At 40.0% G+C, this 202,500-nt stretch overlaps 11 protein-coding genes across 12 annotated transcripts in view; all 11 read left to right on the top strand.

Annotated features, from left to right (window-relative positions):
* The first annotated feature begins 10,821 nt into the window (after nt 1-10,821).
* LOC140953615 (uncharacterized) lies at nt 10,822-118,053 on the top strand. The gene is made up of 7 exons (XM_073403032.1): nt 10,822-14,526; nt 14,935-15,031; nt 16,567-16,725; nt 18,171-18,542; nt 18,706-18,864; nt 115,846-116,343; nt 116,875-118,053. The coding sequence occupies exons 1-7, from the start codon at nt 11,341-11,343 to the stop codon at nt 117,069-117,071; spliced, it is 4,668 nt and encodes a 1,555-aa protein (XP_073259133.1). The 5' UTR covers nt 10,822-11,340; the 3' UTR covers nt 117,072-118,053.
* Nucleotides 40,937-44,183, top strand: LOC140921740 (uncharacterized). The gene has a single exon (XM_073371748.1). It carries the CDS (start codon nt 40,947-40,949, stop codon nt 44,181-44,183), a length of 3,237 nt encoding a protein of 1,078 aa, XP_073227849.1. The 5' UTR covers nt 40,937-40,946.
* On the top strand, nt 62,420-71,061 carry LOC140953595 (uncharacterized). 2 transcript variants are annotated; one of them, XM_073403011.1, is made up of 5 exons: nt 62,420-66,391; nt 66,800-66,896; nt 68,440-68,598; nt 69,071-69,372; nt 69,888-70,023. In XM_073403011.1, the coding sequence occupies exons 1-4, from the start codon at nt 62,954-62,956 to the stop codon at nt 69,343-69,345; spliced, it is 3,969 nt and encodes a 1,322-aa protein (XP_073259112.1). In that variant the 5' UTR covers nt 62,420-62,953; the 3' UTR covers nt 69,346-69,372; nt 69,888-70,023. The 2 variants fall into 2 exon arrangements, with proteins under 2 accessions (XP_073259112.1, XP_073259113.1); XM_073403012.1 differs by lacking the exon at nt 69,071-69,372 and having other exon boundaries at nt 69,888-71,061.
* On the top strand, nt 77,409-158,233 carry LOC140953603 (uncharacterized). The gene is made up of 8 exons (XM_073403021.1): nt 77,409-77,450; nt 78,477-78,496; nt 153,828-153,872; nt 154,406-154,490; nt 155,574-155,732; nt 156,407-156,625; nt 157,305-157,453; nt 157,662-158,233. The coding sequence occupies exons 3-7, from the start codon at nt 153,870-153,872 to the stop codon at nt 157,427-157,429; spliced, it is 591 nt and encodes a 196-aa protein (XP_073259122.1). The 5' UTR covers nt 77,409-77,450; nt 78,477-78,496; nt 153,828-153,869; the 3' UTR covers nt 157,430-157,453; nt 157,662-158,233.
* LOC140921738 (uncharacterized) lies at nt 85,613-93,835 on the top strand. Its single transcript, XM_073371747.1, has 5 exons — nt 85,613-86,082; nt 88,424-90,665; nt 91,422-91,639; nt 92,063-92,147; nt 93,633-93,835. The coding sequence occupies exons 2-5, from the start codon at nt 88,469-88,471 to the stop codon at nt 93,833-93,835; spliced, it is 2,703 nt and encodes a 900-aa protein (XP_073227848.1). The 5' UTR covers nt 85,613-86,082; nt 88,424-88,468.
* LOC140953606 (epoxide hydrolase 4-like) lies at nt 121,358-153,816 on the top strand. The gene is made up of 5 exons (XM_073403024.1): nt 121,358-121,569; nt 123,841-123,974; nt 152,840-152,910; nt 153,240-153,318; nt 153,805-153,816. The coding sequence occupies exons 1-4, from the start codon at nt 121,431-121,433 to the stop codon at nt 153,280-153,282; spliced, it is 387 nt and encodes a 128-aa protein (XP_073259125.1). The 5' UTR covers nt 121,358-121,430; the 3' UTR covers nt 153,283-153,318; nt 153,805-153,816.
* LOC140921737 (uncharacterized) lies at nt 124,761-129,238 on the top strand. Its single transcript, XM_073371746.1, has 6 exons — nt 124,761-124,780; nt 125,104-125,182; nt 126,538-126,602; nt 127,142-127,207; nt 128,281-128,477; nt 128,692-129,238. The coding sequence occupies exons 1-6, from the start codon at nt 124,761-124,763 to the stop codon at nt 129,105-129,107; spliced, it is 843 nt and encodes a 280-aa protein (XP_073227847.1). The 3' UTR covers nt 129,108-129,238.
* Nucleotides 135,709-139,990, top strand: LOC140921736 (uncharacterized). Its single transcript, XM_073371745.1, has 4 exons — nt 135,709-137,804; nt 138,180-139,510; nt 139,730-139,815; nt 139,964-139,990. Exons 1-4 carry the CDS (start codon nt 135,748-135,750, stop codon nt 139,988-139,990), a joined length of 3,501 nt encoding a protein of 1,166 aa, XP_073227846.1. The 5' UTR covers nt 135,709-135,747.
* On the top strand, nt 140,180-144,716 carry LOC140953599 (uncharacterized). Its single transcript, XM_073403018.1, has 4 exons — nt 140,180-140,271; nt 141,776-141,934; nt 143,329-143,817; nt 144,350-144,716. The coding sequence occupies exons 1-4, from the start codon at nt 140,184-140,186 to the stop codon at nt 144,544-144,546; spliced, it is 933 nt and encodes a 310-aa protein (XP_073259119.1). The 5' UTR covers nt 140,180-140,183; the 3' UTR covers nt 144,547-144,716.
* Nucleotides 158,234-168,379: 10,146 nt separating the features above from the next.
* Nucleotides 168,380-202,500, top strand: part of LOC140953614 (uncharacterized) — a 46,819-nt gene continuing 12,698 nt past the window's right edge. Inside the window, exons 1-2 of the mRNA XM_073403031.1 lie at nt 168,380-171,645; nt 171,817-172,413. Of these exons, the coding sequence (XP_073259132.1) occupies nt 168,598-171,645; nt 171,817-172,413 (3,645 nt within the window). The 5' untranslated portion in view covers nt 168,380-168,597. The remainder of the gene's footprint in view (nt 171,646-171,816; nt 172,414-202,500) is intronic.
* Nucleotides 189,767-202,500, top strand: part of LOC140921734 (uncharacterized) — a 19,265-nt gene continuing 6,531 nt past the window's right edge. Inside the window, exon 1 of the mRNA XM_073371742.1 lies at nt 189,767-190,345. Coding sequence (XP_073227843.1) covers nt 189,767-190,345 — 579 coding nt within the window. The remainder of the gene's footprint in view (nt 190,346-202,500) is intronic.

The following is a 202,500-nucleotide window of genomic DNA, read 5'->3' as shown; positions in this document are numbered from 1 at the left end:
TGACCAAGCTTGTTCGGTGAAGATAGCTGGATTCGGCACTTGGACATCTCCCATAATGCACCTTATTTGCCCCCCCCCCCCTCCACCCCCCAAAATTTTGCATAACCTTAAGTTTCAGGTTATTTTTTATTTCTCCTGGATATTACAGCCGTCCCGAGAGAAATTGAAAATAATGCTTATGCAGAATTCTGGGGGGGCAAAGAAGGCGCATCATGGGAGATGTGCCAGTGGCGTATATTGGCGTCGTTTTTTTTTCATTGGCCCCGACTTTGTATCGGCAAACGCAATGCTAGAGTTGCTACAAGTCGACCTCTCATAAGTTCTTAAAAGTGAGCGATCGAAGCGAGCTTCAATGCGTGAGGTCGCGTAGCGACCGAGCAAACGAAGAACTCTCGTGGCATAACCAAGCAGGAAAAAAATAAAGGACTTTAAGAAAGTCTAACAATATGCGAAAAAAAAAAAAATTGGCCATATATCCAGTCATATTGACCACCTCACGCTTGGTCAGTAATACATATTTGAAAGGAATAATGATGAAAATAAAAATAGTCGTCGCGCCTTAAAACATTCCGCTTTCGTTTCGACAGCCTGCTTCCCTTCGTCATTCCAGCAGAAGCTCAATAATACCTTATAAAGACTTGGTATCTTCGAAATTATCTGCCTGAGTCAGGAGTTCCAAAAGGTAAGAAAATGCAATAAGCAGCCGTGTTTCTACACGCGGCCAAAACGCCTTTACTTTGTTTAGAAACGGCATGTTTAATTACATGGTGGGATTGAAAGATGCAGAAAGCTTCCTTTTCGCTTATTCAAACTACGAAACTGTTCAAAAGAACGTCGAACGGAGACTTTCACGGCAAATGCTAATGAATGATAGCCTTTTTTTGTGACCCTTTTTGACTGTTTTGGTCCATTATTCGAGCTGCCGAAGTAAGCTCTCGTTTTGGAACGTTCTGGAAGGAGAATGAAGTGAAAACAAGCTTCGACCTGCGGCAATAACGTAGAGCCAGTACGAATGAACTATTGCGCACTTAGAAGTAATTTTTTGAAGTTAACTCTCTTTAGATCTTTGTAACAGTTTTCAAAAAGAACTCAAAAGCCATAAGCTTTATGTTGTGATTGTTCGTTTACCATCGAAACTCTATAATCTTCATCGATAGTCTCTACAGATGAAGAATGACGGCCTGTTTTGCACAGTTATGTTCTACAACTATTCGGTCTTAGTTTAGTTTAAATACGTCTAGTGTAAAATAAATCCTATTGAATTGGAAAGGAAAACCGAATATAAAATAGGCTGCAGAACAGGCGTCAAAAGCCTGCAAAGCTGTTTTAAATAGCAAGACCGGTCTCGGAAATCTAAAATGGTTTCCTTCGTCAGTTACTTTAACAGTTAGTTGCTCGTGGGGTTGCGAGCAAAAGAAAGAAAGACCACGGGAACGTTTAGCGTTGACCGAAAGGACGCTGGGAAGGGTAGGCTAGAAAATGAGATAAATCAGTGTCTTGGTGGCCTGCCTACTCGTACAATACTAAGTAACAGCAAGACAAACCGTAGTGAATCAAAACCACGATTATTTGGCAATAAAATAAATACTTTATTGACCAACCTTGTTCGGTCAAGATAGCTGGATACGCCACTTGCACATCTCCATAATGCACCTTATTTGCTCCCCCAAATTTTGCATAACCTTTCAGGTTGTTTTTCATTTCTCCTGGATATTACAGCCGTCCCAAGACCAATTGAGAATAGTACTTACGGAAAGTTTTGGGGGGCAAAGAAGGCACATTATGGAAGATGTGCAAGTGGCGTATATTGGCGTCGTTCTTTTTTTCATCAGGCCTAACTTCGTATCGGTAAACACAATGCTTGACTTGCTACAAGTCGACCTCTCATAAAAGTACGCAGTCGAAGCGAGCTTCAATGAGTGAGGTCGCGCAGCGACCGAGCATACGAAGTAGTCTCGTGGCATAACCAGCCAGGAAAAAATAAAGGACTTTAAGTAAGTCTAAAAGAAAAAAAAAGAAATTTGGCCATATATCCAGTCATACTGACCACCTCACGCTTGGTCAGTGATGCATATTTGAAAAGAATACTGATGAAAATTAAAAAACAGTCCTCACGCCTTAAAACATTCCGCTTTCGTTTCGACGGCTTGCTTCTCTTCGTCATTCCCGCAGAAGCTCAATAATACCTTTTAAAGACTTGGTTTCTTCGAAATTTGCTGCTTGAGTTAGGAGATCCAAAAGGTAATAAAATGCAATTAGAGGGCCGTGTTTCTACACGCGGTCAAAACACCTTTACTTTGTTTAAAAACGGCATGTTTAATTACGTGGTGTGATTGAATGATGCGGAAAGCTTCCTTGTCGCTTATTCAAACTACGAAATTGTTCAAAAGAGCGTCGAAGGAAGACTTTCACAGCAAATGGTAAGGAATGGCAGCCTTTTAATGACCCTTTTTGACTGTTTTGGTCCATTATTAGAGCTGCCGACGTAAGCTAAGGTTTTGAAACGGTCTGGAAACAAAATAAAGTGAAAACACGCTTCGTCCTTCTTCAATAACGAAAAGCCAGTACAAAAGAACTATTGCGCATTTAGAAGTAACTTTTTGACGTTGACTCTCTATAAATCTTTGTAAAACTTTTCAAAAAGAAACCAACCATATATCCAGTCATATTGACCTCACGCTTGGTCAGTAATGCATAGTTGAAAGGTATAATGATGAAACTAAAAATAGTCGTCACGCCTTAAAACATTCCGCTTTCGTTTTCACAGCCTGTTTCCCTTCGTCATTCCAGCGGAAGCTCAATGATACCTCATAAAGACTTGGTATCTTCGAAATTTGCTACCTGAGTCGGGAGTTCCAAACGGTAAGAAAAATAATACAATAAGCAGCCGTGTTTCTACACGCGGTCAAAAAAACCTTTCATTTGTATAAGTTACATGGTAGGATTGAATTATGCGGAAAGCTTCCGTGTCGGTTATTCAAACTATGAGACTGTTTAAAAATTAAAGAACGTCGAACGGAGACTTTCGCAGCAGATGGTAAAGAATGATAGCCTTTTTGTGACCATTTTTGACTGTTTGGGTCCATTATTCAAGCTGCCGAAGTAAGCTCTGGCTTTGGAACGGCCTGGAAGCAAAATGAAGTGAAAACAAGCTTCAAACTACGGCAATAACGTAGAGCCAGTACAAAAGAACTATTGCGCACTTAGAAGTAACTTTTTGACGTTAACTCTCTTTTGATCTTTGTAAAACTTTTCAAAAAGAAACCAAAAGCCAAAAGCTTTATGTTCTGATTGTTCTTTTACCATCGAAACTCTATAACCTTCATCGAGAGTCTCTACAGATGAAGCATGACGGACTGTTTAGCATTTTTACGTCCTACAAGTATTCGGCCTTAGTTTAGCTAAAATATTTCTAGTGTAAAGTAAATCCTATTGAATTGGAGGGGGAAACTGAATATAAAGAAGCCTGCAGAACAGGCTTCATTTTTTCACGTTTTTAAGGCGAGTGAAGATATGCTTAGTAGTAGTATAGGAGGGATGAAATTAACCTCTTTTTTGGGGGGGAAATCTCATTAAGGTGGGGGGGAATAAATTAACGTCGCTGACGTCATAGGCTATTGTATCGATCTCATGAATAAAATGCGCAGGAATCTCATAAAGATAAGGTCATATGCTATTTTTAGATGGATGATGTCATAGTTGGTTTAACCATCGTTTGACGAAGCATTCTGGTTGGTTGCCGTACTTTTTTTTTTTATTGTTTGAACGACATAAAAGCCTGCTCACTGCCTTCCCGCATACTAATTTGGATTTCCTGCATACTAATTAAGTGTCTTCCTCCGTATATAATGAAGTGGATAGGTTTACTAATGAGCGTCACTCTACTACAATAGGAACAATAGACTTGCCTAGACTTGCCCGGGCCCTTTTAACCCTGATTGTAGAATCTATTCTATCTTCCAAATAAAAGCGCGCTCTCCGTTCAGCATGTTACTCTTGCAATCGCTTTGCTAAGGAAACAAGTTCGCTTGCCTAACAAAAAATCCGGTTATAAACAAAACTCAGACGCAAAAAAATGGAGCTCAAACTCTTTATTTCAATCTATTGCAAACAGTGCTCTCTCTATAAAATTACTTTATCTTGATGTCTTGTTACACGCTCTGTTAACCAGTAGTAATTTGCATCTGACTCATGCCTTTTTTGTGCTCTCGCAAATTAAACAATCATGCTTAAGTCCTCTAACAAAAAGATAAGGTACCGTTTCATACACAATTGTTAGGTCTATTGAAAAATAAAATATTCCACTGCACAGTGCATCGACAACCGTTTAATTAATTTGTTATTGGTCTATCGAGCATTCGTTTGGTTCTTTTCTAGGAAAGATCTTACGCTGGGATCGTCCTTGTGTAAATAAATCCATTTCGATTTTCCATTGCAATAGTGTCTTATTTTCACAGGCCAGTAATTTCCATACGAGTACGATGGAAGATACGGATCATAAAGATGTCTGGCAATGCGGTACATTTCCGTGATCCCAAAGTCTTTTGGTAGGGTTTGGCATCGTGGCGCTTCTTGCATATAATTTTGTACAACGGGATAGGCTGCTTCAGACCAGACTGCATCAAAAGGAAATGGCCGTGACCTTTTTACAATTGGCCAGGAAGATTTGACTACAGGAGGCGATTTTACTGCTGATCTAGCTTCGCAGGCAATGTTCTCCTTGTAACTGGTCGTTTCGACGGTTTCGACCGATTTTGCGGAGCTGTTAATTGTCGGATATCGACGACAAGAGCCAAAGATGTCGCTCAACACCTGCTTATTTGCCGCCGTGTCCGGTTTATTATCTACAAAGATGTAACCGTAAGGCCTCTCTGTTTCATGATAATAAGCTGTCATGAATCGTTGGCGATTCTTATCAAACATACGTTCAGCAACAATTCCGATTTGTTTCCGATCGCTAGGACTTCGGAAAAGAGCCATGTACTGTGCATTCCGACTGATATCGGTGTTAAATTTTCCCTTGGGGAACATATTCTGAAGGAGCAGTATGACGCTGGCATTTCTATGGCGACCTTGGGTAAACAACCGAGAAACGATGGGGCTTTCGATCGCTTCTGCCATTAGATCATCAAAGATGATAACGTTGTTGTATTTTGGGTCAATTTCTCGCAGATCTTCTTGAAATGAGGGAAGGCCACGAAAAGATTTAATGTCCTTTCCGATCGCTGATTTCAAAGCTTCGTATCTATCTTGCCACTGACTGTAATACCATAAAATGCGACGGGGCTTGTTGGTTTCGTAGACAATACGATCTCTCGTTAGAATCTGTTCTACGAAAACTGTTTTCCCTGATTGACTTGGTCCAACCACAAGGAGTGAGAACTTATGGCGAAACATAAAATCTGGATAAGGCTCGGTTGCTAAGGAAACATCATGGGAAAGCTTTACCTTCTTCGCAGTAGAAGAAGTTTTCGGCGTTTCGTTTACTGGTCTTCTTCTTTTTCTTGGTTCACATATTTTTCTCGTGGAACTAGATGAACAACGAGGTAAGTCGACGCTTGTAGAATTATATTCTCTTTTTGATTCCCAAGAAACCTTAGCCTCTTTTAAGAGTCGTGTTCGTCTTAGCCCGGTTAAGTCATGGACAATTTCAAGATGAGAACTCAAGTTGGACACACCAGGTTTGCCACATAGCGGACAAATTCGAGGAAACGTTCGAGGCATGACTGCTTGTGAAAAATGACTCACAGTTAACAGAATCATTTAATATATAGTTATTTTACAATGGTGGGGAGTACTTAAGAGAATTCAGGGGTACAGGAGGGGTACAGGAAGGGTACAGGAAGGGTACAGTAGGGGTACAGGAAGGGTACAGGAGGGGTACAGGAGGGGTACAGGAAGGGTACAGTAGGGGTACAGGAAGGGTACAGGAGGGGTACAGGAGGGGTACAGGAAGGGTACAGGAGGGGTACAGTAGGGGTACAGGAAGGGTACAGGAGGGGTACAGGAGGAGTATAGTAGGGGTACAGGAGGGGTACAGTAGGGGTACAGGAGGGGTACAATGAAAGTTCATAGAGTTCCGTTGTGCTTTGCAGCCGTGCCTCGAACGTTTCCTCGAATTTGTCCGCTATGTGGCAAACCTGGTGTGTCCAACTTGAGTTCTCATCTTGAAATTGTCCATGACTTAACCGGGCTAAGACGAACACGACTCTTAAAAGAGGCTAAGGTTTCTTGGGAATCAAAAAGAGAATATATTTCTACAAGCGTCGACTTACCTCGTTGTTCATCTAGTTCCACGAGAAAAATATGTGAACCAAGAAAAAGAAGAAGACCAGTAAACGAAACGCCGAAAACTTCTTCTACTGCGAAGAAGGTAAAGCTTTCCCATGATGTCTCCTTAGCAACCGAGCCTTATCCAGATTTTATGTTTCGCCATAAGTTCTCACTCCTTGTGGCTGGACCAAGTCAATCAGGGAAAATAGTTTTCGTAGAACATATTCTAACGAGAGATCGTATTGTCTACGAAACCAACAAGCCCCGTCGCATTTTATGGTATTACAGTCAGTGGCAAGATAGATACGAAGCTTTGAAATCAGCGATCGGAAAGGACATTAAATCTTTTCGTGGCCTTCCCTCATTTCAAGAAGATCTGCGAGAAATTGACCCAAAATACAACAACGTTATCATCTTTGATGATCTAATGGCAGAAGCGATCGAAAGCCCCATCGTTTCTCGGTTGTTTACCCAAGGTCGCCATAGAAATGCCAGCGTCATACTGCTCCTTCAGAATATGTTCCCCAAGGGAAAATTTAACACCGATATCAGTCGGAATGCACAGTACATGGCTCTTTTCCGAAGTCCTAGCGATCGGAAACAAATCGGAATTGTTGCTGAGCGTATGTTTGATAAGAATCGCCAACGATTCATGACAGCTTATTATCATGAAACAGAGAGGCCTTACGGTTACATCTTTGTAGATAATAAACCGGACACGGCGGCAAATAAGCAGGTGTTGAGCGACATCTTTGGCTCTTATCGTCGATATCCGACAATTAACAGCTCCGCAAAATCGGTCGAAACCGTCGAAACGACCAGTTACAAGGAGAACATTGCCTGCGAAGCTAGATCAGCAGTAAAATCGCCTCCTGTAGTCAAATCTTCCTGGCCAATTGTAAAAAGGTCACGGCCATTTCCTTTTGATGCAGTCTGGTCTGAAGCAGCCTATCCCGTTGTACAAAATTATATGCAAGGAGCGCCCCGATGCCAAACCCTACCAAAAGACTTTGGGATCACGGAAATGTACCGCATTGCCAGACATCTTTATGATCCGTATCTTCCATCGTACTCGTATGGAAATTACTGGCCTGTGAAAATAAGACACTATTGCAATGGAAAATCGAAATGGATTTATTTACACAAGGACGATCCCAGCGTAAGATCTTTCCTAGAAAAGAACCAAACGAATGCTCGATAGACCAATAACAAATTAATTAAACGGTTGTCGATGCACTGTGCAGTGGAATATTTTATTTTTCAATAGACCTAACAATTGTGTATGAAACGGTACCTTATCTTTTTGTTAGAGGACTTAAGTATGATTGTTAATTTGCGAGAACACAAAAGAGGCATGAGTCAGATGCAAATTACTACTGGTTAACAGAGCGTGTAACAAGACATCAAGATAAAGTAATTTTATAGAGAGAGCACTGTTTGCAATAGATTGAAATAAAGAGTTAAAGCTCCATTTTTTTTTTGCGTCTGAGTTTTGTTTATAACCGGATTTTTAGTTAGGCAAGCGAACTTGTTTCCTTAGCAAAGCGATTGCAAGAGTAACAGGCTGAACGGAGAGCGCGCTTTTATTTGGAAGATAGAATAGATTCTACAATCAGGGTTAAAAGAGCCCGGGCAAGTCTAGGCAAGCCTATTGTTCCTATTGAAGTATTCAAAACAACTATGACATCATAGTCCCCCCGAATACATATGACATCATCTTCCGAAAATAACTAAAACCTGTCAAACCGGTTATACCAACCATGACCGCCACAAAATAAAAATAGAACATGACATCATTGATAAACCCGTCAAACTGGATATACTTAATGAGATTCCTGCGTATTTTATTCATGAGATCAAGACAATAGCCTATGACGTCAGCGACGTTAATTTATTCCCCCCCACCTTTATGAGATTCCCCCCCGAAAAACCGGAGTAACCGGTGCGCCCTATACTACTCTTAGTAGATTTCTTTTAGTCTTAAAGCTCTCAGTACTCGATAAAATTAGATAAACTGCCTCGTTCCTAGGCGTCTCAAGTGTGTTTGGAGAACTGAAAACGCGACTGAGGGCAATAGTATCGCGGGAATGAATGAATGAGTGAAAGAATAAAGAGTCGTGCATGAGAGAACAACAGACGTGCCCTCTTACAATACATTTTAACATGTGAGTAATAAGTTCGGACGTCAGCATACAAAGGCGCCATTGGCAGTCGCTCTCGGTCCATTTATGAGCTTTCTTTATCCACCCAACCGATAATGTGATGTGTGTATGTTGACTACAACACCGGGGTCTACGTCCCCTACTCTTTTCGAACAGTGGTGTGGGTTCTTTTACGTCCCACAAGAACCGGATAAGTGTAACTGCTGTGAGACGGGACCTACGGATTTTCGTCCTTATCCGAGAAGTCTAGTAAGTCTAACCATTGGCAGATGTCATTACAAAGGCAGCACTTTCTTCTTAGTTAAAGACCCCGAGTGTTGGTCCGGCCGGGGTTCGAACCCGTGACTTCCCGCTCAGCAGACCGGCGCTCTCCCAACTGAGCCAACCAGGGGGCGGTTAATTTAATAACTGTTTTGAATAACAATACCGGTTTCGGAAATCTAAAATGATTTCCTTCGTCAGTTGCTTTAACAGTTAGTGGCTCGTGCGGGGTTGCGAGCAAAAGAAATTAGAAAGACCATGGGAACGTTTAGCGTTGACGCAAAGGACGCTGGGAAGGCTAAGCGAAAAAATGAACTAAATCAGTGTCTTGGTGGCTTTCCTACTCGTAAGTTACTAAATAACAGCAAGACAAACCGCTGTGAATCAAAACCACGGTAACTTGTCCATAAAATAAATAAACCCTTTTTTGACCAAGCTTGTTCGGTCAAGATAACTGGATATTGGTGTCGTTCTTTTTTCATTTGCCTGGACTTCGTCTCTGTAAACAAAATGCTAGACTTGCTACAAGTGGACCAATCATAAATTCTCAAAATTGAGCAAAGCGAGCTTCAATGCATGAGGTCGCGCAGCAAGCCACGAAGTCTCATTGCTTTGAAAGGAGCAATGATGAAAATCAAAATAGTCGTCACGCCTTAAAACATTCCGCTTTCGTTTTGACAGCCTGTTTCCCTTCGTCATTCCAGTGGAAGCTCAATGATACCTTATAAAGACTTGGTATCTTCGAAATTTGCTGCCTGAGTCAGGAGTTCCAAACGGTAAGAAAATGCAATAAGCAGCCGTGTTTCTACACGCTGTACACGCGGTCAAAAAACCTTTAATTTGTACAAAAATGGCATGTTCAGTTACATGGTAGGAATCGAATGATGCGGAAAGCTTCTTTGTCGGTTATTCAAATTATGAAACTGTTCAAAAGAACGTCGAAAGGAGACTTTTACAGCAAATAGTAAGGAATGATAGCATTTTTGTGACCATTTTTCACTTTTTCGGTCCATTATTCGAGCTGCCGAAGTAAGCTCTGGTTTTGGAACGTTCTGGAAGCAAAATGAAGTGAAACCAAGCTTCAACCTGCGGCAATAACGTAGAGCCAATCTAAAAGAATTATTGCGCACTTAGAAGAAACTTTTTGACGTTAATTGTCTTTAGAACTTTGTAAAACTTTTCAAAAAGAAACCAAAAGCCCTAAGCCTTATGTTCTGATCGTTCGTTTACCACCGAATCTTCTTAATCTTCATGGAGAGTCTCTACAGATGAAGCATGACAGACTGTTTTGCATGGTTATGTCCTACAAGTATTCGGCCTTAGTTTAGTTAAAATATTTCTAGTGTAAAGTAAATCCTAATGAATTAGAAATGGAAACTGAATATAAAGTAGCCTGCAGAACACGTTTTTTAGGCGAGTGAAGATATGCGAGAGGCGAGCGCGGATCGTGTGATTGCGCTTTCACAAGCCGCGCGTGTCTCGCTCTCCACCCACGCTTTTTGCCAAATAAAATAGCGGCTATTCTGCAGGCTGAAAATAAAGGAGTGGTGGTAAAATAGGGAGAAAAAATAAAATATGATGTAATGAAAAAGGGATAAAATTAGTCGTACTAGTTACCGAGACTTTAGAGAAAGGGGCCTCCCTCTAAAATGCCTGCCCATTGTCAGAGCTGGCTCTAAACGTTATACTCGGTTTGGGAACCCATTACCTCGTCCAAGTAAAGTCAAACTATTTTCGAGCCTTTTTTATTTAACAATTAATGAATGAGACTTAGTATCTTATGAAGAATTATGGAGATCGAGGAGGGTGTTATCCGTCGAGGCCGTAGGCCGAGGCGGATAACACCCTCCGAGAACGCTGCATTTTTGACGTCATTTCTTCGTTAAACACAAAATTCTTCCAAATTTGGTCATCAGATACTGGTTATGGTGAATTATGCGTGTGCTTTTAGCCAATCACAATCGGGGAAATATTTTGAATGAATAATAACATCATTTAGTAGTATCTGACTCTGAATAAGTTTGGATCAATTTAGGTTTCTGGGAAACTGCCAAACTACCCCTCCCCTAAGCTAACATTAACACTTACTTCTCACTTAGGGCAAAATGATGGCTTACGGGAGGGGTAGGTGGGCAGTTTCCCAGAAACCTAAATTGATCCATAAGTATTTCGGCAAAAATACGTTTATAAACTCTTGTTGTTCCATTGAAAACGGTCCCCGTTTTGAGACTCTAATGGACTGATCCGTTTTCATGAGACCAAAACGGCTAAAAAAGACCATACCGTTTGTAGTACACACCTATATAGCTTACAGAGGGTATTACCCCCTGGTATGTTGTCACTAATTGCAGAGAAAATCTTTCCCCAAAGATTGAAGCAGCAGACGTACATCAAGTAAGGCATCTTCAAAAGAATATACCGATGAACAGCTAAACTATTACAGAATTTGTTATCTAACTACTGATATATTAACAAAATTGGGTCTTGGTCATGCTTTAACATGCTTGTGTTGGGAAGTCAATGTTTTTACTTCATAGACCGTGTTATCTACACTATCACTGATAATTTTTCCCCCTCTGAACTAATTTGCTACTTGCAGGTTTGATTTTCCAAAAAGGTTCCAAGCATCACAGGTGCATCAAATATGGCCTCTTTAAACGAATATACCGATGAACAGCTAAACTATTACAGAATTTGTTGTGTAACTACTGATATACTAGCGGAGGGTCTGAGAGAAATATTTAAACAAGAATGGGACAAACTGTACAAAACAACAAAAGGAGAATGGAAAGACGAGCCTCGTAATGGAATGGACTTTTATAACGGAGAGTCCCCTCGAAATCAAAAAAGAAACGCTCGTCTTTTGGCCACTATGAAAAACGGAAACAGAGAGGAATGGGACTGCACAATGCTGTTTTACGCCATCCTTTTCTCTGATTGCGTCGGGCCACGTCTTAGCGCAATAGTCAAAAAAAATGTAGATGATCTAAGAAATTTCAGGAATGAAGAATTCGCTCACATGCCACAAGGTAGTCTCTCCGAGATCGTTTTTCAGAATGCTATTAACAAAGTTGACGTTGCGTTTCAAGCGCTTAGTCTTCCCACTGTAAAAATTCAAGACCTAAAATATCAGAAAACGTTTCCGACAAGACATTTAACAAAGGTCCTCAAAGAAGTTGATAAACTGAAACAAGATGTTCAAGAAAAAGAGAGTCAGCGCCAGGTCCTTGAAGATCAGCTCCAAAATGAAGCACCCTCATTTTGTGTTCTCCCTCCTAAACCTTCGCATGAAATCGGTGGTCGTGAAAGGGAAGTAGCAAAAATAGTCCAACAGCTGAGGAAACTTAATGAGTCCAGTGACAACAGGTTGAGTTATCTATACATCTCAGGGAATCCTGGAAGCGGCAAATCACAGCTAGCTGGCCTAGTAGCTGAGAGATTCTTTGACGACCTCATAGTAATGCCAGGCGGGTCTTCATTTGTAATGACCTTAAATGCTGCAAGTCCAGATTCACTTCTGGAGTCCTATGCCTCATTTGCTCGCCATTTAAAGTGCCCAGACTATTCAGTTATGGAAACCCTTAGCTCAAAGGATTCGACCGTGGACGAAAAGATCACTAGTCTTAAGATGCTTGTCGCTGTAAAAGTTAAGTGTTACACGTCGTGGCTACTGGTGGTTGACAATGTCACTACTCTGTCTTCAGTGCATGTCCATTTACCACAGTTTGAAAACGAGGCTTGGGCAAGGGGCCAGTTGCTGATTACGACCCAGGACACAACATCAATTCCCTCAAAAAGCTCTTTTGTTAATCACATCTCGGCAAGCAAAGGTATGGAGCCCAGTGACGCCCGTTCATTATTGTCCAAGCTTTCTGGTATCCCAGATAGCCACCTGCTGGGAACATTAGCACAAAGACTGGACTATCAACCTCTTGCTTTAGCAGGCGCTGCCGTCTTTGTTAAAGAGATTCGGCAGGACAAAGTATCTACGCATTTTGGGTGGGAGGAATACCTGAAGATCTTAGAAAAAGGCAAACGACAGAAAACGGAGAATACACTTGTTGACACCAATCCAATTTATCCAAATTCAATGACCAAAGCAATAACTTTAGCCGTGGAAACACTGATTGGATCCGACAAATTTCAAAAACACCTTTTCACTTTTCTTGCTTTCTGCGCTCCACGACCATTGAACGTCGACATAGCAGTTAGTTACATCATGAACGCACATGAAGAGTCTGATGAAGCGGACAAAGAATTCATTCGCATGAGATTAAAAAGAAGCTCACTTCTGCTGTTCCAAGATGAAGAGGGTTGCTGTTTTATTCGACTTCACCAGGTTGTGCATGATGCTATAAAAACTGTAACAAAAGAGTGTCCAGAAAGTCAAACCGATGAGGTCGTTAGTGGGGTCATTACATCATTTAACCAATTTATCGTCGCAATTCCACCAGAGAATATGAGACTGAACACCAGACACATAGCTCCACATTTGAAAGCTTTAACTATGGTAACTGACAAAGTGTTTTTGCGAGATAATTTCTTTCAAGTTCATGATAAGGACATTTCCAAAAAATGCAAAAACCTTGGAAATATTTGTCAAATGCATTGTGAATTCGAAGGAGCAAAAACATATTTTGAATATTCACTCACTTTTAAGCCTCAAGAGCTTGGTCCGGAACATGTTAATGTTGCAGGAAGCTATAGTAACTTAGCTTTAATTTACCAGAAATTAGGTGACTTCGAGCAAGCCAAGGAGTATCAGCAACGTGCTCTAGACATCAAACTGGACAAGCTCGGCCCGGAACATGTTAGTGTTGCAGGAAGCTATGGTAACTTAGCTTCAGTTTACAAGAAATTAGGTGACTTCGAGCAAGCCAGGGAGTATCAGCAACGTGCTCTAGACATGAAACTGGAGAAGCTCGGCCCGGAACATGTTAGTGTTGCAGGAAGCTACGGTAACTTAGCTTTAATTTACAAGAAATTAGGTGACTTTGAGCAAGCCAAGGAGTATCAGCAACGTTCTCTGGACATTTACCTGAACAAGCTCGGCCCGGAACATGTTGATGTTGCAAGAAGCTATAATAACGTAGCTTTAATTTACCAGAAATTAGGTAACTTCGAGCAAGCCAAGGAGTATCAGCAACGTGCTTTAGACATCAAACTGGACAAGCTCGGCCCGGAACATGTTAGTGTTGCAGGAAGCTATGGTAACTTAGCTTTAATTTACCAGGAATTAGGTGACTTCGAGCAAGCCAAGGAGTATCAGCAACGTGCTTTAGACATCCAACTGGATAAGCTCGGCCCGGAACATGTTGATGTTGCAAGAAGCTATAATAACTTAGCTTTAATTTACCAGAAATTAGGTGACTTCGAGCAAGCCAAGGAGTATCAGCAACGTGCTCTAGACATCCAACTGGACAAGCTCGGCCCGGAACATGTTAGTGTTGCAGGAAGCTATAATAACTTAGCTTCAATTTACCAGAAATTAAGTGACTTCGAGCAAGCCAAGGAGTATCAGCAACGTGCTTTAGACATCCAACTGGACAAGCTCGGCCCGGAACATGTTGATGTTGCAAGGAGCTATAATAACTTAGTTTTAATTTACCAGAAATTAGGTGACTTCGAGCAAGCAAAGGAGTATCAGCAACGTGCTTTAGACATCAAACTGGACAAGCTCGGCCCGGAACATGTTAGTGTTGCAGGAAGCTATGGTAACTTAGCTTCAGTTTACCAGAAATTAGGTGACTTCGAGCAAACCAAGGAGTATAAGCAACGTGCCCTGGCCATCATAGCAGACAAGCACGGCCTCAAAAAAACACCAAATAAGGTAAGGACTGCTAACAAACGCAAAACTATATTATGGAAATTATATTTCTTCTTGAAATATAATTCTTGAAGGGTTATCGCGTTGGCGCTGTGTCTTTGAAATTTGTTAAAATCTAAAGACTGAACTTTTTAGGCTTTTTTTTACAGCAGCATATGTTGTGTTTTAAACTGCAGGGATCTTCGATGTATTCTTTCTTCCGCAGTACCGGTCTATGAAATTCATATGTTCTTTATCAATAATTTTAATTTGATAAACTCAAAAACGTTTTTCATATGTTAATTATGGAATCGATATTTGGGACGTTGGTAAAACAACTCTTAATTCAGGTTTGACCATAACAGTTTCCTTAGCGCTCTGTTCCTGCCTTCCGTATCTTTAAGTTTCTTCTAATGAAAAAAAACCTGTTAGTCCTTGCAGATTACTCATGGAGCTGAAAGGCACTTATCGCAATCCAGGAAAGAAGATGATGACGATGAGGATGATGATAAAGGCAGTAGTAAGGAAGGTAAAGCAAAAATCATTGTTACGTTAAAAATGTCTCCTCCTGCTAACTTTTAACAATATTAATCAAGGGCACGTTCCTTTTAGAAACAATCCGATAAGGTTTAATCGTTGCACAATCTTACAGTCTTTGGACTTGACGCGACAAAGGGAACGTGAGTCAAAAACCCGGAGATGGATTCTTCAGCGTTCCAAAAGTATTTGTGTAAAACGCCTGCAATAACGTATAATGCTCGACAGGTGTAATTTTTTTGGACCCATGCCCAAACAAACTCATTAATTGTGAATCTATAAATGCGGATTTAGATATAATCTATCACCAAATCTATTGGGAGTGTGTTTTTAGTTGTAGCAAAGAAATTCAAAATCCACGTTTGGATGATTGTCTCAAAGAAAAGTGTCCTAGGTCAAAAGTCAGCTACATACAAATAGAAATTTTCAGGCAAACACAATTTCCGATTTGGGGCTGCTTATTCGGGCAAACTACAGATGGAGTTCAACAGCGCGATTTACTAAAGCCATTTTCAATTTTGCTAACCTCAAGATCCAAACATTGTTTGCCTTTTATGGTATCAAGGAGGCTTACAGCCCAGGCAAACGCAGTAGAAAACCATTTATCTTCTTTAAATAAACGAGTACGAAGCGAATTAGGGGTTCCACTGATCCCAGATACAATACATTAGGGGCGGTTACACCAGACGTGTCCCCCAAAGCTCCCATTGGGGAAATAGCCTGGGTTGGGTTCACACTGGGTAATTGATCACTGTCATGGTTGCGGTTACACAGTGATAAATAGCCCAATGGGAAGAAAAAACGTAAACCCAGTTTTGAGGTAAACGTTGTTGCAAACATTGAAGGCTTACATAATCTTATTAATAACACCCGCTCCACATTAATTAAGCTTAGAAAGAGAGATTCCGTGTTAAATTTTGAGACTAAAAAGGACGACGTTGACTTCATTTTTTTAAAGAAAGACAAATTCTCGCTCAGAAGTCAAAAGTACTGGTTTACAAAAGTGTTTGCAACGACTTTATAAGGAAATAATCCTTGAACACATGTAAAGAAAACTTACGAGTGTTTTGAGGAGCTTTTATATGCAAAAGTGTAAAATACAGAAAAACATTCACAGCAGCGCTCAAAATGCTGCTGAGGTTTCGCAGCCCAGTTTGGCGCTGGATTTGGCACCAAGACGGACTCAGCACGTTAACAAAACGTGATTTCAACTTTTTAGTACGTTTCGACCTCTCGTGATTGGTTGAGCCGCCTTAGATTGGTATTGTCCAACAGACCTTACTTCGGGAACTGTCATGGGTAATTCTTTTGTTCTGATTGATGTATCCATGGAAATTTCACCGAGGAACTGACTTTCACCTTGGGAAAATCGGTCACACAAAAAGCCGCTTTCCCGTGGGCAACAGCCATTTGCCGGTGGGGAAAATGGTTCCATTTTAGGTCGCATAAAAAGGATATGTTATGGTCAAAGTTTGACTTTTCTCGTATCTTGTGCATTGTAAGTTTAATTTCTCTTTTCTTTCACAGACAAAAGAGCTAACAGAGACAAACACAATGCTGGACAAACAAAACAGCAGATGGCTAAGAAAGGTTCAGATGCTGATAGTGATGTGTCATCTGAGGGAGATGGTTGCCTGGATTCACAGGAAGAGGATCACAGATCTGACAGCTTTGCATCTTTGGATGGTGAGATATTTTGAACCTTTGATCCCCAATATCTGTCTTTGTCCGCTGCTGTTACTGTGATCTAGCCTGTTTTTAGCAACCCCATCCTCTCAAACATGATGGAGCTTAAGCAAAGACATTTACGAGCAACGCATGTCAACCGGAAGTGAGGCCATTTTTCTTTTAATATGCCTTAATGCTTATAACAAATTTGTATCGCTAAATATCTTTACTCTTATAGAGACGATCTGCCCGAAAATTTGGGCGCAACCACTACCCATGAACGGCAAAAAGTTCACTTCCGGTTGATGTGCGTCGCTCAAAAACGCCTTTGCTTAAGCTCCCTAATTTGTTTAAAGGGAGTGGTTAGCTATACACAGGCTACTGTGCCCTAGTTGCATCACCTTGCCTGTCGTTTTTTTCTGCCTCTACTGTGCTTCTTCAGTTCTCTCTTTGCCTCTCCGCTACTTTCTTTCCGCTTGCTTTCGTCCCTGCATCACCATCATGTGTAACAGCTGTAGTTACATCAGCCGAACAAGAAGCGGGAAATGTTAAAGTCAAGTAACGTCTGTTATAAAGGGTACTACTGTATAATGGACTCCTAATCATCTGCTGCAACTGCTCCAAAGATATGAAACGTCTTACTGGACTATATTAGGAAAGGGAAGAATTTCGATAAGTTTAAGAAACTTCTTCGTACTACTATTTTCGAGAAGCGTACAGCGAGGTTCTTTTATTTTCTACTTTTATTTCCTTTTTTTTCCTTCTTGCTCGGTTTTGGGAATCCTAAATTATTGATGTAGCAATTGAAAGTGTAAATAATTTCAGTTAATACAATAGGTAGTACGACGTTTGTGCTATATAGGTTTATTTTTGTGTATGCGCATTTGATCATATACATATGTTGAAATGCGCTATAAAGGTATCAAATATTATTATAATTATAATAATAATAATAATAATTATTATTATTATTATCATTATTATTATTATTACACTTACTTGACTGCGTAATATGGTCTTGAATTGTTCACTTTTATGCTCTACATGGGAGTACGTCACTGCTTTCTTTGCAAGATTACAATTCACCACAGTACCTCTTTGATGCTCTTATCATTATCATCATCATCAACAACAACATCATCACTGTCATTATCTTTGTTTTTATTATCCTCATCATAACGACCTGTATTGCATCATCTGGCTCATTATTTCTTGTTCATAAAAGAATGTCCTTAAAGATATAATTCCATGTATGGAGAAAGTTCATTGCAGTTGACACTTCGTTCCTTGTTTTCATTTATCTTGTTGTCCTGTCGAGGACATAAGACAAATTCCTGGCCTTACTTTTTACGTAAAAGAAAAGAGGTGACATAAAGCATATATTTTCCATCTTAAATTATACGACAACAACAATAGCGCTATCGTATTACTGAAACGGTTTTCTCTATGTTTTCGCATAGCAGAAGATGCAACAACTTTGAAACTTGAAGATGCCCTTAATGCAGACGAAACATCAAGGGAAGATGAGGATAAATTACCACAAGAAGCACGTGGGCTAAAAGACTTGTGGGAAGGAGATGAAGGAAAGGAGTCCTGGGACGAGGACGAGGCCGAGAATGAGGACGAGCACGAGCAAGAGCAAGAGGGTGTTGACGACGACAACGACGACAACGAGAATGAGGACGAGGACTCGAACGAGGACGAGCACGAGCAAGAGGGCGACGACGAAGACGACGACGAGGATGAGGACGCGAACGAGGACGCGGGCGAGCACGCGCATGAGGGCGACGAGGACCGGGCTGAAATGAAGAGAACGTCAACATTGTTTTTACAAGGTTAGAAATCATGGCAGCTTCATAAAACTAATAAAATATGGAGTATCGTAGGTGAAATCCAAACACCTAGCACTGCTGTAGCAAATCATCATCATCTCGTGTCAACGTTTGACTTTTCTCGCATCTTGTTCATTATAAGCTTAATTACTCGTTCCTTTCACAGACAAAAGAGCTGAGAGAGACAAACACAATGCTGGACAAGCAAAACAGCGGATGGCTAAGAAAGGTTCAGATGCTGATAGTGATGTGTCATCTGAGGGAGATGGTTGCCTGGATTCACAGGAAGAGGATCACAGATCTGACAGCTCTGCATCTTTGGATGGTGAGATATTTTGATCCTCTGATCCCCAATATCTGTCTTTGGCTGCTGCTGTTACTGTGATCTAGCCTGTTTTTAGCAACCCCCTCCTCTTAAACATTATGGAGCTTAAGAAAAGACGTTTTTGAGCAACGCACGTCAACTGGAAGTGATGCCTTTAATATGCCTTGATGCTGATAACAAATTTGTATTGCTAAGTTTCTTTACTCCTCTTGAGATGATCTGCGCGAACATTTTGGCACAACCACTGCCCATGAACGGCAAAACGTTCACTTCCGGTTGATGTGCGTAGCTCAAAAAAGCCTTTGCTTACTACCTTAAATGATCGATTAAGCGCCGCTACTCGAATAAGCCCCGCACCTTTACCGAAAATAACTTATTAAACGCCGCTCTCGAATTCTCCGCCGCGGCGCTAATCTGGGTGTTAACAGATTAACGCCCCGCCTTGTTAGATATCAAAACCATATCATCAGAGAGATAAGACCTCGACCAACTCGTGAGTTCTAAAGTTTTAATGTAGGGAAACTCTTTAAACCGGATTCTTATAGCAGCTCTGAGTTCACACCTAGTACGCGCCTCACAAAAGTTTCTCTATATTCCCCTCAGTGATTTACCCGTAGCTGAAATAAGCGCCGCTCTCGAATAAGCACCGTTTTCGTATAAGCGCCGCACCTATAACTGGGAAAATGATCATTTGCGGTATGCTCCCTAATTTGTTTAAAGGGAGTGGTTAGCTATACACAGGCTACTGTGCTCCAGTTGCATCACCTTGCCTGTCGTTTTTTTCTGCCTCTACTACGCTTTTTCAGTTCTCTTTTTAAGTCTTTTCGCTACTTTCTTCTCGCCTGCTTTCATCTCTGCGTCACCATCATGTGTAACAGCTTTAGTCAAACGAGAAGCAGGAAATATTAAAGTTAATTATTATTCATTCAAAATTTTTCCCCGATTCTGATTGTCTTAAAGCACACGTTTAATTCACCATAACCAGTGATGACCAAATTTGGAAGAATTTTTAAATTTTTAGAAAAATTCTAAAAATTCTTAGAATTTTTAGCGAGGAAATGCAGCGTTCTTGCAGGTCAATGCACCGTTAACCGAGAAGACCTGGGGACGAGGTTGAGTTGTTTTGGTTGTGAACTTGAAAAATGGCGGACATTTCACTCGTTTCAAGAGTAAGAACTAGGCGAAAAAATAGCTAAAAACATGGCAAGAATAGCGAGAAGACAACTCGAAGGGCAACATCTGCTATTTGAAAAATATTTGCGGAGCTCAGCAACCTTAAACGTGCACTATCGAAGATGAACTTAACATCGATGGATCGATGGAGGCAAGCATGTTTTAGCCATGTTTTTAAACTAGGAATTATTTTGAATGAATAATAAAACAATTATTGAATTCGGCTTTCGTATCATATGAAGAATTATGGAGACCTCGAAGGGTGTTATCCGCCTTGGCCTACGGCCTCGACGGATAACACCCTCCTCGATCTTCATACTCAGCCTCATTCATTAATTGTTAATTATTATTGTTATTATTATCATCATCATCATTATCACTGCTTGTGTATTGTGGTCTTGAATTGTTCACGTGTATGCTCTATATGGGAGTATGTCACTGCTTTCTTCGCAAGGTTACAATTCACCACAGTACTTCTAAATTGGGTCACTTGACATTGAGCGTGCCCTGGTGACATCACAGCCAGACTTGGCATCAAACTATCCAAATTTTGTCACATATATTTAAGTAGGCGCATTTTTTTCAGTTACAGCTTGAAGACTTTTCCCTAGCAAATATAAACAAGGGGTACCTTCCGGCAAGTGCCAACGAGGCGAATTCGATTACCTTTTGTGGGCGTTTAAGGATTTTTTCTGCTAAAAGTTGTAAAAATAAATCACTTTACTTTTCCGCTCGCTATTATTTATCAATTAAGGGCGTGCCTTTTAGGAAGATTCCGATAAGGTTCGATGCTTAATCTTTGAGTCTTTGATTTTAGTAAAGAAACGCAAAATGTGCTTTTGGATGCTCTACAAGAAATGTACCTTAAGTCAGCTAAAACCAACAAGGAATATTTAGGGAAACACATTATGGTTTTGGGTCGCTTATAATTAGTGGTTCGTCTCATATTTTCCCGATCGTTCGAGAATGGGAACACCTGGAATAGGCTCAGTAGAAAACATGGAAAAGGCCGGGTTGCAGTCGGACGTTTGGCATAGAAAAGTCGGGATATGCGATTGGGGGTCTAAAGTATATGCACTCCACAGAAAATTTTCGTAAGCTATTTCTTCAGATAAATCAATCTTGTTCAACTCTCATTTATTTTATCCAATCAAAAGTTTCTTTAAAAAAAAAAAATTGGGGCAACATCTTGTTCCTCGTCTTGTCTCTGGCTAGTTACACCCAGTACACGGTGCTTGGTGCGGTTTAAGATGCCATAGTAACAATAATATTATTTATTATTTTGACTAGTATTAGCTTCTACATTATGTCAACCTTTTTTCGTTTTTAAAGGTGAGAAGAAGAGAAAGAAGAAGGCTGGAATTGGTTCCAATCGCTCTGGTGTTTGTACATGTCTGTAATATATGAAGTTCTCCGAATATGCCTTAGATCGAGATAATGCGGTTGCATTTATGGAAGAAGCTGTGTCAGTTTGGGACATCCCCCCCCGGGGGACATCCCCATAGGGCTTCGAATTTTGCCTTCGATCTGTTCTCTAGCTGAAATAATGTGACAAAAATATTAGACAGGAATATTGCCATGTATTTAGATCCTGAAGGGTTGACTACTACTCAGGGTAAATAGTTTCATGAGGTCCTTTTAAGGGGCTGTGTCACGGCAGTCCAGTTCATTTTGTTTAATTTTGCCAATTGCTCGCCCTCAATCGCCGTGGAACTTAAAGTAAACAAAGAAATTACATAGAAATGACAAAAATCAGAGATTGGAGACAAACAAATATGTCTCCTGAGCATTGTTTTTGAAGTTGCAAACGCCAGAGATCAACTTTGAAAAATTGTACATGTTAGGCTGAACAGTTTTCAAAAACCCTTATTTCAATCCGTTTCAATCTTGCCCATCCGTGGCATCTGTTGTATCTGTTGTGTTATTTTAACCTTCCTTTAATGTTTTAAGCGGTTATGTTTATGTTTCTCTTAATTTAACGGGCCAGGGGCGGATCCAGGATTTTTCTTAGGAGGGGGTGCACCACCAACTGACTGATGACGTAAAAAATTTTAAAAGCGAATACGAAGAAGAGGGCTTTTGACTAGGAAATAACATAATGTGAACTGCTGAGAGTACATATCAAACGATGGAGCAGATTTTGTATGTCTGTCAAGCGACTGCACAGTGTTAACTAGAAAGCGGCCGCAGGTCATCCCAGGGGGGGGGTGCGCACCCCCTGCACCCTCCCCCTGGATCCGCCCCTGCGGGCATTTTGTAATTACCTAATTTGGCCGAATTTCGTGACACAGCTCCTTTAAGTAATCAAATCAATGCTCATAGGAACTGATGCTATCGTTTAGTTTTTTTTTCTTTTTTGTAAAATTTAATGACCACGGCTTTGCTACCAGACATTCCTAAAACAAGATGATTACCAATCTATTGTGGTAAGAAGCTTTAAAATAAAAAACAGTGTTAGGAAGTATGTTAACTCTTCCTACTCTTACTCTATATGTTTTCCAAGACCCAAACTCTTCAAACGACTTTTCAAAATAGGGTAGAAATGTAATGTAAGCGGAGCTATGAAATTTGTGTCTTTTCGGTCGTTATATGGGGGAACTTGGGTCTTTTCGTAATTACAAGGGCTTCAGTATTACTTTCCCTAAAATTTTATATACAATTCAACTTAACTGAAAGTATTGTGAAAGTGAGGATTTTTCTGATTCCTCCCTCTATCACATTTTCGGATCCGAAAGTTTTAGGTTTCCTAAGAAACATAGCCTAACCTGGGCAGTGAAATGTGAAAATTAAACTTCAGCAAATCGTACGGAATTTATTATATAAGCGTCGAACAATGACTTCTACTGTACCGATCAATTCAGCAACACCCAAAGAAATGTTTTGCGTGTGTTATGGTGTGTGAATCAATTTATAGGCAATACAGTCAAAGCTCTCCTTGCGACCACTCTCGTAAGTGACCAGCTCTGGTTATGGCCACATTAATTTGTGAAACCCTGTTTGAACTGTGACTTAGACTTCAACGAAAACTTCTCGTAAGCGACCACTCAGTCTTATTTATATAAATCAAAGCTTTAATGAATAATGGTCCAAAAAATTGGCCTTAAAGTTTAGCCGAGTGTGCTGTAGGGATTCCGCCCAGAAGGCGAAATCCCGAGGAGGCATCCTAGTAGCTCGCGCGCATATATAGAAAAGTACTCAGTTGAAATATACAGTCAATATACGGAAAACAACAACAAAAATAACTTCCATTTACTTGAACAGGGGCCGCATGGAATCGTCGGGTATTGTTTACGCCCGCAAGTAAGAGATGGTTAAGATGACCGCTTACTTTATTATGAGTTGGTTGATTTTGTGACATTTATTGTACAGTCACACTTCGATACTCTCTTGTGTTATAAGTGGCATTCTGTGGAGCAGCTGTTTTGAACGTTTTGGACAAAAAGACACTCGTCAAGCGCAGATGAAGTTATAAGGTGCGTATAACTGTGTTTATTATTCATTCAAAATATTTCCCCAATTCTGATTGGCTAAAAGCACACGCATAATTCACCATAACCAGCTACTGATGACCAAATTTGGAAGAATTTTGCGATTAATCAACCGATGACGTCAAAAGTGCAGCTTCCTTGCAGGTTAATGCACCGTTAACCGAGAAGACCTGGGGACGAGGTTGAGTTGTTTTGGTTGCGAAAACAAAAATGGCGGACGTTTCACTCGCTCCAAGAGTAAGGACTAGGCGAATAATGGCTAAAAACATGGCAAGAACAGCAAGAAGACAACTGCCCTTTGGAGAATATTTGCGGAGCTGAACAGCCCTGAATGGCACTATCGAAGATGAACTTAACATCGATGGAGGTAAGCATGTTTTAGAACAAAACAATTATTGAATTCGGCTTTCGTATCATATGAAGAATTATGGAGATCTACTGCCTACGGCCTCGACGGATAACACCCTCCTCGATCTCCATAATTCTTCATAAGATACTCAGCCTCATTCATTAATTGTTAAATATATAAACATTTGGAGAGTTTGCCAGACACGGGTTTATCATTCACAAATCTTTGATTGGAAACAATTTGTCAGAAACTCCTTCTCCCTCAATGGGGAATAAGTCAACTCAGTCCACAAACAAGCAAAACGAGTCAATCAACGGCTAGTTCATCACTAGCAGAACGATGGATGATTACAGAAATTGGCCGACAATTAAATTCTGTGCTGGCGTATTCTATATAAAAAGTGAATGAGAAATAGCGAAAAATTCCAGCTTCTCATCAGATCTTTTCATATGGTTTAGAATGAAATATTCTCGAAACTTGGAATGTTTTGATCAAAGCTGTGTAAATCGAACTGACAGTTGTCTATATTCATTGTCAAGCTGACGATCGATCATTTTGGTATCGTAAGTAGTATTAAATTAAAGTGACTCGCTTCGAGTTTGAGTGTGACTCGAGGTTTCTTTATTTTACGTCATGCTGTTGAGTGGCATAGGATAGTATTAGTTAAGCAATCGCATTCTCGTGGTATACTGCGAACATCCCACTCGTGACTTGCTTTTCTAAGAAAATCGAGCCACTCGTGGGATATTTTACAAATAGTTAGTTATTTATTTATACATTTTGCCACAAAGAACAAATATTACACACAAATTTACAGGGCAGGAAAAGCTACAATAATAGCTCAACATTAAATGTAGTATTAAGTGACTTAACTTTAGTAACAGATAGAGTGGCAAGGAAGCCCAATGAAAGCTAAATAGCTTGTAGAAAATTGGGCTCCTCGCATTTAATTGTGATTTATTGTAAGGTAACATATCATGGTCAGGTGAGTTTAATTCACTCTCTCGCGATAAGGTATTTTTTTGAATGAAGTCTTGATACTGAAGAGTAACTTGTCAGTTGAGTAAGATTATGGGGAAGGGAGTTCCATAGTTTAGATCCAAGATGGAGGGTTTTGAACTGTTTGATGTTTGTTCTACAGTTATTAGCATTTCGAGTATTAAATGTGTGTACTTGGCGATTAGTAACAAAGATGGTATTGAACGTATTAGGAATATTGGTTATGCAGAATTTGCCGTGGGATTGGAACCAATCAGAAACGGCGAAGTATTTTGAAAGAATAATAATTCACATGCAAAATTGTTATGTACAGCATTTTCTGAAACAGTACCACAGGAACGTACTGCTTCCGGTCTAGTTTGAGGCTGTTTGGCCACGAGGGAAAAAGCCCTTATCCCTTCATATGGCGTACCACTCGCGAAACAAACAAACAAAAAAGGCATACAAGTGATCTTCTGGCTGCCGCTTGTTGAAAAACACTGAGTTAATACCTAAGATGTCAACCGCCAAACCCTCCATAATCTACAGTATGTAGCAGGCGGAAAATTCAAAAGGGAAATAGAATATCGGCTGATTAAATGAATGGGCATTTTTTGCCGTAAGGACTCTGAGTGGACAATAACGAAAATAAAAACGGACGTCATGTCACTGAGCCACAAAGACTTCCTGCTTTCGTGCCCACTTAGAAACTTCTTTCGCGGATAAAAAAGAACGCGCAGAACATCACCGCAGACAGTATCATCAGCATCGACAGGCTCAAAAGTTTCAAACATTTTAACCGAAAAGACAAGTAGAAAAGAAAAGAAAAGTAAAGTTCTGTAAAGCCTTCATTTTATTTCCAATTTGTATCATCACACATAAGGATTTCATCAACAGACTCAAAAGGTAGAACCACTAAATGAGCATTATAAACAGCACCACCGAAAAGTACTGCTCATAGTAGCTTTCATTTGAACAAATCATTTCATCTACAAACCCAGGGCCGCCTTGTACAGCATAGCGAACAGTACCACACTCAGGGAATTAAAGCACAGTAGCTTTCAGTTAAATGGTCACACTTTAGGACAACGAGAGACTCCAAAGTTAAGAAATATCTTGTTAGTACCCACCCATTGCTGTTACATTTCTAAGATTGATATGATCGTTTATGTTTAACTAAAGGACTGTCGAACTTGAAAATCACCAGCGCACGAGAAATTGCAAGTGAGAAAATTCAAGATTGTGGGTCTTATAATTCTTCTCTTCTTATCCTGTCCAGTTACAGGGCTTGCCCCCAAGGTCCACACATTCATCCTTTCTCAATTTTGAACTGCAAAGGTAATTTTTCTCACTACATAGATCCGGTCCAGTCATGCTTCCTTGCTTGGCTTTCAAAATAATATTATACATGTGTAAAATCACCCAACTTCATCTCCCCTCATCAGCCTTTTCTCTTGTGGGCTCCGTGAAACCCTCAAAGTATTCAAATTTTACAAGAGACCCACTCGCTCTCAATTGTTTAAAAACGACGAGTTAAAGTCACATGCGGACCGCAAAGCCATCCATAACCAACGGTATTCAGCAGGCGGCAAAGAGGGAAATTCAATATCTGCTGATTAAAGTGCATTCTTGATGTAAGGACTGAGTGAAAAGTGATGAAAATAAAAGCGTACGTCATGTCATACTGGGGCATAAAAACTTCCTGCTTTCGTTAAGAAAGTAATTCCCTTCGTTATTCAAGCCCAATTTGATTGAAATCGCAGACAGTGTGGACATTGAGTACATACAATCAGAAGTTGTGTAAACAAATTGTATTTTTTTTACAGTCGAGAGAAACGGTACTTTAAAGGTATGTTAGAGCTGACAGTTAAGGATCTTTGGTGTGTCCTAGAATAGAGTAGAAAGGTATTATGTGCATGGTGTTACAAACTCTGGAATTGATGAAAACGACATGCGGCTTTTCGTTGATTGTTTTTATTAAGAGTCTACATACAGACGTGTACAGAGATAACAATTAAGACTCCAGTACAGTATTATCTTATTTTCCGGCCGGGAGTCTGATCTATTTTACAAACTAAACTCGTGCGCCATTGGTTATCTTGCTTTGATACATGGATTTAGCGTGCTACTCAATCTTCTCATCGAAGTTATAAATTAGAAATGTGATTTGTAGCTTGAAGAGTTAAATCAAATCTAAGCATCCATACTGACCATTTATATCACTTTTTGTGCACGTCACCTCACTTCAAACGGGACGCTGTCAAAGCGTTCACTTGGGCGCATGGTAGCCAATTGTAATTGTTAATATAATTCCAAATCTAGTGGAATTGTGAAGGCAAACACTAGATTTGGGACCAAAAATGTACCAAGCAACCGTCGGCGACAAAATTAGTTGAGATACTTTGCCCTAAAGGGACTTTCTGACGTTTTACTGACTTCAAAAGGGGAAAATAAAGCTCTTTCTTCCCCCTCCCCTCCATACAATGTTGTGCCGCTGTTTGAGCTACCTTTAGAAAACAATAAACACCCCAACTTTGAATGGAGGGGAGGGGGAAGGGTGTGGATTGTTTTGTTTGTAAAGTTGACCTATTTGAGTACAATATCTCCACAATTTTGTCGCAGATTTGAGTTTTTACGCAGATCAAAAGGTGTTTTAACGTTAAAAAGAGAACCATTTTATTGAATATTATGTCATTATACTATAAGCAAAGTATTTTTATATTTTACTGCGTTCATTGCCTTTCACTTTCCACGTTTTATTTTTTACTTGTATACCATTTTTAAACGCCTTTTAACCTCGAAAATAGCACTTAAAAAGGTTATTCAGTACAATTGCTTGCTACGTATATACGTATAAAATGCTTCTTTCATTGACGGTTGTTACTTTAACAGCCAGATGTTATCACAATTTCCATTGCTTGCATTTTAATTGTTTAACACTTAGTTTAGATCCAAGATGGAGGATTGTGAACTGTTTAATGTTTGTTCTACAGAAATAAGGTCGGTGGTTATTAGCATTTCGAGTATTATATATAGGTGTGTGTGTGTGTGGTGATTGGTAACAAAAATGATATTTAAAGTATTAGGAATATGGTAAGCGCCAGTTGGTTATTAAGAATTTGCGGGGAATTGGAGCCAGCCAGAAATGGCGAAGTATTTTGAGAGAATAATAATTTACGTGATACCACTCGAAAGCGTGCAGAAATAGTATGTACAGCATCTTCTGAAACAATACCACAGGAATGTACTGCTCAGAGCTTTTCTTTGAATTTTTAAAAAAACTTGAAAACTTGAAAATGAACCGCCGGCGGGCCGTAGAAACTGTCGTCAGCTTTCTCGATAGCTTCTATTACTCGCGTGAAACTTGCATGACAAACTTTAAGATCATAAGTCATCCATTGTCTCATTGTTTAATCTTCTCGTCTAGTTCGAGGCTGTTTGTCCACGAGGGACAAATTCTTATCCCCTCATATGGCGCACCACTCGCGAAAGAACAACAACAAAAAATGACTTACAAGTGATCTACTCACTACCACTTGTTGAAAAACACTGGATTAATGCCTGACATGTAAACCACCAAACCCTCTATAATCTACGGTATGCGGCAGGCGGCAAATTGAAAAGAGAAATCGAATATCTGCTTATTAATGGGCACTTTTTGGTGTAAGGACTCTGAGTGGATAATAATATATAATGGCGAAAAAAAAAGGACGTCATGTCACTGAGCCACAAAGACTTCCTGCTTTTGAACCCACTTAAAAACTTTCACAAATAAATGACGTCGTAAGTGACACCTATTATTAGTATCAATATTAAAAATTTGAAAAGCAGGGTTCAAAACGTTACAGACATTTTTGCTACACAAAAAGAATATTTATGGTGAAAACCCCATCTCAATCGGATAAAATGGCGTGAAGTTACAGCTAATTAAGGGAAATCAAATTTACCGCCAAATGACCACATATGGTCAAAAGTAGGAGTATTTTAAACGCGAGAAAAATGAATGTATTGGCACAGGAGCAAGGACAAAGTTACATAAAATCAAAATTATAGTTTTTTCCACTTAGTGTTTGTGGTGTTGTGACGCGTTTTTCATCACGAAATAGGTCAATGTGACGTCACATCACATCATCATCACTAGCTTTCGTTTGGACAACTCATTTCATGTACAAACCCAAATTAAAAGCTAAGCTACCTTGTACAGCATAATGAACAGTACCAGCTTTCAGTTGAATGGTAATTCTTTAGGATAACGAGAGACTCCAAAGTTAAGAAATATCTTTTTAGTATCCACCCATTGCTGTTTCATTTCTAAGATTGATATGTTGATTTATGTTCTACTAAAGGACTGTCGAGCTTGAAAATCACCAATGGTCGAGAAATGTCAAATGAAAAAATTCAAGATTATTCCGGGGTCTTATAATTCTTCTCTTCTTTTCCTGTCCAGTTACTGAACTTGCCCCCAAGGTCCACACATCTACCCTTTCTTAATTTTGACCTGCAAAGGTAATTTTTCTCACTGCATACATCCGGTCCAGTCATGCTTCCTTGTTTGGCTTTCAAAATAATATTATACATGTGTGAAATCACGCAACTTCATCTCCCGTCATCAGCCTTTTCTCTTGTGGGCTCCGTGAAACCCTCAAAGTATGCAAATCATACAAGAGATCCATTGGCTCTCAACTGTTTAAAATCGACGAGTTAGTGTCACATGCGGACGGCAAAGCCCTCCATAACCAACGATATTTAGCAGGTGGCAAAGAGGGAAATCAAATATCTGCTGATTAATGCGCCTTCTTGATGGAAGGACTCTGAGTGAAAAGTGAGGAAAAAAAAAAAACCTTCGTATACCTCACGTCACTGGGGAATAAAAACTTCCAATTCCCATTCCCTTCGTCATTCAAGCCCAGTTTGACCGAAATCGGAGACAGTGAGTACTAGCCTGTGTACAGACGTCCCCCCTCCCTCAGAAAAAAATGGGGGATGTTCTCCCGATTTTTTTCCGGAGGGAGGGGAGGGGGGGTTTGGTGGGGAACATTTGATGTGTCCTAGAGTGTAGTACAGAAAGGTACTATGGGCAAGGTGTTACAAACCCTGGAATTGATGAAAAAGACGTTAACCAACGACTTCGAGCACTGAGTAGCTAAGATATACATTAATACCTAGTTTGTTTTGATTAAGAGTCTACATATAGGCATGTACAGGGATAGTAATTAGGCGTACTCATAACATAGACTCCAGTACAGTGCTATCTTATTTTCCTGCCAGTCTGATCTGTTTTACAAATTAAACTTGTGTGCCATTGTTTCTCTTTCTTTGATACATGGATTTAGCGTGCTACTCAATCATCTCATCACAGTTATAAGTAAGAAATGTGATTTGTAGCTTGAAGAGTTAAATCAAATCTCAGCATCTTTCTAAGTGACTTATATCACTTTTTGTGCACGTCACCTCACTTCAACCAGGACGCTATCAAAGCGTTCACTTGCGCGCACGGTAGTCAATTATAGCTAGTAGTATAATTCCAGGAACAAAAAGTATGTAATCCAGCTAGTGGGATTGTAAAGGCAAACACGAGATTTGGGACCAAGAATGTCCCAAGCAACAATCGGCGACAAAATTAGTTAAGACTGACTTCGCCCTAAAGGGGCTTTCTGACGTTTTACTGACTTCAAAAGGGGAAAATAACGCTTTTCTTCCCCCATCCCACCCTACAGAAAACAATAAACACCCCAACTTTGAATGGAGGGGAGGGGGAGGGGTGTGGATTCTTTTGTTCTGTGAAGTTACCCTATTTGAGTTTCTACGCAGATCAAAAGGTGTTTTAACGTTAAAGAGAGAAACATTTTCTTGAATATCGTGTCATTATACAAGCCAAGTATTTTTATATTTTACCGCGTTTATTGCCTTTCACCTGTCATATGATAAAATGTGGACTGGACTGGATTGGTAAAACATGGACTGGATTGATAAAACTTGGATTAATAAAACATGGACTGATAAAGCATGGATTAATAAATCATGTATTTATGACCAAATAAGAAGGGGTCTTTTTCCTAGGTTTTATAGGATATGAATATGACAAACATGACTTAGGTACGGATGTTCCAGTAGCTTCTGCTTTCCGTCACGCAACATTTCTGGTCGGAAATGAAATTAAATGAGGCGAGTTATATTTTATCTTACTTTTTATCAAAAGGGTCATTTCATTTTGTCAACAATAAAAGTGTTTCGTGTAAAATAGACAGTTCCATTATTCAAACTGTCAAAGACCATGGAAAAATGTTGTCTTTTAACCATTTTTTCGTCCATAATACCGGTGAAGTATCGAGGGCAGAAATAAGCGTTGACAGGCCAAATGAAACGTGAACTTAGAGTTTGCGAACAAACAGAGGTTTTTCTTCTTTTCTCTCCCGCGCGAAGGTTACTATCACTACACAGTGCATGAAGCATTCTAAACTTTGACTGAGTAAATCTTGTTTTTGCCGCAGTAAGTCTGACATTAGAGGTCATGAAGCAGGTTTGTTACACGCATACCAGGGGGGTACTCAACAAATGTTCATACCGGAGGAAGCTCCTCCAAGAGATCCAACCCTTTACCCTTTTTTAGTAAAGTCCAACTTGTGGTCTATCATCATTGCTGCGTTCTGATTGGTTGAGCTACTACTAAGCTATATGTTATAGCCCACTAGTAGCGAAAAGCGCGGGCTTTTTGGCGGCAAAAAAGGATTAAAGTTAGCTTTAAAGTTTTTTCATTCTCGATATTTTTGACCAACTAGTTGGATTTTACAAAAAAAATTATTCCTCTCGCCCTTAAATATACCGTTTTTCACGAAACAGGTATCCCTGTCGTATACCTTCTATTGACAATCGGTACCTTTTTCACATACCTTGTTTAGAACTTTGCATCCCTTTTAACTGCCGTAAATGCACTTCCCTTAAATAGAAATCAATCACAAAAATACAACGTTTTCTAGACTTTTTAAAGACATAAAATTCATCTGTTAGCCCTTTTACAGACCCAAATGACAGATTTCCTTACCCTTTTTATATACTTCAACTAGTGAAATCCCTTCACTTTCATATGTCTGAAGCCTGAAAAAGGTACCCCTTTCCAACGAAACCTTCCCGTATAGGCCATCATAGGGAGTACCTCCCTCCCCGGACATGCATACTGAGTAATAATTCCTGTGGTTTATGTTTCTGTAGGTGTTCCTGATAGGGTTTGATCTCAGTTGCAGTTGTTAAGTACTAATTTTCTTTGACCACTGTTAAAGCCTAAGGCTTTAATTTATTACGGCTAAATAAGGAGTTTAGTTTCTTGGTTTTCTCCGTAAGTGTCGCTTTTTCCGCGTTGTGATTTGTTTTCTTTAAGGTCAAAGACGCTTGTTTGCACTGAACGGGTATGATAGTATCTGACTCGGTTATAGTGGTGCGAGGTCACTGACATGTCCTAGTGTGTGAGAGAGTTTGAGAGTGTCTTTTAATATATAGATTTAGCCAGGGCTAAAAGCGAAGCTCCCGTTGATAAATTCATAATTCAAATCAAACAATAAACTTGTAATCCACAGATCAGGGCACATTCATTTGACGTTTGAGGCAAAGGCTAAGTGATTTTAGAGAAAAATAATTTGACAGTCCAAGAGTGAAACAGCTTTTACATCGAGTTATTAAATAGTCTTATTTGTACACCCAAAAAAAGCAATCATGTTTGATCACAGTAGATTAGGCCTGGAAAACAAATAGACCTACCTATTCGTGTATTGTATTTGCATTAGCTGTTGCATCATAATGTGGCATTCACCACTCTCTCCAACATTGCTCCGTTTGAGAGACTATGGATAATTGGACAACCCCGAAATATAATTTTAAGAAACACACGCACCACGATAGTCCTTGGTGGCAGCCAATTTACACGTTGCATTCCTCTGTCTAAAAGAGAGGCCAAAATAAAAAATCAGGCCGGATTTTTTGTGTTCGACAAGTTCAGTTTACTAGTAAATCTTGGCGACGAATCTGCTGGCGTGTAGACTAGCCTTTTAAGCATACTTTTTCTCATCACGTCTCAGGTAAACAGTACTATGAGGCCCTTGTTTTTATCATACAGACCTCGGACAGAATTTGTTCTTTTTTGCCCTATTTAAACCTAGAATTCTGCAGTTTTTCACAATTTTGCAAGAGAATTTGCACTCATTCAATACAGTCCGGTGGCTAAAGGCTCAGAGTATACAGAGCGGACAAAAGCACCAAACTTTGCATGGTTGTAGCTTAGGGCATGTTAGTCAATATTAGGATCGGTGCCCACAGCTACCTCTTCAGGATTTGCAGCAACTGCTCGCTGAAGTTCTTCAACAACCTTCCATGATGGGTGCCCCGTGCTGAAAATTGCAATCCCTTGTTTTTTGCCATTTTTTGATGAAAATCACATAAAAAGGCAAGTAAACCTGCTTATCTTGTCGATGAACCGTACTCGTCCACCCTTTAGCGACTTCATTATGGGTAATGCAAGGCTATAAGAACCACCGCCAGATTATCGTTGTACCAGCTCAGGAACTTATCAAAGATAAGAAAGGGTCTCACACAGGAGTTTAGCGAAATTGCTGTACATGCTTTTATTTCATCTAAAATAGACTATTAATTGCAGTTCACTGCCCCCAGGATCGTTACTCGGACTTGAAAACTTTGTGAACACATTATTCATTTTACCTTCACTGGCTTCCTGTTAGCTATCATGTTCTTTTTAAACTTCTTTTGTCAGTTTTCAAATCACCTAATAACCTTTCACCTAGCTATCTAGCGGACAGACTTAGTTATCAAAGGCACTCCAGGAACTTGTGGTCTCCATCTCAGCAGCTGTTAGAAAAACCTCGAAAACTCACGGGGCCAGGCTTTTTCAGAGTGCTCCCCTAAACTGTGGAACTCACTACCATTAGCTAGATTTGCTCAAGTCACCATCTTAAGCTAGTTTAAAGAAAGGATTGAGAACATATCTTTTTACGCAATTTTTAGAGAGTAAGTCAATATTTTTGTAAAACGTCTTTAATATCTGCAGATCATATACCTAAACTTATAGAATGTATATTCATTTTTTTGCATGACTTATTATCGTTATATACAAACTTTAATGGCAAAATAATTTTAAAACATATGAATTTTTGTTTCCTTCTCTTGTTCTTTGTGAATTGCAAATAGACTTTAATATATGTTATTGCGTGCCCGAGATATATATTTTTTCCTCTTTAACATTGTAAAGCACCATGGCCATGAGCTCAGGATATGAGCGCTATAGAAAGAAGCCATTTTTTACTATAATTATTAATTTTAACCAGACGAGTACAAAAGTAAACTCAGTATAGTCATTCATAATCGGCACAAAATGTGAAGAGAAAATGTGGCTTTCGATAACAAACTTATCACCGCGAAGAGCTTCAAACTTTACTTAAACCAGTAATGATTCAAATTGTACACAATTTCCCCTAAAAACGGCAATTTTTTCTAGTAGATACTTATAGTCCATGAAAAGACCCCTTCAAGCAGCCATCTTGAAATGCCATTTGGGACTGTATACGCGTCTGAAAACATCTTCCTTGGATTTTCCATTTAGTTGACTTGTTTTTGTCATCGGTTTTAATAATAATACAATTTCTTTTTTTTTCATTTTCATGTTTCATTAAAATAGTGGCAAAAAACAAGGAATTGATAGTCTTAGCACAGGGCACCCACCAGTGTGTATCATTATTGCTATATCATTAAGTTGACTTGTTTTAGTCATTGGTTTTTATAATAATAGTATCAATACAGTTTCCTTTTCCATCTACTTGCCTTTTTATGTGATTTTCATCAAAAAATGGCACAAAAACAAGGGATTGCAATTTTCAGCGCAGGGCACCCATCATGGAAGGTTGTTGAAGAACTTCAGCGAGCAGTTGCTGCAAATCCTGAAGTGGTAGCTGTGGGCACCGATCCTAAAATTGACTAACATGCCCTAAGCTACAACCATGTAAAGTTTGGTGCTTTTGTCCGCTCTGTATAGATCTTGCTAAAATTTTGCACTAAGCCACCGGACTAATATCCACGACGATCAAAGCACGCCCTTCCTTTTCACAACAAATTATAGCATTGAATTATAAAACGTTTCCATGAAGAGAATTCTATAATGCCAGGACTTTCAGTTAGAAAAATCTTGTCCTATGTGATATGCAGGGTAATATGGGCTTTTAATGAAAACGATAAAAAAATTCTCAAAATCACTTTTCGGCCAGCCGGACGGGGCTCACTTTTGACAGGCACCAAATTTGCAGGGACTGGTTCACGATAATGCGCATGTGTGAGTTCTGACATTAGCTGATTGTTTTTCAACCAATCGGAAGTGAGTTAGATGCACGCAAGTAAATTTACAAAATTCAAATTAATTGTTCGCGACGCGAGAGTATTTCCGGGCATTTGGTTTGATTTTATTTATCCCCATAATTCAAGTTTATTCTTTGCTACTCCCCAGATATATGTTGCAGCCGATAAGAATAAGATTTACAGCCTTGTCCCGCTTTGAAACAAACATTTACCAATGTGTATTTTTACGAGGTGGTACCCACGCTTACAAAACAGTCACCGATCGGCAAGCAAAATTTGTAAACAAACATCTTATTACTGTTCTCTCAGTTCGCCTTATATAAGCCCAGAATTCCTACAAATAGCGCCTGACCGTTGACAAAAACACACAACGTATGAGAATAAAGATTATCCTTAATTGAGCATAAATTATTGCTTATCAGCAAATGAACAAATTCATTCGCGTTGCATCGGGTCAGTGTTCCGCAAAACAAATGTTATCGAGTAACACACATAAAGAAACTAGATTATAAACAGAATATTCAGGCAATAATTTAGTTTAAAAACATCAACTCTTAAACATATACGATCGTAAAGCAAAGATACAAGGAACATTTCAAGTGTACCAGATCGGTGAAGATCGCGCGGCCTGTTGCGGTATAACTACAGGTCGGAGTCAAAAATCAAATCAAAGTTGAACGAACTCATGCCTTTAACCACTTTCCAAGTGTCGTGTATTCTTTTCGTATGCCACACACTACTCCTAGAACCATACTAGATCGATAGGCTAAGCTTCTCTATCTCCAGAGAATCTTGAGAACGTCCTGTTGCCGGACGGCCACGATGCTCTTCTGAACCTCCATGATCAAAACATTATTTTTTGCGTCTTCTTAAAACGTAACCAGTCAACCGACACAACCACACGTTAATCACCACTACCGAAGTATAACTAGACCAGCCAAAGCGACGGATGTCCGAATAAAAGGAAGGATTTTCAATGATTGTACCGGTAATGGCGATTTCGAATTTAGTGTTGACCCGACAAATTTATTCTGAAGAGACAAACGGCGCGCATGCGCATTATCGTGAACCAGTCCCTTTAATAGAGTTACCATTAACGCTTCAACATGATAGATAAATTGTTATGTTTAGGTTTTATTTCCCTTTATTTATTAAACTGCGTACGGTTTTGTTATGTGTAATCTTTAAAAGCGAGTGATATTTCCGCGCGGCGTTTTGAGTATTCCTGAATGAGATGTTTATGTTCGACTGGATACAACCGATGCAGCGATAAAAATTGCGAGAGGGACTACTAACAATCAATAAAATAAACATAATTCGGTGAAACATGTACAGAGACAATAATTTTCACTCACGAAGAGAAGTATTGAGAGTAAAGTGTCTTTGAAAATCATGAGTCAGGTAAGCATAAGCTTATTTATGTTTTAAGCCGGCTTCCCGGTGTTTGCTCTTTTTCAAGATGAACTCGAGGCAAGAAAATCGCTCAGAGCTTTCTGTTTACAGCCAAAATCATAAGTAAATAATTTTCGGAACATTTTCTTTGAATTTTCGGTCAAAAAATGTCTAAAGGCGTTTTAAACCTGATACTATTGTAGGTTAGATCATTGCTCGTGTATAAACTTAAGCCGCATAAACCATACGCTCGACTTCAGGAAACCGAAAAAAAAAAAAACACATCAAAGACAACAATTTCTCAGGCTTACCAGTCGAGATGCTGCTTCTGAAGGTCATCAAGTGTTCCAGAATTTTCAACCCTCTTACGCCTCAAGCAAGGGCAAGTGAGTAAGCTCATTTTTGAAAACGATGCCATCCGAAATCGGATTTCCAATGACTTTGACAAGCGGTGCATTTGTCAACAAAAAGCGCAATAAACAAACCAGCCATGAACTACAGAACAATCTTGATAGCAGCTGTATTTCATTTTGTACACCAAGTAGAAAAAGCCAGTTTAAAACATCACAAGATGACACAAAACTCTGTAAGCTCCAGCTATCAGTAAGCAAGTTTCCAGACGCTGCATAAATTTTCCGCATGAACTCACCTGTCAAATTTTGACCAATCAGAACATAAAAATTGGACGTAGAGCGTGATCAACGCGTGACAGTGAGAAAAGTCAAAAGTGATTGCCTTCCCCGCATGTAAACGTAAAAGCCGGTTGAATTTTCGCGTCCGAGGTCAGTTCGAAATCAACATTTTAAAAGTGCGGCTCATGAACTCGAGTTATTTCATACGCCGGGGCGGGGGGAAGAGACGAGGTCTGGGACCGAGAAACGATGTTCTCACAACTTGCAAAGCGGTCACCCAGCGTGGTGGTCAGCGGATAATTACAGTATTTTTCCCACAGTAAAATAATATTTTTAGACTTTTTAGAAGCAAGAAGCGAACCGACAGAGGAAATCAGAAATGCGTAAAAAATTGAAAAAAATCATATCATGCGTCTTTGTTTTCCTTGCATATCGTATTTGTCTTTCGGTACTGAAATGCGGGGGAAACTAAAACCCAACCGTACTAGATCTTAACCAACAACAACGCGCTCTATGGATTTATTTATAGGTTACATCGTTTTTGCAGGATAACTTGATACTGATAAAAATTACTGGAGCAAGTGCCAAATTTATCGGAAGCAAGTACATTCAAGAGAGCTTTATAACTTAGAGCTTACTGCTCTACATATCATAACTGAATAGAAATTAACACTTCATAACATTTCACTTCGTTTATTTCGATCAGTCAACACCTTGATTCCAAAGTTAAAATTCAAAACGATCCTAAAACAAATCACAACTACTACTGAAAGCTCTGTACCTTGAAGCGACTTTAACTTTCCTAAGGTTTTCAGCAAAACACTGCTCGATAGCTAGCTCTGACAACTCTTCGGCGGTTCTTAGCAGCTATACGGAGCTATATGTTGCATATTCCAAACTCTGCAAAGGGAAATTGTTTAACAGAAAAAGAAAACCACACACTATGTCTGAAAAACGACATAAAATCAATAAATTTGCGAATTACCAAAATATTATAGTGAGAAACAGTCCCGCCTTCGGCTGCCATGTTTTTGTTTTTTTCTCAAGACCGTTGATCTATGGTTTTTGGACGTAAAGCGCATGATCAGTACACAAATCCGCTGGCAAGACTGTTGCTGATCGCTTTGCAAGTTGTGAGAACATCGTTTGGATTTCATTTAAGAGAATGTATGGGAAGTAGCTTCCCCCCCTGTCATATCCTTTTTAAAAAAATTGAACTTGAGCCCGCGATAATTGAAAAGTAGCAACCTGTCAGCGGATACGTTAAAAAAACGCTCGAACTCAGTGGGTCGATACCTGAGCCCGCGATAGGATCAGGCGATACTGGTCAGCAGAAACACTATTTTGACAGCTGTCAATTAATCAAAACATGGATGTACAATATCAGGTCGCAGGCTACCAAACTAGCTAGAAAGTGTGAGATTAAACATTGGTATACCTGTGGTGCGGACGGACGGAAGGTCGGGTGGTCGGTGTACGGTCACGTGATTGCCGAATTTTCTAAGATGGATCGATTTTCTAAGCTATGGGACTTCGAATTGAGCCCGTGATCAAATAAAATATCAGCGCAAAACTTTAAACACTACGTGACCTCAATGGATAGACTAATGAGCCCGTGATACACTCAGGTGATGATGGTCAGCGTATACTCTAGTTTGACAGCTGTCAATTAGCCTTCATTAGAATGGCGAATATTCGAATTAACAGACTACGAGTGTGAGTAAAACATATCCGTCCGGCATGTAGTGGAAAATGCCAGATCGTGTACCTGAGCGAACCTGAGCCCACGTTATTAGTTTTCTAATAGTGGTCTGCACATGTCCCATTTTGACAGCTGTCAATTGACCTTAATTTGGCTTGCCAATATATCTTTAAACGACTGTCAGCCAACTGACAGCCTTGCCCGGCGTAATTTTGTTTTTATGTTGAATTGGTAAGTGAGTATGTACTCATACGGATGGCTTACATAACTAAAAGGCTAGTCAAGCTGTGCAAGATCCTTTGTGACATTTGATATCGGCTTACATGAGGCGTGTGTACGGGTGGGCGGGCGGGCGGGCTGGCTGGCGTACGCTACGTCATAACCAAATTTTCTCAGATGGATAGTTTACAAAATTTTCTTACCCATGGTGCTCCGCTCTGCGCGCGCTTCGCGCGCGCGAGGAGCTCCGCTATCAATCCATGTTTTATAAATCAGTGTTTTATCAATCCATTTTCTATTAATTCATGTTTTATCAATCCATGTTTTGTGAATCCATATTTTCTTAATCCATGTTTATTAATCCATGTTTCATCAATCCATGTTTTATTAATGCATGTTTTATCAATCCATTTTCTATCTGAGAATTCATGTTTTATCAATCCATGTTTTATGAATCTATATTTTCTTAATCCATGTTTTATTAATCCATGTTTTATCAATTCATGTTTTATCAATCCATGTTTTATCAATCCATTTTCTATCAATTCATGTTTTATCAATCCATGTTTTATGAATCCATATTTTCTCAATCCATGTTTTATCAGTCCATATTTATCAATCCATGTTTTCTTACTCCAAGTTTTATTAATCCATTTTCTATCAATTCATGTTTTATCAATCCATGTTTTATGAATCCATATTTTCATAATCCATGTTTTATCAATCCATGTTTTATGAATCCATATTTTCATAATCCATGTTTTATCAATCCATGTTTTATTAATCCATGTGTTATCAATCCAGTCCATGTTTTACCAATCCAGTCCAGTCCATGTTTTATCATATGCCCTTTCACCTTCCATTTTATTTTTTACCTGTATACCATTTTTAAACGCCTTTTAACCTCGGAAATATCACTTAAAAAGGTTTTATCGTCATTCCGTGGGGCAAGTGTATTACAATTGCTTGCTACGTATATATGTATAAAATGTATCTTTCAGAGACGGTTGTTACTTTAACACCCAGATTTTATAAACATATAACCAGATCATGTTTTAGGTGCAATGAAAATTTAAAGCTTTCCTTTAGTTTCTTCTTACAGTCATTAGGGTTTAAAGTTGCATACCCGCTATTAACGAAATTTCCTTGTTTAATGATTAAAAGTTGTGATTGTACTTTACAGTCCGCAATTGCACAGTAATTTTTAGTGAGTTATTGTAACTCCAAAAATGGAGTAAACATTTTAGGTACAGGATAACCTCTTTTTTAGGGTTACTTTAACTCCTAATTTAACTAAAAATTTGGGGTCATTTTTACTCCTGAAAAAGAGTTCTTTTACGCTCAGTCTGGAGTTAAAATAACTCCGAAATGGGTTTATTTTTACTCCTTACATAGGTTGTTATTACTCTTTTTGGAGTTACTTTAACTCTGAAAGTAGAGTAAAAATTTTAGGTACCGGATAACTCCTTTTATATCCGCGGTCATTTTTACTCCTGAAAAAGAGTTATTTAAATTCCTTTTTGGAGTTAAAATAACTCCCCAAAAAATAACTCCACGGTAAGGTGTTAAATTATCCCCACTAGAGGAGTTATTATAACCCTTTAAAAATTACTGTGTGGACTTTAATTTCAACCGTTCCTTAATCAACTCTTCTATACTACATTTTGTGCTACATAGACTGTTTTATGGAATCCCCTACGATATTGTTTTGATTAATTTTTTTCGTATTTTTAGCTATTTGCATGCTAATAGAAAGGATTTTTCCCCAAAAGGTTCCAAGCATCAAAAGTGCATCAACCATGGCTCATTCAAAAGAATATACCGATGAACAGCTTAACTATTACAGAATTTGTTGTCTAACTACTGATATACTGGCGGAGGGTCTGAGAGAAATATTTAAACAAGAATGGGACAAACTGTACAAAACAACAAAAGGAGAATGGAAAGACGAACGTCGTAATGGAATGGACTTTTACAACGGAGAGTTTCCTCGAAATCAAAAAAGAAACGCCCATCTTTTGGCCACTATCAAAAACGGAAACAGAGGGGAATGGGACTGTACAAAGCTGTTTTACGCTATCCTTTTCTCTGATTGCGTCGGGCCACGTCTTAGCGCAATAGTCAGTAAAAATGTGGATGATCTAAGAAATTTCAGGAATGAAGAATTCGCTCACATGTCACAAGGTAGTCTCTCTGAGATAGATTTTCAGAATGCTATTACCAAAGTTCATGTTGCATTTCAAGCGCTTGGTCTTCCCACTGAAAATATTCAAGACCTAAGGTGTCAGAAAACTTTTCCAACAAAAGATTTAACAAAGGTCCTCAAAGAAGTTGATAATCTGAAGCAAGAAGTTCAAGAAAAAGAGGGTCAGCGCCAGGTCCTTGAAGATCAGCTCCAAAATGAAGCACCTTTATTCTGTGTCCTCCCTCCCAAACCCTCGCATGAAATCGGTGGTCGTGAAAGTGAAGTAGCCAAAATAGTCCAACAGCTGAGGGAACTAAATGAATCCAGTGACAACAGGTTGAGTTATGTATACATCTCAGGGAATCCTGGAAGCGGAAAATCACAGCTAGCTGGCCTCGTAGCTAAGATATTCTTTGACGAAGCCAAAGAAATGCCATGCGGATCTACATTTGTGATGACCTTAAATGCTACAAGTCCAGATTCACTTCTGGATTCGTATGCCTCATTTGCTCGCCATTTGAAATGCCCAGATTATTCAGTTATGGAAACCCTTAGCTCGAAGGATTGGAACGTGGAGGAAAAGATCGCAAATCTTAAAATGCTTATTGCTGTAAAAGTTAGCTGCTACACGTCGTGGCTACTGGTGGTTGACAATGTCACTAATATGTCATCAGTGCATGTCCATTTACCTGAGCCAGGAAACGAGGCCTGGGCAAGGGGTCAGTTGCTGATTACGACCCAGGACACAACGTCTATTCCTGCAAAGACCTCTTTTGTTGGTCATATCTCAGTGAGCAAAGGAATGGAGCCCGATGATGCTCGTTCATTTTTATCAAGGCTTTCTGGGATCCCAGATGGAGATCATGAGCTAATGACAAAAGTGGCACAAAAACTGGACTATCAACCCCTGGCTTTAGCAGGCGCTGCCGTCTTCGTCAAAGAGATCCGTCAGGATGAGACATCGAGTCATTTCGGCTGGGATGAGTACCTAAAGATTCTGGAGAAAGGTAAACGGGAAGTTACAGAGGATACTCTTGCCAACACCAACCCAATATACCCAAAGACAATGACAAGTGTTACAAAGCTCGCCGTTGAAAAGCTAGCGAAATCCGACAAATTTGTAAAACACCTTTTCACTTTCATTGGCCTCTGCGCACCAGGACCAATCAGCGTGGAAATAGTAATTAGCTACATGATGAATGTAAACGAAAACTTCGATGAAGCAGACAAGGAACCAATTCGCCTTAAATTTAGAAAATGTTCACTTTTACTTTTCGAAGATAACCACAGTGGCCACTTCATTCGTGTGCACCAGGTTGTGCATGATGCTATGAAATTTATGACACAAAACTATCCAGAGCGTCAAGTCGCTCATGTCGTAAATAAGATTATTACATCGTTCAACGAATATATATGCACTGTTTTACCTGAGAATAGGAGACTGGACACCGTACATATCGCTCCACATTTGAAAGCCTTAACTATGGTAACTGACGAGGTGTTTTTCAAAGAATATCTTCATGATAAAGGCATTTCAGAAAAATTTGAAAACCTTGCAGAGATTTGTAAAATGCATTGTGAATTCAACGAAGCAAAAAAATATTTGGAACATTCACTCACCTTTAGGCTTAAAGAGTTTGGTCCTGAACATGTGTATGTTGCAAGAAGCTTTAATAACCTAGCTATGATTTGCAAGGACTTAGGTGGATTCCAGGAAGCCAAGGAATATCAGCACCGAGCTCTAGCTATCCAACTGGAGAAGCTCGGCCCGGAACATGTTGATGTTGCAAGAGGCTTTAATGACCTAGCTTTAATTTATAAGGATTTAGGTGTCTTCCAGCAAGCTAAGGAGTATCAGCACCGTGCTCTAGCTATCCAACTGGAGAAGCTCGGCCCGGAACATGTTGATGTTGCAAAAAGCTTAAATGACCTAGCTTTAACTTACAAGGACTTAGGTGACTTCCAGCAAGCCAAGGATTATCAGCACCGTGCTCTGGCTATCCAGCTCAAGAAAATCGGCCCAGGACATTTTCATGTTGCGAGGAGCTATAATAACTTAGCTTTAATCTACCAGGCCTTAGGTGACTTCAAGCAAGCCAAAGAGGATCAACAGCGTGCTCTAGACATTGACGTTGCGAGACTTGGCCCGGAACATGTTGATGTTGCAAGGGACTATAATAACTTAGGTTTAATCTACTATTGCTTAGGTGACCTCGAGACAACCAAAGATTATCAGCAACGCGCTCTGACAATCGATTTTGCGAAGCTCGGCCCGGAACATGTCGATGTTGCAAGGGACTATCACAACTTAGCTTCAACTTGCCTTTGCTTAGGCGAGCTCGAGCAAGCTATCGATTATCAAAAACGAGCTCTAGCTATCGATGTTGCAAAGGTTGGTCCTGAACATGTTGATGTTGCAAGGAGCTACAATAACTTAGCTTTGATAAATCGGGCCTTAGGAAACTTCGAACAAGCTAAGGAGTGTCAGCAACGTGCTTTAGTCATCCAGATCGACAAGATGGGCCCAGACCACGTTGAAGTTGCAACGAGCTACAACAACTTAGCTTCAATGTACCGTCAGCTAGGTGACCTCGATAAAGCAAAGGAGTTGCATCAAAGTGCTCTAGCTATCAGACTGGAGAAGCTGGGTGCAGAACATGTTTCTGTTGCAACGAGCTACACTAATTTAGCTACAATTTACCATGACTTTGGTGAACTTGAGCAAGCCAAGGAGTATCAGTCCCGCGCTCTAGCAATCCAGGTCGACAAGCTGGGTTTGAATCATGTTGACGTTGCTAGGAGTGTAAATAACTTAGGTATAATTTGCAGGGCTTTAGGTAATTTTAGGTGACTTCTAGCAAGCCACGGAGTATTATCACCCACGTGCTATTGGCCGAAACATAATTATTTCTTTTAACTTAACCAAAGCAAGCCAGGGAGCTCCAGCAACGTGCTAGAGCTGCCATACTATACTGGACAAGCTTGCCTCTTAAAGATAGTTCAGTAGTTAATCCCTCAGCCCACGTCGCGAAATAATTAATTTCATCTACCATCTTTTATTTAAGTCAGAAACATGGGGTTTGAATTTATTAACTGTTAATTTAACAATCAAAGTAACGAGCTTCAGGAAACAAATTGATTGCACCGACAGTAAGAAACTTTCTACTAAACTTTCAAAAAGTAAATGAACAGCGTGATGGTTATCAAAGTTTATAATACTCACTGAAAAGCATAGGGGAGAAAAGTTCAGGCGAAAACGTAAATTTTCCGGACAGCAAAGCGACAAGGAAAAGGAGTCCTCACTAACAGTGAGCCCTCTTGGGAAAAAAACGAGTCATATGGATACAGATGATGTTTGCTGCCAAGCGTCTCTTTGGGTGCTGTATTCCAAGAGTCGTTTTCGACAGCTGACACAAAATACTGATCTCCTTTGGCAAGTCGTTGCAGTGAAAGCAACACCACATGCAACTTAGCTTTGAATGTCCTTAGTAAGCCACAGAACTAGATTTTTACTTTATTTATACAGTACTGAATAAATCGAGAAGTGGATGACTTTAGTCATTGCGAATTAGTAACCCCAGTCATTTAGTCCACTTCAGTTTAGAATTTATATTGAGTTTCTTTCCCTAGTCATCTTAAAGAATATTTATAGAAATGCCACATAATAACGTAGTCCCACCGAAATAGTGGGAATCCAACCGTGCGTTATTACCTTGGAACGAAATCCCCGGCTCTTTATTTCAGATGATCAAATTAGCGAATTTTAAGTTTGCTTTCATACCTTTTTTTAAAATTTTAATTCATTTCTTTTTTGCATGACTTTAAAGAGCAGTGTTGTTTGATTCCGAATTCCAGATTCTGTTCCCATTTCCTCCATTTTTATTCCATATTTTAAAGCTCCCTAATTTCAGATTCTGCGTGACTGTGTTTTATATTTTGTTTATTGTTTATTGTTTTTGTTTGCCAAAAAATTGTACAAATCAAATAAAATCTAATTACTTAAACTCTCATGGCGAGGAAGCCCAAGAGAAGCCACCGGGCTTATAAGGAATGGGCTCCCTCAGTTAGATAATTAGAACAAAATATTATCATAATTACACATGGGAAAATCTATGGCCGAGCTACAGTTAATCTTAAAATAAGTATATTAGATAGTCGTACTAATCATAGTTCTAGGATAAAAAAAGCGAAATGACAAAAAGAAAACAAAAAAAACAACAACAAAAGAAAATAAAAGAGCAAAGGAAGAAAAAAACTACATATATATATATATATATATAAATTACTATTTATGATAAGAGGAATGCTTTCAGCTTACAGCAAAAGGAAGCGGTACTTGTTGCATTTCGAATTTCAAAACTAAGAGAGTTAAAAAATTTAGGACCTTGGAAACTGATGGAGAACTTTCTTATATTGGTCCTGCATTGTGGTAAATAAAAATGCTCCGAACTTCTAGTGCCATAAGAATGCACCTGGCGTGTCACCAAAAACATGTTATTGAAGCTATAAGGAAGTAAGCCAGATCTGTATTGATACATAAATTTTCCTATTTGAAGTTTGTAGATACTCTCAAGATTCAGAATTTTTAAATTTTTAAATAAGGGGTCAGTGTGAGCATCGAAAGCACTCCTCGACATTATTCTTACGACCCGTTTTTGAAGTGTGATTAATCTTCTGAGGTTTGATGGGTAGGTCGATGCCCAGACGCTCACGCAGTAGAATAAGTATGGGTAGATAAGGCTAAAATAAAGCATCCGTAAGGAGGAATTATTAAGGCAAAAACTTGATTTATAAATTATACCTATGGCTTTAGACACTTTCCGAGCAACATTATGTATATGTGATTTCCATGTTAAATGTTCATCCAAAATTACACCAAGAAAAGTAGCTTCCTTAGCACGATCAATCGAATAATTACTAATATTAAAAGCTAGATCAAGTGTTTGCCTGTTTTGTCTCGGTCTGAATATGATAAAATTAGATTTCTTAACATTAATAGATAGCTTATTTGTATAAAACCAACAAGTTATCTTTTTCAATTCTAAATTTACAACTTCCATAAGATAGGAAGCATCAGTATGCGAATAGAAGATATTAGTGTCATCAGAAAATAGTATCAGCTCTAAGACCTTTGACACATTACGTAGATCATTTATATATACTAAGAAAACAGGAGACCTAAGATAGATCCCTGAGGGACTCCGCAAGTGATATCTAATGATGAAGAGTTGTAACCATTATATTGCACAAATTGTTTTCGACAAGAAAGATAACTTTTAAACCATTGTAAAGCAATACCACGTACTCCATAATGTTCTAATTTGTCGAGCAAAATTTCATGATTTACTGTATCAAAGGCCTTAGATAAGTCAATGAATAGGCCTAAAGTTACCCTTTTATTATCAAGTGCATCTGAGATCTTGTCATTCAATTTGATTAAAGCATGTGCAGTAGAATAATTTTTCTGAATGCATACTGATTCCGGGAAAGAATATCATTTTGATTTAAAAAATTAATGAGGCGATTGTAGACGATTCTCTCTAGGAATTTAGAGAAAACTGGTAACACTGATACGGGTCTGTAATTTGTGAACAAAGATTTACCACCAGATTTAAACAATGGAATAACTCGTGCAATTTTCATCTCTTGGGGTACAACTCCAGAATTAAGAGACAAGTTAATCATATACGTCAATGGTGCGCAGATTAAGTTAAAAGACTCTTTAACAACATTCATTGAAATACTATCATATCCTGGAGCAGTACCGGATCGAAAGCTGCTACAAATCTCAGTGACTTCTTGTTCTGATGCCGATTGAAGAAAAAATGAGTTAATAAAGCCTCCATTCAAAAAAGAACGATGAGATTTGTCAGACGCCGGAATTGATTTAGCTAAGTTAGGTCCAATATTCGTAAAATACTCGCAAAAACGGTTTGCTATATGAGTAGGATTAAATATTTCTTCTTCATTAGATTTGTGCAAGTGTTTTGTAATTTGCGCGTGTGTTTTGTCCCTGCGAGTTACCGTGGTAGTGATTTCCAAAACACTGTTCAATTGACAAATCGACAACAATTTTCCATAATTGGCCATTTGCACGATGCCGTCTTTCTACTACTAAGACCAGAATCCATGTCGTTTATTCTTTCTTATTTACATTTGATAATTCTAGTAAGGTTTAAATAACAAAAGCCCTAATTTGCACAAAAAAGCAAAACCCTGAAGGATTCTAGTAGTAGTAGGAAAATGACTTCATCGTGCAAATGGCCTATTGTCTACAATCACTTAGATCATAGAAATAATTACAGAAGGTTCAAGCTTAAGAGCTTATGTATGTAAATATCTACCAGCAGTGGCAAATAGAAGCATTTTGAATTGCCCCCCCTCCCCCCCCCCCCACCAAAAAAAAGCTCCTGAATAACACTAATTAAGCTCACGCATGATGTCTATTTATACCATGCGGCTCAAAAGAAGTGAATGTGCTTGGCGACATAAACGACGTATTCGTTTTTCAGCACTTTTTTTGTGACCTCCGCTGTTCAAGCATAACGCCACCGAAGTTGGTTTGGATAGCAATATGTAAATAAATTTTGACTTGAAGTTCTATTAACTGTATACAGCCTTCCCAGTATAAAGACTATAAACAACATCCTGTTTGGACAAAACGGGGCATATCAACGGATGGTTGTAAAAAGAACGAGCTCATAGTAATGAGTGTCTATTTGGGGATTGTGTTTTTTCAACTATAATCTTACCACGTCATTTAGAACTAAGTCCTCACCAAGAAAATACTCCGATGTACCCGCTGGGCCACGGCCCATGGATGGCTTAAACATAATCGGGAACAAAAAGCTGATGACATGCCATGATGCCTAGATAAAGCGAATCCTGTGTTTTAGTTGGCTACCTGAGCGGGAAAGATATAATGGGCCCATTTTGCCCGCTCTGGATTTCCCGCTTCGGTCCCACAAGATAAAGTTCTCCATTTGGCGATGAAAGAAGTCCTTTATTGACCAAGCTTGTTCGGGCAAGATAGCTGGATATTGGCGTCGTTCTTTTTTTGTCATGACCTCGAATTCGTCTCGGTCTACAAAATGCAAAAGCATAATTTTACCATATATCCAGCCATATTGGAGGGTCTCTATGGGGAGGTGCCTTTTACGATTATCGGCTAAAGTTTTGGCCCTTTTACGGCTATCGGTTAATTTTTTTCAGTTATAGTTAACAAAAAAGTTAAAAATTAATTTCCTTTGTTTTAAAGAGTTTAAAATTAATAAGTGTGTATTTTTTTCAAATCTTTAAAGAAAAATAAAGGTCTTAGGATCATCTCGGAATGAAATAAATTATTCTAACTTTTGATAAATTTTAGTATTTGATAGATCATACTATAATCTTATCACGTCATTTAGATCGAAATCCTCACCAAGAAAATACTCCAATGTACCTGCTGTGCCACGGCCTATGGATGGCTTAAACATCAGGAATCGAACAAAGAGCTGATGACATGCCATGATGGTTAGATAAAGCGAATCTTGTGTTTTAATTAGCTACCTGAGCGGGAATCCTTTGAGGCAATTTTTTAAAAAGCTTTATAACTTTGACAATTTTACATGTAGAAGACTGTCAGACCACAACAAGAAAACATTTGCCATAAAATATGTTCACATGTCACACACATCTAAGGTAATGACGTGATCAGTCACGTGAATATTTCCGAATTAGTTTTTTTTGTTGCTGTGACAAAATTTCAATGACGCGTCAAACACAAATAGCATATTGTGTGGAGCATTTCAAAATAACCAGTTGACGTCCGGGAGACTAGGCCGAGGGCTGTAGAGAGTCAACTTTTTATCATAAGGCAGAGAAAATTTGCGGGAAAGTAATGTTCTACCTGATAATTTTTTTCATGACCAAAACAGGGACGTGACGTCATCAATCACGTGATCAAAGCCTTTTGAATGTTTTAGTTCGTTTTTAAAGTACCTTTTTTGTCATAAATTGTGGCGATCTTAAAGGATACATACAGTTATTTCGACAAAGGTTGTTGAATAAAGTGCACCCACAATCGCGAAAGGTATTGTGGGTGGTTTTGAGTTCACTGTTCTTCAAAGAAATTTGAGAGAATGGCACGAGAGGCCATGGACATATGTTTGCGAGTGCTAAAGGAAAGCAACAAAAGTAGGTTCGACAGGTTCAGTGTTAGCAAAGGTATGATTATTTAAAAGACCAAAATTCAGCAGGAAGTTTCTTCAAAGAGCTGATGTTTTGCACACCGTGTGCTTTCCTGCATGCCTTCTTGAGATTTGTGCAAAACGGTGTGGAAGGCCAATGCAGAAATTTTTTTCCTGGTCTACTCTGCATGCATAATTTTTTTTTTCACTTAATTTTCCCTTGCATCATTTTTTTTTGGTATTTCCCCCCCCCCACCCCCCATAACTTTTCTAATGGTCCGTCCCTTAGTCTCTCTCTCTCACAACGTTGCGTGACAAAGCGAGAGGGGCCAGAACTGGACTACATTTGATTCAAAATGTTGCATTGCACGAATATAATGCATTAATTATAGAAACCTTATCCATATTGGATAACAAATTTTTCTAGAGACTGGGAATATTTACAGCCAACGGAGTTAAATTCGGCACCATCATATCCGACGTCTGAATCAACTGCCGTATTTAATTTAGACTACGAGTAGTCCTCCCATTTTTCCTCAGGGATAGTAGAGCGTGCGAAACGCGAGCGCGCGTGAAAATCACCCCACGCGAGAAAAGGCGACACGCGGCGGGGAGAGAGAAAAATGAGGGACTACAGACAAAGCCTAAGCTTTTGAACTAATGCGTTGCTCTCACAACGCAAAACTCTGATTGGCTCTTCCATGGAAATCTGTCAACATCTGTCAAAAACGCGCTAGCCGCTATCAACACTTGACATAATCACAATTTGCGGAACAAACAACTAGAGCAGAACAAATAACAGCACAGAACAAATAACTAGAGTTGCTCTTGTAGCAGCAACTAAGAAGAAAGCCAACCCGGCAAACTGATGAGGTTCGCGTGGAGAACCGAAACCATGGTCTTGCCTAATCTCAAAGTAGGAATAACAGAACATTCGCAAGGCTGTTACAAATGTAAGCTTTTTCAAAAGTTATCCCCAAGGGAGGAACTACGCACTCTAGTCCAAAGACTCACATTATCTCCAGAAAAACAAGCGGTAGTTAAAATTCATGAGCCGTCATGACTGAGTCACATCGCAGTTCTCCATAGTTGATGTAGTTTTAGTTTAAGCTGCCATCCATTCTTCGAGATTAGGATATCACTATCCGTCGCGCTAAAAACGCTAACGAGCTGGGCCCAGCGTGACAAAACATTGCAGGAAACCGTCACACTCACGGCCAAAAAGAAAATCGCTTAAAATTATTGAGATCCAGGAGGCAATCGCCGGAGAAATTAAACAACCCAAAACCCTTATTTCAGTTATTTAGCCGCATTGAAGAGCCTTACTTTTCAAAAAAGGTCAACGAATATGCTCTTGCATCAGAGGGCAAATCATGCCGACCATAAACAATAACCTCAGAAAATTAATATGCGTGTCACGACCTTTCAGTATGAAATAAGCGGCAAAAATCACATTTGCTCAGTCAAAACGTTTTCCTCCAGAGCATATTAAATACGAACCTCACACTCCAAAATCAGTCGGCCGTGAAGGGTCAAAAGCTTGGGCTTTGTCTGTAGTCCCTCATTTTTCTCTCTCCCCGCCGCGTGTCGCCTTTTCTCGCGTGGGGTGATTTTCACGCCCGCTCGCGTTTCGCTCGCTCTACTATCCCTGAGGAAGGATGGGGGACTACTCGTAGTCTATATTTAATTACGTTCATCGACTAAAACAGGTGTTCTGCACTCATAAGAAATTCAACTTTTGAAATTAAAGGGGCCTAACATGACATAAGTTTCAGCTTAGTGATTTGCAAACTTTTATTAAGTTGTTGTTTTCTTTTCTGTAATTATAAGAGCAGTTCGTATCTCTCTTGGTAAATCCATTTTATTAATCGGTTTGTACCGCGACTTAACTGATCAGCTTTAATGGTTGATTTTACTTTCTCTTTGACATGATTTCTATGTTACTGGACATGATTTGTGTTTCAAAGAGAGCGATCAATTTTCATCCATTCATTTCAATAAAAGCAAGTGGAATCACTTCTCACTAAAGCGGACAACCTCGAACCGTGACTTCGTCGTATAAATATGCGGCACCGAAGAAAGACAAGAAAGCTAATCCTTTTTGATCAAATTATTTTAAGGTTTAAACCCGTAGCTTCATATAGTGTAAAATAATTATGATTCAGTTATACCGGTATCACTTATAATAATAATAATAATAATAATAATAATAATAATAATAATAATAATAAGATCTAAAGAAAGAAAAGATCTAAAGCCAAAAATTCAATATCCAAGAATGCTACTAAATTCAAAAGGGAAGTAACAATGCCAGAGATTGAGAACAGAGAAGATAAATCTGCCTCTGAAAATGCTAAAGCCCTGAAACACGTGTTCAAGTCCAGGATGAAGTCAATGAAAGAAGAAAAGTGGAAAAACAAAGCATTGCATGGCCAGTATCCAAAGATCCTAGAGAAGCCTCATGTAGACACAGTCACCACCAACAAATGGTTGTCAAGTAATTTGAAAGGAGAAACAGAGGGACTACTTGTTGCAGCTCAAGACCAGGCAATAAACACCAGAAACTACCAGAAAGTAATATGTGGCCAGCAAGTGGAGAGCAAATGCAGATTGTGTTCGCAACATGAAGAGACAGTGGACCATATTGTATCTGGATGTGAGGTATTAGCCAAAACAGAGTACATCTCCAGGCACAATAATGCTGCAGCATTTCCCCATTGGAGCATGTGTAAAGATCATGATATAGCGATTACAGACAAATGGTACGAACACGAACCAGAGACCGTGATACACAATAAAGATAACAACATCACCATCATGTGGGACATGCCAGTCAATACTGATAGAACTATAACAGCGAACAGACCAGATATCATCCTTAAAGATTCAGTGAATTCCACCTGCAAACTTATTGATATGACTGTCCCATCAGATAGAAACATCGCACTGAAGGAAACTGAAAAAAAAATGCAAGTACAAAGACCTAGAACTAGAAATACAGAGAATGTGGCATATGAAAACCGTAGTGATCCCTGTGGTTGTTGGTGCGCTTGGTACAGTGAAGAAGGGTATGGTAGAAAACATCAAGAAAGTATCAGAAAGAGCTAATATGACAGAGGTTCAAAAGATCTGCATGCTGGGATCTGCACGAATCCTCAGAAAGGTGCTCAGTGTATGAACAGAATGATTGACTTGAGTGACTGACGCTCTAGGTGCATGGTTTGCGCCCGGCTGATGTACAAAAAGAACACCAGCAAAGACTGTGATAATAGAGACAATAATAATAATAATAATAATAATAATAATAATAATAATAATAATAATAATAATAATAATAATAATAAATTTTTCTTAGTTAAATTAACTCTTTTTAAGCTAAATTAAGTGCTTTTTAAATCGGCAGGAATTGTAAATAGTGTTTTTGAATGAATAGTTTTTTCCTTTTTTTCAAGCGAATTAATTGTAAATAGGATTTTAATAGTTAGCATTGTTGTCAATAAAATTTTTTCATTATTATAATAACGATAATAATAATAATAATGATATAATAATAATAGGGGTTTTGGGTTTTTCGGATATATGATTCCTGACCCTCAACTCCCTTCCAATCTACTCAAGTGTACCCCCTAGCCATGACCTAAGGAAATGTGCTCCCTCGTGCCTAGCGTCTTCGTTCCTTTGACTAGCGGTCGTAAGTCAACCCAGCATGCGCAGTAAGGGACGAACAGCAGGAAGTTTTCTCTTTGATAGTTTTCCCTTCGTGATTCAAGCGAAACCTCTTTACTGTCGTGCTGCCTGCCTGGTGCCTGACTAAGGCTGCAATCGGTAAGTATATACAGTTGAAACAAGGCTTTTTGTAGTAATTTCAGTTTATATTACAGAGCTACAAGTAATTTAATGTAAAGAAGAATCCGAGACCAAGGCTCCTTGACTCAGTGACGCTATATGAATGTAGCACTGGATGTTTTACCTTGAAAGTGTTCGACTTCCCTTTTGTGACGGTGCTTAGTAGTGTGCAAACAATCAAGTAAATGTCCGGCCATCAGGCACGGTTAAAGATGTAGAGGGAAACTCTATAGATATTTTCACGGTTTATGACGCCATCAAACACGGCTAAAATTACAATGAATGTATGGGATTTTGGCCCACTTGGAACTGCTATAACGCCGTTACAAAGAGGCGGATTTCCAACATTTGCCACTACTTTAAGTAGTTTTATTGATATAATTCATTCAACAGAAAATAAGGCTATTAAAGAAGGAACGACGTCTGTAGATTCGAATTATAAATCTCCTCATGTGGCTTCTAATTTCATTGTAATTTGCATAATGTTGATTAGAAGGATTTGTATGAAATCTTAAAAATTCGTTTACGGTCGCTGTAACCTTAATCTCTTCTTTATACTTCATGAAAGTAATCTCAGTATGAATGTCTATTAAAATATATTTTCGTGGAGGCAGTGCCAACTTTTAAAAATGGTATTTTATGCTCAAGGTTTTGCTAGTGTTTGTGATCCTATAATCCAAATGAAACTAGCGCAAACACATTGCGGTTTATATGTTTGCCTTAAAGTTAAATGAAACATGTTTTAGAAAAGACTGAACTACATTGTACTCCAACATTCCTCAGAAAAAACACGATTTGACAAGTGTCAAAAGCAAAACAATCAAATTACTTACACTCTTCTGAACTCAGAACGCACTGGAAAATCTGTTGCTATAATAATATCATACACTCCATGCATGTCCAATTGTTTTGAATTATAATTGCAAATTTAAACGAGACTTACCTTAAGTTGAAGTTTGATGGAGATTCTACAAAGTCATCGTTCTGGAGCTAAGGAGTCAGGTGAGATGTGCGTGCATAACCAGAGTGTTCACACTTCGAGGGCAAATGATCAGGACTGTAGCAAAGCCACAGGGTGGGTAGTCCACACATGGGAGGGCACCTGACTCCTTAGCTCCAGACCAATGATTTCGTAGAATCTTAATCAAACTTCAACTTAAGGTAAGTCTCGTTTAATTTTACAATTCTACTTTGTCATTGGTCAATGTTGCTGAGGAGTCACGTGAGACTTTAAAGCGTCATGATCATGAGCATAAACATCAGCATACATGTAAGAGTAAACAATATTTTTAATAAAACCTGAAACAGTAGAGTACTGGCGGTAATTAAACCAAACAATATCAAATGCATAGACATCAGGGCCAAATTATCAGGCCGAACTAAGTTTTATTAACAGTCAAAAGTCATGCCCATCTTTTAGAAGTTCTTGTCCAAAATTTTTAATGATAGCTGTGGTCACACTATAGACTTTTACCTAGTTAAAACTGATTTACCTAGGGCAAATTCATTAAAAATCTCCCGAGGTAAATTCATCTCGGGTTTTGTTTTATCTGGGTAAAAATTCTGGGAAGGTCACACTTCTGATATCGGCTCCCAAAGTTTTCATGCCAGTTGAATTTTTTGGAGCGTAAATTCAAGAAGGCAAAATGTGCAGGGATCTAGCTGATCAAAGAGACATTTTTTCTTTTATCTCGCTGTTATTTCTTATGCTAATTCAACGTGCAAGGTGAAGAAAGGCAAAGATGTAGGGATCGAGACGTAGACAACTTGTGCCCCCAAAATTTCTTTCACAGTGTGATTTATGTGCGGTTCTGTCATCAAGACCTTCGCCGATGAGAGTCTATTGGCTAGCAACCTCGGTATTTCATTTTTCCATAGCTATTGCTTTGGGGTAGCTTTCAAGGGAAACTCTATTGTTCTTGAGACATATCCAAGACCCAGACGATAAAATTTCCCCAAGGTAAGTTACCTAGGGAAAAATCAGTCACACTTAAAAAATCAAGTTTCTGTAGGTAAACTGTCAACAAGTCGTGTTTACCTAGGTAAAAAGTCTGTAGTGTGACCACAGCTATTGTCTTGGATGGGCTTAGAATAAAATTGAGCAAATGTGTTCAGGTTGCTCCAGCCAGTGGCAGACAAGATAGTGTCAACAGGGACCTGTTTCTTGTTTGCAGCTGAAACGACAGCAGCTCTAGTACTGTGGGCTTTGTACACACCAGTGTCAATTCCTGCATTGGTTAGACCAGTTTTTATCCATCTGAAAATAGTGTTAGTCGACACCGGCTTGTGAGGTTTCTGGTAGTCAATAAGTAACTGGTCAGTGTCTCCTCTGAGTGAAGACGTTCTATCAATGTATGTCTGTGTGACAACACATAAATTCTGATCAGGCTGATGTGCTAAAAAATCAATGGGCTGAAGGTGGTGACCTGGTCTGTAGTTTTAAGTGGTGTGCCAATGGTAAATAAACATTTGGTTTCAGACAAGGTCATTGAAGACAAAGTTAGTGCATTGAGTATTTGGACCCTCTGACCTGATAAAAGGGCAAGTAACATGGTGAGTTTCCTTGACAAAGATTTGAGGCTTAAGCCCTCTCCAAGAGTCCAGGCTGCCAGAATCTTTAAGACTTTATTCACATTCCATATGTCTTTGTACCTTGGAAGGGCTGGCCAAACCTCAAACACGCCCTTCACAAATCTAGTTTCAAGCAGGTGACTACCAAATTGAATGCTTCCTGGGAGCACAATTAACGATGACAAGGCACTGTGGGCGGTGTTTAAACAACTATATCCTACCCCAGTAGCAAAAAGCTCTTCAAGAAAGTTTATACCATCTTGTAAAGTGGCTTGAAGTGGATTAATGTTCTGTTGACGGCAGAACAATCCCCACTTTTTGTAGTAATTTTGGTTTTGGCTTGCAGTATCAGACCTCCAGGACTGTATGATAAGCCTTGAAGCTTTGGCTGAAATTTCTTGGCTTTCAAGGGATCTCCGGACAAGTGGCACATCAACAATTCTAGTTTGGGATATAGGGGGGGGGGGGGGGGAATCTTTGCTGGGTTTCCAGGAAGAGTCAGCAGTGTTTTTTCTGTTTGGGAGGAGGATTGGGTTGTCGGTCAACATTTGCATCAGCATAGGCCACCATGTTTGAATTGGCCATTTTAGAACAACAATGACCCCCTCAACTTTTTCCTGCTGAATCTTCTGTAGCACTCTAGACATTAGAGAAAATGGAGGAAAAATATAAGAAACAAATTCTTTCCATGACAAATGAAATGCATCTATTGCAACAGCCCCTGGGTCAGGGCACCAGGATACATAGTTTGGAAGTTGATGACTTATCCTGGATGCAAATAGATCAATAGTAAGGAGAACACTAAGTTCACTGATGCAATCTTTAAAAACTGTGTTATCAAGAGTCCACTTAAGTGGGGAGTCAGGCAATCTAGACTGTCTATCAGCTTCCACATTCTCCACACCTGGAACGTGGACAGCTGTGAGCCAGACGTTTTGTTCGGAACACCATAGCTAAATTTCTTTTGAAAGGTCATTTCTTTTTTTCAGAACTGCTGGTACCCATATGGTTTGTATCAAACAGTGCAGTCATGTTATCTACCATGATCTTCACATGCTGTCACTTTATTGTCAATGAAAAAGATTGCAATTCAAGGAGTACATATGTATTGCAAGCAGTTCCAGGTAAGTAATGTGGTTGTTGGCCTGTTCGGCAGTCCAATTTCCACCTGTAAAAATATCATTTAATGAACAGCCCCACCTAGTGGATGAGGCATCAGTGAACAGGACAATGGTGGGCTCACCATGACTTATGACATTGTAGCTAGAATTAACATGCATAAACCACCATTCTAACTCTTGATGGGCCTTCTCTGATATTATCATAAAGGCATCAAAAACACCATTGTTGCATTTCAAGGCTTCTGTTTTGTCCCTTTCAAGTTGTCTGAAGTATGGTGGGCCAAACATGACCCCTGGAAAACTAGATACCATGTAGCCAAGGGCTTGTGCCACATCCCCCATTTTAACTTGGGATGCATCGAGAAGCTTTGTGCAAATTGACGTAACATTAGCCATTTTTTTCGCTTGTCAAATTAATTCTCGTCTGCTTTCTCAAGTAAGTTGGAAATCTCAGAGGTAATAATAACTTGTTCTTCCCCACTAAAACGTTTCCCTGTTGGAGGATGTGTCTGAGAAGGCCTGGGTACTGAATTCAATATATTGGCCTGATACCATTTGAAGAATTTCAGTATCTGAAGTCATTTGGTGCTAAGCGGGAATAAATTGTGCCAGCCTACTGCTTTTGAAGCAGCTTGTTTTTGCAACAAGGTATGCAATTAATGTAGGAACAAAGCCTACAAAATCAGTTACCCGCAACGAGTTTAGTTTCGAAGTAAAGTCTTCGTTTATTTTTTAATGGGCTCCTCCTTTTTGTCTCACGGTTTTTGCTTCCATTTGGGCTGGTACTGGCCTTTGCCTAAAAAAGGCTTGTCCTGTTCCTGACGCCAAGAAGGGTTAGAGGAAGAGCTGGAGCCGCTGTTGTGGCTAACAGCTGTGTGGCTAATTCGATTTGAGGCCCGAATTGCAGTGAGCTGGGCCTGAAGTTCGTCTCCAAACAACAAGGTTGTGACTGGTGTCTGAGAAGAACATAAAGAGCCGTACTCCTTATTTAAGTTGGGTTTGACGGCCTCTCGTGGACATAACGAGAGCTCATAATTTGTATGTCCCAACAGCGCGATAACATCAGTCTGACTTGTAAGCGCGACAGCAGTATCGAATTTGCCGCCGTTCGCGCCCTTAGTTCTGAAGTCCATTAAGTTCTGGGCTGATTGAGCAATTACCGTTCCTTCCTTGACCAGCTTATTCTGAATGGCAGACAACCTGAGGTCTTGCTTTTTCCCATAATGGGTCAATTTCCCCCATATCTCGGGGTTAACTTTAGGAACAGCGAGTTTCTGGTAATTTCGGGCCGTTCGTATTTCTCGCTCAGTTCCATGAGATTGTGGTCGCTCAGTTTCGAGGCCCATCTCTTATTTATAATCTCAGCTAGTTGTTTTGAGACTGGGCTGCTCATTTTATCATCTTTGGTGAAGTCAAGGGCTAATTTGTTCAAGAGTTCGTCTTCGCCCTCACTTTTGCAGGAGTCCTGCGTGTTGGCGGGCAGCGTTGTGTCACTTTCAATTTCCTGTATTTCGTTCTGATCAGCACCACTGTTTAGGAGAGTGGAAACGTCGTCCTCACTGTCACTGTCAGAACCATTAACACAAGTTCTCCGCTTTGTCGTTCTCCCAGCTAAGGGTTCTAAATTCTCAGCACGAGAGTTTCGTTTTGCTGGTCGTTGTTGCTGTGACAAAGCAGCGAATAAATCGCCCATGGCAGTCATCGAGCTTGCCACGCGGTTCCGGCATGTTTTCGTTCAAGGAATTGAGTACACTCAGCAGCGAGTCGCTGTTATCGAGTGTAGATTCAGCAAGTAAATCATGTTCCTCGATCTCCTCCGGGGAGGAATTCCTCGCGTCTTCGACGAAGGCTTTGGAAGAGGAATTATCACCCATAAGAAAATCTTCGTGCGATCGCTGCAAATGTCAGCTTGCAGGTGAACGCTCTGGTTACGCACGCACATCTCACGTGATTCCTTAGCGACATTGACCAATGACAAAGTAGAATAGACAGTCGTAATACCATCTGTGAGTTGAATACGTTTGCAACGTAACCGATCAGAAGCACGTACGTGAAGAGTGTTAAAACATCGATCCTGTCTGTATGGACTTTAGGCATGTTGAAATAACCTGCATTCGTTTCGGGAGTTTTTTTCTTCCTCGTGAAAACGAATTCGCCAGTTTTCATTTGATTTAGGAAAGGATAAGAATTTGTATGAAGCTTATTTGGAATACTATTTTTTCGAGGTAAGATTAAGCTATTTTTGATCACGTGACCTGTCTCCTTAGTAACCGCATGAATTCTTTTGCCCAAGTCGATAACGTTGCCCAAAAACACCGGCAAAGTGAAAATATGTTTTTAATAACTTTTTTGGTATTTTTTTAAAAGCCTTTTAGACTGACCCTGCCTGAGTAACCACCAGAATTTTCGACTAATTATGACTTCTAGGAAAGACGGACCTAACATACAATGTCCCAAGACTAGCGAGGATTTGTAACATGGTGTTCCCAAGGTAGTGAGGGCTGCCCGGGGAGACTGCCGCGCGCGACTGCCTTAAAGCAACCAATGCAGAATATTGTAATGACGACTGTTAATCTTGCCCTCAGTCGTTTCGTTTCGCACACAGAATTCAACATCTTTTAAACTACCATCATGCAATTAGATTTAAAAAGAGAGAGAAATTTGGTACCACAAATGTAGACCACTCATCGCCTTTTAGGGGCCTCCGGTCCAAAAAATCACCCTGTTAAGACGATAAATAGCAAATTTGTATACCCTGTCTCAGAATAAGAATTGCATACATAATAAGTGAATTTTTTAAACTACGCCAGATCATGGGATAAGATTTTTTGTGCGAAACCGCGGTTGGTACGACAAATGTAGAAAGCACATGGCAAACCTTTACACTCTCCTAAACTAAACGCTTCCGGTCCGAGAAGATTCAATACGCTATACAGTGAAACTGTATACCGTATAAAGGTGGCTGAACACAGTTTGATAGGTTGTGGATCGTTACCATTCATTGGGGGTGTTATATAAGTCTCGCGGAAGGTCAAACGCTCAAATTTGGCTCGGACAAAATATGTTAATAAGAGATTACATTTATTAGGTTAAAAGTAAGATTTCGATCGTTGCTATGTCAACAGGGATGATTAATAAAATTGTAACAAACAGTTTTTGAAATTTTGAAGGTAAAAGCTTGATTGTTTCGCAAAACTCCTTTGTCCAAAATCTATTTTGAGGCTATCATTGACTGAGTGCAGTATGAACGGGAATTGTGCCAAATTTCTTCAAATTTTAGTGAGTAGTTTTTAAGATATTCTCGTACGTTTACATTGCCTACGATAAAAACAAAAAAACAAAACAAAACAAGGCAACAAGGGCTCAAACATTTCTCCCTTAGTACGCAAGCTCAAGACTATGCGCGCAGTGAGTGATAGACTTGCCTATAAGTCGAGCTCAATTTTTTTCACGAGCGCGAAGCGCGAGCGGTAGATTTTTTATGTTTTCTGCTGTAAAAGCGAGCGAGAAAGGGAGAGCTCGACCTGTTTCCCCTGCAAAAAATCGCATCAAGTGACGTCATTTTGGCGCGAACTATTTGCGTCCCTGTCGCGTGTGTTGTCGCGTGTTTGTGTGGTCGCGAGCTGTCAAAGTATGTCAAAACAAACAAACAACGGAAAAACATTCCGAAAAGAGGAAGTAAATAAAGGAATGTTCAATACAAAAAACGGGTAATGAACAAAAGTGTCGTCTTGTGATATTTGTGAGCTTAGTCTCCAGACGTTTCGGGCTCGTTGCAAGGTTTGCATACGCCATGAAAGAAAACATAAAAAAATAAAAACTTTGTAGTGCGCGCGCTCAAAACAAAACAAGTCGGTAATGTTTTTTCGCTCCGTGGCTGCCAGGAAAATCCGACCTTGGTAAAGTACTCCAATGGAGGAACATAAAACGCCCACTACAGCTTTGTATCTGAATACTGGCGATAAAACGAAATCGAAATAAAGCCCGCAAAAAATACACAGTTCAAGTGATCAAGTCACGTTTTATGTGGCGTGATCGAGTTTGATTGACGGCGCATCATTGAAACCGTTGGTGATTGGATAAAACCAGAAACTCATAAGCGTGTAACTCGCGTTCAATGCTCGTGAATATTCATGTTTACCATATTTGGAAACCTTAGTGACAGATATCCATTTTCAACAAAATGGCTGCCGCGTGATTACCATGCAGGTGTTTTAAGACAAGAGTTCTGCATTTCAGGGTTAAAAATACACCGTTAAAAGACAAAAAATGGAAAGAGAAAGTTCAAAAGAATGCTCAGCTTTCTTTTTGTGGAGGAAGGGAAGCTTTTCATCAAGAAATCATCCTTCGAGGAATTCAACCTTGTTTTCTTCAACCAAGGCAGTGAAGTTTTTGCTGAATTTTGAGGTACATTTTGCACTCTGTGGCCGAGACAATTACGTTTTTGAAAGGGAATTTATGTATTTTTAAATGTTTCATAGACGTTTTATAAATTTTTCTTTTCGGCGCTAAAGAAAAATTACAAAATGTGCCCCGATTTGAGATGGATTTTGTGTTGAATTTTGCCAAGTGCTCTGCCGATTTCACTTGCGTGAACGGATCCACGATCCAGATAGTGTTTTCCGAATTGCTTTAAAGGATTAACTTTTTGGACTTTGAATAAAAAATTTTCAAGAAACGGCTTCTCTGTCTATTGTTTTGAGTTTGTTCATTCATAAACTTAGCTCAAAACACGATCGTGACTACAACATCCAAGCTGAATTTAAGTTTAAATGCTTCTCACATTCATTACACGCATCTCTTTTTGCGAAGATGTCAGGTTTAGGTTTTGGACACTCTTTCGATACGCAGCTAACGAATTTTATTCGAAAATATTGTTTACTGTTTATTCTAGACTTTTAATATAAGAATTTTAAAAACCTATTTGCAGTATAAGTTTACTGTGCAGAGGGTCAACGAGGTATCGCTTTTTGAAGTGACAACTTCAAGAAGTTGCGAGGACGTCAGTGGGTTTCATAACGTTACGTTTGGCCCGGGTGGTAAGGCAATAATACATTTCTGCTCAGTGTTTCGGTACGATTCCTGGTTTCAACCTTTGAAAGCTTTCTCGGCTTTTGGGAGTTTTTCCCCCATTTGTCGGCCATTTTTTTAAGCGGGCGCGGGAAAAATTACATCACGTTGTTTACGAAGTTTGATTGGTCAGTTATCTTTTCTTCTCGTTCCAAATATGGTACTTTCGAAAATGAATAATCACGAGCATCGCACAAAGCAAACATATGAGAGTTACACGTTTCAACCCCTTATGAGTTTCTGATAAAACCTACAGGAGAAAAAGTCCTCCTGTAAATTTGGCGCACTGCAGGGGATAAAAGTCCTTCGCGCCGGGACCAACTACCGGAACTGGAAATGAGAAGCGAAGGACTTTGAGAAAGTCTAAGTCCGTGAGTGAGATCACTCAATCGGTATGTCAAAGGTACGAAAACAGACAAACAGACAAACAGTGGATCTTCAAGGACCTGGATAACTTCCACTGACAAAATCTTGTCATTTTTCTGCGTACCTTTTCGTAATGAAGATGTTAATTAACACTCAAGGGATAGAGCATTTCTAAGGAGACTGTGTTCAGCTACCTTAAAACTCAAGACCCTTAAAAAAATATCTTGTTCAGCCGTTTAGGGATTGCAATATGTTTTCAAATTTGTGGATGCCTTAATTTTTTTTAAGATATGAAATCTTTACGGATTAGCAAATTTGGGTCTTGGCCATGCCTTAACATACTTGTGTTGGGAAGTCAATGTTTTTACTTCATAGACCGTGCTATCTACGTTACTGATAATTTTCCCCCCTCTGAACTAATTTGCCAATTGCAGGATTAATTTTCCCGAAAGGTTCCAAGCGTCCGCGGTGCATCAAATATGGCCTTTTTAAACGAGTATACCGATGAACAGCTGAACTATTACAGAATTTGTTGTGTAACTACTGATATACTAGCGGAGGGTCTGAGAGAAATATTTAAACAAGAATGGGACAAACTGTACAAATCAACAAAAGGAGAATGGAAAGACGAGCCTCGTAACGGAATGGACTTTTATCACGGAGAGTCTCCTCGAAATCAAAAAAGAAACGCTCGTCTTTTGGCCACTATGAAAAACGGAAACAGTGGGGAATGGGATTGTACAATGCTATTTTACGCCATCCTTTTCTCTGATTGCGTCGGGCCAAGTCTTAGCGCAATAGTCAGAAAAAATGTAGATGATCTACGAAATTTCAGGAATGAAGAATTCGCTCACATGCCACAAGGTAGTCTCCCTGAGATTGATTTTCAGAATGCTATTAGCAAAGTTGATGTTACGTTTCAAGCGCTTAGTCTTCCCACTGTAAAAATTCAAGACCTAAAATGTCAGAAAACATTTCCAACAAAAGACTTGACAAAGGTCCTGAAAGAAGTTGATAATCTGAAACAAGAAGTTAAAGAAAAAGAGAGTCAGCGCCAGGTCCTTGAAGATCAGCTGCAAAATGAAGCACCCTCATTCTGTGTTCTCCCTCCTAAACCTTCGCATGAAATCGGTGGTCGTGAAAGTGAAGTAGCCAAAATAGTCCAACAGCTGAGGGAACTAAATGAGTCCAGTGGCAACAGGTTGAGTTATCTATACATCTCAGGGAATCCTGGAAGCGGAAAATCACAGCTAGCTGGCCTTGTATCTGAGAGATTCTTTGACGACCTCAAAGAAATGCCAGGTGGGTCTTCATTTGTAATGACCTTAAATGCTGCAAGCCTAGATTCACTTCTGGAGTCGTATGCCTCATTTGCTCGCCATTTAAAGTGCCCAGACTATTCAATTGTGGAAACCCTCAGCTCAAAGGACTTGACCGTGGACGAAAAGATCACAAGTCTTAAGATGCTTGTCGCTGTAAAAATTACCTGTTACACGTCGTGGCTACTGGTGGTTGACAATGTCACTACCATGTCATCTGTACATGTCCATTTACCACAGTTTAATTCAAAGGCATGGGAACGAGGCCATTTGCTCATTACGACGCAGGACACAACGTCAATTCCCTCAAAAAGCTCTTTGGTTAATCACATTTCAGTAAGCCAAGGTATGGAGCCCGATGATGCCCGTTCATTATTGTCCAAGCTTTCTGGTATCCCTGTTAGCGAGCTAGTAGGAACAGTAGCACAAAGACTGGACTATCAACCTCTTGCTTTAGCAGGCGCTGCTGTCTTTGTTAAAGAGATGCGGCAGGACGGGGTATCGACGCATTTTGGGTGGAAGGAATACCTTAAGATCATAGAAAAAGGCAAAAGACAGAAAACGGAGGATGCACTTGTTGACACTAATCCAATTTATCCAAATTCAGTGACCAAAGCAATAACGTTAGCCGTCGAAACACTGATGAGATCCGACAAAGTTCAAGAACACCTTTTCACTTTTCTTGCCCTCTGCGCTCCACGGCCATTAAACATGGACATAGCAGTTAGTTACATCATGAACGCACATGAAGAGTTTGATGAAGCGGACAAAGAATTAATTCGCATGAGATTAAAAAGAAGCTCACTTCTGCTGCTCCAAGATGACGAGGCTGGCTGTTTTATTCGACTTCACCAGGTTGTGCATGATGCTATGAAAACTGTAGCAAAAGAGTACGCAGAAAGGCAAACCGATAAGGTCGTTTGTGGGGTCATTACAGCATTTAACGAATTTATCGTCGCAACTCCAACACAGAATGAGCGACTAAACACCAGGCACATCGCTCCACATTTGAAAGTGTTAACTACAGTAACTGACAAAGTGTTTTTGCGAAATAAGTTCTTGCAAGTTCATGATAAGGAGATTTCGGAAAAATGCGAAAACCTTGGAAATATCTGTCAAATTCACTGTGAATTCGAAGAAGCAAAAACATATTTTGAATATTCGCTCACTTTTACGCTTCAAGAGCTCGGCCCAGAGCATGTTGATGTTGCAACAAAGTACGATAACTTAGCCTTGATTTACCAGGATTTAGGTGACTTTGAGCAAGCCAAGGAGTATCAGCAACGTGCCCTAAACATCCAACTGGACAAGCTCGGCCCAGAACATGTTAATGTTGCAACAAGCTATAATAACTTAGCTTTGATTTACAATGGATTAGGTGACTTTGAGCAAGCCAAGGAGTATCAGCAACGTGCCCTAGACATCCAACTGGACAAGCTCGGCCCGGAACATGTTCATGTTGCAACAAGCTATAATAACTTAGCTTTGATTTACCAGGATTTAGGTGACTTTGGGCAAGCCAAGGAGTATCAGCTACGTGCTCTAGACATCCAATTGGAAAAACTGGGCCTGGAAGATGCTGATGTTGCAACAAGCTACCATAACTTAGCTTCGAGTTACAAGCTTTTAGGTGACTTTGAGCAAGCCAAGGAGTTTCAGCAACGTGCTCTGGACATCCAACTGGACAAGCTCGGCCCGGAACACGTTAATGTTGCAGAAAGCTACAATAACTTAGCTTCGATTTACAAGGATTTAGGTGACTTTGAGCAAGCCAAGGAGTATCAGCAACGTGCTCTGGACATCCAAGCGGACAAGCTCGGCCCGGAACATGTTAATGTTGCAAAAAGCTATAATAACTTAGCTATGATTTACCGGGATTTAGGTGACTTTGAGCAAGCCAAGGAGAATCAGCAACGTGCTCTGGACATCGAAGTAGACAAGCTCGGCCCGGAACATGCTGATGTTGCAACAAGCTACAGTAACTTAGCTTTGATTTACAAGGATTTAGGTGACTTTGAGCAAGCCAAGGAGTATCAGCAACGTGCTCTGGACATCGAAGTGGACAAGCTCGGCCCGGAACATGTTAATGTTGCAAGAAGCTACAGTAACTTAGCTTTGATTTACCAGGATTTAGGTGACTTTGAGCAAGCCAAGGAGTATCAGCAACGTGCTGTGGACATTGAACTGGACAAGCTCGGCCCCGAACATGTTAATGTTGCAACAATGTATAATAACTTAGCTTCGATTTACGAGGGTTTAGGTGACTTTGAGCAAGCCAAGGAGTATCAGCAACGTGCTCTGGACATCGAAGTGGACAAGCTCGGCCCGGAACATGTTAATGTTGCAACAAGCTATAATAACTTAGCTTTTATTTACAAGGATTTAGGTGACTTTGAGCAAGCCAAGGAGTATCAGGAACGTGCTCTGGCCATCGTAGTGGACAAGCTCGGCCCGGAACATGTTAATGTTGCAACAATGTATAATAACTTAGCGTCGATTTACCAGGGTTTAAGTGACCTCAAGCAAGCCAAGGAGTATCAGGAACGTGCTCTGGCCATGAAAGCAGACAAGCACCAGCTCGACAAAACACCAAATAAGGTACATGAAGGACAGCTAACAGACGCAATAAACTATATTATGGGAATTATATTTCTTCTGGATAGTTTTTACGCAGTCATAAAGGTTTATCGCGTTGGTGTTGTGTTAAAATTTAAAAGGCTGAATTTTGCAGGGTCTTTTTTCTCAGCAGCATAAGTTCCGTCTAAAACTGCGAAGATCGTCTTTGCATTTTTTCTTCCGCAGATCCAATATATGACATTCATATAATCTTTATAAATGATTTTAATTTGATAAACTTCATAACGTTTACATATATTAATTATGGAATCGATATTTGGGACGTTGGTAAGACATCTCTTAATTCAAGTTTAACTGTAACAGTTTCCGTTTACGCTCTATTCCTGCTTTCCGTATCTTCAAGTTTCTTCGAATGAAAAAACCTCTTAGTCCTTGCAGATTACTCAAGAAGCTGAAAGGCATTTATCACAATCCAGGAAAGAAGATAATGACGACGAGGATGATGATAAAGGCAGTAGTACGGACGGTAAAGCAGAAATCATTGTTAAGTTAAAAATGTCTCCTCCTGCTAACTTTTAACGATTTTAATCAAGGGCGCGTTTCTTTTAGAAAAAATCCGATAAGCTTTGATACAGTCTTTGGACTTGGCGCGACAAAGGGAACGTGAGTAACAACCCGGAGATGGATTCTTCAGCGTTCCAAAAATATTTGTGTGAAACGCCTGCAATAACGTAGAATACTCGACAGGTGTATTGTTTTTGAATCCATGCCCAAACAAACGCACTAATACTATAAATGCGGATTTAGATTTAACCTATCACGAAAACTATTTTGAGTGTGTTTTTAGTTTAAAGAAAGAAAGGCAAAATCCGCGTTTGGATGACTGTTTCAAAGAAAACTGCCCTAGATCAAAAGTCAGCTACGTCCAAAACGAAGTTTTCAGGCAAACACAATTTCCGATTTGGGGCTGCTTATTCAGACAAACTACAGATGGAGTTCAACACCGCGATTTACTAAAGCCATTTTCAATTTTGCTAACCTCATGATCCAAACATTGCTTGCCTCTTATGGTATCAAGGAAGCTTTCAGCCCTGGCAAACCTAGTAAAAAACAAATATCTACTTTAAATAAACGAGTTCAAAGCGAATTAGGAGTTGATCCGAGATACAAAACATTAGGTGCGGTTACACTAGACCTTTTCCCCAAAGCTCCCATTGGGAAAATAGCTTGGGTTGGGTCCACACTGGGTAATTGATCACTGCCTTGGTTGCAGTTATACAGTGATAAATTGCCCAAAGGGAAGAAAAAACGTGAACCCAGTTTTGAGGTAAATGTTGTTGTAAACATTGAAGCTCACATAATCGTATTAATAAAACCTGCTCGACATCAATTAAGCTTAGAAAGAGAGATTCAGTCTTAAATTTTGAGACTAAAAAGTAAGATGTTGACTTCATTTTTTTTTATAAAGAAAGACAAATTCTCGCTCAAAAGTCAAAAGTACGGGTTTACAAAAGTGTTTGCAACGACTTCATGAGGAAGTAATTCTTGAACACATGTAAAGAAAACTTACGAGTGTTTTGAGGAGCTTTTGAATTTATGTAAAAGTGTAAAATACAGAAAACATTCAGAGCAGCGCTCAAAACCCTGCTGAGGTTTCGAACATTGAGTCCAGTTTGGCGCTTGATTTGGCGCAAAGACGGTCTCAGCACCTAAACAACACGTGATTTCTACTTTTTGGTACGTTTCAATGTCTCTCCTGATTGGTTGAGCCGCTTTAGGTTCTTATTAACCGATAGAACTTACGTCAGCGCGGAACTGTCATGGGTTATTCTCTTGTTCGGAATTGATGTATCCATGGAAGTTTCCCAAGGCAACTTCATCTTGGGAAAATCGGTCACACACAAAAAGCTGCTTCCTCGTGGGCAACCGTCATTTGCCCGTTTGTAAAATGAGTAGTGTAGCCGCACCTAATCTAGGTCGCATAAAAAGGATATGTTGTGGTCAACGTTTGCCTTCCCTCGTATCTTGTGCATTAGAATTATAAGCTGAACTACTCGTTCCTTTCACAGACAAAAGAGCCAAGACAGACAAACACAATGTTGGACAAAAAAAGCAGCAGGAGGCTAAGAAAGGTGCAGATGCTGATTGTGATGTGTTATCTGAGGGAGATGGCTTCCTGGATTCACAGGGAGAGGATCTCATATCTGAAAGCTTTTCATCTTTATATGGTGAGATATTTTGACCCTTTAGTCCCCAATATCTGTCTCTGTTTGTATGTATGTCACTGCTTTCTTTGCAAGGTTACGGCTCACCACAGTACCTCTTTCATGCCCATATCATCATCATCATCATCACTATAATCACCATCATTGTTTTTGTTATTATCTTCATCACAAACACGTGTATCGCATTATCTGGCTCAGTTTTTCTTTCTCATGAAAGAATGTCCTTAAAGATATAATTCCGTACATGGAGAAAGATTTTCGATCAGACATTGTAGTTGACACTTCGTTCCTCCTTGTTTTTATTTATCTTGTCCTATCAAGAACGTAACATAAATTCCTGGCCTTACTATTTAAGTAAAAGAAAAATGGTAACATCAATCATTAAAAGAAGCATTTATTTTCTATCTAAAATTATACGGCAACAACAATAGCAATATTGTACAATTGAAACGGTTTTCACTATGTGTTCGCATAGTGGAAGATGCAACAACTTTGACACTTGAAGATGGCCTTCAGGCAGAACAGACATCAAGCGAAGATGAGGATGTATTAACACAAGAAGGACGCGGGCTAAAAGACTTGTGGGAAGGAGATGAAGGAAAGGAGTCCTGGGACGAGCACGAGGCCGCCGCCGCCGTCGACGACGAGGATGAGGACGAGGACACGGATCGTCCTCACCGTCGCACCCTCGTCCTCATCCTCGCCGTCGTCGTCGTTGCCCTCGTCCTCGTCCGGACCAGGATGAAATGAAGAGAACGTCTGCGTTGTTTTTACAAGGTTAGAAATAATGGCAGCTTGATAAGACTTAAAAGATATAGAGCATCGTAAGTGAAATCCATGCATAGAACACTGCTGTGGCAAATCATCATCATTGCTGTCAGCCGATGCTACTAAGACTGATGGACTTACGACTGTAGGGTTCATCATAGTTTGATCTGTCGTTAGCACTCACCTGAGAACGGTCGAGATTGATGTCTCTCCTTTTCACGTTTCTCTTAGCAACATCTTTGAACCTTTACCTAGGGGTCCCTTGATTACCCATTCTCAAACAGAGCTGAGTTGGATTATCCATCCTATGCAAGTGACCGGCCAGAGACTCCCTGTAAATATAGCCCCACCAACCGGGAGTGAAATATCTATTTTCCGCAGTCTCTGGATGAAATTTTATGGAGTAATCATTCATTTAATAAAGCGTATTCAGCCAAAACTTTTACTATTTCGGATTTTGTTGTATTTGGTCCTTATCAGGTGTGTAAGCAATTTTTGAATGAGCTGTTCCTTTTTTTTTTCAGCAAAAGCTGAGAAGCGTCCAGCAGAGCCGGTAACAGAGGAGTTTTCAGTGAAGAGGAAATTCCGGAAAGCAAAAGACCTCGTGTATCCCCGGTACCTTTCTCGGGTGGGTTGGGACAAGGCTCAGGAACAAGTACCCCAATTCCGGTAATGAAAAGAGCCCTCAGGGAAGTAAGAAAGTACCTCACAAGTAAGCCCATGACCTGTAAGGTCTTTTTTCAAAAACCTTCAAGAGCAAATGTACAGGACTGTCTACTAATGCGACCATGGAGAAGCTTGCTGCTATTTTGAGGAAGATATTATAAGAGCAGAAGGCCATGAAAGCGAATCTTTATCTGGCGCTGAGATAACAGAGCTTAGATCTGCATGCAGATCATTTCTGGATTCAAAGATAACCAACCAAAGACTTGATTGTTTTGCACCATTTAGTAAGAACTATATTTTTAAGGTAGCACATGTAAAATCCACTTTGTAGTAATTACCGGGATATGATTAACAAACAGAAAAAGGTTTCCGTTCCACGTTGACAATTGCTGGATACGTCAAATTGTGAAACCTTTCCTGTCAATTGCCAAACTGGATTTTTAACAGCACGTAAATGATGGAAAAGGATAATGTTTCAATGTAAATAATGCATGGTTTGATTTAGGGGTGGTCTGAGGAAATCGCGCCGTCCTTTTTTCTGTGAAATTTTGCAATTTTTTCTTGCAGAAATCTCAGTAATTTATAGCTTGCAAGTGTCCAGCAGATCATCCCCCCACCCCACTTTCTGAATTTTCTATACCCCCTTGTAATGTTCTTAAGCTTTTAGTTTTTTTTAGTATGTTGTTGAAGTTGTTCATTTAAAACTCCATTTGCTTAACAGATTTACTAATAATATTGTAAACGTAAGACCACACAATTTTCAACATGAGGTCTTATTGGTCCGCAAGGGACTGTCCACTGTAATGTTGTGAAGTATTTTTTAGGTTGTTATGAAGATTTTTGTCATGTGGTATTTACTTAGCTGATTTTATGTTTGCACTTGAAGATTCACTCGTGCCTTGCAAGAGTCTCGTTATAATTAGGTTTTTATATCAAGGTTAATCTGTAATTGTATAGACAGGTTTTGGAATTTTATTGTCTTATAAGGTAGGGTTTTTTCTAACATAATTTTATTAAATTTGAGTGTCAGTCCTTGAAGTGAGCACGTTTTTGGGTTATAGCTGACTATGTATATTACCTACATCAGAGTTCCTGTTTTGGTTTAAGTTGGAGCCTCGTGGGTTTAGTTTTTAGAAAGTGCGTTCATAACTTCCATGGTCAGCAAGAAAAAAAATGCACTTTATCTGAGCGTCAATGCATTTAGTGCGAAACTCCTAATTGGGGACACTATTTTGGCTCCAACTGGAGAGCATCCTCGGATACCCAGGGGCGGTCAGTTGAGTCGGAAAAAACGGCAGTGGCCAATAATAATGGTGGCCAATAATAGACCCCATCTTAGTCACGTTTGGGCAAATGTAATTTTCTCGATCCCACCATAGTTAAGGCGATGTTACACGGAACGATTCGCAAAGACGATTTTTAGCGCAACACAGCATTACAACATAGTTGCGACATTATTTTGAATGGTTGCAACATTGTTCCAACATTGCTACGCTGTGTTGCGCTAAAAATCATCGTTGCGAATCGTCCCGTGGAACATCACCTTTACTTTCTACTTATGTATCTACAGTGCTTTATAAAGAATGAAGAATACTTCACTTTTCACCTACAGTACAAACATTCTGGTACGTTTGCTAACCGTAAATGTGAAGAACTTTCTTTACTCCAAAAATCCGAAAATATGCGACCCCATTCTAGTGACTCCATTGAAAATGCGACCCTATTATTGTCAATCCAGAGGTGAAAATGCGACCCCATCCAGCGTCACATCCCCATTAGCCCCTTATAAGGAATTACCTCCCCCGGGAATGACTTATACCTGCGACTGACTGATAAGGACTGAGAAAGTACACTTCTATCATTAGATGCCCTGTGATAATAAATATACTTTTCTGTTCTGAAAATGGAACACTTGCCTCCTTTTCCACTCGAGCCCGGCCTTTCGGCTCCCGTTTTCTCGTCGCCATATTGGAAAACGAAAAAAAACCTGTCAGGGAACTGTCAGGGGACAAACCTAGAATCCGTGGAATCCCTAAATAACATCTACCTCAGGTCTTTGCACATTCTTGTTTGGAAAGAAAAAAAATTAACTCATAAGAAGTCTCCACTGTTAAAATTGGCTCACCCTTTATAATATTGAATTCAACAGGGTTTCCAAAACGCTGGCACAATCCCAGCGGGGGAGGGGGTGGTACTCAACAAGTTTTATACGGGGATCCCACCCTAGCCTGCGTAGCTGGCGGTATTGTGTGGGTGCGAGATTAAAGTTTTGGCGGCGGAGCCGTGTTCCAAAAAAAGGGAGCAGGGACGAGGCGGTTCTCGCGGCTTCGCCGCTCGTGACGGCTACGCCGTCAAATCTCACTCGACTATATTACAACGGCTCCGCCGCCAAATCTCACTCGACTATATTACAACGGCTCCGCCGCCAAATCTCACTCGACTACTACACAATACCGCCAGCTACGCAGGCTAGCCCTAGCTCTAACCCCTTGCTATTTAATAAACCATTTTTCACGAAAAAGGTTCCCTTTTCATTTACCTTGTATTGACAAATGGTATCCCTTTATTCTATCAAGTTTCTTAGAACTTTTCATCCCTTTTAACTGTTGTGACTGCAATGTCTTTTAAAATGAATCAGTCCCAAAATCAGAACTTTTTTGTACTCTTTAACTCCACAAAGTTACCTTTTAGCCCTTTTGGGCCTTTTTACAGATCAAAATGACAGATTTCTCTACCCCTTTATACACTTCAACCAGAAGTAATCGGCTCCTGTTTCAACTAGTGAAATCCCTGTACTTTTTCATATACCTGAAGGTAGCCCTTTAGCTGCCTTTAGGGACCCCGGCCCTGTATGGGGTCATTATATAGGGAGTCTCCCCATTCCCCGGGGTGACAATAGCTCTCTTCTTAAAACACAGTTTGAAGAATATTTCTTCCAGGCATTTTTGTTTGCTAGAATTGAATGGTCTTTGAGTGCAAGATAATTGGGGCAATCTTCTTGGTTCTTAAAGACCTCCATTGGGATAAAAACACAAAAGTGAAAAATTTTACGTACCTCCCTTTTTGTAGTCTGCTACAAAGCCGTTTTTAGGGTCGTCACGCAATGCTCCTCAGGTGCGTTGCGTGACGACACTAAAAACGGCTGTGTAGCAGACTACCCTTTTTGCCATCCGGGATAAATGTGCCCCATACACCAATACCCAAATGCTCTTGAACCCTCGCGCTTTAAAGATCAATTTATTAGGTGAACAAAAGTTGAAAGTTTTAAAACATATTAAACAAGAGATATTCGTCAGGGTATTCGGTCTTTTCGCTCCGTGTCCTTCCCCGCCCCTCCCTTGCTAACAAGCACCTGAAAATGAGTGACCTTGGGTGACCTAAGCCCTGATTTCGGCTCGGTGAACCTTGATCTGTCGCGGTCGATGATGGCGAACCAATTGATTAGGGCTCTGTTCGTATACAGTTTTGTTTTGTTTTATGGCTTTATGGTATGTTTTTTTCTGTTGTTGACTGCTATGAGGAACCTTGAAATACCGAGAAGAGGAAAGCGACGAGAAAAACGTAAGTAACGATCGGTAAATTTGCACCGGTGCAAACTCGGCCTGGTCGATTCATCTTGTCTGTTGTGTTTTGTATCTTAAGTTAATTCGGTCATCTTTTTGCGTTTTATAGTGCTCACTACAGCAGGGACTCTTCGAAACGTTAGCTTTACATCAATTAATGAGAAAGCTGGCAAAATTGCTTCCCCATCCAGAGCATACTATTTTTAAAGCGGCACGTAGAGAAGAAAGCGAACTGTTAGCTAAGCTTAAGCTTATGTATGTAAGCTCACTTTGGGCGGCTACAAACTGGTTTTCGTAATGACCATAAAAAACCCGGTCATTATTTTTTTCTGTGATGGGTAGTTAATGGTTGTTTTATATTTTTAACACTATTCTTTATTTTCGATTCATTGACTGCCCAAAGAACTGCTATGAAGGACGCCATGCAAATAAACAAAAGTAAACACAAGTGAAATACTTTTTTACTATGCGTAACCGTGAAATGTTATTCCCTGTAATTGTACAGTGACTTCTGCTATTGCAGGATAACGTGCCAATCAATTTGAAACTTCACCATCCAACACCCCCACACGGGCAACCTCTGGGGCATTTGAACTTTTTAAAGGGACAGGTTCACGGTATTGTGCATGTGTGAGTCTGACAGTACCTGATTGTTTTTAAACCAATCGGAAGCGAGTTGGATGCACGCAGGGAAATTTACGCAGGAGTATTTCTGGACATTTGGTTCGATTTTATATGTCCCCATAATTCATATTCTTTGCTATTCCTCAGATATGTGTTGCAGCCAGTAAGAATAAAATTTACAGCCCTGTCCTGCTCCGAAACAAACATTTACCTACGTGTATTTTTATGAGGTCTTTTACATACTCACGCTAACACAGCAGTCACCAATTGGCAAACAAAATTTGTAAACAAACCTAAATAATAATTAATTAAAAATTTTTAATGCGCCTTTTCCTTGCCTTTTTCCGCCTTTTCCAAAAAACCTTTTATTACTGATCTCTCTGTTTGCCTTATATAAACCTAGAAATACCTGCAAATAGCACCTGACCGATGACAAAAACACAGCGTATGAGTATAAAGATTATCCTAAATTGAGCTTAAATTTCAATTGCTTATCAGCAAATGAAAAGATAGATCAGCTAAGCTTCTCTATCTCCAAAGACTCTTGAGAACGTCCTGTTGGTGGATGCCTGTAACGTCGCTTCCGAGACTCCATTCACAAAATTGATTTTTCGTTCCTAAACACCATTCTCCGAAATAGCAGACTTCACTCGCTTACGTAGAGCTATGGATGAGCGAATTTAAAGACAGATTCCTGGATTCCTTGGATTCGCAGTTGATGTCTTCTTCGTATTTAGTGTTGGCCTGTATGTTTTATTCTGAAAGCTGTCACGACGCACACGCGCATTACCGTAAATTCTCCACTTTAATACAGGCCTGGTCAATGCAGTGTTCAAATACCACACTACTGTGTGACAGGCGTTTGAAGGGAAAAGGGATGCAAGGAGGCCATTATTTTCATGTTATAAACATACACCAGACGAATGTTAAAATCCGAATAGGTCAGTTTTCAAAACATGCCAATCACGGCCTTGATATTTAATCCAATTGGTTGAAATTAACATCACGGCCGATCTTTCAGTAACCATTTAAAAATATGTTGTTAGTGAAGTGTAATGAGATTTCTGTACAGAATTCATGGTTAGAATTAGAAACTGAAGGCATCAATTTCAGCTTGAAAGGAGAATAGAAGAACGTCTATTATTTAAAGAACCATATAAAGGAAAAGACCTGCCAGCTAGATGAGTTTTACTGACTGTTTTTGAGAAGTCTCCCAATGGCTTGTTTTACTCACTAGAAGAAAATTATGTATGTGTTGTAATTGGAAATATTTGATTTTATTGCTGTCCATATACCGGTATATCTTTTTATTTCATAGGTTCCCCAATTAGCTTCATAGCTAAAGTACCTGACACTTAAATAGAGTTTATTATTATCATTATTGTTATATTATTTTATAATTATTCATTAATGAAATCTTCATGGGGGTTATATGCTTGACCTGGTTTGACTCTTAAAGAGTTGATGTTTTCATTTCACTATAGCTCTTGCATGCCTTCTTGACCCTGAGCTTGGTGAACACCATTTCCTGAGAACAGCATCAAATATCAGGATCCATTATGTTGCTAAAGGAGACACAGGCAAACCACTTATGCTGTGTATACATGGGTTCCCTGAGGTAATGTACACATGTTGCTAAAGTTTTATTATTTTTATGGTCATTGCAGCAGATGTGTTTGTAAACCAAAGCAATTAAAAAGTTTAAATCATCCTGCCATCTGGATCTAGAAGTACAATGGTTTGTTATTTAAACATTAAATTTTATTGACGAAGTTAACCATACCCTAAGAGAATCAAAAAATTCATTGCGAGGACTCACTTTGACTTAATATCATTAAACAAAAAAAAAAAATAATTAGAAGAGAAATAGTAATTGGTCGAAAGCGGCAGCAAAACAAACTAAGAAGACATTTAAGGAATGCTAACAGGTGGAACGTACATATTTAGGTATTTTAAAATCTCTTCGATTCAGATATAAAAGACTGGACATGATGAAATAAATCATTATTTTGCTCTGGAGACAGTTATAATTTGTGCTTTAGACACAGAAGACCACCTGTTAACAAGCTAGGGTAAACATGCAAATAAAAGTTGCCTGATGATTGCTTTGCAAGAGACATGAAACTCTGAGTAGCAGTAAATGTTCAAGATTTAATTCAGTTCCATCAGTCTAGTTGTAAGTATATTTTATATTTTTATTAGCAGATGTAGAGCCATTTTTCATGGAAATACTGTTAATAAACTATTATTATTATTATTATTATTATTAATACGAAGAAGTACCGGGATAAATAAAGTGAAGTTTGAAATCAACAACAGCTAATGCGTATCGAGTCAAATTTATTTTTGACAACAATTTCTACATGAACGTGAAAATATTCAAACTATAAACTGAAACTTCTTTTCACTAACATTTTATATACAGAATACTTAACGACAAAATCAAGGTTCTTTGAAGATATGGACTTAGTGTTTAGTTGTATGTGTTGTAAGTTAGTAACAATTGAAAGCAAACATTAAAGCGCCAATTTAGTGTACGACCGTGAGATCTCTTGCATATTCATGAGGTGTCAAAACGCTTTTACCCGCGTATAGGCCGCAACCCTAATTTCGGTCCCATTTTTTCGGGAAAAAAGTGCGGCCTATCCGTGGGTAAATATGGTATTTAATAATGAGTAACTTAGAAAATATTATGCAGGCATTGAAAACCACTGACCCTGTTTTCTGTGTTAAATAAAATCACTTTGCAGTTTTGGTATTCCTGGCGATATCAGCTGAAAGCTTTTAGTGATAATTTCAGGATGGTTGCTGTGGATTTGAGGTACTGTAAAAAGTATATAATGATTTGTAAAATACAAATTGCAAGTAGCCAAACTGTATATAATGGGCGACTGCTAATACATACCTGAGTAATTAAGTTAAACAACAAAAATGAATTAGCAACAAAATGTGGAATTTTTGTCAAGTTAAATAACTTATTTTTGGCATCCTTGAGACTGACAGTAGTTATAGCTCAGTCACCTGATAATTTAATTCAAAACTGTTGAATATGCCCTTTCCCTATCCCATTGTTAGTAGTTTATTTTGATTTTGTGAAAAACAAAATTAAAGAATTTTTATAAAGCTAAATATTACAGCATTATTTTGTATTTAAGGGGCTACGGTGATAGTGACAGTCCCAAAGGGCGAGAACACTACAAGACGTCATTGTTGGTTAATGACATTAAAGAAATTGTAAGTGCACTTATTTATACAGCAGATTGAGTGAAGAAAATACAAAAATGGTTAATCCTGCATTAATGTACATCTTAAACTTTGTCATAAATTATTTTGTAGATTCAAAGGACACTTTTTAATTAAACATGGTAGTCAAGAGGATTTTGCAAAAAGATTACAAATCACAAAAAAACAACAACACAAGAAACAAAACAAATATTTAATATGTAAATATAAGAATAATAACAGTTTTTCTTGAATGTCTGTACAGGTTTGAGTACATTGTCCAATCCACAAATAATGGCTATATGTTTTTGATATTATGCTGTATTAAGGAACTGCAGTTATAAATTAAGTAGTTAAGGTGAAGGAAATCGTCACAGTTTTTTTGCAGATGGTAGGAGAAAATTTAGCCTGCTAATACAGCTGTTTTTCCTTGTTCCTTGCCACAAAGGATGTTTTGCTAGGAGGAACGTCTGCGACTCGGCAACAGAAATTCTATACTGATGATCAATGTACATTGTATAAAATCTGCCTGGTCAGGAGCTCTGATTGGTTGGCGTAGTAGTTATATTGTTTTACTTATTATTTTCAAATGAAAGAGACAAAAGTTACAAGGCCACAAAGGTCAAAATATTATGTAAACGTGATGAATTTATTACAAAACAGTAAATATTCCTAGAATACATTTTCCTTTAGAAAAAGCATCTGAATTTTGCTGTAGCTTGTTTGCAACTACCATAATCGAGCAGGAGAAACTACATAAATTTCAAACAAATTTACATTTGGAACCCCATGACTACTGATTATGCTATGTAAACATTGATTTATGTCATCAGTATGGAATTTCTGTTGCTGAGTTGCAGAGGTTCCTCCTTGTAAAACGTTCCTGGTGGCATGGGGAGAAACTAGGAGAAATGGCTGTATTCACAGGCTCGAGAAAATTTTTAAAGTGTCTTTTATAACAGTATCTTTCCTGTATATCAGGATCGATAATGTGAGCTCTGAAAAGATATTAATATAATTAAATTAATTTATTCACAGATTGAGGCACTTGGATACAAGTCTTGCTCTTTGCTGTGTCATGACTGGGGTGGAGTCTTGGCATGGTAAGGTGGCCATATATGGAATCCTTTCAGTCCTGAAAGTGATCAACTTCACTTTTCTCCTTACAAATACATACTCAAGAGAAAAAGTTATGCAAGCCCTAGGATTTCACAGTAACGATAGTTTCCGGCACCATGTTCTTATTGTGGTCTTAAAATGATGGAACCAAAAAATAGTTTCCCAGTGCCACTTTCAGCCTTATTGAGGGATCCATTTACAGAAATCTTTATTTTTCCACACAAGAATGAAGATATTTATTATAGTAGGGCAATTCTTTAGTTACAACTCATATACGAAACTGAAAATTATGTTTCGAATCTATCAGTTCCATCTTGAATAATTCCCAAAAAGCATTATACATTGGCATTTACTGGTTTATGGCTTCCAGTGCCAAGAAAAAAGTATATGACTTTAAAGAATTAAAAACATTTAGGAGATAGGTTTGCATGAATTTTCAAGGAACCAAAAAATTGTAACTGATGGTTTCCCATGATCTCTGGGCAGGGAACTGAAAAATTGCCCTCCATGGGAAATGACCACCTATGAGAAAATCTTGAAACAGCTCCTCTCATTTGATAACTAATTCTGCAAAGGATATGTATAGAGATCATCATTTTAGAGATATTGGGTAGCCTTGCAGAGATACATAATATCTCTTTGAGGTTGGAAAAATGTGTTTTTAAACACAAGAAGAGAATTTGTGTGCCTTCAAGAGGCCTTGTAGTGTTCCAAAATGAATTTAACCCTTTAAGCCCCAATATCCACATACAAATTCTCCAAACTGATCTCCATACATTTCCTTTAAGAATTAGTTAAGAGAATTTGATGGCAGATCAAAGCATTTTCTCTTTAGTGATCATTTCATAAATTCTCATAACCCTAGCTCTTGACAAGGTATGAATGTTGTTGGGAGAAAATTGATGTTGGTCACCATTGGGACTTAGAAGGTTAACCTAGCAGTAGCAAAAGGAATACATACATGTAAATGTCACACTAAACTGTCAAACTAGACTGTATCACAAGTGTGGGTATTCAGGCAAGCAAGGGCTTAGTATGTCCTGCAGTCATAATCCTTGACTTTGAAAGCAGAGGAGAGTTGGGGATGGTACAGAGTTCAATCAGTAGGGGAGTCATAAGGCAACAGATTGGACTGGGGGAGGGGAAGGGAAGATGTTTCCCTTGCAGCCTCAACCTTCCTTCCTATGGCTCATGCACTGCAAGTGAAGCAAACTAGCCCTGTCACTCTCCCCTACCCCCCCCGAAAAATGCGTGCAGTGCAAGTTGTTTTTTATAATAACAAAACGATAAGGCAATTCTCCCATTTAGGGCTAGCAAGGAATGCTTAGCTGGGTATCTGCAATTTGAGTTGGTGGGGAATATGATCCAATCACCTTTGGCTTCCTTTTGGTTTAACCTGTTCTCTGCAGTCCAGCAAAGCCCTAGTCTCTGTTGCTTATATCGCGCCGTAGTCATGCAATGCTCCCTACCCCCATGCATGGAGGTAGGGGGGGTAGGGAGCATTGCGTGAGTCCAGCCCGTGTGGCTGTGAAGGAGACTAACATAGCCTCAAAGCCATGTGAAAGACGCTTTTTCCTCTGATGAGAACCTGTGTCATTTTATAGAAGAAACCCTCATAACCCAGAATGTTGGGGACAGGGTTGTTTGTCCTCTTTTCTCTTGTGTTGACCAATTCAACTGACTGAAACCAGAGGGGTTTCTTATTTGATGAATCTGTCTGTAACTACTGACCGTCGTCAGTTTACTTTATTCTATTTGTTTTATTTTTCCTTTTTTTTGCATTTTATTTGCATGTCTGCGTTTTGGTTCGCACTTCCGGTCACATGATAGTCATGTGACCGGAGAGCACATGGTAGAGCTAGGCGGCCTTTTTTTTGTTGTTTTTCTGCAAGAGCAAACAGTTCTTCAACGTACACGTACACTGTATATTTAAAGTAACATCTTTGGTGCAAGTACAGAAAGCAGTATTCAGGGAATAAAATACTTTAATCAGGGTTCAGTTTGTGGAATTCACACTGTCTTTGTGTGTTTTAACCTCAGGTCTTTTGCCCACATGCATCCAGAGTTTGTAGACAAATTGATAGCTTGCAATATCCCACACCCGATTTTAGTTCCAGCACCCACCACCTCCCTTATTTGTTATTTACAGTCATTTTTACAGTCACCCACCTAATTTGGACACCTCAGCATTACAGACAGTTTGCTTTGTCCCTGGGGAAAGGAATCCCTAACATTTTCTTCAAATTCACTCCCATAAAATGGACAACCCGTTATTAAATACGGACACTTTCTGTGACCCCTCAGTGTCCATATTATCGGGATTTGAATGTATAGACAATATGAACTATACTACTATATACTGGGTCTCCTGTTTCACTAATTCTCAGAAAGTAAAAAAAATTATGCACTTAATTTCCACCAAGTGAAACTCTGCAACTGCACCTTAAACTCCATAAACACTGCTTCCGTCACACTTGACTATACAAGGTCAACGTTAAACTCTCTTTGCCTGTGAAAGCTAGTTAATACCTCGTCTGGACTCATCTACTTATAAACTTACACAATAAAATTCTAGAACCTTTTTCAAATAGTCTAATCATAAAATGATTACAAAATAATTATATGCTGTAGAAAGGCTTACACAAGATCCTAAAATAAAATAAAAAACTATGAACTCATGCAAAGCTTCTAGAATGTCCGCTGATCACCGAAAAAAATTTTTTGTAATACCCTTATGCCCTAACCAACACGGCTCACGCATGCTCCATTCTTGAAATGATTCTCTAAAACAGTTCAGTTTTCTTTTTTGTTAGTTCAATAACCACACAACAGTTCAATAACAACACCAGTAGTTCAATAACCACACAACAGTTCAATAACAATACCAGTAGTTCAATAACCACACAACAGTTCAATAACATCACCAGTAGTTCAATAACCACACAACAGTTCAATAACATCACCAGTAGTTCAATGACCACACAACAGTTCAATAACAACACCAGTAGTTCAATGACCACACATTAGTTCATTGAGCGTAAACTACATCTAGCTGCGGAAAAAATACCCACAAATACGTTAGATATTTTTTGTAATTAGAATGTGAAGCATTAAGTAAAAACAGAGAGGGATGTGGGTATCATGGTTGTAAAACCCCGTCATACTTCATTATAATCTTCATCACATTTATTTATTTATTATCTTCATCACATTCATTCATTCATTTATTTACTTATTTATTTATATTTATTTATTTTTTGGCTGCCTGGAATAACCATGGAGGTCTAGTGGAGCCAGGCAGCCAGTTGATAATGGTAATAAGACTGAGTGGAGTCCAATTCGGTCTGTAATCAAACGAGTGATAAACAAAATCAGACGACCGCGTCGCAGGAGTCCGATTTGCTTAATCACGAGTAGAGTAGCGCGGGAAAATGCCACGACGTGTTTCCCTGTGTGGCCAGTTACACAGCGAAGTGACGTAGAATTAACGAAACTGACCAATCGCCAAGCCACTTAACGAAGCAGTAATCGAGGTGATTACGATTATCCAAAGAGAGGCTATCGTAAGTAAAATGCAACAAAGGGGATTGCTCTGGCCAATCACAGGAGAGGCAATTAATTAAATGAACCAATCAAAATACAGAGTAAAGACTTGGAGGTGACAAGCGCGGGAAAATGCTACGACTTGTTTCGCTTTTAGTTGCTTGACATGTGGCCGGTCACAGCGTTGAGGCGGGAAATTTGCCGCAGGTGCGAAAAAACTTAATTACTAACTGGTGAACAAATTTTGATTATCTTGAGTGTGTTTTGCTCGTATTTGATCTCAACTTTATTTTGTGTTTGTAAAGGTGACAAAAAGAAAAGGAAGAAGTCTGGGAGTGACCCTAGTACCTCATCAAATAGCCGTTCATCGACCCCTACGATTGCTACAGAGGGCAGTGCTAATACCATTGCTGCCGCTGCTACAAAGCTGGGTCAGGACAGACCAGGTACTCCCTGTAAGTATATCCCAACTGTTTTCCGGGTACGTAGATGCAATTGTATGGACTGACCGTATAAATGAAACCTATTTAGCAAAACCTTCGTCAGGTACTAGTTCTTTCACAGTATTTTACAAACTAGCATTTTGGCTGTTATGCTAATTGCCGATCAGTTTCATGTTCCCCGTGTTGAAACAATTTTTTGAATTGCCTGGGTTTTTGTAGCAAAATCAAAGAAGCGCCCAGCAAGTGCAAGTGAAAAAGGTACCCCAGGCGAAGAAGGAAGTCCAGCAAGCAAAGAACCTCGTGTATCCCCGGCACCTTCCGCGGGAGGGGCAAGAGGAGGCTCAAGAACAAGCACCCCAACACCGACCGGTAGTGAGGAAGGCCCTCAGGGAATCACTGAAGAAGCCGTGAGAAGGTACCTCACAAGAAAGCCCATGACCAGCAAGGACCTTTTGCAAAAGTTCAAAAGTAAATGAACGGGCCTGTCAAATGATGAGACCGTGAAAAAGCTTGCTGCTATTGTTAGAAAGATACAACCCGAACAGAAGACCATCAAAGGGAAACTTTATCTGTCGCTTAAACCACAGAGCCGAGATGGTCTGAGAGGTCTCTTGTTTCGTCCCATCCTCGCTTAATCTTCACGTGCGCGCCTGATTAAGTCGCTTTAATAATAGATCTTTTTACCTTGGGTTGTGTGTTGACCCATTCTTAGTTAAGTAAAAAAAACATCAGCGTTAATTGCAAGTTATGGGTCATTACTACTAATAGAACGTTTTCACTCGCGTAGCCAGCATCTATGGAAAATTCATTGGAACAAAAGAAAGTGTTTACATAAGAAAAGAGCCGACTCGTACCCAGTCGCTATTTATGTGTTTTGGGGGTGAGAGAAGATTGGGGGTTAGGTTGAGGCGCGCGTGGGGTCTCATGGGAAGGGACGAAGGGAAAATAGACCTCGCGCGCGCCTTAACCTAATCCCCAATCTTCTCTCACCCCAAAAAACACTTAAATAGCGAGTGGATACGAGTCTGAGAAAAGAGCTCAACTCCCAGAAGAATTGCTCGGAACACCAACATAGCCGCCATTTTATTGTTTAGGAACACCAATATGGTTTCCGTGACGTCATTTGAAACGTTCTATAACGCATGCGATTTCAAGCATGAAATGCTCGTCGCATGCGCAGTGCGTATTGAGCCAGTACAGTCAAACCCCGTTAATACCGACACTGAGGAAGCCATATTAGGTGTCCGTATTAAGCGGGTTGAATTTAGAGAAAATGTAGGGGCTTTCTTTCCCCAGGGACAAAGCAAACTGTCCGTAATAACGAGGTGTCCGTATTAAGCGGGTGTCCGTAAAGCAGGATTTGACTGTACAAGTACCCGATCTTATCCCGGTACAGATCACCACTGAAGAGGATCTGCTACCAAAAGACCTTTTAGACTGTTCACAGTTCCCTATTCTCCCGTGGGGATTGTCGAGACCGAGCACCTACCGTTACGGGCGGCCATCTTGCTTTTAAAATGTTCCGAGGGGGTGGGCGTTGGGTTTAACCGTCCCCCACTCCCTAGGTGTATTGATACTCATCCCCAGGCTATACTCGGTAATAAAGGATTAAATTAACTGCAAAAACCGTGGACGGAGATCCTGCTAGTTGTAAACGTTGGATCTCTAGAAAAGAGATCAAATCAGCCAAAATATAAAGAACAAGAACGAGAAGTCCGAAGACTACAGCAAAGCTGATTTAAAACAACGAAATATTGTTATAAAAAAACAATACACGTTGTTTTAAATCAGCTTTGCTGTAGTCTTCGGACTTCTCGTTCTTATACTCGGTAAGAAGGCGACTGAGAACAGTTTATAAACCTTTTCGCATTCCATTGTTCCATTCCAGTGAAACGAGCTTAGGATAAAATTTCATTCAAATCACTGTATCTTGTCAATAGACCTCTTAGGCTGCAAAACAGTCATACTTTTCTCAAAATCGGTTTTGCAAGGTGCGAAGCGCTGGCATGATCGATATTTTCGTGCTTAGCACGTGGGCTTCACACGCCTATGGGGCGTGTGCCTCTCTCCAGTCTCACTCTCCGTTTGCACCCTCACTCCAGACCTTTCCTTTGACTGCTCGCGCGCGTTCGCGTGCATCCACGTGTATATGTGTGCATGATTTATGCGACACAAAAGGTAAATTCCGGGATTGCCTGATCTGAAAACAAACCATCCAAGCTAAAAAGGTCTATTCAAGGCACAAGTTGGTGACTTCCTTCACAGGAATGGGGAAGAGATCTATCTTTAAGTCGTGCCACAGGCCCACCATCCGAAATGTTCGAGGCATCGTGATGTGCGCGCGCTATTTGATCCCATACTGGTCATGCGGGTATCTTGTCTACACACCTCATGCTTAGTAGATTTCTGTTCGTCTTAAAGATGTCAGTACTCGATATAATTAGATAAACTGCCTCGCTCTTAAGTGTCTCATCTCAAGTGTGTTTGGAGAACAGAAAACGCGACCGCGAGCGATAGTATCGCGCAATGGACCATGGGAACGTTTAGTGTTGACGCAAAGGACGCTGGGAAGGGTAAGCGAGATAAATCAGTGTCTTGGTAGCCTGCCTACTCGTAAAATACTAAATACCGTATTTATTTGATTAACCGCCCTGGACGCTTATTAAATTTTTGGACCTTGAGAGTGGGCGCTTATTTGAGGTTGTCGCTTATTCCGGGCTGGGCGCTTATTAAATTTTCACCATTTTTAGCAAGTGAAGTATGTTTATTTTGCAACAAGACAATAAAAGCTAATAACAAAACGCGAAGAAGTAACAAAGCAAGGTTTCTGTAAAATACTCTGAAGAAAACTCCGTCCTCGGGAAAGTCTCTTATTAGAATTTATTCATTCGGGTGGGTGGGGTGGGGGTGAGGGCTTATTTGAGTTTGATTGGGAAGAGAAGGGGGTGGGCGCTTATTCGAGGTGGGGGCTAATTCGAGGTTTGGCGCTTATTCGAATAAATACGGTAACAGCAAGACGAACTGTTGTGAATCAAAACCACGGAAATATGGCCATAAAATAGATCCTTTATTGACCAAGCTTCTTCGGTCAAGATAGCTGGATATTGGCGTCGTTCTTTTTTTATTGGCCTCGACTCGTCTCGGTAAACAAAATGCTAGACTTGCTACAAGTCGACCTCTCATAAGTTCTGAAAAGTGAGCGAAGACGAGCTTCAATGCATGAGGTCCCGCAGCGACCGAAGGAGCGACGAAGTCTCTTGGCATAACCAACCAGGAAAAAATAAAGGACTTCTAGAAAGTCTAGCAAAATGCAAAAAACGGAATTTGGCCATATATCCAGTCATGCTGACCTCACGCTTGGTCAGTAATGCATATTTGAAAGGTATAATGATGAACATAAAAACAGTCGTCATGCCTTAAAACATTCCGCTTTCGTTTTGACAGCCTATTTCCCTTCGTCATTCCAGCGGAAGCTCAATGATAGCTCATAAAGACTTGGTATCTTCGAAATTTGCTGCCTGAGTCAGGAGTTCCAAACGGTAAGAAAAATAATGCAATAAGCAGCTGTGTTTCTACACGCGGTCAAAAAAACCTTTCATTTGTATAAGTTACATGGTGGGATTGAATGATGTGGGAAGCTTCCTTGTCGTTTATTCAAATTATGAAACTGACCAAAAGAATTAACGTCGAGCGGAGACTTTCGCAGCAAATGGTAAAGAATGACAGCATTTTTGTGACCATTTTTAACTGTGTCGGTAAACTATTCAAGCTGCCGAAGTAAGCTCTGGTTTTGGAACGGTCTGGAAGCAAAATGAAGTGAAAACATTTGCTTCGACCTGCGGCAAAAGTTACCAACGTAGAGCTAGTAAAAAAGAACTACTGCGCACTTAGATTAAGTGGGCTTGATGTAACTTATTGACGTCAACTCTCTTTAGATCTTTGTAAAACTTCTCAAAAAGAAACCAAAAGCCATAAGCTTTATGTTCTGATCGTTTGTTTACCACCGAAACTCTATAATATTCATAGAGAGTCTCTACAGGTGAAGCATGACGGACTGTTTTGCATCGTTATGTCCTACAAATATTCGGCCTTAGTTTAGTTAAAATATTTATTGTGTAAAGTAAATCCTATTGAATTGGAGAGGGAAACTGAATATAAAATAGCCTGTATAACAGGCGTCTCCCCCCCCCCCTTTTTAGGCGAGTGAGAATATGCGCGAGAAAGGGCTTTCACCCGTCGCACGTGTCTCGCGCTCCACGCACGTTTTGTGCCAAAAAGAATAGCTGCTATTCCGCAGGGTGCAAATATAGGAGTGGCGGTAAAATAGGGAGAAAAAATTAAAGGTTATCTAATGAAAAGGACATAAAATTTAGCCCTAAGACAGTCGAACCTCGCTAATACCGACACCGAACGGAAAGAGCGAAGTGTCCGTATTAGAAAGGTGTACGTTTAAAAGAGGTCACTACGATGACGTCACTTTTATTACTCCACTTACAGTTTTATAGTGTTCAGTAGCTAAAAGCAGCTTCACACTCGTCTTTAAACTGCATTTAAATTTATTAATTCACGGTACAAACAGTAGCATACAACATTGTACATCTCAGCTACAAAGTACAGTCGTAGACAAATCACTGTTTTAAAACGAGCTACAGCGCAATACTGAATGTAAAAAGTTGTAACGTAAAGCAGATTCTGAAAGCGTCGTTTGCTATTTTGCAAGTGCAGTAAACAGTAACTACAGTACAAAATGCAAAAGAAAAGATCTTTATGCTATCCCTATTTTTTCAAGACTTATCAAAGTTGGTTATGTTCCTCTGTGTATACCTTTCGCAAATCGTTGTTTGATATACAGCGACTGGGCTTTTGAAACCACCTGGCATAGCTCATCAGCCAGACGGGATTCACCCTATGCAGATTCACCTGATCGGGATTCGGGATTCGGGATTCGGGATTCACTTGATCACCGTAGTGTCCGTTGTAACGAGGTTAAGTTTATATGTCGAATTTACTCTCTAGAGCCGAGATTTAGTGTCCGTTGTCCGTATTAGAGAGAGTCCTTATTATAGAAAGAAAATATAGGAGAATTTTGTTGAGACATTGGAAACTGTCCGTAATAGAGAGGTGTCCGTATTGGAGAGGTGTCCGAGACTTTCGAGGAACGGGCTCCCCTCTAACTGCCTACCCATTGTCCGAGCTGGCTCTAAACGTTATACTCGGTTTGGGAACCCATTACCTCGTCCAAGTGAAGCCAAACTATTTTTGAGCCTTTTTTTATCTTCACTTTGCAGTTACTACTGACACTGAATAAGTTTGGATTAATTTACGTTTCTGGGAAACTGCCCACCCACCCCTCCCCTACGCCATCATTTGCGCCAAGTGAGAAGTAAGTGTTAATGTTAGCTTAGGGGAGGGGTAGTTGGGCAGTTTCCCAGAAACCTTAATTGATCCATAAGTTTCTAGGCAAAAATACGTTTATAAACTCTTGTGGTTCCCTTCAAAACGGTATCCGTTTTGAGACTCTACTGGACAAAATCCGTTTCTATGAGACCAAAACGGCTAAAAAACTATACCACTTGTGGTACACACCTATATAGCTCACAAAGGGTATTACCCCCGGGTATGTTGTCACTAATTGCAGAGAAAATCTTTCCCCAAAGATTGAAGCATCAGACGTACATCAAATATGGCATCTTCAAAAGAATATACCGATGAACAGCTAAACTATTACAAAATTTGTTATTTAACTACTGATATACTAGCAAATTTGGGTCTTGGTCATGCCCTGCTTATGTTGGGAAGTCAATGTTTTTACAGTTCATAGACCGTGTTATCTACGTCACTGATAATTTTTCCCCCTCCAGCCTAATTTGCTAATTGCAGGATCAATTTTCCTAAAAGGTTCCAAGCATCAGAGGTGCATCAAATATGGCCTCTTTAAACGAATATACCGATGAACAGCTGAACTATTACAGAATTTGTTGTGTAACTACTGATATACTAGCAGAGGGTTTGAGAGAAATATTTAAACAAGAATGGGACAAACTGTACAAAACAACAACAGGAGAATGGAAAGACGAGCCTCGTAATGGAATGGATCTTTATAACGGAGAGTCTCCTCGAAATCAAAAACGAAACGCTCATCTTTTGGCCACTATGAAAAACGGAAACAGAAGGGAATGGGATTGTACAATGCTTTTTTACGCCATCCTTTTCTCTGATTGCGTCGGATCAGGTCTTAGCGCACTGGTCAGAAAAAATGTAAATGATCTACGAAAGTTCAGGAATGAAGAATTCGCTCACATGCCACAAGGCAGTCTTCCTGAGATAGATTTTCAGAATGCTATTAGCAAAGTTGATGTTGCGTTTCAAGCGCTTAGTCTTCCCACTGTAAAAATTCAAGACCTAAAATGTCAAAAAACATTTCCAACAAAAGATTTAACAAAGGTCCTCAAAGAAGTTGATAATCTGAAACAAGAAGTTCAGGTCCTTGAAGATCAGCTCCAAAATGAAGCACCCTCATTCTGTGTTCTCCCTCCTAAACCTTCGCATGAAATCGGTGGTCGTGAAACTGAAGTAGCTAAAATAGTCCAACAGCTGAGGGAACTTAATGAGTCCAGTGACAACAGGTTGAGTTATCTATACATCTCAGGGAATCCTGGAAGCGGCAAATCACAGCTAGCTGGCCTTGTAGCTGAGAGATTCTTTGACGACCTCAAAGAAATGCCAGGTGGCTCCTCATTTATAATGACCTTAAATGCTGCAAGTCCAGCTTCACTTCTGGAGTCGTATGCCTCATTTGCTCGCCATTTAAAGTGCCCAGACTATTCAGTTATAGAAACCCTCAACTCCAAGGACTCGACCGTGGACGAAAAGATCACTAGTCTTAAGATGCTTGTCGCAGTAAAAATTAACTGTTACACGTCGTGGCTTCTGGTGGTTGACAATGTCACTACTCTGTCTTCAGTGCATGTCCATTTACCACGGTTTGAAAACGAGGCTTGGGCAAGGGGCCAGTTGGTGATTACGACCCAGGACACAACATCAATTCCCTCGGAAAGCGCTTTTGTTAATCACATCTCGGCAAGCAAAGGTATGGATTTCAATGACGCCCGTTCATTATTGTCCAAGCTTTCTGGTATCCCAGATAGCGAACTGGTGGGAACAGTAGCACAAAGACTGGACTATCAACCTCTTGCTTTAGCAGGCGCTGCCGTCTTTGTTAAAGAGATTCGGCAGGACAAAGTATCAACGCATTTTGGGTGGGAGGAATACCTAAAGATCTTGGAAAAAGGGAAAAGACACAAAACGGAGGATGCACTTGTCGACACCAATCCAATTTATCCAAATTCAATGACCAAAGCAATAACGTTAGCCGTTGAAACACTAATGAGATCCGACAAATTTCAAGAACATCTTTTCACTTTTCTTGCCCTCTGCGCTCCACGACCATTGAACGTCGACATAGTAGCTAGTTACATCATGAACACACATGAAGAGTTTGATGAAGCGGACAAGGAAATAATTCACATGAGATTAAAAAGAAGCTCACTTCTGCTGTTCCAAGATGAAGAGGGTGGCTGTTTTATTCGACTTCACCAGGTTGTGCATGATGCTATAAAAACTGTAACAGAAGAGTGTGCAGAAAGCCAAATCAATGAGGTCGTAAGTGGGGTCATAACATCATTTGACGAATTTATCGGGGCGACTCTACCAGAAAAGAAGAGAGTGGACACCAGACACATCGCTCCACATTTGAAAGCTTTAACTATGGTAGCTGACCAAGTCTTTCTGCGAGATAATTTCTTTCAAGATCTTGATAAGGACATTTCCAAAAAATGCAAAAACCTTGGAAATATTTGTAAGATGCATTGTGAATTCGAAGGAGCAAAAACATATTCTGAATATTCACTCACTATTAAGCTTAAAGAGCTCGGCCCGAAACATGTTGATGTTGCAACAAGCTATACGAATTTAGCTTCAATTTCCCAAAATTTAGGTGACTTCGAGCAAGCCAAGGAGTATCAGCAACATGCTCTAGACATCGAACTGGACAAGCTTGGCCCGGAAAATGTTAATGTTGCAACAAGTTACAATAACTTAGCTTTGATTTACCAGGGATTGGGTGACTTCCAGCAAGCCAAGGAGTATCAGCAACGTGCTCTAGACATCGAACTGGACAAGCTCGGCCCAGAACATGTTAATGTTGCAACAAGCTACACGAATTTAGCTTCAATTTACGAGGATTTAGGTGACTTTGAGCAAGCCAAGGAGTATCAGCATCGTGCTCTAGACATCCAGCTGGACAAGCTCGGTTCGGAACATGTTAATGTTAATGTGGCAACAAGCTACAATAACTTAGCTTTGATTTACAAGAAATTAGGTGACTTTGAGCAAGCCAAGAAGTATCAGCAACGTGCTTTAGACATTTGCCTAGACAAGCTCGGGCCGGAACATGTTGATGTTGCAACAAGCTACAGTAACTTAGCTTTGATTTACAAGAAATTAGGTGCCTTCAAGCAAGCTAAGGAGTATCAGCAATGTGCTCTAGACATCGAACTGGATAAGCTCGGGCCGGAACATGTTAATGTTGCAACAAGCTACAGTAACTTAGCTTTGATTTACAAGAAATCAGGTGACTTTGAGCAAGCCAAGAAGTATCAGCAACTTGCTCTAGAAATCTATCTGGACAAACTTGGTCCGGAGCATGTTAATGTTGCAAAAAGCTACAGTAACTTAGCTTTGATTTACCAGAGATTAGGTGACTTCGAGCCAGCCAAGGAGTATCAGCAACGCGCTGTAGACATTTGCCTAGACAAGCTCGGGCCGGAACATGTTGATGTTGCAACAAGCTACAGTAACTTAGCTTTGATTTACCAAGGATTAGGTGACTTCGAGCAAGCCAAGGACTATCAGCAACGTGCTCTAGACATTTATCTAGACAAGCTAAGCCCGGAACATGTTAATGTTGCAACAAGCTATTGTAACTTAGCTTCTATTTACCAGGATTTAGGTGACCTCGAGCAAGCCAAAGAGTATCAGCAACGTGCTTTAGCTATCAGAGCAGATAAGCACGGCCGCAACAGAACACCAAATAAGGTAAGAACTGCTAAGAGACGCAAAAAACTATATTATGGAAATTATGTTTCTTCTTGAAAGATTTTACGCAGTCTTTAACTGCTTTAAGTTTTATCGTGTTGGTACTGTGTCTTTGAAATTTGTTAAAATTTAAAAGAATGAATTTTTCAGATTTTTTTTCACAGCAGCATAAGTTGCATTTAAACTGCAAGGATCGTCATTGTATTCTTTCTTCCGCAGGTTCGAAGATATGAAATTGATATAACCTTTAATTTGATAAACGGTTTACATAATATTTATTATGGAATTGATTTTTGGGACGTTCGGGTAAGACACCTCTTAATTCAGGTTTGACTGTAACAGTACAGTTTCCGTTAGCGCTCTATTCTTGCTTTCCGCATATTCAAGTTTCTTCTAATGAAAAAAACCTGTTAGTCCTTGCAGATTACTCATGAAGCTGAAAGGCATTTATCACAACCCAAGAAAGACGATGATGATGATGATGATGATAAAGGCAGTAGTAAGGAAGGTAAAGCAGAAATCATTGTTAAGTTTAAAATGTCTCCTCGTGCTAACTTGTAATCAAGGGCGTGTTTCTTTAGAAAAAATCCGGCGAGGTTTAATCCTTGCATAAACTCACAGTACAGTCTTTGGACTTGACACGTCAAAGGAAACGTGAGCAAAAACAGGGAGAGGGATTGTTCAGCGTTCCAAAAATATTTGAGTGAATCGCCTGTAACTCCTGTAAGAACGTAGCAGGCCTTACTCTTTTAAAGTGTAAATATATGTGTATTTTTTTCAGACCCATGCCCAAAGAAACTCATTGATTGAGAATATATATGCGGCCGGATCAGATTTAATCTATCATGAAATCTTTTGAGAGTATTGTTTTCAGTGTTAGTAGAGAAAGGCAGAATCCGCGTTTGGATTGTCTCAGATAAAGACAATGTCGGATTTTGGGTTGCTTATTCAAACAATTTTCAGACGGAGTTCAACACCGCGATTTATTAAACGCTATTTTCAATTTCGCTAACCCCAAGGCCTAGTAAACAATGTTTTTCACTTATGGTATCAAGGAGTTCGAGGCTTACAGCCCAGGCCGTAGAAAACCATTTATCCACTCAAAGTAAACGAGTTCAAAGCGAATCAGGTATTCCACTGATCCGAGATACAAAACATTAGGAGCGGTTATACTAGACTATTTCCCCAAAGCTCCCCTTAGGGAAATAGCATGGGTTGGGTTCACACTGGGTAATTGATCACTGTCATGGTTGCGGTTACACAGTGATGAACTGCCCAAAGGAAAGAAAAAACTTGAACCCAGTTTTGAGGGAAACGTTGTCGTAAACATTGAAGGTTCACATAATCGTATTAATAAAACCCGCTCCACATCAATTAAGCTTAGCGAGAGCGATTAAGTCTTTAATTTTAAGACTAAAAAGGAAGACGTTGACTTTATTTTTCCCAAACAATGGCAAATTCTTGCTCAGAAGTCAAAAGTACGGGTTTACAAAAATGTTCGCAACGACTTCAAAAGGAAATAATTCTTGACCACATGTGAAGAAAACGTAGGAGTGTTTCAAGGTGCTTTTGAACCTATTAGGTGTAAAATACAGAAAAACATTCACAGAAGGGCTCCAAAATTGAGTCTAGTTTCGCGCTAGATTTGGCGCCAAGCGACGAAATCAGCACGTAAACAACACGTGATTTCTACTAATTTGGTACGTTTCAATCTCTCCTGATTGGTTGAGCCGCTTTAGGTTCTTATTAACCAATAGCACTTACTTCGGGAACAGTCATGGGTAATTCTTTTGTTCGGATTGATGTATCCATGGAAATTTCCTCGAGGCAATTTCACCCTGGGAAAATCGGTCAGACTCAAAAAGTTGCTTCCCCGTGGGTAAGAGACATTTGCCCTTGGGTAAAATGGGTAATGTAGCCGCACCTATTTTAGGTCGCATAAAAAGGATATGTAATGGTCAACTTTTGACTTGCCTTATATCTTGTGCATTAGAAGTTGAACTACTCGTTCCTTTCACAAACAAAAGAGCTCATTGGCATAGAGGCAAACACAATGTTGGACAAAAGCGGCAGAAGGCTAAGAAAGGTTCCGATGCAGATAGTGATGTGTCTTCTGAGGGAGATGGCAACCTGTATTCACGGGAAGAAGATCACATATTTGACAACTTTGCATCTTTGGATGGTGAGATAGTTTGATCTTTTAATCCCCAATATCTGTCTTTGCCTGCTGCTGTTACTGCGATCTAGCCTGTTTTTTTAGCCACCCCTCCCCTCAAGCATTATGGAGCTTAAGCAAAGACGTTTTTGAGCAACGCACGTCAACCGGAGGTAAAGTCTTTTCTCTTTTAATATGCCTTGATTCCTATAACAAATTTGTATCGCTAAGTTTCTTTAATCTTGTAGAGACGATCTGCCCGAAAATTTGGCCGCAACCACTGCCCGAGAACGGCAAAAAGTTCACTTCCGGTTGATGTGCGTCACTCAAAAACGCCTTTCCTTAAGCTCCCTAATTTGTTTAAAGGGAGTGGTTAGCTATACACAGGCTACTCTGCCCAAGTTGCATCACCTTGTCTGTCGTTTTTTTCTGCCTCTACTGTGCTTCTTCAGTTCTCTTTTTGCCCTCTCTTCTTTTCTGTCCGTTGGTTTCTTCTCTTCTCTTCTTCCCGTTGGGTAAGAGCTTAAGTTATACTAGCCAAACGAGAAGCGGGAAATATTAAAGTTAAGTAACATCTGCTATAAAGGATACTACCTCATAATGGGCCCTTAATCATTTACTGCAGCTGCTCCAAAGATATGGAACGTCTTACCGGACTACATTAGGAAAGGGAAGAATTTCGATTGGTTTTTTTGCTATTTTATTGAAGCGTACGGCGACTTGGTTGAGTTATCAGAGGTTCTTTCACTTTCAACTTTTATTTCCTTTTTTCTTTATGTTTTGCTCGTTTTTAGTAATGCTAAATTATTGATGTAGCAATTGAAAGTGTCAATAATTTCAGTCATTAGAGCGGGTAGTATAATATAGGCTATGTAAGTCTCATTTTTGTGTATGCACATTTCATCAGATCACTATGTTAAAATGTTCTGTAGAAGTATTAAATATTATTATTATTATTATTATAATTATTACTTGTGTAATGTAGTCTTGAATTGTTCACTTGTATGCTCTATATGGGAGTATGTCACTGCTTTCTTTGCAAGGTTACAATTCACCACATTACCTCTTTGATGCTCTGAGCATCATCATCATCATCATAATCATCATCTTCATCATCATCATCATCATCATCATCATCATCATCATCGCTATCCTGAGCATCATCATCATCATCATCATCATCATCATCATCAGTATTATCATAATCATTTCATAAGGATCACGGTAATACTAAATGTTATGAGCCAAAATGTACGTTTCTGAGTAAAACCTCAATTTTCTAAATTGGGTCACTTGACATTGAGCGTGCCCTGGTGACGTCACAGCCAGATTTGGCATCAAACTGTCCAAATTTTGTCAGATATAAGTACGCGCATTTTTTTAAGTTTCAGCTTAAAGACTTTTCCCTAGCACCTGTTTCAAAATTCAAGAGACAATACTGAACTCCCTTAAAACCAACATTATAAAGACAATTATGATCTCTTGCTTAAATCTAGTCTCTTTCTCTTCTTTCTTTAAATCCTCGGGGTTGAAAATATAGATAAGACAAGTGCTTCCCTTGCCCCTTAATAGATCATTACGCCCTCAAGCGGTGTTAAGCGCGTTATGAGATACAAGGGCAACAAATATTGGGTAGTTTTGGCTTCTATATGATGCCTTTTTTGTTGTTGTAAAGGTGCCAAGAAGAGAAAGAAAAAGTCTGAAAGTTGCTGTCCACTTTGTAGATGTCAATAACCAATATTCACGTTCATTTTTGTAATTAGGAAAATTAGTGTTATGGTAGCCTTTTACTGTACTATAATTTTTACTGTTTTAAGTAAAAAATTGGTCAGGTTAAGCGTGATATAGATTGCAGTTTGTAAAGTGCCCTTTTCAGGCTTTTGCTTGCCCTCTGAGAAAGGAAAATATGCGATCTAGCGAAAAAGAGAGGCCCAGGTTAAATTAAATCTAAATTAGACTCACACACTAAGGGTTTTTAAGTTTGTCGAAGAGTAAAACGTATCAATCAAGCAAATTATTTAAAAACAATGGAGAATTGTGCCTACATTTCGTGTACTGATAGAGCACTTTTATATCAACGAGCCGGCAAAAGGTAGCCTCAGTGAAACGTTCCTAGCGTCGAGGAGCGAAGCGAGACGGCTGTATTATATTTTTTCGTAGGCTAGCAAAATATTAAAGTATGAAATAACTGGATTATGGATTTTTGTTCTTGGGAACTTGATTTTTTACCACAGTTTAATTTGTGCTGTCTGCAAGAATATTTATAGAGATCTTTAGATTTTAAGACGGGAACGATTACGATGACGAAATTTGCTAAATACCAATTCAAGTAGTGCACGCGTAAACTAAGGTGGGTTTGGCGGAAAATGCGATAGCCGTCGTCATTTACGGGTTTCGTGGTGGCGGGAACTTGTAAGTTACCAAATGTTAGAAGTGATCAGGAGAGGGCTTAACTTGTTTTCTGTAAAAATAACCGTGCTCTCTTTTCTGGTAAAAACATGGAAATAGAAGCTTCTGCGTTGTCTAGTTTATGTTTTACAATGAGCGAAAAACAAAAAGACAAAAACAAAACAAACAAAAACAACAACAACAACAAAGAAAACTTTAGGTCGAATCTCGTCCTCGTAATTGTCCTGGAATCTAAAGGACTCTACTGTTGCATTTTGACGTCGTGGAGTACGATTGTGAGTCAACAATAAAGTGTTTTCAATTGACTTCATGGAGTCCATATTAATGTTCTAGGACAAAGAAACAACCGCCATATTGGCGTCCCTAACCAATCCTGTGTGAGTTGAACTCTTTTCTTATGTAAACGCTTTCTTTTGTTCCAATAAAGTTGCATAGATGCTGGCTACGTGAATGTGAACACTCTATACCAGCAGCCGATTACTAGAGAGACTTAGGCTATACGGATAGGCTCAAACCGCATTACTTAATATTTGCGCGTTTTCCATCCAGTCGTTACTTTGGGCACCAGAGCTTTTTTCTCGCAAGCGACGAGGAGATTCGTGGGGAGCAGAGTTGTAACCGGAAACTGCGCATGAAAAGCCTGTGGCACCCAGGGTGTATCAAGAGACTATAAAGGGGACAGAGAGGCCATCCCCCATATACACCCTGTTCCATAGGTAATTCGTCTCGAGTTATTTTTAACACCACAGATCTCAAGGGGGATTAGACAACAGCCAATCACATAGCGCGAATGTGTTCCGCGTGGATGACCCACGCTGAGAGCCACGCGTCCTTCACGAAATGACGCAGAACAAAATGGGGGAAGACGCGGGGAGCGATTTTGCTATTCCTTTTGTCGACGAAAACGACTACAGCGAGATTTCTGCGAAAGCTGTGTTAGCGAAACCGAAATTAAAAAAGAATCGCCCTTCCTCTTTTGTATAGAGCTAACAGTAGAGCAGGGAAATCCTTAACACACTGAATATTCTCTCAGGATCATTTATAATTCACAGTTTGAAGAGAGCAATTTCTGGTTTGATGTTTATTTTTTTCAGTCTTTATAGCGATTATTCCTACCCACTTACTTTGTCAATTGTAGGCGAACCCTCCTAAAGCTGAATTTCAAGGGACCATATTCAAGCTCAGAAAGAGAAATAAAATTTCGTCGTTGCTTATTTACGTCCTCCATAAAACGCGAAATTAGGCATTTTCACGTCGTAGTCGTGCAAAAACGGGAAAGAAATGAACAAAAAAAGTGTGTTGCACGTGCGAAGTTGTTGTTTTGCTAATTAAACCTATTGTTTTTTTGACGTTCTAGTTGTCCTCCGCGTCGTTGGATCTTAGGGCCTGTTTACATGGAGTGGGGGACCCCGGTCTAGTGGGGTTGGTTTCTTTTGTTTTCACGTTCTGAGGAACACAAAACAAAAGAAACCTACCCCACTAGACCGGGGTCCCCCCACTCCATGTAAACAGGCCCTTAAACTCCCTAAATTGTACAAACGACCAGTTTCAATAGACCGGCGAAATTTCTCATTTTATTAAAGCACTGAGGTTACGACAACTTCGAGTTAAACTGATTTCAAGGGTTGTCAAAGAGTCCAGCGATTCCTTTTTCCCAGGTGAGCGCCGACTCATTTCGCTTCAATATTCAGGAATGCTCTCGATCTTTTTACGCTTTCATTGCCTCTCGCCCGACATGTTTTGCACGGCGTTTGGTCATGCGAAACCTCCACGAAACATCCACGCCTCGCGCGAGGTAACTTTATCCCGATTCTAAAAATAACTCGAGACGAATTACCTATGGAATAGGGTGTATATGGGGGATGGCCTCTCTGTCCCCTTTATAGTCTCCTGGGTGTATCTAATCATTGGTTTTTCAACGAAATGGTCGCAAATGAAGAATTGTGTGGTAACGCTACAAGCGAGCTGAAGCAAACACGACAGTGATGAATTCGAAGAAAGCGAGAAAATAAAATAGCAACAAATCTAAGAAGCAAAGCAAAACCTCTGAAAGTGCAGCACACTTTTTGGCATTTTCCTTTGCCACTTTGTCAAGGGATGGCGCAGTGCTGAGAGCAATCGCCTCCCACCAATGTGGCCCGGGTTCAATTCCCGACGTCGACGCCATATATGGGTTGAGTTTGTTATTGGTTCTCTCCTTTGCTCCGAGAGGTTTTCTCCGGGTACTCCAGTTTTCCTCTCTTCTCAAAAACCAACTTCTCCAAATTCCAATTCGACCAGGAATCAGGTAGATGAAGAACCACTTTGTGGATGTGCTACCTCCAAATCATTATTTCTTGCTATTTATTCACTATCGCCGTCAAGCCAAACTTGACTAAGACAACACTGATTAGTGTGCTTTCTTGGGGGCTAATTATGCACCGGTAACGACAAAAAAGAGGTAGAAATCACCGATAAAATGAATCAGCATATCTGCTTAATGGATAAAAAATGGCCAAGAAAATTCCAGTTACAAGTACCCTTCAAGAATAATACATAGAAAAGACGGTATCTGCAAATTTCACGTTTTATTTCTGTGGCTGAAGAACACATATACCGTGTGGCTGTAAAATTTAATACCTCTAAAAGTTGTGGACTAGGAGAATGTCAAGTGTACTTCTTAAACCGACCAACCCATGCATTTTAGATGTGAAAAGTGATATCATTAACCAAAGGCTATATTTCCTGACGACTGGAAAAATGCCTATTTTTCTCGAAAGCGAATGCTGACAACTACAGACCGATATCCCTCGGCGAGAGAATGGCGCACACGTAAGAACTGGTCATTGCGTGGCAGGCACGTGGAATTAATAGAGATGGAAGTGCAATGGAGACACCCTCCTGGTGTCGGCTACAAATAATGAATAATAATGATGATAATGACAATGATAATAATAATGATAATGACAACGACAATGACAAGGATAATGATAATGATAATGATAATAATTTATAATAATGATAGAGGACTTTGGTTTTCCGGATATATGATTCCTGACCATCAACTCCTTTCGATTTTATTCGAGTGTACCCCCCTGGCCATGACCTATGCAATTGCGTGAACAAATATGTGCTTCTCCTTGCATAAACTGACGTAAGTAGTCCCTAATAAAAATAAAACCAGTCGCGACACCAAGGAATGTTCAAACATCCCGCTTTCGTTTTGATAGTTTTCGTGATTCAAGCGAAACCTCTTTACTGTCGTGCTACCTGCCTGGTACCTGACTAAGGCTGCAATCGGTAAGTATATACAATTGAAACAAGTCTTTTTTCAGTAATTTCAATTTATATTACGTTGCTACAAATCATTTAGTGCAACGGCTAGACTAAGGCTCCTTGACTTACGCTAGTAGCGTTGCTTAGTAGTGTGCAAACAATCAAGAAAATGTCTGGCCATCAGCCACGGTTAAAGATGTAAAGGGAAACTCTATTATGTTGAACGCAGGGATGTGGTGAACATGAAAGAACTGACTGTCGCATACACGTTACATAAAGGCTTTGAGTCTGAGCCATAAGCTCCGCAGCGCATTCGTGTTTTTCTGAAAGGGGGAATTGGAGGGAAGCGGTCGTCTAATATTGGGCATATTGAAAGACCTTGATGACGCATAGCGAAAGTTGTTGCATTAGAAATGTTAAAGTTGATTTTTCAAGCTGCAATAGCAATGATATGATAGGCTATCATATCCGGAAATTGGCGTATTAATTTCGGCAAGGTCACCACGGTCAAAGTTTTTATCTTGCCCCATCCAAAATCAATCAACAATGTAAGCAAACAAACACGTAACTAAGGGTATGATATGTTCAAGTTTCTGCTTAAGGTTCTCTCGGGTTTGATAATCCAAACGAAATAAGCACAAACGCTTTGCTGTTTATATGTTTACCTTGAAGTTAAATGAAACGTGTTTTGGCAGGGACTGAGCTACGTTGTACTGCAACAGTTCCCAGAAAAAAAAAAAAAAAAAACACGATTTGACAAGCGTCAAAAGCAAACCAAGGGAAGTCATTCCTAAAAAAATGATACGACATTAGCTGTGGTCACACTACAGACTTTTACCTAGGTAAAACCGATTTACCTAGGGCAAATTCATCAAAAATCCCGCGAGGTAAATTCATCTCGGGTTTGTTTTACCTAGGTAAAAATTCTGGGAAGGTCACACTACTGATATCGGCTTCCAGAGTTTTCACGCCATTTGAATTTTTTGGAGCGTAAATTCAAGAAGGCAAAATGCGCAGGGGTCTAGCTGATCAAAGAGACGTTTTTTTCCTCTATCTCGCTGTTATTTCTTACGCTTATTCAACGTGCAAGGTGAAGAAAGGCGAAGACGTAGACGACTCGTCCCCCCCAAATTTCTTTCACAGCGTGATCTATGTCCGGTTCTGTCATCAAAACCTTCGCCGATGAGCGTCTATTGGCTAGTGACCTCGGTATTTCATTTTTCCCTAGCTATTGCTTTGGGGTAGCTGTCAAGGTAAACTCTATTGTTTTCGAGACATATCCAAGACCCAGACGATAAAATTTCCCCGAGGTAAGTTACCTAGGGAAAAATCGGTCACACTTAAAAAATCAAGTTTCCCCTTAGGTAAACTGTCAACAAGTCGTGTTTACCTAGGTAAAAAGTCTGTTGTGTGACCACAGCTAATATGGGTTAAAGCTATAGGTCTGTTAATCTCTTTTAAATCAATGTATTCCAAACACTCTTCTGAACTCAGAACGCATTGGAATATCTGTCGCTATAATAATATCCCTGATCCATATAATCTAGGTCTTAGTTGCATGACAAGGGATGACGGGTGGGTTAAATTTCCACTCAATTCCTCTCCTGGTCAACTTCAACTGAATCTTCTCCTGATCCCACACTTTTAAAGCGTTGACGACGTCCAATTCAGCTCCTCTAAAATTGGTACCGTTGTCACTATAGATAATACCTGGGGAGCCTCTTCTACCAACGAAGCGCAGAACGGCATTGATAAAACTGTCAGTGGAGAGGTCGTTAACTAACTCTATGTGAACTGCTCGATATCTTAAGCAAGTGAAGATGCAGCCGTAACGTTTGTTCAGAGAAGGGTCTCTCCTTGATCTTGTGTTAGGTCCTATCTTCACGTAGAGGGGCCCGAAGTAATCCAACCCAACTGCAGCAAATGGATATACGAGCCTGTGACTGTCCGAAGACACTCTAACAACTGGAAGTGGTGCTGTCACTTGTTCTCCTAACTTGGCGTTCTGACGTTTGCACACATGGCACTTGCCAAGAACTTGCTTTATCGTGGAAACTGCATTCACGATCCAATAGCGCTGCCTAATTTCGGCCAGAACTTGATAGGTTCCTACGTGTCCATTCAAGTGATGATAGTGGCGAATTATCAACTCAGACACGGGGTGCTTTGCTGGCAGTATCATCGGGTGCTTGGCATCATATGGCAAACTCGAGTGATTCAATCTTCCGCCGACACGTATGATTCCTTCACCTTCGAATGGCTTAAGTCTGGCTAGTCTGCCTTTGATGACTGTTTCACTTTTCTCATCAGCAAATGACTGTTCCTGGACGAACTTCACAATTTTCTTCTCCGCTTTGTCCATATCATGGATCGATAAGGTTTTAGGACTATACTTCACACTTCTATCTTTGTCGTTCTGGCACTGGGACTGCATCGGTCTGTTGAAGGCTCTACATAACCACCCAACTATTCTTCTCAGTCGATCCCACGACGAATATCGTTGGAACAAAATGCTCCAGAAATCCACATGAACTGTGGATGCTCCAACAGTGACCTTCTCCTTTTTCACTCCTTCGTCTGTATCTAGGAGGTCTCCCAATTCCTCTGGAGGCTGCGGGGGCCAATCTTCAACTTCTCTCCACAAGAATTCTGGACCACGGCGCCACCTTTCCAGTTTTCCAGTCTCCGAGGCCTTGATCCCTCGGGAAGCATAATCCGCAGGATTGAGCTCTGATCGTACATACCGCCACTGCCCTGGATCTGATTCTTGACGTATGACAGCTACCCGGTTTGCGACGAAGGTTACAAATCTTCGTACTTCATTGGCAATGTACTTGAGAACTACCATAGAGTCAGTCCAGTAGGTCACACTGTTAATCTTCAGTCTTCCTTCTAACTCTCTCGTTATGACCTTGTTGACTTTCGTTGCTAGAGTAGCCGCTGTCAACTCCAGCTTTGGTACTGTTACAGCACTTTTCAAGGGTTTCACGCGAGACTTCCCCATTACGAAACAGCAATGAATTTGCCCTCGACTGTTAACAAGACGTAAATAAGAGGCTGTCCCATAACCATGCTCTTGGGATGCATCGGCGAAATGATGAAGCTCTACATGTTTCACTTCACCGAAGTCCTTTGGCTTAAAACATCGAGGAATACTGAATCCTTGCAAGCTCATAAGCCCTTCTCTCCAACTCTTGCAACGTTCACACAATTCTCTTGGGAGCTTCTCATTCCAATCCAACTTTAGTTTGCACAATTCCTGATTCATTTCTCTTCCAGGTAAGAGTAGGGGGCTGGCGAATCCGAGCGGGTCATACACCGTTGCAATAGATGATAAGACACCTTTCTGATTCTCTGGACGCTCCTTGTCATTCACAACAAAGTCAATGGTGTCATGTTCAACATTCCAGTGGATTCCTAGTGCTCTATGTATAGGCAAACTTTCTGATTTCAAATCTAAACTCTTAATGGTGGGTGCTCTTTCCTCCACCGGGAACGCTGACAACACGCTGCGAGAATTAGAAATCCATTTTGTCAATTCAAAGCCTCCTCTCGCAAGTAACTCCTGTAGCTGCTTACTGACTTGTACTGCGCGTTCTGAATCAGCAAAGGATTTAAGCAAGTCATCTACGTAGAAATCCTTAAGCACGGCATCAACTGCCTCTTGGGAGAAGTCTTTCTCATTATCCTTAGCCGTCTTTCTCAGGGCGTATCCTGCTAAGCTCGGCGAGGACTTTGCTCCAAAAATGTGCACGAGCATTTGGTAAGTCTTCGGTCCCTTTGACAGGTCACCATTCGGCCACCATAAATAACACAACGCTCCACGATCTTCTGGTGCTACGAAGACCTGGTGAAACATTCTCTTAATATCTGCCGTAACTGCAACGTCATCTACTCGGAATCTCAGGATCACTCCTATCAGGGCGCTGGTGTTTTCAGGGCCTCTCAAAAGTTGCTCATTTAAAGACGTTCCACCACTCCTTGAGGCACAATCAAACACTACCCGCGGTTCTTCGGGTTTTCTAGGATGCCACACCGCGTGATGAGGAAGGTACCATAGCGGCTTAAGCACTGGGACTTCGTCATCAGGTACCCGTCGTGATGCTCCTTCGGTCAGGTACTTGTCCATTACGCCACTGTACTTTCGGTGGAAAACTGGATCCTTCCGCATCTTTCTCTCTAGCCAACTTAACCTGCTTGTGGCCGTCGACAGACTCTCAGGAAGGTCAGGCTTCTCTTGGCGAAAGGGAAGCTTAAGCTGATAGTGTCCGTTCACTAAGGTCGCTGACTGATCATAAGTTCCTGTGCTTTACGGTCCTCAACAGACATGCCTTCCTCAGCATTGGCATCAGCTTCAACAAATTCCTCATCATACATGCGCTCTAGCTGAATGCTTAAGCTATCTTGGCTGGTGCGAGTAAAGTTAATGTGAACACGGTCCTTAACAGTTTCTCCAATCGGGCCGTGGACTGTCCACCCAAGGGGCGTCCTCACTGCAACAGGTTCGCCTCGGTCTCCTTCTTTCCGATCTAACTGCTTGTCAATCAGGTCTGGGCGATCGTTTCCTATCAAAATTGTCACTTTCTTATCTCCTGTTTCGGGTAAGCTAACGTCACAAAGATGAGGCCAACGCTTAATATCCTCGTTTGTGGCCATTTGTCGTTCTGAAACGAGAAGATTGCTTGTAGTCAAGACGTTTTCGAGTCGGAACTTTGCACCTCCTTCCAACGATTCAATTTCTAACTGGACTTCATGACCATGTCTTAGCTCTCCGTCCACACAGTTGGCAGTGGTCATAGTATAGCTGATTGGCTTCATATCCGTTACGCCTATGTCACGCGCCAAACTATCTAGACAGAGCGAGGCGTCTGAACCGCTGTCTAGGAAAGCGTGTGTTATGATCTCTCTGGTGCCTCCCGGACATCTAATCTTGACTGGAAATACCTTAAAGCATACTCTGGGTCTGCCCGCTTCGAGCGCAGCAACCGTGACCGGATCCGGTTCCCTTGCACTTGCCATCGAAGGGCTGCTATCCTTCGTGTTGGGCGCTTGCACATTGCTACTGTTCGCTGAACCTTCCACCGCATTACTGCTGGGATTTCTAGGGTTCTTTTCATCAGCACTCTCCGACGGGGAATGTAGCAGGTAGTGGTGATCCTTGCCGCAACCTGATATTCGGCAGGTGAACCCTTATCACATTGTTTCGCAGTATGTCCTTGGTCAAGACAGAGCCTAGAAAGTCCACGCTGACGAACAGTCTTTAGACGGTCATTCAATGAGGCACTTCTGAACTTTCGGCACCTCCAAACATTGTGAGGTTCGGAACACGGAGTACACTTCCAAGGGGGCCTTAGTGGTCCTTTCTGGCTTAGGCAATTCTGGTCAGTTTGAGTCGCAAGGGTAGTAAACTTGGGAGGCGGATCCTTTATCTTGTTTGGATCCTTTTTTTCTCGGTTACCAGGAGAAGAGGACCCTAATTCTTGCCCGTATCTATTGTTTATACGATCTGCAACTCTTCGAACAAATTCAACAAAGTCCGCAAAGTCCGCTCGACCTTTTCGCTTGATGAGATCTCCTGCTTTATCCACCCACTTCCTTTTCAGGCCCTCATCAGGGAGCTTTCGCATCAACGAGATTATGACATCTTCGTTGTCTAACCGACTCCCGTAGTTGTGACCCATGCTGGTCAGGACCCTCCTAGCATCTTCCAGTCGCCTTACAAACTCCATGAGAGTCGTCGCATCTGCTTTCCGCACTTGAATTTCTCTCAGTTTCTTCATGTGGGCTTCTACTATCATGTGAGGCTGGCCAAAGTTCTCGCTAAGAGTTCTCCAGGCTTCTGTGTACCTTTCACCCACTGTCAAATTAACACAACTCCTGATCGCTTCTTTAGCTTTGCTAGAGCACTGAGCTAAAAGGCGCGTCAGTCTTTGAGACTCATCAGACACCTGGTTCTCAATATTGTCTCTAAAGTTCGTAACGAACTCCACATACTCCAAAGGGTCTCCACTGAATTTCATCAACTCTACTTTCGGTAAGGATGGCCCTTGCTTGATTGCTTCGGCAACTGCTACCCAAGGATCGGGTTGCATGCGTGACTGCGGACTAGCTCGCTGCTCAAAAGGAGGGGTTGAATAAATGTACGTTGATGTGGATTGCTGAGGAGTGTTGGCAGGATAGAACTCGGTTGCCGATGCATCTAAACCTACAGTTCGTGGACTACAAGACCATGTAGACATTCCTTGTGATTGGTGCATCGACAGTGGTGATGCCGCAACAGCTGTGGATGTTGCCCTTGGCAAATTAAAGCGAGGTGCATAACTGATAGGCGTGCTGGACTTAGTACAGATGCTTGGAGCCAGGGTAGTTAAACTACTAGAACTCGTCTTGTGAATTGCTACTCTTCCTACATTTGGAGCAGAAGTCGTCACCGCTGACCCTGATGTTACGTAACTCGCAGTCACCAATGATGAAAGTGAAGTTTGGGCAATATCTTGTGCTGAAGATGTTTGCATTTTTCCATTGTCAACAACTGGCTGGGATTCTGAAGAGGGTGAGGCACCACCCGCAACAGGCTGTGACAAATGCCCCTTCGCAGGAGGATAATTGGCACCATGCTCCTTTAAGTAATCATTCATCCCATCCTTCGCTTCATTCTCTTCGCCACGCTCCAGCAATAAGTCAATTTCCGCCTGCTCCATCTTAGTTTTAGCACTCAACAGCTCTAATTTCCTGTTTAACTCTGCTTTACTTCTTTCTACTTCTTCTAATTTGCGTTCTAATTCCTGCTTTTCCTTTAGGGTCTGCACTTCCAATTTAGCTTCTACTGCCACCCTTCTCTTCTCTTAAACAGGGTTCTATTTGACACACAACTTCTCTCGCTCTTGTCAGACCCATGGCTCAATCCAGATTCAGAAGGAGGGGTACCTACTCCCTTTTTCCTCCACTGATTTATGAGGATTTCTAACTGTAATTTCATTTCTCGTTCATTCTGATAACTGTCAATAATAAATTGTTTTTTCTCTTCATCATCTTCAAAGCTGAAGTAATTATCATGACTGACAACAAAGATACGAAATGCTTCTTCATACCTACTCCACTTATCTGTGTGCTAGGGCTTAAAATCAATTCTTGTACACAATTTCGCCGTTTCCGCAGTTCTCCAAGATACCAGTTTCGCTGACGCTTCGCATGAACCGCTTTCTCGACTCGAACTTCCAATTCATCTATTCTTTTGTTCGGCTCCCTTAATCTAACAGGCCTGGAACTACTGCCTTGTTCTACCGGATCCTCGCCATAGAAACCAAATTCCACGTTTCCACTTGTTAATGATGGCCCTACTTGCTCTAATCCACCATTCTCATCACCTTGGAACGTGCGCTGAGGAGATTTCTCTGTTGACGCCGAATCGGGAACATTTTCCTTCTGTGGAGTCACGTGAGTCGCTGCTTGCTCGTGTCCACCTTTCTTAGCACTACTTTTTGATTTCTTTCTCTTCGAATTCTTGCTAGTCAGTCCGTTCCTTTAACCACAGTACTGCTTGAAATCAATAACTTCGAATGATGTAGCGTCCACTCATAGCTACTTGAAACTGTACTTTAATCAGTTGTTCACTTGCTTGTTCGTTTCTAATCTGCACATAACTTGTATTCATTCCATTCCATTCACAAATTGCACGTGAAAGAGAAAGATTCGCTGAAATAACAACAACGCGACTATTACAAAGATGATATTGACCGAATAACCGAAATACTGCATACTTACAAGTTATTGTGCCTTCTTAATGGAAAGGAAAACTAGTCCTAACGAAACGACAGTATAACTCCATAACAAAACATGTGCTTTCTCGTGGGAAAGAGCGCCCGCGATATTTTGTGTGCGGTTACCGAAGACCACACCATATAACGTTTATTTTCTGTCTCTTACAGTTTTGCATTGTGATGTCCTAAAAGTATTCAGCCTTAGTTTAGTTAAAATATTTCCAGCGTAAAGCAAATCCTATTGAATTGGAAAGGGAAGGTGAATATAAAGAAGCCTGCAGAACAGGAGTCATCTCTTCACGTTTTTTTATGCGAGTGAAGATATGCGCGTGCAAGCATTTTCACCCGTCGTGCGTGTCTCGCGCTCCACACACGCTTTGTGCCAAAAAATAGCTGCTATTCTGCAGGCTGCAAATAAAGGGGTGGCGGCAGAATAGGCAGAAAAAAAAATAAAAGGTGATGTTATGAAAATGGCATAAAATTAGCCCTAATACAGTTCAACCTCTCTAATACGAACACCGAAGGAACGGAGCGAAGTGTCCGTATTAGAGAGGTGTCCGTATAAAAGAAGTCACTACAATGACGTCACTTTTATGACTCCACTTTACTTCACTTACACAGTTTTAAATGTTCAGCAGCTAAAACCCGCTTCAAACTCGTCTTTAAACTGCATTTAATTTTATCAATTCACAATACAAATAGTAGCATACAACATTGTACATCTCAGCTACAAATTAATTACAGTCGTAGTCATATCACTGTTTTAAAACGAAACTAGCTACAGCCCAATACTGAATGTGAAAAGTTGTAACGTAAAGCAGATTGTGAAAGTGTCTTTTGCTATTTTCCAAGTGCAGTAAACAGTAACTACAGTGCAAAATGTAATAGAAAAGATCGTTATGCTATCTCTAGTTATTTGAGACTTAAAAAAGTTGGGTATGTTCCTCTGTGTACCTTTCGCAAATCGTTGTTTGATATACAGCGACTGGGCTTTTGAAATCACCTTGCATAACTCATCAGCCAGACTGGGTTCATCCTGTGCAGATTCACCTGATCGGGATTTGGGATTCACCTGATCAAAGCAATGTCCGTAATAAAGAGGTTAAGTTTGTATGAATTTACTTTCTGGGGCCGAGATGTAGTGTCCGTTGTCCGTATTAGAGAGAGTCATAGAAAGAAAAAATATGACAATTTTGTTGAGACATTGGAAACTGTCCGTAGAAGAGAGGTGTCCGTATTGGAGAGGTGTCCTTACCGAGAGGTTCGACTGTAGTTACCGAGACTTTCGAGAAACGGCCCCCCCTCTAAACAACCTACCCATTGTCAGAGCTGGCTCTAAACGATATACTCGGTTTGGGAACCCATTACTTCGTCCAAGTGAAGCCAAACTATTTTTAAGCGTTTTTTATCATCATTTAGTAGTATCTGACTCTGAATAAGTTTGAATTAGTTTAGATTTCTGGGAAACTGCCCACCCACCCTTCTCCTAAGCCATCATTTTCGACAAGTGAGAGGTAAGTGTTAATGTTAGCTTAGGGGAGGGGTAGGTGGGCAGTTTCCCGGAAACCTAAATTGATCCATAAGTTTTAAGGCAAAAAACGTTTACAACTCTTGTGGTTCCATTAAAAAAGGTGCCCGTTTTGAGACTCTAATGGACAAAATCCGTTTTCATGAGACCAAAATGGCTAACAAAACTATACCACTTGTGGTACACACCTACAAAGCTTACAAAGGGTATCACCCCCGGGTATCAGAAACACTTGTGAAGGCCGCAAAACCACAACAACACACTGGTGAAGGTCCGCCGGATCTTTAGTAGACCTGTATCAGTAAAATCTTGAGTACCAAATTTTAAACTTAAACCAGTAAACTGATCCTTACGGCAGGAAGAGTGATAGAAAAAATAAATAAAGAAAGCAAAAATAAAGCGGTGAATTATATTTGCACGATATTTCAGTTTACAACACAAACTTTCAAAGGGGGCTATAACAGAAAAATGAATACAGATAAAAGATGAACGGGTATGTTGACACTAATTGCAGAGAAAATTAACAGTAAAGGGATAGAGCATTTCTAAAGAAACTGTGTTCAGCCACCACTCAAGACCCTAAAAAACACCTTACCTTGTTCAGCCGTTTAGGTCAAATATGGGATTGCAATAGTTTCTTATAAGTATATCAAGATTTAAGAATTGTTTTCAAGTTTGGGGATACCTTAATTTTTTTAAGATATAGAATCTTTACGGATTAGCAAATTTGGATCTTGGTCATGCTCTAAACAAGCTTGTGTTGGGAAGTCAATGTTTTCGCTTCATACACCGTGTTATCTACGTTATTGATAATTTTTCTGAACTAATTTGTTTTTAGCAGGATTAATTTTCCCAAGCATCAGATGTACATCAAATATGGCCTCTTCAAACGAATATACGGATGAACAGCTGAACTATTACAGAATCTGTCATGTAACTACTGATATACTACCGGAGGGTCTGAGAGAAATATTTAAACAAGAATGGGACAAACTGTACAAAACAACAAAAGGAGAATGGAAAGACGAGCCTCGTAATGGAATGGACTTTTATAACGGAGAGTCTCCTCCAAATCAAAAAAGAAACGCTCATCTTTTGGACACTATGAAAAACGGAAGCAGTGGGGAATGGGATTGTACAAAGCTATTTTACGCTATCCTTTTCTCTGATTGCGTCGGGCCAAGTCTTAGCGCAATAGTCAGAAAAAATGTAGATGACCTACGAAATTTCAGGAATGAAGAATTCGCTCACATGCCACAAGGCAGTCTCTCTGAGATCGAATTTAAGAATGCTATTAGCAAAGTTGATGTTGCGTTTCAAGCCCTTAGTCTTCCCACTGTAAAAATTCAAGACCTAACACATCAGAAAACTTTTCCAACAAAAGAAGTTGATAATCTGAAACAAGAAGTTCAAGAAAAGGAGAGTCAGCGTCAGGTCCTTGAAGATCAACTCCAGAACGAAGCACCCTCATTTTGTTTTCTCCCTCCTAAACCTTCGCATGAAATCGGTGGTCGTGAAAGTGAAGTAGCTAAAATAGTCCAACAGCTGAGGGAACTTAATGAGTCCAGTGACAACAGGTTGAGTTATCTATACATCTCAGGGAATCCTGGAAGCGGCAAATCACAGCTAGCTGGCCTCGTAGCTGAGACATTTTTTAACAACCTCAAAGAAATACAAGGTGGGTCTTCATTTGTAATGACCTTAAATGCTGCAAGTCCAGCTTCACTTTTGGATTCCTATGCGTCATTTGCTCGCCATTTAAAGTGCCCAGACTATTCAGTTATGGAAACCCTCAGCTCAAAGGATTCGACCGTGGACGAAAAGATCACTAGTCTTAAGATGCTTGTCGCTGTAAAAATTAAGTGTTACACGTCGTGGCTACTGGTGGTTGACAATGTCACTACTCTGTCTTCAGTGCATGTCCATTTACCACAGTTTGAAAACGAGGCTTGGGCAAGGGGCCAGTTGGTGATTACGACCCAGGACACAACATCAATTCCCTCAGAAAGCTCTTTTGTTAATCACATCTCGGCAAGCAAAGGTATGGATTTCAATGACGCCCGTTCATTATTGTCCAAACTTTCTGGTATCCCAGATAGCGAACTGGTGGGAACAGTAGCACAAAGACTGGACTATCAACCTCTTGCTTTAGCAGGCGCTGCCGTCTTTGTTAAAGAGATTCGGCAGGACAAGGTATCGACGCATTTTGGGTGGGAGGAATACCTGAAGATCTTAGAAAAAGGCAAAAGAAAGAAAACGGAGTATTTTCTTGTCAACACCAATCCAGTTTATCCAAATTCAATGACCAAAGCAATAACGTTAGCCGTGGAAACACTGATGGGATCCGACAAATTTCAAAAACACCTTTTCACTTTTCTTGCCATCTGCGCTCCACGACCACTGAACGTCGACATAGCAGTTAGCTACATCATGAACGCACATGAAGAGTTTGATGAAGCGGACAAAGAATTAATTCGCATGCGATTAAAAAGAAGCTCACTTGTGCTTTTCCAAGATGACGAGGGTGGCTGTTTTATTCGTCTTCACCAGGTTGTGCATGATGCTATACAAACTGTAGCAAAAGAGTGTGCAGAAAGCCAAACCGATGAGGTCATTAGTAGGGTCATTACATCATTTAACGAATTTATCGTCGCAACTCCTCCAGAGAATGAGCGGCTAAACACCAGACACATCGCTCCACATTTGAAAGCTTTAACTACAGTAACTGACAAAGTGTTTTTGCGAGATAATTTCTTTCAAGTTCATGGTAAGGAGATATCCGAAAAATGCGAAAACCTTGGAAATATTTGTCAAATGCACTGTGAATTTAAAGGAGCCAAAACATATTTTGAATATTCACTCACTTTTACGCTCCAAGAGTTCGGCCCGAAACATGTTGATGTTGCAAGAAGCTACACGAATTTAGCTTCAATTTACATTGCTTTAGGTGACTTCGAGCAAGCCAAGGAGTATCAGCAACGTGCTCTGGACATCCAATTGGACAAGCTCGGCCCGGAACATGTTAATGTTGCAACAAGCTACACGAATTTAGCTTCAATTTACATTGCTTTAGGTGACTTTGAGCAAGCCAAGGAGTATCAGCAACGTGCTGTGGACATCCAACTGGACAAGCTCGGCCCGAAACATGTTGATGTTGCAACAAGCTACACGAATTTAGCTTCAATTTACGAGAAATTAGGTGACTTTAAACAAGCCAAGGAGTACCAGCAACGTGCTCTGGACATTGATCTGGACAAGCTCGGCCCGGAGCATGTTGATGTTGCAACAATCTACCATAACTTAGCTTCGATTTACAAGCATTTAGGTGACTTTGGACAAGCCAAGGAGTACCAGCAACGTGCTCTGGACATTGTCCTGGACAAGCTCGGCCCGGAACATGTTAGTGTGGCCACAAGCTACACGAATGTAGCTTCAATTTACACGAAATTAGGGGACTTTGAGCTAGCCAAGGAGTATCAGCAACGTGCTCTGGACATTGGCCTGGACAAGCTCGGCCCGAAACATGTCGATGTTGCAACAAGCTACAAGAATTTAGCTTCAATTTACAAGAAATTAGGTGACTTTGAGAAGGCCATGGAGTATCAACAACGTGCTCTTGACATCCAATTGGAAAAACTGGGCCCGGAACATGTTGATGTTGCAACAGGCTACCATAACTTAGCTTCGATTTACAGGCATTTAGGTGACTTTGAGCAAGCCAAGGAGTATCAGCAACGTGCTCTTGACATCCAACTGGAGAAGCTCGGCCCGCAACATGTTAACGTTGCAACAATCAACAATAACTTATCTTTAATTTACAAGCATTTAGGTGAATTTGAGCAAGCCAAAGAGTATCAGCTACGTGCTCTAGAAATCAAATTAGAAAAACTGGACCCGGAACATGTTGATGTTGCAACAAGCTACCATAACTTAGCTTTGATTTACAGGCATTTAGGTGACTTTGAGGAAGCCAAGGAGTATCAGCTACGTGCTCTAGACATCCAGTTGGGAAAACTGGGCCCGGAACATGTTGATGTTTCAACAAGCTACCGTAACTTAACTTTTATTTACAAGCATTTTGGTGAATTTGAGAAAGCCATGGAGTATCAGCAACGTGCTCTAGACATCGATCTGGACAAGCTCGGCTCGGAACATAATAAGGTTGCAACAGACTACCGTAACTTGGCTTTGATTTACCATGATTTAGGTGACTTGGAGAAAGCCAAAGAGTATCAGGAACGTGCTCTGGCCATTAGTGCGGACAAGCACCGGCTGAACAAAACACCAAATAAGGTACATGGAGGACTGCTAACAGACGCAAAAAACTATATTATGGAAATTATATTTCTTCTAGAAAGAATTTACGCAGTCTTTAAGGTTTATCGCGTTGGTGTTGTGTTAAAATTTAAGAGGCTGAATTTTTTAGGGTTTTTTTTTTTCACAGCAGCATAAGTTGCGTCTGAAACTGCGAGGATCTTCTTTGCATTTTTTCTTCCGCAGTTCCAGTATTTGAAATTCGTATAATCTTTATAAATGATTTTAATTTGATAAACTCAAAACGGTTTACATATAATAATCATGGAATCGATATTTGGGACGTTGGTAAGACATCTCTTAATTCAGGTTTAACTGTAACAGTTTCCGTTTACGCTCTATTCCTGCTTTCCGTATCTTCAAGTTTCTTCTAATGAAAAAACCTATTAGTCCTTGCAGATTACTCATGAAGCTAAAAGGCATTTTTCACAATCCAAGAAAGAAGATGATAACGATGAGGATGATGGTAAAGGCAGTAGTAAGGACTGTAAAGCAAAAAGCGTTCTTAAGTTAAAAATGTCTCCTCCTGCTAATTTTGAATGATTTTAATCAAGGGCGCGTTCCTTTAGAGAAAATTCGATAAGGTTTAATCGTTGCACAATCTTACAGTCTTTGGAGTTGACGCGACACGGGGAACGTGAGTAAAAACCCGGAGATGGGTTCTTCAGCGTTCCAAAAATATTTGTGTGAAACGCTTGCAATAACGTAGAATGCTTGACAGGTGTAATTTTTTTGGACCCATGCCCAAACAAACTCATTAATTGTGAATCTATAAATGCGGATTTAGATTTAATCTATCACCAAATCTATTGGGAGTGTGTTTTTAGTTTTAGTAAAGAAAGGCAAAATTCGCGTTTGGATGATTGTCTCAAAGAAAAGTGCCCTAAGTCAAAAGTCAGTTACATCCAAAAAGAAATTTGGAGGCAAACACAATTTCGGATTTTGGGTTGCTTATTCAAACAAATTACAGATTGAGTTCAACACCGCGATTTATTAAGTTATTTTCAATTTTTGAATTTATTAAGTGTAAAATACAGAAAAACATTCACAGCAGCGCTCAAAATCTTGCTTTATAAGGTTTCGAACATTGAGCCCAGTTGTTCGCGTTGGAGTTGGCGCCATGACGAACTCAGCACGTAAACAACACGTGATTTCTCCTTTTGGTACGTTTCAATCTAGCTCTTGTGATTGGTTAAGCCGTTTTAGGTACCTTGGGAACAGTCACCGGTAATTCTTTTGTTCAGATTGATGTATCCATGGAAATTTCCCCGAGGCAACTTCACCTTGGGAAAATCGGTCACACACAAGAAGTTGCTTCCCCCTGGGCAACAGCCATTTGCCCATGGAAAAAATGGGTAGTGTAGCCGCACATATTTTTAGGCCGCACTAAAAGGATATCTAATGGTCGACGTTTGACTTTCCTCGTATCTTGTGCATTAGAAGCTAAACTCAAACTTGTTCCTTTCACAGACAAAAGAGCTACGAGAGACAAACACAATGCTAGACAAAAAAAACAGCAGATGGCTAAGAAAGGTTCAGATGCTGATAGTGATGTGTCATCTGAGGGAGATGGTTACCTGGATTCACAGGAAGAGGATCTCAGATCTGACAGCTTTGTATCTTTCGATGGTGAGATACTTTGACCTTTTAATCCCCAATATCTGTCTTTGTCTGGTTATATATGCTGTTGCTGTGATCTAGCCTGTTTTTTTCAACCACCCCTCCCTAATTTGTTTAAAGGGAGTGGTTAGCTATATACAGGCTACTGTGTTCCAGTTGGATCACCTTGCCTGTCGTTTTTTCTTCCTCTACTGTGCTTCTTCAGTTCTCCCTTTGCCTCTCCGCTACTTTCTTTCTGCTTGCTTTCATCCCTGCATCATCATAATGTGTAACAGCTGTAGTTACATCGGCCAAACAAGAAGCGGGAAATATTAAAGTTAAGTAACGTCTTTTATAAAGGGTACTACTGTATAATGGGCTCCTAATCATCTGCTGCAACTGCTCCAAAGATATGGAACGTCTTACTGGACTATATTAGGAAAGGGAAGAATTTCGATAAGTTTAAGAAATTTCTTAGTAAAACCTACTATTTTAGGGAAGCGTACAGCGAGGTTCTTTTGTTTTCTACTCTTATATCCTTTTTTCTCTCTTGCTCGTTTTTAGTAATGCTAAATTATTGATGTAGCAATTGAAAGTGTAAATAATTTCAGTTCTATATAGGTTTCATTTTTGTGTATGCGCATTTGATCATATACCTATAGTTGTCGCTGTAGATGTATCAAATATTATTATTATTATTATTATTCTAGTACTTGTGTAATATGGTCTTGAATTGTTCACTTCCATGCTCTGTATCGGAGTATGTAACTGCTTTCTTTGCAAGGTTACAATTCACCACAGTACCTCTTTGATGCTCTTATCATTATCATCATCATCAACAACATCATCATCATCGTCATTATTTTTGTTATTATTATCTTCATCATAAAGACCTGTATTGCATTGTCTGGCTCATTAATTCTTGTTCATGAAAGAATGTCCTTAAAGATATAATTCCATGTATGGTGAAAATTTATTATAGTTGACACTTTGTTCCTTGTTTTTATTTATCTTGTTGTCCTGTCGAGGACATAAGACAAATTCCTGGCCTTACTCTTTAAGTAAAAGAAAAGATGTAACGTAAAGCATTTAAAACAAGCATTTAGTTTACATGTTAAATTATACGACAACAACAATAGCGCTATCGTACTACTGTAACGGTTTTCATTACGTTTTCGCATAGCAGAAGATGCAACAACTTTGAAACTTGAAGATGACCTTGATACAGAAGAGACATCAAGTGAAGATGAGGATAAATTACCAGAAGAAGCACGTGGGCTAAAAGACTTGTGGGAAGGAGATGAAGAAAAGGAGTCCTGGGACGAGGACGAGCACAAGCAAGAGGGCGACACCGATGAGGACGCGAACGATGATGAGCACGAGCTTGAGGGCGACGACGATAACGACGACGATGAGGACAAGGACTCGAACGAGGACGAGCACGAGCAAGAGGGCGACGACGATGACGAGGATGAGAACGGGAACCGGGACAAACACGAGCACGAGGGCGACGACGACGACCACGATGATGACAACGACGAGGATGAGAACGAGGACGAGGATGTGCACGAGCATGAAGGCGACGGCGACGACGACGATGAGGACGCGAACGAGGACGAGCACGAGCATGAGAGCGACGAGGACCAGGATGAAATGACGAGAACGGCTGCGTTGTTTTTACAAGGTTAGAAATAATGGGAGCTTGATAAGACTTATAAGATATAGAGCATCGTAAGTGAAATCCAAGCATAGAGCACTGCTGTGGCAAATCATCATCATTGCTGTCAGCCCGATGCTACTAAGAATGATGGACTGAAGACTATAGGGTTCATCAGAGTTTGATCGGTCGTTAGCACTCACCTGACAACGGTCGAGATCGATGTTTTTCCTTTTCATGTTTTTCTTAGCAACGTCTTTGAACCTTAACCTTGGGGTCCCTTGATTACGCATGCTCAAACAGAGCTGAGAGTATAATAGCTGCGTTGGATTATCCATCCTATGCAAGTGACCGGCCAGAGACTCCCTGTGAATGTAGCCCCACCAACCGGGGGTGAAATATCTATTTTCCGCAGTCTGTGCATGAAATTTTATGGAGTGATGATTTATTTAATAAAGCCTATTCAGCAAGAACTTTTACCATTTCGGATTTAGTTGTATTTGGTCCTTATCAGGTGTGTAAGCAATTTTTGAATGAACTGTTCCCTTTCTTTTTCAGCAAAAGCTAAGAAGCAACCATCAGGGGCCGGTAAAAGAGGACTTTTCAGCGCAGAGGAAATTGCGAAAAGCAAAAGACCTCGTGTATCCCCGGCACCTTTCTCGGGTGGGTTGGGAGAAGGATCAGGAACAAGTACCCCAGTTCTAACCGGTAATGAAAAGAGTCCTCATGGAAGTAAGAAAGTACCTCACAAGTAAGCCCATGACCACTGAGGTCCTTTTTCAAAAACCTTCAAGAGCAAACGAACCGGACTGTCTACTAATGCCACCATGGAAAAGCTTGTTGATATTTTGAGGAAGATATTATAAGAGCAGAAAGCCATCAAAGGGAATCTTTATCTTTTGCTGAGATAAAAGAGCTTAGATCTACATGCAGATCATTTCTGGATTCAAAGATTACCAACGAAAGACTTACTTTCTATCATTTAGTAAGAACTATATTTTTAAGGTAGCACATGCAAAATCCACTTTGTGGTAATTACCGGGAAATGATAAACAAACAGAAAAAGATTTTCCTTCCACATTGACAATTGCTGGATACGTCAAATTGTCAAACCTTTCTTGTGAATTGCCAAACTGGATTTTTAACAGCACGTAAATGATGGAAAAGGATAATGTTTCAATGTAAATAATGTATGGGTTGATTTAGGGGTGGTCTGAGGAGATCGCGCCTTCCCTTTTTCTGTGAAATTTTGCAATTTTTTTCTTGAAGAAATCTCAGTAATATATAGCTTACAAGTGTCCAGCAGATCCTCCCTCCCCCCTGACTTTCTAAATTTTCTAGACCCCCTTGTACATGTTCTTAACCTTTCAGTTTTCGTTAGTATGGTTGTTGAAGTTGTTCATGTAAAACTCCATTTGCTCAATAGATTTATCAATAATTTCTTATTGTAAACTCAAGACCACACCATTTTTCAACATGAGGTCTTATAGGTCCGCAAGGGACTGTCCACTATAATGTTGTGAAGAATTTTCTAGGTTGTTATGAAGATTTTTGTCATGTGGTAATTACTTAGCTGATTTATGTTTGCACTTGAAGATTTACTCGTGCTTAGCCAGAGACTCGTTATAATAAGTTTGTTTTCAAGGGTATTTCCGTAATGTTATAGACAGGTTTTGGAATTTTATTACCTTAAAAAGGGTTTTTTGTAACATAATAGTGTCATTTATTAAATTTGAGTGTCAGTCCTTGAAGTGAGCACGTTTTTGGGTTATAGCTGACTATGTTTGTTACCAACATCAGAGTTCCTGTTTTGGTTTAAGATAGAGCCTCGTGGGTTAAGTTTTTAGAAAGTGCGTTCATTACTCATGGTCAGCAAGAAAAAAAATGCACTAGTCTGAGTGTCAATGCATTTAGCACGAAAGTCAACTGGGGACTATTTTGGCTCCAACTGGAGACTATTCTCGGATACCCAGTGGCGGTCAGTTGAGTCGGAAAAAAAGGCCGTGGCCAATAACAGACCCTATCTTAGTCACATTTGGGCAAATGTAATTTTCTCGATCCCACCATAGTTAAGGCGATGTTACACGGAACGATTCGTAACGACGCTTTTTAGCGCAACACAGCATTACAACATTGTTGCAACATTATTTTGAATGGTTGCAACATTGTTCCAACATTGCTACGCTGTGTTGCGCTAAAAATCGTCGTTGCGAATCGTCCCGTGTAACATCACCTTTTCTTTCTATTTGTGTATCTACAGTACTTTATAATGAATGAAGAATACTTCACTTTTCACCTACAGTACAAACATTGTGGTACGTTTGCTAACTGTAAATGTGAAGAACTTTCTTTACCCCAAAAATCCGAAAATGTGCGACTCCATTTTAGTAAAACTCCAATGAAAATGCGACTCCATTATAGTCAATCCAGACGTGAAAATGCGACCCCATCTAGCGGCGCATCCCCAGCAGCCTCTTATAAGGAAGTACCTCCCCCGGGAATGACTTATACCCGCGACTGAACATAAGATAGTTAAGGACTGAGAAAGTACACTTCCGTCATTAGATGCCCTGTGATAATAAAAATACTCTTCTGTTCTGAAAATGGAACACCTGCCTCCTTTTCCACTGGAGCCCTGCCATTCGGCTCCGTTTTCTCGTCGCCATATTGAAAAACGAAAAAAACCTGTCAGGGACCTGTCAGGGGACAAACCTAGAATCACTGGAATCCGACTGTCCTGGAATCCCTAAATAACATCTACCCCAGGCCTTTCCACAGTGTTGTTTGGAAAGAAAAAAAAAATTAACTCATAAGAGTTCTCCACCGGTTAAAATTGGCTTTCCCTTTATAATAGTATATTTAACATGGTTTCCAAAAAAGGTGGCACAATCCCAGAGGGGGAGGGGGTGGTACTCAACAAGTTTTATACGGGGAGGCTCCCGCCCCTACCTTTAACCCCTTGCCCCTTTATAAACTATTTTTCACAAGAAAGGTTCCCTTTTCATTTACCTTGTTTTGACAAATGGTACCCCTTTCTTTTACCAAGTTTATTAGATATTTTCATCTCTTTTAACTGCTGTGAATGCAATGTCTTTTGAAATGAATCAACCACAAAATCAGAACTTTTTTGGACTTTTTAGCGCCATAAATTTATCTTTTAGCCCTTTTAGGCCTTTTTAGAGATCAAAATGACAGATTTCCCTACCCTTTCATTTACCTCAACTAGTGAAATCCCTGTACTTTTTCATATACTTGAAGCAGTAGCCCTTTAGGGCGGAGCCCCCGGCCCCGTATGGGCCATTATATAGGGAGTATCCCCCTCCCCGGGGTCACAATAGCTCTCTTCTTAAAAAAAAAAAAAAAAAAAATGAAGAATGTTTCTTCCCGGCATTTTTAGTTTGTTAGAATGGTCTTTGAGTGCAAGATAATTGGGGCAGTCTTCTTGATTCTTAAAGACCCCCATCAGGCTAAAAACACAAAAGTGAAAACTTTTACGTACCTCCAGACTTTTTGCCATCCGGGATAAATGTGCCCCCACTCACCAACGCCCAAATGCTCTTGTACGAGGGTCTCAATGGGGTTAACCGATAGGCGTAAAACGGTTAAAAATTTAGCCGATAGCCGTAAAAATTGAAAAATTTTAACCGTTAGCCGTAAATAGGGAAAAAAAGAGTCAACCGTAAAAGAAAGTGTTCCCTAGATTTGCTCCTTTTAAGGAAGGTACTAAACTCACTTATGATTGCGTTTTTTATTTCCCGGCTAGTGTGACTCCGTACGCACTTTAGGCGAAGCGCCTTTTATGTCCATTTCCAGCGCTCTCTCGGGGAACTAATTTTTTCCATAGCGAAAGTGTGGCTTCTTGCTGGGGATTAATATTTGCAATTTTCAGGAGGTCGTGCCCTCGAAACACTAGTGAAACAACACGCAGAGATGTCACTGTTTTTGTAAAACACGTTGCCGATAAACAACATTTCCCTGTTTTTCTCTGACGTTACGGTAGACATTGCCATGCCTAGTCCCTGTACGGCGTCTTCCTACGCAATCTCGGTCAACGCATTTCGGTGTCGAACTCGCTCGGACCACGTGACCCGAAACGCATTAGCCGCGCGGAATAATGCGGCTTACGGACAAGGCAACGGCAGACAGTCGTTCCGTACAGTCCTTCGCTATCATTAAAACCGGACACAGGAATTTTGTTATTGGCCATTTTCACACTAGAGCTCGAAATGGATTATCCGTCTGAGACTAGCCTGTGTACAGTCGCGTCCTCCCCACAGACACTCCTTCTCCGTTTTTTTCCGAGGGGAGGGGGCGGCTGAGTGACGGGCTATCTGGAACGGATAATCTTGTCTTCAAAAGTCAGGCGGATTGTTCATTCAAAATTAAAACTATTCCATTGTCAAATTAAGACGTATTACCTATCTGACGCGGCGAATAATCAAACGCATAACCAATCTCACACGAATAATCCTTCTCTAATGTGAAAACGGCTATTTCTGTTATAATGAGTGTCGTGCGTAGGCCTTGAGTTGGGCGTTCGCGTGTTTATTAGAAGTGGAATACTTTATAAAAAGTATGATCTATCAAATGTTAAAATTTTTCAAAAGAATAGCTTATTTCTTCCCGAGATGATCCGAAGACCTTCATTTTGATTTAAAGATACAAAAAAATACAAGTTAATTAATATTTAACTTTTTGAAACAAAAGAAGTTAATTTTTAACTTCTTCGTTAACCGTAACTGAAAAAAATTAACCGATAGCCGTAAAAAAGCCAAAATTTTAGCCGATAACCGTAAAAGCCACCACCCCATTGAGACCCTCTTGTACCCTCGCCGCTTTAAACATCAATTTATTAGCAGAACAAATGTTGAACGAAAGATATTCGGCAGGGTATCTAGCCTGCGTGGCCGGCGTTGAAAGGGGAAGGGGAAGGGGGAATTTGGGCGCGCGCGAGAGCGTGTGGGGCGCGGCTACAGGGTATCAGGCTCCAGTGTTCGGTCTTTTCGCTCCGCTTTCCCCGCCCCACCCCTGCTAACAAGCACCTGAAAAAACGAGTGACCTTGGGTGACCTAAGTCCTGATTTCGGCTCGGTGTACCTTGGTCGCTGTCGGTACATGATGGCGAATCAAGTGATTAGGGCTCTGTTCGTATACAGTTTGGCTTTGTTTTATGGCTTTGTGGTATGTTTTTTTTTGTTGTTGAGTGCTATTAGGAACCTTGAAATACCGAGAAGAGGGAAGCGACGAGAAAAACGTAAGTAACGATCGGTAAATTTGCACCGGTGCAAACTTGGCCTGATCGATTCATCTTGTCTGTTGTGTTTTGTATCTTAAGTTAATTCGGTCATCTTTTTGCGTTTAATAGTGCTCACTACAGCAGGGACTCTTCGAAACGTTAGCTTTAAATCAATTAATGAGAAAGCTGGCAAAATTGCTTCCCCATCCAGAGCATGTACTATTTTTAAAGCGGCACGTAGAGAAGAAAGCGAACTGTTAGCTAAGCTAAAGCTTATGTATGTAAGCTCACTTTGGGCGGCTACAAACTGGTTTTCGTAATGACCATAAAAAACCCGGTCATTATTTTTTTCTGTGATGGGTAGTTAATGGTTGTTTTATATTTTTAATACTATTCTTTATTTTCGATTCATTGACTGCCCAAAGAACTGCTATGAAGGACGCCATGCAAATAAACAAAAGTAAACACAAGTGAAATACTTTTTTACTATGCGTAACCGTGAAATGTTATTCCCTGTATTTGTACAGTGACTTCTGCTATTGCAGGATAACGTGCCAATCAATTTGAAACTTCACCATCCAACACCCCCACACGGGCAACCTCTGGGGCATTTGAACTTTTTAAAGGGACAGGTTCGTGTGAGTCTGACAGTACCTGATTGTTTTTAAACCAATCGGAAGCGAGTTGGATGCACGCAGGGAAATTTACACAGGAGTATTTCTGGACATTTGGTTCGATTTTATATGTCCCCATAATTCATATTCTTTGCTATTCCTCAGATATGTGTTGCAGCCAGTAAGAATAAAATTTATAGCCCTGTCCTGCTCTGATTGAAACAAACATTTACCTACGTGTATTTTTATGAGGTCTTTTACATACTCACGCTAACACAGCAGTCACCAATTGGCAAACAAAATTTGTAAACAAACCTAAATAATAATTAATTAAAAATTTTTAATGCGCCTTTTCCTTGCCTTTTTCCGCCTTTTCCAAAAAACCTTTTATTACTGATCTCTCTGTTTGCCTTATATAAACCTAGAAATACCTGCAAATAGCACCTGACCGATGACAAAAACACAGCGTATGAGTATAAAGATTATCCTAAATTGAGCTTAAATTTCAATTGCTTATCAGCAAATGAAAAGATAGATCAGCTAAGCTTCTCTATCTCCAAAGACTCTTGAGAACGTCCTGTTGGTGGATGCCTGTAACGTCGCTTCCGAGACTCCATTCACAAAATTGATTTTTCGTTCCTAAACACCATTCTCCAAAATAGCAGACTTCACTCGCTTACGTAGAGCTATGGATGAGCGAATTTAAAGACAGATTCCTGGATTCCTTGGATTCACAGTTGATGTCTTCTTCGTATTTAGTGTTGGCCCGTATGTTTTATTCTGAAAGCTGTCACGATGCACATGCGCATTACCGTAAATTCTCCACTTTAATACAGGCCTGGTCAATGCAGTGTTCAGATACCACACTACTGTGTGACAGGCATTTGAAGGGAAAAGGGATGCAATGAGGCAATTATTTTCATGTTATAAACATACACCAGACGAATGTTAAAATCCGAATAGGTCAGTTTTCAAAACATGCCAATCACGGCCTTGATATTTAATCCGATTGGTTGAAATTAACATCACGGCAGATCTTTCAGTAACCATTTAAAAATATGTTGTTAGTGAAGTGTAATGAGATTTCTGTACAGAATTCATGGTTAGAATTAGAAACTGAAGGCATCAATTTCAGCTTGAAAGGGGAATAGAAGAACGTCTATTATTTAAAGAACCATATAAAGGAAAAGACCTGTCAGCTAGATGAGTTTTACTGACTCTTTTTGAGAAGTCTCCCAATGGCTTGTTTTACTCACTAGAAGAAAGAAAGGAAAAATCGTGCTGCCTGTGTGATTGTTATATGCCATTTGACCACAAACGCCTGTCATATGGGCTATGCCTTATCTATGAATCTGAAGTTTAACAACAGCTAAAGGATTCTGCTTTGCATATTGTTGCTTTGTATATATGAATTATTTATGTCTTTATTTATTATTATTATTATTTTTTTAACTGGAAATATTTGATTTTATTGCTGTCCATATACCGGTATATCTTTTTATTTCATAGGTTCCCCAATTAGCTTCATAGCTAAAGTACCTGACACTTAAATAGAGTTTATTATTATCATTATTGTTATATTATTTTATAATTATTCATTAATGAAATCTTCATGGGAGTTATATGCTTGACCCGGCTTGACTGCTAAAGAGATGATGTTTTCATTTCTCTATAGCTCCTGCATGCCTTCTTGACCCTGAGCTTGGTGAACACGATTTCCTGAGAACAGCATCAAATATCAGGATCCATTATGTTGCTAAAGGAGACACAGGGAAACCACTTATGCTGTGTATACATGGGTTCCCTGAGGTAAAGTAGACATGTTGCTACTGTTTTATTATTTTTACTGTCATTGCAGCAGATGTGTTTGTAAAAGCCATTAAAAAGTTTAAATCATCCTGCTATCTGGATCTAGAAGTACAAGGGTTTGTTATTTGATCATTAAATTTTATTGATGAAGTTTACCATACCCTAAGAGAAACAAAAAACACATTGAGAGGACTCACTCCAATTTATCATTTAAAAAAATTAGAATAGAAAATAATAATAGTAATTAGTCAAAAGCAGCAGCAAAACAAAGAAGATATTCAAGGAATGCTAACAAGTGAACATACATATTTAGGTATTTTAAAATCTCTTCAATTCAGATATAAAAGACTGGACATGGCAAAATAAATCATTATTTTTCTCCAGAGATGGTAATTATAATTTGTACTGCTTTAGACACAGAAGACCATCTGTTAGTAAGGGCTAACAAGGGTAAACATGCAAATAAAAGTTGCCTGATGATTGCTTCGCAAGAGGCATGAAACTTTGAGTAGCGGGAAATGTTCCAGATTTAATCCAGTTCCATCAGTCTACTTGTACTCTATATTTTATATTTTACTACCAGCTGTAGAGCCATTTTTCATGGAAATACTGTTAAGAAACCATTATTATTATTATTATTATTAATACAAAGAAGTTAAATATATAATAATGAGTAACTTAGAAAATATTATATGCATTGAAAACCACTGGCCCTGTTTTAACATCACTTTGCAGTTTTGATATTCCTGGCAATATCAGCTGAAAGCTTTTAGTGAAAATTTCAGGATGGTTGCTATGGATTTGAGGTACTGTAAAAAGTATATAATGATTTGTAAAATACAAATTGCAAGTAGCCAAACTGTATTATGCACAGCTGCTACAACTGTAAAACATACCTGAGTAATTAAGTTACACAACAAAATGTGGGATTTTTGTCCAGTTAGCTGACTTATTTTTGACATTCTTGAGACTGACAGAAATTATAGCTCAGTCACATGGTAATTTAATTCAAAACTGTTGAATATGCCCATCCCCTATCCCATTCTCAGCAGTTTATTTTGATTTCATGAAAAACAAAATTAAAGAATTTTTAAAAAGCTAAATCTTACAGCAGTATTTTGTATTTAAGGGGCTATGGTGAACGTGACAGTCCTAAAGGGCGAGAACACTACAAGACGTCATTATTGGTTAACGACATTAAAGAAATTGTAAGTGCACTTACATGATTGTATTGCTGAAACAGCAGATTGAGTGAAGAAAATATAAAAATGTTTAATCTTCTGTATGCACCTCTTAAATTTCGTTATAAAATATTTTATAGATTCAAAGGACACTTTTAAATTAAACATCATAGTCTAGAAGATTTTGTAAAAAGATCACAAATGCAAAAAAACAAAAAAACAAAACAAAACAAAACAAAAATTAAATAAATAAAAATAATAAAATTTTTTTCTTCAATGTCTGTACAGCTTTGAGTACATGTTGTCCAATCCAGAAATAAGGGCTATGATATTTTATATTAGTATATACACACTCAGTGATCTTGGTGATTTCAGCAATCTGATTGGTTCGCTATCTTGGACTATTCAACAATATTCACCTCCTAGCAAGTGGATAATGTGTGAGCTCAGTTTTTTTCCCATTTTCTTGGAGAAAGATCTCTTAAAAGTCGTCAAAATCCTAGGGTTGACTCTTTTTCAGGTAAGAAAAGACTTCTAAGGATTCAAAATGGCGTTTTCCCATTTACTGCTGTTGAGTTTTGTGGTTGATGGATTGTTTACAACTCCCTTTTTCTGCCTAGAAGAGGCGGTTTCGTGAACTCAGCGTTTCCTAACAAGAAAAATTTGGCCCAAAAACGAAGTTTATTTGTGAAAACAAATTTGAAAGCAAATGTTTGCAGAAATTCTACGTTTCAAGTAAACACGAGAAAGAATGCTACATGAAGACGACGTCTTACCTCGAGGAACCGAATCGCCATTTTTGTCAGCACTTCATGAATGCAAAGAATGACGCAACAAACCTTTTCGGCTATAAACTTGGCGAGTCAACAGAAAACAACAAAGCTCTTCTTTTCTTCCCAGGTAAGGAAACAATTCAAACTTTTAGCGGTTCCATTTAAGTCATTACGCTGTTGTTTGTGAAGTGATAAGCTTGGGAATTGCCATGTTTAAAAATTTTACAAAGATCTATTTTTAAACTGTCACGTGTCTAGCTGACCTGATCTGTCAATCAAATCGTACTTTTTAATGGTTTCCTCTCTGATTTTGTTGAGATCACTTCGTGTGTATTTATACTAAAACAATTATTCTTTTCAATCTCGGTGAATAGTGGCTTTACGAATATTTACCTTGCCACTTCGTGGCTCGGTAAATATTTTGCCACTATTCACCCTGATTTCAAAGAATAATTGTTAATTATACTGTGTTGTGAAGGAGGTCATCAGAGTTTTCTTGCAGCTGGTAAAAGAAAATTTTTATTTTTTTTATATCAATACCCGTAATGTATAGGATTGATAATGTGAGCTCAGAAAACATATTAATACAATTTATTAATTTATTTACAGATTGAGGCACTTGATTACAAATCTTGGACTTTGCTGAGTCATGACAGGGGTGGAGCTTTGGCATGGTAAGGTGGCCACTGCACCATAATATAATCTCACGGACACTTGTCCATTAGACAGAAGTTATCAAGCCAATTCCTCTAACCCATGCTTGTGGATGTCATCTTTCTGAGTGACAGTAATTACCCTTCTTGAGAAGTGTTGATATAACCTGTCAATTCTGAACAAACAGAAGGTATACCAGGAGCTGGTATACCAGAACAAGTCTTGTAAACAAATGATTACAGGCTCTGCTGCCCTTCCCCACCCCAGTTTCCTTCTGTTTTATTTTTTCGGTTCCCGCTTTCTCAATTTTGGTGGGGAGCATTGTGTGATTTCCAGACAAAGCAGCTGTGAAGGAGACTAACATAGCCATGTGAAAGATGCTTTTTGCTCTGTTGAGAACCTGTGTCATTTTAAAGAAGAAACCCTCGTAACCCAGATTGTTGGGGTCAGGGTTGTTTAGTCAGTCCCCTCTTCTCTTGTGCTGTCCAATTCAACTGACTAAAACCAAAGGAGTGTCTTATTAATTTGATAAATCTGTCTGTGTGTGTTTTAACCTCAGGTCTTTTGCACACATGCATCCAGAGTTTGTAGACAAATTGATATTTTGCAACATCCCACAGCCAAGGTTAGTTCTAGCACCCACCAGCTCCCTTATTTGTTATGTACAGTCATTTTTACAGTCACCCACCTAATTTGGACACCTCAGCATTACAGACAGTTTGCTTTGTCCCTGGGGAAAGAAATCCCTAATATTTTCTTCAAATTCACTCCCATAAAATGGACACCCAGTTTTTAAATATGGACACTTTCTATGACCCCTCAGTGTCCATTATTGTCGGGATTTGAATGTATAGACAATATGAACTATACTGCTATATCAGGGGTTTCAATAACATTAGTTATAAGCGGCCACTGAAGGTTTAATAGGCGGTAGACCGCCGGTAACCGGCTTTTATTGAAACCCCTGGCTATATACTGGGTTTCCTGTTTCACTAATTCTCAGAAAGTAAAAAAAAAAATATGCACTTAGTTTCCACTAAGTAAAACTCTGCAACTGCACCTTAAACTCCATAAACACTGCTTCCGTCGCACTTGACTATACAAGACCAACGTTAAACTGTCTTCGCTTGTGAAAGCTAGTTAATACCTCGTCTGGACTCATCTACTTATAAACTTACACAATAAAATTCTAGAACCTTTTTCAAATAGTCTAATCATAAAATGATTACAAAATGTATGCTGTAGAAAGGCTTATACAAGATCCTAAAATTAAAAAAAACTATGAACTCATGCAAAGCGGCGGTCGCATAGCGCGGGAAAATTCCACGACTTGTTTTCCTATGTGGCCGGTTACACAGCCGGAAGTGACGTAGAATTAACGAAACTGACTCATCACCAAGCCACTTAACGAAGCAGTAATCGAGGTGATTACGATTATCCAAAGAGAGGCTATCGTAAGTAAAATGCAACAAAGGGGATTGCTCTGGCCAATCACATGAGAGGCAGTTAATTAAATGAACCAATCAAAATACGGAGTAAAGACTTGGAGGTGGCAAGCACGGGAAAATGCTACGACTTGTTTCACTTTTAGTTGCTTGACATGTGGCCGGTCACAGCGTCGAGGCGGGAAATTTAATATTGCTGTAGGTGCGAAAAAACTTAATTACTAACTGGTTAACAAATTTTGATTATCTTGAGTGTGTTTTGCTCGTATTTGATCTCAACTTTATCTTGTGTTTGTAAAGGTGACAAAAAGAAAAGGAAGAAGTCTGGGAGTGACTCCAGTACCTCATCAAATAGCCGTTCATCGACCCCTACGATTGCTACAGAGGGCGCTGCTAATACCATTGCTGCCGCTGCTACAAAGCCGGGTCAGGACAGACCAGGGACTCCCTGTAAGTATATCCCAACTATTTTCCGGGTACGTAGATGCAATTGTATGGACTGACCGTATAAATGAAACCTATTTAGCAAAACCTTCGTCAGGTACTAGTTCTTTAACAGTATTTTACAAACTAGCATTTTGAAAGGATGTTGTTCCATTTGTTCCCGATCAGTTTCATGTTCCCCGTGTTGAAACAATTTTTTAAATTGTCTGGGTTTTTGTAGCAAAATCAAAGAAGCGCCCGGCAGGTGCAAGTAAAAAAGGTGCCCCAGGCGAAGAGGGAAGTCCAGCAAGCAAAACACCTCGTGTATCTCCGGCACCTTCCGCTGGAGGGGCAGGAGGAGGCTCAAGAACAAGCACCCCAACACCAGCCGGTAGTGAGGAAGGCCCTCAGGGAATCACTGAAGAAGCCGTGAGAAGGTACCTCACAAGAAAGCCCATGACCAGCAAGGACCTTTCGCAAAAGTTCAAGAGCAAACGAACAGGCCTGTCAAATGATGAGACCGTGAAAAAGCTTGCTGCTATTGTTAGAAAGATACAACTCGAACAGAAGACAAAGGGAAACTTTATCTGTCGCTTAAACCACAGAGCTGAGATGTGCGCGCGAGAAGGTCTCTTGTTTCGTCCCATCCTCGCTTAATCTTCACGTGCGCGCTTGATTAAGTCGCTCTTATAATAGATATTTTTACCTTGGGTTGTGTGTTAACCCATTCTTAGTTTAGTCAAAAAACATCAGCGTTAATTACAAGTTATGCGTCATTACTACCAATAGAGCGTTTTCACTCACGTGAGGAAGGAAGCCATATCAGGTGTCCGTATTAAGCGGGTTGAATTGAGAGAAAAAGTAGGGGCTTTCTTTCCCCAGGGACAAAGCAAACTATCCGTAATAACGAGGCGTCCGTATTAAGCGGGTTTCAGTAAAGTGAGGTTTGACTGTACAAGTTCCAGATCTTATCCCGGTACAGATCACAACTGAAGAGGATCTGCTACCAAAAGACCTCTTAGACTGTTCACAGTTCCCTATTCTCCCGTAAGAGTGTCGAGACCGAGCACCTACCGTTACAGGCGGCCATCTTGGTTTTAAAATGCACCGAGGGGGTAGGCGTTAAGTTTAACCGTTCCCCACTCCCTAAGTGTATTTGATACTCATCCCCAGGCTAGTCTCGGTAAATAGGCGACTGTGAACAGTTCTTAAACCATTCCGCATTCCGTTGTTCCATTCCAATGAAACGAGCTTGGGATTAAATTTCATACTATCACTGTAGTTTGTCAATAGACCTCTTAGACTGCAAAACAGTCGTACTTTTCTCAAAATCGGTTTGCAAGGTGCGAAGCGCTGGCATGATCGATATTTTCGTGCTAAGCACGTGGTCTTCACACACCCATGGGGCGTGTGTCTCTCTCCAGTCTCACTCTCCGTTTGCACCCTCACTCCAGACCTTTCCTACTCGCGCGCGTTCGCGTGCATCTGCGTGTATATGTATGCATAATTTTTGGCGACACAAAAGGTAAATTCCGGGATTGCCTGATCTGAAAACAAAACATTCAAGCTAAAAAGGTCTATTCAAGGCACAAGTTGGTGACTTCCTTCACAGGAATGGGGGAGAGATCTATCTTTAAGTCGTGCCACAGGCCCACCATCCGAAATGTTCGAGGCATCGTGATGTGCGCGCTATTTGATCCCATACCGGTCATGCGAGTATCTTGTCTACACACCTCATGCTTAGTAGATTTCTGTTAGTCTTAAAGATGTCAGTACTCGATATAATTAGATAAACTGCCTCGCTCCTAATTGTCTCATCTCAAGTGTGTTTGGAGAGCAGAAAACGCGACCGCGAGCGATAGTATACCGCAATGGACCGTGGGAACGTTTAGTGTTGACGCAAAGGACGCTGGGAAGGGTAAGCGAGATAAATCAGTGTCTTGGTAACCTGCCTACTCGTAAAATACTAAATATCGTATTTATTCGATTAACCGCCCTAGGCGCTTATTAAATTTTTGGACCTTGAGAGTGGGCGCTTATTTGAGGCTGGGGGCTTATTAAATTTTCACCATTTTCAGCAAGTGAAGTATGTTTATTTTGCTACAATAAATGCTAATAACAAAAGGCGATGAAGTAACAAAGCAAGGTTTCTGTAAATACTCTGAAGAAAACTCAGTCCTCGGGAAAGTCTCTTATTAGAATTTATTCAGTCGAGTGGGTGAAGTGGGGATGAGCGCTTATTTGAGTTTGATTGGAAGGAGGAGGGGTGGGCGCTTATTCGAGGCTGGACGCTTATTAACTTTTTCTCCCTTTAGGATGGGCGCTTATTCGAGGTGGGTGCTAATTCGAGGTTGGGCGCTTATTCGAATAAATACAGTAACAGCAAGACCAACCGTTGTGAATCAAAACCACGGAAATATGGCCATAAAATAAATCCTATATTGATCAAGCTTCTTTGGTCAAGATAGCTGGATATTGGCGTCGTTCTTTTTTTATTGGCCTCGACTCGTCTCGGTAAACAAAATGCTTGACTTGCTACAAGTCAACCTCTAATAAGTTCTTAAAAGTGACCGAAGACGAGCTTTAATGCTTGAGGTCGCGCAGCGACTGAACGAGCGACGAAGTCTCGTGGCAGAACCAACCAGGAAAAAAGAAAGGACTGCTAGAAAGTATAGCAAAATGCAAAAAAAGGAATTTGGCCATATATCCAGTGATATTGACCTCACGCTTGATCAGTAATGCATATTTGAAAGGAATAATGATGACAATAAAAATAGTCGTCACGCCTTAAAACCTTCCGCTTTCGTTTTGACAGCCTGTTTCCCTTCGTCTTTCCAGCGGAAGCTCAATGATACCTTATAAAGGCTTGGTTTCTTCGAAATTTGCTGCCTGAGTCGGGAGTTCCAAACGGTAAGAAAAATAATACAATAAGCAGCAGTGTTTCTACACGCGGTCAAAAAAGGAATGTGTAAGGAATGGTAGCCTTTTTGTGACCATTTTTCACTGTTTCGGTCCATTATTCGAGCTGCCCAAGTAAGCTCTGGTTTTGGAACGGTCTGGAAGCAAAATGAAGTGAAAACAAGCTTCGACCTGCGGCAATAACGTAGAGCCAGTACAAAAGAACTATTGCGCACTTGGAAGTAAGTTGTTGACTTTTAGTCTCTTTAGATCTTTGTAAAACTTTTCAAAAACAAACCAAAAGCCATAAGCTTTATGTTTTGATTGTTCGTTTACCATCGAAACTATATAATCTTCATGAGGGGGGTGAATAAAGGTATGCAAATCCGCCGATCCGTGGTATTTTTAGGCCCGATCCGTCGATCCGACTTAATTTTTGTTCAAATCCGAATCCGTGTTACTTTAAAAATTTTTCGTGGTATATAGAAAGTCGCGTTGTAGCATGAAAAGATGAATTACTTAATATAGTTGTTCTGTACGTAATCGCAACAGATGCAGGACTTTATGTTTAAGAAGTTTTCGTTACAGCTTCAAAACATTAAGCATTAGGGACAGAGCTTATAATAGTTTCTTCCAACAATACAGATTTGACTAATCAAATAGTGCGTAAAAGATTTTTCAATAAATTTACTTACTGACATTACTTTGGACATGCTTCTAGTCGAGCCGCAAAGTTCGGAAGAGGCAGAACTCAACTCTATGGTAATTTGCTAACCACTAAGTATTTTCCATGGTTCATCTTGGAAGTCTTGAGACCATAATCTTTTTCACATAAACATGTTTCCACTTGGCGACAGACGGGTAAAAGGGTTAGCCACGGCAAACTGCATTTGTTTTCCGGTGCAGGTACAGACTTTCATTTACTCGTAGTTTGTTTTGTACTCAATGATCGTCAATCCTAGCATTAAATATCAGGAGCAAACTCCAGTTTATCATTTCACCGATCAATTTGTAAATTTGATTTTTTTTATAGTTCATGAGTCGCTGTCAATCCTAGCATTAAATGTGAAGGCCCAAAAATCCAGTATAACAGTCCAGCGGATGTGATTACGGAAAATAACTCTCATCTTACGAAATGAATGTGGGAGGCGCTGTGCAACTTTATCAGCGATGCTTTCTCCTAGCCCCAGCTCTTTTGCAGTTACGTGCAGCCCAGCAAACGTACTGCAACATTAAATTGGTAAAACAACTAATTTGACGATTTTCAAGAAGATATTTGTCTGTAAAATGGAGCCGCCGTTAGCGGGAAAACGTAGAAGCATTTGTATGAAAACTAAAAGTAAGACTTCTCGCTTCTCAGCGAGCCAATGCCCTTCAAACTTAATTGGTTAACTGTTTTTAGTTTGTAAATCATAGAAATTTCAGAATTTCAACTTTCCTCAAAACGCGACTGCGGGTGATAGTATCGTGCGGTGGACCATGAATGAATGAATGAATGAATGAATGCATGCATGCATGCATGCATGCATGCATGAATGAATGAATGAATGAATGAATGAACGAGTGAAAGAATGAAGAGTCGTGTATGAGAACAACAGACGTGCCCTCCTAAAATATATTTTAACATGTGATCATGAACAGTAAGTTCGGACGTAAGCATACAAAGGCGCCACTGGCAGCCGCTCGCTCTCAGTCCATTTATGATCTTACTGTACCCACCCAACCATTGATGTGAATGATGTGATGTGTGTAGGTTGACCACAACACCGGGGTCTACGTCCCTTACTCTTTTCGAACAGCGGTGTGGGTTCTTGTACGTCCCACAAGAACTAAATAAGTGTAATTGTTGTGAGACGGGACCTACGGTTTTTCGTCCTTATCCGAGAAGTCTAGAAAGTCTAACCGTTGGCAGATGTCATTACAAAGGCAGCACTTTCTTCTTAGTTAAAGACCCCGAGTGTTGGTCCGGCCGGGGTTCGAACCCGTGACCTCCCGCTCAACAGACCGGCGCTCTCCCAACTGAGCCAACCAGGTGGCGTTTATTTTAAGAACTGTTTTAAATAGCAAGACCGGTTTGGGAAATCTAAAATGGTTTCCCTCGTCAGTTGCTTTGACAGTTAGTTGCTCGTGGAGTTGCGCGCAAAAGAAATTAGGAAGGGCATGGGAACGTTAAGCGTTTACGCAAAGGACGCTGGGAAACGTAAGCGAGAAAATGAGATAAATCAGTGTCTTGGTGGCCTGCATACTCGTAAGTTACTAAATAACAGCGAGACAAACCGTTGTGAATCAAAACCACGGTAATTTGTCCATAAAATAAATAAACCCTTTTTTGACCAAGCTTGTTCGGTCAAGATAACTGGATATCGGCGTCGTTCTTTTTTCATTTGCCTGGACTTCGTCTCTGTAAACAAAATGCTAGACTTGCTACAAGTCGACCACTCATAAGTTCTTAAAAGTGAGCAAAGCGAGCTTCAATGCATGAGGACGCGCAGCAAGCGACGAAGTCTCATGGCATAACCAACCAGGAGAAAATAAAGGACTTCTAGAAAGTCTAGCAAAATGCAAAAAAAGGAATTTGGCCATATATCCAGTCGTATTGACTTCACGCTTGGTCAGTAATGCATATTTGAAAAATGTTGAAGATAAAAATAGTCGTCACGCCTAAAATTCCCTTCGTCATTCCAGCGGAAGCTCAATGATACCTTATAAAGACTTGGTATCTTCGAAGTTTGCTGCCTGAGTCAGGAGTTCCAAACGGTCAGAAAAATAATGCAATCAGCTGCCGTATCTCTACACGCGGTCAAAAAACCTTTACTTTGTATAAAAAATGGCATGTTCAGTTACGTGGTAGGATTGAATGATGCAGAAACTTCCATGTCGGTTATTCAAACCATGAGGCTGTTTAAAAATTAAAGAACGTCGAATGGAGACTTTCGCAGCAAATGGTAAGGAATGATAGTCTTTTTGTGATCATTTTTACTGTTTCGGTTCATCATTCGAGAAGCCGAAGTAATTAAACTATGGTTTTGGAACTTTCTGGAAGCAAAATGAAGTGAAAACAAACTTCGACCTGCAGCAATAACGTAGAGCCAATACAAAAGAACTATAGCGCAATTAGAAGCAACGTTTTGACGTTAACTCTCTTTAGATCTTGTAAAACTTTTCAAAAAGAAACCAAAAGCCGTAAGCTTTATGTTCTGATCGTTCGTTTACCACCTAATCTTTTTAATCTTCATCGAGAATCTCTACAGATGAAGCATGACGGACTGTTTTGCATAGTTATGTCCTACAAGTATTTGGCCTTAGTTTAGTTAAAATATTTCTAGTGTGAAGTAAATCCTACTCAACTGGAAATGGCAACTGAATATAAAGTAGCCTGCAGAACACGTTTTTTAGGCGAGTGAAAATATGCGCGAGGCGAGCGCGGAGCGCGAGAGAGCGCTTTCACCAGCCGCGCGTGTCTCGCTCTCCACCCACGCTTTGTGCCCCCCTAAAATAGCGGCTGTTCTGCAGGCTGCAAATAAAGGAGTGGTGGTAAAATAGGGAGAAAAAAAAAAAGATGATCTAATGGAAAGGGCATAAAATTAGTCCTTCTAGTTACTGAGACTTTCGAGAAAGCCCCCCCCCCCCCCGCCCCCCCCCTCTAAAATGCCTACTGATTGTCAGAGCGGCTCTAAACGTTATACTCGGTTTGGGAACCCATTACCTCGTCCAAGTGAAGTCAAACTATCTTTAGCCTTTTTTTATCATCATTTAGTATAGTATCTGACTGTGAAGAGTTTGGATTAATTTAGGTTGCTGGGAAACTGCCCAACTACCCCTCCCCTAAGCTAACATTAACACTTACTTCTCACTTAGGGCAAAATGATGGCTTAGGGAGGGGTAGGTGGGCAGTTTCCTAGGAACCTAAATCGTTCCATAACTTTTTCTGCAAAAATACGTTAATAAACCCTTGTGGTTTCATTGAAAACGGTACCCATTTTGCGACTCTAATGGGCTGATCCGTTTTCATGAGACCAAAACGGTTAAAAAAAACCGTACCGTTTGTAGCACACACCTACAAAGCTTACAAAGGGTATTACCCCCTGGTATGTTGTCACTAATTGCAGAGAAAATCTTTCCCCAAAGATTGAAGCATCAGACGTACATCAAGTATGGCATCTTCAAAAGAATATACCGAGGAACAGCTAAACTATTACAGAATTTGTTACCTAACTACTGATAGACTAGCAAATTTGGGTTTTGGTCATGCCCCGACATGCTTGTGTTAAAAAGTCAATGTTTTTACTTCATACACCGCGTTATCTACGTCACTGATAATTTTTCCCCCTCTGAACTAATTTGCTAACTGAAGGATTCATTTCCCTAAAAGGTTCCAAGCATCAGAGGTGCTTTAAATATGACCTCTTTAAACGAATATACCGATGAACAGCTGAACTATTACAGAATTTGTTGTGTAACTACTGATATACTAGCGGAGGGTCTGAGAGAAATATTTAAACAAGAATGGGACAAACTGTACAAATCAACAAAAGGAGAATGGAAAGACGAGCCTCGTAATGGAATGGACTTTTATCACGGAGAGTCTCCTCGAAATCAAAAAAGAAACGCTCGTCTTTTGGACACTATGAAAAATGGAAACAGAGGGGAATGGGATTGTACAATGCTGTTTTACGCTATCCTTTTCTCTGATTGCGTTGGGCCACGTCTTAGCGCAATAGTCAGTAAAAATGTGGATGATCTACGAAATTTCAGGAATGAAGAATTCGCTCACATGCCACAAGGTAGTCTCCCTGAGATAGATTTTCAGAATGCTATTAGCAAAGTTGATGTTGCGTTTCAAGCGCTTAGTCTTCCCACTGTAAAAATTCAAGACCTAAAATGTCAGAAAACATTTCCAACAAAAGATTTAACAAAGGTCTTGAAAGTAGTTGATAATCTGAAACAAGAAGTTCAAGAAAAAGAGAGTCAGCGCCAGGTCCTTGAAAATCAGCTCCAAAACGAAGCCCCCTTATTCTGTGTTCTCCCTCCTAAACCTTTGCATGAAATCGGTGGTCATGAAAGGGAAGTAGCAAAAGTAGTCCAACAGCTGAGGGAACTTAATGAGTCCAGTGACAACAGGTTGAGTTATCTATACATCTCAGGGAATCCTGGAAGCGGAAAGTCACAACTAGCTGGCCTTGTAGCTGAGAGATTCTTCGACGACCTCAAAGAAATGCCAGGTGGGTCATCATTTGTAATGACCTTAAATGCTGCAAGTCTAGATTCACTTCTGGAGTCGTATGCCTCATTTGCTCGCCATTTAAAGTGCCCAGACTATTCAATTGCGGAAACCCTCAGCTCAAAGGACTCGACCGTCGACGAAAAGATCACTCGTCTTAAGATGCTTGTCGCTGTAAAAATTACTTGTTACACGTCGTGGTTACTGGTGGTTGACAATGTCACTACCATGTCATCTGTGCACGTCCATTTACCACAGTTTAATTCAAAGGCTTGGGAAAGAGGCCATTTGCTGATTACAACGCAGGACACAACATCAATTCCCTCAAAAAGCTCTTTCGTTAATCACATCTCAGTAAGCCAAGGTATGGAGCCCGATGATGCCCTTTCATTATTGTCCAAACTTTCTGGTACCCCAGATAGCGAGCTGGTAGGAACAGTAGCACAAAGACTGGATTACCAGCCCCTTGCTTTGGCAGGCGCTGCCGTCTTTGTTAAAGAGATTCGGCAGGACAAAGCATCAACGCATTTTGGGTGGGAGGAATACCTAAAGATCTTAGAAAAGGGCAAAAGACAGAAAACGGAGGATGCATTTGTCGACACCAATCCAATTTACCCAAATTCAATGACCAAAGCAATAACGTTAGCCGTCGAAACACAGATGAGATCCGACAAAGTTCAAAAACACCTTTTCACTTTTCTTGCCCTCTGCGCTCCACGACCATTGAACGTCGACATAGCAGTTAGTTACATCATGAACGCACATGAAGAGTTTGATGAAGCGGACAAAGAATTAATTCGCATGAGATTAAAAAGAAGCTCACTTCTGCTCTTCCAAGATGACGAGGGTGGCTGTTTTCTTCGACTTCACCAGGTTGTGCATGATGCTATAAAAACTGTAGTAAAAGAGTATCCAGAAAGCCAAACCGATGAGGTCGTTAGTAGGGTCATTACATCATTTAACGAATTTATCGTCGCAACTCCACCAGAGAGTAAGCGACCAAACACCAGACACATCGCTCCACATTTGAAAGCTTTAACTACAGTAACTGACAAAGTGTTTTTGAGAGATAATTTCTCTCAAGTTCATGATAAGGAGATTTCCGAAAAATGCGAAAACCTTGGAAATATTTGTCAAATGCACTGTGAGTTCAAAGAAGCAAAAACATATTTTCAATATTCACTCACTTTTAAGCTTCAAGAGCTCGGCCAGGAGCATGTTGATGTTGCAACAAAGTACAATAACTTAGCTTCGATTTACCAGGATTTAGGTGACTTTGAGCAAGCCAAGGAATATCAGCAACGTGCTCTGGACATTGACCTGGACAAGCTCGGCCCGGAACATGTTCATGTTGCAAGAAGCTATAGTAACTTAGCTTCGATTTACAAGGATTTAGGTGAGTTTGAGCAAGCCAAGGAGTATCAGCAACGTGCTGTGGTCATTGACCTGGACAAGCTCGGCCCGGAACATGTTGATGTTGCAAGAAGCTATAATAACTTAGCTTTGATTTACACGGGTTTAGGTGACTTTGAGCAAGCCAAGGAGTATCAGCAACGTGCTCTGGACATCGAACTGGACAAGCTTGGCCCGGAACATGTTAATGTTGCAAGAAGCTATAGTAACTTAGCTACGATTTACCACCATTTAGGTGACTTTGAGCAAGCCAAGGAATATCAGCAACGTGCTCTGGACATCCAAGTGGACAAGCTCGGCCCGGAACATGTTAATGTTGCAACAATGTATAATAACTTAGCTTTGATTTACCAGGATTTAGGCGACTTTGAGCAATCCAAGGAGTATCAGCAACGTGCTCTGGACATTGACCTGGACAAGCTCGGCCCGGAACATGTTCATGTCGCAAGAAGCTATAATAACTTAGCTTTGATTTACACGGGTTTAGGTGACTTTGAGCAAGCCAAGGAGTATCAGCAACGTGCTCTGGACATCGAACTGGACAAGCTTGGCCCGGAACATGTTGATGTTGCAAGAAGCTATAATAACTTAGCTACGATTTACCAGCATTTAGGTGACTTTGAGCAAGCCAAGGAATATCAGCAACGTGCTCTATACATCCAAGTGGACAAGCTCGGCCCGGAACATGTTGATGTTGCAAGAAGCTATAATAACTTAGCTTCAATTTACCAGCATTTAGGTGACTTTGAGCAAGCCAAGGAGTATCAGCAACGTGCTCTAGACATCGAACTGGACAAGCTTGGCCCGGAACATGTTGATGTTGCAAGAAGCTATAATAACTTAGCTACGATTTACCAGCATTTAGGTGACTTTGAGCAAGCCAAAGAGTATCAGCAACGTGCTCCGGACATTGACCTGGACAAGCTCGGCCCGGAACATGTTAATGTTGCAAGAAGCTATAATAATTTAGCTTCAATTTACCAGGATTTAGGTGACCTCGAGCAAGCCAAGGAGTATCAGCAACGTGCTCTAGACATAAAACTGGACAAGCTTGGCCCGGAACATGTTAATTTTGCAACAAGCTATAGTAACTTAGCTACGATTTACTACCATTTAGGTGACTTTGAGCAAGCCAAGGAGTATCAGCAACGTGCTCTGGACATCCAAGTGGACAAGCTCGGCCAGGAACATATTAATGTTGCAACAATGAATAATAACTTAGCTTTGATTTACCAGGATTTAGGTGACTTTGAGCAATCCAAGGAGTATCAGCAACGTGCTCTGGACATTACCCTGGACAAGCTCGGTCCGGAACATGTTAATGTTGCAAGAAGTTATAATAACTTAGCTTCGATTTACCAGGATCTAGGTGACTTTGAGCAAGCCAAGGAGTATCAGCAACGTGCTCTGGACATTAAACTGGACAAGCTCGGCCCGGAACATGTTAATGTTGCAAGAAGTTATAATAACTTAGCTTCGATTTACCATGATTTAGGTGGCTTTGAGCAAGCCAAAGAGTACCAGCAACGTGCTCTGGACATTCAGCTGGACAAGCTCGGCCCGGAACATGTTAGTGTTGCAACAAGCTGCAGTAACTTAGCTTTGATTTACCATGATTTAGGTGACTTTGAGCGAGCCAAGGAGTACCAGCAACGTGCTCTGGACATTAAAGTGGACAAGCTCGGCCCGGAACATGTTAATGTTGCAACAAGCTACTGTAACTTAGCTTTGATTTACCATGATTTAGATGACTTTGAGCGAGCCAAGGACTACCAGCAACGTGCTCTGGACATTAGAGCCGACAAGCACTGGTTCAACAAAGCACCAAATAAGGTACATGAAGGACTGCTAACAGACGCAAAAAAATTTATTATGGAAATTATATTGCTTCTGGATAGATTTTACGCAGTCTTTAAGGTTTATCGCGTTGGTGTTCTTTAAAAATTTAAAAGGTTGAAGTTTTCAATTTTTTTTTTCACAGCAGTATAAGTTGCGTCTTAAACTGTGAAGATCGCCTTTGCATGTTTTCTTCCGCATGCAGTTCCAATATATAAAGTTCATATAATCTTTATAAATGATTTAATTTGATAAACTCCAAAACATTTTACATATATTAATCATGGAATCGATGTTTGGGACGTTGGTAAGACATCTCTTTATGCAGGTTTGACTCTAATAAAAAAACCTATTAGTCCTTGCAGATGATTCATGAAGCTGAAAGGCATTTATCACAAACCAAGAAAGAAGATGATGACGATGAGGATGATGATAAAGGCAGTAGTAAGGAAGGTAAAGCAAAAATCATTGTTAAGTTAAAAATGTCTCCTCCTGCTAACTTTTAATGATTTTCCTTTGGAAAAAATCCGATAAGGTTTAATCGTTGCACAATCTCACAGTCTTTGGACTTGGTGCGACAAAAGGAACGTGAGTAAAACCCGGAGGGGGATTCTTCAGCGTTCCAAAAATATTTGTTTGAAACGCCTGCAATAACGTAGAATGCTCGACAGGTGTAATTTTTTTGGACCCATACCCAAACAAACTCATTAATTGTGAATCCATAAATGCAGATTTAGATTTAATCTATCACGAAATCTATTGGGAGCGTGTTTTTAGTTTTAGTAAAGAAAGGCAAAATTCGCGTTTGGACGATTGTCTTAAAGAAAAGGGTTCTAAATCAAAAGTCAGCTACATCCAAAAAGAAATTTGAAGGAAAACACAATTTCGGATTTTGGGTTGCTTATTCAAACAAACTACAGTTTGAGTTCAACACCGCGATTTATTAAGCTATTTTCAGTTTTGTAAACCCTAGATCCAAACATGCCACTTATGGTATCAAGGAGGTTTACAGCCCAGGCCGTTGAAAACCATCTATCAACTTAAAATGAACGACTTCAAAACGTATTAGATGTTCCACTCGGATCCGAGATACAAAACATTAAGTGCAGTTACTCTAGACGTTTCCCCCAAAGCTCTTATTGCGGAAATAACTTGAGTTGGGTTCACACTGGGTAATTGATGACTTTCATGTTTGCGGTTACACAGTGATAAATTGCCTAAAGGGAAGAAAATTTTAGAACCAAGTTTTGAGGTAAAGGTTGTTGTAAACATTGAAGTCTCACATGAAACCCGACCCACATCAATGTAAGCGTAGCAAGAGCGATTCAGCCTTTAATTATGAGACTAAAAAGGAAGAGGTTGACTTTATTTTTCTTAAAGAAAAGCAAATTCTCGCTCAGAAGTCAAAAGTACAGGTTTACAAAAATATTGGAACGACCTCATAAGGAAATAATTCTTGAAAACATGTAAAGAAAACTTAGTAGTGTTTTAAGGTGCCTTTGAATTTATTAAGTGTAAAATATAGAAAAAACATTCACAGCAGCGCTCAAAATCCTGCTTTATAAGGTTTCGAACATTGAGCCCAGTAGTTCGCGTTGGATTTGGCGCCATGACGAACTCAGCACGTAAACAACACGTGATTTTTCTTGTTTGGTACGTTTCAATCTAGCTCTTGTGATTGGTTGAGCCGTTTTAGGTACCTCGGGAACAGTCATGGGTAATTCTTTTGTTCGGATTGATGTATCCATGGAAATTTCCCCGAGGTAACTTCACCCAGGGAAAATCGGTCGCACACAAGAAGTTGCTTCCCCGTGGGCAAGAGCCATTTGCCCATGGATAAAATGGGAAGTGTACCCGCACCTATTTTTAGGCCGCATGAAAAGGATATGTAATTGTCAACGTTTGACTTTCCTCGTATGTTGTGCATTAGAAGCTGAACTTCTTGTTCCTTTCACAGACAAAAGAGCTAAGAGAGACAAACACAATGTTGGACAAAACAAGCAGCAGATGGGCAAGAAAGGTTCAGATGCTGATAGTGATGTGTCTTCTGAGGGAGATGGTCACCTGGATTCACAGGAAGAGGATGACATATCTGACAGCTCTGCATGCTTGGATGGTGAGATATTTTGATCCTTTAACTCTCAATATCTGTCTTTGTCTGTTACTGTTGCTGTGACATTAGGGAGCTTAAGCAAAGACGTTTTTGAGCAACCCACGTAATCCGGAAGTAAGGCCTTTTCTCTTTTGATATGCCTTGATAGTTATAACAAATTTGTATTGTTAAGTTTCTTTACTCTGATAGAGACGATCTGCCCGAAAATGTGGGCACAACCACTGCCCATGAACGGCAAAAAGGTCACTTCCGGTTGATGTGCGTCGCTCAAAAACGCCTTTGCTTAAGCTCCCTTATTTGTTTAAAGGGAGTGGTTAGCTATACACAGGCTACTGTGCCCCAGTTGCATCACCTTGCCTGTCGTTTTTTCCGCCTCTACTGGGCTTCTTCAGTTCTCCCTTTGCTTCTCCGCTACTTTCTTTCCGCCTGATTTCACCCCTGCATCACCATCATGTGTAACAGCTGTAGTTACATCAGCCAGACAAAAAGCGGGATATATTAAAGTTAAGTGACGTCTGTTATAAAGGATACTACTGTATAATGGGCTCCTAATTATCTGCTGCAACTGCTCCAATGATGTGGAACGTCTTACTGGACTATATTAGGAAAGGGAAGAATTTCGATAAGTTTAAGAAACTTTTTAATAAGACCTACTATTTTAGAGAAGCGTACGGCGAGGTTCTTTTATTTTCTACTCTTATATCCTTTTTTTCTCTCTTGCTCGTTTTTGGTTATGCTAAATTATTGATGTAGCATTTGAAAGTGTAAATAATTTCAGTTAATAAAGTAGGTAGTATAACTTTTGTTCTATATAGGTTTCATTTTTGTGTATGCGTATTTGATCATATACCTATAGTTATCGCAATAGATGTATCAAATATTATTATTATTATTATTATTATTATTATTATTATTATTATTATTATTATCACTATTACTTGTGTAATATGGTCTTGAATTGTTCACTTCCGTGCTCTGTATGAGAGCAGGTCACTGCTTTCTTTGCAAGGTTGCAATTCACCACAGTACCTCTTTGATGCTCTTATCATTATCATCATCATCGTCATTATTTTTGTTATTATTATCTTCATCATAAAAACCTGTATTGCATTGTCTTGCTCATTATTTCTTTTTCATGAAACAATGTCCTTAGAGATATAATTCCATGTATGGTGAAAATTCATTGCAGTTGACACTTCGTTCCTTGTTTTTATTAATTTATCTTGTTGTCCTGTCGAGGACATAAGACAAATTCCTGGCCTTACTCTTTAAGTAAAAGAAAAGAGGTGACATAAAGCATTTAAAAGAAACATTTATTTTCCATCTTAAATTATACGACAACAACAATAGCGCTATCGTGCTACTGAAACGGTTTTCACTATGTTTTCGTGTAGCAGAAGATGCAACAACTTTGAAACTTGATGATGACCGTCATGCAGACGAGACATCAGGTGAAGATGAGGATGAATTACCAGAAGAAGGACGTGGGCTAAAAGACTTGTGGGAACGAGATGAAGGAAAGGAGTCCTGGGACGAGGACGAGAATGAGGACGAGGACGAGGACGAGTATGAGCAAGAGGGCGACACCGACGACGACGACAAAGATGAGGACGCGAACGATGATGAACACGAGCTTAAGGGCGACGATGACGACGATAAGGACGAGGACTCGAACGAGGACGAGCACGAGCAAGAGGGCGACGACGACGACGAGGACGACGACGAGGATGAGAACGCGAACCAGGACGAACACGAGCACGAGGGCGACGACGACGACCACGATGATGGCAACGAGGAGGATGAGAACGAGGACGAGGACGAGCACGAACATGAGGGCGACGAGGATCGGGATGAAATGAAGAGAACGTCTGCTTTGTTCTTACAAGGTTAGAAATAATGGCAGCTTGATAAGACTTATAAGATATAGAGTATCGTAAGTGAAATCCAAGCATAGAACACTGCTGTGGCAAATCATCATCATTGCTGTCAGCCGTTGCTACTAAGAATGATGGACTTAAGACTATAGGGTTCATCATAGTTTGATCTGTCGTTAGCACTCACCTGACAACGGTCGAGATTGACGTCTCTCCCTTTCACCGTTTTTTTCTTAGCAACATCTTTGAACCTTTACCTAGGGGTCCTTGATTACGCATTCTTCAACAGACCTGAGAGTATAATAGCTGCGTTGGATTATCCATTCTATGCAAGTGACCGGCCAGAGACTCGCTATGAATATAGCCCCACCAACAGGGGGTAAATTATCTATTTTCCGCAGTCTGTGGATGAAATTTTATGGAGTAATCATTTACTTAATAAAGCTAATTCAGCAAGAATTTTTACTATTTCGGATTTTGTTGTATTTGGTCCTTATCAGGCGTGTAAGCAATTTTTGAATGAACTGTTCCTTTTCTTTTTCAGCAAAAGCTAAGAAGCGTCCAGCGGGGGCCGGTAAAAGAGGACTTTTCAGCGAAGAGGAAATTCCTGATAGCAAAAGACCTTGTGTATCCCCGGCACCTTTCTCGGGTGGGTTGGAGGAAGGTTCAGGAACAAGTACCCCAGTTCTAACCGGTAATGAAAGGAGCCCTCAGGGAAGTGAGAAAGTACCTCACAAGTAAGCCCATGATCAGTAAGGTCCTTTTTCAAAAACCTTCAAGAGCAAACGAACAGGACTGTCTATTAATGCCACCATGGAAAAGCTTGCTGCTATTTTGAGGAAGATACTACAAGAGCAGAAGGCCATCAAAGGAAATCTTTATCTTTCGCTGAGATAACAGATCTTAGATCTACATGCTGATCATTTCTGGATAACCAACCAAAGACTTGCTTTCGATGATTTAGTAAGAATATTTTTATGGTAGCACTTGCAAAATCCACTTTGTAGTAATTACTGGGATATGATTAACAAAGAGAAAAAGATTTCCGTTCCACATTGACAATTGCTGGATACGTCAAATTGTCAAACCTTTCCTGTGAATTGCCAAACTGGATTTTAACAGCACGTGAATGATGGAAAAAGATAATGTTTCAATGTAAATAATGCATGGATTGGGTTTAGGGGTGGTCTGAGGAGATCGCGCCCTCCTTTTTTCTGTGAATTTTTGCAATTTTTTCTTGAAGAATCCCCCCCGCCCCCCAGTTTCTGAATTTTCTAGACCCCCCAAGCATGCGATGTTCTTAAGCTTTCATTTTTTTAGTATGTTGTTAAAGTAGTCGTTTAAAACTCCATTTGCTTAATAGGGTTACTAATAATTTCTTATTGTAAACTTAAGACCACACAATTTTCAACATGAGGTCTTATAGGTCCGCAAGGGACTGTCCACTATAATGTTGTGAAGAATTTTCTAGGTTGTCATGAAGATTTTTTGTCATGTGGTATTTACTTAGCTGATTTTATGTTTGCACTTGAAGATTCACTCGTGCTTAGCAAGAGTCTCGTTATAATTAGGTTTGTATATCAAGGGTAATTCCGTAATGGTATAGACAAGGTTTTTGACCTTTATTACCTTATACGGGTTTTTTGTAACATAATAGTGTCATTTATTAAATTTGAGTGTCAGTCCTTGAAGTGAGCATGTTTTTTTGGTTATAGCTGACTATGTTTGTTACCAACATCAGAGTTCCTGTTTTGTTTAAGTTAGAGCCTCGTGGGTTTAGTTTTTAGAAAGTGCGTTCATGACTCTCATTGTCAGCAAGAAAAAAAATGCACTTTATTTGATTGTCAATGCATTCTGCACGAAAGTACTAACTGGGGACACTATTTTGGCTCCAACTGGAGACTATCCTCGGATACCCAGGGGCGATCAGTTGAGTCGGAAAAAACGGTAGTGGCCAATAATAGACCCCATCTTAGTCACTTTTGGGCAAATGTAATTTTCACGATCCCACCATAGTTAAGGCGATGTTACACGGAACGATTCGCAACAACGATTTTTAGCGCAACACAGCATTACAACATTGTTGCGACATTATTTTGAATGGTTGCAACATTGTTCTAACATTGTTACGCTGTGTTGTGCTAAAAATCGTCGTTGCGAATCGTCTCGTGTAACATCACCTTTACTTTCTACTTATGTATCTACAGTACTTTATAATGAATGAAGAATACTTCACTTTTCACCTACAGTACAAACATTCTGGTACGTTTGCTAACCGTAAATGTGAAGAACTGTATTTACCCCAAAAATCCGAAAATGTGCGACTCCATTTTAGTAAAACTCCAATGAAAATGCGACTCCATTATAGTCAATCCAGACGTGAAAATGCGACCCCATCTTGCGGCGCATACCCATCAGCCTGTTATAAGGAAGCACCTCCCCCGGGAATGACTTATACCCGCGACTGAACATAAGATAGTTAAGGACTGAGAAAGTACACTTCTGTCATTAGATACCCTGTGATAATAAAAATACTCTTCTGTTCTGAAAATGGAACACCTGCCTCCTTTTCCAGTCGAGCCCTGCCATTCGGCTCCGTTTTCTCGTCGCCATATTGAAAAACGAAAAGAACCTGTCAGGGAACTGTCAGGGGAGAAACCTAGAATCCCTGGAATCCCTAAATGACATCTACCCCAGGTCTTTCCACAGTGTTGTTTGGAAAGAAAAAAAATTAACTCATAAGAATTCTCCACCGGTTAAAATTGGTTCTCCCTTTATAATAGTAAATTCAACATGGTTTCCAAAAAGCTGGCACAATCCCAGCGGGGGAGGGGGTGGTACTCAACAAGTTTTATACGGGGAGGCTTTGCCCCTAGCTCTAACCCCTTGCCCTTTAATAAACCATCTTTCACGAAAAAGGTTCCCTTTTCATTTACCTTGTATTGACAAATGGTATCCCTTTATTTTATCAACTTTCTTAGAACTTTTTATCCCTTTTAACTGTTGTGAATGCAATGTCATTTAAAATGAATCAGTCCCAAAATCAGAACTTTTTTGTACTCTTTAACTCCATAAAGTTACCTTTTAGCCCTTTTGGGCCTTTTTACAGATCAAAATGACAGATTTCTCTACCATTTTATACACTTCAACCAGAAGTAATCGGTTCCTGCTTCAACTAGTGAAATCCCTGTACTTTTTCATACACTTGAAGCAGTAGCCCTTTAGGGCTGAGCCCTCGGCCCTGGCCCCCGGCCCCGTACAAGGCCATTATATAGGGAGTATCCCCACTCCCCGGGGTCACAATAGCTCTCTTCTTAAAACACAGTTTGAAGAATATTTCTTCCAGGCATTTTTAGTTTGTTAGAATCGAATGGTCTTTGAGTGCAATATAATTGCGGCAATCTTCTTAGTCCTTAAAGACCTCTATTTTTGCCATCCGAGATAAATGTGCCCCACACACCAACGCCCAAATGCTCTTGTACCCCTCGCCACTTTAAACATCAATTTATTAGCTGAACAAAAGTTGAAAGTTTTAAAACATATTAAAAAAGAGATATTCGGCAGGGTATCAGGCTCCTGTATTCGGTCTTTTCACTCCGTGTCTTTCCCCGCCCCTCCTCTGCTAACAAGCACTTGAAAATGAGTGACCTTGGGTGACCTCAATCCAGATTTCGGCGCGGTGTACCTTGATCGGTCGCGGTCGGTACATGATGGCGAACCAAGTGATTAGGGCTCTGTTCGTATACAGTTTGGCTTTGTTTTATGGCTTTATGGTATGTTTTTTTTCTGTTGTTGACTGCTATTAGGAACCTTGAAATACCGAGAAGAGGGAAGCGACGAGAAAAACGTAAGTAACGATCGGTAAATTTGCACCGGTGCAAACTTGGCCTGGTCGATTCATCTTGTCTGTTGTGCTTTGTATCTTTAGTTAATTCGGTCATCTTTTTGCGTTTAATAGTGCTCACTACAGCAGGGACTCTTCGAAACGTTATTTTTTACATCAATTAATGAGAAAGCTGGCAAAATTGCTTCCCCATCCAGAGCATGTACTATTTTTAAAGCGGCACGTAGAGCAGAAAATGCGTAGAGAGGAAAGCGCACTGTTAGCTAAGCTAAAGCTTATGTATGTAAGCTCACTTTGGGCGACTACAAACTGGTTCTCGTAATGACCATAAAAAACCCATGTCATTATCTTTTTCTGTGATGATTAATTAATGGTTATTTTATATTTTTAATACCAATCTTTGTTTTCGATTCATTGACTGCCCAAAGAACTGCTATGAAGGACGCCATGTAAATAAACAAAAGTAAACACAAGTGAAATACTTTTTTACTTCGGCGGAGCGCGAAGTAAAGGATTCGCGACGCTCAAGAATGTATCAAAGTTGCAATTTTTTGACAAGATTGGGCAAGCAAAGTCTGTAGGTTTTCGGCTCTATTCGGCCATTTGACGAAGTGAGAGCCGAATTAGTTCGAGATATCTCGAGATCACTACGATTTTTTTTATTAATTCTTTAACTTTTTCGAGGAAGAAAGAATTACTATTTTGGCTTTCCCGGGGTTTGAACCGACTCACCTGTGTGACCCGTCAGATCAGAGGAGACTCTAAGTTGAGGGATTAGCCGATTGCGCTACTGCGACCCAAGGTAGTTTAGGATATGAAAAATAGTTATGAAATGATGCACTAGTTTCGGGACAAGATTGGGCGTGCAAGTTCGAGACTTTTCGGCTTGTTTCAACTATTTCACGAAATGAGATCGGACTACTTCGTGATATCTTGAGATCACTTCGAGTTTAGTTTTTAATTACTCGAGGAATAAATAGAGGATATTTCGTGGCCGCGTAGAGACACGAAATTTCTGTTCGAGTGTTGAAAAACATTTCACGAGCGAGCTCTCCTTTCGAACTGTTTTATGATGAATTTAAAGTTACAAATTGCTGCACAAAGACATTTTGTCTTTGTTGAGAGTTAGTAAAATTGCTTTCATGCGTTGCGTGACTTTCTCGAACGTTCTCTACGTTTTTGGATTTAGCTATGAATAATTAATTAGGGCATGTTTACATTTCAGCATGAGTCAGCAGATTTGCATCAGTTACTGAAATCATAAAATGTGTCGAAAAGCCACTACTATTCGCCTGTTTACTATTTTCTAGAACCTTATGTCAAACGGTATACAAGTTCCAAGCGAGTTCTTTTGACGAACGAAGTTTTTTCCCACGAGCTGGACTGCTGTGTTCAGTCAAGTGTGACAAAGGTCGATTTTCAGGTTCTGTGTTTACAAGTTCTCGGAAGCTGTAAGATATATGATATATGAAGTTCAAGTGAGAGTTTGTTATTATTGGTAGAGGCTGTTTAGTTTTAATCTAAGTTCAAGTCAAGTTTGTGTTGGCGGATGCTGTGTTTTCAAGCTCTGTAAAGGCTATGTTCCTTTGGTGTTAAACTTCCTTGTGTTAATCCGACATCCCTGCGTGCTGATAGTCAGTGAATAATTATCCTCAAAGCATTCGAACTCGTGATTTTGAGTTTTAGCCAATTCCATGCTCAACGTAATTGACTCCTTACCCATGCCTTACATATCTTTAATCAGTACATGAGACTGCTATGCTGTTTTTGAAGCCTGATGTGACTAAGAAAAATGGGGAATTGTTTTTAGAAGGATTTGTATGGAGTCATTAGAGCATAACTGGGCTAATATCGCGGAGACAATTTGTCCTGAAGTGCTAGTTTTTGGCAAGTAGGCCTCTTGGATGTTGCTCTTTTCAGGATATCCTGACAAATCCCATAATTTCACGCCTTACTCTTACCATATTTGATTTCTTACTATTCCTCCGCATTTACAATTAATTAGTTCCACAACCACGACGCCGAAGTGTACGCTAGCTCCGTAGCGTCTTGTTACTATGTGTAACCGTAAAATGTTATTCCCTGTATTTGTACAGTGACTTTTGCTATTGTAGGATAAGGCGCCAATCAATTTGAAACTTCACCATCCACCCCCTGACCCCCCCTTCTGGGGAACCTCTGGGGCATTTGAACTTTTTAAAGGGACAGGTTCACGATATTGTGCATGTGTGAGTTCTGACAGTAGCTCATTGTCTTAAAACCAAGGGGAAGCGAGTTGGATGCACGCAGGGAAATTTACGCAGGAGTATTTCTGGACATTTGGTTTGATTTTATATGTCCCCATAATTCATATTCTTTGCTATTTCTCAGATTTGTGTTGCAGCCAGTAAGAATAAGATTTACAGCCCTGTCCTGCTCTGAAACAAACATTTACCAGACGTGTATTTTTATCAGGTCTTTTACATACCCATGCCCGATTCAATGGCAAACAAAATTTGTAAACAAACCTAAATAATAATTAATTAAAAATTTTTAACGCTCCTTTTTCTTGCCTTTTTCCGCCTTTTCCAAAAAACCTTTTATTACTGATCTATCTGTTTGCCCTATATAAAACCTAGAAATACCTGCAAATAGCACCTGACCAATGACAAAAACACACAGCGTATGAGTATAAAGATTATTGTAAATTGAGCGTACATTTCAATTGCTTATCAGCAAATGAAGTGAAGAACAGATCGATCAGCTGAGCTTCTCTATCTCCAAAGACTCTTGAGAACATCCTGTTGCCGGGTTCACAGCGGTCAAATGAGTGAAATTTGCAAAAGTTAAGCGAAATACTTCAAAGTTAAGGTTGCTACTTTCACTATCGAAAGTTTAGGGTATTACCAACATCCTGTTAGTTTACTAAACTTTTTAAAAGTTTACTAAAAAAGTTCTAAGTGATTGAAAACCGATGCTGACGTTATTATCGGCGCCATTTTCAAACATGATTCTCTTTTAGCGCAAAGCGTTTTCAGCGAAAAAAGCTCAAAATTTTGAGAAAAATGGAAAGATAGTTATGTTGACTAACTGATTTATACATCTTTGCCCATTTCTCTCTAATTGGTAAATGACATCCCAGCAATAAAAAACAAAAAATAACGATTTAGACGTTTGATCGCGGTGGTGTTGCCGGGTGCCTGTGACGTGGCTTTCGAGACTCCATTTGCAAAATTGATTTTTCGTTCCTAAACACCATTCTCTGAAAAAAAAAACAGCACTCATAAGTACTTTAGAAATAGCAGACTTCACTTGCTTACGTAAAGCTATGGATGAGCAAATTTAAAGACAGATTCCTGGATTCCTTGGATTCACAGTTGGTCTGTACATTTTATTCTGGTAGCTGTCTTGGCACATGTGCATTACCTTAAACTCTCCACTTTAAGACAGGCCTTGTCAATGCAGTGTTCAATACCACACTTGGGCGGGAGAGAAATGCGAAGGGGGGGGGGGGGTGGGGGGGTGAGGAGGTTGGATGGGAAAGGCCTGCAAGGAAGCCATTATTTTCATGTTATAAACATCCACCAGACAAATGTTAAAATCCTAATAGGTCAGTTTTCAAAACATGTCAATCATGGCCTTGATACTTAATCTGATTGCTTGAAATTAACATCATGGCTGATCTTTCAGTAATCATTTAAAAATATGTTCTTAGTGAATTGTAATAAGATTTCTGTACGGAATTCATCATTAGAATTAGGAACTGAAGGCATCAATTTTAGCTTGAAAGGAGAATAGAAGAAAGCAGTTTATTTGCTTTCTTCTATTATTTAAAGAACCATATAAAGGAAAAGACCTGTCAGCTTGATGAGTTTTACTGACTGTTTTTGAGAAGTCTCCCAACGGCTTGTTTTACTCACTAGAAGAAAGAAAGGAAAAATCATGCTGCCTGTGTGATTGTTATCTGCTGTTTGCCCGCAAATGCCTGTCACTCAGGCTATGCCTTATCAATGAATCTGAAATTATCAACAACTGCTAAGGGATTCTGCTTTGCATATATAAATTATTTATTTATTATAATTTTTTTTTAAACTGTAAATACTTGATTTTATTGCTGTACATATTTATCTTTTTATTTCATAGGGTCCCCAATTAGCTTCATAGCTAAAGTACTTGACAGTTAAATAGAGTTTATTATTATTATTATTATTATTATTATTACTATTATTCATATAATATTCATTAATGAAATCTTCATGGTGGTTATATGCTTGACCTGGTTTGACTGTCAAAGAGTTGATGTTTTTCATTTCTCTATAGCTCCTGAATGCCTTCTTGACCCTGAGCTTGGTGAACACGATTTCCTGAGAACAGCATCAAATATCAGGATCCATTATGTTGCTAAAGGGGACACAGGGAAACCACTTATGCTGTGTATACATGGGTTCCCTGAGGTAATGTACACACACTGCTACTGTTTTATTATTTTTACTGTCATTCAAGCAGATATCTTTGTAAACCAAAGCCATTAAAAAGTTTAAATCATCCTACCATCTGGATCTAGAAGTACAAGGGTTTGTTATGTGATCATTAAATTTTATTGATGAAGTTTACCATACCCTAAGAGAAACAAAAAATGCCTTGAGAGGACTCACTCCAAAATATCATTAAAAAAAAAATTAGAATAGAAATAGTAATTAGTCAAAAGCAGCAGCAAAACAAAGAAGATATTTCAGGAATGTTAACAAATGGAACATACATATTTAGGTATTTTAAAATATCTTCAATTCAGATATAAAAGACTGGACATGACAAAAGAAATCATTATTTTGCTCTGGAGACGGTAATTATAATTTGTACTGCTTTAGACACAGAAGACCATCTGTTAGTAATGGCTAACAAGGGTAAACATGCAAATAAAAGTTGCCTGATGATTGCTTCACAAGAGGCATGAAACTTTGAGTAGCAATAAAATAATGTTCAAGATTTAATCCAGTTCCATCAGTCTACTTGTAAGTATACTTTGTAATTTATTAGCAGATGTAGTGCCATTTTTCATGGAAATACTGTTAATAAACCATTATTATTATTATTATTATTATTTTTATTATTATTATTATTAATACAAAGAAGTTAAATATATAATAATGAGTAACTTAGAAAATATTATGCATTGAAAACCACTGACCCTGTTTTAAAATCACTTTGCAGTTTTGGTATTCCTGGCAATATCAGCTGAAAGCTTTTAGTGATAATTTCAGGATGGTTGCTGTAGATTTGAGGTACCATAAAAAGCATATAATGATTTGTTAAATACAAATTGCAAGTAGCCAAACTGTATTATGCACGTACAGCTGCTACAACTGTAAAATATTCCTGAGTAATTAAGGTACACAACAAAATGTGGGATTTTTGTCCAGTTAGCTAACTGGCTAGTTGGCATCTTTGAGACTGACAGAAATTATAGCTCAGTCACATGGTAATTTAATTCAAAACTGTTGAATATGCCCATTCCCCATCCCATTCTCAGCAGTTTATTTTGATTTTCATGAAAAACAAAATGAAAGAATTTTTAAAAAGCTAAATATTACAGCAATATTTTGTATTTAAGGGGCTATGGTGAAAGTGACAGTCCTAAAGGGCGAGAACACTAAAAGACGTCATTATTGGTTAACGACATTAAAGAAATTGTAAGTGCACTTACATGTATTGCTGAAACAGCAGATTGAGTGAAGAAAATATAAAAATGTTTAATCCTCTGTGTGCACCTCGTAAACTTTGTTATAAAATATTTTGTAGATTCAAAGGACACTTTTAAATTAAACATCATAGTCTAGAAGATTTTGTAAAAAGATCACAAATACCAAAAAAAAAACAAACAAACAAAACAAAACAGAAACATGTTAATAACTAAGAATAAGAAAAGTTTTTCTTGAATATCTGTATAGCTTTGAGTACATTGTCCAATCCAGAAATAAGGGCTGTAATATTTTATATTATACTGTGCTGCAAAGGACGACATCACAGTGTTTTTGCAGATGGTAGAAGAAAAATTGTTTTTTATTTTTTATTTATAACAGTACCCAGTAACAGTATAGGATTGATAATGTGAGCTCCGAAAAGATATTATTATTAAAAATTTTTATTCATTGTTTTATTTATTGATATATTTACAGATTGAGGCACTTCAAGGATACAAATCTTGCACTTTGCTGAGTCATGACTGGGGTGGAGCTTTGGCATGGTAAGGTGGCCACTGCACCATAATATAATCTTGCAGACACTTGTCCATTAGACAGAAATTATCAACAGAAGGGTTGATATAAATTTGGAAGTATTTTGCGATATTGAACCAATGACGTCAAAAATGCAGGAACTGTCATTCAAAGACAGCAAAGAAAGAACGGCTGGTACGATACCAATTCTAGGTCTTTAAGGTCTGCCTTGAAAAGGTGTCTAGGATCTTTATACGTTGTGGGAAACTGCCCACCTACCCCTCCCCTAAAAGCCAACATTAACACTTACTTCTCACTTACGACAAAATGTTGCCTTAGGGGAGGGGTAGGTGGGCGGCGTCCTTGAAACGTATAATGATCCAGGCATGCCTTATAGAAAGGTGAAAGAAAAGAACTAAAGAAATGCTGGGATTATTATTTTGTTGGTGTCCATTTTAGAGAGCTGTCTGTCTTATAGAGGGGAGTTTGTCTGGAGTACGTTGAGTGTATATCAAGTTTATGTGAAAAAAACCTTGTTAAAGTTCTCGCTTTTTTGCTGCAGATTATTCATGATGACAAAAGGGATTTATCGTTGTCAGAGGAAGAAGATGATGATGAGGAGGAAAATCAAGGGAGCAGTAAAGAAGGTAAACTGTGATCTGCTTTGTGTACTTTTTTTTACCGTGAACTAACTTGTTTTCTGATATATCCAACAATAAATGTGTCTTCCCATTATTCACTTCATGTAAAGCAATAGTTTTTTTTAAATTCCATGAGGGGGTTAAACTTTCAAGTTGATTTGCTGTATGGCTATTAGCAGCCTTTGAACAAGATCGAGTCACGTACAACTAAACGTTGGCTATGGTACCATTAACGCTGGTTAATCAGAGTCTTTTGGTTTCCCCCTCCCCCTTCCCCCTTGCCCCCAACCATCAAACACGCACTTCTATTTCTTTGGCAAGTAGCACGTTCATCTTTATTTTTAGCCTGTGCACTGACGCCCCTGCTTCTATGTTTTATTTCATTTTATTATTAAAATTTTTTTAATTATTCCCCCCCTTTTTTTTTCTTCCTTTTTCCTCCTCCTCTCTCTTCTTTATTTTCAACTTTCCAAGAGGTTGACATGACTACTTTGCAGTTTGCCGGTCCCTCTCTTCCCCTTTCACCTTCCTATCATCCTTCTTATCATTTTACCTTCTAACCCCTCATCCTCTTATACTTATCCTAACTCTATTTTGAGGTTGACATAGCTGTTTGACAGTTTGCCAGTCCCTCAATACTTATTCTTTTTATTTTTCAACTAATATATTTTATTTAATCCTATCCTTATTAGACTTTCAGTAATTATTACTTTCTGCTAAATAAATTTTTGCACTTCTTTGAGGTAGACATAGCTGCTCTGCAGTTTGCCCGTCCCTCATTATCAGTGCTAATCTTAACATCTAACTTTTTTGTTCTGTTTTTATACACATAACACCCTTGTATACATGCATCCTCCCTCCCCACCTTACCCACTATTTTAGTGGAGACTTGGGAACCCTTTCATTAGGGATTCCATACCACACCTGTAATGCCACAAAGGTTGCTAGATATATCCACTGTCGCGTTTTTTTTTTTTTACAAAGCCTGTGTACTGTCGCCCCCTCCACTATACAAAAATCGTGAACACTATTAACGTCGTCTTTCTTGTGGGTTGAATGTTTAGCAGCTGATGTTGTTTCCTTCCGCAGATAAAAAGGCCAAGAAAGACAAGCACAAGGTCGGACAGAAAAAGCAGCAAACGGCTAAGAAAGGTTCAGATGCTGATAGCGATGTCTCATCTGGGGAAGATGGTTACCTGAATTCCAAGGAAATGGATTACTTATCTGATAGCTCGTCCTCGTCAGAGGGTGAGACTTCTTAAACCTTCAATCCCTAATATCATCATCATCGTCATCATCATCATCATCATCATCACCGCCCTCATTTTCTTTTTTTTTTCGTCATCGTCATAATCACATGCAAGAGAGAATGAGGTAGCTCATTCTCTCTTGTCATATGAACAGATAAAACAGTTTCACGTATAAAATTATTTTTGACGTATTCTGTTTGATTATAAATAGTACCACAAGAAACACACTTTCGGATTTCATTGACAGACTCAAAACTTAAGACTATCTGATACAGCATAATAAACAGTGCCACAACAAAGGACTGCTCAGTAACTTTCATTTGAATGGTCAGGTCACACTTAAGGATTTCAGCCACAGACTCAAAAGTTAGAACCACCTTGTACAACATAATAAACAGTACCACAGTAAAGAACTGCTCAGTGGCTTTCATTTGATTGGTGACACTTAAGGACTTCTTCTACAGACTCCAAAGGTAGAACCACCTTGTATAGTATAATAAACAGCACCGCAGGAAAGTACTCATCCGTTGCTTTCATTTGAATGGTCACACTTGAGGATTTCACCCAAGGACTCTAACCTCAGAATCTCCTGTGATGGTTTTTCAAATTCATGGCCATCCTAATCCTACGTTTTTATTGTATCTCTGTTGTTGTTTTTTTTTCGCTTTACAGAAGATGTCACGGCTTTAAAAGTGAACAAACCGAAAGCTGAAGATGACCTCAATGCAGAAGAGACATCAAGTGAAGATGAGGATGAACTAACACAAGAAGGACATGAACTGAAAGATATGTTGGAACGAGATGAAGGGAAAGAGTCCTGGGACGAGGATGAAGACGAAGAAGATCCGGACGGGGTTGAAATGAAGGGAACTTCTGCTTTGTTTTTACAAGGTTAGAAATCATGAGGCAACAACAATCTTTTTTTGTACTCACAAATTACAACAGTGAAACTATTGAAAATAAATTAGAGTACTGGCTGCCTGGAAAAACCATAGAGGCTAGTGGAGCCAGGCAGCCAGTTGATGATGGTAATAAGAGTGAGTGGAGTCCAATTCGGTCTGTAATCATACGAGTGATAAACAAAATCAGACGACCGCGTAGCAGGAATCCGATTTGCTTAATCACAAGTAGAGTAAAGACGCGGCGGTCGCATAGCGCGGGAAAATGCCACGACGTGTTTCCCTATGTGGCCAGTCACACAGTGAAGTGACGTAAAATTAACGAATCTGACCAATCACCGTTCGTGCAAGACACTTAACCAAGCAGAAATCGAGGCGGTTACGATTATCCAAAGAGAGGCTATCGCAAGTAAAATGCAACAAAGGGGATTGCTCTGGCCAATCACATGAGAGGCAATTTATTAAATGAACCAATCAAATTACAGAGTAAAGACTTGGAGATGGCAAGCGCGGGAAAATGCTACGACTTGTTTCACTTTTAGTTGCTTGGCATGTGGCCGTCTTCGCCATAGGTGCGAAAACACTTAATTACTAAACTGGTGAACAAATTTTGACTATCTTGGGTGCGTTTTGCTCGTATATGATCTCAAATTTATTTTGTGTTTGTAAAGGTGACAAAAAGAAAAAGAAGAAGTCTGGGAGTGGCTCCAGTACCTCTTCAAATAGCCGTTCATCGACCCCTACGATTGCTCAAACGGCGCTGCTAATACCATTGCTGCCGCTGCTACAAAGCTGAGTCAGGACAGACCAGGGACTCCTTGTAAGTATATTCCCACTTTTTTCCGGGCACGTAGATGAAATTGTATGGAGTGAGTATAAATGAAACCTATTTAGCAAAACCTTCGTCAGGTACTAGTTCTTTCACAGTATTTTACAAACTAGCATTTTGGATGTGGTTCCATTTGTTCCCGATCAGTTTCATGTTCCCCGTGCTAAAACGATTTTTTGAATTGTCTGGGTTTTTGCAGCAAAATCAAAGAAGCGCCCAGCAAGTGCAAGTAAAAAAGGTACCCCAGGTGAAGAGGGAAGTCCAGCAAGCAAAAAACCTCGTGTATCCCCGGCACCTTCCGCGGGAGGGGCAGGAGGAGGCTCAAGAACAAGCACCCCAACACCGATCGGTAGTGAGGAAGGCCCTCAGGGAATCACTGAAGAAGCTGTGAGAAGGTACCTCATAAGAAAGCCAATGACCAGCAAGGACCTTTTGCAAAAGTTCAAGAGCAAACGAACAGGCCTGTCAAATGATGAGACCGTGAAAAAGCTTGCTGATATTGTTAGAAAGATACAACCCGAACAGAAGACCATCAAAAAAAAACTGTATCTGTCGCTTAAACCACAGAGCTGAGATGTGCGCGCGAGAGGGTCTCTTGTTTCGTCCCATCCTCTCTTAATCTTCACGTGCGCGCCTGATTAAGTTGCTTTAATAATAGATCTTTTTACCTTGGGTTGTGTGTTAACCTATTCTTAGTTTAGTCATAAAACATCAGCGTTAATTGCAAGTTATGCGTCATTACTACCAATAGAACGTTTTCACTCACGTAGCCAGCATTGGAACAAAAGAAAGTGTTTACATAAGAAAATAGCTCAACTCCGACAAGAATTGCTTGGAACTCAACATGGCCTCCGTTTCATTGTTTAGGAACACCAATCTATGGCTTCCGTAACGTCGTGTAAACCGTTCTATTACGCATGCGCTTTCAAGCCAAAAATGCTCGTTGCATGCGCAGTGCGTTTATATTGAGCCAGTACTATCACACCCCGTCAATACGGACACTGAGGGTGTCATAGCGAGTGTCCCTTTTAACTGGTTGTTCGTATTAACGTGGTTGAACTTTTTCGAGAAAATGTAAGGGCTTTCTTTCCCCGGGGACAAAGCAAACTGTCCTTAATAACGAGGTGTCCGTAAAGTGGGACCATTATTTTCGCCAACGCCCTCCCCCCCCCCCCCCCCCCCCCAACCCTCCTCATCAAAAAAATAATGGTATGTCCCTTAGACTGTTCACAGTTCCCTTTTCTACCGTATAAAATGTACCGACGGGGTGGGAGCTAGGTTTAACCGTCCTTCACTTCCTAAGTGTATTTGATAATCATCCCCAGGCTAGTCTCGGTAAAGAGGCGACTGTGAACAGTTCTTAAACCATTCCGCATTCCATTGTTCCATTCCAATGAAACGAGCTAGGGATTAAATTTTATACAAATCACTGTATTTTGTCAATAGACCTCTTAGACTGCAAAACAGTCGTACTTTTCTTAAAATCGGTTTTGCAAGGTGCGAAGCGCTGGCATTATAGATATTTTCGTGCTAAGCACGTGGTCTTCACACACCCGTGGGGCGTGTCTCTCTCTCCAGTCTCACTCTCCGTTTGCACCCTCACTCCAGACCTTTCCTTTGACTGCACGCGCGCGCGTTCGCGTGTATCCACGTGTATATGTGTGCATGATTTATGCGACACAAAAGGTAAATTCCGGGATTGCCTGATCTGAAAACAAACTTTCAGCTAAAAAGGTCTATTCAAGGCACAAGTTGGTGACTTCCTTCACAGGAATGGGGGAGAGATCTCTCTTTGAGTCGTGCCACAGGCCCACCATCCGAAATGTTCGAGGCATCGTGATGTTACCCGCGCTATTTGATCCCATACCGGTCATGCGGGTATCTTGTCTACACACCTCATGCTTAGTAGATTTCTGTTAGTCTTAAAGATGTCAAAACTCGATATAATTAGATAAACTGCCTCGCTCTTAAGTGTCTCATCTCAAGTGTGTTTGGAGAACAGAAAACGCGACCGCGAGCGATAGTATCGCGCAATGGACCATGGGAACGTTTAGTGTTGACGCAAAGGACGCTGGGAAGGGTACGCGAGATAAATCAGTGTCTTGGTAACCTGCCTACTCGTAAAATACTAAATGCCCTGGACGCTTATTAAATTTTTGGACCTTGAGAGCGGGCGCTTATTTGAGGTTGTCGCTTATTCCGGGCTGGGCGCTTATTAAATTTTCACCATTTTTAGCAAGTGAAGTATGTTTATTTTGCAACAATAAATGCTAATAACAAAAGGCAAAGAAGTAACAAAGCAAGGTTTCTGTAAAATACTCTGAAGAAAACTCTTATTAGAATTTATTCACTCGGGTGGGTGGGGTGGAGGTGAGCACTTATTTGAGCTTGATTGGGAGGAGGAGGGGGTGGGCGCTTATTCGAGGCTGGACGTTTATTAACTTTTTCTGCCTTTAGGATCGGGGTGGGCGCTTTTTCGAATAAATACGGTAACAGCAAGACGAACCGTTGTGAATCAAAACCACGGAAATATGGCCATAAAATAAATCCTTTATTGACCAAGCTTCTTCGGTCAAGATAGCTGGATATTGGCGTCGTCCTTTTTTTATTGGCCTCGACTCGTCTCGGTAAACAAAATGCTAGACTTGCTACGAAGTCGACCCCTCATCAGTTCTTAAAAGTGAGCGAAGACGAGCTTCAATGCATGACGTCGCGCAGCGAGCGACAAAGTCTCGCGGCATAACCAACCAGGCAAAAATAAAGGACTTCTGGAAAGTTTAGCAAAATCAAAAAAACGGAATTTAGCCATATATCCAGTCGTATTGACTTCACGCATGGTCAGTAATGCATATTTGAAAGGAATAATGATGAAAATAAAAATAGTCGTCACGCCTTAAAACACTCCGCTTTCGTTTTGACAGCCTGTTTCCCTTCGTCATTCCAGCGGAAGCTCAATGATAAAGGCTTGGTTTCTTCGAAATTTTCTGCCTCAATCAGGGGTTCCAAACGGTAAGAAAAATAATGCAATGAGCAGCCGTGTTTCTACACACGGTCAAAAAAAGCCTTTCATTTGTATAAGTTACATGGTGGGATTGAATGATGCGGGAAGCTTCTTTGTCGCTTATTCAAACTACGAAACTGTTCAAAAGAACGTCGAACAGAGACTTTCACAGCAAATTGTTAGGAATGATAGCCTTTTTGTGACCCTTTTTGACTGTTTTGGTCCATTATTCAAGCTGCCGAAGTAAGCTCTGGTTTTGAAACGGTCTGGAAGCAACAGTGAAGTGAAAACAAACTTCGACCTGCGGCAATAACGTAGAGCCAGTACAAAAGAACTATTGCGCACTTAGAAGTAACTTTTTGACGTTAACTCTCTTTAGATCTTTGTAACATTTTTCAAAAAGAACTCAAAAGCCATAAGCTTTATGTTCTGAACATTCGTTTACCATCGAAACTCTATAATCTTCATCGAGAGTCTCTACAGATGAAGCATGACAAACTGTTTTGCATAGTTATGCCCTACAAGTATTCGGTCTTAGTTTAGTGAAAATATTTCTAGTGTAAAGTAAATCCTATTGAATTGGAAAGGGAAACTGAATATAAAGAAGCGTGCAGAACAGGCGTCAAGAGCCTGAAAAGCTGTTTTAAATAGCAAGATCGGTCTCGGAAATCTAAAATGGTTTCCTTCGTCAGTTGCTTTAACAGTTAGTTGCTCGTGGGGTTGCGAGCAAAAGAAAGAAAGACCATGGGAACGTTTAGCGTTGACGCAAAAGACGCTAGGAAGAGTAAGCGAGAAAATGAGATAAATTAGTGTCTTGGTGACCTGCCTACTCGTAAAATACTAAATAACAGCAAGACCAACCGTTGTGAATCGAAACCACGATAATTTGGAAATAAAATAAATACTTACCAAGCTTGTTCGGTCAAGATAGCTGGATTCGTCACTTGCGCATGTCCCATAATGCACCTTATTTGCCCCCCAAAATTTTGCATAACCTTTCGGGTTGTTTTTCATTTCTCCTGGATATTACAGCCGTCCCAAGAGAAATTGAAAATAATGCTTATGTTAAATTTTGGGGGGCAAGAAGGCGCATCATGGGAGATGTGCAAGTGGCTTATATTGGCGTCGTTCTTTTTTTCATTGGCCCCGACTTCGTATCGGTAAACACAATGCTAGACTTGCTACAAGTCGACCTCTCATAAGTTCTTAAAAGTGAGCGATCGAAGAGAGCTTCAATGAGTGAGGTCGCGTAGCGACCGAGCAAACGAAGAAGTCTCGTGGCATAACCAAGCAGGAAAAAAATAGAGGACTTTAAGAAAGTCTAACAAAATGCAAAAAAAAAAAAAGAAAAGAAATTTGGCCATATATCCAGTCATAGCGACCACCTCACGCTTGGTCAGTAATGTATATTTGAAAGGAATAATGATGAAAGTAAAAATAGTCGTTACGCCTTAAAACATTCCGCTTTCGTTTTGACAGCCTGTTTCCCTTCGTCATTCCAGCAGAAGCTCAATTATACCTTATAAAGACTTGGTATCTTCGAAATTTGCTGCCTGAGTCAGGAGTTCCAAAAGGTAAGAAAATACAATAAGCAGCCGTGTTTCTACACGCGGTCAAAGAACCTTTACTTTGTTTAGAAACGGCATGTTTAATTACATGGTGGGATTGAATGATGCGGAAAGCTTCTTGTCGCTTTTTCAAACAACGAAATTGTTCAAAAGAACGTCGAACGGAGACTTTCACAGCAAATGGTAAGGAATGATAGCCTTAATAATGACCCTTTTTGACTGTTTTGGTCCATTATTCGAGCTACCGAAGTAAGCTCTCGTTTTGGAACGGCCTGGAAGCAAAATGAAGTGAAAACAAACTTCGACCTGCGGCAATAACGTAGAGCTAGTACGAAAGAACTATTGCGCACTTAGAAGTAACTTTTTGCCGTTAACTCTCTTTAGATCTTTGTAACACTTTTCAAAAAGAACTCAAAAGCCATAACCTTTATGTTCTGATTGTTCTTTTGCCATCGAAACTCTATAATGATTGGTGTCGTTCTTTTCTCATTGCCCTCGACTTCGTATTAGTAAACAAAATGCTAGACTTGCTACAAGTCAACGTCTCATAAGTTCTTAAAAGTGAGCGAAGACGAGCTTCAATGCTTGAGTTCGCGCAGCAAGCGACGAAGTCTCGTGGCATAACCAACCAGGAAAAAATAAAGGACTTCTAGAAAGTCTAACAAAATGCAAAAAAAGGAATTTGGCCATATATCCAGTCATATTGACCACCTCACGCTTGGTCAGTAATGCATATTTGAAAGGAATAATGATGAAAATAAAAATAGTCGTCACGCCTTAAAACATTCCGCTTTCGTTTTCACAGCCTGTTTCCCTTCGTCATTCCAGCGGAAGCTCAATGATACCTTATAAAGACTAGGTATTTTCAAAATTTGCTGTCTGAGTCAGGAGTTCCAAACGGTAAGAAAAACAATGCAATAAGCAGCCGTGTTTCTACACGCGGTCAAAAAAACCCTTTCATTTGTATAAGTTACATGGTAGGAATTGAATGATGCGGGAAGCTTCCTTGTCGCTGATTCAAATTATGAAACTGACCAAAAGAACGCTGAACGGAGACTTTCGCGGCAAATGGTAAGGAATGATAGCATTTTTGTGACCATTTTTGACTGTTTCGGTCCATTATTCAAGCTGCCGAAGTAAGCTCTGGCTTTGGAACGGTCTGGAAGCAAAATGAAGTGAAAACAAGCTTCAACCTGCGGCAATAACGTAGAGCCAATCCAAAGAACTATTGCGCACTTAGAAGTAACTTTTTGACGTTAACTCTCTTTAGATCTTTGTAAAACTTTTCAAAAAGAAACCAAAAGCCATAAGCTTTATGTACTGATTGTTCTTTTACCATCGAAACTCTATAATCTTCATCGAGAGTCTCTACAGATGAAGCATGACGGACTGTTTTGCATAGTTATGTCCTACAAGTATTCGGTCTTAGTTTAGTTAAAATATTTCTAGTGTAAAGTAAATCCCATTGAATTGGAGAGGGAAACTGACTATAAAGAAGCCTGCAGAACAGGCGTCATTTTTTCACGTTTTTAGTAGATTTCTTTCAGTCTTAAAACTCTCAGTACTCGACAAAATTAGATAAACTGCTTCGTTCCTAGGCGTCTCAAGTGTGTTTGGAGAAGTGAAAACGCGACTGAGGGCAATAGTATCGTGGGAATGAATGAATGAGTGAAAGAATGAAGAGTCGTGCATGAGAGAACAACAGACGTGCCCTCTTACAATACGTTTTAACATGTGAGTAATAAGTTCGGACGTCAGCATACAAAAGCGCCACTGACAGTCGCTCTCAGTCCATTTATGAGCTTACTGTATCCACCCAACCCCTAATGTGATGTGTGTAGGTTGACTACAACATCGGGGTCTACGTCCCCTACTCTTTTCGAACAGTGGTGTGGGTTCTTTTACGTCCCACAAGAACCAGATAAGTGTAATTCCCGTAAGATGGGACCTACGGATTTTCGTCCTTATCCGAGAAGTCTAGTAAGTCTAACCGTTGGCAGATGCCATTACAAAGGCAGCACTTTCTTCTTAGTTAAAGAGCCCGAGTGTTGGTCCGGCCGGGGTTCGAACCCGTGACTTCCCGCTCGGCAGACCGGCGCTCTCCCAACTGAGCCAACTAGGGGGCGGTTAATTTAATAACTGTTGTAAATAGCAATACCGGTTTCGGAAATCTAAAATGATTTCCTTCGTCAGTCGCTTTAACACTTAGTTGCTCGTGGGGTTGCGAGCAAAAGAAAACAAAATGCTAGACTTTCTACAAGTCGACCACTCATAAGTTCTTACGTAGCTCTTAAAAGTGAGCAAAGCGAGCTTCAATGCATGAGGTCCACAAAGTCTAGCAAAATGCAAAAAAGGAATTTGGCCATATATCCAGTCATATTGACCTCACGCTTGGTCAGTAATGCATATTTGAAAGGAACAATAATATGATGAAAGTAAAAATAGTCGTCACGCCTTAAAACATTCCGCTTTCGTTTTGACAGCCTGTTTCCCTTCGTCATTCCAGCGGAAGCTCCATGATACCTTATAAAGACTTGGTATCTTCGATATTTGCTGCCTGAGTCAGGAGTTCCAAACGGTAAGAAAATGCAATAAGCAGCCGTGTTTCTACACGCGGTCAAAAAACCTTTAATTTGTACAAAAATGGCATGTTCAGTTACATGGTAGGAATTGAATGATGCGGAAAGCTTTTTTGTCGGTTATTCAAATTATGAAACTGTTCAAAAGAACAGCAAATGGTAAGGAATGATAGCCTCTTTGTGACCATTTTTCACTGTTTCGGTCCGTTATTCGAGCTGCCGAAGTAAGCTCTGGTTTTGGAACGTTCCGGAAGCAAAATGAAGTGAAAACAAGCTTTGACCTGCGGCAATAACGTAGAGCCAATGCAAAGGAACTACTGCGCACTTAGAAGTAACGTTTTCACGTTAACTCTCTTTAGATCTTTGTAAAACTTTTCAAAAAGAAACCAAAAGCCATGAGCTTTATGTTCTGATCGTTCGTTTACCACCGGAACTTTTTAATATCCTCATCGAGAGTCTCTACAGATGAAGCATGACGGACTGTTTTGCATAGTTATGTCCTACAAGTATTCGGCCTAAGTTTAGTTAAAATATTTCTAGTGTAAAAAATCCTACTGAATTGGAAATGGAAACTGAATATAAAGTAGCCTGCAGAACACGTTTTTTTAGGCAAGTGAAGATATGGCGAGGCCAGCGCGGAGCGCGAGAAAACGCTTTCACAAGCCGCGCTGTCTCGCTCTCCACCGACGCTTTGTGCCAAAAAAATAGCGGCTATTCTGCAGGCTGCAACCAAAGGAGTGGTGGTAAAATAGGGAGAAAAAATAAAAGATGATCTAATGAATAAGGCGTAAAATTAAACCTAAAATGTCTACCCATTGTCAGAGCTGGCTCTAAACGTTATACTCGGTTTGGGAACCCATTACCTCGTCCAAGTGAAGTCAAGCTATTTTTGAGCCTTTTTTTTATCATCTTTAGTAGTATCTGACTCTGAAGAGTTTGGATCAATTTAGGTTTCTGGGAAACTGCCCAACTACCCCTCCCCTAAGCTAACATTAACACTTACTTCTCACTTATGGCAAAATGATGGCTTAGGGGAGGGGTAGGTGGGCAGTTTCCCAGAAACCTAAATTGATCCATAAGTATTTCGGCAAAAATAAGTTAATAAACTCTTGTTGTTCCATTGAAAACGGTCCCCGTTTTGAGACTCTAATGGACTGATCCGTTTTCATGAGACCAAAACGGCTAAAAAAAGCCATACCGTTTGTAGTACACACCTATATAGCTTAGAAAGGGTATTACCCCCTGGTATGTTGTCACTAATTGTAGAGAAAATCTTTCCCCAAAAATTGAAGCAGCAGACCTGCAGCAGACGTACATCAAGTATGGCATCTTCAAAAGAATATACCGATGAACACACATGTCCAATATACACAAACGGATACGATTCGTCAAACTGATGGTCCATTGGTACCAATGGTACCAATAGAAAAAGGTGTCGTTCCAATGGTTCTGTTGGTCAATATGCATCTCATTAAGGGGACTTTGATTATTTTCCCATGTGACCTGGCTGGGTACAGGGCAATTCCAATGGTCCATTGCTACCAATGGTACGATTGGTACCAATGGAAAATGATGCCATTCCAATGGTTCTATTGGTGCAAAACAAGTTCGCTTTTACACCAAGTAGAAACGCGCTAATAATTATTATGAATATTCCTCGTTCTATAAGCCAACCACGCAATGACAAGTTCGCTTTTACACCAAGTAAAAGTGCACTATAATTATTATGAATATTCCTCGTTCTATAAGCTAACCACGCAAAACAAGTTGCCTTTTACACCAAGAAAAAACGCGCTAATAATTATTATGAATATTCCTCGTTCTATAAGCCAACCACGCAAAACAAGTTGTCTTTTACACTAAGTAGAAACGCGCTAATAATTATTATGAATATTCCTTGTTCTATAAGCCAACCACGCAAAACAAGTTGTCTTTTACACTAAGTAGAAACGCGCTAATAATTATTATGAATATTCCTCGTTCTATAAGCCAACCACGCAAAACAAGTTGCCTTTTACACTAAGTAGAAACGCGCTAATAATTATTATGAATATTCCTCGTTCTACAAGCCAACCAGGCAAATCAAGTTGCCTTTTACACCAAGAAAAAACGTGCTAATAATTATTATGAATATTCCTCGTTCTATAAGCCAACCACGCAAAACAAGTTGCCTTCTACACCAAGAAAAAACGCGCTAATAATTATTATGAATATTCCTCGTTCTATAAGCCAACCACGCAAAACAAGTTGCCTTTTAAACTAAGTAGAAACGCGCTAATAATTATTATGAATATTCCTCGTTCTATAAGCCAACCACGCAAAACAAGTTGCCTTTTACACCAAGAAAAAACGCGCTAATAATTATAATGAATATTCCTCGTTCTATGAGCCAACCACGCAATGACAAGTTCGCTTTTACACCAAGTAAAAGCGCACTATAATTATTATGAATATTCCTCGTTCTATAAGCCAACCACGCAAAACAAGTTGCCTTTTACACCAAGTAGAAACGCGCTAATAATTATTATGAATATTCCTCGTTCTATAAGCCAACCACGCAAAACAAGTTGTCTTTTACACTAAGTAGAAACGCGCTAATAATTATTATGAATATTCCTTGTTCTATAAGCCAACCACGCAAAACAAGTTGCCTTCTACACCAAGAAAAAACGCGCTAATAATTATTATGAATATTCCTCGTTCTATAAGCCAACCACGCAAAACAAGTTGCCTTCTACACCAAGAAAAAACGCGCTAATAATTATTATGAATATTCCTCGTTCTATAAGCCAACCACGCAAAACAAGTTGCCTTCTACACCAAGAAAAAACGCGCTAATAATTATTATGAATATTCCTCGTTCTATAAGCCAACCACGCAAAACAAGTTGCCTTTTAAACTAAGTAGAAACGCGCTAATAATTATTATGAACATTCCTCGTTCTATAGGCCAACAACGCAAAACAAGTTCGCTTTCACGCAAAGTGGAAACGCGCTAATAGTTACAAAGCGAGGGCGACGTATATGTCTAGCGCTAATAATATCTCAAGGTACTGCGAGTATAACAAACATCGTACGAACATTATAAAATTGAAAGGTAACGCGTCACTCTCGTGTTCGTTCTGTTTATTGTGATTCCATGCAAACAACAACATGACATATGAATGTCTTCTTTCCTGTACACAAGCAGGATTTTTTGGTAATTCTTACTTGTTTAAAAGAACTCGAAACAACGCGGAAAGGCACGAAACTAGCAAAGTGGTACTGAGGCAACAGGTTTTAACAACTGTACTCAATTCACTGTGAAATTAACTTCTGAAATTACTTAGCGCAATGTCATTATCTACATGGAAGTGTTTAAACCAAAACAAGTTTTCAATGAGGAGTTTCCGAAAAGGATGGTTATATCATGCTGTTGGTTATGACTTTGTATTGTATTTGGTCCAGCCACACCACATGACAAAATAATCTGAGTCCCCCTAATGAGATGCATAGTCACCAACAGAACCATTAGAAAGGGGTGCGTTTCCATTGGTACCAATCGTACCATTGGTACCAATGGACCATCGGAATTGCCCTGTACCCAGGCACACCACATCAGAAAATAATCTAAGTCCCCTTAATGAGATGCATAGTCACCAATAGAACCATTGGAATAGGGTGCTTTTCCATTGGTACCAATCGTACCATTGGTACCAATGGAGACCCTTCTTATCACCACTAACACCAATGGAGTCTATTTGTGAGTATTGGACAACCCTCCGATGAACAGCTAAACTATTACAGAATTTGTTATCTAACTACTGATATATTAACGAATTTGGGTCTTGGTCATGCTTTAACATGCTTGTGTTGGGAAGTCAATGTTTTTACTTCATAGACCGTGTTATCTACACTATCACTGATAATTTTTCCCCCTCTGAACTAATTTGGTACTTGCAGGTTTAATTTTTCCAAAAAGGTTCCAAGCATCACAGGTGCATCAAATATGGCGTCTTTAAACGAATATACCGATGAACAGCTAAACTATTACAGAATTTGTTGTGTAACTACTGATATACTAGCGGAGGGTCTGAGAGAAATATTTAAACAAGAATGGGACAAACTGTACAAAACAACAAAAGGAGAATGGAAAGACGAGCCTCGTAATGGAATGGACTTTTTTAACGGAGAGTCTCCTCGAACTCAAAAAAGAAACGCTCGTCTTTTGGCCACTATGAAAAACGGAAACAGTGAGGAATGGGACTGCACAATGCTATTTTACGCCATCCTTTTCTCTGACTGCGTCGGGCCAGGTCTTAGCGCAACAGTCAGAAAAAATGTAGATGATCTACGAAATTTCAGGAATGAAGAATTCGCTCACATACCACAAGGCAGTCTCTCTGAGATCGATTTTCAGAATGCTATTAGCAAAGTTGACGTTGCGTTTCAAGCGCTTAGTCTTCCCACTGTAAAAATTCAAAACCTAAAATGTCAGAAAACATTTCCAACAAAAGATTTAACAAAGGTCCTCAAAGAAGTTGATAATCTGACACAAGAAGTTCAAGAAAAAGAGAGTCAGCGCCAGGTCCTTCAAGGTCAGCTCCAAAATGAAGCACCTTCATTTTGTGTTCTCCCTCCTAAACCTTCGCATGAAATCGGTGGTCGTGAAAGGGAAGTAGCAAAATTAGTCCAACAGCTGAGGGAACTTAATGAGTCCAGTGACAACAGGTTGAGTTATCTATACATCTCAGGGAATCCCGGAAGCGGCAAATCACAGCTAGCTGGCCTCATAGCTGAGAGATTCTTTGACAACCTCATAGAAATGCCAGGCGGGTCTTCATTTGTAATGACCTTAAATGCTGCAAGTCCAGATTCACTTCTGGAGTCGTATGCCTCATTTGCTCGCCATTTAAAGTGCCCAGAGTATTCAGTTATGGAAACCCTCGGCTCAAAGGATTCGACCGTGGACGAAAAGATCACTAGTCTTAAGATGCTTGTCGCTGTAAAAATTAAGTGTTACACGTCGTGGCTTCTGGTGGTTGACAATGTCACTACTCTGTCTTCAGTGCATGTCCATTTACCACAGTTTAAAAACGAGGCGTGGGCAAGGGGCCAGTTGGTGATTACGACCCAGGACACAAGATCAATTCCCTCAGAAAGCTCTTTTGTTAATCACATCTCGGCAAGCAAAGGTATGGAGCCCAATGACGCCCGTTCATTATTGTCCAAGCTTTCTGGTATCCCAGATAACGAACTGGTGGGAACAGTAGCACAAAGACTGGACTATCAACCTCTTGCTTTAGCAGGCGCTGCCGTCTTTGTTAAAGAGATTCGGCAGGACAAAGTATCGAGGCATTTTGGGTGGGAGGAATACCTGAAGATCTTAGAAAAAGGCAAAAGACAGAAAACGGAGGATACACTTGTTGACACCAATCCAGTTTATCCAAATTCAATGACCAAAGCAATAACGTTAGCCGTCGAGACACTGATGAGATCCGACAAATTTCAAAAACACCTTTTCACTTTTCTTGCCCTCTGCGCTCCACGACCATTGAACGTGGACATAGCAGTTAGTTACATCATGAACGCACATGAAGAGTTTGATGACGCGGACAAAGAATTAATTCGCATGAGATTAAAAAGAAGCTCACTTCTGCTGTTCCAAGATGACGAGGGTGGCTGTTTTATTCGACTTCACCAGGCTGTGCATGATGCTATAAAAACTGTAACAAAAGAGTGTCCAGAAAGTCAAACCGATGAGGTCGTTAGTGGGGTCATTACATCATTTAACGAATTTATCGTCGCAATTCCACCAGAGAATGAGCGACTAAACACCAGACACATCGTTCCACATTTGAAAGCTTTAATTATAGTAACTGACAAGGTGTTTTTGCAAGATAATTTCTTTCAAGTTCATGATAAGGAGATTTCCGAAAAATGTGAAAACCTTGGAAAAATTTGTCAAATGCACTGTGAATTCGAAGGCGCAAAAACATATTTTCAATCTTCACTTAATTTTAAGCTACAAGAGCTCGGCCCGGAGCATGTTAATGTTGCAAGAAGCTATAATAACTTAGCTTCGATTTACCAGGATTTAGGTGACTTTGAGCAAGCCAAGGAGTATCAGCAACGTACTCTGGACATTCAACTGGACAAACTCGGCCCGGAACATGTTAATGTTGCAACAAGCTATGGTAACTTAGCTTCGATTTACCAGCATTTAGGTGACTTTGAGCAAGCCAAGGAGTATCAGCAACGTGCTCTGGACATTGAACTGGACAAGCTCGGCCCGGAACATGTTAATGTTGCAACAAGCTATGGTTACTTAGCTTCGATTTACAAGGATTTAGGTGACTTTGAGCAAGCCAAAGAGTATCAGCAACGTACTCTGGACATTCAACTGGACAAACTCGGCCCGGAACATGTTAATGTTGCAACAAGCTATGGTAACTTAGCTTCGATTTACCAGCATTTAGGTGACTTTGAGCAAGCCAAGGAGTATCAGCAACGTGCTCTGGACATTGAACTGGACAAGCTCGGCCCGGAACATGTTAATGTTGCAAGAAGCTATAATAACTTAGCTTCGATTTACCAGGATTTAGGTGACTTTGAGCAAGCCAAGGAGTATCAGCAACGTGCTCTGGACATTGAACTGGACAAACTCGGCCCGGAACATGTTAATGTTGCAACAAGCTATAATAACTTAGCTTCGATTTACAAGGATTTAGGTGACTTTGAGCAAGCCAAGGAGTATCAGCAACGTACTCTGGACATTGCACTGGACAAACTCGGCCCGGAACATGTTAATGTTGTAAGAAGCTATGGTAACTTAGCTTTGATTTACAAGGAATTAGGTGACTTTGAGCAAGCCAAGGAGTATCAGCAACGTGCTCTGGACATTGAACTGGACAAATTCGGCCCGGAACATGTTAATGTTGCAACAGGCTATGGTAACTTAGCTTCGATTTACAAGGATTTAGGTGACTTTGAGCAAGCCAAGGAGTATCAGCAACGTACTCTGGACATTGCACTGGACAAACTCGGCCCGGAACATGTTAATGTTGCAAGAAGCTATGGTAACTTAGCTTTGATTTACCAGCATTTAGGTGACTTTGAGCAAGCCAAGGAGTATCAGCAACGTGCTCTGAGCATTGAACTGGACAAGCTGGGCCCGGAACATGTTAATGTTGCAACAAGTTATAATAACTTAGCTTCGATTTACCAGGATTTAGATGACTTTGAGCAAGCCAAGGAGTATCAGCAACGTGCTCTGGACATTGCACTGGACAAACTCGGCCCGGAACATGTTAATGTTGCAACAAGTTATGGTAACTTAGCTTCGATTTACCAGGATTTAGGTGACTTTGAGCAAGCCAAGGAGTATCAGCAACGTGCTCTGGGTATTAAACTGGACAAGCTCGGCCCGGAACATGTTAATGTTGCAAGAAGCTATAATAACTTAGCTTCGATTTACCAGGATTTAGGTGACTTTGAGCAAGCCAAGGAGTATCAGCAACGTGCTCTGGACATTCAACTGGACAAACTCGGCCCGGAACATGTTAATGTTGCAACAAGTTATGGTAACTTAGCTTCGATTTACCAGGATTTAGGTGACTTTGAGCAAGCCAAGGAGTATCAGCAACGTGCTCTGGACATTAAACTGGACAAGCTCGGCCCGGAACATGTTAGTGTTGCAGCAAGCTATAATAAGTTAGCTTCGATTTACAAGCATTTAGGTGACTTTGAGCAAGCCAAGGAGTGTCAGCAACGTGCTCTGGCCATTAGAGCAGACAAGCACTGGCTCAACAAAACACCAAATAAGGTACATGAAGGACTGCTAACAGACGCAAAAAACTTTATTATGGAAATTATATTTCTTCTAGATAGATTTTACGCAGTCTTTAAGGTTTATCGCGTTGGTGTTGTGTTAAAGTTTAAAAGGCTGAAGTTTTCAGGTTTTTTTTTTACAGCAGCATAAGTTGCGTCTTAAATTGCGAGGATCGTCTTTGCATTTTTTCTTCCGCAGTTCCAATATATGAAATTCATATAATCTTTATAAATAATTTTAATTTGATAAACTCCAAAACGTTTTACATATATTAATCATGGAATAGATGTTTGGGACGTTGGTAAGACATCTCTTAATTCAGGTTTGACTGTAAGAGTTTCTTTTTGAACTCTATTCCTGCTTTCCGTGTCTTCAAGTTTCTTCTGATGAAAAAAACCTGTTAGGCCTTGCAGATTACTCATGAAGCTGAAAGGCATTTATCACAATCCAAGAAAGAAGATGATGACGATGAGGATGATGATAAAGGCAGTAGTAGGGAAGGTAAAGCAAAAATCATTGTTAAGTTCAAAAGTTGTCCTCCTGCTAACTTTTTTTTTCTGATTTTAATCAAGGGCGCGTTCCTTTAGACTTGTGGGAAGGAGATGAAGAAACGGAGTCCTGGGACGACGACGTGGACGAGAATGAGGACGAGAATGAGGACGAGGACGAGGACTCGATCGAAGATGAGCACGAGCAAGAGGGCGACGACGACGACGACGACGACGACGAGGATGAGGACGAGGACTCGAACGAGGACGAGCACGAGCAAGAGGACGGAGCCGACGATGACGACGACGAGAACGAGGGCAGCGACGACGACGGCGAGGATGAGGACGAGGACTCGAACGAGGACGAGCACGAGCAAGAGGACGGAGCCGACGATGACGACGACGAGAACGAGGGCAGCGACGACGACGGCGAGGATGAGGACGAGGACTCGAACGAGGACGAGCACGAGCATGAGGACGGAGCCGACGATGACGACGACGAGAACGAGGGCAGCGACGACGACGGCGAGGATGAGGACGAGGACTCGAACGAGGACGAGCACGAGCATGAGGACGGAGCCGACGATGACGACGACGAGAACGAGGGCAGCGACGACGACGGCGAGGATGAGGAATATCCGGACCAGGATGAAATGAAGAGAACGTCTGCGTTGTTTTTACAAGGTTAGAAATAATGGGAGCTTGATAAGACTTATAAGATATGGAGCATCGTAAGTGAAATCCATGCATAGAACACTGCTTTGGCAAATCATCATCATCCGCTGTCAGCCGGTGCTACTAAGACTGATGGACTTAAGACTATAGGTTTCATCATAGTTTGATCTGTCGTTAGCACTCACCTGACAACGGTCGAGATCGATGTCTCTCCCTTTCACCGTTTTTTTCTTAGCAACATCTTTGAACCTTTACCTAGGGGTCCCTTGATTACGCACTCTCAAACAGAGCTGAGAGTATAATAGCTGTGTTGGATTATCCATCCTATGCATTCTTATAGGGTGTGTATACAGTTTTTGAATAAACTGTTCCTAATTTTTTTCATGCAGCAAAAGCTAAGAAGCGTCCAGCAGGGGCCGTTAAAGGAGGACTTTTCAGCGAAGAGGAAATTCCGGAAAGAAAAAGACCTCGTGTATCCCCGGCACCTTTCTCGGGTGGGTTGGGAGAAGGTGCAGGAACAAGTACCCCAGTTCTAACCGGTAGTGAAAAGAGCCCCCAGGGAAGTGAGAAAGTACCTCACAAGTAAGCCCATGACCTGTAAGGTCTTTTTTGAAAAAACCTTCAAGAGTAAACGGACAGGACTGTCTATTAATCCCACCATGGAAAAGCTTGCTGCTATTTTGAGGAAGATACTACGAGAGCAGAAGGCCATCAAAGGGAATCTTTATCTGTCGCTGGGATAACAGAGCTTACATCTGCATGCTGATCATTTCTGGATTCAAAGATAACTAACTGTTACCGGGGCTTTCGAGAAACGGGCCCCTGGCCCCCGGCCCCGTACAAGGCCATTATATAGGGAGTATACCCACTCCCCGGGATCACAATAGCTCTCTTCTTAAAACACAGTTTGAAGAATATTTCTTCCAGGCATTTTTAGTTTGTTAGAATTGAATGGTCTTTGAGTGCAATATAATTGGGGCAATCTTCTTAGTCCTTAAAGACCTCTATTTTTGCCATCCGAGATAAATGTGCCCCACACACCAACGGCCAAATGCTCCTGTACCCCTCGCCACTTTAAACATCAATTTATTAGCTGAACAAAAGTTGAAAGTTTTAAAACATATTAAAAAAGAGATATTCGGCAGGGTATCAGGCTCCCGTATTCGGTCTTTTCACTCCGTGTCTTTCCCCGCCCCTCCCCTGCTAACAAGCACTTGAAAATGAGTGACCTTGGGTGACCTCAATCCAGATTTCGGCTCGGTGTACCTTGATCGGTCGCGGTCGGTACATGATGGCGAACCAAGTGATTAGGGCTCTGTTCGTATACAGTTTGGCTTTGTTTTATGGCTTTATGGTATGTTTTTTTTCTGTTGTTGACTGCTATTAGGAACCTTGAAATACCGAGAAGAGGAAAGCGACGAGAAAAACGTAAGTAACGATCGGTAAATTTGCACCGGTGCAAACTCGGCCTGGTCGATTCATCTTGTCTGTTGTGCTTTGTATCTTAGTTAATTCGGTCATCTTTTTGCGTTTAATAGTGTTCACTACAGCAGGGACTCTTCGAAACGTTAGCTTTACACCAATTAATGAGAAAGCTGGCAAAATTGCTTCCCCATCCAGAGCATACTATTTTTAAAGCGGCACGTAGAGAAGAAAGCGCACTGTTAGCTAAGCTTAAGCTTATGTATGCAAGCTCATTTTGGGCGACTACAAACTGGTTTTCGTAATGACCATAAAAAACCCATGTCATTATTTTTCTCTGTGATGATTAGTTAATGGTTATTTTATATTTTTAATACCATTCTTTGTTTTCGATTCATTGACTGCCCAAAGAACTGCTATGATATATGCATGAAGGACGCCATCTAAATAAACAAATCAAACAAGTAATAAGGAGGCCATTATTTTCATGTTATAAGCATCCACCAGATGAATGTTAAAATCCTAATAGGTCAGTTTTCAAAACATGTCAATCAAGGCCTTGATACTTAACCTGATTGGTTGAAATTAACATCATGGCTGATCTTTCAGTAATCATTTAAAAATATCTTGTTAGTGAAGTGTAACGGGATTTCTGTATGCAATTCATTGTGAGAATTAGAAAGAGAAAGCATCAATTTCAGCTTGAAAGGAGAATAGAAGAAAGCAGTTTATTTGCTTTCTTCTATTATTTAAAGAACCATATAAAGGAAAAGACCTGTCAGCTTGATCAGTTTTACTGACTGTTAAATTTGAGAAGTCTCCCAATGGCTTGTTTTATTCACTAGAAGAAAGAAAGGAAAAATAATGCTGCCTGTGTGATTGTTATCTGCCATTTGACCACAAAAGCCTGTCATATAGGCTATGCTTTATCAATGAATCTGAAGTTTAACATCTGCTAAAAGATTCTGCTTTGCATATTCTTGCTTTGTATATATAAATTATTTATTTATTTTTCTTTTTAACTTTAAATATTTGATTTTATTGCTATTTTACATAGGTTCCTCAATTAGCTTCATAGTTAAAATACCTGACACTTAAATAGAGTTTATTATTATTTTTATTATTATTATTATTATTATTATTATTATATTTATAATTATTCATTAATGAAATCTTCATGAGGGTTAAATGCTTTGCCTGGCTTGACTGTTAAAGAGATGATGTTTTCATTTCTCTATAGCTCCCGCATGCCTTCTTGACCCTGAGCTTGGTGAACACCATTTTCTGAGAACAGCATCAAATATCAGGATCCAGTATGTTGCTAAAGGAGACACAGGGAAACCATTTATGCTGTGTCTACATGGGTTCCCCGAGGTAATGTACACACGTTGCTACTGTTTTATTATTTTTACTGTCAGTGCAGCAGATGCGTTTGTAAACCAAAGCCATTAAAAAGTTTAAATCATCCTGCCATCTGGATCTAGAAGTACAAGGGTTTGTTATTTGATCATTAAATTTTATTAATGAAGTTTACCATACCCTAAGAGAAACAAAAAACGCCTTGAGAGGACTCAGTCCAAAATATCATTAAAAAGAATTAGAATAGAAATAGTAATTATTAGTCAAAAGCAGCAGCAAAACAAAGAAGATATTTTAAGGAATACTAACAAATGGAACATACATATTTAGGTATTTTAAAATATCTTCAATTCAGATATAAAAGACTGGACATGACAAAATAAATCATTATTTTTCTCCGGAGATGGTAATTATAATTTGTACTGCTTTAGACCCAGAAGACCATCTGTTAGCAAGGGCTAACAAGGGTAAACATGCAAATAAAATTTGCCTGATGATTGCTTCACAAGAGGCATGAAACTTTGAGTAGCAATAAATGTTCAAGATTTAATCCAGTTCCATCAGTCTACTTGTAAGAAAATATTTTGTAATTTATTGACAGATGTAATGCCATTTTTCAAGGAAATACTGTTAATAAACCATTATTATTATTATTATTATTATTATTAATACAAAGAAGTTAAATATATAATTAATAATGAGTAACTTAGAAAATATTATGCATTGAAAACCATTGACCCTGTTTTAAAATCACTTTGCAGTTTTGGTATTCCTGGCGATATCAGCTGAAAGCTTTTAGTGATAATTTCAGGATGGTTGCTGTAGATTTGAGGTACTGTAAAAAGTATATAATGATTTGTAAAATACAAATTGCAAGTAGCCAAACTGTATTAGGCACAGCTGCTATAACTGTAAAACATACCTGAGTAATTAAGTTACACAACAAAATGTGTGATTTTTGTCCAGTTAGCTAACTTATTTTTGACATCCTTGAGACTGACAGAAATTATAGCTCAGTCACATGGTAATGTAATTCAAAGCTGTTGAATATGCCCATCCCCTATCCCATTCTCAGCAGTTTATTTTGATTTCATGAAAAACAAAATTAAAGAATTTTTGAAAAGCTAAATCTTACAGCAGTATTTTGTATTTAAGGGGCTATGGTGATAGTGACAGTCCTAAAGGGCGAGAACACTACAAGACATCATTATTGGTTAACGACATTAAAGAAATTGTAAGTGCACTTACATGTATTGCTGAAACAACAGATTGAGTGAAGAAAATATAAAAATGTTTAATCCTCTGTATGGACCTCGTAAACTTTGTTATAAAATATTTTATAGATTCAAAGGACACTTTTAAATTAAACATCATAGTCTAGAAGATTTTGTAAAAAGATCACAAATGCAAAAAAAACAAAAAAACAAAACAAAACAAAACAAAAATTAAATAAATAAGAATAATAAAATTTTTCTTCAATGCCTGTACAGCTTTGAGTACATGTTGTCCAATCCAGAAATAAGGGCTATAATATTTTATATTATACTGTGTTGCAAAGGAGGTCATCAGAGTTTCCTTGCAGCTGGTAAAAGAAAATTTTTATTTTTTTTATATCAATACCTGTAATGTATAGGATTGATAATGTAAGCTCAGAAAAGATATGAATACAATTTATTAATTTATTTACAGATTGAGGCACTTGATTACAAATCTTGCACTTTGCTGAGTCATGACTGGGGTGGAGCTTTGGCATGGTAAGGTGGCCACTGCACCATAATATAATCTCACAGATACTCGTCCATTAGACAGAAGTTATCAAGCCTCATGCTTGTGGGTGCCATCTTTCTGAGTGACAGTTATGACCCTTCTTAAGAACCGTTGATATAACCTGTCAATTCTGAACAAACAGAAGGTATACCTGGAGCTGGTATACCAGAACAAGTCTTGTAAACAAATGATTACAGGCTCTGCTGCCCTTCCCCACCCCAGTTTCCTTCTGTTTTATTTTCGTGTTCGCGCTTCCTCAATTTTGCTGACCTGACTATCTCGGAGCCTGAAACAGGCTAGCCTCCCATGCAGATATTCTTAGGGGTTCATTGCATGCTCCTGCCCCACTAACCTGTGATAAACGCCTAAGAACATTTACGTGGGAGGCTAGGAATAGCTACTTCAGTGAGGGCATGGTATTCACAGGCAAGCAAGAGCTTAGTATTTCCAGCAGTCATATTATCCTTGATTTTAAAAGCATAAGAGAGTTGGGGATGGTACAGAGTTCAATCAATAGGGGAGTCATAAAGCAAAAGATTGGACTGCGGGGGGAGGGGAAGTGATGAAACAAATCCTCCATTCAGGGCTTATTTGTGAGGGATAGCGGGGTATCTGTAATTTTAGTTGGTGGGGAATATGAACTACCCTTGGTTCTATTTTTTCTTTTGTTCATAACCATGAAAGAATGAAAGAACTAGGATGGTTATATGCTCGTGAAAGCTGAGGGAAATACCCATGCAGCTGCCAGCCCTTTGTGACAGCCCAAACTGATTGAGAATTCAAGGCTTAAGTGTATATTCAGTGTGCAAAGAAAGTAGTGTCTGATAGCCCAGGGCTAGTGGATTTTGCTATCGGGCGAGTGATTCTGTTTTTAACTTGCGTGATGGGCAAGTGATGTTTTTTGAGGAATTCAAATAACAGAAGAACTATGAAATCAATTCTGCTAGTCAAAAAGTTTTTGGGGCTAATTGAAATGATGTCCAGGCTAGTAAATGCTAGCTTCAGCTTGCCCGAATGGCAAGCTGTAAAAATGATTTTCTTTGCACCCTGAATATTTGTTGTTTTAAAATTGGTGTGGACTGTGAGCAGTCCCTGAGGAGTCGGAGAAAGTGGGTGGAGAAGGGAGAAGTTAACCTTTTCTTCTTGCATCTCTTCAGCTTCCTTCTCGGTTTACTTGTTCTTCAAAGTCCAGCAAAGCCCTAGTCTTTTTTGCACACCTCAGGCTGGAGTCATGCAGTGCTTCCTGCCCCAATGCGTGGGGGTGAGGAGCATTGTGTGATTTCCAGACCAAGCAGCTGTGAAGGAGACTAACATAGCCATGTGAAAGATACTTTTTCCTCTGTTGAGACCTGTGTCATTTTAAAGAAGAAATCCTTTTAACCCAGATTGTTGGGGTCAGGGTTGTTTAGTCAGTCCCCTCTTCTCTTGTGCTGACCAATTCAACTGACTAAAACCTAAGGAGTGTCTTATTAATTTGATAAATCTGTCTGTGTGTGTTTTAATCTCAGGTCTTTTGCACACATGCATCCAGAGTTTGTAGACAAATTGATATTTTGCAACATTCCACACCCAGGGTTAGTTCTAGCACCCACCACCTCCCTTATTTGTTATGTACAGTCATTTTTACAGTCACCCACCTAATTTGGACACCTCAGTATTACAGACAGTTTGCTTTGTCCCTGGGGAAAGAAATCCCTAACATTTTCTTCAAATTCACCCCCATAAAATGGATACCCCATTATTAAATATGGACACTTTCTATGACCCCTCAGTGTCCATATTATCGGGATTTGAATGTATAGACAATATGAACCATACTGCTATATACTGGGTTTTCTGTTTCACTAATTCTCAGAAAGTAAAAAAAAAAATTATGCACTTAGTTTCCACCAAGTAAAACTCTGCAACTGCACCTTAAACTCCATAAACACTGCTTCCTTCACACTTGACTATACAAGACCAACGTTAAACTCTCTTCGCTTGTGAAAGCTAGTTAATACCTCGTCTGGACTCATCTACTTATAAACTTACACAATAAAATTCTAGAACCTTTTTCAAATAGTCTAATTATAAAATGATTACAAAATATATGCTGTACAAAGGCTAACACAAGATCCTAAAATAAAAAATAAAAAGCTATGAACTCATGCAAAGCTTCTAGAATGTCAGCTGATCACCGAAAAGAAAATTTTGGTAACACCCTTATGCCCTAACCAACACGGCTCGCGCATGCTCCATTCTTGATCTGATTCTCTAAAACAGCTCAGTTTTCTTTTTTGTTAGTTCAATAACCACACAACAGTTCAATAACAACACCAGTACTTCAATGACCACACATTAGTTCATTGAGCATAAACTACATATAACTGCGGGAAAAATAGCCACAAATATGTTAGATATTTTTTGTAATTAGAATGTGTAGCACTAAGTAAAAACAGAGAGGGATGTGGGTATCATGGTTGCAAAACCCCGTCATACTTCATTATAATCTTCATCACATTTATTTATTTATTATCTTCATCACCTTCATTCATTTATTTACTTATTTATTTATTTATTTATTTATTTATTTATTTATTTTTTGGCTGCCTGAAATAACCATAGAGGCTAATGGAGCCAGGCAGCCAGTTGATAATGGTAATAATACTGAGTGGAGTCCAATTCGGTCTGTAATCAAACGAGTGATAAACAAGATCCTATGTCCGCGTAGCAGGAGTCCGATTTGCTTAATCACAAGTAGAGTAAAGACGCGGCGGTCGCATAGCGCGGGAAAGTGCCACGACTTGTTTCCCTGTGTGGCCAGTTGCACAGCGAAGTGACGTAGAATTAACGAAACTGACCAATCACCGTTCGTGTAAGACACTTAACCAAGCAGAAATCGAGGCGATTACCATTATCCAAAGAGAGGCTATCGTAAGTCAAATGCAACAAAGGGGATTGCTCTGGCCAATAGCATGAGAGGCAATTAATTAAATGAACCAATCAAATTACAGAGTAAATACTTTAAGGTGGCAAGCGCGGGAACTTGCTACGACTTGTTACACTTTTAGTTGCTTCACATGTGGCCGGTCACAGCGTTGAGGCGGGTGCCTTAGGTGCGAAAAAACTTAATTACTAACTGGTGAACAAATGTTGATTATCTTGAGTGTGTTTTGCTCGTATATGATCTTAAATGTATTTTGTGTTTGTAAAGGTGACAAAAAGAAAAAGAAGAAGTCGGGCAGTGGCTCCAGTACCTCTTCAAATAGCTGTTCATCTACCCCTACGATTGCTACAGACGGCGCTGCTAATACCATTGCTGCCGCTGCTACAAAGCTGAATCAGGACAGACCAGGGACTCCCTGTAAGTATATCCCCACCAACCGGGGGTGAGATACCTATTTTCCGGGTACCTAGATGAAATTGTACGGAACAAAACCTTCGTCAGGTACTATTTCTTTCACAGTATTTTACAAACTAGCATTTTGGATGTTGTTCCATTTGTTCCCGATCAGTTTCATGTCCCCCGTGTTGAAACAATTTTTTAAATTGTCTGGGTTTTTGTAGCAAAATCAAAGAAGCGCCCAGCAAGTGCAAGTAAAAAAGGTACCCCAGGTGAAGAGGGAAGTCCAGCAAACAAAAAACCTCGTGTATCCCCGGCACCTTCCACGGGAGGGGCAGGAGGAGGCTCAAGAACAAGCACCCCAACATCGACCGGTAGTGAGGAAGGCCCTCAGGGAATCACTGAAGAAGCCGTGAGAAGGTACCTCACAAGAAAGCCCATGACCAGCAAGGACCTTTTGCAAAAGTTCAAGAGCAAACGAACGGGCCTGTCAAATAATGAGACCGTGAAAAAGCTTGCTGCTATTGTTAGAAAGATACAACCCGAACAGAAGACTATCAGAGGGAAACTTTATCTATCGCTTAAACCACAGAGCTGAGATCTGCGCGCGAGAAGGTCTCTTGTTTCGTCCCATCCTCGCTTAAAGGGACAGGTTCACGGTGCAGCGCGTGCTCATACATTAAGTTACTTTTTTCCAAGTTATTATTAATTCTATCTGTTAATAATCCTACTCACATGTATCTCAGCGATCTCAGAGTGTATTTCTGCACTTCAGAGTAACCTGAAGTGGGATGGAGGAGTAAAAACGTGGAAAAATTAGTGGATTATGCCTACACTACCAACCTGGAATTTATTGTTGACCCGAAGCTTTTATTCCATGGTTGATTAATTTACAGCTAATTGCACCTAAGTTGGTCAAGGAACTGCCAGGGGAATGTGCAGATTGGTTCTTTGACATTATCATGACATGGTAATATTGCTTTCATAGGCGATACAGCATGTCCTGGCAGAAAAACAGCATTTTGATTAACGAGCATGCGCTAACCTGTCCCTTTAATCTTCTCGTGCCCACCTGATTAAGTCGGTTTAATAACAGATCTTTTTACCTTGGGTTGTGTGTTAATCCATTCTTAGTTTAGTCAAAAAACATCAGCGTTAGTTGCAAGTTATGCGTCATTACTACCAATAGAGCGTTTTCACTCACGTGGCCAGCATCTATGGAAAATTTATTGGAACAAAAGAAAGTGTTTACATAAGAAAAGAGCTCAACTCCCACAAGAATTGCTTGGAGCTCAACATGGCCGCCGTTTCATTGTTTAGGAACACCAATATGGCTTCCGTGACGTCATTTGAAACGTTCTATTACGCATGCGATTCCAATCCTAAAATGCTGGTCGTATGCGCAGTGCGTTTATATTGAGCCAGTACAGTCAAACCCCGTTAATACGGAAACTGAAGAAGCCATATTAGGTGTCCGTATTAAGTGGGTTGAATTGAGAGAAAATGTAGGGACTTTATTTCCCCAGGGACAAAGCAAACTGTCCGTAATAACGAGGTGTCCGTATTAAGTGGGTGTCCGTAAGGCAGGGTTTGACTGCAGAAGTTCGTGAAATCTTATCCCGGTACAGATCACGACTGAAGAGGATCTCCTGCCAATAGACCTTTTAGACTGTTCGCAGTAACCTATTCTCCCGTAAGATTGTCGAGATCGAGTACCTACCGTTACGGGAGGCCACCTTGGTTTTAAAATGTACCGAGTGGGTGGACGTCGGGTTTAAGCGTCCCCCATTCCCTAGGTGTATTTGATACTCATCCCCAGGCTATACGCGGTAAGTAGGCGACTGTGAACAGTTCATAACATGGACCTTTCTGCATTCCACTGTTCCATTCCAATGAAATGAGCTTGAGATTAAATTTCAAACAAAACACTGTATTTTGTCAATAGACCTCTTAGACTGCAAAACAGTCGTACTTTTCTTAAAATCGGTTTTGCAAGGTGCGAAGCGCTGGCTGGTCGATATTTTCGTGCTAAGCACGTGGGCTTCACACGCCCATGGGGTGTGTCTCTCTCCAGTCCCACTCTCCGTTTGCACCCTCACTCCAGACCTTTTCTGCTTGCGTGCGTTCGCGTGCAACCACGTGCATATGTATGCATAATTTATGCGACACAAAAGGTAAATTCCGGCATCGCCTGATCTGAAAACAAAACAGGTCTATTCAAGTCACAAGTTGGTGACTTCCTTCAAAGGAATAGGGGAGAGATCTATCTTTAAGTCCTGCCACAGGCGCACCATCCGAAATGTTCGAGGCATCGTAATGTCACACGCGCTATTTGATCTTATACCGGTCATGCGGGTATCTTGTCTCCACACCTCATGCTTAGTAGATTTCTGTTAGTCTTAAGGATGTCAGTACTCGATATAATTAGATAAACTGTCTCGTTCCTAGGCGTCTCAAGTGTGTTTGGAGAAACGGAAAACGCGACTGAGGGCAATAGTATCGCGTAATGGACCATGGTAACGTTTAGCTTTGACGCAAACGACGCTGGGAAGGGTAATTGAAAAAAACGAGATAAATCAGTGTCTTGGTGGCCTGCCTACTCGTAAAACACTAAATAACAGCAAGACAAATCGTTGTGAATCAAAACCACGATAATTTTGCCATAAAATAAATCCTATTGACCAAGCTTGTTCTGTCAAGATAACTGGATATTGGCGTCAAGATAACTGGATATTGGCGTCATTCTTTTTTTCATTGGCCTCGACTTCGTCTCAAAGGGAATTTGGCCAAATATCCTGTCATATTGACCTCACGCTTGGTCAGTAACGCGTATTTGGAAAGTATAATGATGAAAATAGAACCGTCGTCACGCCTTAAAACATTCCGCTTTCGTTTTGACAGGCTGTTTCCCTTCGTCATTGAAGCAGAAGGTCAATGATACCTTATAAACACTTCGTATCCTCGAAATTTGCTGCCTGAGTCAGGAGTTCCAGACGGTAAGACCAGGGCGGATAAAGGTTGGGCGGTGAAACGAGCGCTCCGCTCTTCATTTAATGTGTGATGCGGAGTAGGACTGGCACGAGCGCTCTTTCCGCGCTTCCGGTGCGCTTGAAGGCCGGCGAAATTTTCCTTTTTGCAAACCGGAAATCCTATTTTCTTTCTGTAATTTCAGGCTACAATGTTAAATAGATAAATTCCTTTCATAACAATATCAATAAACAGTTTCATATGTTTGTGTCTGTACGTCTATAAGTCAAACTTGTTGGTCGTATAATGCCAAAATTTGACTTTAATTTGAAAGTATTGAATACCTCCTCCTTCCACTAAATATCACTTAATCGTCTTTCGCAGTTTCGTTTGCAAAAGCTTAACACTTCTTAACCTCAATTTTTACATATGTTAAAGGGGGATAAATTTTGTACAACATAACAAAAAATTAGATTGATATATATTGATATAGTGGCGTTGTACTTCTTCAAACTTTGCTTCTCGGGTGCAACGCGCTATGGCGATTCGCGCAATGCGTTGCAAATCCGGCAACCGCATGTAAAGAAAGTTTATTGAGGTTAGTTGTAAGGTTTTTTCTCAGTTTTCCTCTCTAAAACAAAACAAGGTAAACAGTAAAAACTGAGGGGAAACTAATTTTGAAGTTTCGAAGAAACAGAAAGACGTATGAGATGTTTTTTTCAAAATTAAAAAGAAGGATGATGGTGATTGAACTGATTAGCATAATTTCACCTTGCACGAGCTGCACGCATTTATAAAATACACGTCATCTAGTTATGAAACACGATTTGCTGTCTTTTAGTTTTTCCATGGATGACATGGATGAGATTTTCCTTCCTGTTTCAGACAGTACTTAGTTGTTTTTGTTTTGGAATAACATCGACATTGGTGGGTATCAGAACCAAAATATAATTCAGTGGTAGAGTCATGGAAGAAATAAAAGAAACCCTTTGAAAGAGATGTTTGTCTACTCCAACTAAACCTCCCGCAAAAAATAGCAACATTTGCCTCTCGGAGACAGCGTACCAGCACAAAGGAACGAGGAAGAAGTGCAAGAAAACAAATCAAGCCGCCATAATTCAGTGACAGCGGCAGTGTCTAATGTACAAACCACATCACAAGCCCCGACCGAAGTCGAAAACAAGCGACATTTCTAAGCAGAGTCCCAGTCCACTGCATCACACCTTTTTGCTCGGACGCGCTCGTTTCACCGCCCAACCTTTATCCGCCCTGGGTAAGACAAATAAGGCAATGAGCAGCCGTTTTTCTACACGCGGTCAAAAACCTTTACTTTGTATAAGAAATGGCATGTTCAGTTATATGGTAGGATTGAATGGTGCGGAAAGCTTCTTTGTCGATTATTCAGACTATGAGATTGTTCAAAAGAACGTCGAACGGATGGTAAGGAATAATAGCATTTTTGTGACCATTTTTTACCGTTTCGGTCCATTGTTCGAGCTGCCGAAGTAAGCTCTTGTTTTGGAACGGTCTGGAAGCAAAATTAAGTGAAAAGAAGCTTCGACCAGCGGCAATAACGTAGAGCCAATACAAAAGAACTATTGCGCACTTAGAAGTAACTTTTTTAAGTTAACTCTTTTTGGATCTTTGTTAAACTTTTCAAAAAGAAACCGAAAGCCATAAGCTTTATGTTCTGATGGTTCGTTTACCATCAAAACTCTATAATCTTCATCGAGAGTCTCTACAGATGAAGCATGACGGACTGTTTTGCATAGTTATGTCCTACAAGTATTTGGCCTTAGTTTAGTGAAGATATTTCTAGTGTAAAGTAAATCCTATCGAATTGGAAAGGGAAACTGAATATAATGTAATCTGCAGAACAGGCGTCATTTCTTCATGTTTTTTAGGCGATCGAGTGAAGATATGTATGAGGTGAGCGCGGAGGGCGAGAAAGCGCTTTCACCCGTCGCGCGTGTCTCGCGCTTTACGCACGCTTTGTGCCCAAAAAAATAGCGGCTGTTATGTAGACTGTAAATAAAGGAGGGACGGTAAAATAGGGAGAAAAAATAAAAGTTGATCTAATGAAAAGGGCATAAAATTTGCCCTACTAGTTACCGAAACTTTCGAGAAAGCGCCCCCCCCCCCCACCCCCCTCTTGTTAAACTACCTACCGATTGTCACTGCTGGCTCTAAACGTTATACTCGGTTTGGGAACCCATTACCTCGTCCAAGTGAAGTCAAGCTAATTTTTAGCCTTTTTTATCTTCACTTAGTAGTATCTGACACTGAATAAGTTTGGGTCAATTTAGGTCTCTGGGAAGCTGCCCACCTACCCCTCCCCTAAGCCATCATTTTGCCCTAAGTGAGAAGTAAGTGTTAATGTTAGCTAAGGGAGGGGTAGGTTGGCGTTTCCCAGAAACCTAAACTGATCCATAAGTTCTTAGGCAAAAATACATTTATAAACTATTGTGGTTCCATTGAAAAAGGTACCCGTTTTGAGACTCTAATGAACAAAATCCGTTTTCATGAGACCAAAACGACTATAAAAACCATACCGTTGTTCTACACACCAATATAGCTTGCAAAGGGTATTACCCCCGGGTATGTTGTCACTAAGTACTGGAAAAAATCTAGGCTTAGTTGTCACAATAAAGAACAGTTAGCGACAATTAACAGGCGCATCTATGAGCTGATTTGTGAAATCAGGACACATCTCGCCGCTCCTGTGGGTAGTGGTCATTGGTGGAAAACCGTAGACGACATCACACAACGTCGCACCCACTCCAACTCGGTTGTATAAGATAACACCTTTGCCAACCAGTTGAATGATTATTTTCATGAACTTTGTACTGACCAGAACTACATTGCACCAGTTGATGTGGTTGTCAGGAGCGAAATCGAAGTACCTGAGATTCCTGAGAGGCTTGTTTGGAAAAGTCTTAGCAACATCAAACGAACAGCTACGGCTCCTGATAGCATCCCATTTTGGGTTTGGAAGGAACATGCTGAGATTTTATCACCAATTCTCAGTTATATTTGGAATTTGTCTCTGCGCAGACACACCTGGCCTATGTCATTGGAAAGATCGAATATCAATCCGATACCCAGGGTTGACATACCTAAAGAAAAGTCTGACTACCGTGGCATAAATATCACTCCGCTTATAGCCAGGGCGTTTGAGAAATAGAGAATAATACATGGTCGCTTGGAGATATGGAATTTATCTTCGAGTGTTCACATCGATATCGAACGAGGGGGGGTAGCGAACGAGTGAGATATCGAATGTGAACACGAGAAGATAAATTCCATATCTCCAAGCGTCCATGTATTATTCTGTTTATTATATAAACATACTGATGACGGCGTTTCTGATGATTTTCCGTAGATTTCCGACCACCTTCCGAAGATTTCCGAAGATTTTTCAAATTGTCCCGAAGGCCAGACGAACGTTCCCGAACATTTTCCGAGAATTTCCGAAAATTTCCGAAGATGTCCGAAGATTGCCGAGCACTTTCGAGGAAGACCCGAAGATGTTTCGATGATACACCAACGAATTTAAGTACAATTTAAGAGAGAAACCTGATGTCAGTAAAATTATCGATATCTTCACATGTAAATATCGTATTTTTACGTGTGTTCAGATACCACATTTCTCGGTGGTAGAAATCCTTGTTAAACACTGTAGTTTATATAATAAAGCTGTTTATAACACCTTTGGGAAGGAGGCTGTGGAGGAAAATCTGAGCACCACACGATTGCTTACCATGAAAGTGGAAATTGCACTAGTGCACTGTTAGTGATCCAGCACTTGATCAACAAACACTTAGATAATCCCCCCGGGACGGGGTACTCCGCATATGAAAGGGGTGGGGATGCTCGTCGGAAATTTTGAATTAAACCCCTAAAAGAGACCGATCTGGGCGTGGCCCAAGTTTTTTTTGACCCCTAAAAGAGACCATGTTAAAACACAGACAATATATATATTTTTATATTTTTTCGCGTACAACCCTAAACGAGACCTTCACGGCTAAATATGATGGCGTTTTGCCCAGAACACCCTAACGGAGACCAAAATCCGAAATTTACACCCCTAAGCGAGACGACGAGCATCCCCACCCGTTTCCTATGCGGAGTCCCCCCCCCCCTCCCCCCGGGGATAATCCAGACTGTGAGGCAGTGCGGGTATTCGCAATGGACTTCAGCAAAGCGTTCGACTCAGTCTGACACGAGCTACTATCTAATAAAGTAAAGTTGCTGCCCCTGAATGCCTATATCATCAACTGGTATCACAGTTTTCTTTATAACAGACAACAAACGTATAGTCCACAACAACCACCTTCACGAGTGGAAAGGAGTAACTAAGGGGACAACGTAGGGTAGTGTGATCGGCCCCTACTTATTTAACGTGTTTCTGAATGACCTTGAAATCTAGCTAGGTTCCACTCCCACCCTTTTCAAGTACGCAGATGACTCAACCATTGTCGCACCAGTGTGGGGGCAGTGATACGTCAAGTGATTTAGTGGAGACGTTTTTAACCTGGGCGAACTGTAATTCCATGAGCTGTAACCCTAACAAGTGTAAAGAACTTGTCATAAAGAAGAAAGGGGAACTCCACCTTCTATCGTGCTGTACGTAATATAGCACAACATGCCACTCGTGATTTATTAGGTTTGACCTTTCAGAGTGGCTGTAAATTTTTTGCACACATAAAAGCTAAACTGTGCAAGGCCAACAAATGTCTACACGTGCTGAGAGTATGTAGAAAAGAGTGCTACAGCCAGACAGAAATTCATTATCTCTTCTATAGTATTGTTCTCCCTAACATAACCTACGGACTATCTGTTTATGATGCCTCCGATGCGGAAATTAATGTCCTTCAGCAACTTTTAGACAGGTGCTGCAAGGTGCGCTTTGTATCTAAACAGTTAAATATTAGATCATTACCGCAAAAACAAGAAAAAGCGATTTTAAAAAAGTTAAACAGCGTGATAACCACCCTCTGAAGGTATGCTTACCGCAAGAAAAGAACAATTTAACCTAAAACCTTAGACGTAAAAGCTGCCAAAGGCCCAAGATAAACACCGAACGTTATAAGAACACATTTGTAAATAGATTATTTTTTAAATACAACCTTTTATGATATTTTATGTCCCATATATGTAACTAGTTTTTCAAATTTTTTAATCTTTATATTCTATTGTAATTTAGCTGAACTTTTAATCTTTTTATCCTGTAACGTTAGATATCTATTTTTATCTAGTAAGCAATAAAGACATTTATTATTATTATTATTATTAATTGCAGAGAAAATCTTTCCTCAAAGATTGAAGCATCAAACGCACATCAAGTATGGCATCTTCAAAAGAATATACGGAACAACAGCTAAACTATTACAGAATTTGTTACGTAACTACTGATATACTGGCGGAAGGTCTGAGAGAAATATTTAAACAAGAATGGGACAAACTGTACAAAACAACAAAAGGAGAATGGAAAGACGAGCTACGTAATGGAATAGACTTTTATAACGGAGAGTCTCCTCGAAATCAAAAAAGAAACGCTCATTTTTTGGCCACTATGAAAAACGGAAACAGAGGGGAATGGGATTGTACAATGCTATTTTACGCTATCCTTTTCTCTGATTCCGTCGGGCCACGTCTTAGCGCAATAGTCAGAAAAAATTTAAATGATCTACGTAATTTCAGGAACAAAGAATTTGCTCACATGCCACAAGGTAGTCTCTCTGAGATAGAGTTTCAGAATGCTATTAGCAAAGTTGATGTTGCGTTTCAAGCGCTTAGTCTTCCCACTGTAAAAATCCAGGACCTGAAATATCAGAAAACATTTCCAACAAAAGATTTAACAAAGGTCCTCAAAGAAGTTGATAATCTGAAACAAGAAGTTCAAGAAAAAGAGAGTCAGCGCCAGGTCCTTGAAGATCAACTCCAAAATGAAGCACTTTCATTTTGTGTTCTCCCTCCTAAACCTTCGCATGAAATCGGTGGTCGTGAAAGTGAAGTAGCCAAAATAGTCCAACAGCTGAGGGAACTAAATGAGTCCAGTGACAACAGGTTGAGTTATCTATACATCTCAGGGAATCCTGGAAGCGGCAAATCACAGCTAGCTGGCCTCGTAGCTGAGAGATTCTACGACGAAGTCAAAGAAATGCCAAGTGGGTCTTCGTTTGTAATGACCTTAAATGCTACAAGTCCAGATTCACTTCTGGAGTCGTATGCCTCATTTGCTCGCCATTTAAAGTGCCCAGACTATTCAATTGTGGAAACCCTCAGCTCAAACGACTCGACCGTGGACGAAAAGATCACTAATCTTAAGATGCTTGTCGCTGTAAAAATTAAGTGTTACACGTCGTGGCTACTGGTGGTTGACAATGTCACTACTCTGACTTCAGTGCATGTCCATTTACCACAGTTTGAAAACGAAGCTTGGGCGAGGGGCCAGTTGCTGATTACGACCCAGGACACAACATCAATTCCCTCAGAAAACGTTTTTGTTAACCACATCTCGGCAAGCAAAGGTATGGAGCCCAATGACGCCCGTTCATTATTGTCCAAGGTTTCCGGTATCCCAGATAGCGAGCTAGTAGGAACAGTAGCACAAAGACTGGACTATCAACCTCTTGCTTTAGCAGGCGCTGCCGTCTTTGTTAAAGAGATTCGGCAGGACAAAGTATCGAGGCATTTTGGGTGGGAGGAATACCTGAAGATCTTAGAAAAAGGCAAAAGAAAGAAAACGGAGTATTTTCTTGTCAACACCAATCCAGTTTATCCAAATTCAATGACCAAAGCAATAACGTTAGCCGTCGAAACACTGATGGGATTCGACAAATTTCAAAAAAACCTTTTCACTTTTCTTGCCCTCTGCGCTCCACGACCATTGAACGTCGACATAGTAGTTAGTTACATCATGAACGCACATGAAGAGTTTGATGAGGCGGACAAGGAACTAATTCGCATGAGATTAAAAAGAAACTCACTTCTGCTGTTCCAAGATGACGAGGGTTGCTGTTTTATTCGACTTCACCAGGTTGTGCATGATGCCATAAAAACTGTAACAAAAGAATGTTCAGAAAGCCAAACCGATGAGGTCGTTAGTGGGGTCATTACATCATTCAACGAATTCATCGGTGCGACTCCACGAGAAAATAAGAGACTGCATACCAGACACATCGCTCCACATTTGAAAGCCTTAACTATGGTAACTGACAAAGTGTTTTTGCCAGATAATTTCTTTCAAGTTCATGATACGGACATTTCCGAAAAATGCAAAAACCTTGGAAATATTTGTAAAATGCATTGTGAATTCGAAGGAGCAAAAGCATATTATGAATATTCATTTACTTTTAAGCTTCAAGAGCTCGGCCCGAGACATATTGATGTTGCAACAAGCTACACGAATTTAGCTTTAATTTACAAGAAATTAGGTGACTTCGAGCAAGCCAAAAAGTTTCAGCAACGTGCTCTTGACATCCAACTGGACAAGCTCGGCCCGAAACACGTTGATGCTGCAGCAAGCTACAGGAATTTAGCTTTAATTTACAAGGAATTAGGTGACTTCGAGCAAGCCAAGGAGTATCAGCAACGTGCTCTAGACATCGATCTAGGCAAGCTCGGCCCGGAACATGTTAATGTTGCAAGAGACTGCAATAACTTAGCTTTAATTTACCAGAAATTAGGCGACTTCGAGCAAGCCAAGGAGAATCAGCAACGTGGTCTAGACATCGATCTGGAAAAGCTCGGCCCGGAACATGTTGATGTTGCAAAAGACTTCAATAACTTAGCTTTAATTTATGAGAAATTAGGCGACTTCGAGCAAGCCAAGGAGTATCAGCAACGTGCTCTAGACATCCAACTGGACAAGCTCGGCCCGGAACATGTTAATGTTGCAAGCGACTTCAATAACTTAGCTTTAATTTACCAGAAATTAGGCGACTTCGAACAAGCCAAGGAGAATCAGCAACGTGCTCTAGACATCGATCTGGACAAGCTCGGCCTGGCACACGTTGATGTTGCAATAGACTTCAATAACTTAGCTTTAATTTACCAGAAATTAGGCGACTTCGAGCAAGCCAAGGAGAATCAGCAACGTGCTCTAGACATCGATCTGGACAAGCTCGGCCCGGAACACGTTAATGTTGCAAGAGACTTCTATAACTTAGCTTTAATTTACCAGAAATTAGGCGACTTCGAGCAAGCCAAGGAGTATCAGCAACGTGCTCTAGACATCGATCTGGACAAGCTTGGCCCGGAACATGTTAATGTTGCAAGCGACTTCAATAACTTAGCTTTAATTTACCAGAAATTAGGCGACTTCGAGCAAGCTAAGGAGTATCAGCAACGTGCTCTAGACATCGATCTGGACAAGCTCGGCCCGGCACACGTTGATGTTGCAAGAGACTTCAATAACTTAGCTTTAATTTACCAGAAATTAGGCGACTTCGAGCAAGCCAAGGAGTATCAGCAACGTGTTCTAGACATCGATCTGGACAAGCTTGGCCCGGAACACGTTGATGTTGCAAGAGACTTCTATAACTTAGCTTTAATTTACCAGAAATTAGGCGACTTCGAGCAAGCCAAGGAGCATCAGCAACGTGCTCTAGACATCGATCTGGAGAAGCTCGGCCCGGAACATGTCAATGTTGCAATAGACGTCAATAACTTAGCTTTAATTTACCAGAAATTAGGCGACTTCGAGCAAGTCAAGGAGAATCAGCAACGTGCTCTAGACATCGATCTGGACAAGCTCGGCCCGGAACATATTAATGTTGGAACAAGCTACTCGAATTTAGCTTTAATTGACAAGAAATTAGATGCCTTCGTGCAAGCCAAGGAGTATCAGCAACGTGCCTTGGCTATCAGAGCAGACAAACACGGCCGACAAACAAATAAGGTAAGGACTGCTAACAGACGCAAAAAACTATATTTCTTCCTGAAAGATTTTACGCAGTCTTGAATGGTGATCGCGTTGGCACTGTGTCTTTGAAATTTGTTAAAATCTGAAATGACTGAACTTTTCAGTTTTTTTTTTTTACAGCAGCATAAGTTGCGTCTTAAACTGCGAGAATCTTCTTTGCATTTTTTCTTCCGCAGTTCCAAACTATGAAATTCATATATTCTTTATTAATAATTTTAATTTGATAAACTCAAAAACGTTTTACTTGCATTAATTATGGAATCGATAGCTGTGACGTTGGTAGAACACCGCTTAATCCAGGTTTGACTGTAACAGTTTTCGCTAACGCTCTATTCCTGCTTTCCGTATCTTCAAGTTTCTTCTAATGAAAAAAACCTATTAGTCCTTGCAGATTATTCATGAAACTGAAAGACATTTATTACAATCCAAAAAAGAAGAAGATGATGATGATGATGAGGATGATGATGAACGAAGCAGTAGTAAGGAAGGTAAAGCAAAAATCATTGTTAAGTTAAAAACGTCTCCTCGTACTAACTTGTAATCAAGGGCGCGTTTCTTTAAAAAATATCCGACGAGGTTTAATCGCTGGTCGATGTTACAGTCTTTAAACTTGACTCGACAAAGAAACGTGAGTAAAAACCCGGAGATGGATTCTTCAGTGTGCCAACAATATTTTTCAGGGGGTAGCCAGGATTCTTGTTAGAGGTACGCACAATTCTCGAAATGCCCCTGCCTCGCCCCCCAAATGTTCTCAAATTTGATTTTACTGTATGCTTCAGCGTTTTTACTGGATATGAAAGGACGTAACGACGTAATTTGTAAAACTTGTTGTTGCCTTTTTGGGTTTATTTACTGATGTACGTCAATCGCTCCTCTTTAAAAAGAAAAGCAGATGCGTTAATCCAAAAAAGTAAAAAAAAATCGTCCAGGTTTGGTCAAGTCTCCAAATTCATCCTTTCCTCCTTCGATTATAATTTGTTTGCGGTAAAACCAAAATGGAAGTGACACGTTCATTGAAAAACAACGATGGCGTGAATATTAAATACGTAACGACAACTTGCTCAAATTGGCAAATGTAGTTGAATTTTACTGGAGTAAATGAATCGTTGGGACTGCATCCACGCTTGAAATGAGAAGGAAAAATTTATCATCGTGTGTTTATTTCTATGCCCTCCAAACAACGTCGCATAAGAAAATATCACGTCGTGGTCGTGCAGAGACGGCAAAATGTACCAAACACCGTGCTACATATGCAAAATTTGTTTCAATTTTTAAAGCTTCTGTTTTTTGGCGTTGTTCTCGTTGTCATCCCCATCGTCATTGCTTAAGCCTCCCAGTTTTACCGAATGCGTTTTGTGTCCGAATGAATATTCTAGTGTAAACGTAACGCCTACGCCAGCAATCTAGTGGTATCTCAGACTTTAATTTGCAAATGAGTGATTCTTTTGCCACTATTTGCCGCATTATTTTTGACCGACGAAGCACCCTACGTTGATGTAAAATCGCGCCCTAGTTTGTCTAGTGCGAAGACAGGCCGAGGTGAAACAACGCGTTTACGCTTTATACAATCCAGTCTTGTTATTTGCACTTTTTTCGCTATTTCATTGAAGGTTGAAGATTCGGTCCACCGATAACTCACGTCTCTTTTCTGCAAGGCGACATTCGGGTGTAAAAAGAAAAATTAAACAGTCCGTTGTTAAATGCAAAAAATCCATGCTTGAACAAGGACCTCGATAATACTAAATGTTATGAGCCAAAATGTAGATTGGGCGTGTACTGGTGACTTCACACAGCCAGATGTGAGATCAGTTTGTTCATATTTTGATACATATAAGTGCGCATTTCAATGTTCCAGCTTGAAGACCCTTCAACTTATTTTCTTTCTTAATTTTTCTTCTTCTCTTTCTATTCTTTTTTTAGTTTAGGGTTAAAATATGGATAAGGCAATTTCCCACGTCACTTGCCCCATCTCTTCCTAGATCATACAATATAAATCATTTATACCATACAGTGCAGGTATGTCCTTAACAAAATGTTATGTCAAATTACTTTTAAATATAATCAGATGATGATCTTAATTCAGCAGTTTCTTACCTATAGACTTTTACAGCAACTCCACTGATAGGAACCTAACCTAACCTACAATTTTCTTATGTGGAGGGGGCTTAAAATGAAAATTTTAGCGTAACAGGTTCTTAAAACCCAGGTTCTTATACGCGGGGTATTACTGTACTAGGGTAATAAAAGTTGGCTAGTATTGGCTTCTATTATGATTCCTTTTTTTGTTTTTGTTAAGATGCTAAGAAGAGAGAGAAGAAGTCAGGAAATGGCTGTCGACTTTGTAGATGTCAATAATAAATATTCAGCTTCCATTGTTGCATTTAGATGAAGTAGTGTTATGGCAGCCTTTTACTGTACGATAATTTTTACTGTAGTAAGTGGAAAATTGGTCAGGTTAACCGTGATGTAGACTGTAGTTTGTAAAGTACTAGGCATTTATTTGCACTCTGAGAAGGAAATTATGCAATCCCGAGAAGACAAGAGGCCCACGTTGAATCAAGTCTAAATTAGACTCGCACACTGAGGGTTGATTTCCAGTCTCGCGTAATTTTTACGTGGGTACGTGAGTAAAATTTACGTTCGCATATAAAATAGAGGCAATGCATGAAAGGTCGCTCGTAAGCGTAAAAGTTGAACCTGCTCAACTTCTCGTTTAAGCTCGGCACTTTTTATCTTGCCTCTATTTTATTTATGTGATTAAAATTTACCTGCGTTAACGTACGTAGTCAAAAAAGTTCCAGTGGAAATTAACCTTAATGGTTTAAATTTCGTCGAAGAGTAAACCATATCATTACATAGCACTTTTATATCAGCGTGCCAGCAAAAGATGGCTTAAGTTAAACATTCCTATTTGCGAGGAGAGACGGCTGTGTTCGTACGCTAGCCAAATATTAAAGTATGAAATAGCTGGATTATAGAGTTGTACTCGTGGAAACTGGATTTTTGACCACATTTTAATTTGTACCTTCTGCAAGAATATTGATAGAGATCTTTAGATTTTAAGACCGGAACGATTACGATGACGAGATTTGCTTAATACCAACTCAAGTAGTGCACGCGTAAACTAAGGTGGGTTTGGCGGGAAAATGCGATAGCTGTCGTCATTTACGGGTTTCATGGTGGCGGGAACTTGTAAGTTATCAAATGTTAGAAGTGATCAGGAGAGCAGGGACCGCGGAGGGGGAGGGGCTGGTAGGGCCGCGGCCCCACCACTTTTTTGCGCCCCCGCCCCCACTTTTTGCGCTAAAAAGAAAAATAATTAAAATTATAAAAAAAAAAGACTTGAAACAAGTTTTTTTCCGTCTATATTCCGCTATATTTTCTGTATTTTCTTTAATTTCAAACGCCAGGCATTTTGTGGGGCTCCTGTGCTTTTCGCGATAATTGTGCTCCGGGACCGACTTGCCCCTTGATCAAACGCCATGCCTTGGCCACCCCTTCGCTTCTTTCGGCAGCGTGTTTTGTACTTTCAGCTCCGGCAGAGTTTTTTATCAGTTTTATCCGACGAAATGAAGAAAATTACTAGCTTTTTCAAGCCAAACGAAGGTGAGTAGTTGTTTTGAGTTGATAAAAGTTTTATCTTTTGTCAGTTTCTCCTTTCGAATCAATGAAATATTCGATGGCAAGAAGAATTACATTACTTGAACAGTGAACGGCCAAAGTTAGAAATTTTTCAGATCACTTCAGTGTAGTATTTTCTATACTAAAATTGTAATCGCGTCTTTTCTCGCATCGAATCTGAACTGACCGTGTATGTTGGCCGACCTATAAAGAGCAACAAATACACTGGATAAAGTATGCAAAGTCACGCGACAGAAACAAATCAAATACTATGATTTTATTCGTTTTTGCGATTCAATATGAAAAAAATATTTTCAATTGTCAGCCCTGCCACTTTTCACCTTGCTCCGCGGTCCCTGGAGAGGGCTCAACTTGTTTTCTATAAAAATAACCGCGCCATCGTTTCTGGTAAAAACATGAAAATTGAAGCTTCTGTGTTGTCTAGTTTATGTTTTAGAACAAAACAAAAACAAAACAAAACAAAAAAAATAAAACAACAATTATCAAAAGCAAAGAAAACTTTAAGTCAAATCTCGTCCTGGTAATGACCCTCCAATCTAAAGGACTCTATTGTTGCATTTTGATGTCAGGTAGTCGGATTGTGAGTCAACAATAAAGTGTTTTCAATTGACTTCATGGAGTCCATATTAATGTTCTAGGACAAGGAAAAGACGGTCATGTTGTCTTCCCTAACCAATCCCGTGTGAGGTGAACTCTTTTCTTATGTAAACGCTTTCTTTTGTTCCAATAAAGTGGCATAGATGCTGGCTACGTGAGTGTGAACACTCTATACCAGGGGCTGATTATACTAGAGAGACTAAGGCCATAGGAATCCGGATAGGCTGAAACCGCGTATTGAGTCATTGTTGCGCGTTTTCCATCAAATCGTTGGTTTTTCGACCAAATGGTCGCATATCAAGAATGTTTTGCGTGGTAACGCTACAAGCGAACTCAATAAAACACGACAATGAAGAGGAAAGCGAGAAAATAAAATACGCAACAGGTCTAAGAAGTAAAAATAAACCTCTGAAAGTGCGGCACTCTTTTTGGCATTTTCCTTTCACACGATTAACTAAAGTCAAACTTGACTAAGACAACACTGATTAGTGAACTTTCTTGGAGGCTAATTATGTACCGGTAATAACAAAAGAGAGGTAGGAATCGCCGATAAAATGAATAAGCATATCTGCTCATGCAATGGATAAGAAAAACTGGCCAAGAACATCCCAGTTACAAGCACCCTTCAAGAACAATACATAGAAAAGAGGGCATCTACACATTTCGCGTTTTATTTCTGTGACTGAAGAACACATATACCGTGTAGCTGCAAAATTTAATACTTCTAAAAGTTGTGGACTAGGAAAATCTCAAGTGTGCTTCTTAAACCTTCCAACCCATACATTCTAGACGTGAAAAGTGATATAATTAACCAAAGGCTATATTTCCTGACGACTGGAAAAATGCCCATTTTTCTCCAAAGCGAATGCTGACAATTACAGACCGATATCCCTCGACGAGAGAATGGCGCACACGTAAGAACTCGAATAGCCTGCGTGGCAGGCGCGTGGAATTAATAGAGATGGAAGTGCAATAGAGACACCCTCCCGGTGTCGGCTACATTTAATAATAATGATAATGACAATGATATATGATTCTTGACCCTCAACTCCCTTCCAATTTATTCGAGTGTACGTACCCCACTGGCCATGACCTATGAAACTGCGTGAACAAATATGCGAGCTCCTTTCATAAACTGACGTAAGTAATCCCTAATGAAAATAAAACCAGTTGCCACGCCAGGGAAAGTTCAAACTTCCTACTTTCGTTTTGATAGTTTTCCCTTCCGCATGATTCAAGCGAAACCTCTTTACTGTTTTGCTGCCTGCCTGGTGCCTGACTAAAAGCTACAATCTGTAAGTCAGATACAGTTGAAAGACGTTTTTTTTTTCAGTAATTTCAGTTTATGTTACAGTGTTACAATTAATTTAATACAACGGCTAGACTTACGCTAGGGTACAAGAAATGTTGCATTTGATGTGTTACATTGAAAGTGTTCGACTTCATTTTTCCACTACCTTTTTGTGACCTCACCGTATCTGGTATTGTGCAAACAATCACGTAAATGTCTGGCCATCAGCCACGGTTAAAGATGTAGAGGGAAATTCTATTATGTTGAGCTCAAGGATGTGGTGAACAAGATAGAACTGATTGTCGCATACACGGTACATAAAGGCTTTGTGTGTGAGCCATAAGCTACGCAGGGCATTCGTGTTTTTCTGAAGGGGGAAGCGGTTGTCTAATATTGAAGGACCCTTGATGATGCATAGCGGAAGTTGTTGCATTAGAAATGTTTAAGTTCAATTTTCAAGCTGCAAAAACATTAGTTGTATAGGCTATCATATTTGACGAAATTGGCGTATTAATTTCGGCACGCTCAACACCGGGTCAGAAATCAAGTGAGTTTGTTTTTATCCGGCCTAATGATCCAAAAGCAGTCAACAATGGAAGCAATGCTAACTTTAAAAAACGGTATTTTATGTTCAAGGTTCTTCTACTGTTTGTGATCCTGTAATCCTAACGAAATTAGCGCAAACACATTGCGGTTTACATGTTTTCCTTAAAGTTAAATGAAACTTGTTTTGACAGAGACTGAACTACATTGTACTCCAACATTCCTCAGGTGATAAGAACATGATTTGACAAGCGTCAAAAGCAAAACAAGCGAAGTCATTTCGAATTACCTAAGCCTGTTTCAAACGTCGTGCTACGACCGTGCTAAGATGGCTCGACTGTAGCTCGACTGCAGAACGACACTAGCACGACGGTTTCAGACGTCGAATTGAATTCGGTCGAACAGAACGGCTGTTGCCGAAAACAAAACACAAAGATAAACAAACGATTTAGCAAACTTTTAATTGTATTCTAACGTATTTATGATTTCTGAATTGAGTTCGGCACGGCGGTAGCAGGACGTTTGAAACAAAGTCGAGCTACTTCCATGTAGCACCGCAGTAGTACGACTTGGTTTCAAACCTCGCGCTGCTGCCGTGCTAAAGTCGAATTTAATTCGATCAATTGAGTTCGGCATGGCAGTAGCACGACGTTTGAAACGGGCCTTACGGCACTCTTCTGAACGCAGAACGCACTGGAATATCTGTCGCTATAATAATTTCCCTGATATCCATACACTCCATGCGTATCCAATTGTTTTGAATTATAATCGGACAGTCGTAATACTATCTGTGAAGTCTGAATTACATGAGTAAGACGTTGAATACGTTTAAAACGTAACCGATCAGAAGCACGTACGTGAAGAATGTTAAAACATCGATTCTGTCTGTATGGACTTTAGGCATGTTGAAATAACCTGCATTTGTTCTGGAAGATTTTTCTTCCTCGTGAAAACGAGCTGGCCAGTTTTCATTTGATTTAGGGAAGGATAAGATTGTGTATAAAGCTTATTTTGAATACTATTTTTTTGAGGTAAGATTAAGCTTTTTAAATCGGTAGCACTAAAAGATAGAATCCGGAAACGGAAACGGAAACAGAAACGGAATACGGAATCAAAGATCAAAGATAGAAAATTAAAGAATTTCACATTGCATAATTTAGCGCAATCCAAAGAGAATTTGTTTTAGTTTTCTTGGCAGTTCTCTTAATATATTCTTGTTATTGTGTCTTGATAAGGTTTGCCATAGTGTGGGTTATTGCACTGCAAGGCCGATGAAAGTAAGTTTCCGAGTAATTTTTATTCACGAGTTTATGGGGTGAATAATACAGTTAAATATTACCTTTGTAGCTAAATGTCAAGAATAGTAGTAGTTGGCCTCAGACCACACCACGTGATTGTCCCCAAACTGACTACTCAACACATGACCGACCCGTGACGTGACCACATTTCGAGTGTTTCAGAAATAAGTTCAACTTTTTCGTCAAGCTGAATACCAGGGGCGGATCCAGGATTTTTCTTAGGAGGGGGTGCACCACTAACTGACCGATGACGTAAAAAAATTTTAAAAGCGAATACGAAGAAGAGGGCTTTTGACTAGGAAATAACATAATGTAAACTGTTGAGAATACGTATCAAACGATAGAGCAGATTTTGTATGTCTGTCAAGCTACTGCACAGTGTTAATTAGAAAGCGGCCGCAGGTCATCCGGGGGGGGGGGGGGTGCGCACCCCCTGCACCCTCCCCCTGGATCCGCCCCTGAATACTGATGGCATACTGGTGTGCCGGTAATTGAGTTTACGTTGACGTCCGTATTTTTGTTGAAGAGGCTTATTAAACAAGGTGCATTATTTTGATGTAATCAGTTGCGGAATCAAGCAAATACATGCACAATTCTCTCTTCTCTTTGGACTCCACAATGCCATGGTTCTCTTGAGTAAGTTGTCTTGATAAATAAAACTGAACACTGTTGAAGACAACCCAAAAAAGACACTCAGGAAAAACTTGACGGCGACGCCTTTCAGTTATATAAACGACGCCGCTGTCGATTTAAACGAAGTCTGTGTCCACATAACTTACCTTTTTCTTAAGAAACTAGTTTTTGTCAGTGACGTTTTTCTCCTCGTTTTGCTGTCCCATGAGAATTTGCATTCATTGTCGGAAGTGGTAACAACAGTCTTTTCACCGGAATCGACTCCTCTGGTGATACAGCAGTCTCCTCTACCCGGCTAATTTATTCATTTCTGTCTTTTTTTAATCTGTTTATTTATTTTATTGTCATTGCTAACATTTTTTTTTCAAATTGATCGCTGGGAACCTTCTTTCACGGATTCCGTATTCCGTATCCGGATTCCGGATTCCATGTTTTAATGCTGCCGATTTTTAATCACGTGACCTGTCTCTTTGGTAACCGTATGAATTCTTTTGCCCAAGTCGATAACGTTGCTCAAAAGCACTGGCAAAGTGAAAATATATTTTTAATAACTTTTTTGCTATTTTTATTTTCAAATCTTTGAGACTGACCCTGCCTGAGTGACCACCGGAATTTTCGGCTAATTATGACTTCTAGGAAAGACAGACCCAACATACAATGTCCCAAGACTAGTGAGGATTTGTAACATGGTGTTCCCAAGGTAGTAAGGACTGCCCGGGGAGACTGCCACTCGAGACTGCCTCCAAGCAAACAATGCAGAAAATTGTAATGGCGACTGTTCATCTTGCCCTCTGTCATTTCGTTTCGCACATAGAATTCAGCAACTTTTAAACTACGATCATGGAATTAGATTAAAAGAAAAAAATGGTATTTCAAATGTAGACCACTTATCGCCTTTTGGTGGCCTCCGATCTAAAAGGTCACCCTGTTAAGACGATAAATAGCAACTTTGTATACCCTGTCTCAAAATAAGACTTGTATACATAATAAGTGAATTTCTTAAACTACGCCAGATCATGGGATTAGATTTTGTGTACGAAAACCGCGGTTGGTACGACAAAGGTAGACAGCACATGGCAAACCTTTACACTCTCCTAAACTAAAGGCTTCCGGTCACACTCTGTTCAATACGCTATACAGTAAAACTG

This window comes from Porites lutea, chromosome 12 (genome assembly GCF_958299795.1).
Source record: "Porites lutea chromosome 12, jaPorLute2.1, whole genome shotgun sequence".
Lineage (NCBI taxonomy): Eukaryota > Metazoa > Cnidaria > Anthozoa > Scleractinia > Poritidae > Porites > Porites lutea.
Note: the sequence above shows the minus strand (reverse complement) of the source record. Positions and strands in the feature narration are given on the sequence as shown.

What these genes read in the sequence shown, in the direction of transcription:
- LOC140921737 (XM_073371746.1), top strand. Translation starts at nt 124,761, where the DNA reads ATGGTTGCTATGGATTTGAG. An exon ending in AGGGGTGGAGCTTTGGCATG is followed by an intron (nt 126,603 to 127,141) that starts GTAAGGTGGCCA and finishes TTTTAACCTCAG; the next exon opens with GTCTTTTGCACACATGCATC. An exon ending in TGCAACATCCCACAGCCAAG is followed by an intron (nt 127,208 to 128,280) that starts GTTAGTTCTAGC and finishes GATTATCTTGAG; the next exon opens with TGTGTTTTGCTCGTATTTGA.
- LOC140953595 (XM_073403011.1), top strand. Translation starts at nt 62,954, where the DNA reads ATGGCCTTTTTAAACGAGTATACCGATGAACAGCTGAACTATTACAGA. An exon ending in TCGACAAAACACCAAATAAG is followed by an intron (nt 66,392 to 66,799) that starts GTACATGAAGGA and finishes AAAACCTCTTAG; the next exon opens with TCCTTGCAGATTACTCAAGA. An exon ending in TAAAGGCAGTAGTACGGACG is followed by an intron (nt 66,897 to 68,439) that starts GTAAAGCAGAAA and finishes TTCCTTTCACAG; the next exon opens with ACAAAAGAGCCAAGACAGAC.
- LOC140921736 (XM_073371745.1), top strand. Translation starts at nt 135,748, where the DNA reads ATGACCTCTTTAAACGAATATACCGATGAACAGCTGAACTATTACAGA. An exon ending in CATGTTGATGTTGCAACAAA is followed by an intron (nt 137,805 to 138,179) that starts GTACAATAACTT and finishes TAATGTTGCAAG; the next exon opens with AAGCTATAGTAACTTAGCTA. An exon ending in TCAACAAAGCACCAAATAAG is followed by an intron (nt 139,816 to 139,963) that starts GTACATGAAGGA and finishes TTTTTTTCACAG; the next exon opens with CAGTATAAGTTGCGTCTTAA.
- LOC140921740 (XM_073371748.1), top strand. Translation starts at nt 40,947, where the DNA reads ATGGCTCATTCAAAAGAATATACCGATGAACAGCTTAACTATTACAGA.
- LOC140953603 (XM_073403021.1), top strand. An exon ending in TCAAGGGAGCAGTAAAGAAG is followed by an intron (nt 154,491 to 155,573) that starts GTAAACTGTGAT and finishes TTCCTTCCGCAG; the next exon opens with ATAAAAAGGCCAAGAAAGAC. An exon ending in TTCTGCTTTGTTTTTACAAG is followed by an intron (nt 156,626 to 157,304) that starts GTTAGAAATCAT and finishes GTGTTTGTAAAG; the next exon opens with GTGACAAAAAGAAAAAGAAG.
- LOC140953615 (XM_073403032.1), top strand. Translation starts at nt 11,341, where the DNA reads ATGGCCTCTTTAAACGAATATACCGATGAACAGCTAAACTATTACAGA. An exon ending in TCAAAAAAACACCAAATAAG is followed by an intron (nt 14,527 to 14,934) that starts GTAAGGACTGCT and finishes AAAACCTGTTAG; the next exon opens with TCCTTGCAGATTACTCATGG. An exon ending in GTCAACATTGTTTTTACAAG is followed by an intron (nt 18,543 to 18,705) that starts GTTAGAAATCAT and finishes TTCCTTTCACAG; the next exon opens with ACAAAAGAGCTGAGAGAGAC.
- LOC140921738 (XM_073371747.1), top strand. Translation starts at nt 88,469, where the DNA reads ATGGCCTCTTTAAACGAATATACCGATGAACAGCTGAACTATTACAGA. An exon ending in GCAACAGAACACCAAATAAG is followed by an intron (nt 91,640 to 92,062) that starts GTAAGAACTGCT and finishes TAGTCCTTGCAG; the next exon opens with ATTACTCATGAAGCTGAAAG. An exon ending in TAAAGGCAGTAGTAAGGAAG is followed by an intron (nt 92,148 to 93,632) that starts GTAAAGCAGAAA and finishes CTTGTGCATTAG; the next exon opens with AAGTTGAACTACTCGTTCCT.
- LOC140953606 (XM_073403024.1), top strand. Translation starts at nt 121,431, where the DNA reads ATGATGGCGAATCAAGTGATTAGGGCTCTGTTCGTATACAGTTTGGCT. An exon ending in AGGGAAGCGACGAGAAAAAC is followed by an intron (nt 121,570 to 123,840) that starts GTAAGTAACGAT and finishes ATTTCTCTATAG; the next exon opens with CTCCTGCATGCCTTCTTGAC. An exon ending in ATGGTTGCTGTAGATTTGAG is followed by an intron (nt 152,911 to 153,239) that starts GTACCATAAAAA and finishes TTTGTATTTAAG; the next exon opens with GGGCTATGGTGAAAGTGACA.
- LOC140953599 (XM_073403018.1), top strand. Translation starts at nt 140,184, where the DNA reads ATGATTCATGAAGCTGAAAGGCATTTATCACAAACCAAGAAAGAAGAT. An exon ending in TAAAGGCAGTAGTAAGGAAG is followed by an intron (nt 140,272 to 141,775) that starts GTAAAGCAAAAA and finishes TTCCTTTCACAG; the next exon opens with ACAAAAGAGCTAAGAGAGAC. An exon ending in CAGCTCTGCATGCTTGGATG is followed by an intron (nt 141,935 to 143,328) that starts GTGAGATATTTT and finishes TTCGTGTAGCAG; the next exon opens with AAGATGCAACAACTTTGAAA.